At 36.7% G+C, this 288,358-nt stretch overlaps 1 protein-coding gene and 1 non-coding gene across 7 annotated transcripts; both read right to left on the reverse strand.

The window, feature by feature from the left end:
• Positions 1-9,644: 9,644 nt before the first annotated feature.
• On the reverse strand, positions 9,645-210,423 carry LRCH2 (leucine rich repeats and calponin homology domain containing 2). Of its 6 annotated transcripts, XR_011647943.1 has the most exons (21): positions 209,999-210,423; positions 163,174-163,318; positions 158,838-158,964; positions 130,017-130,122; positions 129,798-129,934; positions 123,636-123,769; positions 112,693-112,780; positions 96,417-96,528; positions 96,117-96,214; positions 95,962-96,020; positions 93,323-93,430; positions 57,738-57,786; positions 57,542-57,658; positions 45,661-45,705; positions 39,587-39,637; positions 37,219-37,276; positions 36,831-37,029; positions 36,348-36,460; positions 36,027-36,164; positions 35,797-35,874; positions 10,490-13,676 (listed from the first exon to the last, which is right to left on the reverse strand). XR_011647943.1 is itself a non-coding variant. In XM_058291723.2 (20 exons), the coding sequence occupies exons 1-20, from the start codon at positions 210,339-210,341 to the stop codon at positions 13,557-13,559; spliced, it is 2,226 nt and encodes a 741-aa protein (XP_058147706.1). In that variant the 5' UTR covers positions 210,342-210,423; the 3' UTR covers positions 9,645-13,556. The 6 variants fall into 6 exon arrangements, 4 of the variants coding, with proteins under 4 accessions (XP_058147706.1, XP_058147707.1, XP_058147708.1 ...); XR_011647944.1 differs by lacking the exon at positions 39,587-39,637 and having other exon boundaries at positions 9,645-13,676; XM_058291723.2 differs by lacking the exon at positions 36,831-37,029 and having other exon boundaries at positions 9,645-13,676.
• On the reverse strand, positions 39,090-39,218 carry LOC111763597 (small nucleolar RNA SNORA35). Its single transcript, XR_002796433.1, has one exon. It is a non-coding gene; the product is annotated as a small nucleolar RNA SNORA35 (small nucleolar RNA).
• Positions 210,424-288,358: the final 77,935 nt, after the last annotated feature.

The raw sequence follows: 288,358 nt of genomic DNA on the forward strand, positions 1-288,358 counted from the left end.
AAATTGACCTACTCGGAGGCACCAACTATTCATAATGCCAAATAGCAGAGATAAAGAGAGGATTCTGAAAGCAACAATAGAAAAGCAATACATCACATGCAATGGAACCTCAATAAGAATAAGTACCAATCCCTCATCCAAAACCACTGTGGTGAGAAGAAAGTGGTATGCTGTATTTAAGGTAGTAAAAGAGAAAAAATGCAGGAAAAGCATTCTTTATCTGGAAAAATTGCTGTTCAAAAATGAGGGTGAGTTTAAAGTCTTTACTGACCAAAAACAAAACAAACAAACAAACAAACAAAAACAGAAAATATTGCCAAAACATCAGATTTAAAAGACATACTAATGGAAGTGCTCCAGCCTGATAGGAATAGAAAGGGTGAGAGACTTGAAGAAGATTGTAGAAATGAAGAATATCAGTAAGTGCAAAAAAAGGGTAAAAAGACAGACCATAGTAAGCTATGACAAGGGAAAGTCAGAGGATAAAAAGGACAAAGTAAGTAATGCCTTTATAGTAATAACATTGAATGTTAATGGATTGGTCTCCACAATCAAAAGACATAGAATGAAAGATTAGGTAAAAAAATATATAAGCCATCTATATGCTGTCTACAAAAGACTCACATCAGATGTAAGGATACAACCAGGTTGAAAGTGAAAAGACAGAAAAAGGTATTCCATGCAAAAAGTAAAACCAAAGAAGATCTGGACTAGTGACAGTAGTATCAGAGAAAATAGATTTTAAATGCAAAACACAATGAGAGAAAAAAGTCATTATATATTAATTAAAGGAGCAATTCACAAAAAAGAAATAAATATAATAAATATTTATGCACCTAAATTGGGTGTCCCAAGATAAATAATGCACAAACTGGCAAAACTGAAGAGAGAAATATGTCTCAAAAATAATAATTGGACATTTCAGTACACCTCTCATCTTTGGATAGAACATTTGGACAGAGGATAAATAAGGAAAATGGCAACTTGAATAATATGATAAATGAATTAGACCTAATAGGTATTTATAAAATATTGTATCCCAAAACATCAGGATATACATTCTTTTAAAGTGCTCATGGATATTTCTCCAGGATAGACTATATGGAGTGTCACAAGACAAGTCTAGATAAATTTGAAAAGATTGGAATTATACCAAGTACTTTCTCTGATTATAATGGAACAAAGCTGGAATAAATAATGGATGGGAAAACTAAAATTCACAAATATATGGAGATTAAACAACACACTCAATCAGTGAGTCAAAGAAAAAATTGCAAGATGTAGCAGTAAATATCTTGAAATGAATGAAAATGACAACACAACATATAAAAACCTACGAGATAGAACAAGGGCAGTGCTGAGAAGGAAATTTACAGCCCTAAATGCTTACATTAAAAATGAAGAAAAAGCTGAAATCAAAGACTTATCTGCACACCTGGAGGAACTAGTAAAAGAACAGCAAACACTCCCAAACCAAGCGAAAGGAAAGAAATAATAAAGATCACAAGAGAAATGAATTTTAGGAAAAGCCAATATAATTAAAAACACCAAAATTTTGTTGTTTGAGGAGATCAAATTATTGCCAAAAGCTTAGCTAAAACGACAAAGTAAAAAAGAAGACACCAATAAATAAAATCAGAAGGCACAGTTACCAGTCATTGTATGTCCTCCCATGGCCCACTGGGTGGCTGTGGGAGAGTGTGGGCTGTGGTGTGGACCATTGACCATGAGGTGCAGCGGTGCTCAAAGATGTATTCACCAAGTGCAATGAATGTCTCATGATGATGGAGGAGGATGTTGTTATGGGGGGAGGAGTGGGGTAATGGGGGTGGGGGGTATATGGGGACCTCATATTTTTTTAATGTAACATTAAAAAAATAAAAGACAGAAAAAAAAAGAGATGGTATAAAATACCAAACGAACAAACAAAAAAAAAGAAATAAGAAGGGGTCATCACCACTGACCTCACAGTAGAGAGTTCATCAGAGGATACTATGAATAATTGTATGCCAATGAAATAGACAACATAGATGAAATGGTCAAATTCCTAGAAACAGTATGAAAAACCTAAATGGATCCTAGAAGACACAGAAGATGTGAACAATCAAAAGTAAAAGAGATTGAAACAGTAATCAAACTTTCCCTAAAATAAAAAGCCCAGGAACAGATGACATCAGGGGTGAATTCTACCAATCATTCAAAGATGATCTAATGTCAAGACTGCTCCAGCTCTTCCAAAAAATTGAACAGTAAGGAATGCTATCAAACTCATTCTATGAAGCCCACATCACCCTAAATCAAAATTTTAAAAAAAGATACTACAAAAAAACAAAATTAGAAGCCAATTTGTTTAATGAATATAGATGTAAAATCCTTGGAAAAATACTTGCAAACTGAATCCAAAATCACATTAAAAGCATTATACCCCATCAATAATTGGTTTTTATCCCAGGTATGCAACAGTGGTTCAACACAAGAAAATCAATTAGTGTAATAAAACACATTAATATTTTTAAAAGAAATATCACGTGATGCTCTCGATTGATGCAAAAATGGCATGTGACAAAATACAGCATATATTCTTGATAAAAAACACTACAAAATGTAGGAATAGAAGGAAGCTTTCTCAACATGGTAATGTGCATGCATACAAAAACCACAGCTAGAATTGTACTCAATGGGGAAATACCAAAAGCCTTCCTGATGAGACTGGGAACTGTCAAAATTCATTCAATATTGTGCTAGAAGTTCTAGCTAGTGCAATTTGGCAAATAAGCAAATAAATAAATAAATAAATAAATGCCATTCAAATAGGAAAGGGAGAAGTAAAACTTTTGCAATTCACTGATAATATGATCCTATATCTACAAAATCATGAAAATCCATGACAAATCTACTAGAACTAATAGATGAGTTTATCAAAGTGGTGGGATAAAATGCAAAAAAAAAAAAAAAGGAGGGGGATTTCTATACAGTAATGTACAAGTCTGAGGAAGAAATCAGAAAAAAAGTTCCATTTATATTATCAACAAAAAACATCAAGTATTTAGGAATAAACTTAACTAAGGACATAAAGGACCTGTATTCAGTAAACTATAAACACTGCTAAAAGACAACAAAGAAGACTTAAATCAATGGAAGGACATTCTGTGGTCATGGCCTGGAAGACTAAGCATAGCTAAGATGTCAATTCTACCCAAAATGATTTACAGATTCAGCACAATCCCAATAAAAGTCCCAACATCCTTTGTTGCTGAAATGGAGAACCCATTTACCAAATTTATTTAGAAGGATAAGGGGCCCCAAATAGCCAAAAATATCTTAAGAAGAACAAAGATGGAAGACTCCCATTTCATGACTTTAAAGCCTATTACTTAGATACAGTGGTAAAAAACATCATGGTACTGGCATAAAGGCACATATATTGATCAAGGGAACCATATCAAGAACTCACATATAGATTCTCACATCTATGGCTGTTAATTTTACACAGCTGTCAAGCCCACCCAGATTGGGCAGAACAGTCTATTCAATTGTGCTGGGAATCCTGGATATCCACATCCAGAAGAAAGTAAACCTGTGTCTCACACCATATACAAAGATTAACTCAAAATGGATCAAGGAACTTAATATAAAAGCTACAACCATAAAACTCCTAGAAGAAAATGTATGGAAACCTCTTTAAGATCATGTGGTAGGTCTTTTCTTAAACCTTACATCCAAAGCATGAAGAAAGAAAAAATAGATAAATGGGACCTCCTAAAAATTAAACACTTGTTCTTCAAAAGACTTTGTCAAGAAAGTAAAAAGGCAGCCTACTGAATGGGAAAATGTACTTGGAAACAATATATCTGACAAGGGTTTGATATACATGTTATATAAAGAGATCATACAACTCAATTATACAAAGACAGACAATCCCATTAAAAGTGGGCAAAAGGCTTGAAAAGTTACTCTCCAAAGAGGAAATACAAATGGCCAAAAAGCACATGAACCAAAAAGCACATGAAAAAATGTTCAACATCAACAGCTATTAGTAAAAAAGGATCAAAAATACAATGAGATATCATTTCACACCTTTTAGAATGGCCATTGTTTGGAGAAAAAAAAACAAAACAGAAACCTACAAGTGCTGGAAAAGATGTGAAAAAAGAGGAACATTCCTTCATCATTGATGCGAACATAGAATGATGCATCTTCTGTGGAAGACAGTTGAGCAGTACCTCAAGAACCTGAATATAGAACTTCTGTATGATCAGTAATCCTGATAGTGGGAATATATTCAGGACAACTGAAAGCAAGGACACAAACTAACATTTCCACAACAATGTTCACATCAGTATTATTCACAATTGCTAAAATATGGAAGCAGCCCAAGTGCTCATCAATTGATAAATGGATAAACAGTATGTGGTATAAAGATACAATGGAACACTATTCAACTGTAAGCAATGAAATTGGGATGAATATGACAACATTGATGAACCTTGAGGACATTGTATTGAGTGAAATAAACCAGAAACAAATGACAAATATTGTATCATCTCACTAATATGAACTAAATAAAATGAGTAAACTCATAGAGATAACTCTAGAGTATAGGTTACCAGGAGATAGAATATGGGTGGTGAAGGGAAGCTGATGCTGAATGTATGTAAAAATTTTAATAAGGTTTATTTTACAAGTGTGGAAATACCTACAATAGATGGTAACACATTATAGTGAGTATAACTAACATTGGTGATTTGTAATTGGGATTGTTGCTGAAAGGGGTAGTCTGTAGGCATAAATGTCAATTGAAAGGAAGCTGGAGAATAAATTAGGGACTATATAACAGTGATTTTAGTGGTAGATGAAAATTGTGGCTAACAGTATAAAGAATGCCCTTCTTTTACAAAGTATTTAGAATATGGTGATACATGGGAAAATTACAATTAATGTAACTCATGGATTATAGTTAAGAGTAAAATTGTAATATTTTTGCAGCAATGGCAAAGAAAATATTGCATCAATATGATGGAACAATTATAGGGAGTGTAAGAGTATACAGGATTTTTCCTTTTCAATTAATGAAAACGTTCTAAAATTGAGATGATGAGAGCCAACTCTGTGATGAAAATGACAGTCACTGAATGCACACTTTGAATGGATTACACAAAGCATGGGCCTATATAACAAAGGGAATCCAGTGGTGGAAGATGGACTGTGGTTAACAGGAGAAATATGAGAAGATTCTCTCATGAACTGTAACAAATACACAATATTAACTGAAGTGCAATTACAATATCTACTCTTCGCAAACAAAATGCTGGTTTGAAAATACCTTCACCAACAATCTTTCCTTTTCTAAAGATTTTGTCTTTATAAAAACACAATATTATTTCTCCAATAAGAATATATTTAACAATCATGTCAAAATAAGCATTTTAAATATAACTAGCCAAAGGTCAAGAAGTTTGTGTTCTCTGGCACCACTACTTTGCAATTAGTAAAACATCCCCCTTGCAATCTCACAGCTTTTTTTTTTTTTTTGCATTATATGTGGTGGGGTAATGCCCCATCCCCTTCTTTTTTTTATTCATTTTAAAAAAAATATTACATTCAAAAAATATGAAGTCCCGTTCAACCCCACCACCCCCACCCCCCACTCCCCCCACAGCAACACTCTCTCTCATCATCATGACACATCCATTGCATTTGGTAAGTACATCTCTGGGCATCGCTCTCGCAGCTTTTTTTATAGCACCTGCAAACTCCACCACTTTGATTAATATTTTTAAGACAGTATTTGTTGTTAGCTGTTTTCAAAGTGTACCATTTTAATGAAAAGAAGAAGTGTGAACAAACAGTAAATTTTGATGGCTCACCAATCTTACAAGTTAAAAAAATGCAGATGCATGCTTGATCATAATATAATTACAATTTAATCATTTAAAATTATATTCTGTGGAATCAGAGAAGAGAGGAGTTTACTCACAGTTCTAGTGAAGTTACAAAAATTATTAGTAATTAACTCATCTCTGTTTATCTCTATTGTGAATACCTTTCCCTTGATTTCATTCAGTGAAAAAACCACAAATTCCCTCTGGAGGCTGGAGCGATTTCTCCTGTATTTATACACTCATGTTTTGTAGACTCCAGAATACTCCCTACCAGAAAACTAATAATCCCATCAATTGCAGTTCATTTTATTAACTACTTTAAGCTTAAATTTGTAGCCCTTTAAAACTTTTTTTTAAAGTTACAAATCCCGAGAAAGATCTTTAGTCAAAATTATTTAAATCATTGGAAATCTCAATCTTTTCAAAATTCATTAAATTCTCAGGCAAGTTTTAGGCAGAAGACATACAAATCTATTTCCAAAAAATCTATCCAAGATTACAAATTATCTGAGGAGCTCCTCAAAATTCTGACCTCATTCTCTCTCTCCTTCCCTTCCTCCAACTCAGAGGCTAATTTAAAAGTACAAATGGTCTCTTTCAAATAATACTTAACTCTTTATTTTCCCACAGCTGAAAAGTTAATAATAACATGAGAATTTTACAAAGTTTCAGAAAAATTTTTGGCCCCTGAGCTTTTGTACAGGAGGCAGCTATGAATCATGATAAGTGATAGTTCCCAGGGCTTAGACTTTTTTCAAAGCCTTTACTGCAATACTATCTTGCAAACTGGAATAGGGAGAAATTTCTAAGTAACTTGATAAAGTTTTAAATTATTCTGATAATTTAAAATTGATTGAACAAATATTTAACTATGGAAATACTTTTTATAGTATAGTGCATGGTATGTATAAAAGAGAGCTTACATTAGTATGTTGATACGGGGTGATGACTGGCAACCCTGCATCTGAATGATGAATTGGAATTTGCCAAGCTCAGGAAGGTGGGGTGTTCCGGCAGTCATTGCATTTAGCTATCTGTGGATATAAACTAAATTGATTTATTCATAATTGAAATACTTATTGAATTTCTAATACGTTACAGGCACCATGGTTACTGATGAAGTTACAATAATAAACAAGATATATTAACAACCCTGCTCTAATGAATCTTACAATCTAGTATGAAAGCATTATAAACAAACACATACATTAGAATGTCACATTTAGAAGAACTATGAAAGGAAATATGAAAGTGTGCTACTTTATGTTATAGAATGATAGGGGATATCTCTCTGAGGAGAAGATATTCATGGTGGAGGATGCATTTAGTAAGCATACAAAGATCCTGATTCAATGTTGAGATCAATGAGCAGAAGGGAGGACCACATGCCTGAAGCATAGTAAACTGGGGTATGAGAGGCAGAAGAATTGAGTTTGGAGAGATAAGCCAGGGTTTATTCTAACTGTGATAGACAAAAATACATCAAAGAATTTTAAGCAGAAGAATTACAATTTAATTTTTTTTAAAGATTACTTGAGTTTGCCACATGGAGTATGGACTAGAGAAGCAAATGCCAAATTTAAGGGACTGTTCAAATTGTCCAGAAAAGAGATGATGGATGCCTGGACTAGAATCATAACAGTGAAGATGAAGAGAATAGGAATGAGTTGAGATACATTCTGGGAGTAAAACTGATATGGCTTAAACATGGAAAAAGAGGGGAAAAGAATCAATGATGACTTTGTTTTCTGTAATGAGAAACTGGATTAATGATAATATCATTTACTTCTAAGGATATAAATATGTTTTAGGTCAGGGAAAGGAACCAAAGTTCTTTATTGGCCATTTTATGTTTTGAATGTCTGAGATACAGCAATGTGATGTCAAGGAGAGAGTTGGATATTTAAGTTTGAAAGTTAACATGTGAGGAAAGATTTGAGCTGAAAATAAAACATTTAATTATAAAGATTTGTGGTTCTCAGTTCTGACTACAAGTTAAAGTAGCCTCGGAATCGTTTAAAAGTACTAAAGTCCAAGTCCAATCCCCATTGATTCTGACATAACTGGTCTGAAATGTGGTCTAAGCACACTTATAGGACAGTCACAAAAATAACATGAATACCATATGGAGAATTCTAACATATACCTACCACTCCCCAGAAATCCAAATTTATCAGTTTTAACATTTTGCCACATTTGGAGTATCATTCGATGACTCTATCTATATAAAAATCCATATTCTGAACACTTGAGTTTAAGTTGTATACATCATGTTCCTTGAACACATAATACTGCCATGTACATTTCCTAAGACCAAAGATATATGCTTATTTAACTATCTTAAGTGCAGTTATCCAGTTCAAAAAAGTGAATGTTTGATATAAAATTTAGTCTATATTTCAATTTTTTCATATGTACCGATCTTTCTTAACCTTTCCTATTCTGTTAGATTCTATCCAGAACCATGTTTTCTATTTAATTGTCATTGTCTCTATAGATGTCATTTTTTAGAACATAAGCTATCCCATCTCAAACTCTCCCAAGCCTTCCAAAAAATGGGATTAATTTCATTCACAATGTTGTAACACCCTTGGAAACTTCCATTATTAAAACTTTCCCATCTTCCCAAACAGAAACCCAACACTCATTATTCACTAACTCCCCATTCCCTCTGCTCCCCCTTCTGCATCTGACAGCCTGTACCTTGATTTCTGTATTTATGAGCATATATATTCTCTGATATTTTCTTTGTATTTATCATGGGACTTATATTTATGACCTTAAATCTGTAAAAATTTCATTTTCTTTGATACCAACTTAACTTCAATTGTATATACAAACCATGTTTCCATAATCCGCTGTCCCCTCACCTTTGTATATATATCACAAATTATATGTTTATACATTATAAATCCAAAAGCACTGATTTATCCTTACATTATGCTTTTGAATTTTAAATAATGAAGGAAATAAAAAGTGGAGCTTAAAAGCAAACAAATAATAATATGGAATTTAGATTTACCTGTATCATTACTCTTATTGGAGAACTTCATTTCTTTATATGGCTTCAATATATTGTCTAATGCCCTTTCTTTCAACCTGATGAACTTTCTTCAGCATGCCTTTTAGGACTGGTCTAGTGAAGAACTCGCTCCGCTTTTTTTGATTTGGGAATGGCTTAATTCCTTGCATATTTTTGAAAAACAGCATTGCCAGTCTTAGAAATCTTGGTTGGCATTTTTTTCACCACTTTATAAACTTGAATGTTTGGGCCCTGATCACAATACAAAAATATTTAGAATTAATTATATATTTCTATGTGGCCCAAAGTTTACAATTATCACGGTAGCATGACAAAATAAATATGCTTTCAAATTAATATCAAGGACAGAGTTGCTGCCTCATAGATAAAAATGAACTGACATGGAGACCATGAAAAATTAATGAAATTTTCTAGGCTTTTCCAAAGAGGAATGTGTCATGCTTTAATATTTGCCAATTTAACATTTATATTAACTTGTTGGATATATGACTATTTTATAATCATAAAACATTATTGTATGACTACTTTCTTTTATTTTGAAAGTTATACTATGTATTTAAAATTATCTTTAAAAGAAAAAAATGCAAACTACTCTTATTCAGAGCCTAAAGTACCTTTTAAAATCAAGAATATCCCAAAACCCTTAACAATGTAGAACATATTTTTCCTAAGCTTAAATGTCAAAGTAATAAAAATAATGTATTTCAGAAACAAGAAAATATTATGCAATTTTAAAATATTTTAATATTAATATTTCCAAATTTACCAATTCCAGAAGATATATACACATTTCCAAATTAATCTAACATAGTAATTTATCAGTCCCTGGGAGTGTCCAAACCTTAAGACAGGTTTCTGAATACTCTAAAATGGTTTGATGAAGAATATCAAAATGTGAATTTACTGGAGCAGAGAACAAGTTTAATATTACCTAAAAAAATTCAAAATTCTGTGATAAGGGAAGTAGCTGTGGCTCAATTGATCAGGCTCCTGGTCTACCATATGGGAAGCCCTGGGTTCACATCCCAGGGCCTCCTTGTGAAGGCAAGCTGGCCCGCACACACAGACAGCTGACGGCCTGTGTCTGTGAAGAGCTGGTGCAGCAAGATGATGCAACAAATGGAGACAAGCAGACACAGAAGAACCCACAGTGAATGGTCACAGAGGGCAGACAGCAAGCAAGCCACAAGGTATGTGTGTGTGTGTGTGGGGGGGGATTTAAAAAAAAAATCCAATGGGCCATATTAAAAAAAAAATCTGTGGTAAACTTAGTTTTCAAATACCTTATGGCAAACATCTTCTTTCAGTACTTCTTTAAATCTGTGATTTTAAGTTGAATAACTATAAAACAGAGGGCAATATTATCTTTAGTACCATTTAACTGGATGAATTTTTACCTTAAGGGTGAATCACTTATATGAATAAATAGTTGTTTTTTTAAAAATATGCAGATTTTTAAAAATCAGTAGCTTGAAAATTAAAGATCGAATTTTCTTATCAAATGGGTTAAAGTTAATTCAATTATATACTTTCTATTGGAATCTGCAACAAAAAGTAATCACAGTTTGACCTATCTTACTCTTTATTTTATGTAATGGTTTATCTTACATTTGTCTTATATAAAGAATTTATCATATATAAAGGAGACAACATTTTGTGAGAATATCTGAGGAAATGATTAGTTTTATAAAAAACATTATCCACTGAAAACAACATGACTAAGAAAATCTAGACTCTTACAATGACTTACAGTGAGTATCATCTTGACATTTGACTACTTTCCACTATAGAACACAAACACAGGTTATCAAATGCTGACAAAAAATGGATGCACTGATGTTGAGAGAGGAGGTAGAAAAGAGAGAAAAGAAATCCCAGACTAATTTTTTCATTCAACTTTATCCACAGTTTACATCGGTAATATACATTTAGTGTTACTTTTTTTGTTGTTATTTTTTCCATTTATTTTTAAGTGCACCAGAAAATCAATTATGATAGAGCTGGGAACCATATAAATATTTCTGATTTCTTCAGAAGATTCAGTTTAGAAGAGTCATTAAACTTGCATTCTGTAAAGGTAATTATTAAACCAGAGGTGATGTATTTTCACTCCTTAGTTCAAACACTAACATATCCAATATCACTTGTTCTTTCTTGTGCCATACAGTAATATAATTTAAAAGAATTGGCTATCTACTACATTTTGAGGGCCTAATAAAATATTTTAGTTTGAATATTAAATCTTCATCAAATCACAAATCCAATTCAAATAATAATAATCATTCTCAATGCAATAACTGATGAAGTAAATATATAATAACCAGAACTCATTTAGAATAAAATTTATGCTTAAAAACTACTAAAAGAAATACACCAAATTTTGGTGTAATGTCCTTTGGGATTATGTGGTGACACTGCCTTAGAGGTGGCATTGCCTTTTGTCACTATAGTATGTAACTAAATTTTCATGGCGTGGTCCTCAGATGGACTCATCTTGGAACTTGCTTTGCAGAAAATGTTATATTGAAGTTCTGGTGTTTTATTTTTCTTTTTAAAAGTAATGATCAACTGACAAATAACTGAAATGCAATAGGAAATTGCCTATAATTTCACTAATATTCAACAAAACAAAACATAAAAATATCTGTAAAGAATTTAAAAACTAGATTGATTAATAAAAGCAATTCTAAAGTATTCTACCTATGAAAGCAGTATGAATACCATAGTTTTCCCTGGTCACTTTATTTGTGACACTGTCTAATTTCTACATTAAAAATTAATTAAGGTATTTAGTTGCCATTCTTACTTATATTACCTAAGTTTTCATGAAGGAAATTGATTATGTCAGTGAGGATTTTTAAAGATCCAAATGAAAAATAATAACTAATTAGTTCAAAATATTTAAAGTAATAAAAAACAAATAATTTAATTTTTGAACCTTATAGTCATAAGGATATTTAAATTTTTAAATACTCTGATTTGACCCTTGAGTAATGTAAAGAACACATATGTATTCTAAAGCCAAAATTCAATTATATGGCTTCATGCCAATGAACGAAAAAAAAAAAAGTAGAGTTGTTTCCTGAACCTACACCATTTGGCACTCTAGTTTTTAACTTTTATATATATCCTTTGAAATACTCAGGCCAAAATTTTTAATAAGTTGCATCAGTATTAAGAGGTAACAAGTGCAAACAATCACATTTTTAAAATATGATACTTGTTCGGCTAAAAATAATTATTAAAATCCTAGATTGTTGTTATGAGGACAGGAGTGGGGTGAGGGGGGTGGGGGTATATGGGGACCTCATATTTCTTGAATGTAATATTAAAAAAATAAATAAAGAAAAAAAAAGTTAGGCTAAAAAGACAAAAAAAAAGGCCACAAAAAAAAAGTTCTACAGGAAACCAAGTTATTCATGACAGTAATGTTTTTGAAAAATTCCTGTTCTACTATCAACTTAAATTCATCCATCGCTAAAATGAACAAATACTTTATTTAACACAATGTACTTATGAAAATATTCATTGAATGGTCTGTGTTTAGTTCTGCATCAAGTTCATCGAAGATCATTTACAGGATCTACAAATGGCCAGAATTAAAATAAACAGTTATTCCTCAATTGCTGCTTTCTGAATGTAGCTAAAGGCAGAACTGATGTAGTGTTCTTAAAAGTCAAGCTAAAAAATCCAAGCTTTGGAAGTTTTATCAAAATTTCCTCGATAATTAGTAATTTACTAGTTCCCCAAAATCTTAGTTTTGGGTAACATTTCCAATACAGAAATAAAATACTCTTCAAATAATACATTTTAAAAGATTAAATTTTGCAAAATTAAATAGTATAAATAAAGCTTATTAACATTTCTTTTTGACAACATGAACTAGCCAATTTAAGGAAAACTGCAATGGACTAAATAAAAACCCACGAATGTCATGCCATAAGGCATATTTAAATCCTCACATATTACTGGACTAACATAATCTACCTAAATATTTTAAAGTTCCACTGACTCTATTAATACATAAAAAAAATTTCAAAAATGTTTAAGACAATGTAGGAGTCATCAATTACACAGGCACTTCACATGTAAACAATCTACAGTACAAACAAAAAATTTGGTACCAACCTATAATACTAAAAGAATGTAACATAGAGTTCTGTTTCTCCTACTCATTTTTACCTAGAAAACTAAGACCAAAAATTGAAGAAACTGTGCATTAACTAGAGTTAAGAGTGTATTAAGAACTCAATACAGAATTGTTTTATATCAGTAAAAAAATGGATTACATTATCTAGATGTTTAATAGTATACAATGATATAAAAATTGAAATCACATTTTAAATTTAGTATCAATCTCCTTTCTGAAAAAATATTCAATGTCATCAACTGACTCAGTAAAAAGAGAATTTGAATGTATCAAAAACTCTTATTAAATTAATCCAGTTTAATACTCAAAAGCTGTTTGAGTAATTCAAAGCTTAATTTTGAGTTTTTTCATATAATTTTTAAAACCCTAAATCTTAATCTAATAAAAATATTTGGATTGGATATTCTTATTCATGAAGTTGAGATAATTGAGATTATTTCAAATAAATGAAACTATACACTTAATATTTCTAAATGTTGTATCAAGCCTTAGAAAGTTGAGATGCCTTGGTTGTAGGTAATTCAAGAAGAGCCTGAACTGTGACACCAACTTTCACAAGACCTCGTTCTTCCAAAATATGATGAGGTAAACAGAGTCTTTCCTGAAAAACAAAATCAATGGGGTTAGAAAATTAGTTTTCAATAGCACAAGTCAAATCAAAATTTAGCAAAAGTCCAGTATGAATTAAGTCAGAATAGAATTTTCAAAGCATGGTTTCTGTTTTTAAACATTTTTAAAACACGTTTCTTGAATGAAAATTTGCCTCTCCAATATTCTCCCCATTTATACCTGAAACTCTCAACACAACAAATGTTCTTAAAAGAAATGGTCTCCACTTCTGCATTCCCCACACAACCATTGATATCCCACATCTGCCCTTAAAATCTGCCACTACAATTGCTCTTTTTTTAAAAAATCATCAATGAGCTTCTAAATAACAAGTGTTCTGCATTTCTACTTGACTGCTCTACATAATATACCTTTATTTACTTCTGTTTTGAAACTTTGCCATCATTGTCTTCAGTGACACCACTCTTTCTAGTTCTCTAACTATAAATTAGGCTTCATTAGCCTTTGTGAGATCCTCTTCTAACTTCTTAAATGCTGGGAAGAGTTCTGTCTTCACCCTCCTTTCTTTGTACACTATATTTTCTCCATGGTATTCTCATTTATTCCTATAATTTTAACTATACTGATAACTTCTAAATCTTTAATTACTTGTGAATATCTCTGCATTGAACTCTAGATAAAAATCCCAATTGGACACACTGGAATAGATGTCCAACATATCAAAATTAACATGGCAAATGCAGAACTACTTCTTGGCTGAAGCAGTCTATACTTCTGTATTCTATACCTATAGCATTCAATGTCCCTTAAAATAAACTTAGAGGTCATAATTTCACTTCTCCTTCTTCTTCACTCCCCATAATCCACTGATCACATTCCAGATCCTACTGATGATATTCTCTAAAGAGTTATCAGAAACCATTTCTAGGTTCAATTTTTCTTGCTTTATTTACTGTCATGTCATTATTTTGGTTAACTACTCAACTAACTGCTGAAATATATATTAGAAAAAAGAAAGATTTTTAAACTAGTAACATCAACTCCCACCTTAAAAACTAAAAAAAGAATGGCAAATTAAAGCATTGTTGAGCAGAAAGAAGAAAACTGTGGTAGACTGAGTTATGAGCATGAATTTAGACATGTTCTTAAACTCAGGCAATATTCCATGTAGGTAATGGATTCATAGATTCAACACAATATCAATCAAAATTGCAGCAGCCTATTTTACAGAAATAGAAAAGCCAATTACCAAATTGATTTGGAAGGGAAAGGGATTGTGAATAGCCAAAAATACCCAAAATAAGAAGAGAAAAGTTGGAGGACTCATGCTTCCTGATCTTGAAGTGTATTATAAATCTACAGTAGACAAAACAGCATGGTATTGACATAAAGATAGACAAAATAACCAATGGAATTGAATTGAGAGATCAGAAATAGGCCCTTCTCTTTATAGACAACTGATTTTTGATATGTCTACGAAATCCACTTTTCTGGGACAAAGCAGTCTCTTCAACAAATGATGCCTGGGAGAACTGGATTGTCATAACCAAAAGAATGAAAGAGGACCCCTATTATCACTCTCTACCAAATGGGTCAAAGACCTAAACATAAAATCCAGGACCATAAAACTCCCAGAAAATAATATAGGGAAACATCAACAAGACATTGTGGTTGGTGGGGGTCTCAAATATTACACCCAAAGCATGAGCAAGAAAAATAAATAAAAGGGACCTCCTCACAATGAAACACTTCTGCACCTCAAAAGAGTTTGTGAAGAGGGTAAAAAGACAGCCTACTCAGTTATAGAAAATATTTGGAAATCACACATCTGACAAAGGTCTAATACCCATGATATAAAAAGAGATCCTACAATTCAACAATAAAAAGAAAAAATGACCAGATTAAAAAATGGGCAAAAGCCTTGAATAGATATTTTTTAAAGAAGAAATACAAATGGCAAAAAAAAAAACACATGAAAAATGTTCAATATCACTGGATATTAAGGAAATGCAAACCAAAATTACAATGAGATATTATTTCACAACTACCTAAATGGCCACTATTTTTTAAAAAAATAGAAAATTATAAGTATTGCAGAGGATGTGGACAGACAGGAATGCTTACTTATTGCTGGGGTGGGAATGTAGAATGTTACAGCCACTGTGGAAGTTCTATTTGGCAGTTCCTAAGTAGTATATAAAGCTGTCATGTAACCCACAAATACCACTACTAGATATATTCCGAGAAGAACCGAGAGCAGTGACACAAACAGACATCTGCACACCGATGTTCATAGCAACATTATTCGCAATTGCCAAAAGACAGAAACAACCCAGGTGTCCATCAACTGGTGAATGGGTAAACAAATTATGGTATACGCACACAATGGAATATTATTCAATTGTAAGAAGAAATGAAGTCATGAAGCATATGACAACAGGGATGAAGCTGGACGACATTTTGTTGAGCGAAGCAATCAGGCAAAAAAGGACAAATACTGTATGATTGTGCTAATTTGAACTAAATATACTATGTAAACTCGTGGTTTTAATAACTAGAATATAGGTCACCAGAAAATAGAATGAGGTTAGAGAATGAAAGTTATTTTTGATTTGTGCAGAACTGGTGAAAAGTTGTTTATAAATCTTTGGAAATTAATAGAAATGGTGAAAGCACATCACTGTATCTGTAACTAGCAGTGCTATTATATGTGTATGGCAGTAGTAAAAAGGAAAGGAAATGTCTAAGGACATGTATATTACTAGAAGGAAAGCTAAAAAATGTAAGACAGGACTGTATGACATAGTGTGAATGACTGTATGACTTCATGTGAAATACGAATATGGGTAATATTGCATATATAAGACTTTTCTGTTTTATATATATATATATATATATATATATATATATATATATATACACACACACACACACACACACACACGTTGGAAAGATGGAAAAAGAGATGGAAAAAGAATAGCATCTGTGTAGGGCAGAAAAAGCATAGAGAGATTGAGAGGCAATGAGTTTTTTCTTCCATTTTTTATAATTATTTTATACAATAGATTGTATACTTTTGATAGATTGTATGCTTTATTAATATGTATCAATAAAATCAAATTCTTTTTATAAAAAGATGATCAACACCATTATTTTGGGAGAAGCAAATTAAAACCACAATGGCAAAGCACCACATACCTACTAGAATGGCTAAAATTAAAAAGATGGGCTACTTCAGGAAGATGGGTGATTAGAGAGGTAGAGGGATCACATCTCTCCCAGGAAAACAGAGGACAGGCAGAGAGAGTCTGGAGGGCTGTTCCGGGGTTTTGGACATCACAGAAAAGCTTGACACTAGCCAGAAGAGAGTCTTGGCAAGCTGGAAAAATTCTATGAGTAAAGCTGTTACAGTTGCTGCTGGCATCCATTCCCCTACCCTCAGAGCAAATAGCAGTCTGTGGACTGTAACACCTATGAACTGAAGCAGCTATGGACTGTAGGGGCTATTGACTGAGAGGGTTTCAGGGGTGCTTTTACCCAAGACAGGGGAGAGGGAGGGACACAGCCAATGAGTTCTTTCATATTTTGGCCATGGAACTTGATCTACTACATTGGAAGGGTTGCATATTCCAAGGCTTGGTAGGGCTATGATACAGTTTACCCTGAGAGCTGGCAGGAAGCTAAAGAAAATTTGCCTTTTCAAACACCCTCCATTTGGCCCTGGGCTGACTGCTGAGGAGGCAGAGGGAGGGAGGATTAGGCCAGCAAAGGGAGGACAAATACTGAGAATCTTTGATGATTTTGTGGGGCTTGGCCCACCTTGATGACATTGCTTCAGCATCACTAATGAGAACTTTGCAAACAATCATAGATACAGTGACCTAGGATAAGGGGTGTGTCAAAGATCACCACCTGCTAGCAGAATAGAAAAGTACATAAAAATAAGGGTAAAAATAATGATTAAATAAAAGGCAATCAGGTGCCCTTACTGTGCCCCCTCTATAAAGCCCTTGGAAACTGGCCTGCACCACATTACTGGGTCCTTAGCCATGGTTTGAGTAATTAAACAATTTCAATCCTCAATATCTAGAACAAGTTGTACCAAGAACCAATGAACAGTGGTAACACACAGCTACTTAACAGTAAATCCCTAGGCAAAAGAGAAAAACTGAACATCAGAGTAAACTCAACATCATAATCAGTTGCATAGATATTAGAAAAGAATTATAGACCATACCAAGAAAAAGGAAGATACGAATCAGATAAAGGAACAGATCAAAGCCTCAGACAAAACACAGAACTTGAAATAGCTGATTAATGAGGCTCACGCAGTTCTTTTAAATGAGAGCATGGAGTAGAACAACAATGTGGATAAAGAAATAAAAGACATTAAGAAGAAACTAGGTGAGCACAAGGAAAATTTTGATATCTTGGATAAAAAAATAGCAAAGCTTATGGGAATGAAAGACACAGAAAGTGAGATTAAAAATATAACAGAGGCACAAAACAGCTGATATGAAATCACTGAAGAAAGAATCAGGAACATAGAAGACAGAACAGCTGAAATAGAAAACAGAGAACAACAAAGAGAGAAAAGAATGGAAAAATAGAGTAGGGGCTTTGGGCATGGAATGATAGCACAAAGCACATGAACATATGTGCTTTGGCCATTCCAGAGGGAAAAGAAAAGGAAAAAGGGACAGAAAGAAGAAATAATGTCCAAAAATGTCCCAATGCTCATGAAAGACATACACACATACACACACACACACACATACATGTCCAGGAAGCAAATGGCAATTAATAAATCCAAATTTACCTACCCCATGACATATAATATTCAGGATGCCAATTGCCAAAGATAGAGAAAATTCAGAAAGCAGCAAGGGAGAAGAGAAACTTTCCAAACAAGGGAGGTACAATAAGAGTTAGTGAGGATTTAACTTCAGAAACCATGGAGGCAAGAAGGCAGTGATATGATATAATTAAGGTACTGAAAGAGAAAAACTGCCAGCTAAGAATTCTTTATCTGGCAAAACTGCCTTCAAAAATGATGGTGAGTTTAAAATATACACAGATAAACAGAAACTAATTTCAGAAAACAAGAATCCAGCTTTGCCGGAAACACTAAAGGGACTTCTACAACCAGAAAACGAAAGAGGAGAGGCTTCGAGGAGAGTGTAAAAGTGAAGACTATCAGAAAGAGTAACCAAAATGATAAAAAGACAGACAAAAATAAGATATGTCATATGAAAGTCAAAGGGTAAAAAAGGCTGAAAAAGGTAATGCCTTTTAAGAAACACTGAATGATAATGGCTTAACCTCCCCAAAGGACAAAGGTTACAGAATTGAAAAGAAAACATAAGTCATCCATATGCTCTCTGTAGAAGACTCATCTTAGAAGCAAGGATTCTAACAGACTGAAAGTGAAAGGTTGGAAAAAGATATTTGATGCAAATAGTAAATAAAAGAGAGAAGGGGTAGCTACACTGGTTCAGACAAAACAGATTTTAAATGCAAAGAAGTGATAAAAAAAAGGAGAAGGTCATTATATATGAATAAAAGGGACAATCCACCAAGATGGAGTGATAGATATAAATATCTATGTACCTAAACAGGATACCCCAAAATATTGGAGCAAACTCTGGCAAAAATATAAGGAAAACTAGAGATCTCTACAATAATGATTGGAGACTTCAACACACCACTGGCCTCAACAGATAGAGAAAACAGAAAACTTCAAGATTATAATAAACAAACTGGACCTGAATGGCAAATACAGAACATTGCACACTGAATCAGCAAGTTGTATATTCTTCTCAAATACTCATGGATCTCTCTCCAAGAAAGAGCATATATGCTGAGCCACGACAAAGCTCTTAATAAATTTAAGAAGCTTCGAATTATAGAAAACACCTTCATTGATTATAGTGGAATGAAGATGGAAGTCAACATCAGATGGGAAGGGGGAAAATATATAAATGAATGTAGGCTCAATAACACACTCCTAAATAATCAGTAGGTCATCATAGAAATTGCAAGAGAAAATAGTACATACCTCAAGACAAATGAAAATGAGGACAGGACTTATCAAAACTTAGGGCACACAGCAAAGGCCATGCTCAGAGGGAAGTTCATAGCCCTAAATGCTTATATTAAAAATGAATAAAGAGGGAACTGATGTGGCTCAAGATATTGGGATCTCATCTACCATACAGAAGGTCCAGGGTTCAATTCTGAGGGTCTCCTGGTGAAGGCAAGCTGATGCCTGCAGTGAGCTAGTCCAAGCAGAAAGCTGGCCCATGCAGAGTGCTGGCCTATGTAGAAGTGCTGGCCCATGCAGGAGGTCTGACCCACATGGAGTTCTGGCTGATATAGAGAGCTAGCGCAGCAAGACGAAGCAACCAAAACAGACAACACAGAGGAGAGACATTAAGAGATGCAGCAGGGAGCTGAGGAAGCACAAGAGATTGAGTGCCTCTCTCCCACTCCAGAAGGTCCCAGGGCTGGTTGCTGGTGCTGCCTAAAGAGAAGACAAACACACATGGAGAACATACAGCAAATGGACACAGAAAGCAGAGAGCAAGTGCAAAACAAAAAGGGGATGAGGGAGAAAAAATAAATAAATACATCCTTTTAAAAAATGAATAAAGAGTAAAAATCAGAGACTTAAGTGAACACTTGAAGAAACTAAAAACGTGCAGCAAAAGCATCAAAAAACAAGCAGAGAGAAATAAATAAGAGCAGAAATAAATGAAATTTGCCCCCAAAATAGAGGAAGTGAACAAAAATAAAACCTGATGGTTTAAGAAAATCAGGAATATTGGCAAACTTTTAACTAGACTAAGAGAAAAAGAGAAAAAATACAAAGAAATAGGATCTGGAATGAAAGGGGGATGTTATAACTGATCCCACAGAAATAAAAGAATTACAATAAGAGGATAACATGAGGGGGATCCCTGAAATCTCTGTTGTGCTGAGGTGCTCCCAAACCCTGAGCGGGCTGTTTCGGGGGCTAGCAGGGCAGGAGATGTCTGGATGTTGATTTGGTCCTTTTTCATTTATTTAATTTTTTCTATTTCTTTTTCATGCTTGTTTCCCCCATCCTTTTCTTTACCCCCCCTTTTTCTCATCTTTTTTTTTCTTTTCTCTCTTTTTCTTCTTATTTAATTTTATTTCTATAATAGGTGCTGCAGGGTGATTTTCATACTTGCTGTGTTTCCTCATCCTCCAATTTCTCCTTTCTGTGTGTAATGATTTTGGCCATGTACACTCTCCCCTTTCCCCAACAACTTTTTATCCTCCATCATCTACAGTTTCTCTTACATTTCACCTCCCTTTCTCTGTCCCACAAATTGTCTGACTTTTTATTTCTAATACCTTTGTTCTGTTTTCTTTAACCCACTCTTGATATTATTGTCTTTCTTTTCTCTTTCCCTCTTTCAAGAAAACACTGGACTTTTAATTCATTCTCAATTCCTCCCCATATTCAGTTGACTGTCTTATTATAGGTACTCTACTTACTGCTATAACTCTATGCAACCTACATGAGTCTAATATCCATTCCCCTATATCTCACATTGTTCCTCTTTTAACATTTATTGCCAATACTACTTTATACATTTTCTTTTCTTACTCATTCTGTTTTCCCTGACACTAATATTTTCCTTCAAAGTAAACATAGCCAGCAACAAGAAAATAGCGAAAGAAGAACAAAGTGACAGAGAGAAGACATAACACTTAAGCAAGGAAAAAAACTAACTAATCCCCAAGACTAGAAAAAGAAGCTAAGGAACTGATTACACCCGTCAAGTTAAAATGATAACCAGACAGCAACAAAAACTACAAACCAAACCAATAATCAGGAATACATGGCCGAATCAAATGAACAAACTAAAAACCAAGAAGGGGAGCAAAACATTGGACAAGTAATTAAAGACCTCAAAACATATATTAGAGACCAACTTAATGAAGTAAGAGATTAACAATATGAAGAAAACACTTGGAGAGGAAATTACAGACATTAACAATATGAAGAAAACACTTGGAGAGGAAATTACAGACATATGCAAAAAGATAACAGATATGATGGTGATGAACACCACAGTTAAAGAAATCAAAAATACACTCTCAGCAAATGGCAGCAGATTTGAAGAGGCAGAGGAGAGAATTACCAACATGGAAGACAGTACATCAGAAATCAAACAGATAGTAGAACTGATCGATAAAAAGATAGAAAAAATCCAGTGGAGACTTAGGGACCTGAATGACAATGAAAAATGCACAAATATACGTATTATAAGCATCCCAGAAGGACAAGAGAAGGGAGGGGGATAGAAGGAGTGTTGCAGGAAATAATGGCTGAAAACTTCCCAAATCTACTGAGAGAGTTGGATGTACATGCCCAGGAAGCACAATGCACCCCGAACACTGTGAATACCAACAGGACCACTGTGAATACCAACAGGACCACTCCAAGACATATAGTTGACAAATTATCCAATGCTCAAGACAAAGAGAAAATTCTAAAAGCAGCAAGAGAAAATAGAGCCATCACATACAAGGGAGGCTCCATAAGATTAAGTGCTGATTTCTGATCTGAAACCATGGAGGCAAGAAGGCAATGGTATGATACAGTCAAGGCACTGAAAGAAAAAAATTTCCAACCAAGAATACTCTACCCAGGAAAACTAGCATTCAAAAAAGATGGAGAGTTCAAAATATTCACAGATAAACAGAAATTAAAAGAGTATGCCAACAAGAACCCTGCTCTTCAAGAAATACTAAAGGGAGTTCTGCAGGAAGAAAGGAAAAAAAAGTGCAAGCAGAGGTGGACAAGAGTGTAAGAGCAAGAAAAATGACAAAAAGAGGAGGAAAAAGAAAATCAAAATATGACAAACACAAGTCCAAACAAAATATGGCTAACATGAATAATTCCTTGAAAGTAATAACACTGAATGTCAATGGATTAAACTCACCTCTCAAAAGATGCAGACTGGAAGACTGGATAAGGAAATATAACCCATCTATATGCTGTCTACAAGAAACACATCTTAGACCCAGGGATGCATGGAGGTTGAAAGTGAATGGCTGGAAAACAATCTTACAAGCAAACAATAACAAAAAAAAGTCAGGAGTAGCTATATTAATATCAGATAAAATAGACTTTAAATGCGGAACAATTGTGAGAGACAAAGAAGGATACTACATATTAGTGAAAGGGACAATCTGTCAAGAAGATCAAACAATCATAAATATTTATGCTCCTAACAAGGGCGCCTCTAAATACGTGAGGCAAACGCTGGAAAAACTAAGTGAAAGAATAGATGCATCTACAATTATGGTGGGAGATTTTAATACACCACTATCAACTCTGGACAGCACATCTCAAAAGAAAATCACTAAAGAAACAAAATATTTGGACAGTATATTAGAGTAGCTGGACCTAATAGATATACACAGATCATTGCATCCAAATACAGCAGGATATACATTTTTCTCAAGTGCACATGGATCATTCTCCAAGATAGACCATATACTAGGCCACAAAGAAAGGCTCAATGAATTCAGAAAAATCAAAATAATACAAAATAATATCTCTGATCACAGTGGAGTGAAGCTTGAAATCTGCAAGGGACAGAGGATCCGATTTCACACAAAGATATGGAAATTAAACAGCACACTCTTAGAAATACAGTAGGTCAAAGAGGAAATCTCAAAAAAAATTAATAACTACCTTGAAACTGATGAAAATGATAACACAACATACCAAAACTTATGGGATGCAGCAAAAGCAGTACTGAGAGGGAAATTTATAGCCATAAATTCATATATCAAAAAAGAAGAAAGAGCAAAAATTGAAGAACTAACTGCACATTTGGAGGAATTAGTAAAAAACAACAACAAAGTAACCCCTCAGGAAGAAGAAAGAAAGAACAAAGATAAGAGCAGAACTAAATGAAATAGAAAATAAGAAAGCACTTGAAAATATGAACAAAACCAAGAGCTGGTTCTTGGACAAGATGAATAAAATTGACAAACCCTTAGCTAGACTAATGAAGAAAAAAAGAGAGAAGATGCAAATACACAAAATAAGAAATGAGAGAGGGGATATCACTACTGACCCTACAGAAATAAAGACTATCATAAGAGGATACCCTGAAAAACTATATTCCAACAAAAGTGACAATTCAAAGGAAATGGACAAATTCCAAAAAACAGATAAGCTGCCTATATTGATGAAAGAAGAAATTGACAATCTCAAAAAACCAATCACAAGTAAAGAGATAGAATCAGTCATTAAAAACCTCCCAACTAAGAAAAGACCAGGGCCAGACAGCTTCACAGTTGAATTCTACAAAACATTCTGGAAAGAACTAATGCCAATCTTGCTGAAACTCTTCCAAAAAATTGAAACAGAAGGTACATTACCTAATTCATTCTATGATGCCAACATTACCCAAGTACCAAAGACAAAGACACCACAAGAAAGGAAAATTACAAACCAATTTCTCTAATTAACCTAGACACAAAAATCCTCAACAAAATACTTTCTAACTATATTCAACAACACATCAAACAATTTATACACCATGACCAAGTGGGATTTATTTTGGGTATGCAAGGATGGTTCAATATAAGAAAAATCAATCAATGTAATACACAATATAAACATAATGAAGGGAAAACATCACATAATTATATTTATAGATGCAGAAAAAGCATTTGACAAAATACAACACACTTTCTTATTAAAAAAACTGCAAGAGATTGGAATACAAGGAAATTTTCTGAACATGATGAAGAGTATATATGAAAAACCCACAGCCAACATTGTTTAGAATGATGAAATGCTAAAATCTTTCTCTCTAAGATCAGGAACAAAACAAGGATTCCCATTATAACCTCTTTTATTTAACATTATCTTAGAAATACTTGCTCAAGCACTGAGGCAAGAAACAGATATAAAAGGCATTCAAATTGGAAAAGAACTAGTAAAAAATTCATTATTTGCGGATGACATGATCCTATATATAGAAAACCCTGAGAGGTCTACAACAAAGCTTCTAGAACTCATAAATGAGATTAGTAAAATCGCAGGATAGAAGAGCAATGCACAAAAATCAGTAGCATTTCGTACAACAATGATGAGCAACCTCAAGAGGAAATCAAGAAACAAATACCATTTGCAATAGTCATTAAAAAAATCAAACACCTAGGAATAAATGTAACTAAAGAAGAAAAAACTTACACACAGAGAACTACAGAACACTTGTTCAAGGAAATCAAAGAAAACCTAAATAAATGGAAGAATATTCCCTGTTCATGCAAATATTATTAAGATGTCTGTCCTATTAAAACTGATCTACACATTCAATGCAATCCCAATAAAAAGCAACACAGCATTCTTTAAGGAACTAGTAAAACTAGCTGTGAAACTTATTTGGAAAGGAAAGATGCCACGAATAGACAAAGACTTTGAAAAAGAAAAATGAAATTGGAGGAATTACACTACCTGACTACAAATCATACTACAAATCTACAGTAGTGAAAACAGCATGGTATTGGCACAAGGAGAGACACATAGACCAATGGAACCGAACTGAGAGTTTTGATAAAGATCCTCATATATATAGTCAAATAATATTCGATAAAACCACCAAAACCTCTCAACTGGGAGAGAATGGCCTATTCAACAAATGGTGCCTGGAGAACTGGATATACATATGTAAAAGAATGAAAGAGGATTACCATCTCACACCTTATAAAAAATCAACTCAAGACGTATCAAAGACCTAAATATAAGAGCCAACACAATAAAGACTTTGGAAAGCAGTGTAGGGAAGCAGCTACAGGAATCTGTAATAGGAAATGGCTTCACGAACTTCACACCAAAAGCATGAGCAGCAAAAGAACAAATAGAGAAATGGCACTTCCTCAAAATTAAAGCCATCTGCATTTCAAAGGAGTTTGTCAAGAAAGTGAAAAGAGAGCCTACACAATGGGAGAAAACATTTGATAACCATATATCTGATAGGAGACTTATAACCTGCATAAATAAAGAATTCCTGTATCTTGAAAATAAACAACCCATTTAAAAAATGGGAAAAAGATTTAAACAGCACTTCTCTAAAGAAAAAATACAAATGGCTAAAAAGCACATGAAAAAATGCTCCAAATCTCTAGCTATCAGGGAAATGCAAATCAAAACTATAATGAGATACCATCTTACTGTCGTAAGATTGGCAGCTATGAAAAAAACAGAAGACTATAAATGCTGGAGAGGATGTGGAGGAATGGAAACACTCATCCACTGCTTGTGGGAATGCAGAAGGTTCCAGCCATTCTGGAGGACAGTTTGGCAGTTTCTCAAAAAAACTAGCTATATATTTGCCAGATGACCCAGCAATTCCACTGCTGGGTATATACCCAGTAGAACTGAACAAAAGGACATAAACAGATATATGCACACCAATGTTCATAGCAGCACTGTTCACTATTGTCAAAAGTTGGAATCAACCCAAATGCTTATCAACAGATGAATGGATAAATAAAATGTGGTATATACATACAATGGAATACTACTCAGCTTTAAGATCGAATACACTACAAACACATGTGATAAGATGGATGAAACTTCAGAACCCAATGTTGAGTGAAGCAACCCAGGCATTGAAAGACAAATACTACATGACTTCAATGATATGAAATAAGTAAACCAAGCTGCCTCAGAGAGCTAGAGACTGGATGATAGGCTTAGAGGAAATTTGGGGGTAGAGGAAGGATTTAAGCTGATACCTACATGGGTTAAATCTATGATAACCTGGGGGTAAGTATTTGTACAAGGAAGGGATAAAATGGGGGAATAGTGTTACCTTTGGGTGGGGCTTTGCCAGCTTGAGGGGGGCTAGGATGGGAGGATGGGTAATATTGCCCAGGAAATTGGTGGGAGGGTGGGGAAACATATGAACTTAGCAGATTGTCAGGTATTTGCTTGAGAGTATAATGTTGAGAAAAGTTTTTCAAAAATATAATAAGGAAGGTTACCTGTTTAAGATGCTTAAAGGGGACAATCCCAGGCAGGACAGGCTCTTGGGGAGTATGTGAGTGCTCATTGTGAAATGGTGGGTTATGTCATTGGATGGAGACCCATATAATGAGAGTGAAGGCGTGCCTACATCCTGGGGAGGACTGATGTTCTCAAATAGAGGGAATTGTATCTCTCGAGAGAAATGGTGGCTGCCAGTGCATTAGGGCAGTTGAGCATGTCAAGCCCACAACACTGTTGCAAGTATCTCTGAACATGGCCCTTCAAGCAATGAAGATTGACTGTCACCATGGGACCTAAGGGGAGGGGGAAAAAGGTATTGAATACATGGAACCAATGTGACTGTGTGGGCAATAGAAGTGTTCCACAAGATTATGCAAGGATGGATATAAGATATGTTAAATTACACAAAAATTATATAGGAGCTGATAGGCTAAAATGTAAGTCATAATGTAAAGCATAAGATAACTAAAAATTTAGAAAATTGTGTAATCTAAAATATAAACCACAATGTTAACCCATGTTACCTTGTTTGAAAGCTATTGTCTCAATATCTGTATATCAGTTTCAGTAAATATAGTATGAATATGTAAAAAGATTATTGCTGTTGAAGGGAAAAGGCTTTTATGTTGGATATGTGGGAGAACTGCATATTGTATATATGAATTACTGTGATCTAAAACTTTTGTGAAGATAAGCTTAATAATTAGAAAAAGAAAAAGATAGGACATAGACACTGAGGAAAAGACGGAAGTAGTTTCCTTGCCAATTTGCTTACAAGGCAACACTTATTGCAGTGATGGAAAGCAAAACATCAAAAACAAAGCTTTTGCATTTTTAAATTTTTTGATACACCAATTTATTTTTACCTTAATTTTAATAAATTAATATGTATACTATATCTAACCTTTAAACTCATCACTATATTCCATTTTACTATTAATGGAACATGGCAATATATTGGGCTTTACTTTTGAAGAAGTTTTGGATCACAGAGAGGTTCAACAACGGCAGGGGAGGAATATGGGTGGGGGATGTTATTGACAGGGAACACATGGTTGGCAGAGAGTTCTACAGGGCATATACACAGGGTACATAAAAATGTATGGATATTTTCATAGTGGTTACAATTAAATACAACAACTGAGGGAGTGCTGAGTTCCTAGTCAGGGGAGCTCTATCACATTCCCTAAAGGAACAGCAACAATCCTCCATATGGAATGGCAAAGACCAAAAAAGAAGGAAGGTCCAACAACGAGCCATTGACACTAATGACTATGCTTGTAAGCCTGTGCACCTGAAATAAGAACAAGGTCTAGAGTTGCTGGGTGCCTAAGAGTTACCTCCTGAGAGCCTCCATGTTGCTCAAATGTGGCCAGTCTCAAAGCCAATCTCAGCATGTAAATGCCTTGCCTTACCCCCAGCATGGGACATGACTCACAGGGATGAGCCTCCCTGGTGCCAAGGGGTTACTACCAAGTACCAGCTGATGATGTAAATAGAAAATGACCTTGAATAAAAGGGTCAACTCTGACCAGCAGAATATCTCAATCAACATATAATACCAGGAGTTAAAAATGCTTTTTGACCTGAATAAAAGGGGGAAATGGAAAGGACAAATGAGTTTATATGGATATGAGTCTTCTAAAAGAGCTGGGAGGTTATCAGAGGGGTTGCCCTTATGCCCACCTCAGCAGAGTGCCAAAGACAGATAAAGTAGATACAACCCCGGGTACTGGTTCTTCTGAGGGCTGCAGAGAGCCACAGGTTCTATGATCATGGCAGATGGAGTTCAGTGCCATCTCAGTTGGCCCCACTTTGGAGTTTGTGTTTCTGTGTGATGGAGCTGGACTCAGATATGATCTTTGCCCACAAGCCTCTCCTGTTACTTTTACTGGAATTGTAGTTGGTGCTGGGGTTTAATGTATACCCAGGGGACCTGAATCTCTGGATTGATCATGTGATAGCCAGGCCCTGAGACTCAACAGACTTGTAACCCCTACACTCCGGTTTATTGGACTTAACCTACTCAGCTAACATGGAGGTGAAGAAGATCAATCACCACACCAGGGAGTCAAGAGTGCCTACAACTGAAAGCAGGAGATTTACATCCAGCATCCATGTGGAATCTAAGCCCCCTCTTGATATAGACGTAAAGAGGACACAACCATTCTAAGGTCCACAGGATGGAGGAATAGAGTATGGATTAGAGTGGACTTACTGATATTCTATTCATGAACTATTGTGGTTAGTAATCGAAGAAAATGAAGCAGGGGTGTGGAGAAAGTGGCCATGGTGACTGCTGGGGGTAGGGAGTGAGAGGAAGAGATGAGATGTGGGGACGTTTTTGGGACTTGGAGTTGTCCTGGGTGGTGCTGCAGGGACAGTTACTGGACATTGTATGTCCTCCCATGGCCCCCTGGGTGGACTGTGGGAGAATGTGGGTTATGATGTGGACCATTGACCATGAGGTGCAGTGGTGCTCAGTGATGTTTTCACCAAATGCAATGACTGTCTCATGATGATGGAGGAGGTTGTTGGTATGGGTTGTGGAGTGGGGTAAGGGGGGGTGTATTTGGGGACCTCATTTTTTTTAATGTAACATTAAGAAATAAATAAAGACAAAAAAAGAGGTTATCATGAGAAAGTGTGTGCCACCAATATTGAAAATATAGATGAAATGGGCATATTCCTAGAAATGCACAAACAACCTATATTGACTCTACAAAAAATACAAGACCTAAACAAAACAATCTCAAGGAAAGAGACTGAATCACTCATGAAAATTTTTCAACAAAAGAAATCCCAAGACCAGATGATTTCATGGGTGATTTCCACAAAATATTTCAAGAATTAATAGGTTTCCTGTTTAAACTCTCCTAAAATACAGCAAAGGAAAAAAATTACCTGACATATTTTATGAAGTCAAACTTGCCCTAATACCGAATCCAGATAAAGATATTGCAAGAAAAGAAAATTGCAGAATAATCAATCTGATGACCAATGACTCAAAATTTCTCAAAAATATACTTGCAAATCAAATCCAAGAGCAGATCAAAAGAATTACAAGACAAAATCTAGTGGGTTTTCTTTCTGGCATGTAAGGATCATTCAGTATGAGAAAAAAAATGAATATAATACATCATGTAACAGTTTGATATGTCTATGAATTCCAAAACTAATATTGGATGGTGTTTGTAAACTGGTCTGATTAAGTTATGATTAGGGCTTTGATTGGGTCATGTCATTAAAGCTTTCAGTTCCTGCTCCCTTGGTGGTTGGGGACCTAAAGATAAAAGGCATGGCAAAGGACAGAGTTGAGGGAGTTACTGATGCTGGAGTTTTTATGTTGGAGTTTGACATTGAACTATTAACCTGGAGCCCCTGGAAGTAAGCACAAAGTGGAAAGATAGGGAAGCCCAGGAAAGAGAGGACCTGAGCCAGGAGAAGAACACAGAGGAATAGAGATGGTTACTTAGATACAGTAGAAAACCCAGGGAGAGAGACAGGGCAGTTCATCTGATAATCTGCAGCTCACCTTGTGGAGAGAGGCTAAGTCTAGACAGCCTTATAATCTACAGCTGACCTTGTGGAGAAAACAGAGGAGGTGAGCACAAAGCAACCCAGGAAGCCTGAACCCCGGAATACATCAGCAGCTATCTTGCTTCAACAAGTGAAAATAGACATTGGTGAGCGAAGTAAATTATGCTTATGGCCTGGTAGCTGTAAACTCCTACCCCAAATAAATACCCTTTATAAAAACCAATCAATTTCTGGTATTTTGCATCAGCACCCTTTTCGCTGAGTAATACAGAATTTGGTACCAATGAGTGGGGAAGTGGTTTTGCAATTACCAAAATGCTGGAACAGTTTTGTAAGTGGGTAAGGGGTATTTTTTGAAGGAACTGTGAGATGCTTGATGGAATAGGCCTAGTTTGCTGTGAAGAGACTGTTAATAGGAAGATGGATGCTAAAGAGACTTTCTGATGCCTTAGAAGCAAATGGCAAAATTATTATTGTAAACTGGAGGAAAGGAAATTCATGTTTTAAAGTTTTAAAGAACTTAACAGGATGAACTCCTGGTTCTTTATGGAAGGCAGAATTTGAAAATGGTGAGCCTGGGCATTTAGCTGAAGAAATTTCCCAAGTAAACCTGGACAATGGGGCTTGGCTTCTGCTTGTAGCTTATAGCAAAATGCTAGGTGAGAGAGATATACTGAGGTCTGAACTGTTGGGCGCAAAGAAAACAGAAACAGATTCTGGAAATTTCAAGCCTCTGGAAATCAAGTTCCCAGATGAAAGTGCCCCATTGGAGGACTTAACTAAACTTGGAACTTGCAAATCAGGATTGAAGATGCAGTTATCTAGGAAAGACTTGTGGAAAGTCTTACTGTCTGATGGCTTGGACCCCTGTTCTTTGCATGTTAAACCAACAAGGTTTTTGAGAGAACTGTATGAAGAAAACATACAGTTTTCTTGTAATGTTTTCTTTTTAGCTTGGGCTAAAAGGGACATGGAAAGGAGAGATTGAAGAATAAACAGCTTTAAGACAAAAGCCACAGTAGTGGAGATCTGGAATTAAGACATCACCTTGGGCCAAGAGAGGAACCCCACCCATGTGTTCAGAGAGGGTGAGTTTGCTCAGCAGTTGAAGAGGGTGGATGTCCCCACCCAATGTTCTGGAGAATTTTGCCACACCAAGGTGCAGAGATGGTGGAACACATTCCCCAAGGATTATGTTGGTTAAGATCAGCATCCCACAGGTCTTAGAGGGTTGAGCCTATATACCAAAGGTTAGGAAAGGACAGGTGGTCAACTCATTGCTCTGAGTGGGCTTAGCCTATTTGCCAAAGGTTAAGGGGAATGATGTCTTCATGTCACTCTACTAGGGTGGTTAAGACTCTAACCCAAAGATTTGGTAAGGTGTGGCAATTACCCCAACACTCTTGGAGGTATTACTTGGTCAAAAGCCAGAAGCTTGATAAGGGTGGAAACAAGAAAATAGCCATTAGGCAAGCATATGGAAAGGGTGGGTTCCCTTAAGGCACCAAGGAGAAGAAACCATCATCTTAAGAATGACTCTCAAAATGTTGCTGTGGGGAGAGTAGTGGGGTGAGGGGTACATGGCGACCTCATAATTTTTGAAGGTAATATTTTTAAAAAATGAATTAAAATAAATAAATAAAAAAGAAAAGAAAAGAAAAAAAGAATGACTGTCAGAGTGAAATCAAATGGAGGATGCCCTGTGGATTTACTGAACTGTAGAGGGCCTATGACTCATGTTTCCCTCCCAATTTCTCCTTATCGTAATGTAATGAATATGCTTATCCTTTGTCCATTTGTGTACTGGAAACAGATAAATTGTATTGTAAGTTTCAGAGGTCTATAGCAGACAGGACATTGCCCCAAGACAAACTGTATTTCTTTAAATTGATTATGATATGATTTAGTACTTGCATTGTTACTGATTTAAAGTTTTTTCAAATATTGTTATGTCTTTTTGGAATTCAGAGCATGGAGAGTAGCAGTTTGATGTGTTTATGAATTCCAAAACTAGATATTCAATTAGCTTTTAATCTGGTGTATACCTGGGCATAATTAAATTATGATTAGGGCTTTGATTGGGCCACATCATTAGGACATTGAGTCCCAGCCTCTCGGTGTATGGGGACTCACAGATAAAAGGCATGGCAAAGGAAAGAGTTGAGGGGTTACTGATGTTGGAGTTTTGATGTTGGAGTTTGATGCTGAACTCTTAAGCTGGCACTCCAGGAAGTAATCATGCAGAGGAAAGAGAAGGAAGTCCCGGGAAGAAAGGAGCTGAGCCAGGAGAAGAACACAGAGGAAAAGAGATGGCTCCTTAGACATGGCAGAAACCTAAGGGAGAGAAAGAGAGCCATGTGTCTGATAAGCTACAGCTGACCTTATGGAGAGAGACAAAGTCTAGAAAGCCTCATATTCTACAGCTGATCTTGTGGAGGAAACAGAGGAGATGAGCCTAGAGGAACCCAGTAAGCCTGAACCCCGGGAAATGTCAACAGCCATCTTGCTCCAAGACGTGAAAGTAGATTTTGTTGAGGGAAGCAACTTATGCTTATGGTCTGGTATCTGTAAGCTCCTACTCCCAAAAAATACCCTTTATAAAAACCAACCAATTTCTGGTATTTTGCATCAGCACCCCTTTGCTAATACACACCACATTAACAAATTGAAGGAAAAAAATCACATGATCATTTTGATTGATGTAGAAAAAGCATCTAACAAAATCCAAGATCCTTTCTTGATAAAAACACTTGAAAATACTGGTATAATAGGAATGTTTCTCAACTTAAAAAAGGGCATATATAAAAATCCCACAATCAACATAGTACTGAATGGGAGGAGGCTGAAAGCTTTCTAAGATCAGGAACAAGACAAGGATGCCCACTGTCTGTCACAACCACTATTCATAATTGTACTAGAAGCCTAGCTAGTGCAATTAGGCAAGAAAAAGAGATACAAGGCATACAAATTGGAAAAGAGGAAGTAAAACTCTCGCTATTTGCAGAGGACCTATATTTTGAAAATTCTGAAATATCTACAACAAAGCTACTAGAGTTAATCTATGAGTACAGCTAAGTGACAGGATACAAGACCAACATCAAAAATCAGTAGTGTTTCAATGAAATCAAGAAATAAATTCTATTTACAATAGCAACAGATTCAAATAACTAGGAATTAATTAAACACAGAATGTAAAGGATCTGTATTCAGAAAACTAAGAAACACTACTAAAAGAAATCAAAGAAAACCTAAACAAATGGAGGGACATTTGGTTTTCATGAACTGGAAGACTAAATTTCAAGGAGATGTTAATTCTACATAAACTGATTAATGGATTCAAAATAATACCAATCAAATTTCGACCAGCCTACTTTACAGAAATAGAAAAGTCAATTACCAAAATTATTTGGAAGAGAAAGGGGTCCATAATAGCCAGAAAACATCCAAAATAATAAGAGTGAAGTTGGAGGACTCACGCTTCCTAACCTTGAAGTGTATTATAAAGCTACAGTGGTCGAAACAGCATGATAATGGCATAAAGATAGACACAATGATCAATGGAATAGAATTGAGAGTTCATAAATAGACCTTCATCTTTAGGGCCAACTGATTTTTGATAAGCTTACCAAGTACACTTCTATGGAACAGAACAATCTTTTGAACAAATGGTGATGGGGAAATTGGTTGTAAATGTTTGGAAATAAATAGAAATAGTAAAAGCACATCGTTTGATTTGTAATTCATAGTGCTTTCATATGAGTATGACAGTGGGTTTTTTTTGTTGTTTATTTTTCTCTCTTTTGGAATTACGGATTTGTTCTAATATTGACTGATGTGATGATGCACAACGGTAATTATACCAAATGCCTTTGATTATACATGTTCGGTGAATTGTATGGTTTATGAAAAAAATTAAAGACTGACCAGAGCAAATGTTGAGGATGAGGAGGAAATGGAACTCTAACACAGTGCTGGTAGGAGAGTAAAATGGTACAGGAATAAAATGGTACTCAGGATAACAGTTTTGTACTTTCTTAAAAATTTAAATTCACAGCCATCATAAGTTGCAACCATCCCACTTCTACATATTTTTTCAATATTAAAGAAAGCATATATCCATACAAAGACATATACATGAATGTTCATGGCAGCATTATTTGTAGTAGACTCCAAAACTGAAAACAACCCAAATGTCTGTCAAGAGATCAGTGGATCAACAAATTGTAGTATATCTATACAATGAAAGATTACTCATGAAAAGAAGAAAGACAACAACATAATGAATTTTGAAATATTTATGCTGAGTGAAAAAAGCCAGGAATAAAGTCACATATATTATGTTATTTCATTTATATAGAACTCCAGAGAATGCAAAATAATCTATAATGACAGAAGTGAATTAATGATTGCTTGGGAAGGGAAAGCCTGCCAAGGGTGTGAAGAAAATTTTGGGGGTAATGGGTATGTTTATTCTTTTGACTGTGTTGACTTCACATTGTATATCAAAACTTATCAAATTATATACCTTTCTTAAGTGAATTATATTTTATGTCAGTTATACCTCAATAAAGTTGTTTTAAGAAGAAAAATAATCCTAAAGAGAAAAATAAAAATTAAATAAGAAAAATAAAATGTAAATGATTACATTTTACCATTTCTGAATTCAGGGAAAAATACATTGAAGCTAAAAACAAAGAAAAAAGACCATAACAGTTTCAAGATGTAAAATTATAAAACATCATATTTCAAGCATAAAGAAAAGAGAAATAGAAGAGAACAGCATATAGTTTCCAAATTACACAGTAATTCATCTAATAGTCTATTCATTAAATTGTATTTATTCACTTGAGGAAAGGAGTTAATGTGGAATCTGTAAACTAGTTTATGACACTCTTCAAAAGAGAGTTTAACAAACACAAATCAATTGTGATCTTCTAACAATGCCACATCCTCTCAAGAGTTAGTCATGTTGATGTTAGGTTTATAATGTTTTCAAAGAAATCAATATAATGATTATACATACTTATTATACATTTACAATGTTGCTTTAAATCTTAATTTTATTGCATTGCTCTTTTTTGTGGAATATAGGCCAATTCCTATAAATTACACACAAAATTTTTTCCGTGCAGATATCATCATAATATTACTAAAAATTCAATTTTCACAATTTAAATAAATTTTTAAATGCTGGTCACACAGAATACAAACCTCTCAATCAGAATCTACAAATGGATTTAAAAAGGAGTACAAATGTCCTCCATCAAGAATAATAGTAATGGCATCACAACCAAGGTTTATTATGGCCATTAAACTATGTTTACTCAATGATATGTGTGATTAGCAAACTTTTCCATTATGTCACAGTTTTACAAATGATTTTAAAGTAGCTTAAAAACATTCACTAGATAGCTGCTGCAATTAAAGATGAGACTTAGTAAAAGGAAGGTATTCATTTTTGTGTTTGAGAAGCATTATCCATTCCTATTTAATGAAGAACCCCAGTCAGCATGCATTGAAAATATTACAATGATCATTTTGTTTGCTAAATCACAATTACCTGTGATACACCCAACTTTTTACAAGCATCAAGAAAATTTTCTACATTTCTTCGACATTTTGCCATGCTCAGTTTAGGCTGTGAAGTAAGAAAAAAGATGATTTTAAGGCATACTTATACAGAAATTAACCAAAACTGAAAATTGAATTTATTAAGGTATATTATCTAAAGGCAGTTTTAAGTAGCTATATTTTCCTTTAGAGAACTGATATACTGTACACAAATCTTACCACTGCTGGTGATGGTACATGAATACTTGCTACAGAACGTGGCCTTATATGATTGGCCAAATGGCAAAGAACAACCCCATCCATCAGTGCAGCTCCAATGTCATCAGGCAAAATTACTTTTAACCTGGATTCAAGATTCTATAAAGAAAATAGGTTTAAATCACAGATATTCTACGTAAATACAAGTTATATATTTATATTGCTAACCAATATATAATACAAACATTTTAAAGGGTACTGAAAATATAATCCATATACCTTAACAATTTTCCAAATTAAACACATTTCTATAAGCAGATTTGAAAGGTCAATTTAACTTACATTGCGAAGTTGACGTATTTGCTCTCGTTCTTCCCGCAAGTGCTCCATCTTTCTTCTCATCGTAAATCCAGGATCTGCTGCCCCATATTCCTGGCGAGATGAGCGGCTAAAAGCTATAAAAACAGAAATTTCCTAACATATTACAAGGCTAAGAGGAAGGAGCAACTATCGATGGGGAAAAAGGCATAATAAAATATATCAGTATAAAACTACATAAAACACTACTACTTATTAATATATTCTAAAATAATTTTACAGAATATATTTGAACTTTACTTATCTGCATAATTAAAAGCAACAGGAAAGACAAGTGTAACAATTTCTACCATTGATACATATTCTTAATTAAATATTAGTTGAAACTTACAACCAGATTAAAAATGATTACTGAACATAATTCAACCTTTTACTATCTTCTTTAAAAAGGAAATTATTCTTGAAGGTCAATACAGTTATTCAGGAATAAAAATTATAATTCAATACCTTGCCAAGTAACATGGATCCATTTTCTTTTGGGCTTGCCAAATGCGAAAAGATCCCTTTTTAAAACCACAATATAATGGAGTGCTATAATTTCAAACAGTGTTTGGTCTGCTGGCAGAGTGGTCATTCTAAGAGCAGTCACAGTAGAGTAGAAATGAGACTGCAGTATATCTAAAGCAAAAAGCTGAGGTTTCAGGAGCTTGAAGGTAAAGAGGAGGAAAGAAATGGGGAATGGGAATCGGAAAGACAAATAAGATTAAGAAAAAATTACTTTTAGGAGACGGGAAAGAATCTATGTGTACTTAAACCTATGGTATCAATCCCATTTAACTGGGAAACTCTAGTTTCATAGACAACCAATACATTTAATAACAGAATGCATAGTTACCTGATCTAGGCTTCAAACCAAAGGGACCATGTGAAAAACCGTCAGTTCTGTCATATTCCTAAAAATAGAAAACAAGTAAAATCCCTTTTCTTTTAAAACAATGCAGGCCATATTCATATCCATTCCAATTTTTTTCTATGTATTTTTTCTATGATTAGTAAAGAAAGCTAACTTGCATTTTTATTCAAATTAATATAGTTCTATTTTCAAAGGTCAATAAATATTTGCTAATAGACCTGACTACATAAGCCTTTAGTAGTTCTCTCTCATAGTGGAAGGAAATAAAAAAGGAAATGATTACTGATGTGTATGAAAGAAATATTCTTTTCTAAAAGAAGAACCAGGTTAGTCTCTAAAAACATGATGTAAGCCTCAATGAAAAGGAAAGTAAATTTAGCAACACTTAACTCAGTATCTACTTTGGACTTAATAGTGAATAATCTGAGGTAAACCAGACTGATACAGGATGAATTATTATACTAATAGGGGTTGCAGAGTGATAAAGTACAAATTAATCTCTTCTATTTGAATGCACATTGTCTCAAAGTGCTTTCACATAGAGTGGTGTGCTATGGAAAGAATTGTGGTATATTTAAATATATGTGAATCTGGAGTCAGAAAGCTTAGATTTATATCTCGAGTAAAACTTTTAATTTCTCTGTAACTCTTTCTTCATCTTTAAAATATGGCTACCATGACAATTAAATGAGATAACTACAGGAAAGGTCTTTGTAAAGGTTGTAAAACACAGCAATCTTAGGCATATTTTGTCTGTGTAACAACTCCATGAATTAGGTAGCCTCTGGGATTCAGTCTATGCTATTTAATAACTGGTGACTTTGAGAAATTTAGTCTCATTAGCTATTAAATGATGAGGATAATACCTGGCTCACAGGACTAGTTTTAGGTTCAAATGAGTGGACAACCACTTTGTTCATTGTAAAACACTGCACTAATGGCTTCTTTGCAATTTTCTTTTCACACATGAAATTGAAGCAAGAAGAACTCTGTTGAGTCCCTGAATCTTCTGCTAACATGTGCTATACAGTTCAAGCTGAGCATTGGTTCGGATACCAAAATACATGCCCCTTACCCTATCCACCTACAAGCTCCACAGTTTGTCTTTATTATTTTGTTTAAGTTTTATGAATTCCAAGACTGAAATTTCACTTATTCAAATACAGGCAGAAACTATATTATGAATTCAATGTAACTGAGAAAATTAGCACTAACATATTCTCCTCTCTGAGCACAGATAATCAAATCATAATGTGACTAGGCAAAAAAAGTAGTCACGTGCTTACATTTGTTAAAACTGAATGTAAAAGAAAGGATTTAGAAAAGCATGTGAAAAATACTAAATTGAGGATAAACTATTTTAAATTATTTTGTGCATACCATTTTACCTAACATAAAAATTGTTTAGCTACAAGTTTACCAAACTAATGTCCAAGTCCATTTAAAATTTTAATAATATTAACCAAAGCAACCCAGTAAAAACAACAGATGACACCGTTTTTACAAAAAGTAACAATGCCTAAATATAATGAAATACTATCTATTTAAATAAAGTTATAAGATGAACTTGAACCATCAAATCATTTAGAAGTCCTGAATTCACCAAATAAATGCATAACCACTTATCTATTAATGCCATAATACTTTTAGAATGCTATAAGGTAATCTGAAGTAGTAAAAATATTGCTTAAATTTTTAAAATTTATCTCTTGTTTGAAACCAACCAGGTTTATTTAAATTAGAAGTATCCAGCCATTCACATCACCAGAACATTTGGTTGAGATTTCACAAAATGTAATTTTTATACACCCCTTCACCATCCCCCTCCCCCTTAGTGTAAATGATGCCAGGAAATATGTATCCTTCTGTCGATAGGAACAACCCACTGCAGGGATGTTTCTCGTGGAAAAAGGAAGTTTCTTTTGCATTGCTTTCAGACCTAATTGGTTACAATAAAACCCAAAGGCCATTGTACAATGCTGAAATACTATTTAAGAATTTAAATTTTAAAAACTCTTCTTAAAATTCATCATTTATTCCAAAATGTAGATGAACTAAAAAGCATACAATTTATGAACTGAAATTTTTCTGTGAACAAAGGCATTCTCCAATTTAAGAAATTCATAAGCAAGTGATATTTATTGTGAATAATTGTATAAAAGTTCATGTCCTTAGAACTTTCATTGGCAAGAAAGCTTGTAGATATTAACCTACTATGAATTTTAAAATACGGGTAAATAAATTACATTGTGAAAAAGCAGACAAGGTTAGGAAGAAGAGGTGAGAAAGAAACATATATATATATATATATATATACACACACACACACATATAAAAACAGAACTTGTACCTCAGGCGACACTGGAGATTGGGGTGACATATTAGCATTATCACTGTCTTGCTAAAATATAAAAATAAAATATGAAAGATGAAATTAAAATATGAATGATGATTTAAACATAAAATATAGGAAAACTAAAAACTATTCAGATTAACTACTAACAGGGGGAATGCTAAAGGAAGAATCTGGAATATACCATCTAGCACCTTGCTACTCTAAGTGAGGTCCATGAACCAGCAGCATCAGCATCCCCTGTGAACTGGTTAGAAATGTAGAAACTCAGGCCCTACCAAAGATCTACTGAACCAGAATCTGCCTTTCAATAAGAATTCCAAGTGACTGGTAAGCACTAAAGTTTGAGAAGTACTAATAGATCTCATTTGGAATATTTCTTTATCAACTAATTTCCTTTACCACAAATGAAAAACATTTTCATATTTATGATTAATTTTTGATAGGAAATAGCAATGATGCTATGTTGTTCAAGTTCATATGTCAACCTGGCTACTTTATGGTATCCAGTTGTTTGTTCAAGCAAGCACTGGCCTGATTGTTATTGTGAGGATATTTCATGGATTTAAATCATTAGTAAGTTGATTGCAACTACAGCTAATCATATCTACAATCATCTGAGGAGATTGCCTTCAACCAGAAAAGTCTCATGTAATTAGTTGAAGGTTTTAAAAGGAGAAGTGATGATTTCAGCAAACAGAAGGACAAATTTCCATCTCTATTTTCAGTCAGCCAGCTTCTTCTGGGGAATTCATCAAAAACGTATCAGACTTCCCAGCTTGTGACCTGCTCTAAGGAATTTGGACCTGTCTTTTCTCAGTCATGTGAATCAATCCCTATGCTAAATCTCATAGTATTTACATCCTATATATCTTCTCTAGTTCTGTTTATTGAAGAAACTCAGACGAATACAGATGTGCTATCAAATGGGATATGTATATGGAGGCATGCAAAAAATTATCACCCCAACTAAGAACATTAACCTGGAAAATTATTTGCATTTAATATAGGCTAAGATGTAATTATAAAGAACTTACTTGTATTAAAATAATGTTAATGGTCCATGACCATGACTACTGTATTGCCTAATACATACAAAAATCTTGACATTAACATTGGATATACATACCAAAGAGGGTATTTATTCATTCATTCGATCAATGTTTACTGACTACCAAATATATGCCAGTCACTGTGGGTAATGAAGTTTTGTTAACTATCATCCACCAAAGGATCTTTCAGTCTAGGGGGGAAATAGATACATATATAAAGGTAATACGACATTCTAAATATAATGGCAAAACTATGCATGGCATATTATGAGGCACAGATAGGGAGGACTTGAAGGCATGGGAGGAATGCTGGAAAAAGGCAATTGAGGATGGTTTCCTCAAAAAAAGTAAAAACTGAGTTAACTTATAAAGGATCAATAGGTGTTCCCCAGAAAAATAAGGAAGGGGAAACATTCCAAAATGAGAGGACAAGAACAAAGGCATAGAAGCAATAAACAAAAGGATGAATGCAGAACACCTTTGAGCAGTTCTGTGTTACTGGAGGGTAAAGTGAAAGGATGGGCAAGTTGTGAGGTGAGGCTGGTGTGGTAGGATTTATGGAGAAGAATTTAGAATTTACACTCTAAGTAACAGGAATATATTGAGGGTTTCTGAGCAAGGGAATGGTCTGATCATATTTGTGGCCCTTGAAACGATTATTCTGACTGAAGTCAGAATGGACTGGAGAAAGGAAAAAGAAAAAAAGCTACTGCAGTGGTTCAGGCAAGAAGTTTGGAACCAAGGCATGGATTCAAGGTATTTTAGTGGCAAAAAATAGTAGGTCTTTGTACCTAATTAGATGTTGAGGTGGGCAGTAATAAAATGGGTATGGATGACTGAGAGAAGGATCAAGGTGAACATCAGGCATTGGCAAACTTTTCTGTCAAATGCCAGAGTAAATATTTTAGGCTTTGTGAGCTAAAATACTTGTGGCAACTACTTAACTCTGCAATTGTAGTGCAACAGCAACCATAGACAAATGTGTATGACAGCTTTTCAATAAAACTTTATTAAAAAACACAGGCAAGTAAAGTTAGATTTGGCTCATGGGCAATAATTTGCCAACCCCTTTTTTAGCTGAACGGTGGATGGTGACACCAATAACTCAGTACAGTTTTCAACCTTGACTGCACATTAAACTCACATAGGAAACTCAAATCTCAATTCCCAGGCCACACCTACCATATACCAATTAAATTAGAATATGTGGGCATGAGACCCACACAGTATGATTTAAAGCTCACCATGTGATTACAATGTGCAACCAAGGCTAAGAACCAACGAACCAAGTGATACTATTGAAAAATCAGGTGTAGAAACATACATAAAAAACTAGGTTATGAACATTGTGAGGCCTACTGGGTTATGGGATGTACCCAGGAGAGAATGTAAGCAGAGAACAACATAGATACAAGATTACAAGGTACTGAATGTCAGGGGGAAAGTTTGGACTAGAAACATAAGTTTGAGTGGCATTGTATTAGCCAGTCAAGGGGGTGATGAGGCAAAATACTAAAAATTGGTTGGTTTTAATACAGGGTATTTATTTGGGGTTGGGGCTTACAGATACAAAGCCATAAAGCATAAGTTTCTTCCCTCACAAGGGTCTATTTTCACATGTTGGAACAAGATGGCTGCCAACGTATGTGAGGCTTCAGGCTTCCTGGGTTCCTCCCTTCCTGGGGCTGGCTTTTTCCCTTCCTGGGGCTGGCTTCTTTTTCCTCTGTGTGCTTACTTCCTGGGGCTCCAGCTTAAGACTTCAGCATCAAACTTCAACATCAAAACTCAAACACTAAAAATCACAACTTTGTCTTTTGCCATGCTCTGTGAGACCCCACCCATCAAGGGGCGGGTACTAATGCCCTATTTACACAAGAGGTTTACTTAATCCAATATAATCTCATATGCCCAGAGGAAAAAACCACTTTACAAACACAATCCAATATTTCTTTTTGGAATACATCAATAATAACAAACTGTTACACTCTACCTTCTGAATTCCAAAAAGACATTACAATATTTAAAAAAAAAACTTAAATCAGTTACAAGGCAAGTACTAAATCATATCACAATCAATTTAAAGAAATACAGTTTGTCTTGGGGCAAAATCTTGTCTGCAGTAGACCTCTGAAACTTACGAAATAATTTATCCACTTCCAATACACAAATGGACAAAGGATAAACATTTTCATTACAATAAGGAGAAACTGGGAGGGAAACATGAGTCAGGGGTCCTCTACAATTCAGTAAACCTTAAGGGCATTCTCCATTCCACTTCACTCTGAGAGTTATTCTTAAGAAGATAGTTTCTTCTCCTTGGAGCCATATGTGGACCCACCATTTCCACTGGCTTGCCCAACGGCCATTTTCTTGATTCCATCCTCACCAAGTATCTGGGTGTCAACCAATTTCCAGACCTCTCCCTTCAAAGGGTTCGGGTGATTGCCACACTTGCCCAATCTTTGGGTTAGTGTCTTAACCCCACTAGTACAATGATGTGAAGACAACATTCCCCCTAACCTTTGGCATACAGGCTCAACCTTCTCAGAGCAATGAGTTGACCACCTGGCCTTCCCTAACTTTTGGCATACAGGCTCAACTCTTTCAGACCTTGGGGTGCTGACCTTAGCCGCCATAATCCTTGGGGAATGTGCTCCACCCTCTCTCTATACCCTGGGGAGGCATAATTCTCCCAGAACATCAGGTGGGAACGTCCACCCTCTTTAACTGCTGGGCAAACACACACTCTTTGTACACATGGTTAGGATTCCTCCCTCACCCCAAAGTGATGTCTTAATTCCAGATCTCAGTTTCCATGGATTTCCTCTTAAAGCTGTTTCTCCTTCAACCTCTACTTTCAATGTCTCTTTTATTCCAAGCTGACAGTGGTTTTCTTCATACAGTTTTCTCAAAACACTTGTTGGTTTAGCATGCAAGGAACAGGGGTCCAAGCCATCAGACAGTAAGACTTTCCACAAGTCTTTCCTAGAAAACTGCATCTTCGATCTTGATTTATAAGTTCCAAGTTTAGTTAATTCCCCAAATGGAGCACTTTCTTCTGGGAACTTGATTTCCAGGGGCTTGGAATTTCCAGAATCTGTTTCTGTTTTCTTTGGGCCCAACAGTTCAGTCCTCAGTATATCTCTCTCATCCAGCATTTTGCTATAAGCTGTAAGTAGAAGCCAAACCACATTGTCCAGGTTTCCTGGGAAATTTCTTCAGCTAAATGCCCATGCTTGTGATTTTCAAATTCTGCCTTCCATAAAACACCAGGTGTTAATCTTGCTAAGTTTTCTGCAACTTTAAACACAGATCACCTTTCCTCCAGTTTTCAATAATAGTTTCATCGTTTACTTCTAAGGCATCATATAAAGTCTCTTTAGCACCTATATTGCTATCAACAGTCTCCTCAAAGCAATCTAGGCTTTTTCCATCAAGTGTCTCACAATTCCTTCAAAAAATACCCCTTACCCATTTATAATACCGTTCAAGCATTTTGGTAATTACAAAAGCACTTCCCCACTCGTCGATACCAAATTCTGTATTACTCAGCGAAAGGGGTGCTGATGCAAAATACCAAAAACTGGTTGGTTTTTATAAAGGGTATTTATTTGGGGTAGGATCTTACAGATATCAGGCCATAAAGCATAAGTTACTTCGCTCACCAAAGTCTATATTGACACGTTGGAGCAAGTTGGCTGCTGACATCTGTGAGAGTTCAAGCTTCCTTGGTTCCTCCCTTCCTGGGACTTCCTTCTCTTTCCTCTGTGTGCTTACTTCCTGGGGCTCCAGCTTAAGGCTTCAGTGTCAAGCTCCAACATCAAAACTCTAATATCAAAAACCCCAACTCTGTCCTTTACCATGACATTTATCTGTGAGTCCCTACCCACCAAGGAGGGGGTACTCAATGCCCTACTAACAAAAGAGGTTTAATTGATTAAATAATCTAGTAAACCTATGAATCCAATATAATCTCATATGCCCAGAGGCAAAGACCAGTTTGCAAACATAATCCAATATTTCCATTTGGAATTCAAAATATCAAACTGATACAGGCATCAACAGATAAGTGTTGTTCAACTGACACCTTAAGAGCTGATGAAACCTCTCAAGAGACCATGTAATGGTCCATGCCCTAGGTAGGAACAATATTTAAGGGACAAGCCACGATTTTTTGTAGCAGGTGCAATGGAAAGCTAAAGGCAGTTGTATAGGAATTGTGCTCATTTACATGTAAATACCACCAAACACACCCCTCAAAATGCCATTCATGCTCAATAATAGATATTAATGGAATAGAAGACCAATTATTGGTATCACTGCCTATTATTTATTACTACTGGAGAGGCCATGGAGAGAAAAATGGGCATCTAGGCTGAGAAAAGATAAATCATCTGGCTCTATTAATTATTTTACCTATGTGATTCCTTTTCCTAAAAATAAAGGAGAGTTTAGAAACAGTGCCAAGTACCCAAAATTAAATTAACTACCAGTCTCCCAACCTAAAAATACACAAAACTTAAGTATTTATGGTGATGATAATGTATCATTTTAATAATATCAGACTGCTGCATAGCTTAAAATAGTGTGGTAGAAAAAATTTATGGTAGCGCAGAAATAGTAGATATCTAATTTTCCATTTTAAAATTGTGCACAGAATTTACGTAGTTTTTGCGTACCTAAAAAAATCTCAATTGGTCATCAAGTTGATTTAGGGAGGTAAAATATGTTCAAATATAACAAAATTGAATTCATGGATTAAATTCAAGGTCCAAGATGAATGATAATAAAACTCTAAAATTGAGCTACAAGAAATTTTGTTCTAAATGCCATAAGGAAATTAAATTATTAAATTAATAATGGCATGATGCTGTTCAAAGTTTTTATTATTGAAGAAGACTCTTGCTTTAAATCAATGACAAAGAAACTAAAGATGGATTTCATTTTACCCTGATTAAGCAAACTATATGTGAAAAATAAACATTTCCAATAATTGTTCATAGTTTCCTCTTTACTTACCTCATCATTTTCATTGGCACCTGAACTCTTCCTTGATGATTTATACTGAAAAATATTTAAAACACATAGTTTACTTTTCTTTAAAATATGAAATCTCTACCATAAATTGTGATTATATTTGATACTTTAATGAAATTACCTGATACTAAATTTAAGTACAAACTTATTTTAAATAATCCTATTAGTAACAGTTAATACTTACAGAACAGTGGTTTTTATGTGCAAGTCATTGTACTAAAACATATATCAAGTAATATTTTCTTCCTCAGTCAACCACATTTCCCACTAATTGGGGTTTGAAATCTATGGGTTGTCTTAGATTTCTCCTCTTCCTTATTTTACTATATCCAATGTATCATCAAGTAAATTTCATGCAAGTTCATTCAGATTTATTTCTTCTGAATTCTCTCAACTACCATTTTATTCTAAGCCTTCATTATCTCACACCTAGTCCATATTCTCTTCATTCTAAGATATCACCAATTACTAAGAAAATACTGAATTCAGGCTAAAACAAAAACACTGCATTATATGTACATATCGAATGTACAATAATAGAAATAATAATAATAGCTAACATGCTAGAGCTTACTATATTCCCGGTACTGACTGAAGTGCCCAAATTTATTAACCCATTACTTCTCCATAACAACCTTACAAGAGATACATACTATTAACATCCAAATTTTACACTGAGTCACAGAGGGAACAGGAGGCTCAGTATCAAAATTGTTAATACGTGAAAACTGCTTCTAGAGCTGAGTAAATATAGTTTGACAACAACTAGAGATCTTACTTGTGGTTCCTCCTCACTCCAAATGACCCTGCTTATCACTGGCAGATTAACCTTTTCAAAGCATTACTTGTAACTCATAACTATTGAAAATCCTATCTTTTGGATTATATTCAAACTTCTCTGAATGGCACTCAAGGTTTTATTTAATGGCCCCCTTTACATATGTAACTTTATCTTGCATAAGCTTTGGAAAAATATAATACATAATCTAATTGATATCTCAACCAAAAGCTGGGGAAAGAATTGTATTAGGAATTACAAATGCAAGGCATAAATTCCTCTACTCGCTCTCCTATAACTTATGACAACTATCAGTAATCCACTAGGGTGCATTTTCAAGTAGATCCCAAACAAAGCCTCAACATGCTTTAATCAGTGTTCCAGATAGCTATTGAACAATGTTGGCATGTGAGAAGAAATGTATTTACCATTCTAGGCAAGATGCTCATCGAAGTCATTTATTCTTAGTTCCTTTATATTTTCAACCACCTTTTAAGTGAATAATAAACTAATATTCATTAAGGTCTTACTCTGTGGCAATCACTGTTCTAAGTTCTTTAATTATGAAATAATTTGATAGTTAAAGCAACCATGCAAAGGAAGGTACTATTAGACTCCTTTTTTAAAACTTTTTATTCCAGTAACTGATATAGAGCACAAAATTTCCCATTTTACCAACATTAAAGTTTACAACTCAGTAGTATTAATGATATTCACAATATTATGCCACCATCATCAACACAAATTACCCCTCTTATTCCATGACTGGAAACAGGAACTACTTACCCATTAAAATAAAATTCCATCTCCCTGTTGCACCTGGTAACCTATAAACCACCATCTGTCTCTATGAAGTTTGGTTCCCCTAGGTATTTCCTATAAGTAAGACTATACAACATTTGTCTTTTTGTGTCAGGCTCATTTTGCTCAACAAGATGTCTTCAAGATTCATCCATGTTACCAGATGCATAAGAACTTCAATACTTTTTTGTCTGAATAATATTCTATTGTATGTATATGCCCCATTTTGTTTACCCATTCACCATTACAGAACTCTTGGGCTTCTTCTATGTCTTAGCCATTGTGAGTAATACTGATATAAATATTGTTGAACACATACCATTCCCAGACTCTGCTTTCAGTTCTGTTGAGTATATATCAAGAAGTGAGACTATTTGGTCATCTGGTAATGCTATTATCAATTTCCTGAAGAACCACAGAACTGATTTCCACAGTGGCAGCAACATTGTACAGTGCCACCAACAGTGTATAAGTGTTCCTATTTCTCTGCATCCTTGCCAAAACTTTTTTTTCTGTTTTTTAAAAATTATAGCCATCCAAGTGAGTGTATAGTGGTATAGATACATAAGCCAATGGAATAAAATTGAGTGTTCAGAAATAAACCCACACGTCAATAAACTTTGACTTTGGATAAGGTACCTATTTAATAAATATTGTAGGGAAAACTGGATATCCACATGCAAAAGAATGAAGTTAGACTACTACCTCACACCATATACAAAAATTAACGCTAAATGGGTCAAGGACAGAAACATAAGAGGCAAAATCCCAAAACTCTTAGAAGAAAACATAGGGGGGAACCTTCACAACTTTGGATTTGTTGGTGATTTCTTAGAAATGACACAAAAACATGAGTAATGAAAGAGAAAACAGAAAAAATTAACTTTCTGAAAATTAAAAACATTTTTTTACATCAAAAGATACTATCAATAAAGTGAATAGAAAAGCAACAGAATGGGAGCAAATATTGTGACCCTTATACCTGGTATGGGTTTAATGTCCAGAATTAATTTAGAACTGCTACAACTCAACAATAAAAAGACAAATAGCCCAATTTAAAAATGGGCAAAGGACTTGAGCAGAAATTTCTCCAAAGAAGATATTGGACTCTTTTTTATATTAAATAAATGTTAAGCTCAGGAAGATGAAGCAAATTGTGAAAGTCATGCAGGTAGTAGGTATCCAAGAAAGTACTGGAGCTCAAGTGACTTGATTCTAGAAACCCCCACTCTTAACCACTGTGCTATACTCCCATCTCAAATCCTGAAAGATTAGAAAGAATTTGTCAGTAAAAATATTGGGCATTCCTGGAAGAGGAAAAGTATAATGGAATAAAAGAACACAACTTATGATGAAAACAAATGGTAGTTCAGTGTCACTAATGAGGAGAGTGAGTTGTGGAAGGTGAAAGAGGAGAAGTAGGTAAGAGATGTCTCATGAAGAAGTTAGAAGTCCAAACTTTACCAACAGCAGGAAATTTGTCAAAAGGCTATGACACTAGAACGCTAAGAAGTTATTTTTTTTAAAGGGTGTTTCAATTGCCCAGACTAGAAAGTACTAGGGTTCTAAAAAATGCAAAGGACAGTTGACGTAGAGAAGAAATAATGAATTAGAGAAAGGGTGTATAATTAACAGAGCTGGTGACCAAATCAGATGAGGAAAAAGAGAGAGGGAAGGAATCAAGGAGAACCGAGGTAAAAAGTATAGATGGGTGGATATTGCTACCATTAACTAAATTATAGAATAGAGAGGAAAAATAGGTTCCAGGGGCATGGGATATTGCCTTTGAAATATATGCAGGGCATACAGGCAATCAGAAACACACATCCAGAGATCAGAGAAAAAGCTCTGGGGTGGAAACTTAAGACTCAGCAGAATATGAGGTATCTGGAAACACAAGATCTCCAGAGAACTTTTAGAGTAAGCAAACAGAAGAACAAGTATACAATAAGAAAAATTTGATAAGGGCATCACAAAGGTCACAAAAAATCAGGAAAGAAAATGAGGTAGAAGCCAAGAAAGGAGTTTCAAGAAGAAAGATGTGGTCATCATTAGCAAATGCTAAAGTGGGTTTTATCATAAGGATGTATATGTAACCTTTAGTGAGGGACTATTTCAATGGAGAAATGGAAGTGAATGCAGTGGGTTAAGGAGCAAGCAGGAACTAGAGACTTGAAAATGGCAAGTTTCGCACTAAAAGAAAGCAGAGAGAGAGGCAATCAAGTTTAATTATAGAAGTCTGAATACATAAGGTGAAAAGAGAGAAAAAAGACATAGAAATGTAAGAAGATAATTGATAAAGAAACGAAACATAGGATAATGCATTCAAGGACTCAAGTAATGGGACATGTATTATTGCTATCAACTGCTATTCTAAATAAAAGTATTCATTATACATGAAAATTTAGACAATATTTACTATACATTACTGTACATACTTAAAGGTACTAAAACACAAACCTATTACATACATACATTTTAAATAATTCTATGTCTCTTTTTTACTAATCCAACACAGTTGTCACCAATTAGTCTGAATTACTGAAGTTTTACAATCTCTAAATCTGGATACTACAATAAAGACCTGGTTTACAAATCAGACAAGGAGAAGAGTAAGTTCATCTCTAAAGCTTATATTAATTTCACATGAGAGACAAAGCTATTTCACAAACTCTGACTCAAAACAAATAAGGAGGGGAAGTAGATGTGGCTCAAGCAATCACGTTCCCATCTTCCATATGGGAGGTCCCAGGTTCGTTTCTTGGGACCTCCTGTTGAAGGCAAGCTGGCCAGCAAGGCAAACTGGCACAATAAAAGAAGACAAAGAGGAGAGACAATGAGATACACAACAAACCAGGGAGCTGAGGTGACAAGCACTTGAGTTCCTCTCTCCCACATTGGAGGTCCCAGGATCGATTCCCAGTGGCTCATAAAGAAAAGATGAAAAGAGAAAGACAAGCAGACACAGAGAGCACAAAGCAAATGAACACAGAGCAGACAATAAGCACAAACAAGTTGGCGGGTGGGGTAAATAAAATAAATCTTTAAAAAAATCAGGATATTTCACAATTCCAGGTGGCTTCACCTTCTAGTATAATGCTACTACAATCATAAAAAAATATATATATTAAAATATTTTTCTTAGGGTTATCCTTTAAGTAAAAATATAGTACTGTATTTATTACATCAGATATGCTTTTGTAAAGTCTTAATATAAAGTTTTAACATAATAGTAATGAGATACTGTATTAGTCAAACATAAAACATAATCCAATTTATTTTTGGAATTTATAACTATATCAAACTGCTATACTACACCCTCTGAATTCTAAAAATATATTACAATATTCAAAAGACCACCTTCAGGCGGCGGACTTGGTCCAGTGGTTAGGGCGTCCGTCTCCCACATGGGAGGTCCACGGTTCAAACCCCAGGCCTCCTTGACCCGTGTGCAGCTGGCCCATACACAGTGCTGATACACGCAAGGAGTGCCATGCCACGCAGGGATGTCCCCCACGTAGGGGAGCCCCATGTGCAAGGAGTGTGCCCTGTAAGGAGAGCCACCCAGCTTGAAACAAAGTGCAGCCTGCCCAGGAATGGTGCTGCACACAGGGAAAGCTGACACAACAAGATGACACAACAAAAAAAAGAAACACAGATTCCCATGCCACTGACAACAACAGAAGCAGACAAAGAAGACGCAACAAATAGACACAGAGAACAGACAACTGGAGTGAGGGGGGAAGGGGAGAGAAATAAATAAATAAATAAATAAATAAATAAATAAATAAAGACCACCTTCAATCAGTAACAATGAACGAACCAAATCATATCACAATCAATTTAAAGAAATACAGTTTTTCTTGGGGCAAAGTCTGGTCTGCAGTAGACCTCTGTAACTTAAAAATCAATTTATCTGCTTCCAAGACACAAACAGACAAAGGATAAATATTTTCATTATAGTAAGGAGAAATTAGGAAGAAAACATGTGTCAAGGGTCCTCTCCAGTTCTGAAAACCTGCAGGACATACTTCATTATATTTCAAAGTCTGAGAATCATTCTTAAGACGATGGTTTCTTCTCCTTGGGACTTTATGGGAACCCCCTTTCCACAGGCTTGCCCAGTGGCCATTTTCTATGTTACACCCTCATCAAGCATCTGGGTGTTGACCAAGCTCCAGAACTCACCTTGCCCAGTCTTTGGGTTAGAGATTTAACCCCCCTAGTTCAGTGAAGTGAAGGCAACATCTTCCCTAACCTTTGGTTTACAGGTTCAACTCTCTCAGAGCAATGAGTTGACCACCTGGCCTTCCCTAATCCATGGGGTACAGGCCCACAACTCTTAGATCTATGGGGCATCAACCTCAAACTACCTAATCCTTGAAGAATGTGCTTCACCCTCTCTATACACTGGGGCAGCAAAACACTCCACAAACATCTGGTGAGTACATCCACCCTCTTCAACTGCTGGGGCAAACTCACCCTCTCTGTACACATGGATGGGATTTTTCTCTTGGCCCAAGGTGATGTCTTAATTCCACGTCTCACCTTCCATGTTTTTTCTCTTTAAGTCATTTCCCCTTCCATCTCTCCTTTCCATGTTCCTTTTATTCCAGGCTGACACAGGTTTTGCTCATACAGCTCTCTCAAAAAGTGCTAGTTTAGCATGTGGGAAGAAGGGGTCCAAGCCATCAGACAGTAAGACTTTCCACAAGTCTTTCCAACATAGCTGCCTCTTCAATTGTGATTTACAAGTTCCAAATTTAGTTAAGTCCTCAAATGTGACACTTTCTTCTGGTGACTTCATTTACAGATATTTAAAATTTCTGGAATCAGTTTCTGTTTTCTTTGTGCCCAACAGTTCAGTCCTCAGTATGTCTCTCTCATCTAGCATTTTGCTATAAGCTGCAAGTAGAAGCCAAGCTACACTGTCCAGGTTTACTTGGGAAATTTCTTCAGCTAAATGCCCATGCTCGCCATTTTCAAATTCTGCCTTCCATAAAACACCAGGAGTTAATCATGCTAAATTCTCTGCAAGTTTAAAACATGAATCCCCTTTCTTCCAGCTTCCAATAATAGTTTCACCATTTACTTCTAAGGCAGCATAAAAAGTATCTTTAGCATCCATATTGCTATTAACCATCTCTTCAAAGCGAACTAGGTCTTTTCCACCAAGCATCTCACAATTCCTCCAAAAAATACCCCTTACCCATTTATAAAACCATTCCAGCAATTTGGTAATTGTAAAAGCAGTTCCCCACCCCTTCGTACCTAATTCTGTATTAGTCAGCAGAAGAGGTATTGATGCAAAATACAAGAAATCAGTTGATTTTCATAAAGGGTATTTATTTGGGGTAGGAGCTTACAGATATCGAGCCATAATGCATAAATTACTTCCCTCACCGAAGTATTTTGCCATGTGTTGGAGCAAGATGGCTGCTGACATCTTCCAGGATTCAGGCTTCCTGGGTTCCTGTCTTTCCAGGGCTTACTTCTCTCTGGGCTGAGGGGTCCTCTCTTCCTGGCGCTTGCTTCTCTTTCTTCACAACCAACTCTGTGTGCTTACTTCCCGGGGCTCCAATTCATGACTCCGGCATCAAAACTCAAACAGCAAAACTCCAACTCTCTTCTTTTGCCATGTCTTTTATCTGTGAATTTCCACCCATCAAGAGGTAGGGACTGAACGCCCTACTAAAGTGGACCAGTCAAAGCCCTAATCATAATTTAATTAAGGAAAAGTGAAACTTCAGACAAACCAGTTTATAAACATAATCCAATATCTACTTTTGGAATTCATAAATATATCAAACTGCTACAGATACATTTAAAAACAAATATATATGGCATTTAAATGAATCAAATAACCTTTAAAACAAACTTGATATACTGACAATGCTTTTTAAACTTTGTTCAATTTATTATCAAATTCACTGGAAATAGATGTTTTGTAATTTTTACACTAAATTTTACATTAATTTAATTTATATTAAACATTTATCAATAAAAGGTTAGATATTCAATCTTATTGAGTTTCTTATTTAAACAATATTAATGAACATCCTTAAAATAATTTTAATAGAGGAATATATTTCCTGATGAACATCCTTAAAATAATTTTAATAAAGGAATATATTTCCTGAAATACCTTGACTTTGAAAAAGTAGGAATTTTATTTTGGCTACAAAGACACTAAATTTTTATACAAAATTAATAATTTACACAACAATGTCCTGAGAGCATAGTAAAGTTAATTCAATTCTCCTACATTATTTTAATTACTCATATAATCTGACTCAGTTTATCTTTTAGCTCAAATAATATTGCCAATATTTTATAATTTTTTTTTACTTGGTTTCAGGTGCTTTGGTTAATTAATATTATCCAAAATTAATCTTGGCAACTAAGGATCAGTAATGGAGAGCTAAGCTTCATACCCACAAACACACGTGTGTGTGCACACATGCTTTAAATAAATATACTGAATAACAGCATCATGAATATTTGGCCACAGACAAACCAAGAAATCCCATGGCAGTCATTTATATGTATTAGGATAAAGTTGTACAGAAGCACTCTATGTTCTATAACATGGCAAAACTTGAGTAATCACTGAGAAAGTACAGTGATAATTGATATAAATCTCAATTCTTCTTCTAGAATATTTTAATTGTTAGTGAACTATAAATCAATTCAAATTCACTAATATATCCTATAAATAAGCCTTTTCTATTCTCTGGAGATACATGATTAAGAGAAAGTTTCCTTTTTGTCTGTGAAAGAAAGACACTTCATAGAAATCAATGATGTTTTAATCGTCAATATACTCTCAGCTCTCTGGACAACTCTGTGGTAAAAGTAAGAGCTGCCGATTGCACACTTTGGATACAATGCACAAGGCTTGGGACTGTAACACAGTGAACCATGTAGTAGAAGATGGACTGTGTGGTTCACAGTACAAATTGAGAATATTCTCTTGTGAACTATAACAAATGTACACTACTAATACATAGTGACAATAATAGGGGTATATGGAAAAATATACAAAATGTACAATATGAATCATAGTTAGTGGTAATATCTGATCATGTCCCTTCATAACCTGTAATGTATGTTCCATGGTAACAGAATGTAAGGCACTGGTGGAGAGGTGATGTATGGGAATTCTGTGCATTATGCATGATTATTTTGTAAGCTCACAACTTCTGTAACAAAAAAAAATACTGTCAGTTCTGAATAATAGTTTTAACTTAGAGTATAGTATCTCAATTTTAAAACACTTTTTTTAACATCTTAGGTAAAAACTGCTGACGTATTCCATTTTTTTTTTTTGCAATGTCCTAACATTGACATCTTCTGACTACTGAGGAGAACTACATATCTCCATAAACATTTCCCAGCCAAATATACTTAACTTCAGTAACTGAAGCTTGTCTTTACACCTACTTTATTAAGAAGGAAGTTAACATTTGTTGAATGTTATATAATGGATACTTCAAATATCATCTCATTTGAGCTCTTAGAAACTTCATAACATAACCAAGAACACAGAAGATATATTTAAGCCATAAAAAAAGAAACTATTATCAATGAATGATGCTTTTAAACCAAAGAATTATCTGTTTTTAAAAGGTTCATTAAGGCCTCTATTAAGGCTTTAATGAGCAACTCACTTGGGTTAATATAAATATTTAAAGCAATAAAAATGTATTTATTTGAAAATAAAGATTCATTTGATATTAGGCTATCTACAGTAGATAAAGAACTAACATAGCACAGGCTGTAGATCAAAATCTTGGGTCTGCTGCTTATTAATTATGGGATCTCAGGCTTATTATTTAGCTTCTCTCTACTTTAATATTACCATCTATAAAATAATAACAGTACTTACCTTATATTTATAACTAATTATTACTACTTATAACTATTTTGTTATATATAATCAATGAATCATGTTTGTAAAATATTTTGAACAGTTACTGGTATTTAGTAATTGCTATGCAACTGTTTTGACAAATAGTCAGAATTTGTAGTTTTACAATACTATACACTAATAACTAGTAGGAGGTCAAAATCAATGTAAACACTCATTTATTAGTTAGAAATATAAAATTTCCACTCTATCATTGGTCATTCCAAAAGTTTTATCTACTAAACTTTAGTGAGTGTTTTTGCAAGGTCCCATGGAAAAAAAAAAAGATGATTTTAAATTAAATGTCAAAATGAAAATAAAGCTGTGAATCTGTAAGGGGTCGGGATAAATTATTTTCTACATTACCAAACAGTGTTCTACTTAGTAGTCTTTAGCCTATTCCCCATGTCTTTTATTTCTTCTTTATCTCTTATATGGATCAAGTAATTCAAGGCTCATTGAAAGGATTCAGTAATTTATTGTGGAAGGATTAATCTTTTCACAAACTGGCTAAGCAAAATATTTTTTGCTTTGGTCAAATAAGATTATTGTTCTGGCCTTATGATATGTTACTTTCAAATATATGTTATAGTTCTGGACATGGAAACAGGTCAATAGGCAGAGAGATCCACTTCTACCAAACAGAAAAAATCATAAAATATAATCCTATTTATTAGTGATATAAACTTGAAATTACCAGCAATTTACATATCACAATATTGTTAAAAGGCTTAGATAAAATTTAGGTTATTTAGATAAAATTTGGGATTTGGGAAAAAGAAAAGGTACACAAAGACAACAGAAATTGATACTCATGGAGCAGGGCACCTTTTTTGCAGTGTCAGAAATACCAATAATTTATTCTTAGTAATATTGAAGATTACTCCAAATTCTGACGACTGGCCTCTGTAAATTTAGCAGACGTAGAGCCAGCAACCTCTACCACAGATAGATAATAACACAATATTAAAAAAAGATGTACACAGTAAAATTTCATTGATCCCTGCTGAAAGGATGTTTGGGATACTCCAAATGGGTAGAGCTTTTGTTTTAACAAAAACAAAAAACATAAAACAGCCTCTTAAGAAATTCAGGAAGGTAACAAAAAGAGAAGGAAATGTTCAAATGTAAGGAGAACACCTGCTTTCAAGTATTTATCAAATCACTTAAATAGCATTTATTTACATAGAAACAGTTAAAAGCTAATTACAAATACATAAAAAAATATTTTGAAACAAGAATAAAAGAACAAAAGAGACCCATGGGAGTTATGGTCATGGCCGATGGGGTTAACTACCAGGGCAGATGGCCCCTCTTTGGAAATGGTGTTTATGTGTGATGAATCTGGACTCAGATGGGATCTCCCTTCATAAGACTTTCATGCTAATGTGCTGGAGGTGCAGTTAATGTTGGGGTTTAAGATATATTTAGGGGATTTGAATCTCTGGACTGACAATGTGATAGCCAGGTCCTGAGCCTCAACAGACTCCAGCACCTACAATCTGATCTATTGGACTTACCACACTCAGCTAAGATGGAGTTGAAGAAGGACAACCACCACACCATGGAGCCTAGAGTGATTACAACTGAAAATGGGAGGATTGCATCCAGCATCCAGGTGGAATCTGAGCCTCCTCTTGACATAGAGGTGCAATGGACACAACCAATCCAATGTCCACATAGAAGAGGTGGCATTGGATTGGGAAAAGTGGACATAATGGACAAAGGGTATGGGGAAAGGCAGGAAGAGATGAGAGGTGGAGGCGTCTTCGGGACATGGAGCTGCCCTGGATGGTGCTTCAGAGGTAATCACCGGACATTGTAAATCCTCACAGGGCCCACTTGATGGAATAGAGGAGAGTATGGGCCATGATGTGAACCAATGTATATGAGGTGCAGAGGTGCCCAAAGATGTACTTACCAAATCCAATGGATGTGTCATGATGATGGGAACGAGTGTTGTTGGGGGGGGGGGAGAGGGGGGGGTGGGGGGGTGGGGTTGAATGGGACCTCACATATATATTTTTAATGTAATATTATTACAAAGTCAATAAAAAATAAAAAAATTAAAAAAAAAAAAGAATAAAAGAACATTAGCACATACTGTTACAACTAGCAGTATAGCATATATTCTTTGTTAAACATTTGGTAATTCACAATTCAGATTGATGTACTCACTCAATTATTCTGAATTAATAAATCTAATAGATAAAATTGAATTATACATCTGTGACACATAAATGTGGGACATCAAGATGAAACAATAAATTGACACTTTTCATTAAAGAGTTATATCCTATCTCCTTGATTCAAAACAAATCAAATAAAATCAAAACTACTCATTGCAAAACAAATTATAAAATAGAACAGGATACCTTGAAATATTCTTTTCTAATCTGTTTACACCGCCTCCTTTCTTCACTCTGCCATATTATAGGTTGAGATTCTGGCCACTGTTGTTCATCTATTCGATCCTTCTGATTTTCTAAGGGCTGTAATGAGATAATTTCTTTTAATTGAATAAATGAGAACAAAATTACAGACATAACAGTAATTTGATTTCCTTTTTACCTGCCATGTAAAGGGTGAGAATGGTGAATTTACTTCTTCTGCTGAGACACTAAAAAATTTAAGATGCAGTAATACATTAAAATCTTTAGAATTATCCTTAAGTATACATCATAAACATTATAAACTTGTTTTTTCAGGAATCTAAAGAAATTACCCATGCCTATACATTGAAATGATAATATAAAACTTAAAGTTAACAAAAATTTATTTAAGTTTCCAATAACTTATATCCCTTTTTAAAACATAAAAATGGATTTATTTAATATCAGCCCTTTGCATAAGACTACTCTAATGACTTTGCAGTGGCCAAAGAAATGTAATACCTGAAGTCATACAGTGATAGAACACACAGGGTATTAACTATATTAAAATCATTACCTAAAGCTAAAAAACAAACAACTATTTCTCTGTCTAAATGCCAAGGAGTTCTGAGGAATAATTCTTTTTCTCCTATTGAATTACTGATTATGATACAGTAATAATCAGTATTGACACAATACAGGCTATGGAAGAAATTTTTTATTTCGTTTTTCTCTTGGAATATAACAGACCATGCATGCTGTTTTGAAATGGCAGTTTTAAACAAAGATGTCCTTTGGGAAAATATAGAAACAAAATACCCACTAGAGCCACAATCATTCAATTCTGTTACAGAAATTCTCTACAATAAAATAAGAAAAAGAAATAACATATAAAATATAAAAGTAGAAAAAATGAAATTTTCAAAACTTATAGAACACATGATTACTCAATAGGAAAAAAAAACAACAAAAAACTACTAACATTGAAAGAGGTAAAGTTACAAGTCAAAGATAAATGTAAAAAAGTTAATAGCTTCCATAAATATAAACTACTATAACCAATTATAAAGTATATTGGGAAAAACCTCATTCATAAAAGAAAGAAGTACGAATACCTATGAAGAAACTTAACTAGAAATGCACAGTCCTTTGTGATAAAACTAAAGTACGAGATTTCAATGAACAGAAAGTTATCGGGCAGAAACAATAAATAATAAAGTTAAAACTTCTTAAAATTTAAGTGATAAATGAAATTATAATATAAAAAAGCAACAAGTATTTTTGGCTTGTTTTAGAACTTTAGGCAAAGTGTTACAAAGTTAATTTGAAAGAATGGATGATCAAGAAGAGGAACGTTATATAAGAAAGGGAACTTTCATACCAAGTAGTTAAAAAAATACTTACAATTGCAGAAATAAAATGGTATGAGTCCAGAATTTACAGAGTTTTCAGTGGAAACACATTATAGGACTACAACTATAATAATTTAATATATGAAAAGTGACAATAATATATCCTGCAATAACCCACTGAAAGGACTGGAGGAGAGTGTAAATCACACTGTAAACTATAATTCATGCAGTGTAGCAGTGCTCCAAAATGTGTTCATCAAATGTAATGAATGTGCCACAATGATGAAGGAGGTTGTTGAAGTAAGAGGAGTAGGAGGTGGGGTGTGACTTAGTGGGAACCTCTTATATTTTTTAATGGTACATTTTATGTGATCTATGCATCTTTTAAAATGACAATAAAAATATTTTTAAAATTATAAAAAAATCATTGTGGAAATAATGGATTATGTAACAAATAGTGTTAACTGGTGAAAGGAAGGAAGGAAGAGAGGGAGGAAAAGGTGAAGAGGAGGAGAGGGAGGGAGGAAAGAAGGAATGGAAAAAACCTGATCCCTAACTCCAACCAAATAACTTTATCAATGTATTGAAAGATTTAAATATAAAGAAAGGTAAAATCACTAAGTGCCTGAAAAATATGGGCAGTAATTTTTACATATTGGGGTGGAAAGTGCCTAAGTAGAAAATAATCAAAGCTAAATATTGATGAATCTAAATACATAAAAAGTAAAAATTTGACTTTCATTCTGGCCAAGATACAAAAACAGTGACTAAGAACTTCATTTCCTGAATGAAACAACTAAAAAAAATGGACAGAAGTAAAAATGATAAATTTTAAGAAATTGAATATCAGGCAAAAAAATACATTCATCACTTAGAGATGAGTAGTTACTGAAGGGAGAGAATTTCCAGGCAGCAGTACAAGGTGGTGGAAAAAAGACAGAGCCAGCAGGCTATGCTGAATTTAGGAGACAGAACTGGGAGCTCAGGTGGAGCCAGTTCAGAGGCTAGAGTAAGAAAGAAGATAACACAGCCCAGAAAAGAAATTTAAGAGTTCTACAGAGATAGCCCTCAAATTTTCAACTGAATACTATCCACTGACCACATATGTGAGGAAAATACTTTAGACAAAGCAATTAATAACCAAAAATAACTAGAAAGAACAATCCTCATCTTTACAGCAGATCAGTAATAGTACCACTTTACACCACCTGGACTGGAAAAACCCCATAATCCACAGGACATCAACATATAGAGCACTAAGAAAGCACTCATATGTCATAGGAAGTTAAATTAGTCTTAGACTAAATGCTTCTCTGGCTCCATGTAACAAATAAGAAAACAAAGTCTAAAAAATAATACATTTTTACCAAATAACTTAATGATTCCCCAGAAAAAGCTGATGAATATTTATAGGAATACTAAAATAAACAGTGCCCAAGAGGAAAAAATTGACAAGGCCTTGAATTTAATAAAAAATTACCAGACAAGCAAAGATACAGGACAAGAATGAATATCTCACCTACAAATGGGGGGGGGGGGGTGAATCCATCAATACAAAATGACCCAGAAATAGCACAGATGATAAAACAAATGGATAAGGACATGAAAACACTTACTACAACTGTATTGTATTCATATGTTCAAGAAACTAGAAGATTAAACATATTGGATAAAGACATGATAATAAACATAAAACAGATGAAAACTGAAAATCAAAAAAAACAGGATTAAAATAAACTGGATGGGATTAAATGCAGATTTGCTATTTCAAGAGAAATTATTAGTAAACTTGAATATACAGTAAAATTAGCCAAAATCAAGCACAGAAAAGAAAAAAAATTATTGAAGACTAAATAGAAAATCAGTGACCTATGAGACAAATTTAAGATGCCTAATATGCATATAACTAGAGTTACAGAAGGTGAGAAGGGGTAAGGAAACAGAACAAAAGATACATGAAAAAATAATACACTCAATTGTCCAATTCCATGAAAACAATAAAGCCACAAACCCAGGAAAGTTAATTTTAACTCCTAGCAAAAGAAACATAAAGAAAACTAGGCCATATAAATCACAATCAAATTTCTAAAAAATCAGAAATAAATAGAAAATGTTAAAAGGAGCCATAGGGAGGCAGATGTGGCTATAGAAATTGGGCTCCCATCTGCCACATGGGGCCCAGGGTTTGATTCCCAGGTCCTCTTGGTGAGGGCAGGCTGGTCCCTCTGAAATGCTAGCTGGAGTGGTGAGCTGGCCTGAGTGGAGAACTGGCCCGTGCAGGGTTTCTGGCCCATGTGGCAGGGCTGGCTGGAGTGGAGTGCAGGCACACCAGGATGGCGTAGCAAGGGGAGACACAGAGGACACAGACATTAGTAAATTCAGCTGGATAAAGAGGAGGGACAATGGGAGCACAGCAGGCCAGGAAGCTGAAGTGGTGCAGGAGATTGAGTGCCACTCTTCTGATCCAGAGGGTCCTGGGATCAGTTCCCAGTGCCACTTGGGAAGCGGATGGGCAGATGCAGGGTGCAAGGGAGTTCATGGCAGCAGGAGAGGGGGGTGGGGATAGATAGATGAATAAATAAATCTTTAAAAAAAAAAGGAGCCAGAGGTGTAGGAGGAACAATGTCAATAAATACAGAAGCCAACTCAAATTAAACAATGTAATCCAGAGGACAGTAAAGAAACTTCTTGAAAGTAGCAAATGTAAAGATAGGCCAAATGAAGAATTTTTATACTAGCAAAGATAACTTTCAAAAATGAAGGTGAAAGGGGTGGGGGCAAGATGGCAGCTGAGTAAGGGATTTCAAGAGTCAACTAGTCCTACAGGGCAGTTAGCAATTTAAATACGGCTAACTAAACTTCTGTTTGGGGGACGTAGGAGACCAAAAGAGCATCCTGCAACATCCTTGGAAGAATGGAAGGAAACTACCCATCTGCAGTGAAGATTCACGAGTAGAGCACTCCATGCTGCAGTCTAGTGGCCATCCTCCCCAAGTCGCCTTGGAGCCAAATACATTGCTAAAGTAGGAAGATCAATTTTCCCAAAACAGGGAAGAGACAGTTGGCCACTGACATCAGTAACTTATTAGTAAATTCAGCTGGATAAAGTGCAATGCTGAGAAAAGCTAAGGTATGAACCTGTCCAAGTTGGAAAGAGGCAAGTAGCTGCCATTTTAACACCATCCCAAATGTGAGGGGAAGCGGGGCTGAATGAAAATCACAGTGACAGTAGGGACTGGCATTGCTCCACCCAGATCAGACTGCAGCCGTAGCCAAGGCTCCACCTCAACCACAGGCAGTGAAGAAAGTGGAAGGGATCTGCAAGAGCCTCTCCAGGAAATAGCAAGCACTTTCAGGCAGCACAAACTGAATAGTCAGACACCTGGGGCTTAATCCTAATGCCCCAGTAGGATAGGAGAGGAGATGTAGTTCCTTGGTCTCTTTGGGCAACTGCAGGCACTTTTTACAATAAGAATCAGTTTGTTGAGTGCCTTTAAATCCATCTCGACCCTTCCATGCCCACAGGACAGGAGGGGGCTAGTATTTCTTCAGCCTCTTTGGGCAACTGCAGGTACATTCACCCTGCACAGACTGGATACTCTGACACATGTAGCTCCATCCCTGCTCCTGATAGGATAGGAGGAGAGCTGTGGTTCTTCAGCCTTTCTGGCCAAGTGCAGGTTCTTTGAACTTCAGTCAACTGGTCTGTTGAGCACCTTCAACTCTCTCTCCATCCCTCCACCCGCATAGGTTCAGCACACATAGACTGGGTATTCAGACACCTGTAGCTCCATCCCCACTTGCAATAGAATAGGAAGGGAGCTGTTGTTTCTGCAGCCTTTCCAGGCAACTACATGTGCTTTTGACCCATATGAACTCGTTTGTTGAGTGCCTTCAATTCCATCTCCTCACCCATACCCCATGGGGAAGGAGGAGGTTGGTATTTGCTTAGCCTTTCCAGGCAATGGCAGGTACTTTAGGCCTGCCCAAACTGGCCTGTTGGGTGCCTGTGGATCCACCCCCACCCCTGAAAAGTACAGGAGGGGGCTGGTGTTTCCTCAGCCTTTCTGGTCAAAATTAGGTACATTCAAAGCAAAACTACTATTACAAACAAGGAAGGACATTATATATTAATAAAAGGGCAATTAACCAGGAAGAAATAACAATCCTCGATGTATACTGACCTAACCAATATAAATAGATGACATAAATTACATAAGGTAAAGACTAGTAAATCTGAAGTGTGAAATAGATATCTCTACAAAAATAGTTGGAGACTTCAATACAATATTCTCATCATTGGATAGAGCATCTAGGCAGAGAATCCACAAAAAAGAAACAGAGAGATTGAATTATATGATAAATGGACAAAAACCTAATAAACCTATACAAAACACTGTGTCCCCAAACATCAGAATATGCATTACTCTCAAGTGCTCTAGGATCTTCCTCTAGGACGAACCATATGTTGGGTCACAAAGCAGATCTCAATAAAATGAACAAGAGTGAAATTATACAAAGCACATCTTCTGATCATAATGGAAATAAAAGTAGGAAATCAACAAGAGGTGGAAAAATTGAAAATTCACAAGCATATGGAGATTAAAAAACAATCTTAATCAGTGAATCAAAGAAGACATTGTGAGAGAAAATAATAAATATCTCAAGACAAATGAAAATAAGAACACAATATATCAGAACCTATGGGATGCAGAGAAGGTAGTGCTGAGAGGGAAATTTATGGTCCTTAGTGTTTACACTAGATAAGAAGAAAAAGCTAAACTCAATAACCTAAGTAGACAGCTAGAGGAACAAGAAAAAGAACATCAAACTATTCCCAAAGTCAGTAGAATGAATGAAACAAGAAAGATCAGAGCAGACGTAAATGAAATGGAGAACAAAAAAAAAAAAATGATAGAATTAACAAAACGAAAAGTTGTTTCTTTGAGAAGATTAACGAAATTGACAAAACCTTAGCTAGGCTGACAAAGAAAAAAAAGAGATCATGCAAATAAATTTAAAAAAATGAAAATGGGGTCACTACTACTGATCCCAAAGAAGTAAAAGGGATCACAAGAGGATACTATGAACAACAGAACACCAACAAACTAAACCATGTATTTGAAATAGAAAAATTCCTTGGAAAGAATGAACAATATACACTGACCCTAGAAGAAATAGAAGACTTCCACATACCAATCACAAGTAAAGAAATTGAAACAGTCATCAAAGAAATCCACAAAATGAAAAGCCCAGGACCAGATGGTTTCATAGGTGAGTTCTACCAAGCATTCAGAAAAGATTTAATACCAATCCTACTCATGCTCTTCAAAAAAATTGAATGAGAAGAAACTCTTCCAAAATCATTAAAGACAATATCACCCTTAAAAAACAGGTAAAAATATTATGAAAAATGAAAATTACAGACCCATTTCCCTAATGAATATGGACACAAATATCCTTAAGAAAATATTTCCTAAAAGAATCCAACAGCACATTAAAAGAATTATTCATCATGATCAAGAGCAAGGGTTAGTTCAACACAAGAAAAGCAATCACTGTAATACACACTGATAAATCAAAGAAATAACACATGATCCCATCGATTGATACAGAAAACACATTTGAAAAAATACAGCATCCTTTCTTGATAAAAAATCTATGAAAGATAGGACTTGAAGGAAACTTTCTCAACATGATAAAGGCCATATGTGAAAAACCCACAGCTAACATTTTACTCACTGGTGAAAGACTGAAAGCTTTACCATTGTGATCAGGAAAAACAAAAGGATGCCCCACTTTCACCCTGTTGTCCAATATAGTCCTAGAAGTTCTAGCTAGAGCAATAAGGCAAGAAAAAGAAATAAAAGGCATCCAAATCAGAAAGTAAAAAGTAAAACTTTTACTATTTGTAGATGATATGACACTATAACAAGAAAGTCACAAGAAATCTCTCACAAAACTGTAAGAGCTAATAAATGATTCAAGTTGAGTGTCTGGATACAAGATCAAAACACAAAAATCAGTGTGTTTCTATACACTATTAATCATAAACTGAGGAGGAATTTGGGAAAAAAAATGTCATTTACAATAGCGACTAAAAGAATCAAATATGTAGGAATAAACTTAACCAAGGATGTAAAGCAGTTGTATTCAGAGAACTACAATGTGCTGCTAAAAGAAATTTTAAAAAGATTTAAATAACTGGAAGAACATACCATGCTCATTGATTGGAAGACTAAATATCAATAAGAGGTCAATTCTACCTGAACTGATATACAGATTCAACGCAATCCTGATAAAAATTCCACCAGCATTTGGTAATCAAATGGAAAACACAATTACCAAATTTACCTGTAAGGGGAAGAGGCCCCAAATAGCCAGAAATATCTTAAGAAGGAAAAGCAAATATGGAGGCCTCTCACTTCTGGACTTTTACATCATATTACCTAGCTACACTGGTAGAAATAGTGTGGCACAGGCATAGAGGTAGACACATAGACCAGTGGAACAGATTGAATGGCTTAGAAACAGACACTTACATCTATGGTCAGGTGATTTTTCACAAACTTGTCAAACCCACCCAGCTGGGGCAGAGTAGTCTATTAAATAAATGTAATGGGAAAACTGGATATCCATAGCCAAATTTTGTAATTTTGTATTTCCTTATGCAAAAATTAACACAAAATAGATCAAAGACCTAAATGTAAAAGCTTGACACATAAAGCTTTTAGAAGAAAATGTAGGAGAACATCTTCAGGACCTGGTGGTAGGTGACAGATTCTTAAACCTTACAACAAAAGAACAAACAACAAAAGAAAACATGAATAAATGGGACCTCCTCAGAGTTAATCACTTTTGTGTGTCAAGGGACTTCATCAATAAGTTGAAAAGGAAGCCGACTAATGGGAGAAAATATTTGGAAGCAACATATCCGATGAGGGTTTGATTTCTGTTCAATATAAAGAGATCATGATCATACAACTCAACAAAAAAAGAACAAGCAATTTGATTAAAAATGGGCAAAATAATTAAAAAGACATTTATCCAAAGAGCAAATACTAATGGCCAATAAGCATATGAAAAAAATGTTTCATATCACTAGCTATTAGGGAAATGCAAATAAAAAATGACAAAAAGATATCATCAAACACCACATACAATGACCATTATTAATAAAAGAGAAAACAATAAGTGCAGGGGAGAATGTGGAGAAATATAAACATTCCTTCACTGTTAATGGGATTGTAAAATGGTGCAGCCTCTGTAGAAAACAATTTGGTGGTTCCTCAGGAAGCTAAACATAGAACAGCCATATGATCCAGCAGTTCTTCTACTAAGAATATATCCAGAAGAACTGAAAACTGTGACATGAACAAACATCTGCACATTGATGTTCATAGCAGTGTTATTCAGAATTGCCAAAAGGTGAAAAATGAGGAGATAAACAAAATGTGGTATATACATATGATGGAACACTATACTGCAGTAAGAAGAAATGAAATTAGGACACATGTGATAATGTAGATGAATTCCGAAGACATTATGTTAAGTGAAATGAGCTAGATACAAAAGGACAAATATTGCAACAGTTTCACTAATATGAACTAAATGTGAAGAATAAATACACGAGTTAAAACTTAGTGTATAGGTCTTTAGGAGATAAGAGAGGGGCTACAAAGGAGTACTGATGCTTAATGTATGTAGAATTTTTGATTAACTTGACTGTAAATGTGTGGAAATGGATAAATTTGATGGTCACACATTATAGTGAGTAGCAGCTGGTTTAAAAATGGGATTGTGGATGAAAAGGGTAGTCTAGGGATGTAAATGTCAATTGAAAGAAAGCTAGAGAATAATCCAGGGACTGAATAACACAATGAATCCAGAGGTGAATGAGAATTGTGATTAAGAGCACAAATGTAGCAATGTCCTTTTGTGACCTAGAACAGATATATATCACTATGGCAGAGTAGTGGTAACATGGAGATGCATGGAAAAAATACAATTATTCTAATCTATAGACTAGTTAACAAATATACAGTAATATTCTTGAATCAATGCCAAAGATGTACTGTGTTAATAATAGGAGGTATGGGAAAAAAAATCAAATGTATGTGCTGGTCCATAGTTAGTGGTAATAGTCTGATGATATTATCCATAATCTGTAACAAATGTTCCACAATGTTACAAGTGTTCTTGTTTAACTACAATGTGTTGGTGAAGTGATATTTATTGGGAATTCTATACATGTGCATGACTGTTTTGTGAGTTTACAACTTCTGTAATAAAAATAAATTTTTAAAAGTTAGGTTGAATGTTGATGTGGGAGGAGCAGGGGTGGGGTGGGGAGTGGGGTATATGGGAATCTATTATGTTTTTTAATGTAATGCTTTAAGTGATCTATTTATCTTTAAAAAAAAGAAAAGAAATAGAATTGAAATAAATACCTTTTCAGACATAGAAAAGCTGAAAGGACTCAACACTAGCAGACTTAAAAGTAATTTTAAAAAGCTCATTCAAGTTGAAGAAAAATGTTTATCCATGGAAATATGGAGCTACACAAAGTAATAAAGAACACTGGAGATGGTAACTAAGGGGGTAAACAGAAGACATTATTCTGATTATTTATATCTCTTTAAAAATAATTTACTATTAGAGCAAAAATAATAATTATGTATTGTAGGGATTATAACATATATGGAAGTAAAATGTATGACAATAATTTCAAAAGGGCCAGGAGGGAGGAAAAAGAAGTATAGTGTTGAAGGTTTTCATACAATTCATGAAATGTCATAATAGCTCTTAAAGGTAGATTGTGATAAATTAAACATTACAGTATAAACTCTAAACAACTACTAAAATAATACAACAAAAAGTTATATAGCTGATAAGCCCACAAAGGATATAAATGTGCATTTAAACAAAAATTCAAAAGAATGTAGAAAAAGAAGAAAAAGGGGAAAAACAGAGAGGATATAAAGGAAACACAAAACAGGACAGATTTGAATGCAACAATATCAATAATTACCTTAAATATAAATGCTCTAAACACTGCAATTAAAAAGCAGAGACTGTCAGATTGGATAAAAAAGAAAGACGCTACTATACACCAACCAGAAATAAAGCACTTTGTGTATAAAGACACAAATAGGATAAAAATAATAGGATGAAGACATATGTATCAGGCTAATGAATTATCAAAAGAAAGTTGTAAGGCCTCACCATTGGCCCCTAGCATTGGTGGGGTAACCAATAATAGCTGGGGCCTATCCCTTTATCATTAGGAAGGGGGAGAAATGATTAACAATTTAAAAGGTAACCACAGAAGGAGAGCTTGCTCTCTCTGCCTAAAGAAGCCCGCAGCAAATCTTGGTGTGTATTTCCATCTTTCTCTCCCATTTCTCAGCAAGCTCTGTTCTTTCCCCCATTTCCCAAATAAATTCCTTTTACTGGCCTAAAAAGAAAAGAGAGTTATAGTGACTACATTGATATCAGAAAAGAAAATTTCAAAGCAAAGAATGTTACCAGGGATATAAATGAAATTATTTCACAATGACAAGGTGTCAATTTACCAAGAGGACATTATAATTATGACCATTTATGTACCTAATAACAAATCTTCAGCATATATGAAGGAAAGAAGTGATAGAATTGCAGGGCAAACATAGACCAATACACAATTAAGGTTGGCGATTTCTGTAAATTTTTCTTAATAATTCACAGAACAAGGAAACAGAAAAGGCAGTAAGGTATAAAGGATTTAAACAACACTATCAAACAACTTGACCTAATTGACAGTTAGACAATACTCTAACCATTAACTGTAAAATGCATATTCAAATTCCCACTGAACTTTTAAAATAATAGACCATACTTAGAGCCATCAAAAATTTCAATACATTTAAACAATTCAACTCATACAAAATATTTCTTCTGACCACAAAAGATATGGCTACCCAACTCACAAAAGAAATATAAATGGGCAATCAATACATGAAACAACATTTAAACTCACTAATTTAATCAGTGACATAGCAAATGGAAAATTCAGATATAATTTGTTCCTATCAGATTGGCAAAGACTGGATTGAAAATGAAAAGTGTTAACAAGTATGGGGTAAAGTTAGCCATTCAATACTTGTGGGAATGTATACTGATAAAAACTTCTGGAGTAAAAGTATATGAAAAGTTTTAAAGGTATTTTCATGCTTATCCCATCAATAACAAAACTAAGCATCTAACTCAGGGAAATAATATAAATGCACAAAGGTATAAAAATATTCATGATAATGTAAATTTATACTTAATAAATATTTTATAAAAATCATCACACAATATTGATTATGCAGATTATTAAACAGTCTATCAAGTAGCATCTCCTTTTTGTTTAGAAGTTTATAACATTTTCCATGCACATGGGTGTGCTCACCCATGCACTACAGGAAAAACAATGTGAAAGAATTTATTCTGTATACGGGTGTTTTTAAAAATTATTTTCTCTATACTTTTCTGTGCTAAAAGTTTAAGTCCATGTCACACTTTTTAGCATCAGGAAAACATACCCACAAGGCTTTTAAACAAAAAAGGAGGTGAAAGCTGAAAAAGAATTATTGCATACAGATACAAGAAAAAGGGAAAATAAAAATGAAATTAATAATCCTGCTTCAGGGAAGCTGACTTGACCCAGTGGTTAAGGCGTCCGTCTAACACATGGGAGGTCCGAAATTCAAACCCCAGGCCTCCTTAACCCGTGTGGAGCTGGCCCAAGCGCATTGCGATACGTGCAAGGAGTGCTGTGCCACGCAGGGCAGTGGTGTCCCCCGCATAGGGGAGCCCCACACGCAAGGAGTGCGCCCTGTAAAGAGAGCTGCCCAGCATGAAAGAAAGTGCAGCCTGCCTAAGAATAGCGCCGCCCACACGGAGAGCTGATGCAGCAAGATGATGCAACAAAAAGAAACACAGATTCCCGTGCCACTGACAACAGAAGCGGACAAAGAAGATGACACAGCAAATAGACACAGAGAACAGATAAATGGGGTGGTGGGAGGAAGGGGAAATAAATAAATAAATCTTTAAAAAAAATTCCTGCTTAAACAACTAATAACATATGTAAGACCTCTATGTTCTAAGCACTGTTCTAAGACTTTACATAATTAAATCACTTAATCCTCACCCTATCCCTGAGGATGGTACTGTTATTCTTCTCTTATGGATGGAGTAAATGAAGCATAGAATATGCTTAATAACTTCCTCAAGAAACAGATCTAGAACCCAAACTCACAGTATGATCCCAGGAACCTGCATTCTTACCTACTGTGCTTTTCTACCTTTTTACAGGAAAACAGGCAAACAGAATTATAAAGCTGTGGCTTTTAATCAAAATGAGATGGGAAGTCATTAGAGAATTTTGAAGAGTGGTATAATCTGACTTAAGTTTTTAAAATATCAATCTAATGTTTAGTGTACAATAGACTCAAGGAAAGCAAAAGCGTATAAGATACCTGTTGAGAGATTGTTATAATAACTCAAATAGGAGATGTCTAGAACTAGGGTGGTAGGAATGAAGGTATTAAGTTGTGGTCATTCTGTATGAAAGTTGAAGGTAGAGGTAACAAGATTTACTAATGGATTAGATAAGTGGTATGATATAAAAGGACACTTTTAAGATACCTCCCAGGTTTCTGAGCTGAGCAACTAGGAGAGATTTGACATTTTTTGAAATGGGGAAGTCTGTAGGAGGTATGGATTGCAGGGGCAAAAAGGGAGACCAAATGTTTGGTTTGGAAAAATTAAGTTTGATATATTATTGTACATCCAAGTGGAAGTGTTGAGTAGGCAACAGGATATGCAGCTCTGGAGTGGGTGTGTGTAAATATATATGTATAGATAGATACATACATAGACACATACAGGCAAGTATTTTAGCACATGTATAGAATAAAATTATAAAAAGAAATTTACTAAAATAATATTTCCTGTCATCTCTTAGGAAAGAAATAATGGGTGATGCATATCTATTCATTTTGTTCTTCTTGTATGGCAAGTTTTCCAATTTTTCAACAATAACGCTAAATTAATTATAAAAGAAGGTAAAAAAATAAATGAATTGTTTGTTCATTTTAAGAAAGAACAGGAAAGACGATGAGGCTCAACTGATAGTGTCCATCTACCCATTGGAGGGTCCAGGGTTGATCCCCAGGGCTTCCTGATCTGTGTGGTGAGCTGACCCACACACAGTGCTGCGGGGAGCAAGGAGTGCTTTGCAAAGCATGTGTGTCCCCACAGAGAGGAGCCCCACATGCAAGGAGTGTGCCCCACAAGGAGAGCCACTGTGGGTGAAAAAAGTGCAGCCCATCCAGGAATGCCACCATACACACAGGGAGCTGACGCAGGAAAATGATGCAACAAAAAAGCAACGCAGTTTCCCAAGGCCACCGGACAATGCAAGTGGACACAGAAGAACACACAGGAAATGGACACAGAGAGCAGACAACAGAGGGGAAGGGGAGAGAAGTAAATAAAAGAAAAATCTCTAAAAAAACAAAACAAAAACAGAGTACACATGGCAATGGTTATGGAAAGAAAAGGCCAAGGATTAGATACCACACGTTTGAGGCTTGGGTAATAGGGCCTTTCTCATTAAAAGGTTAGGTGCCAAGGGATCATGTTTAAAAGAGAATGAAAGGGATCTTCCATATACCCAACATCCTCCCCCTTTTCTCCTTTACTATATCAATAACCTTTTTATATGTACATGGTACATTTGTTACAACTGATGTACAAATGTTGAAACATAGCCACTAACCATGGTCAATGGTTTATATTATGGTCTACACTCTACACCATGGGAGTCCCCAGTGTTCTCTATGTGAATTTACTGTGATCTAAAACTTATTTGAACACAAAATGCAAAAAATAAGACACTAGAGAAATGGAAGAAAATGTCACTATAAACATAGGACAACAGATATTAGTGATAAAAGGCAAAATGAAAAATTAATATTTTTCATTATTTTTAATATCCCAATTTTTTAGTTTATTTTAGATTTAGTTTTTATAAATTATTATGCGTTTTATTTCTTATGTTTAAACGTATATTTATTTCACTTTCCTATTTATTGTATTTGGCAATATTCTTGGCTTCATTTTTGAAAAGGTTTAGGATCACATCAGGGTTACAAGTGTTGTAGAATTTGATACTAGGTAATTATTTGTGTATAGAAAGGCAAGGAATGATTTTGAGAAGGAAAAATGGTTTATTGACTGCCAGCGAGACTCAGGAGCTTTCTGTTTAGAACCTGAGCCCCGAACAAGATTTTCAAGATTTTCAAGTTCCTTTTATACGGGGTGGGGAGTCAAATGGAGTTTTATCAAAGGAAACTACTTTCTTTGTTAATTAAGTCTTTGCCTGAGTACCAGGTAGGTTTTGAATTAACATATCGTCCACACCTTAGGTGAGCTTGAATTAGCATCTTGCCCACATTCTGTCTAGATGCAACCTTGAATACACATTCAGTCTTACATCCTTTCTGAACATTCAAAGCCCATATCACTTAACTGGATTTCTAGAGACTAGGCACACTTGGCTATGGAATTAGATGATTTTGAATTTATGCACAGGCTATATCATATTTCCCATTCTAGGCCAAGTCCAAGTTCCCTTAAGTTTCTGCATCACCACCATCAGAGTTTCCCTGGACTGACTGGTATGTACATAGAGTTTGCATTGCTAAATTGCCTCCTGGGACTGAAGTCGTTGCCATGGTCACCAAGAGCAGGACTGCAGCTTCTTACCATCCCACACCCACAAGTCAGGACAGACAGTTTAGGTTAAGGTTATCTCTGAAGAGGAAAAGGGCCTCCCACTCATAGCCCACATCATTTCCCCCCATTATGCCAAAGTTTAACTTGCTAAGCTTTGGCATAATTATTGTTGGAGCTATGAGGTGGATGGCTGTTTGTTGTTTTGATTGATTACTTTACTTGTCAATTTTCAGTGTAGCATTCAGGAGGCTGTTCCAGAAGTTTAGAATTTTCATTCCAGACAGCAGAATCCTGGGGCAGGGGCCCTCCTGCAGTCATCCCGGGGCCACCAGCACCCACGTAGATCTCCACCCAGGCTCCAGATCCATCTATCAATCCTATTCCACCCTTAAAGAGTTTACACCTTTAATCTTAAAGGGGTGCTGAAGAGAAATGGTCTCTATTCTGTAACTGCTTCCTGCTGGCCATGGGCTGTATTCATTGCCTAACAAGGTGTAAAACTATTTTATTTTAACTGGAGGAAGATGGATCTGGCCTTTTGTACAAAGTTGGATGAAGTTTTCATATGGTTAATAAAATGTTCATTCTGAAAGAAACAAATTTAATTAAAAATTTGGAATATCCAGTTTTAAAAGAGGATATTGGAATACAGAGATAGACAAAGTTAGGTGCCTATAAAGATGGCACCCCTTTTTCAAAGCTGGTGGGAACAGTATATATATATCTATATATATATATAAGTTATTTATTTTCAGAGAGAAATTGTGATAGATACTTAGCTTTGTTTTGAAGACACATTCAGGCTGTTTAATGACTGGCACTCATGTGCTCTGTTAGATGCATTTCTAGTCAACCGGCACCCTTTGGGCAGTTGGTTTCATTCAGGATTAGTGCACCAAGATGGAAATTTTCTTAGTTTTTAGCTGTGGATCAGAACTACAGAATAAAGTTTTTTACATTTTGGTTTTAATAGTACAATTTCTGGTAATTTTCACTGTTTAGTAGGTGACCCATTATTAGCAAGCAAGCTTCATTTTTGCTACACAGTACAGTACAGCAGAACAGTGACTTGACTGAGCCTGGCTGAGACTGCCACCTTATTCTATGGACATGTTTATTAACTCTTTAGAAAATGAATTTCCAGGAATTTAACATGTCTAAAATACTTTTCCACTTGATCCAAAATAAAAAAGATAACGTTATAATGACTAGGCATATATTTAGTACAGGATAAAAGTACAGCACTTAATATTAACTACTGTATTACTTAATGTATAAGGATTCAGAGTTGCAATTAATAGTTTTAAGTTTCAAGTTTGTAATACTTTACATATTATCTCTCCATGGGAGCAGGCCATAATGCCAACTGTATTTAAGTTTTACTTACAATATCCTGGTATCATGGCTCCACTTAGCATGTTCTTCACACAGTGAGCAAGTTGCAGCATCGTTGATCATAGAGAGTTTCCAGTATTCTACCAGCCTGGTGCATAGTGCTCTCTGGCACTATGGAACAGTGCCAGTCTGGAGGCAATATTCATTGTACACTTGGCTGTACCAAGTCATCATTGGCTGCTGCAGGAGCTTGAAACTGCAACATAGTTTCCATCGACATCAGGTGCAGAACCAGAGGCTGATAAAGCAAATATTTTGATAATTGCAGGGTCAGTGACCAGCCTAGCCAATAACTCACATGGAGAGGCAACCTGTAATGTATTCAAGGCCTGGTTTGAATGCATAAGAGAGTTTGACAATGTTAAAGTATATTCCTTGTTTTTATATGTATTTTAAACAATTTAATGCAACACATCATATTAAATGACTGTTTACTTATACCATTTTATCACTAAGATAATAGTAGGTATTTTACTTTAGTAATAGAGGGAAAAAACTATTTTTCATTGTTAAAATGAAAACAGAAGATTCTCAATAGAATCAAGATTAACTTTTTATTACAATTTACTTAAATATGCACCTTGCAGTGGCCTTCAGACAGGTTTTATGATCACGAAGTTATTCTTTTCCACCAATTCTAATCCAAGTTTTTAGTTAACAATGACTTTTAGAACTAGAACTATTTAAACGTTTTCAGTTTGGAAGATGTTTTACAAACTCTTTATAATTGACTACAACCACATTGACTAGTTACCTTATGTTTAAATAAACATTAATTATAATTACTAACCAAAGAAATTTACTTTAATTATTTAAGAGGATATATCTACAATCTTTCTTCCTTAGCTTAATTTCATTAACGTGAACTTATAATTTTTATTACTCTAAAGATTTAGTACTTATAATGTTACTTTAGTTAATGGGTAATTTATAAACAATGGGAGATTACACTCAAGCTAAATAAAATTGAAACCATTATACTTTATGCAAGACATGTTCTCTATTTTTTTACAGGAAGCTAAAACTTCTTTTCTTTAAGTTATGAAAATGAATAATTTTTAAAAGCATACTGACTACCAGGTTTCAAAACACATTACACAATTACCTAATTTGTTTAATCATAATGCAGGAAAGATTTCTCCATACTTTTTATGGATCTTTTTTTTACTTATTGAAATTTGTCAACAGAGCTACTAATTACCCTTATTTTATTGCTGTTAAAAGGTTTAAACTGGGAAATTACAGGGCAAACTGATTCTTTATTCCCCAGACTAGTAGATAGGTTTTTAAACTGCCACACCTAGTTAGTTCTGCCCTCAAAGCTCTTGCAAAGAGGAGGGCCTTTCCCAATAGTTCCTATAATCAGAATTCTATATGACGTTTCCATCCTGCTTTGTCTAATTTGGAGTCCAGGAATATTATTCGCATATATAACTGCATATTTAATTTTTAAAAATTTGAATAGAGATCTTTCAAGAATTTTCACTTATTAATTTGATACTATCATCCTGATGAATGAAGGCATGCACCAAGCAAACGGGCAGACACAAATAGAGTTGTACACAGAAACATAACTCACTGATGTTACTTATATTTTGCATTATTTTATACTGTTTAGCTTAATTTGGGTTCCAGAATTATATATTACTTATATAACTGCATATTAAACCAACAATTTGAGCAAATAGTCAGACATGAATAGTTTGACACAAACACATAACTTTAGTTACTTAAAACTTCCATTTTTTACAAAATAAGTGTGACTGCAAAACATTTCAAAGACTCCTGAAACTTTTCTTAATTTGCACCATGACTGTGCAGATTTGCACAGAAATTTTGTTTCTTTACTAATGGCTTGTAACCAAAATGTTCTCAATGCTTTAGCACCATTTTCTTTTGTTTCAAAACTTGATATTTTACCTTGAAGTTAGCAGAATTTTGGATAAGCAACAAGATTAATTCTATGTATATTTACCTAGGCTATTCAAAGCCTCAGGAAGACAGACTGGTTTCTCTCATGAATTGCCACTCTTAGGAACACTGACAGTTAAGGCAGGAGACTTCCTTTATTTTCCCCCAGTCCTTGGAGATAATAAAACTCCAGTGCTTGTTTCACTTCAAGGGCTAAGAATTCCACCAGGCAGCAAATTAGTTTACCCTTGAATTCATGAGAGAAAGCAGGGTTACTAATACCAGTAGGACAGGAGACAGGGATGTCCCCAAGCCTGCCTTTCCCCTTGGCTATAGGGGTAGAAGCTGTTATGAAATAACCATAGGCAAAGGTAAAGGGTGAGGCTAGGCTTGAAGTAACCATAAACGAAGGTAAGGGTTAGTTTAGAATTTACACTTACAATAATAGTTTTAGACTAAATTTACCCAGTTATTTCACTTATTATCTTTCTGCTGTTTTATAATATAAATGCATCTATAAATGATCTTTACTCTTACATATTTTATTATTTTTTTAACCTTAAGGTGAATTGGATACCTATATTAATTAAGCTACAAGAATTTTATTAGTAACAATTCTGTGATGTCCTGCCTTTTCTCAGTAATGGAACAAATTCTCATCCGCAAGTTATGAATATAATTCACCAGCAAGAGAGTATTGGCATTTAAAGATTCATTTTAAACTATGTTTTTGCTTTTTTTACCATGAATTCTTAGGTGACAGCAAATGACAAAAGCCAAACATCTATTTCAAAGTGGCATTTCATTCCTTCTTTTCCCTTTTTTCTCTGTAGTCTCATAACCCTGAAGTTTGCAGTCAGACGACTGAAAAGGCTATCAAGTGATTAGAGGTCTATTGTTTGAAGCCATAGCTTCCTTTCTTCATATGAGTTTACAGTTCTAAAACATTTCAAAGTATTTCTACAGTCTTACAGAAATAGAGATTCAGAAAAGTAAAAAACCTGGGCAGAATGCAAATGTATTCTGGGCTTTGACACCCTAGGGAGGGAACTTTACTGCATTTATTTTGATTCTGCTTTTCATTCCCTTCACTTCCCCCTTCCAGGCAGTCGGATGCACAACAATCAAATAGGAATGCAACTTATGAATAGAAGGTGTGGACTCACTGGAAAGGGGCAAGCCACTCCCCCCTTTCCAGCTTTCTGCCAAAATGGGTCCTCCCGGGGACCCAGCCACCATGATTGGGGCAGCCCCAACAAACTCGGGTGCATGGTGCGGACACAGACGGACTCCCTGGCAAAGGGGCAGACCAGAGACAAGGCAGCAGAGTATGTGCAAACATCCAGACTCCACAGTTTAGCACCATAATCAATTCACCCCCTTGCCAATTGCAAGGGAGGGTTCCAGCTCAATTAAATTCCACCACTTTACATAACCACACAACTCCAACGCCAACATTGAGCAGACACCAACAGAAGCACAAAGGTCACTAATCTGAACCACAAGTTCTTTATATAAATATATATATATTTCAGCATGGCTGCCCCTGCAGCCACCACAAACCTTAGAGAGAACACTTAACATTAACATCTGGTATAGACAATTCATTCGAAATTCAGCACCATAACAAAAGATTCCAGCTAGACTTATTTCACTGTTTAACTTTACACCCAGACCAAGTTTCACTAGAAAAGCTGGCCCATTTTCCTGTAACCAAGTTTTGTTTTTTGTTTTTTTTTAAAGATTTATTTATTTATTTTTTTTCCCATTCCCCCTCACCCTGGTTGTCTGTTCTCTGTGTCTATTTGCTGCTGCTTCTTTGTCCGATTCTTTTGTTTCAGGGGCATGGGAATCTGTTTCTTTTTGTTGTGTCAGCTCTCTCTGTGTGTGGCACCATTCCTGGGCAGGCTGCACTTTGTTTCGCACTGGGTGGCTCTAATTACGGGGCACATTCCTTGCACGTGGGGCTCCCCTATGCGGGGGTCACCCCTGCCTGGCATGGCACCCCTTGCGCACATCAGCACTGAGCATGGGCCAGCTCCACACGGGTCAAGGAGGCCCGGGGTTTGAACCATGGACCTCCCATGTGGTAGACATACGCCCAGTCACTGGGCCAAGTCTGCTGCCTGTAAACAAGTTTATTAAAATCCAGACCAATTTCCAGGATGTTAGGACTTGAACCTATAAACAACCCTTCCTATTAAAATCAAGCATCCAATGTTCAGTGGATATAAGACCAGTACCAGATTTTAACATGCAGTTAGACAAACCCAAAACACTAGGCTTTTTCCCAGTTTTTCTCCTTTTTCCATTTTTAGAGAGAACGGCTTCCCCTCACTTTTCTGGGGCTACTAGGGTTCTCTCGGGAGGTGATCAGCCTCCCTCCCTAGCAATTAAAGCTAGGGTTCTCCAGACTGTGCTCACCCAGTGAGTCTTACCTTCTTCTATGTTCAGAGTTCTTTTTCGTTCCCAGAATTTTTATCTTCAGAACTTGCATTGCCCTCGATTTTCGTCAGGAAGATTCTGGTGAGCCCACATCTTTTCTGGATTAAATTTAATCCAGGGGCACCCAGATTTGGGGTTCATCTGAGTCCTCCCAGCTTCCTTGGAGATTTGAAAGGGGCAGCAAAATGCTACCCTCTCTGGCCTTCGTTTGCAATTCCAGACGAGCCCCCCAAAATGTTGTAGAATTTGATACTAGGTTCAATTATTTGTGTATAGAAAGGCAAGGACTCAGGAATGATTTTGAGAAGGAAAAATGGTTTACTGATGGCAGACCAGACTCAGGAGCTTTCTGTTTCGAACTCGAGAGCCCCCAAACAAGATTTTCAAGTTCCTTTTATACAGGGTGGGGAGTCAAATGGTGCTTTTATCAAAGAAAACTACTTTCTTTGTTAGTTAAGTCTTTGCCTGAGTACCAGGTAGGTTTTGAATTAACATATCGCCCACAACTCAGGTGAACTTGAATTAGCATCTTGCCCACATTCTGTCTGGATGCAACCTTGAATATACATTCAGTCTTACATCCTTTCTGAACATTCAAAGCCCATATCACTTAACTGGATTTCTAGAGACTAGGCACACTTGGCTATGGAATTAGATGATTTTGAATATATGCACAGCTATATCATATTTCCCATTCGAGGCCAAGTCCAAGTTCACTTAAGTTTCTGCATCACCACCATCAGAGTTTCCCTGGACTGACTGGTATGTACATAGAGTTTGCATTGCTAAATTGCCTCCTGGGACTAGAGTCATTGCCATGGTCACCAAAAGCAGAACTGCAGCTTCTTACTGTTCCACACCCACAAGTCAGGACAGACAGTTTAAGTTAAGGTTATCTCTGAAGAGACAAAGAGCCTCCCACCCATAGCCCACATCACAAGCATAGCAGGGGAAGATCATTGGTGTGGGGTGTCAGTGATTGGGGATACAATGAGAGGAATTTCACCTAGGCATACATATATGGTAAATAAATGTGTTCAAATGTTCATGGGGCATTGTCACAGTGGGTGGAGATTCACACAATAATCAAGAATATTGAATTCTCAACCTGGGGAGCTCTTCCACCTTCTATAATAGAACAGTAACAATCCTCCAAGTGCAGGGAAAATGACTTGTGTAGAAGGATGGTCCATTCATGAGCCTTTGATATTGACAACTATGCATAAGAGCCTTTGCTTTAAAAATTGAAACTTAGCCTAGTGCTGTGGGATGCCTAAATTACCTTCTGAGAGCCCTCATGTAACTCAAATGTGGCCACACTCTAAGCCAAACTCAGCATATAAATGCATTACCTTCCTCCAGTATGGGATATGGCTCCAGGGTATGAGTCTCTGTATTAGTCAGCAAATGGGTACTGAAGCAAAATACCAGAAATTGGTTGGTTTTTATAAACGATATTTATTTGGTGTAGGAGCTTACAGCTACCAGGCCATAAAGCATTAGTTATTTCCCTCACCAACGTCTAGTTTCACATGTTGGGGCAAGATGGCTGCCGATGTCTGCAAGGGTTCAGGTTTCCTGGTTTCCTCTGGGCTCAGCTCCTCTGTTTTCTCCACAAGGTCAGCGTAGACTATGCGGCTCTCTAGGCTTTGCGTCTCTCCACAAGGTCAGCTGTAGACTATCAAGAGAATGGCTCTGTGTCTCTCCCTGGTGCTCCAGCTTAAGACTTCAGCATCAAACTCCAACATCAAAACTCCAACATTAAAAGCCCTCAACCCTCCTCTTTGCCATGACTGTTATCTATAAGTCCTCACCCAACAAGGGGAGGGGACTAGAAGCCCTAATGACCATGGCCCAATCAATGTCCTAATCATAACTTAATCACACCCAGGTACAGACCACATTACAAACATAATCCAATATCTATTTTTGGAATTCATGACTATATGAAACTGCTACACTCCACCCTCTGAATACCAAAAAGACAATAAAATATTTGAAAAAAACCTTGAAATCAGTAAAAATGCAAGTACTAAATCATATCACATTCAATTTGAAGAAATACAGTTTGTCTTGGGGCAAATCCCTGTCTGCTATAGACCTCTGAAACTTACAAAACTATTTATCTGTTTCCAATACACAAATAGACAGAGGATAAACATTTTCATTACAAAATGAAGAAATTGAGAGGGAAACATGAGTGACAGATACTCTAAACTTCAGTAAACCTGCAGGGCATCCTTCATTCGATTTCACTCTGAGAGTCATTTTTAAGATAATGGTATCTTCTTCTTGGAGCCATATGGGACCCACCCTTTCCACCTGCGTGCCCAATGGCCATTTTCTTGGTTCCACTCTCAAGCATCTGGGTGTTGACCAAGCTCTAGACCTTACCCTCCAAGAGTTTTGGGGTGATTGCCACACCTTACCCAAACTTTGGATTAGAGTCTTAACCACCCTAGTACAGTAGTGACATGATATCACTCCTCCTAATTTTTGGCAAACAGGCTCAACCCACTCAGAGCAATGAGTTGACCATCTGGCCTTCCCTAACTTTGGCATATAGGCTCAACCCTCTCAGAGCACTGACTTGACTTCGTGGCTTTCCCAAACCTTTGGCAGACAGGCTTGGCTCTTTGAGAGCAACGAGTTGAACACCTGGCCTTTCCTAACCTTTGACATACAGGCTCAACACTCTCAGACCTGTGGGGGGCTGACTTTAACCACCACAATCCTTGGGGAATGTGCTCCATCCTCTCTGTACCCTGGGGCAGCAAAACCGTCCTAGAACATCAGGTGGGAACATCCACTCTCTTCAACTGCTGGGCAAACTCACCCTCTCTGTACACATAGGTGGGTTTCCTCTCTTGGCCCAAGGTTATGTATTCCTTCCAGATCTCAGCTTCCATGGTTTTCCCCGTAAAACTGTTTCTCCTTCAAGCTCTCCTTTCCATTTCCATTTTAGTTCAACTTGACAGTGGCTTTCTTCATACAGTTCACTCAAAACCTTGTAGGTTTAGCATGCAAGACGCAGGAGACCATGCCATCAGACAGTAAGACTTTCCACAAGTCTTTCCAAGATAACTGTGTCTTCAAACCTGATTTACAAGTTTCAAATTTAGTTAAGTCCTCCAATGGGACACTTTCTTCTGGGAGCTTGATTTCCACAGGCTTGGAATTTTCAGAATTAGTTTCTGTTTTCTTTGTGTCTGACAGTTCAGGCCTCACTATATCTCACTTGACCAGCATTTTGCTATAAGGTGTAAGCAGAAGTCAAGAAGCATTCTCTGGATATAATTTGGAAATTTCTTCAGCTAAATGCCAAGGCTCACCATTTTCAAATTCTGCCTTCCATAAAACACCAGGAGTTCATCATGCTAAATTCTCTGAAACTTTAAAACATGGATTGCCTTTGTTCCAGTTTCCAATAATTTCATCATTTACTTTTTTTTGCAAGATTTTATTACAACACTTGAGCACACAAAAAATGTTTTAATAAGGCATTTAGCAATATTTTTGTCTAATCAATAGATTTTGTCATTATTACACTTGCATTACATATAAGCTGTACAGCTCCAATAAAACAGTCAGGGTCAGAAACATTTCTTTAAAGAAGAGTATAATCTTACTTTGTAGGAATATAGCTGATACATATATGAAAAATAAAGACCAAATAACTTGGAGCAGAAGGAAGATCTCAAGAACTTAATAAAATATTGGCATTTATAATGATTCTATCACTAGATGACACAATTCATAATTTATATATCAATAAAAATTTATAGCACACAAAATTATGTTATAAAAGATAAAATCTTCAAAATCAGTAATTTAAGTTATGTTTTTAAAGTTTTTGTTCTTTATTTTCTTTTGATGTGGGCTATGGGTGGGAGGCTCTTTGTCTCTTCAGAGATAACCTTAACTTAAACTGTCTGTCCTGACTTGTGGGTGTGAAACAGTAAGAAGCTGCAGTTCTGCTTTTGGTGACCATGGCAATGACTTCAGTCCCAGGAGGCAATTTAGCAATGCAAACTCTATGTACATACCAGTCAGTCCAGGGAAACTCTGATGGTGGTGATGTAGAAACTTAAGTGAACTTGGACTTGGCCTCGAATGGGAAATATGATATAGCTGTGCATATATTCAAAATCATCTAATTCCATAGCCAAGTGTGCCTAGTCTCTAGAAATCCAGTTAAGTGATATGGGTTTTGAATGTTCAGAAAGGATGTAAGACTGAATGTGTATTCAAGGTTGCATCCAGACAGAATGTGGGCAAGATGCTAATTCAAGCTCACCCGAGGTGTGGGCGATATGTTAATTCAAAACCTACCTGGTACTCAGGCAAAGACTTAACTAACAAAGAAAGTAGTTTTCTTTGATAAAAGCACCATTTGACTCCCCACCCTGCATAAAAGGAACTTGAAAATCTTGTTCAGGGACTCGGGTTCGAAACAGAAAGCTCCTGAGTCTGGTCTGCCATCAGTAAACCATTTTTCCTTCTCAAAATCATTCCTGAGTCCTGGCCTTTCTATATGCAAATAATTGAACCTCTCAAATTCTACAACACTTTTAAATGTTACTTCAAAAAATATGAAGACCTATCTACTCCCCCCACCCCCCAACCCACTCCTCCCACATCAATAACCTCTTCCATGATCATGGCACATTCACTGCACCTGGTGAATACATTTTGGAGCACTGCTGTTCCACATGGACAGAAGTCTACATTGTAGTCTACATTCTCCCCTATTCCAGCCAGTGGGCCATGGCAGGACACAATGTCCAGCATTGTCCCTGCAGCACTGCCCAGGACAATTCCAAATCATAAAAAAGTCTCCTTAGCATCCATATTGCTATCAACAGTCTCTTCAGAGTGACAAAGGCCTTTTCCATCAAGCATCTCACAGTTCCTCCAAAAAACACTCCTTACTAATTTATAAAACCATTCCAGCATTTTGGTATCCAAAAGCACTACCCCACTCCCCATACCAAATTTAGTATTCGTCAGCCAAAGGGGTACTGATGCAAAGTACTAGAAACTGGTTGGTTTTTATAAAGGGTATTTATTTGGGGTTGGAGCTTACAGATACCAGGTCATCAAGCATAAGTTACTTTCCTCACCAAAGTACTTTTGCCATGTGTTGGAACAAGATGGCTCCTGACTTCTGTGAGGGTTCATGCTTCCCAGGTTCCTCTGGGCTCAGCTCCTCTGTTTTCTCCACAAGGGCAGCTACAGATTATCAGGCAAAGGGCTCTGTCTCTCTCCCTGGGGCTCCAGCTTAAGACTTCAATATCAAACTCCAACATCAAAACTCCAACATTAAAAGCCCTCAGCTCTGTCCTTTGTCATGCCTTTTATCTCTGATTCCCCACCCACCAAGGGTCAGGGAATTAACGTCCTAATTATGTGGCCCAATCAAAGTTAAGTTAACTATAACTTAATCATGCCCAGGTACAGACCAGCTTACAAACATAATCTAATAACTATTTTTGGAATTTTTAACTATATCAAACTGCTACAGCCTCCTTGGCACAGAGGGATTACTTCCAAGCACCAACTAGCATCACAACTAGAAAAACACGTTGAATAAAAGGGGGAAAAGGTAAAGACAAATGAGTTTATATGGCTAAGAGACATCAAAGTGAGTTTGGAAGTCACACGAGAGGTAACACTAATGCACATCTCAACAGAATATCATAGACTGCTAAAGTAGATACTACCCCAAATAGTGGGGCTCCTGAAGGTTCTGGAGATGCTCAGGTCCAACAGTCATGGAAGATAGCTCTGGTGTTTGGTGCCTTGCCAGTAGGCCCTTCTTTGGAGTTTGTGCTCCTGAGTGACAGTTGGACTGAGTTTTGCCTTCTCTACACATGCCTCTTCTATCCCTTCTATTTGAACCTCTAGTTTGGTGTTGGACTTGATAGGTATACATCCAAAAGACTTGAATCTTTGGGCTGTCCATGCACCAGCTAGGCCCTGAGCCTCAGCAGAGTTACAACACCTAGTCTCCAGTTCATTGGACTCACGCAGGACAACTAACAAAGAGATGAGAATGGACAACCACCACACCAAGGAACCAAGAGAGTCTACTAGTACATGCAGGAGAGTCCCATCAATCAGCCATATTGATGTGGGTTATGGGTGGGAGGCTCTTTGTCTCTTCAGAGATAACCTAAACCATCTGTGACTTGTGGGTGTGGGATGGTAAAAGGCTGCAGTCCTGCCCTAGGTGACCATGGCAAGGACTTCAGTCCCAGGAAACAGTTTAACAATGCAAGGTCTATAAACTTTAAGTATTCAGGGGAAATGCAAACCAAATATGCTAAAAGCTTACCTAGAATGCCTGAGGTCCATGCTAAAAGCTTGCGTAAGATGTGGAAGATATATACGCTAACTCAAGCCTATTGAGAACTGAAACAAAAGGACCATGTGGCCTTTCCTCCCTGTATAAAAGGGACTAAAAAATCTTGTTTGGAGCTCGGGATTTAAACAGAAAGCTCTCGAGTCCGGCCAGCCGTCAATAACCCATTTTTCCTTCTCAAAATCATTCCTGAGTCCTGGCCTCTCTATACTCAAATAATTGAACCTCTCTCAAATTCTACAACAATATGGGATCAAGGCGTCCTTTCAATTAGAGGTGGAAGAGTCATCACCACCCCAGAATCCACAGGATTGGGGAATAAAATAGGGACTAGAGTAAACTTACTGGTATTCTACTATGGACTTACTATGATTCTAGCAATGGAAGAAATTATCTCACTGATGAGGAGACACTGGCCACTGGAGGTGCTGAAGGCAGGGAGAGGGAAAAAGAGGTGTAATATGGGGGCATTTTTGGGACTTGGGATTGTCCTGAATGACTTTGCAATGACACAGATACAGGCCATTATATATCCTGCCATAACCTATGGAATTGAGTAGGAGAGAGTGTAAACTACAATATAAACTATAATCCATGCTTAGTGGCAATGCTCCAAATGTGTTCACTAACTTTAATGAATGTAACGCACTAATGAAAGAAGTTGTTTATGTGGCGAAGGGTGGGAGGTATGGGGAATGGGGCATATAGGAATCCCTCATGTTTTTTGTATGTACCCTTTTGTGTAATCTAAGTATCTTTTAAAAAATATATATTAAAAATAAATAAATAAGAGAATGAAAGGATGTGCGGGGGAAATTATATAACAGAAACATTAAAGAGCGCAAATACATAAGATACCAGAATGAGAATTCAAGAAGGGAGAATGGGTTAAATCCAAGATAATAAAATTTGTGATAGATGAAAAAGTTCCTAGACTTGGGGATGATAAGCCACCATACACTTGAACTGAATTCTGAAAGAATAAGTAAAAAAAGGAAGAGGAATGGCAATCTCAGCAGACAGACCAATATGCAGAACATACATGAAACCATGCTGGACTAATGAAAAAAGTACTGCCCCAACTACAGAGCATGCCAATGGTGGGGAGTCATGAAATGAGTGTCTAGAGATATGCAGGACCCACTTCAGTCTTATGGGTTAAGATAAACATTTTAAACTGTATCTTAAAAGTTACGGAGAGCCAGCAGAAGACTATAAGTGCAAGCCACATGGTTAAATCTGTGTTTTAGAACTATCAGGCTTACTTCAGGGCAGAAAACAGGTTTGAAGATGAGTGAAACTAAAGAAAAGATACAAATCTGAGGACTGTTGCAGTAATCCAAGGGAGAAAAGATGGGGTCTGAATCAGTGCAATTATAACATGAATGGAGTGGTTGGGAGACATGCAAGTTAAGTCAACAAGTTATAATTTACAATAATTGACTGGATTGAGAGGGGGTTCATAAGGCAGAGAAGTTTCAGATGATTCCAGAGTGGCTGAATTGGGTGGCTATATAAGTAGTGGCACATTCACACAGGCAGACTGTGTAGGTGAAGAAATGGTTTGGGGAAAAATAAGTTCAGTTTGGACTGTGGGGTATCTAGGAGAAGACATGCAATGGGATTTGTGGAGGTGGAGGAAGCAAAGTATTCTTGACATATGTTAAGACTTGGGGTTTTGGAGCCAGACAGCCTGGGTTTGAATCCTGACTCTACCACTCCCTAGTTATGCAACCTTGAGCAGTTTCAACCACTTCAGTGCCTCAATTTTTCATCTGTAAAATGGGGACAACAACAGTAACAATTTGATAGGTTTATTATGAACATTAAATGAGATAATACATATAAAGCATTCAGAACAGTATGCATATATTAACCATTCCACAAATATTAATCCTTGTGTACTTCTGTACCTCCTCAGCCTTGGAGCTTTACTCAACCATAAGAATGATTAGGGATTTGATCTGGATGAAAACTTTCAAACCACTGAAAAGAATAAATAAATCTTTCAAAGTTTTATAACTCTCTTCTGGAAATCAGATGCGTGCACTCGACCATATATTCACAAGAAAAAATTTTGTAAAACCCGATTAAAAAGAAATCAAAACATGAACAATAAAAAAAGGGCAAACATATTCCATACTGAAGAAACACATTATTTCTGGCAGGTAATAGTAATAAAATCAATATTTCCTGAATTAATGAATGGATAAATGATTCTATCACAGAAACAATATTCAGGATTGAGCACATAAAGACATCAAATCCACATTATTAGTTTTCTTTATTTCAATGGTAAATTTAACTCAGGTTGCAATACATTTCCAAGTTAAATTATATAATTATATTAAATCTATATTATTAATAAAATATTAAATATGAGGACTAAGATAACTGTTATACCTCTTCTCACATTCCACAGTTTGCTTAGGCTTTATTGTGATAGAAATTGAATGATTAAGAATCCTAGAAGTAAATCAACATGTTAATTTCAAAATATATTAAAGAAAATAGTGTAAACTCCTGATATACAACATCTCCAAAATAAACTGCATCTGGTTCGTGAAGATCTTTGCTGGAAAGAAAATTTTAGGTATTGTTTCAGTCAGATGCACATGAGCACACTAGCTATTTAGGAATGAATGAAGTTCACCAACTCTTCCACACATCTTTTAGAAACCCTTCCTCAAAGTTCATATATCTTTTAGACAAGCTATTGCCCTGTGCATATCTAACTTTTGACTGAGAAAGAAGAAGGGAGACAGATTTTTTAAGTGCCATCATGACTGAATTAATTTTCCCAGTGCAGGAAGTGATACTTGGTGTGTTGATGTTAAAAGGAAATATACAATCATTCTGCTAGTATCCAAATAATAAATTTAATTCTAAATGCAAAACCAGTGCCAATGTTCAATTCTTTAAGGAAAAGAAGGCACAAATTTAACTTTTAATAACCAAATTAATCTGTATTCAAAGGGGAAAAAGAAAAGAAAAATAAAGAACTGTTGACTATTGTAAAACAAAACTAATGTACATCATTTTATAGAATTTAAGAATTAATTTTAACATCAAAAATAGTGAGTTACCTATTTTTCTTTAACATTAATAAATGGAACATATTTGAGAGTTCTGGATTTAATATTAATATGGGTACAAATTTAACAACTTAAAATGTTAATGTTTAGTATTATGAAGAATAAAATACTTGCTTTTTATTCAGATGTATCTTCATATGCCAACAACCAAAATAATATAGAGGATGTAAGAATCTTACAGTAAAGTTAGATAATGACTAATAAAATATTTAATGAACTAAATTTAAGTTGGTAATTAAAGAAATAAGGTCAATATAAAGACACCAATTTCCACTACTTCTGGTTTCCTCACTAGGAGAAAATTACAGTGAGGTGCAAAGGACAAGTATCTAAAGATAAGAAAAATCAGTGTAGTTATGCACCAAACAATTGTAGGATTATTGACACTAAAAGAAAAATATTTTTAAAAAGAATGATTATCAAAAGTGGATATGTGGCAGTCAGTTCTGCTGAAGGGGAAATATCAGAATTACTACTGGGAGAAAGGGTGCCAAGTACACATTCTGTTCTCAACCATAAATTCTACCCTCCACACTCATAAGAGTATTGTGGTTATAGATATGTCTAAATTATATTGGAACAGAAAGAAAAAAAGTTGAAACCCCTTGCCTATAAAATATTTTATTTACTTGAGGGTTCATCCATGTAAAGTTTTGCTATGTACACTGATATATTTTACTATGTGGTACCATTTTACTTAAACATCTCTTCTAAATTATTATCACACTTCCCTAATCCAGTTATCCGTATTTATTTTAAGTAAAGGACTATATAATTCATCATCATCAACTTGACCACTTAATACTAAAGGCTTCCACAAACTCAAGATACCTTGATGCACGTCCTTCTGCTCTGGTCCTCTGGAAGAGTTTTTCACTGAATGAAGCTCTATAACTTAAAGGCCTCCGTCTGTATTCACATTACATGTACATCAACCAACCCAGAAGAAGGGACAATTAAGATGTTTTGGGAGAGGACAGGGAAGTCATTAGTAAAGCAAGCAGAAAAGAAAGAAAGGATGGATTTCAAGGGTTGAAAGACTGACCAAATTAGTTATAAAAACAAGTTAGCTGTTAACAGGAAACTCATATTAAAATGTTCATAAGATCAGATTAAGGTAAAATGAGACAGACAATGTGCATAATTTCTATCATTCTAAACCAAAATTATAAACTTGTCAAAATCTGATTTTGCTTTCCATGATCTTTAATTATTCATCAATTATAATTTCATAGATACATTTTATTATTGAGATATGTTATATAGTACTCAGTAGCATGTCTTTCCACTATAAACAAAAACATTCAGGACTCATCTAAAATCAAATTAAAATAAATTATTAAAAGGAGAGACATAGCATAATGTCTTAATCTATAACATTATAGATTATAGATTAAGTTAGCAGGAATGAATATGCAATGAGGACTGATCAGCTGAACCGATTTATTGCAAAAGCACATGTGTATTATAATCCTTTCTTGAGATTTTTAAAAGTCCGCTAAACATCTACTTATCAAGCTACATAATAAGAAAAAGTACAATAGCCCCTTCTCTGATATTAACATACCCCAGCCATAAATAGGGTTGGAGAAAATTTGAAGATGACTAAATCATTTATAAAACAAAACTATTTTTAATATACTGATTTGTTAAGACTATAGTTATTTCTTTTTAATTTTCCAAATTATATGGAAGGTAAAATTAGGACTTCCTAAATGACTATTCTAATATACACAAAGTCATAGATTTGATGAGACTTAATACACAATCAAACACAAGTAGAAATGATAATGAAATATTTGGACAGGCATGACAGAGTGTTAAAAATTCAACAATAAACTTAATACCAAAAAAAGCTTAATATATGTTCTCAATTAGAGAAAGAAGAGGCAGTCTTCTAAATAACCAGGCTTCAGAATTTGAACTCTAATGGGTCATCCACTTGTGTTATTTGCTGATCTCTTCTCCCACCCTTTTTTATTTTTATTTCTGTGACAATATCCTCTTGTGACTTTCTTAGGATGGTTTCATCTACCAAGTACTAGTAAAAACCTTCTTAAAACTTCAAAGATATTTTGTGAATTAGTATAAACTAAATGAGTGTTAAAGATAGTATAAGAAAATCATCATTAAATCAACATAAGCAGTATTCTAATTACCTCTAGTTTTGGAGTATATACTTGGCTTCTTATAGCTGAGACCTGACCTTGCATCTATCTTAAATTAGTAGCTAAGCTAAAGAAGAGTTAAATAGTATACAGTCAAAGTAGGAGTCAGTCCTAGGTGGTACTTTCTGGTATGTGGGGGCAATTTTAATCTAGAAAAAATATCATTTCTAATCAAGACTAACAATTGTGTTGAAGCTTTAAAAGAAATGTTACAACTCCCTGTTAAGTCTGTCATTTTAATAGCATTTCAAATCATTTGCTAATAAAGCTGAAATCTAAAATACAACAATACAGTGTGAAAGGGAAAATCTGCAACAAGAAAATGGTGCAAATTAAATCAAATCCTCTACAGTGTGTGTGTGTATATATATATATAAAACATTTAAAATTAATTTCATATTTTTGGTCCCATGCAAATTTAATCATTATGACAATAAACAAGAAATTTTTATTCATCTACAACTAAGAGAACTTCACAACAGCAACATATTTTACAAAGAAATCATTTAATGGAGGAAACAGCAAATCCAGCAGAAAATGATCCTGAGATCCAATTTAAGTTGCACCATTAACGGAATTGGCTAGGGGTCTAATCTAAGTACTTTATAAATTATAAAATTTAAAAGCATAATGCATTTTTAATTTACAAATAGGTTACTAAATATTTCCAACACCTTCAAAAATTACACTTAATTATTGCAGCATTATTGTCACTACATATTATTCACTCTAAAAAGTTACATGCTTACGCATTAACGTCTGAAAAAGAGGATAAAAAAAGAGAAACATTAGACAAGGACAGTAATTACTTTCCAATATATCTTGAAAAATAACAAGTTATTTAGGAAACAGATCATTTTTACTTTAATTTATCGTTCCTATTTACTCTAAAAAATCAATTAGTCAATAACAATGCTTCTGAGTACCTACAATGTACAAGGCTCAGTGCTAGGTGCTATTTTGTAATGATTAAAAACCTACCATAAAAGCAAAACCTATGCTGGGAAAAGTTTTGGTAATGAATAGTGAGGATGGTAGAACAGAATTGTGAATGTAATTAACACCACAGTATTATACATTTGAATGTGGTTAAAATAGGAAACTTCAGGTTGTATATATGTTAACACAATAAGAAATCTTATAAACCACAGAACTTTACACCCCAAAGAGTGAAGTCTATATACAATATGGACTATAGTTAACAGTATAATTATAATAATACTGTTTTACCAATTGTTACACAGGGACTACTTGAAGTCAAAGTGTTAATAATAGGGAAAACTATGTTTGAGGGGGATATACGGGTACTTCATAATTTCTGCATGATTTTTCTATAAACATATAACTTATCTAATAAAAAAACTTGAAAAAGTGCCATTTATCCAATGTGTCTAGGCTCGAAACAATAATTTAGGTCACAGGGATCACTGAAAAGCTCACGAGAATTGTAGAAAAGAGAAAATATAGAAATGTTACACACAACCAGCAATGTTGTGTGTTCAAATACTATTATTAACATAATGAGAAAAATTGGTAGTGTTGTAGGTGTTATATGCCTTATACGCATCCTGAAAGTTAGATAAGAATCTTGCCTCTTTTACCAAAAAATATCCTTAAAATAAATATTCTCTATCCATAATGCTAAATAGAATTCTTTCACCTGCTAATTAGAGGAGGTAGAAACTCAACTATTTTCTAAGCTTCACAGAGCAGGTAGTAGATTGCTTCATCAAACTTCTGAAGGCAAGGAAGCTATCAACATTTTTATTATATTGGAGAGAGAAAAATACACACAAGCTCACACGTATTTAACAAAAAGGTCCATTATATATGAATCATAGGAAAACATGAGAAGATAAATATGCAGAAAAGGGTGACAGAAAGTTATGATAGAAGAATTGTGAACTGGAAATGAGAGTGCATTAGGTATAGATGGGATAAAAATTGGTGAGATTTTCTAATATTTTAATGCTATAATCTATCAGCTGTGCAGAAAAAGTCTTAATGGTTAGTTTTTTATTGTGAAAGTCATTGTCCAGATTGCCCCTAAAAAGAGGCCTCTAGAAAATACACATTTATCATTTCATATTTTGGATAGTAATTTTTGAAAAACATGCTATTTTTTAAAATGCCAGTATCCTTAAAATTTAAACTTTCCAAATATGGTAATGTGATACTGACATTTATTATCTGAAATAAGCAAAATATTTATTAGGTATCCATGTGAAATGTACCAAAATTATTCCCTCAATTTTCACCAAGCAAAAAACTTCTGAAATCTTCTTTTATTATTTCAAAACTATACACATAGTATTCTGAGTACAATAAGGCAACAATAATAGCCCACCCTTATAGGACAAGGAACTGCTCCTATACTAAAAATTGGCATGTGGATGTGCCAGCTGGGCCCTGAGCCTCACAGTGTTGCAGCACCTACTCTCCAGTTCCATGGACTTACCCAGGTCAGCTGACAGGGAGGTAAGGAAGGACAACAACCACACCAAGGAACTGAGAGAGTCTACAGCTGTGGGCATGAGAGTCCCATCCACCAGCTATGTGGGATCGAAGGTCCCTCTCAATTGAGAGGTGGAGTGGGCATCATCATTCCAGGGTCCTCAGGATGGAGGAATAAAACATGGACTAGAGTGGACTTACTGATATTCTACTCTAGAATTATATTGACTCTAGCAATGGAAGAAATTATATCTTTGATGTGGAGACAGTGGTCATTGGAGTCACTGAAGGCAGGGAAAGGGAAAAGGAGGTGTGATATGCGGGCATTTTTTGGACCTGGGGTTTTCCTGAATGATATTGAATGGACAGATGCAGGACATTATATATCCTGCCATAACCCACTGAATGGACTGGGAGAGAGTATAAAATACAGTGTGTAGCTGTGCTACAAAATGCAATGAATGTACCACTCTAATGAAAGAAGTGGTTGATGTGGGAAAAGTTAGGGGTATGGGGTGTGGGGCATATGGGAACCTTCTATATTTTTCAAAGTAACATTCTCTGTGATGTATGTATCTTTTAAAAATAAATAAAAAATATATTTAAAAAAAGAAAATGTACTTATATTGATTTCATATTCATTCCCATAGTGTCCTCCTTTTTGCCAATGACAACAATTGACAAGGGACTAGTAGTTAGCACCTTAAAATAGCTGTTAAGAGTGCCCTATTGTTTATTTGTAACTTCAAATACTTTATTTCATAAGCTTTAACTAATCAAATTTAATGATTATAAAATTTGCCCTATTTAGATCTAATTACTGAAAAGAATACCTGTTCTTCTGCTCTCGCTGCAATAACTGAGAGGCTAATTTCCTCAAATCAGTTACTTCCTTCACATCATCATCCTCTTCCTCTCCAAGAAACTGTTCTTTCTCAAGTCTGAAAGGTGACACAAAAATGGTTATCCAAAAAGTAAGGGAGACTATACTTTATGCCAGCTTCCAGAAGTAGAAACTATTTTCATTTTTAACAACTTGTGAAACCTAAAATCCTAATGTCCTCATATGAAAAACCCTAAAGTAAGCAATATAGTACAACATAATATGAAAACTCATGTCTACCTTCTACTCAATATGAACTATGGCATACTGACTATATTAATATAGTTAATGGCTATCAAGTGAAAAGTATTTTACCATTTTGTAATTTCTGAAATGTGTAAAAGCAATAGTAATTAGCAATACAGATTTTCCAGGCTTGAGTGTACTAAGCAGTGCAGTGCTCTATATGGCATGCATTAATAAATATAAAATGTTATGAAAAAGCCTCATTTGACTGAACCCTCCTGCTTTTATCAGTTTATTCATTTTGATTCTTAAAGTATCTATGTAAAGTGTTTAAAGGAAATGAAAATAAGTTTAAATAAGATTGCCAAATTTGTCAGAAAATAATATAAAATATTTTGTTATTCAAAGTGAACAAAAAATTTAAAAAATAAATTGCTCTAAAAACTTTAAGTAATTTTAGTTTTAAATCCTTTCACTAATAAAGCAGATACGTATGATGTAGTGTCTGTGGTAGTTTGAATTTGTGTACCTCAGAAAAACATGTTGTTAATCTTAACCCATTCCTGTGTTTGTGAACTCATTGTAAATAGGACCTTTTGAAGATATTATTTGCAGTTAAGGTGTGGCCCAAGTGAATAAGGTTGGGCCTTCATTCTATTACTGGGGAGTTTCTGAATTGAAAGCTATTTGGAGGAAAAGAAGCTGTAAGTCAACAGAAAATGGAAGAGAAGGGAGAGGACATAGTCATGTGAAAGAAAAACCAAGGAAGCCCAAGGATTCCTGGCACTTAGTTCAAAATAAGCTAATGCAAAGACTCAGAAACAGTCTTTGGAGAGAAAGCACTGACTTGCTAATGTCTTGATTTTTTTTTTTTTAAGATTTATTTATTTATTTAATTCCACACCCCCCACCCCCCACCCCACCCCACCCCCCACCCCGTTTGTCTGTTCTTGGTGTCTATTTGCTGCATCTGCTTCTGTTGTCGTCAGCAGCTCGGGAAGTGTGGGCGGCGCCATTCCTGGGCAGGCTGCTCTTTCTTTCACGCTGGGCGGCTTTCCTCACGGGAGCACTCCTTGCTCGTGGGGCTCCCCCACGCGGGGGACACCCTTGCGTGGCACGGGACTCCTTGCGCACATCAGCGCTGCGCATGGCCAGCTCCACACGGGTCAAGGAGGCCCGAGGGTTTGAACCGCAGACCTTCCATATGGTAGACGGACGCCCTAACCACTAGGCCAAAGTCCGTTTCCCTAATGTCTTGATTTTGAACTCCTCCTTGCGTCAGAACTAGGATCCAATAAGTTCTCTTTCTTTAAGCCACCCTATTGGATGTATTTGTTCTAGCAGTTGGGAAACTAAGAAAATAACAAACCATGAGACTCTGTATGAATACCACATCTCGCATGCCACTGGAGAGTCTCAAATCAAGGCAATTGTAGTCATGAGATAAGGTGAGGCAGCAAGAGAAGAATGAAGGGTAAAGAATGCAAGACAAAGCAACATACCTCCTTTTAGGGTACTAGAAATGATTGAATAATGACTGTTTAAAAAGTTACCAATGAAATAATTTGTAGAAAAAACAATGTAGAGAAAAGGGGAGAGCTTGGTTAACAGAGAGAACTAGGTTCACACCCTAGGTTCTAGTGTATAACAGCTACGTAGTTTTAAGCAAGAAATGTAGAATCTCAGAGCTTCAACATCCTCATCTATAAAAAGAGAAGCAATACTACTTCTGTAAATTTTAGGGAAGATTAAATGAGGAACATGGGAAAGCATCCCATATAGATCCTGGTATAGTAGATATTAAAAAAAAATATTCCTTCCTTCCTTTCTGCAGTTATGAATCAACCTGAAAGAATAACTAAAAAATGAGGTAGGCCATATTCCATCATGTCATAAGATAAATAATAAAGAAGAGGTCCAAAGCACAATTACCTTTAATAAAATACAGCAGTAAATACACTAAAAATTACCATAACTTGCCTGATGTAAAAGGAAGCATATTAGACTGAATTTCAGAGGACCCAATACAAGACATTTTAAATTCTGGGTCTTTGTTTCCTCATTGTTAAAATGTTGTCAATACTAATTATTTTAAAGTGTTGTAAAATAGCTGAAATGAAACAATGTATGTGAATGTACAGTATGAATGTATAAACAGGAAACATTATTATTACACTTCCCAGGGAGGAAGAAAGGATATAACCTACATGTCACATAAATGATTACTATAATTATCAATTTGAGGAATACAGAGATAGCTGAAGTATTTATAAGTTAAATATCTAAAGAGTACAAGTAAATGAACAAAAATTATATTCTTTAAAGCACACTTTTCGGAATATCTAAAGAGCACTTCAAGTATTTATAAGTAACATTTTAACTTGAGAATTCTTACATGCTTACCTTTTCTCATCTATCAAATCTTCATTTTTCTGATATTTTTCTGGGTATTTTTCTTTTCCCTTAAATAAGAAAAAGTTAACATTTTAAATTGGATGGTCCATTTTTGTGAGACCAAGGTAGGCATATTATTACTATTTGTTCAAAAGTGTCTTTACCTTAAGGAAAGAGAAAAATGATCCAATATGTACATCTCTTTTTTCAGGAACTGATACATCTTCTGTGTTGGGGTCAATAAATTCATACATCTCCTGGTCTAATACAGATAAATATTTATTATTATATAAAAATAGTAAACAATATATACTCTGACACTGTAACGCTTCGAATAAAGGTATATTTTCTCAGTGCAACAGCTGGCTAAAGATACTAGTATCTGAAGATGAATTTTTAATTAAAGACCAATTTTTAATGAGGGCTATATGCAAGAAATAAAAATAGCAGACACTATTAATTACCTTTCCGAGAATCAAGTTTACTTCCTATTGAGTGACTGTCATTTCTTGATGTCTGCTCTCTATTTGATTCGGAGACTTGAGAATGAAGGCTGATTGTGTCATCATCTGATGGCTGAATGGAATGAACAAAACGTAAAAACAAAGAATTTTAAATATATGGGAGAGATTAAATTTATTTAATGTAACATATGAGGTATAGAATACCTGTTTTATATCTCTAGTTTTCAAAACAAACTAAAATATTAAGGTATACTCTTGCTTTTAGCCTTATCTTTGTTTGGAGGTAGCCCGCATCCACATCTTGGGTGTGTACTTTTCCCTTTTCTATCATTTCTCAGTAAACTCTTTTTACTCCCCTAACAAAATTGGCATGCTCTTAAATTATTTTATGTGGCATAGCCAAGAATGGAGAGGAATCCAGAGCCTTCCAACTACATCTGGCAAGCCAGCCAGGAGAAATAGAGGTAGGTAATTCTCCCCAACACCCTGCAAGGACAGGTGAGTCTAAACTTTAATTATAGCCTGACTGTGCCCTCTTTGGGTTGTCTGCCATCCCCTTCTGCCATTTTAGATAAGTTCCTGGATAGGCTCCACAGGACATAATCTTGTTCTGCCCAGATTTAAAGTTCCCTTTTTGGAGGAGGCAGGTGCGAGTCCCCATGCTGTGTAGATCTAAGGAAGCTCTGGGTGGCAACTGAAACTATCCTTGAGTCCTGACTAAGCATGGGACCTGAGTCATGCAGGAGTCCACTGGACGACTATCAGGTGCTCTCTGTGTGTTCAGAAAGGCTATCATCTGTTGTAGCATCTTCTTAGGCCACTACTTAACTCCTTTTTAAAAAATATTTAATTTTTTTAAAAGATACTTAGATTACACAAATGTTACATAAAAAATGTAGGAAACTCCCATATACCCTACTCCCTAACCCTCCCACACTTTGCCACATTAACAATATCCTTCATTACTGTGGTACATTTGTTATAATTAATGAACACTTATTGGAGCATTTCCATTAAGTGTGGATTATAGTTTACATTATAATTTAAACTCCTTCCCACACAATTTTGTAAGTTATGACAAGATACAAAATAGTTTGTATGTCTGGTTTAACTGCAAAATTTGTTTCCTGGGAGTGGCCATAATATGAGCTCTTTCATGGCTACTTCCTAAGACCTCTACAAGAGTAGGGTGAAAGAAAGGTCTCTAGTCAGTCCCTTTCTTAATGAGAAATCTCAGCTTGGAAGCTTCACTCTGGGAATCAGACCCATACATCTCCCAAAACTTCTAAGTCTCTGGGGATGCCCAGAGAACAGAGACTCTTGATTCCTGGAAAAACAGGGTTGGCAAGTGAGGCTCCTTATCTCCAGGATGCTAGGTTGGCAGGCAATCTGATCAAAAAGATCTAGCAATGGGACAACACTAAGACTGACAAACATGTTTATCCTCTCTTATGATAATGGGTAGCAATTCCAGCATTCCAGCAGACTCTCCATTGTGATGTCTTCTTAGAAACTGGAAAGACTTGCTTACTGATGGTCTAAAATGGAAGAAGATAATCTCTCTCTCTGCAATACCATGTAGCTGCAGTACAACTTAGAGGACAGCCAAGAGTGGCCGCTAAATGGGAACCTCAATTTCAACCCTATACTCCAGCTAGCCCTACTGTGCAGAAGAGAAGGAAAATGGGTAGAATTTCCCTATACCCATGCCATCAATATGGAGATGGTAAGGAGGGGCAGGCTGAAGCCCTGGGAACTGACTCAGCTTTTAGAAGTTGCCATTAAATGCACCCTGTCACCTCTGGGCCACCCAAATTCAGGCTCTACATCAGCAGGAAACTACTTCAAGTGTGGAGAGGCTGGCCACTGGAAATATAGCTGCCTCAAGCTGCCTCACCACTGGCATCTGCCAAGGCCTTTCCCAAAGTGCAGAAAGGATGGGCAATGGGCCCAGGAGTGTACCGCTCCCCAGAGAGGGAACAGGGACACCCTGCTCACTGCAAATGAGTAGGATTGAGGGAGCCCAAGGCCAAGCATGGCTCTCTGGTCAACATCTCAAACCATCAACCAGGAGGAGCCTCGGGTGACTCTTGATATGGCAGGTAAGTAAGATTATTAATTTCTTAACTGATATGGGTGCCACTTGCTTGGTTCCCAACCTGCCACTATGGACATCTTTTCATCTTGGCCATGCCCTACAGTAGGAGTTTATGGAAAATCAAGATCTAGACTGTTTACTAAATCTATGCCCTGAACAACAGGAAACCTCCTAATAAATCATCAGTTTACTTGTTGATCCAGAATGCCCGGTCCATTAATGGGTTGACCTTCTCCATACAATTAGTTGAACCTAGCCTGAACACCCAGTGGCATAGTGCCTTGGAAACGAGAGCTGGTGGGCCAGGATTTTAAACCATCTGTCTGGCTGCACTGTTAGTATCACACTTGGGGACCCAATTAAGTGAAATCTCTCAATTAACAGCAAACCAAATAAACCCCTTAGTATGGAATACGGGGATTTCAGGTTGGACACTCCAGGTTCCACCAGTTTCCACTGCATATATTACCAACCAGTCCTACCCTTATAGAAAGTAGTACACCCTTAAAGAGGAGGCTATTAAATGTCTCCAGCCCATGCTTAAAAAGTTTGTGGAGAATGGCCACCTATTATTCCTGTAAAGAAGCACAAGGCACTTAATAGCAGGCTCAAGACTTAATGGCAGTTAATAGCTTTACTATTCTGATCCATCAAGTAGTATCCAACCCTTATACTCTGCTAACCCAGGTCCCAGAAACAGCTTGGTTTACTGTTCTTGACATAAAGGATACCTTTTTCTGCATTGCACTCCACCAGGACTCCCAGTCCCTTTTTGCCTTTTATTGGCATAAGTCCAACTTTAAACCTCCGGTCTAGCTAATGTGACTATGTTGCCACAAGAGTTCCAAGATGGTCTCCATATTTTTGGTAATGCCTTAGCTCAGGACCAAGCTGATTTCCACTTACTTCAGAGCTCCCTCTTACAATATGTTGCTTTGTAGCCCAACAAAGGAAATTTCTGACGTCAACACCATTTTAGTCCTTAATTTCCTAGCTGATAGATGCTACAGAATGTTAGCATCCAAGGCATAGATCTCTTGGTAGAAAGTTTCCTATTTAGGGTTTCTCCTAACCCCGATTGAAAGGGCTCTCTCCCCAGAAAAAGTTCAAGTCATCACTGGTATTCTTCACCCCAAACAACGAAACAACTATGGGCTTTCATAGGAATGGCTGGTTACTCTAGACTATGAATACCCAAATTTAGCAAAATAGCCCGGCCACTGTACAGTGCTATTGCAGGGGCTAATAACCAACACTTAGAATGGGAAACGGAACAGGAAGCTACCTTCCATGCCTTAAAATAACCCTAAATTAGTCCCCCATTCTTAGGAATTCCTAACCTAAAAAAAAACTTTATCTCTGTATGTAATTGAGAAGGGAGTGGCTCTAGGAGTGTTAGTCCAGAAACTGGGTGAGAGTTTTCAACCTGAAGCTTATTTCTCCAACCCCCTGGATAACAGGACATAGGGAATGCCAGCTTACCTAAGAACAGCGGGGTTATCAAACTTTTAATTGAACAAACCACCAAATTAAATTGGGGGTAACCTCTCACAGTCTTCACCCCACACCAGGTGAAAGACATACTTGAAGGCAGGAACTATCAATGAATTACAGGTAGTGATGTGGGCTATGGGTGGGAGGCTCTTCATCTCTTTGTAGATAACCTAAGCTGTCTGTGACTTGTGGGTGTGGGACAGTAAGAGGCTACAGTCCTGTCCTTGGTGACCATGGTAACGACTCCAGTCCCAGGAAACAGTTTAGCAATGCAAACTCTATAAACTTTAAATAATCAAGGAAAATGCAAATCAAATGTGCTAAAAGCTTATCTAGAATGTATAAGGTCCACGCTAAAAGTTTACCTAGGTTGTGGACGATATATGCTAATTCAAGCCTACTGAGCACTGAAACAAAGAACAATTTGACCCTTCCTTTCTGTGTAAAAGAAGATCAAAATTCTTGTTCAGGGCTCGGGTTTGAAACAGAAAGCTCCCAAGTCCAGACGCCAACAATAAATCATTTTTCCTTCTCAAACACATATCTGTGTCCTGGCCTTTCTATAGGCACATAATTGAACCTCTCATAACTTCTACAATATTTTGGGGGGCTCTCCTGGGATTGCAAACGAAGACCAGAGATGGTAGCAATTTGCTGCCCCTCCCAAATTCCCAAGGAAGCCAGGAAGACTCGGGTGAACCCCAAATCTGGGTGCCCTTGGATTAAATTTAATCCAGAAAAGATGTGGGCTCCACCAGAATCTTCCTGACAAAAATCAAGGGCAATGGAAGGTCTGAAGAGAAAGATTCTGGGAACGAAAAAGAACTCCAAACATGAAAGAAGGTAAGACTCCCTGTGTGAGCACAGTCTGAAGAATCCTAGCTTTAATTGCTAGGGAGGGAGGCTGATCACCTCCTGAGAGAAGCCTAGTAGCCCAGAAAACTGGAGGGAAGCCATTCTCTCTAGAAATGGAAAAAGGAGAAAAACTGGGAAAAAGCCTAGTGTTTTGGGTTTGTCTAACTGCATGTTAGAATCTGGTACTGGTCTTATATCCACTGAAGGAGTGGAGGCTTGATTATAATAGGAAGGGATGTTTATAGGTTTGAGTCCTAATGTCCTGGAAATTGGTCTGGATTTTTAAAAAACTTGGTTACAGGAAAATGGAGTGGCTTTTCTAGAGAAGATTGGTCTGGGTGTGAAGTTAAACAGTGAAAAAGGTCTAGCTGGAATCTTTTGTTATGGTGTTGAATTGTGAATGAATTGTCTTTATACCAGATGTTAATGTTAAGTGTTCCAAGATTTGTGATGGCTGTGTGGGCAGCCATGCTGAAAAAATAGAGAGAGAAAACTTGTGGGTAAGATCAGTGACCTTTGTGCTTCCGTCTGTGTCAGCTCAATGCTGGTGTTGGGAGTTGTGTGTTTATGCAAAGGGGTGGAATTTAATTGAGCTGAAACCCTCCCTTGCCATTGGCAAGAGGGTGAATTGATTATGGAGCAAAACTATGGAGTCTGGATGTTTGCACATGCTCTGCTGCCTCGTCTCTGGTCCACCCCTTTGCTGGGGCTTGGAGGTCTTCTGGGGCTTGGAGGCCATCTATGTCCGAGCCATGGACCTGGGTTTGTTGGGGCTGCCCCAGTAAGGGTGGCTGGGTCCCTAGGAGAGGTTGCCAAATTTGAGTCGGTTCTGTCTTCCCATTTTGGCAGAAAGCTGGAAAAGGGAGAGGGGCTTGCCCCTTTCCAGTGAGTCCACACATTCTATTCATAAGCCACATTCCTATTTAATTGTTGTGTACCTGACTGCCTGGAAGTAGGAAGGTGAAGGGAATGAAAAGCAGAATCAAAATAAATACAATAAAGTTCCCTCCCTAGGGTGTCAAAGCCCAGAATACATTTGCATTCTGCCCAAGTTCTTTACTTTTCTGAATCTCTCTCTAAGAATGTAGAAATACTTTGAAATGTTTTAGAACTGTAAACTTGTCTGAAGAAAGGAGGTTATCCTTTGAAACAATAGACCTCTAATCACTTGATAGCCTTTAAAATGGTCTAGCTGGGAACTTCAGGGTTGTGAGACTACAGAAGAAAAATAAAAGGAATGAAATGCCACTTTGTAATCTATGCTTGGCTTTTGTCAGTTGCTGGAACTCAAGAATTCATAGTAAAAATATAAAAACATACTTTAAAATGAATCTTTAAATGGCAATACTCTCTTTCTAGTGAATTAAATGCATAACTTGCAGATGAGAATTTGTTTCATTACTAAGAAAAGGCAGGGCTTCACAGAATTGTTACTAATAAAATTCTTGTAGCTTAATTAATAAAGGTATCCAATTCACCTTAAGATTAAAAAATTAATAAAAACTGTAAATAAGAGTTAAGATCATTTATACATGCATTTATATTACAAAACAGCAGAAAGATAATAACTGAAATAACTGGGTGAATTTAGCCTGAAACTATTATTGTATGTGCAAATTCTAAACTAACCTTACCTTCGTTTATGATTACTTAAAGCCTAGACTCATCCCTTGCCTTTGCCTATGGTTATTTCATAACAGCTTCCGCCCCTATAGTCCAAGGAATGGTGAATTTGGGGACATCCCTGTCTCCTGTCCTACTCATATTAGTAACCCTGCTTTCTCTCATGAATCCAAGAGTAAACTAAATTGCTGCCTGGTGGAATTCTTAGCCCTTGGGTTTAAATGACCACTGGAGTTTTATCATCTCCAAGGACTGGGGGAAAAAAAAGGGAAGTCTCCTGCCTTAACTGTCAGTGTTCCTAAAAGTGGCAATTCATGAGAGAAACCAGTCTGTCTCCCTGAGGCTTTGAATAGCCTAGGTAAATATATATAGAATTAATCTTGTTGCTTATCCAAAATTCTGCTAAATTCAAAGTAAAGTATAAAGTTCTGAAACAAATGAAAATGGTGCTAAGCATTGGGAACATTTTGGTTACAAGCCATTAGTAAAGAAACAAAATTCTTGTGCAAAACTGTATACTCAGTGCAAATTAAGAAAAGTTTCAGGAGTCTTTGAAATGTTTTGCAGTCACACTTATTTTTTAAAAAAATGGAAGTTTTAAGTAACTAAAGTTATGTTTTTGTGTCAAACTATTCATATCTGACTATTTGCTCAAATTGTTGAGGTTAATTATGCAGTTATATAAGTAATATATATTTCTGGACCCCAAATTAAGCCAAACAGTATATAAAATAATGCAAATTATAAATAACATCAATAAGTTGTGATTCTCTAACTATTTGTGTCTGCCCATTTGCTCAGTGTATGTCTTCATACATCAGGATGATAATATCAAATTAACAAATAAAAATTCTTAAAAGATCTCTATTCAAATTGGTAAAAATTAAATATGCAGTTATATATGTGAATAAATATTCTTAGAGCCCAAATTAGACTAAGCAGGATGGAAAAATCATATAAAAATCTGATTATAGGAACTATTGGGAAAGGGCCTCCTCTTTGCCAGAGCTTTGAGAGCGAAACTAGGTGTGGCAGATTAATCCTATCTTCTAGGCTAGGGATTTAAGAATCAGGTTGTCCTGTAATTTCACAGTTTAAACCTTTTGACAGCCATAAAATAAGGGTAGTTAGTGATTCTGTTGACAAATTTCAGTAAGTAAAGAAAAGTCCATCAAAACTATGGAGAGATCTTTCCAGGATGGATTATGATTAAACAAATTAAGTAATTGTGTAATGTGTTTTGAAACCTGGTAGTCAATGTGCTTTTAAATATTACTCATTTTCATAACTTAAACAAAGAAAAATGTTTTAGCTTCCTGTAAAGAAAAAAAAAGAACATTCCTTGCATAAACTATAATGGTTTCAGTTTTATTTAGCTTAGGTGTAATCCCACTTAGTTTAAAAAATCCCATTAGATAAATTAATATATGTACAAAATTTTTAGAGTAATAAAATTGTAAGTTCACATTAATGGAATTAAGCTAAAGACAAAAGATTGTAGATATGCTCTCTTAAATAAATAATGTAAATTTCTTTGGTTAGTAATTATAATTTAATAATTTTATTTAAATGTAAGGTAGCTAGTCAATGTGGTTGTAGTGAATTATAAAAAGTTTGTAAAACACCTTCCAAACTAAAAACATTTAAATAGTTCTAGAAGTCATTGTTAACTGAAAACTTGGATTAGTATTGGTTGCAAAGAATAATTTCGTTGTGGGCGGCAGACTTGGCCCAGTGGTTAGAGCGTCTGTGTACCACATGAGAGGTCCGCCCTCTAAGGAGAGCCACGTGGCGCAAAAGAAAGTGCAACCTGCCCAGGAATGGTGCTGCACACACAGAGATCTGACACAGCAAGATGACGCAACCAGGGAAGCGGACCTGGCCCAATGTTTGGCCCAATGAATAGGGCATCCGCCTACCACATGGGAAGTCCGCGGTTGAAACCCCGGGCCTCCTTGACCTATGTGGAGCTGGCACACGCGCAGTGCTGATGCGCGCAAGGGTGTCCCCCATGTAGGGGAGCCCCACGCACAAGCAGTGCACCCCATAGAGTGCACCCCATAAGGAGAGCCACCCAGGGCAAAAGAAAGTGCAGCCTGCCCAAGAGAGGCACCGCACACACACGGACAGCTGACACACAAGGTGATGCAACAAAAAGAAACACAGATTCCTGGTGCCGCTGATAAGGATAGAAGCAGTCACAGAAGAACATACAGTGAATGGACACAGAGAGCAGACAGCTGGGGGGGAGGGGGAGGGGGAAGGGTAGAAAAATCAATAAAAAATAAATCTTTAAAAAAAATTAAAAATTAAAAAAATCAAAAGATGATGCAACCAAAAGAAACACAGATTCCTGTGCCGCTGACAACAACAGAAGCGGACAAAGAAGATGGCAACAAATAGACACAGAGAACAGACAACCGGGGGGGGGGGGTAGGGGACAGAAATAAATACATAAATAAATCTTAAAAAAAAAAGAATAACTGTGGTAATAAAACCAGTCTGAAGGCCATCCCAAGGTGCATATTTAAGTAAATGGTAATAAAAAGTTATCTTGATTCTATTAGGAATCTTCTATTTTCATTTTAACAATGAAAAATAGTTTTTTCCCTCTATTACTAAAGTAAAATAACTAGTATCTTAATGGTAAAATTGTATAAGTAAACAGTCATTTGATATATGATGTGATTCAGTAAATTGTTTAAAATATATATAAAAGCAAGGAATAAACTTTAACATTGTCAAACTCTTCTGTGCATTTAAATCAGGCCTTGAATACATTACAGGTTGCTTCTCCATGTGAGTTATTGGCTAGGCTGGTCACTGACCCCGCAATTATCAAAATATTTGCTATATCAGCCTCTGGTTCTGCTCCTGAAGTCGATGGAAACTACGCTGCACTTTCAAGCTTCTGCAGCAGCCAATGACGACTCGGTACAGCCAAGTGTACAACAGATATCGCCTCCAGACCCTCACTGTTCCATAGTGCCAGAGAGCATTATGCATCAGGCTGGCAGAATACTAGAAACTCTCTCTAGAATCAACAACGCTGAGACTTGCTCACTGTGTGAAGAACATGTTAAGTGGAGCCATGATACCAGCATACTGTAAGTAAAACTTAAACACAATTGGCATTATGGTCTGCTCCCCTGGAGAGACAACATGTAAAGTATTACAAACCTGAAACTTAAAACTATTAATTGCAACTCAGAATCCTTATGCATTAATACATTAATTAATATTAAAGTGCTGTACTTTTATCCAGTACTAAATATATGCCTAATAATTATAATGTTATCTTTTCTATTTTGGATCAAGTTCAGAAGTGTATTAGACATGTTAAATTCCTTATAACTTTATTTTCTAAATAATTAATAAACATGTCTATAAAATAAGGCAACGGTCTTAGCCAAACTCAGCCAATTTACTATTCTAGTGTACTCTACTGTGTAGCAAAAATGAGGCTTGCTTGCTAATAATAGGTCACCTATTAAACAGTCGAAATTACCAGAAATTATAAAATTAAAACTGAAATGTAAAAAAAAAAAACTTTATTCTGTAGTTCTGATCCACCCCCACAACTAAAAACTAAGAAAATTTTCATCTTAGTGCACTAATCCTGAATGAAACCAACTGTCCAAAAGGTGCCAGGTCACCAGGAGCATCTAACAGAACATGAGTGCCAATTATTAAACAGCCTAAAATGCATCTTCAAAACAAAGCTAAATATCTATTGCAATTTCTCTCTGAAAATAACTTAGAGAAAAAATATATATATATATATATACTGTTCCCACCAGCTTTTAAAAAAGGGTGCCATCTTTAAAAGCACCTAATCTTGTCTACCTCTGTAATCCAATGTCCTCTTTTAAAAATCGGTATTCCAAAATTTTAATTTTGTTTCTTTCAGAGTGAACATCTTATTAACCATATGAAAACTTCATCCAACTTCCTACAGAAGGCCAGGTCCATCTTCCTCCAGTTAAAATAAAATAAAAGTTTCACACCTTGTTAGGTAATGACTACAGCCCATGGCCAGCAGGAAGCAGTGACAGAAAAGAGATCATCTCCCTTCAGCACCCCTTTAAGATTAAAGGTGTAAACTCTTTAAGGATAAAACAAAATTAATAGATGGGTCTGGAGCCTGACTGGAAATCTGCGTGAGTACCAGTAGCCCCAGGATGACTGCAGGCCCTGCCCCAGCATTCTGCTGTCCAGAATGAAAATTTCTAAATTTCGAAAAACAGGATTCTGGATGCTACACTGAAAATTGATAAGTAAAGTAATCGGTCAAAACAACAAACAGCCACCCGCCTCATAGCTCCAACAATAATTATGCCAGAGCTTAGCAAGTTAAGCTCTGGCATAAGGGGGGGAAATGATGTGGGCTATGGGTGGGAGGCTCTTCATCTCTTTGTAGATAACCTAAGTTGTCTGTGACTTGTGGGTGTGGGATGATAAGAGGCTGCAGTCCTGCCCTTGGTGACCATGGCAACGACTCCATTCCCAGGAAACAGTTTAGCAATGCAAACTCTATAAACTTTAAATATTCAAGGAAAATACAAACCAAATGTGCTAAAAGCTTATCTAGAATGTATAAGGTTCATGCTAAAAGCTTACCTAGGATATTTAGGATATATGCTAATTCAAGCCTATTGAGCAATGAAACAAAGAACAATTTGACCCTTCCTCTCTGTGTAAAAGAAGCTCAAAATTCTTGTTCAGGGCTTGGGTTTGAAACAGAAAGCTCCCAAATCCAGCCAGCCGTCGATGAATTATTTTTCCTTCTCAAAAACATTCCTGAGTCCTGGCCTTTTTATATGCAAATAATTGAACCTCTCTCAACTTCTACAACAGTAGCCAGTTAATTAAATACCAGGCTCAATTAGGAGAGACCCCTGAATTGCATCTAAGTGTGCAGCCACCCTGCTACAGGCAGAAGGCCCAAAGTCAGATTCTAAGGGGCCCCTCCTCGACTCCTGTGTTGAAACTCTTAACTAAAACTACTCAAGCAAGCCAGATTTAAAAGCAACAGCTCTAAAAACCCAGACTTTGAGTGGTTCACAGCTGGAAGCAGTTTTGTCAGGGAAGGAATTGAAAGGGCAGGCTATGAAGAGGTCAATTTAAAACTATAGAAGCCCAAGCCCTTCCCCCAAGGACCTCAGGTCAAAGGGCAAAGCTAACTGCCCTAAACCGAGGCTTAATACTAGCCATTGGGAAAAGACCTAACATTTACACAGACTCCAAGTATGTGTTCCTCATCTTCCATGCCCACTCTGCTCTGTGGTGAGAACAAGTCTTGCTTACTAACAGCGGGTCATCTGTTAAGCACTGGCAAGAAATCCTGGGAAACAGACTATTCTGTTTCCCCCAAGAAATAGCAGTTATGCATTGCCCAGGGCACCAGAAAACAGACTTTGCTATAGCTAGGGGAAATGCCAGAGGAGACACAGCAGCTACAGCCACAGCCCAAACCCAAGTCTCCCTCCTAGCACTCACCCCAGAACCTGTCCCACCACCAAAGGCTCCAAAGTATACCCAAGATGAGCAAACCAAAGAGGGTTTACCTTGGATGGTAGTGGGTGGGTTGCTAAGGAAATTCAAGTCTACCTGTCATGAGCAATGTAGTAGAAAGTCCTTCACAGACTGCACCAAACCACTCATGTAGGGAGGAACTCCCTAACTAGCTTAGCCAAATGGGTTTTGAAGGCCAAGGCCTGGCAAAAACAATAAAGGTCACCAAAAGTTGCTTCTTATGTGAAATTAATGACACAAACAATGGGAGGTTTAACAAACTTCCTCCCTCAAGCCTCTTTCCAGCTGTGGGAATTATTCATTAGGGAGGACTGGAAGATCGACTTTACCCAAATGTCATCTTGCCAGGGTTATAAGTACTTCTTAGTACTGGTGGCTACTTTTAATGGATGGCTGTAAGTATTTCCAACTAAAAGGAAAACAGCAAACAAGGTCGCTAATGTCCTCTTAAAGTAAATCGTCCCCAGGATCAGACTACATAAATCCCCCCAAAATGAAAAAGGGCCAAAATTGACTAGCAAAATAACCCAAGGTCTACTGGGTGCCCTTGGAATTAAATATCATCTTCATAGTTCCTGGAGACCCCAATTCTCAGGGAAAGTAGGAAGAACCAAATGAACCCTGAAGCAAATTCTGTCCAACCTTTGCCAGGAAACTACATCACTGTGGGTCAGTGTTCTACTTGTTGCTTTGCTGAGGCTGCATATATCTGCAAAAGACCCACTTCAGCTTAAACCCTTTGAGATGGTCTATATGGGAACCTTTTCTCACCCAGGACATGGTACTAGATCAGGAGACCCATGAACACACTGAATATTTTATAAACCAGGGAAAAACTCAACAAACCATTTGGAAGCTCAGGGAAAAAATCCTCCCTAACCCCAACCATGAGTTAAATTTACCTACAGTTAAACCTGGAGACCAGGTACTGATCAAAACCAGTAAGGAAGGGACCTTACTCTGTGGTTCTGATCACTCTCATAGCTACTAAAGTTAAAGGAATTGCCAGCTAGGTGCACTTATCCCAAGTGAAGCCTGCTGTCCAAGACAGTGCCAATTCACCAGAAGCACTTGAGCAATTTGAGTGCCAGCCATTGGAAGGCCTGAAATAGCTCTTCATGAAACATAGTGTCTGTCTCAAAGCCAGCACATAAATTGTGTGCTATTTCCTATAACTCTAGCCCAAATGAAGCTTCATGTAGTCCACTACAACATCCTACTGCTAGAAGGAGGGCAGGCCAGACATCTACTTAATATAGTACCCCATCAATGGCACAATGCTTACCAGCAAAAATGATCCACTCAAGGCTCAGCAGCCTAGGGAAGAAATAATAAAGAACTCAAACACTACCTGTACTTGGCAATGACCTAATAGCTCTTATGATTCTGTACTTCTAAACACAACTTCTGCTGACCAAAACATCCCACCATAGTTGCCATGGACATGTCATAAATTAGAACCTGATAGCCTGGGAGGAGAAGCCAACCTTGTCTGGGACATGCAAAGAAGCATCTTGTTTCATGAAACAGTGTGAAAGGGTGTATGTTGGTACTCCCTACTAGCATGTTAACTAGTGAGCTAGTAAATGTAAGCTCTGAAGAGGACTCCAGCTCACCAGTAACTAATGTCACACTTGCTGCTACTTTAAACTATCAAAATGGAATTTTCTTTTTTTGCGGAGACAAGGCCTACTTCTTGCCTACCTTTTGGACAGGCTTATAGGCTTATGCTCAGTAGCATACATCACCCCCTTTATCTACACTGGTCCTGAAAACTTAACCATGTCATTTCCTGTATTTTCTTACCATACACCATTTAAAAGTGTAGTGCCTCCTCTCATCCCCCTCCAGGTGTCATAGGCATAACCACTGTCACGGGAACTGAGGTTGGCAGTTTATACCATACACAGCACATCTACTACAAGTTCTCCCTACACTTAACCAACAGCATAGAAGAAGCTAGGCATACTTTAGAAGCAAAAAGATTCTCTTGCTGTTATGGTGCTTAATCATGCTAACAGCAGCAAAAACCATTCTGCTTCTCAAGAAAAAATGCTGTTTCTATGTAAATCACTCCAGAATAGTCTTAGGCAGAAGTCAGTGCCTGCAAAATGAAGTTCATCAACTTCAGGAGGATTCAGCCTCCGGAAGCACCAGTATGAGGTCCAGTATTTCATGGCAGGCTCCCTTTTAAGGTCCACTTGCCACCATCTTTATCCTTTTATTATTTTCAAAATTCTAACTAAGTTTATTTCTTCCAGAATCAACACATTTCAGGACAATGTATTAGTCATGTGGCTATTTCATCCATTTCCAACCAGCGTCGGACCAGTTTTCCCTCGACCTCAAAAGAATAGCCAGATAGATTTACACCTTGTCAGGCAGGTCCTAATGCCCTTAACTAGCAGGAAGCAGCTACAGAAGAATGACCATCGCCCTTCAGCTATCCCTTAAGAATAAGGGTAAAGGTGATGATGTGACTAGAAAAAGACCTTGAATAAAAGGGTCAACACAGACCAGCAGAATATCTCAGCTAACATGTAATATCAGGCATTAAAAACTGCTTTTTTGACCTTGAATAAAAGGGTTAATTGGAAAGGACAAATGAGTTTATATGGCTATGAGTCTCCAAAAAAGAGTTGGGCGATCCTCACAGGGTTCACGCTTATGCACGCCTCAGCAGAGGCCCAGAAACAGCCAAAGTAGATACAACCGCAGGTACTGGTTCTCCTGAGGGCTACAGAGACCCATAGGTTCTATGGTCATGGCAGATGGCTTTGGAATTCGGTGCCATGCCAGTTGGCCCTACTTTGGAGTTTGTGTTCCTGAGTATGATGGAGTTGGACTCAGATGTGACCTTTCTACAAACGCCTCTTCTGTCACTTTTACTGGACCTGAGGTTGGTGCTGGGGTTGGTGTATATTCAGGAGACCTGAATCTCTGAACTGTCCATGTGACAGCCAGGCCCTGAGCCTCAGCAGACTTGCAGCTCCTTCCCTCTGGTTTATTGGACTTAACCCTGGCCAGGTAATAGGGAGTTGAAGAAGGTCAACCATCACACCAGGGAGCCAAGAGTGCCTACAACTGCAAGCAGGAGAATTGCATCCATCATCCATATGGAATCCAAGCCCCCTCTTGATATACAGGGGGAGTGGACATAACCATCCAAGGGTCCACAGGCTAGAGGAATAGAGTATGGATTAGAATGGACTTACTGATACTCAACTATGGAACTATTGTGATTAGTAATGGAAGAAACTGTAGCATTGATGTGGAGAAAGTGGCCATGGTAGCTGCTGAGTATAGGGAGAGGGAAGAAGAGATATGATGTGGGGGCATTTTCAGGGCTTGGAGTTGTCCTGGGTGGTACTGCAGGTACAGATGCTGGACAATGTATTTCCTGCCATGGCCCACTGGGTGGACAGTGGGAAAATGTAAACTACAGTGTAATCTATTATCCATGTGGTGCAGCAGTGCTCCAAAATGTATTCACCAAATGCAGTGACTGTCCCACGATGATGAAAGAGGTTGTTGATGTGGGAGGAGTGGGGTGAGGGGTTGGGGGTGTATGGGGACATTATAACATTTTTTAAAAATAGAGAAAAAAAAACACGGGTGAAAACTCTCTGAGTGGAGAGTTGAGGCAGGTTAGTTTTTTTTTTTGTTTGTTTGTTTTTATTTTTTATTTTTTATTTTTTATTTTGTGCATCAAGTTTTATTTGCCTTTACATTACACAAATACAATATATTATTCAAAATATTAACTTTTCTTGAATTAACAGAAGAAAGAGAAACTGAAGTGAAACTGTAGGAATTGCTGAACTTCAGATAAATGTTTCTTCAAAACAAGAGATATTAGTTCCTAAAAGATTCCTCTAAAGTTAAAAAAAAAAAGATTAAGAAAAACATTAAGCCATTGGGTTATTACTTTTGAAAAAAAACCTACAAGTATCTTAATGGATATATGTTTACATTTACAGATAGTAAACTTAAGTCTCCCGTCCAATAAAACTCAGAAGACACCACTGATGTCTAAGCTAATCAAAACAATAAAAGTCTCTTTTATATTTTAAGAAACTTTAAAACCTAAAGTATAGGAAGAGGGCAGAGGTCACAGCTGTGAGACGCTGCCTGGAAACCCTGAGGGAAGGCCATTACTAAGAACAAAGGCGGAAAGAATTCACTGAGACCTTCCAGGTCAAGAGGAAAACCTGGATAACTCCAAACAGGCTTCCCCATTGGTCGCAGATAACTCCAAACAAAAGGTCTCATTGACAGTCCCTGAGAGCTAATAGTTAGGGACCGAAAAGCAACCAATCAGAACAGGAAAAAACTGGGGAGTCTCCCCAGCTTTAGGAAAGGGGAGGAGAGAAGACAGCTTTAACAAAGTAGGCCTCCAACCCCAGGTGCTCCACTTTGCTTGGAGGTAGCCCACATCGAAGTCTTGGGTGTGTATATTTCATTTTTCTCTTGTTTCTCAATAAACTTTTTTTACTGGCCTAACTTGAAAAAACATCTGCATGTACTTTATTTATTTGAAGTCATAAGGTATACCAATAATCTTATTTTTAAGGAAAATAAAAAGTCAAGTACATGCAAAGTGTCTGTCTCCTTATTTCAAAACTCTAATAAATATTTAAAATAAAAGAAATAGGCAATAAAAAGACTCACTTCTGTTGTAGATAATCGTTTCTCTCCATTATCACTTCCAATTCCAGAGTCAGGTCCATGGTTTTTATTTGGATAAAAATCTTCCATACTACAGAAATAGAAATTCTAAGAGAAGTTAGGGTTTCTTCTAAAATATATACTGCATACTCAAACTAACTTACTTAGATAATGCAGAATATATGCTTTAAAGTCTAAGATCCTTAAGAACACAATAGGGGAAATATGAGAAATCTTCCTATAAAACATTTTATTTTTGTCCTTCATGTAATATTTTTTCCTGCATGTACAGTTGTAAAATGTCAATTGTTAACAATAACATATTATTTTCTCCTGAGAGATTCAAGAAAGCAAATCTTCCTGATGGAAAAATCTTCTTGATACATGACATTGTTATTGTTCACCATGTTTGGAAAATTTCATCATAGGACTTGAAATAATTTTAAAGTTGAATTTAAACTTTTTATTCTTCGACTATGCTAAAAATGGACTTTAGCTTTATAAATAATGCACATATTTTAACTTGAAACAAGAGAATGCAAAAAAAAAATTATCTACAAAACAGGGACTACATGTCTAAGGGAAGAGAATAAGGCTGTCCTTCAAAATATCTGTATTATATATTATGCCACCCAAGTTGCAATGCATTTTTCACTTTAATTTGCAAATTAACCATATACACTACATTAATTGCTTATGTGTCAGGACCTGGGTAAGTGCTTTACAGACAACACCTCATAAATGCCTTGTGAAATCTTTAGAAGGTTGGTAGTATTTTCCTTTTCTCCAGAGGAGGAAACTAAGGCTGGAAGGGGTTGACCAATTTATCCCAGTACACACAGATTGCAAATGGAGTCTAAATTCTATGCCACGACTAACACTAAAGCCCCAGATTTTAATTATCATCTTGCATTTCCTTCTCCAAATACAACTTCTTTCTAAAAAACTATTTTTTTTCACTTTTCAGGAATATATCAATAAATTTAGGGAAGCACATACCATGTGCCAGGCATCATGCTAAACACCTTAAATGAGCCAGTGTGGTAAGACAAATTTTTAAAAATGTTTACCCCCAAAGAACTAATAGCTCATAGGGAAAGTCAGACCATATATTTTCAAAACTGTGATTGGGAAGCAGATGTGGTTCAAGTGATAGGGCCTCTGCCTACCATATGGGAGGATCCAGGTTCAATACCTGGGGACCCCTGGTGAAAAAGAAGAGAAAGCATTCCTGCATGGCAAGTGAGTGCCCACGTGCTGAGCCTAGTGCTTTCATGAGAGCCCACATGGTGAACCAAGTGCCCACATGGCAAGCCAGTGCCCACGTGGTGAGCCAGTGTCCACCTGGAAAGCCAGTGTCTGCATGGCAAACTGAGTGTCTATGCAGCAAGCTGAGTGCCTGCACAATGAGCCAGTGCCCATACAAGTGAATCACACAGCAAGATGATGACACAACAAAGGAGACAAAGGGGAGAGTCAAGGTGAAACACAGTAGACACCAGGAAATAAGGTGGTGCAATTGACAGGGAATTTCTCTACATCAGAGATCCCCAAGATTGAATCCCGGTGAATCCTAGAGGAGAAAAAGATGAGAAGAGAAGACAAAAAGAGAAATAAATACAGAAGGTCATACAGTGAATGGAAACAGAGAGCAAAATAAAAATAAAAACAGCAGGGCAGGAGAGGGGGAGGGGAGGGGAGGAGAGGGGAAGGGAGGGAAGGAAAGAGCTATGACAAAGTTATGTATAAAGTGCTAGGAGAAAAGACAGATCAACTAATTTGCCTTGGTAAGAAGAAAGGCCTCACCAAAGGAAGTGGCATTGGAGCTATATCTTGAAGGGTGAAGAGAGGGAGGCAAGACTAGCATTTCTTAAATGTCTACACCATATTAGATATTCTGCTAGGTGTACCACATATTTTTATTTCTAATTCTTAGAGTCTGAAATTTACAAATGAAGATGCTAACACTGATAAAATTTAACTTTCCAAGGGGAAGAATTACAACCTATATTGAATTGTACATGTATTGAACTAGTTGCGAAACACACATTTAATTCTCACAACAACCTTATGAAGTGGGTATTGCTAACAACATTTTAGATTTTTAAAAAAGCAGGGTCAGAAATGTTAAATAATTTGCATAAAGCTATAGAAGAATTAAGAGGTTAAGTCATGATTACAGTCAAAGTGCATCTGACTTCACAGTATAAGAATACATCCATGGGGATCTAAGATGGCAGAGTAGGGAATGGCAGGCTGCACTCTCCATTTAGAATCTGTGGAAAGGTAGGCAGACTTCCTAGGCATAAGGGAAGCTGGGTTGTCACAGGTACAATAGAAGAGGATAGCTGGAGAAGTAAGGGTCCCAGCTGTGCACTGTTGAAAAGGGGAGCAGCTCACTTGACCCTGCAGAAGAACATAGTGTTCTAGCCAGCCCTGGGGAGAGGAAAACAGCCAGCTGGTCCAGGGGGAAGGGGAGCCACAAAGACAGTACTGGGGGAGGAAGAACCACTCAAAAGGCCCTGGGGGAGGGGGGGGGGTGAGGCACACAGCCAGCTCTGGAGGAGACAGGAACTGCTGAGGAGCAATCCCACAGGCAGCCTGTGTGCAACCTAATTAGGGTATGCAGAGATGGGCAAGTGAGGGGGACAGCTGTGGGAACTTAGTCAGAGGGTTTTTTTCCCATCTCATATTTCCTTTTTAAATTTTTATTTTATTTTATTTTATTTTTATCTGGGTACTGGCAGAGAGGATGGCCTGTGGAGGGACTGACTGGCAGATAAAAGCAAGTGAAGTAGACTAGTGAATGGCCTGAGAGGGAAGCCTGGGTCTTTTGTTTACTTATTTCTTTTTGAGGGAGATGACCAATTGGCCAAAACAGTCAATCTGAGAAGAGTAGTCCAGTCAGTCCTCATACTCAAAGAGGAAGACCCAGATTTTTATTTCCTTCTATTTTCTTTGTTTTGCTTGTTTCATTTTTCTTCTCTTCCTCATTTTGACTCTTCCTACTCCTATTTTTCTTTTCTTTCTTATCTCCCCAATTCTCTTGTTTTTCAGTTACCCTTCTTCTCTTTGTTTTCTCCTCCTTTTTTATCTTATATTTATTATTTCACCATCCTTTTTTTTCTATTTCCTTCCTCTTTTTATTTTTATTTAATCTACATTTTTCTGTAATTTTCTGTCTTTTTCCCTCCCTGAGTTTTTCTGCTTTATCTTTCTTTAGTCTCTTCACTTATTTGACTTTTCATTTTTCCATTTCTTTTTTTTCCTTTTAAAATTTTACTTTTCCCTTTTTTCTCTCTCTTCTTTGTACTTTTTCCTTTCTCCTTTCTTTCTTTTGTTCCTTCCTAAGTCTTCTTTACTTTTTTGTTGCTACAATATTTTTTTTCCATTGAAAACTGGCAATTATAAGAATATACAATAAGTGCAGCTGAGTGATAAGGAGGACTCCTAATGCAAACCAAAACAAAAATAAAACCCAAGACTAGAAGAAAAACTAAGAAACTGAGTAAGTCCATCAAGATAAAAAGATGCCTAGAAATCAGCCAAAAATTATAAGCCATACTACAAAACAGGAAATCATGACCCAGTCTACTGAAAAAATTAAAAAGCAGGAAGAGATGCACAACATGGAAAACTAATCAAGGATGTCAAACAAATATGTTTAACCAACTCAATGAAATGGTGGAAGAGATAAAGGATGCCAAGAAGAAAATGGGGGGAACATACAGAAAGAAATGTAAACATACCTAAAAATATAACAGATCTTATGGTAATGAAAAACACAATGCAAGAAGTTAAAAATACACCATAAGCTCATAATACCAGATCTGAACAGACAAAGAAAATAATTAGTGACAAAGATATCAGAAATTGTATAGGTAGTACAAGAGGTAGACCAAAAAAAAAAAAAAACCAAGAATTTAGTGAGGACTCAGAAAAATGAATAAGATGAGACACACAAACACATATGTAGTATGTGCATCCCAGAGGGAGAAGAGAAAGGAAATGGGGCAGCAGGAGTGTTTGAGGAAATAGTGGACAAAAATTTCTCAACTCTTATGAGGGACATGAATATACAAGTCCAAGAAGCTCAGCATATAATACGCACAATAAATCCTAGCAGACATATCACAAGAAACACACGTGTCACACTGTCAAAAAAGAAAGACAAAATCAGAGTCCTGAAAGCAGCAAGAGAAAAGAGATCCATCACATATAAGGGAAGCCCAATAAGAATAAGTGCTAAATTTTCATCTGAAACCATGGTGGCAAGAAGGCAATGATATGACATAAAGTGCTGAAAGAAAAATCTGCCAGCCAAGAATTCTATATCCAGCAAAGCTGTCATTCAAAAATGAGGAAGAGTTCAAAATTTTCACAAATAAACAGAAATTGAGAGAATTCTCAACAAGAATCCTACTCTTCAAGAAATGCTAAAGGGAGTACTGTAGTATGAAAGGGGAAAAGAGTAGAGAAAGGGTTGGAGGAGAATGTAGAAAGGAAGATTATTGAAGAGTAACTAAAAGGATAAAAATTGAAATAAAAATAAAAGCTGACATATATAAGTCTAAAAAAATGACTAAAGTAAGTACTGTGTTTACAGCAATAACATTGGCTGTTGATGGATTAAACTCTCCAATCAAAAGACACAGATTGGCAGAATGGATAAGGAAGTATGACCTGTCTATATGCGATCTACAAGAAATTCACCTTACACTGAGGGACACAAACAGATTGACGTGAAAGGCTGAAAACTGATTTTATGCACAAACAACCAAAAAAAGTGAAATGAGGGGGCCCAAAAATACTTGAGGCAAATACTAGCAAAACTAAAGGGATAAATAGATGCCTCTACAATCATAGTGGGGGCCTTAACTACATCGTTATTAATATTACACAGAACATTTTGACAGATGCTCAAAAAAGAAACAGAAACCTTGAATAATACATAAAAGGAAATAGAACTAATGGATTTATACAGAACATTACACCCAAGGGCAGCAAAATATGCATTCTTCTCAAGAGCTTATGAATCATTATCCAGGATAGACCACATGCTAGGTTACAGAACAAGTCTCAACAAATTTAGAAAGATAGAAATTATACAGAGCATTTTCTATAACCACATCAGAATAAAACTACAAATCAATAAAAGATGGAGAACTGAAACAGGTATAAATATACAGAAAGTCAACACACTCTTAAATAATCAGTGGTTCAAGAATGAAATTGGTAGATAAATAATAATTAACTCTAAGAAAATGAAAATGAGAGCACAACATGCCAAAATGTATGGGAAGCAGCTAAATTAATTACTAAGAGGGTAATTTATAGCCCCAAGGGCCTACATTGAAAAAGAAGAGCTAAAATCAAAGACCTAACTACACACATGGAGAAAATATAAAAAGAACAACAAATTAATTCCAGAGAAAGCAGAAGGAAGAAAATAACAAAGACTAGAGCAGAATTAAATGAAATTCAGGGAAGTGGACTTGGCCCAGTGGTTAGGGCATCCGTCTACCACATGGGAGGTCCGTGGTTCAAACCATGGGCCTCCTTGACCCGTGTGGAGCTGGCCCATGCACAGTGCTGATGCATGCAAGGTGTGCCCTGACACGCAGGGGTGTCCCCCGCGTAGGGAAGCCCCATGCACAAGGAGTGCACCCCATAAGGAGAGTCGCCCAGCATGAAAGAAAGTGCAGCCTGCCTAAGAATGGTGCCACCCACACGGAGAGCTGACACAATAAGATGACTCAACAAAAAGAAATACAGATTCCCATGCTGCTGACAACAATAGGAGAGGACAAAGAAGAAGATACAGCAAATAGACACAGAGACAGACAACTGGGGCGGGAGGCGGGGTTGGGGGGGAGGAGAGAGAAATAAATAAATCTTAAAAAAATAAAATAAATGAAATTTGGAATAAAAAACACTAGACAAAATTAACAAACCAAAAGCTGGTTCTTTGAGAAGATTAATAAAATTGACAAACCCATAGATAGATTAACAAAGAAAAAAAGAATGAAGACCCAAATAAACAAAATCACAAATGAGAGATGGGATCCTACCACTGACCCCACAAAAATAAATGGTAACATAAGAGAATACTTTCAAAAATTTCATGCTACCAAGTTGGACAATTTAGATGAAATGGACAAATTTCTAGAAACACAAGAGCAGCCTACTTTGCTGAAAGAAAAAACAGAAGGACTCAACAAAACAATCACAAGTAGTGAGACTGACTAGTCATCAAAAACCTCCCAAACAAACAACCAAAAAAAAACCCCTCCGAACCAAGAAAATACCAGGACCGGTTGGCTTTACAGGTGAATTCTACCAATCATTCTGGAAAGAACAAATACCAAACCTGCTCAAGCTCATCCAGAAAACTGAAGAGGAGAGAACAATACCTAACTCAGTCTATGATGCCTACATTACCCTAAAGCCAAAGTCACAAAAAAATGCTACAAGTAAAGAAAACTACAGTCCAATTTTTTAATGAACTTAAATGGAAAAATCCTCAGCAGAATAATTACTAATCGTATCTAACAACACATCAATCAAATTACACACTATGATAAAGTGAGTTTTATCCCAGGTATGCAAGGATGGTTCAACATAAATATTTGAAAAAAACACACCTAACATCATACAAAATATTAAAAGGCTAAAGTCTTTACTTCTAAAATCTGAAACAAGTAGAGGATGCCCAGTGTCAGCACACTTATTTAACATTGTATTAGCACTACTTACTCGAGTAGTTAGGCAAGAAAAAGAACTAAAAGGCACCCAGACTGGAAAGGAAGAAGTAAAACTTTCAGTATTTGCAGATCCTATCTGTAGAATTTCCCAAAAAATCTACAACAAATCTTCTAGAGCTGATAAACAAGTTCAGTAAAGTGGCAGGATATAAGAATAACATACAAAAATCGGCACACAAAAAATGAGCAATCTCAGGAAGAAATTTTAAAATTCCATTTATAAAAGCAACTAAAAATCAAATACCTAGGAATAAATTTTGTACATAAAGGACAAGTACAAAGAAAACTACAATACATTGGTAAAGAACTCAAAGAAGACTATATAAGTTTGGCATTGTTTATGAATTCCAAAAATAGATACTGGAGTATGTTTGTAAAATGGTCTTTTCCTCTGGGTATATTAGATTGTATTAACTTAAGATGTTTCACTTTTACTTTATTAAATTATGATTGAGGTTTTGAATGGGTCATGACAGTATGAGGTTGAGTCCCCACCCCCTTGGTGGGCGGGCACTCACAAAGAAAACCACACAGCAGAGGAGAGTTGGAGTTTTTGATGCTGGAGCCCTGGAAGTAAATAAAAAGTAGAAGTACACAGAAAAGCAGATACATAAGGAAAAAGAGAAGACTCCAGTAGACACTACACAGGTCCCAGGAAGAGAGATGAGCCACTAGCCTGATAATTTACAACTGGCCTTTGGGAGAAAGCAGAGCAGCTGAGCCCAGAGAGAAAACGGGTCCCTGAAGAGAGAGGAGAATTACCCCAGTCTACAACTGAGATTGGAAAAGGCTGGGACCACGGAGCCTTAGAGGAACAGGAAGGCTGAACTCTGGCAGAGACTGGCAGCCATCTCGTTCCAACATGTGGCAACAGATATTGGTAAGGGAAGTAACTTACACTTTATAACCTTGTGACTGTAAGCTTCTACCCCCAAATAGATAACCTTTATAAAAGGGAACAGATTTCTGGTAATTTACATCAACATGCCTTTGGCTGACTAATAAAGCATCAAAATTGGAAAGGAAAAAGTAAAGCTTTCCCTATTCACAGATGATATGACCTTATACTTAGAAAGTCCTGAAAAAAACCTACAACAAAACATAACAAATAAACTCAGCCGAGGGAAAGGATACAAGATTAATAAGCAAAAATCAGTAGGGTTTCTATACTCTACTCATGAGCAATGTGAGAAAAAAGTCAGGTAAAAATACCATTTATAATAGTGACTAAATGAATCATATATGAGGGAAAAACTTAAACAAGGATATAAAGGACCTGTATTCATAAAACTACAATGTTTTGTTAAAAAGAAATCAAATAAGACATAAATAAATGGAAGAACATTTCCTCTTCATAGATGGAAAGATGAAATATTTTTAAGATGGCAGTTCTACACAAATGTATTTACAGATTCGATGAAAAATCTTAACACACTTTCTTACACAGAAGAGGAAGAGCCATTTATTCAAATTTATTTGGGAGGGTAAGGGGCCCAGAATAGCCAGAAACGTCTTGAACAGTGAAAAACACTGTAGGACTCACACTCCCAGACTTTAAATCATATTATCTAGCTACAGTGCTGAAAACAGCATGGTACTGGCATTAAGATAAGCATTTAGGCCAATGGAACCAAATTGATGTTTCAAAAACAGACCCCCACATCTACGATGATGTGAATTTTTGGCTGTCAAACACACCCAGCTGGAACCTAACAGTCTATTCAACAAATAATTTTTGAAGAACTGAATATCCAGATGCAAAAGAAAGAAAGAGGATCCCTATCTCACATCTTATACAAAAATTAATTCCAAATAGATCAAAGACATAAATATAAAACCTAGAACCATGAAAATTTAAAAGAAAATGTAGATACATCTTCAAGGACTGGTGGTAGATGGTACTTTCTTACACTTTACACTCAAAGCATGAGCATTGAAAGAAAAAAATGGATAAATTGAACCTTCTCAAATTAAATGTTTGTGTGTTTCAAAGGACTTTGTCAAGAATGTGGAAAGGCAGACTATTCAATGGGAGAAAGTATTTGGAAACCATGTGTCTGGTAAGGGCTATATAAAGAGATCATACAACTCAATGATAAAAGATCTAGCAATCCAATTAAAAAATCTGGAAAACACTTAAATAGACATTTTCTAAAGAGGAAAAAGAAATGGTGAAAAGGCACACGAAAAATGTTGAATATCATCAACTATTAGGGAAATGCAAATCAAAACTACAGTAAGATATCATCTCACACCTCATAAAATAGTGATTATTTAAAAATAAAACAGTAAACAAGTGCTGGAGAGGAAATGGAGAAATAGAAACATTCTTTCACTGTTGGAGATAATATAGACTTCTGAAGTCTCTGTGGAAGACAGTTTGGCGGTTCCTTGTGAAGCTAAATATAGAATTGCCATAAATCCCTCTACTAGGAATATATCTAGAAGAACTGAACACAGGAACAAGAACAGACATTTGTAAACCTATGTTGACAGCAGCATTATTCACAATTGCCAAAAGATGAAAACAACCCAAGTTCCACCAACCAATGAACAGTTAAAAAAAACGTGGGGTAGGCATAGGATTGGAATACTATGTTGTGGTAAGAATAAATGAAATGAGGACACATATGACAACATGGATGAACCATGAGAACATTATGATGAGTGAAATATGTCAGACACAAAAGAATATTGTATGGTCTCACTAATATACAATAAATACAAAGAATGAACACATGGAGTGAAAATCTACAGTATAGGTTACTAGGTGACAGGAGGAGGGCTGAGAAGGGGTGCTGATACTTAATGAATGTAGAATTTTCTAACAGCTTCACTGTTAAAGTATGGAAGTGGAGAAAGTTGATGGTAACACATTACAGTGAATATCACTACCATAGCTGGTATGTAAATGGGATTATGGCTTAATGGGGTAGTATAGGGATATAAATGTCAATTGAAAGAAAGGTAGAGAATAATCTAGGGAATGAATATCATAGTAAACCTGGAAGTGGATGAGGAGTGTGGTTTATAGTACAGTCACAAGGGTGTTCTTCTATAAACTAGGACAAATGTATGTCACTACTACAAGGCGATAAGAATATAGTGCATACAAGGGAAAATATAATTAATTTAACTATGGACTATAGATGACAGCAATATTGTAATATTCACGCCTCAATGTCAAAGAAGGAAAAGGAACTATATCAACCCTAATGATAAATATTATGGGGGTATGAGATTTTTTCTTTTGGACTAAGGAAAACACACAAAAACTTACTTAGGTGATGACTACACAAATTTGTGATGAAAGTGAGAGTCACTGAGTGTAAACTTTAAATGGTACTATATGACACAGTGAACCATGTGGTGGATGACAAACTGTGGTTAACTATACAATGATGAGAGCATTCTCTCATGAACGATAACAAATACACAATACTAAAACATGGTGATAATAATAGGGGGTGTAGGAAAAATATATCAAATGTAAAAATATATCAAATAGTTATTATATTTTTATCATGTTCTTTCGTAAACTCTAACAAATTTCCCACAACAATGCAAGATGCCAGAGAAGGGATGATTTATGGGAATTCTGAATGTTATGCAAGCTCATAACTTCTCTGATAAATAAAAATTTAAAAGAAAGCAGAATATTGAATCTACATTTTCAAAATCTCATCAATAGGGAAAACTTCATAATCATTCAGAACAGCAATACTAAATTATCTCAGATATATACATAAAGAAAATAAAGAATAGGAAAAAAACAAATCCCCAAAATGTCTTGCTATTTCACCAACCGCAGTTAAAGGTAAAAATCAACTTAGTTCAAAGTGAAATTCCACTTGTCATTACAAATGTAAAATATAGCTAGCAATCATGAGTAAGTCCATAGCTGTCAAGATCTGAGAAATTAGTGTTGCTGTATTATAATGACAAACATCTACAATTTCCTACTAAAACTTGAATAATGATTATTTTTTGAGAAAATTCTGTATTTATTCTAATATACCAGAAATCCACCCTTATTCAGCATCACACAATTATTGATTTTAACACTGGGCCAATCAGCCTAATGATGTGTACTACTCTACAAATTCACAATGAATATATATCTTTTATAGAGAGAAACTATACCAATTATCATCAAATGAGACTATGAGAATATTACATTACCTATCAGTGAGAGGCTGGGAAGGTATTCTTTTACTCAATGATGGAAGTTCCAAGGAATCTGGTTTCTTATCCATTCTGCAACATGCTTGGATATTTAAGTACTTAAATATGTGTTCTTTACCCTTTAAACATATCTGTCAAAATATTGGGGGGAAAACCAGATTTAATTTTATAATCCCAAACATAGTACTATTTATCAATTTATTTGTAAATTTGATCATCTGAAATTATGTTGAGACAACAAAATCCTCATAGATACTTTGCATATTTAAATAGTTTTACATTGGATACTAAGTAAAATAAATTGATAACACTGATACCAACTATAAAATTACATTAACAAAATCTATGATTAGGTGGAAATGTGTACTTGTGCAGTGAAGGGGCATGACAGGGGTGCAGTGATACTATTGGGTTGGGTGGTGCAAGTCTGTCAGGAGGGGAGGGTAGGTTGGATTGTACACGGAACTAGGGATAGGGTTGGGGGAGGGAACAGGTGAGCACTGGGGATTGATGGGTACATGGTGAAACTACAATTTTGGGAATGCTCTTCTGGCAGTATGGCAAGGGAGGGTTACTGACTTAGGGTGTTGGAGGTTGGGGCCATTCAGGACAGGGTGCACCTGGGGCAAGCTGGTAGGGAGTGAGTGTTCATATTGTCATAATGTGTTGTATCAGTGAGTTGAGGTTCACATAATGAGTAGAAAGGTGTTGGACTCCCATCCTAGGGAGGCCCGCTATGGTCTCAAATAGAAGTGCAGGAACATTTTGAGAACATGGGTGGTGCCCAATAGGGAAGGACAGACTCGTGTGTCAAGCCCTCAGTGTTGTTGCGAGTAACTATGAATCTTGTCCTTTAGGAAGTGAAGCCTGGTCATTACAGTGGGTGCCAAGGGGAGGGGGAGGGAGGAATAAAATAGATGGAACAGGGGGCGTTTTGGGGTCATGGAAGTGTTCTACGTGATTTTGAAATGATGGATACAGGCCATGTTAAATTTCATCAAAATTTATAAAAGTATATGGTCCAAATGTTAACCATAATGTTAACCATTTACCATGGCTAGTAGCTGTTTCAGTATTCTGTATATAACATTTCTGCAACCTAAAACTTCTTTGAAGACAAAATCAAGAAAGCAAAACACTGGGAGAATAAATGGAAGAAGAAGTCACTGTACATACAGGACAACATATTTTACAGTGATGAAAGCCAAAAAATTTTTTAAAATTTTAATGTTTTCATTATTTTTCACTATCCCAAACTTTTTAAATTTTTATTTTAATATTTTTATTTTTATTTCTTATTTTTAAAACTAATGGGAAGCAGATGTGGCTCAACAGATAGCGTGTCCATCTACCATATAGGCAGTCCAAGGATTTGATACCCAGGGCCCCCTGGCTCATGTAGTGAGCTGGCCCAAGCGCAGTGCTGCTGTGCACAAGGAATGATGGCCCATGCAGGGATGCCCCGGCATAAGGGTGCTTCCTGTGCAAGGAGTGGCCCCTGCTCAAGGAGAGCCAGCCGGCATGAAATCGTAGCCCACCCAGGAGTGGTGCCACACACACAGAGAGCTGGCACAGCAAGATGACGTAACAAAAAAAGACATAGATCCCTAGTCCTGCCTGATGACAATATAAGCAGACACAGAACACACAGCAAATGGACACAGAGAGCAGACAACAGTGAGGGGAGGAATAAATAAAATAAATCTTTTAAAAAATAAAAATAAAATTATCATTACTATTTCGTTTTCTTATTAATTGAATTGGGCAATACTCTTGGCTTCCTTTTTGAAAAATTTTTGGATCACAGAAGGATTACAACTGTGCTAGGGGAGGACCACTGATGTGGAGTGTCAGTGATGGGGGATATATAGAAGGAAGTTCATCTGGCCATGCACATAAGGCATATAAATGTGTTCGAATGTTCATCAGCATTACCACGTGGGTGGAGATTCACACAACCGAAAGAATATTAAATCCCCATCCTGGGATGCTCTGCCACATTCTATAATGGAGCAGAAAGAATCCCCAAGAACGGGGGCAACAAATAGTAGAGGAGGAAGGTCAATTGTCGGGCCCTTGATATTGATGACTGTGCTTATGAACCTTTACTCTTGAAATTGAAACTTAGCCTAGTATTACAGGGTGCCCTAGAGTTACCACCTGAAAGCCTCCTTGTTGCTCAAATGTGGCCTTTCTCTAAGCTGAACACACCATATAAATGCAATAAATTCCCCCCAGCATAAGACATGACTCCTGGGAATGAGCCTCCCTGACACTGAGTGATTACTCCCAAGCACCAACTAGCAATGTAACTGGAAAAAGACCTTGATCAAAAGGTGAAAAAGGTAAAGACAAATGAGATTATATGACAAAACGACTCCAAAATGCATGGGGAGGTCATTCCAGAGGGTATGCTTATGCATGTCTCAACAGTATCTCATTGACAAAGTAGATATTACCCCCAAAGACCAGGGCTCCTAAGGACTCTGGAGACATCCAGACACTATAATCAGGGCAAATAGCACAGGAGTTTGGTACCTTGTCAATGAGCCCTACTTTGGGATTTATGCTTCCCAGTGTGACAGAGTTGGACTCAGTTGTGGTTTCTCTACACATGGCTTTGTCGCCCCTTTATTTGAACCTATAGTTAATACTAAAATTTAGAGTTGTATGTCCAAGAGACTTAAATTTTTGAACTGTCCATATTTCAGTTGGACTCTGACTCTCAACTAAGTTGCAACACCTACTCTCCAGTTCAATGGACTCACCCAGGGCAACTAACAAAGAGGAGATGATGGACAACTACCATACCAACTAACCAAGAGAGCATACAACTTCAAGGAAGAGAGTCCCATCCATCAGCTGTTGGGAATGAAGCCACCTTTCAATTAGAGGTGGAGTGGGCATCACCATCCCAGAATACTCAGGACTGGGAAATGAACTATAAAATAAACTAAACTTACTAGTATTCTACACTTATTGAGATTCTACCAATGGAAGAAATTATATCATTGATGTGGAGGCTGTGGCCACTGTAGGTTCTGATGTCAGAGAGAGGGAAAAACAGGTGTAATAAGAGGGAAATTTTAGAGAATTAGGAATCATCTTGAATGACACTGCAACGACAGACACAGGCCATTATATATATTGCCATAACCTACATAATTGTGTGGGAGAGAGTGTAAACTACAATGCTAACAATAATCCATGCTTAGTGGCAATGCTTGAAAATGTATGTTTTGTAAAAGATACTTCAATTAACTAAATGTTACAGAGAATATATAAGGGATTCCCATATGCCCTGCTCCCCATACCTCCCACATTTTCCCACTTTAGCAACATTTTTCATCACTGTGGTATGTTCATTGCAATTGACAGAAGGATGTTGTTAACGTAGGAAAATGTGGGAGGTATGGGGAGCAGGGCATATGGAAATCCCCTATATTTTTCATGTAATATTTATGTAATCTAAGTATCTATTAAAAAATGTAATAAAAAAGGTGAAAAAATGCCGTCAGATGTATTGTGAATATGAATTGGTTAAATTAATCATAAATGGTAAGCATTATTATGCAAATAGTGTATACAAAGGAATAGGGTATAATACAAAAGAAAAAACAAAATTGCTTTAAATATCACAAAAATTACATTGCCAACTATGTTCTTATTAGACAAAGTAATTTTTCTGTATTTGACTAAAGTTTTCTTGATAAAAGCAGAACTGTACAAACCACTAAACAAAACAAAATATGACAAATGAAGAAAATGATCTTACAAATAATGGGAAGAAATATATACATTTCAGTGGTAAGAACAGAATAAATAATCTATGAAATTATTTAAAGTAATCTATCAGAACCAATATTATGGTTGATATAAACATGGTAAAAGGGTTATTCAAAAAAATGTAAAAGTAGGAAAAATTAATTTGTTGGAAGATGTGATATTAAGACAATTAGAATAACTCAATAAAAGAAAATATTGTTTGATTCAACTAGGATAATATGCTGAAAAATTATTCTCACTGTTGATGGAGAAAATGAATATTGAGGTACAAAATATATGTGAAAGAAAGTATTTTTTCTGTACAAGAAAGATGGAAAATGACAACCACTATAAGTAATATCGTCTAAATATTTCTCAAAGATTCTAATTAAATTTTCTGTTTTATGTGGCTCACAATACAATCTTATAACTCATGCAAAAATAATCAACAAAAAACAGTAAGACAACTATATTAAAAAGTAATTATCACTCAGGTGAAAAGTAAGAATGTTCTTAGAAAATTCTTCTGACTTAACCATTGCAAAATTTTACTTCGAAGGGAAATATAATTTTGAGCTACTAGAATATAAATACATTAATTTTCAATTAAAATGTGCTAAATTGCATTTTACTGCCTGTCTAAAATAGATAAAATTAATCTTTTATCCCAAGTTAAATGCTGGTGAATTACTTTCTCTTTCATAACTGTAACATTTATTTTTATTGCAGGAAATAATGAAACTAGTTTTAAAATCAAACAGAAGTACAAAACTGATAACAAAAAATAATCCCCCATTGCAACCCAAGATCCAATACTCACTTTCAAGTCTTTTACCTAGTTTTCTGATATTTACCCCCATATTTATAAATAACATATTTCCACTGCTATTTTTTATTTTAAATTTATAAATTTTATTTATTGAGATCTTACTAAGAGCGATGAGGACTTAAGACTTCCTACATTGCCAGTACCATTCTCCCATCTATATTCCCCGTGCACTCACATCAACACATGTCCCCTCTCCTTAGTACCATAGCACTGTTGTTTAAGAGCTTAGAATCTGAAGTGAGACCGCATGATTCCATTCTCTTTACAGCTGTGCTATTCTATATGGTTGCCACTTTTCATATGTGGTTATTTAAACTTGTATTAATTAATCTGAAATAAAATTAATAATTTAGTTCCTCAGTCACATTATCCACTTTCAAACACTCAACTAGCCACTTTTGACTATTGTATTGGACAGTGCAGATATTGGACATTTCAACCACCAAAGAAAGTTCTAAAGGACAGCCCTGCTCTAAAGAGTAAACTCCAGGCTTCTGCTGAGAGGAGGGACAGTCATTTGGATGCCAGATTAAGGGCAAGGATCTGAGGGGTGTAAATGCTCCTTAGACCTGCATTGCCAAATATGGTAGCCATTACTTACGAGATTACACACAAGTGGCATGTGGCTATGGAATTAGGACAGATTTACAGAACATTTCCATCATTACAGAAAATTGTACTGGATGGCACTACCTTAAACATTCTACAAACTTTCCTATTTTTGACCCCTTGTCCCTATTTTTAGAGTTCCTCTGATACCTGAGTTACTTCCAAATTTAACAGAATAAAATAACTTGCTTCTTGTTGCCTCCTCCCACAGCAGATACAAATTTCAACTTTCCCCATTCTGCAAAGGTAGCACCTATTACCAGGTCCTCAGCCACCTTTTGTGTGAATTATTCTAGAAAGTGTGGACTGTACCTTTGTAGCAAGAAAAAGGCAACCCTTCCTTCAGATATGCACAACAGCTGTACCAGGGCACATAGCTTAGAAGTAGAGTGTGGACTGGCATTTCACTCTTTTGCAGTATAAGGAGAGGTCCTAATTACCACTATTCCATCTATTTTTCATGTTCTAAAATTCTGCCATTATCTTTGTCCTTATGGTTTTATGTCTTAGTTTATTCCTTTAGTACCATTTAGTTGATTGCACATGGATGTAATCCAAATTAAACTAAAAGGCCTAGTTTATCTTGTTCTTTCTGTTATAATTCCATCTCTCAGGGCCAAGAATGTGCTCCAATCTATCACACGACAAATTCCAATACCTATATACCTGAGTAGAAGATGGGTAGAATGAGAAATATCTTGAGCTATCTTTTCAAAAATAATATTCAAAATCACAATGTTCAGTTCACAAGTAGAAAACTGATCTGTTATTTCTGAATCTAGAGTCTAGGTTAAAACTCCTACAAAAGTGAAAAATTCATTCCTCAGAAAATAAACTCCTTTGGATAATATTATCTGAACAACAAATTAACTCCTAATTCTGGTGCTTTTTTATTTACCAGGAACAAAGAGATATAATTATTAATAAAATGAGAAGAAAAATGTTTTATTACAAACCTGTGCTGGTGGTACCTGCAATGGATTGTTATCCAAAATTATTACTTGTAAATGATGCAGCTTTCTGTAACAAACTGGAATTTCGGTCACTTTGTTACAAGAGAAATCCAGCTTGACTAAGGGAAGATCTCCTAATTCTGTTCAAAATGAAAAATAAGTAAATCAAATATAATATATTTACTCTCTTACACATGTCAGTAAAAATAGTGAGCATCTTACCATCTGGCAACACATGAAGATTATTTCTTCTTATATTTAGCTCCCTAAGTGAATATAATTTTCCCATTTGTTGGGGAAGGACCTGAATTTCATTGCAGCTAATATCCTAAGAAAAGCAAGAAAATAAAATTATAACCAATAGAGAAATATTTAAATATACTATTCTTTAAATTGAAGTACACAGCTAAAAACCAGCAAAATTCCTAGTAATGTTTTAGCTCTAAAGATGGATTATCTAACATATCTGTTTATATAACATCAGGACGTCAATTCAGAATAGTGAACATAAAATTTTCTGTATAAAATCTGACGTTATGACTTAGTGACTATATAAGTCAACCTATTATGAACTTCAAATCTTAACAATGAAAATAAGAAGTAGGATGAGCCAGGTGATCCTCATGCAGAGGTCAAATAAAAAAATAGTAATTATCAATCACTGTAATAATCTGTCAATTATGATAGATACCAGATTGAGCAGAAAAGAAAATCAAGATTTAAAGATGTGATTACAGAACCAAAGATGATGATAAGAATCAATTTTTAAAAGCTCCTTCTAAAAAAGGGTCACAAACTAGGATTTGATTTGTGGCTCACATCATAATCCAAAAGCATTCTAAGAAATCTAACATCGAAATATCTCATGGTTAAATTAAGGAAAGTCCTACATTAAAGGTAAACAACACCTAGTTTCCATAATAAGAGAATAAAGAACAGTTCTCTTATTCCCCTCCCTATTCCTATTACCACATGATCAAAAAGGGAAGAAAAATCTGCAAGATCTCAGGTAGCAGGAATTCCAGACATACTCCAAATACAATTAATATTTTACTGCAATAGTCCCCAAATTTCATGCTTTCACAGAAAATGATATTAGATTGCACAGTGGGAATAATGTTTGTCCTGGTTTGATCTTTTGTAGACCCCAGAAAGTCCTGATTTAAAGTAAATCCACTATGTGCCTGGAAACCCATTGTGAACGTGGACCTTTTGATTAGATCACTTCAGTTAAGGAACTTTCATTAGACTGTAGGAACCAGTTTGTGTCTTAATCCTTTACTGGAGTCCTATATAAACTGAGGAGAGGGAAAACTGACATTTCACCCTGCCATGTGAGAAAGCACTCCAGCATCACCTGCAGCAAAAAAAAAAAAACCCCAGAGAAATCTCAAAAGGCTGAGAGAGAGAGCTTGGAGGCTGGAATCAGCAGCCCAGAGCTGAAGCAGCACATCCCACAGGAGAGAAGAGACACAAGGCATGTGCCTGATGGCCCACAGCTGAGTTCAGGAAGAAAGTGAGCCTGGAGGGAAAGGCAGAGACCTCAGCAGTGTCCAGGGGCCATTTTGCCTGGTCACGTAGCAGAAGTCCAGGATCACCAGCAGCCAACCTTTAGTGAGACTGCATCTTTGATGATGCTTTGACTTGGACATATTCATAGACTTAGGAATTTTAAATTTCTACCCTAATAAATTTCCATTATAAAAGCCAAGACATTTCTAGTATTTTGCAATGGCAGCCTTTAGCCAAATAAGACAGAAACTGGTACCCAGAGAGTGGCATGCTGACGCTTGCAAATATCCAATATATTCGGAAGGTCTTATAAATGGTTTTGGAGAAGATTCTGGAAGAATTGTGAGATACCTGATAGAAAAGGCCTAGATTACTTTGAAGAGACTGTTGGTTGAATATGGATATAAAGGTACTACATATGATGTACGAAAAAGAAATGATGAACATATAATTAGATTCTGGAGGAAAGGCAATCCTTGTTTTAAAGTTGCAGAGAACTTGGTATAATTGACTCTTGATGTTAGATGGAAGGCAGAATTTGAAAGTGATAAGCTTGGACATTTATCTAAGATTTCTAAAATAAATGTAGAAAGTACAGCCTGACTTCTCCTTGCAGCTTATAGCAAAAGGTGAGAGAAAGGGATAAGCTGATAACTGAATGCCTGAACACAAAGAAACCAGAATTGGTGGTTCGAGAAATTCTGAGCTTCTGGGTAACAAGTCTCCAGAGAATAGTGTCCCATGTGAAGACTGAACTGAACTTGGAGCCATACTTAGACTTTGCAATTTAGGACTGGAAATGCAGTTATCCAGAAAGGCTTTGTGGAAATTCATATTGTCTGATGTTTGGGACCCCTGTGAACTTCATGTGAAACCAACAATATTTTTGCAAGATCTGTATGAACGAAACCACAGTCAGTCTAGACTAAAAGGGACAGAAAAGGGAGACACTTACATAAAATTGACTTCAAAGGCAAAACTGTAGAAATTGAAGTCTGGATTTAAGACATATTCTAGGGCCAAGAAAGGGATCCCACCCACACATGCAGAAAGGGCGAGTTTGCTCCAGCACTGAAGTGGTTAGGCCTTCTGTACCACTGTTCAGGGACAGTGTTAGCACCCCAAGCTTCAGAGATGGTGGGGCACATTCCCAGGGATTAGATCACAGCCCCATTTTTTGAGAGGGGTAGGTCTGTGCCCCAGAGATTGGGGAGAATATAGCCATTGCCCCAGTGTTCTTGGAGGGTGGATCCCGGAGCTTGGTCACCACCTGGATGCTTGATTATTTGTAGAAATGAGAAAGTGACAGTTGGGCAATCCCTAACAAGGATGAGGACTCCCACTATGTAAGGCCCCAAGGAGAAAAAAATAGTTCTATAGATGATTCTCAGACCTTGAAATCTAATGGTGTTTGCCCTGCAGGTTTATGCAACTGTTTAGAACCTATGAACCATATCCTTCCAATTTCTCCCTTTGGTAATGGGAATATTATTCTATGAATGTCCGTCCTTAGTATATTGGATGCAAATAACTTATATTCAAAGTTTCACATGTCTACAGCCAGAGGGGCATTGTGCTCCAAGACAGACTGCATGATACATGATTTTGATGAGATTTGTACTTAACACTGTTGCTGAAAGGATTTAAGGCTTTTGTAATATTGTGATGGAATGAACATATTTTGTATACGGAAAGAACATGTATTTTGGGATCCAGAGGATGGAATGTCCTCGAGTGAGTCTTTCTTTGACCACTGAAAATACTGCAATTAAAGGGAACCCACTCTTGTGCCTGTAAATTCCTTGTGAATGGGGCCTTTTTATTAGATTCAGCTCAACTTTTGATTGATCATTTATTATTAGATTGCCTTAGTTAAGGGTGGTTGATTAGCTTGCAGAACCAAGGGTGTATCTTAATTCTTTACTGGATTCCTATAAAATATGAGGTAGGGGGAGAGGAAAAACTGCCATTTTACCCTGCCAAGTAAGAGAGCACTCCAGGATCACCTGCAGCCACAGAAAAACAGAGAAACCCCAGGAAGCTAAGGGAGAGAATGGAGGCTGGAATCCAGGAGCAGCCCAAAGCTGAAGCAATGAGTCCCAGAGGAGAAGGGAGAGACAGCCATGTGTCTGATCACCCCTAGTTGAGCCCAGGGAGAAAGTGAGCCTGGAGGGAAAGGCAGAGACCTCAGCAAAGACTGAGGGCCATTTTGCCTAGCCATGTGGCAGGAGTCAAGGATCACAAGCAGCCAACTTTGGTGAGACTGTATCTTGATGTTGTCTTGACTTGGACATTTTCATAACCTTGGAATTGTAAACTTCTACAATAATAAATTCCCATTACAAAAGTCACCACATTTCTGATATTTTGCACTTGTGGCCTTTAGCAAACTAAGACAATATTAAGTACATGTAGGAGAGAATCAAATAGAGCTACAGATAAGTAGTAAAATGTATTCTACATACTTCTTTCAAATGATATGTAAGGCATGTTCATTCAACAAGAAATATTAATCAAGTACCAACTATTTGCTAAGCACTCTTCTAGGTGCTGGGGGCACATCAAGGAAGAAAACAAATATTCCTGTCCTCACAATTCCCCAGGGAGCATACATTCTAGTAAGGGAAGTAGATTATATAATATGCTAGAAGGTAATAAATGCTCTGAGGAAAAAGAAGCAAAATGATCAGGGGACAGGAAAATGGCAGTATGAGTATGAGTGCAGATTTCAGCAATTAAGATTGTCTAATATAAAAGGAGACATTTGAGAAAACTGTGGTCAGAGTTGAGAGGGTGAACCATGCCATTATATACGAAAGAAGTACTCCAGACTTACAGAAAAATAAATGTAATGACCCTAATGAGAGTATGCCTGGCATGTGCTCAGAACAACAGGAATTAATGGCAAATAGAGGGGAGTGGGAGAGAGGGAAAGGATAAAATGAGAAGAGCAATTTTGTGGGTGTTTTTTTTTTCCTTTTTTCTTTCTATTTTAATAAAAAGTTTATTGAAGTAAATCATGCATGCATATATGTACATAAATAATCAGTATATAGTAAAAGTTGTAAACATACGAAACAAACATGGATAAGAAACAAGGCTCCCATACATCACTTCACCACCAATAATTTGCATTGTTGTGAAATATTTGTAACAAATTATGAAAAAGCATCCTCAAAGCATTACTACTAACTGTAGTCTGTATCTTGCATTTGGCGCATTTTTGCCCAACCCAACCTATTTATTTTTTTGTTCATAAACCATATAATTTATCTAAAGTGTACAATCAGTGGCATTTGGTATAATCACTGAGTTGTGCAATCATAATTTCAACCAATATGAGAGCATTTTCATTAATCCTTAAAAAAGAAAATTAAACAGCAAAAAAAAAAAACAACAAACCACTATCATACCAGTATGTTAGAGCTACTGTCAGAAATCTTAACTATGTGCTTCACCATTTCTACTTCGAAACTATTACAACTTTTTACAAATTCTGCACAGATTAAACCTCAGCTTTCTATTATCGAACCACATTCTATTCTCTACTGACGTATATTCTAGCTATTAACTCCATGAGTTTGCTCATTATACTTAGTTTATAAAAGCGAAATCATTCAGTATTTGTCTTTTTGTGCTGGCTTACTTCATTAAACATATTGTCCTCCAGGTTCATTAATGTGGTCATATATTTCACGACTTCCTATTTTCTAAAGCTGAATAATATTCAATTGTGTGTATACACTACAGTTTGTTTATCCATTCATCGGCTGATGGGCACCTGGGTTATTTCCATCTTTAGAAAATCGTGAATAATGTTGCTATGAACATCAGTGTACAGATAACTGTTCGTGTCATTGCTCTCAGTTCTTCTGGGTGTATACCTAGTAGTGGTATTGCTGGGTAACATGGAAGACCTATGTCTAACCTCCTTAGGAACTGCCAAACAGATTTCCACAGTGATTGTACCATTTTACATTCTGGCCAACACTGAATGAGCATTCCTATTTCCCCATATCCTCTCCAACACTTGCATTAAATAGTTTCCTGTTTTGTTAATAGTGGCCAGTCTAGTAGGTGTGAAATGATATGTCATTGTAGCTCTGATTTGCATTTCCCTAATAGCCAGTGATACTGAACATTTCTTCTTCATTTTTTTTTTTTTTTGCAACTTGTATATCTTCTTTGGAAAAAATGTCTATCAAGTCATTTGACCACTTTTTAAGCAGGCCATTTGTATTTTTAGTATTGAGTTGTAGGGTCTGTTTATATATCATGATATTAGGTGCCTGTTGGATGTGTGATTTCCAAATATTTCATTCATCGACTAGGCTGCCCTTTTAATTCACAAAATCCTTTGTGGAGAAATATACAAGTGGGATATTTGTATATTTATTCTTTTGTTGCTCTTACATTGGAAATATGGTTTAAGAGACCCCCCAACTATTAAAAGATCTTTTAGACATTTCCCAAAATTGTTTTCTAGGAGTTTTATGTCCTGGCTTTATGTTTAGGCCTTCGACACATTTTGAGATGATTCTTGTATAAGGTGTTTGAGACAGGTGTCCTCCTTCATTTTTTGGTTATGGATATCCAGTTCTAGCACCATTTGTTGAAGAGACTATTCTGTCCCAGAAAAGTGGAACTTGGTAGGATTATCAAAAATCCATTCACCATAGAAATAAGGGTATATTTCTAAACTCTCAATTCAAATTCCTTAATCAATGTGCCTACCTATATTCCAATAACATGCTATTATGACCTCTGCAGCTTTATAATACACTTCAAGATCAGGAAGCATGAGTCCTCCAAAATTGCTCACCTTTTTAAAGATGTTATTGGCTATTCATGATGCCTTTCCTTTCCAAATAATTTGAGTAATTGACTTTTCTATTTCGGCAGATTTGACTTTTGGAATTTTGACTGGAATTGTTTTGAATCGATAAATCAACTTGGGTGGAATTGACATCTTCTTGATGTTTAGTTTTCCAATTCATAAACACAGAACATCTTTCCATTTGTTTATGCCTTCTTTCATTTCTTTTAGCAGTGTTTTATTGTTTTCTAAATATAGGTACTTTACATTCCTGTGTAAATTAATTCCTAAAACATTTTTGTTCCACGGTCCCCTTTGCCAGTCAGATAAAATGAATACTACAGTAATTTTATATTGCATGAATTCATAAGTGAAGGAAATGTTAGATTTCAGTTAAAGGTCAGAGAAAATAAAGATAATTTTTTCAATTTTTTCAATTTCAGCTCCTGAACTGCCTGAAACCTTTACCTGCTTAAGAAACCCTGTCCTAGACTGTTTTTGTTGTTATTGTAAAGGGAATTTCTTTAAATTTCCTTCTCAGCTTGCGCATTACTAGTATATGGAAACGCTACTGACTTTTACATGTTAATCTTGTATCTTGCAACTCTGCAGTACTAATTTATTAGCTCTAATACCTTTCTTGTAGATATTTAAGAATTTTCAACATATAGGTTCACATCATGTGCAGATAGTGAGTTTTACTTCCTCTTTTCCAATTTTGGATGCCATTCATTTCTTTTTCTGGCCTAATTGCTCTACACAGGCTTCTAGCACAATCTTGAATAACAATAGTGACAGTGAGCATCCTTGTCTTGTTTCTGATCTTAGAGGGAAAACTTTCAACCTTTCCTATCAAGTATAATGTTGGTTGTTGGATTTTCATATATGCCCTTTACTACGTTGAGGTAGTATACTTCTATAACTATCTTTTGAAATGTTTTAATCAATAAAGGATGCTGGACTTTGTCAATTACCTTTTCTGCATCAATAGAGAAGATCATGTGGTATTGTTCCTTAGATTTGTTAATGTGGAGTGTTATGCTAATTGATTTTCTTATATTGAATGACTCTTGCATATCAGATATAAAACCAACTTGATCGTAGTATATAATTTTCTTAATATGTTGTTGGGTTCAATTTGCAAGGATTTTGTTGAGAATTTTTGCACCTCTGTTCAAAGATAGATTGATCTGTAATATTCTTTTCTTGTAGCATCTTTATCTGCCTTTAGTATTTGGGTGACTGTGGCTTCATAAAATGGTGTTGGGTAGTTTTCCCTTCTTTGGAATGTTTTCAGAGAGTTTAAACAGGATTGGTATTAATTTCTCTTAAAATGTTTGGTAGTATTCACTGGTGAAGCCATCTGGTCCTAGACTTTTCTTTGCTGGAATATTTTTTTAAATTATCATTTTTTAAAAGATATGACTGATTCAATCTCTTAAGATTGGATTGTTGATACCCACTATTTCTTGTAAAACCAATGTAAGTTATCTGTAACTTTTTAGAAATTTGTCCATTTCATCTAGATTATCTAATTTGTTGGCATACAGTTTCTAATATCTTCTTATGATCCCTTCTATTTCTGTGCGGTCAGTAGTACTGTCCCCCTTTTCATTCTTGATTTTATTTTTCTAACTCGTCTTTTTAAAAGTTTTTATTCTAGCTAAAAGTTTGCTACCTTATTGATCTTCTCAAAGAATCAGCTTTTGGTTTTCTTGATACTGTCTATTGTCTTTTGTTCTCAATTTCATTAATTCCTGCCCTATTCTCCTTTATTTTTTATTTTCCCTAGCTTTGCAATTATTTTCCTGTTCTTTTTCTACTTCCTCCATGTGTTGAGTTAGGTCTTTGATTTGAGCTCTTTCTTCTTTTCCTGAGACAGGCATTTAAGATTATAAATTTCCTTCTCAAGACTACCTTCACTGTATTCTATAAGTTCTGGTAATTTGTGTTCTCATTTTCATTCATCTCAAGGTATCTATTTTTTTCTCATGCAATTTTTACTTTGGCCCACTGATTATTTACCTATTGTTTAGCCTACATGTATTTTTGAATTTTCCACTTTCACACCTATTGTTGATTTCCAGCTTCATTCCATTACTTCAGAGAAGGTGTTTTCTATTATTTCAAGAATCTTAAATTTATTAAGAGCTTTTTTGTGATCCAACATGTGGTCTATCCTGGAGAAAGATACATGAGCTCTTGAGAAGAACGTATAACCTGCTGATTTGGGATACAATGTCCTATAGGTGTCATTCACGTCCAACTTGTTTATCTTACAGTTCAATTTCTCTGTTTACTTAGTGATCTCCTGTCTAGTTGATATATCTATTGATATAACAGTGCATGTTGAAATTTCCAACTATTACTGTAAAGACGTCTATTACCCTTATTAATACATAATGGCCTTCTGCATCTCATCACTTCTTTGCATTTAAAGTCTGTTTTGTTCAACAATAAAATACTTACTCCTCCTCTCTTTTGGTTACTATTTGTGTGAAATATCATTTTACAATCATTTATTTTCAATCTGTTTACATTCTTGATTCTAAGATTAGTCTCATGGAGACAGCATATGGATGGCTTGTGTTTTCTTATTGATTCTGTCAGCCTATTTTGAAAGGGGAGTTTAATACATTAATATTCAATGTTAATACTGTAAAGGCATTACTTACTTCACTCATTATATCCTTTGGCTTTCATATGTCATATCTTATTTTTATCTATCTTTTTACTCATTTGGTTTCCCTTTCTGATAGTCTTCACTTTTACACTTTCCACCAAGCCTCTCCCTCTTGTTATTTATTTTCTGCCTTCAGAACTCTGTTTAGTTTTTCCTGGAGATTTCGATTCTTAATTATGAACTCTTTTAGCTTGTTTATCTATAAATATTTTCATCTATCATATCTGAAAGAGAGTTTTGTTGCATAAGGTATTCTTGATTGGCAGTTTTCCTTCTTTCAGAATCTTAATTATTATAATACCACTAGATTCTTGCCTCCATGGTTTCTGAAAAAGAAATCCACACTAAGTCTGACTACGTGTCCTTTGCATTCATGTCTTTCATGAGAGTGGGGAAATTTTGGACCATTATTTCCTCAAATAGTCTTTCTGCCCCTTTCCCTTCTTTTCTTCTAGAAATTCCATAACACATATGTTGTTAAATGCTTTCTCCCATTGACTAGGCTGCCTTCTTACTTTTTTGACAAAGTCTTTTGAAGAACAAATTGTTACATTTTGAGAAACTCCCATTTACTCATCTTTTTTCTACTGCCGCTTATGCAAAGAGGATGAGTATTAAGAAACTACTGCCTAACAAATGATCTTGAAGATGTTTTCCTAGGACTTTTACAGTCTTAGCTTTTATATTTAGGTCCTTGATCCACATTGAGGAAATTTTTGCATAAGGAGTGAGGGGTGAGAGAGGGGTCCTTTTATTTCTTTTGGTATGAATATACAGTTCACCCGGCACCATTTGCTGAATAGACTCTTCAAGCCCAACTGAGTGGGCTGGATGAATTTGTAAAGTATCACTTGACCATAGAGGTAAAGGTCATTTTCTGAGTTTTCACCTCAGGCCCATTGGAAATCTATCTATCTTAATGCCAGTACCTTGCTGTTTTTAGCAATTACCTTAGTAATATGATTCAAAGTCAGGAAGTAAGAGCCCCACAAGTTTGTTCTTCTTTTTAAAGGCATTTTTTGCTATCAAGGGCAACTTACTTCCAAATAAATTTGGTAATTGGCTATTCAATTTCAGTTGGAATTTTTATTGGGATTGCATTCTATCTGTAAAACAGTTTGGGTAGAATCTTAATAATACTTAGTCTTCCAGTCCAGACACAGAATGAATTCCATTTGTATAAGTCTTCTTCAGTTTCTATTAGCAAAATAATGTACTTTTCTGACCTCAGGTCCTTTACATCTTTCACTAAGTTTATCTTAAATATTTCATTATTTTAATTGCTATCATGACTGTACTTTTTTCTGATTTCCTCCTCAGATTGTTCTTCAGTGGTATATAGAAACGCTCCTGATTTTTGCATATTAATATTGTATCTCGCCGCTTTGCTGAAATACTCTATTAGTTGCAGTAGCTTGTTGTGCATTTTACAGGATTTTCTAGATATAAGATATGATCATCAGTGAATAGCGACAGTTTTACCTCTTCCTTTACTATTTGGGTGCGTTTAGTTTATTTGACTAGTCTAATTGCTCCAGCTAGAACTTCTAGCACAATACTGAATATCAGTGGGGACAGTAGGCATCCCTGTACTTTTCCTAATCTCAGCAGGAAAGCGTTCAGGCTTTCACTGTCGAGCATAATGCTACCTCTAGGGGTTTTTGTTTTTTGTTTGTTTGTTTTAATTTATTGAATTATCTCACTCCTACATAAAAAATAAGTGTACAGTAATAGATGTGAATTTTACAAAACAAACATATATAACATCATACAGGACTCGCGCACCTAACCATACCTTGCATTGTTGTTAAACCTTTTTAACTAATGATTAAAGAGGATTGTCAAAATATTACTACAGACCAAAGTATTTTCCCCCAGATCCCTATTATTATAATCTTCATTTCATTTATATATGAACATACATAAACAGTAAGTATATAGTAAAAGTTGTGAACACAAAAAGCAAAAACGCATAACATCATATAGGGTTCCCATACATCAACCTTCCACTAACACCTTGCATTGTCATGTGATGTTTGTTACAAATTATGAAAGAATACTGTCAAATTCTTACTAGTAATTATACTCCCTATCTTATATTTGGTGCATTCCTCCCCCAACCCACCCTATTATTTTTTAAATATATATTTTTATGACAGAATTTGTAAACTTATAAAACAATCATGCGCATGTGCAGAATTCCGAAACAACACCACTCTATCAAAACATAATACAATGGTGGAACATTTGTTTCAAAGTATAAAATACTTTGTATAAAATATCAAATATTTAAAGTATAAAATATCATCTGATTGTTACCACACCCATAGTGTACATTTGGCACACATTTTCCATACTGCCCCATTATCAACATAGTACATCTTTGACATAGATGCAAGAATATTATATTATTACTGCTAACCACAGTCTAGAAATCACTCCAGTTCTATCTTTCTCATGCTTCTCCACATTCCCAACACCCTGCAAGTGTGATGTGCATTTGTTCTAGCTAACAAAGCACACTCTTGCATCTGCACCATAAATTACAATTCTTATCTCCCTCTTGGTTTACTGTGCTATTCTGTTCCTAGATTATTCTCTAGCATTCTGTTCACTGGCATTTACATACCTAGAGAACCATTTTCAGCCACATCCCCATTTATAAACTAGCTGTTACTATGTGTTACCATCTACTCTACACATTTCCACACTTTTACAGTAAAGCTAATTAAAAGTGCTACACACATTAAACATCCACAGTCCTTATCAGTCCTCTTATCTTCTTTCAGAATCCACCAACTACCACCAGGGCTTGAAGATATTGTCCTACAATTCTAGAAACTTTATGGTTATTGCTTTTATTTTTAGTTTTTTAATCTGTTTTGAGTTGACTTCTGGATAAGGTGTGAGATAGGAGTCGTTTCCTTCTTTTGGCTATGGATATCCAGTTATTTCAGCCCCATTTGTTGAATGGACTGTTCTTCCAGAGCCTAGTGGGTTGGATAAGCTAGTCAAAAATCACTTGACCATACATGCGATGGTCTGTTTCTGAACTATCAGTTTGGTTCCATTGGTCTTTGTTTCTGTCTTTATGTCAGTACCATGCAAAACCATGTGGTTTTTACCAACAGAGATAGGTAATATGATTAAAGTCTAGAGAATAGAGTTTGCTTTTCCTTTTAAGATGTTTCTGGCCATTCAGGACCACATATCCTTCAAAATAAATTTGATAATCAAGTTTTCAATTTAAAAAAATGCTGGTGGACTTTTTTTGGACATTGCATTTAATCTGTATATCAATTTGAGTAGAACTGACATTACTGCTACTTAGTCTTCCAATCCATGAGCATGGAGAGTTCTTCCAGTTATTTAGGACTTTTTTGGTTTCTTTTAACATTGAGCTACAGTTTTCTGAATACAAGTGATTTACATCATTGGTTAAGTTTATTCTAATCTATTTGAGTTTTATCTGTCATATTTTATTTTCACCACTCTTTGGACACATTTCGTTGCTTTTATTGATAAATCTTCATTTCTAGACTCTCTTCTAGGCCTCTCTCTCCTTTCTTTTCTTTTCAGGCTGTAGCATACCCTTGAGAATTTCTTGAAAATCTGTTCTCTTGGTTAGAAATTCTCTGTTTCTGTTTATCTATGAATATCCTAAACTCACCTGCATTTTTGAAAGGCAATCTTGCCGGATATAAGATTCTTGGCTGGAAATTTTTCTCTTATAGTATCTTAAATATATCATACTACTGTCTTCTTGCCTCCATGGTTTCTGGTGAGAAATCAGCACTTAAACTTATAGGGTATCACTCTTTATATGTTATGCATTTCTTTTCTCTTGCTGTTCTCAGAATTCTCTCTGTCTTTGTCATATGACATTCTGATTAGTATGTGTATCGTAGTTGGTCTTTTGGATTTTTTTTAGACAGGAGCATGTTATGCTTCTTGGACATGGATATATATGTCCTTCAATAGGGTTGGGAAATTTTCTATCATTATTTCTTCAAATATGCCTTCTACCCCTTTTTCCTTCTATTTTCCTTCTGGGACACCCATGACACGTATGTTTGCACATCTTTTTCTGTCATTTATTTCCCTAAAACCTTGTTTAATTTTTTCCACTCTTTTCTTCATCTGTTGTTTTGTATGTTCACTTTCAGAGGCCATTTCTTCAAACTCACCAGTCCTTTCTTCTTCTTCTTCAAATCTGCAATTATATGACTGTTGTTTTTTTTTTAAATTTCATTTATTACACCTTTCATTCCCTTAAGATCTGCTATTTTTCTATGTATGCTTTCAAATTCTTGTTTGTGCTCATCCAACGTCTTCTTAATACCATTAATCTCTTTTCCCTTCTCATTGAATTTATTAAGAAGATTTGTTTGAACATCTATAATTATTTGTCTGAACTCCTTTTTCTCATCTGTAGACTTATCTTGTTCCATTAAATGGGCCATATTTACTGTTTCTTGGTGTGGGTTGTAATTTTTTTTGGTGCCTTGGCACCTGGCTTACTAAAGTATTTATTCTAGGTACAGTTTTTCTCTTTAGTTTAGAGCTTCCTGCCCTTTCTCCCTTGTTGGTTGTGCAGTAGGAAGTAAGAATGTAGCTGGTGCTATAAGCTGTGGAGGCTCAGGCTGCCTTCATTAAACCAGTGACCGATGAAGCTTCTCCCAACTTTCTACTTTGCCAGAGGTAGGGACAGAGTTACAGCTTTATGAAATAATCCAAGTAGTGCAGGTCTAGACTCTAGTTTCCCAAAGAAACTGATGAAGCTTCACATCCCTTTCCCCTCTTCCTGGGGGGGGGGGGGGATGGAGCTGAAAGTGTGGGCAGCAATCTATGCAGTGTGGTCCAAGATCATGGTGGTTGACCCGGTAGACTTCATATTTTCAGTCTGTGTCAACCAAATGTACCTGTAGTTACATGGAGAGGCTGGTGGAGGGCCTGCCAGCTTCCTCCCTTCCAAAGGGTGGGCTGATGCCTAGGCTGGGGCTGCAGGTTGATATGGGTGAAGGAAACTGGTTCCTACTGTCACTGTGATTTTCGATCAGCCTGGCTTCCCCTCATGTGGGGGTGGAGTCAAAAGTGTGGCTACCAACCTCTTTTCCATCTGAACAAATTCAAATTTTAGCTGTTCTTAGGGTTATACTCTAACCAAACGAATCCACCAATCAGTGGCTGAAATCAGTGGCCAAACATCACCTCCTTCCCTGTTTCTGGGAAATGGAGCTTTAAATTCCAGTCACAGAACAGCTCCTTCGGCAGAACATGCCACCAGAGTAGGATGATCACCAACCTCTGCAGCTTGGCCAGTTATTTCCTGGAGAGGCTGGTGAAGGTCCCCCAGCTTCCTCCTTGCCGGAGGTGGCACTGGTGCCTAGACTAGAACTGCAATCTGATCTGGGTGGAAAGAAGCTGGACCCTACCGGCACTGTGATTTTCAGTCCACCCCACTTCTCCTCATGCCAGGCATAGAGTTAAGATGGTGGCTACTGGCCTCATTCTGACTGGACTGGCTCAAACCTAAGCTGTTCTCAGAATTATACATTAGCCCACTTAATTTACTCATCAATAGCTGAAGTTGCAGCTCAATCGTCTCTTCCACCCCAATTTTGAGAAGTGGAGCTTTCAATTTCAGCCTCAGAACAGCTTCCAAGGTGGCTTGTCCCTCCAGTGGAGGATGGGCACTGGCATCCATGGCATGGAGCACTCTACTTACGAACATTCTCTGCAGATGGGCAGTCTCCCCCTTCTGTTTTGACAGGTATGTTTTCTGGTCTCCTGGAGCCCCCAAACAGGTGCTTCAGCTATCTCCAGTTAGCTCTGGGTGTTTACTTAGTGCCCTGTAGCAGAAGCTGACTTGAGGAGCTCCTTAATCCACCACAATCTTGCTCTCCTTTGTGTTCCACCTCTAGGTTTTTAATATATGCAATTTATCATATTGAGAAAGCTTCTACCTATTCTTATCTTTTAGAATGTTTTTAATCAAGAAAAGCCACTATATTTTCTCAAATGCCTTTTCTGTATCAATCAAGAGGATCATGTGATTTTACTTCTTCAAATTATTACCATTGTTTATTACACTAATTGATTTTTCTCATTGAAAAGCCCTTTCATACTTGGGATAAAACCCACTTGATTGTGGTGTATAAATGTTTCAATGTACTTTTGGATTCAATTTGCAAGGATTTTGTTGAAGATTTTGCATACATATTCATTAGAAATATTAGTCTGTAATGTTCTTATAATAGAATCTTTATCTGAATTTGGTATTATCAGTAAGTTGGTATCACAGAGTGAGTTTAACAGCATTCTTTGTTCTTCCATTTTTTTGGAAGAACTTGAGTAAGACTGGTATAAGATTTTGTTGTCTTACTGGTAAAATTCTCCTGTGAAGCCATCTGGTCCAGAGCTTTTCATCTTTCAGAGGTGTTAGATGACTCTTTCAATCTCTTTACCTGTTTCTTTAGGGCAGTGTAGGTTGTTTGATACTTTCTAGGAATTTGTCCTTCTCATCTACATTGTCTATTTTTGGGTGTACAACTGTTCATAATATCCTCTTAAAAGCGATTTTATTTCTTCAGGGTCAGTAGCAATGTCTAGTCTCTCATTTCTGACTTTATTTGCACCTTCTTTATTTTCCTTCATCAGTCTACCTAAGGGTTTGTCGATTTTGTTGATCTTGTAAAAGAAACAACTTTTGGAATTTACTGTTGTTTTTTTGTTGTTGCTGTTCTCAATTACATTCTTTTCTGCTCTGGTAATTTTCTTTCTTTCCTTTGGGTTGACTTGGGAGTAGTTTGTTGTTCTTTTTCTAGTTCCTCCAGGAGTGCGGTTACGTCTTCGATATTGGCTGTTTCTTCTTTATTAATTAAGCATTGAGGGCTATAAAGTCCACTCTCAGGACTGCCTTGGCAAAGTCCCATATGTTTTGGTATACTGTGTTCTTGTTTTCACTTCTCTCAAGCTATTTACCGAATTCCTTGCAATGTCCTTTGACTCAATGATTTAAAAGTCTATTTTTTAATCTCCATATATTTATTAATTCTCTCAATTCCATCTGTCATTAATTCTAGCTTCATTCTGTTATGACCTGATAAAGTGTTTTGTATAACTTCAAAATTTCTTAATGTATTAACACCTGTTGTGTGATCCAAATTGTGGTCTATCCTGGAGAAGGTTCCATGAGAGCTTAAAAAGAATGTAGGAGGCGGGGCAAGATGGCATCTGAGTGAGTGCACTTCATAATCTCTCCAGCAAAGAAATGGCTGAGTAGGGTCGGATTCCTGCTGGACCAGGCTGTTTCGGGTGCTTCCAAGGAAGGAGGTGTTTGGACATCAATTTAGTGGGACGGTGACAGAAGAGATTCTTACAAGAGGTAGAATTTTGGATCTCTTTCACAGAGGTCGGGGTTGTGGGCGGGATCCTTCCCCCTGGGGCTGGCGGCCCAGCGGCTGTGATTCCTGAAGGCTTTGCTGTGCTGAGAAGTTCCCAAGCCCTGAGTGGGCTGTTTCAGGGGCATGCAGGGCAGGAGGTGTCTGGAAGTCGATTTGGTGAAACAGCAAAGGAGGAGAATCTTGCAAGAGGTGGAATTTTGGGTTCCTGACATAGAGGTAAGAGGTTCTGGGTGGAGCCCCCCCACTAGGGCTGGTGGCCAGGCCATAGCGATGCCTGGGATCTTTGTTGTGTGGTGTGTTCCCAAACCCTGAGAGGGCTGTTTCGGGGGCTTGCAGGGCAGGAAGTGTATGGATGTTGATTTGGTGAGACAGTGACAGAAAAGATTCTTGCAAGAGGTGGAACTTTCGGTTTCTGACACAGAGGTCAGAAGTTGTAGGTGGAACCCCTCCCGCTACGGCTGGTGGCCTATCAACGGCAGTCCCTGAAATCTTTGTAGTGCAGCCGCGCTCCCAAACCCTGAGAGGGCTGTTTTGGGGGTTTGCAGAGCAGGAGGTGTCTGGGTGTCGATTTGGTGAGGCAATGACAGAAAGAGATTCTTGTGAGAGGTGGAATTTTAAGTTTCTGACACGGAAGTCAGAGGTTGAAGGTGGGACTTCTCACCTAGGGCTGGCGCCCAGCTGTGAGGATCCCTGAACGCTGTGCAGCGGTGCTCCCAGGCCCCCTGTTAACTGGATGTGTGGTTCCCAGATCTGTGTCCCCTAAACCCTGGTGTCCCACACTCTAGAGATTCACACACCCTGAGTCTGCAGTGGCATAGACTTCCCATCCCTGAATCTACCATGCCCTGAGGTCCAACTGAGGTCTTTGATTACCCTAGCCCTCAGCGTGTGTTTTTTTTCTTTTTTTCTTTTTTTTGTCTTGGTTGATAATGTTGCATTGTCCCCTGGTCTTTTCTCCCATTTTATGCCCCAAGGTACTTTTTCATTTATTTAGGGGTTTTTTTCTCCTTTTCTTTTTCTTACTTGTTTCCCACCCCCCTTTTCTTTGTCCACCCCCTTTTTCCCTTCTCTTTTTTTCTTTTCTCTCTTTTTCTTCTTATTTTATTTTTTTAATATAATAGGTGCTACAGGGAGCACTTCAAACTTGCTGCGTTTCTTCATCCTCCATTTCCTCTTTTCTGTGTGTATTGATTTTGGCCACCTACATTATCCAATTTCACCCACAGCTTGCTATTCTTCACCATCTACTGTTTCTCTTACATTCTACATCCCTTTCTCTGGCCCCCAAAATTGTCTAACTTTTAATTTCTAATACCTTTGTTCTGTTTTCTGTCTTTTATCCGCTCTTATTGACTTTCTTTTCTCTTTCCCTCTGTCATGAAAACACTGCTTCTTAATTCATACCATATTCCTCCCCATATTCAGTTGACTGTCTCATTATAGGTATTCTACTTATAACTGTAACTCTGCACAACTTACATGAGTCTAATATCCATTATCCCAAATCTCACATTGTTGCTCTGTTAACATTTACTACCAATACTACTTTACACATTTTCTTTTCTTATTCATTTTGCTTTCGCTGGCGCTAAAATTTTCCTTCAAATTGAACTAATCCAGCAACAAGAAAATAGAATAAGAAGAACAAAGTGACAAAGAGAAGACATAACACTTACACACGAACAACAATTAATTAATCCCCAAGACTAGACAAAGAAGCTAAGGAACTGATTAAGCCCATCAAGATAAAATCATGACCAGATGGAAAAAAAAATACAAACGAAACTAATAATCAGGAAAACATGGCTGAATCCAATGAACAAACTAAAAATCAGGAAGGGGAGCAGAATATTGGACAAGTAATTAAAATTCTCAAAACATATATTAGAGACCAACTTAATGAAATAAAGGAAGAGTTTAACAATATGAAGAAAACACTTGGAGAGGAAATTGCAGACATACGCAAAAAATTAACAGATAGGATGGTGATGAAAAACACAGTTCAAGAAACCAAAAATATATTCTCAGCAAACAGCAGCAGATTAGAAGAGGCAGAGAAGAGAATTAGCGACGTGGAAGACAGTACATCCTGAAATCAGATAGTAGAACTGATCGATAAAAAGATGGAAAAAATCCAGCTAGGACTTAGGGACCTGAATGACAATGCAAAATGCACAAACATATATATTATAGGCATCCCAGAAGAAAAAGGTAAGGGAAAGGGGACAGAAGGCGTGTTGGAGGAAATAATGGCTGAAAACTTCCAAAATCTACTGAGAGAGATGGAGGTATATGTCCAGGAAGCACAACGCACCGCAAACACCATAGATCCCAACAGGCCCACCCGAAGACATATACTTGTCAAAATATCCAATGCTCAAGACAAAGAGAAAATTATAAAAGCAGTAAGAGAAAAGAAAACCATCATATACAAGAGAGGCTCCATAAGATTAAGTGCTAATTTCTCATCTGAAACCATGGAGGAAAGAAAGCAGAGGTATGATAGTCAAGGTACTAAAAGAAAAATAGTTTCAACCAAGAAAACTCTACCCAGCTAAACTAGCATTCAAAAATGATGGAGAGTTCAAAATATTCACAGATAAACAGAAATTGAAAGAGTATGCCAAGAAGAATCCTGCCCTACAAGAAATAATGAAGGGAGTTCTGCAAGAAGAAAGAAAAAAACAGGAGAGGCAGAGTTGGAGGAGAGTGTAAGAGCAACAAAAAAGACAAAAAGAGAAGGAATAACAAACCAAAATATGACAAACACTAGTCCACACAAAATATGGCTAACATGAATAATTCCTTGAAAGCTGTTTAACACTGACTGTCAATGCATTAAACTCACCTATCAAAAAATTCAGACTGGGACAATGGATAAGGAAATATGACCCACCTATATGCTGTCTAAAAGAAACACATCTTAGACCGAGGGATTCATGGAGGTTGAAAGTGAATGGCTGGAAAACAATCTTACAAGCAAACAGTAACCAAAAAAAGGCAGGAGTAGGTATATTAATATCAGACAAAATAGACTGTAAAAGCAAAACAGTTGTGAGAGACAAAGATGGATACTACATAGTAGTCAAAGGGAAAATCTTTAAAGAAGAATGAACAAACATAAATATTTATGCTCCTAACAAGGTCACTTCCAAAAATGTGAGGCAAACACTGGAAAAACCAAGTGAAAGACTAGATGCCTCAACAATTATAGTGGGAGACATTAGTACACCACTATCAACTTTGGACAGATATCTCAAAAAAGAATCAATAAGGAAACGAAAACTTTGAACAGTATATTAGAGGAGCAGGATCAAATAGACATATACAGATCATTACACCCGAATACAGCAGGATATACATTTTTCTCAAGTGCACATGGATCATTCTCCAAGATAGACCATAAGCTAGGCCACAAAGAAGGCTCAATAAATTCAGAAAGATCGAAATCATACAAAATCATATCTCTGACGACAGTGGAGTGAAGCTGGGAATCTGCAAGGGCCAGAGGGCCAGATTTCATACCAAGATATGGAAATTAAACAACACACTCTAAGAAAAATAGTGGGTCAAAGAGGAAATCTCAAAAGAAATTAATAACTACATTGAAACTAATGAAAATGATTACATAATATACCAAAACTTATGGGATTCAGCAAAAGCAGTACTGAGAGGGAAATTTATAGACATAAATTCATATATCAAAAAAGAAGAAAGAGCAAAAATGGAAGAACTGCACATTTGGAGGAATTAGTAAATAAACAACAAAGTTATCCCACAGGAAGAAGACAGAAACAAATAACAAAATAAGATCAGAACTAAATGAAATAGAATATAAGAAAGCACTTGAAAAGATAAACAAGACCAAGAGCTGGTTCTTTGAGAAGATCAATAAAATTGACAAACCCTTAGTGAGACTAACAAAGAAAAAAAGAAAGAAGGTGAAAACACACAAAATAAGAAAGGAGAAAGGAGATATCACCACTGACCCCACAGAAATAAAGACTATCATAAAAGGATACTATGAAAAACTATATTCCAACAAGAAGGACAATTCAGAGGAAATGGACTAATTCCTAGAAACACATAAGCAGCCTATACTGCTGAAAGATGAAACTGATGATCTCAACAAACCAACCACAAGTAAAGAGATAGAATCAGTCATTAAAAACCTCCCAACTAAAAAGAGCCCAGGGCCTGATGGCTTCACAGGTGAATTCTACAAAACATTCCACAAAGAACTAAAACCAATCCTGCTGAAACTTTTCCAAAATATTGAAACAGAAGGAACATTACCTAACTCATTCTATGATGCCAACATTACCCTAGTACCAAAGCCAACAAAGACACCACAAGAAAGGAAAATTAAGGACCAATTTCTCTAATGAACCTAAATGCAAAAATCCTCAAAAACATACTTGCTAACCATATTCAACAACACAGTAAAAGAATTATACACCGTGACCAAGTGGGATTCATTCCGGGTATGCAAGGATGGTTCAACATAAGAAAATCAATCAATGTAATACACCACATAAACAGACTGAAGGAAAGAAATCACATGATTATATCTATAGAGGCAGAAAAAGCATTTGACAAAATACAGCACCATTTCTTGATAAAAACACTCCAAAAGATTGTAACACAATGAAATTTTCTGATTATGATAAAGAGTGTATATGAAAAATCCACAGACAACATCGTTTACAATGTTGAAATCCTAAAATTCTTCCCTCTAAGATGAGGAAAAAGGCAAGGGATGCCCACTATCACCTCTTCTATTTAACATTGTGTTAGAAGTACTTGCTCGAGCACAGAGGCAAGAACCAGATATAAAAGGCATTCAAATTGGAAAGGAAGAAGTCAAAATGCCATTATTTGCAGATGACATGATCCTATACATAGAAAACCCTGAGAGGTCTACAACAAAGCTTCTAGAACACATAAATGAGTTTAGTAAAGTCGCACGTTATAAGTTGAACGCGCAAAAATCAGTAGCATTTCTGTACACCAATAATGAGCAAGCTCAGAAGGAAATCAAGAAACAAATACCATTTAGAATAGTAATTAAAAAAATCAAATGCCTAGGAAAAATTTAACTAAAGATGTAAAAAACTTCTACACAGAGAACTACACAACACTGTTCAAGGAAATCAAAGAAGACCTAAATAAATGGAAGAATATTCCCTGTTCATGGATAGGAAGACTAAATATTATTAAGATGTCTATCCAGCCAAAACTGATCTACACATTCAATGCAATCCCAATAAAAATCAACACAGCATTCTTTAATAAACTAGAAAAACTAGTTATGAAATTTATTTGGAAAGGAAAGAGGCCTCGAATAGTCAAAGACATATTCAAAAAAGAAAAATGAAACTGGAAGAATTACACTACCTGACTTCAAAACATACTGCAAAGCTACAGTAGTGAAAACAGCATGGTATTGGCACAAAGAAACTGAATTGAGAGTTCTGATAAAGATCCTCATATATATAGTCATATAATATTCAATACAGCCACCAAACCGTCTCACCAGGGAATGCCCTATTCAACAAATGGTGCCTGGAGAACTGGATAACCATATGTAAAAGAATGAAAGAGGATTACCAACTCACACCTTATACAAAAATCACCTCAAGATGGATCAAAGACCTAAATATAAGAGCCAAGACCATAAAACTTTGGAAAGCAGTGTAGGGAAGCATTTACAGGACCTTGTAATAGGAAATGGCTTCATGAACTTCACAACAAAAGCAGGAGCTGCAAAAGCACAAATAGATAAGTGGGACTTCGTCAAAATTAAAGCCTTCTGGGAAACCGACTTTGGCCCAGTGGTTAGGGTGTCGGTCTATCACATGGGAGGTCCACGGTTCAAGCCCCAGGCCTCCTTGACCCGTGTGGAGCTAGCCCATGCGCAGTGCTGATGCGCACAAGGAGTGCCGTGCCACACAGTGGTGTCCCCTGCGTAGGGGAGCCCCACGCGCAAGGAGTGCACCCATAGGGAGAGCCGCCCAGCGCGAAGGAGGGAGCAGCCTGCCGAGGAATGGCGCCGCCCACACTTCCCGTGCCGCTGACAACAACAGAAGCGGACAAAGAAACAAGACGCAGCAAAAAGACACAGAAAAAAAAAAACCAGACAACTGGGGGAGGGGGGGGAATTAAATAAATAAATAAATAAATAAATAAATCTTTAAAAAAAATTAAAGCCTTCTGCACATCAAAGGAATTTGTCAAGAAAGTCAAAAGAGTGTCTGTTTAAATCTTTTTCCCATTTTTGAAATGGATTATTTATCTTTTTATTTTCAAGGTGTAGGAGTTCTTTATATATGCAGGTTATAAGTCTCCTATCAGATATATGGTTACCAAATATTTTCTCCCATTGTGTAGGCTCTCTTTTGAGGATGTGGAGGACGAATGGATGAATAAAATGTGGTATATATATATATAAATATATATACAATGAAATACTTCTCAGTTTTAAGAATGAATACCCTACAAACACACGTGATAACATGGATGAATCTTGAAAACCTTATGCTGAGTGAAGCAACCCAACCAGTGAAGGACAAATACTACATGACCTGAATGATATGAAATAAGTAAACCAAGCTGCCTCAGAGAGCTAGAGATTGCATGATAGGCTTACAGGAAATTGGGGGGTAGAGGAAGGATGTAAGCTGACACCTACATGGGTGAAAATTATGATAAGCTGGAGGTATTTGTAATTTGTACAAGGAAGGGATAAAATGGGGGAATAAAGTTACCTTTGGGTGGGGCTTTGCGGGCTTGAAGGGGGCTAGGGATGTTAGGATGGGTATTATTGCCCAAGAAATTGGGGGGAGGGTGGGGCAATATACGAACATAGGAGATTGTCAGGTATTTGGTTGAGAGTATAATGCTGAGAAAACTTTTTAAAAAATATAACAAGGAAGATTACCTGTTTAATATGCTTAAAGGGGATAATCTGACACAGGACAGGCTCCTAGGGAATATGTGAATGTTCATTTTGCCATAGTGGGTTATATCATTGGATAGAGACCCATATAATGAGAGTGAAGGTATACTCACATCCTGGGGAGGACTGATGCCCTCAAATAGACGGAATTGTATCTCTTGAGAGAAATGGTGGCTCGCAGGGCATTAGGGCAGTTGACCATGTCAAGCCCTCAACACTGTTGCAAGTATCTCTGAACATGGCCCTTCAAGCAATGAAGATTGACTGTCACTGTGGGCCCTAATGGGAGGGGCAAAGAGGTATTGAATAGATGGAACCAATGTAACTGCGTGAGCAATAGAAGTGTTCCACAAGAGTATGCAGGGGTGGATATAAGACATGTAAAATTACACCAAAAATATATAGGGGCTGGTAGGCTAGAATGTAAATCGTAATGCAAAACATAACTAAAAATTTAGAAAATTGTATAGTCTAAAATATAAACCACAATGTAAACACAAATGTTACCTTGTTTGAAAGCTATTGTCTCAATATTTGTACATCAGTTTCGGTAAATATACTATGAATATGTTAAAAAACTATTGCTGTGGAAGGGAAAAGATTTTATGTTGGATATGTGGGAGTACTGAATATTGTATATATGAATTATTGTGATCTAAAACTCTTGTGAAGATAAGCTTAATAATTAGAAAAAAGAGAAGAAAAAGATAGGAGGTAGACACTGAGGAAAAGAGGGAAGTAGTTGCCTTCCCAATTTGCATACAGTGCAACACTTATTGCAGTGATGGAAGGCAAAACATCAAAAGCAAAGCTTTTGCATTTTTTAATTTTTTGATACCTCAATGTATTTTTACCGTAATTTTTCCAAATTAACATGTATTCTATATCTAACCTTTAAACTCATCACTATATTCCACTTTACTATTAAAGCAATCTGGCAATATATTTGGCTTCACTTTTCAGGAAGTTTTGGATCACAGAGAGGTTCAACAATGGCAGGGGAGGAATACTCGTATCAGATGTTATTGACAGGGGACACATGGTTGGCAGGGAGTTCTACAGGGCATGTATCTGGGGTACATAAAAATGTTTGGATATTTTCACAGTGGTTACAATTAAAAACAATAACTGAGGGAGTGCTGAGTTCCTAGCCAGGGGAGCTCTATCACAGTCCCTAAAGGAACAGCAACAATTCCCCAAGTGCAACGGCAAAGACCTAAAAAGAATGAAGGTCAAACAATGAGCCCTTGATACTAATCAATATGCTTGTGAGCTCATGCACCTAAAATAAGAACAAGGCCTAGAGCTGCAGGATGCCTATGAGTTACCTCCTGAGGGCCTCCGTGTTGCTCAAATGTGGCCAGTCTCAAAGCCTAACTCACCATCTAAAGGCATTGCGTTCCCCCCAGCATGGGACATGACTCCTAGGGATGAGCCTCCCTGACACCGAGGGATTACTACCAAGTACCAGCTGATGATGTAACTAGAAAATGACCTTGAATAAAAGGGTCAACTCAGACCAGCAGAATATCTCAGTCTACATATAATACCAGAAGTTAAAAGTGGTTTTTCACCTGAATAAAAGGGGGAAATGGAAAGGACAAATGAGTTTATAAGGCTTTGAGTTTCCAAAAAGAGCCGGGAGGTTATCAGAGGGGTTACCCTTATGCACACCTGAGCAGAGTCTCAGAGACAGATAAAGTAGATATAACCCCGGGTATTGGTTCTTCTGAGGGCTACAGAGACCCACAGGTCCTAGGGTCATGGCAGATTGACTTCAGTGCCATGTCAGTTGGCCCTACTTTGGAGTTTGTATTTCTTTGTGATGGAGCTGGACTCAGATGTGATCTTTGTCCACAAGCCTCTCCTGTTACTTTTACCGGAACTGTAGTTGGTGCTGGGGTTTAATATACACCCAGGGGACCTGAATCTCTGGACTGATCATGTGATAGCCAGGCCCTGAGCCTCAACAGACTTCAGCTCCTACACTCTGGTTTATTGGACTTACCCTACTCAGCTAACATGAAGTTGAAGAAGGTCAACCACCACACCTTGGAGCCAAGAGTGCCTACAACTGAAAACAGGAGGATTGCATCCAGCTCCCATGTGAATCTAAGCCCCCTCTTGATACAGATGTGGAGTGGACACAACCATTCCAAGGTCCACAGGATGTAGGAATAGAGTATGGATTAGAGTGGACTTACTAATATTCTATTCATGAACTATTATGATTAGTAATCGAAGAAAATGTGGCATTGGTGTGGAGAAAGTGCCCATGTTGGCTGCTGGGGGTAGGGAATGGGAGGAAGAGATGAGATGTGGAGGCATTTTTGGGACTTGGAGTTGCCTGGGTGGTGCTGTAGGGACAGTTACCGGACATTGTATGTCTTCCCATGGCCCACTGGGTGGAACGTGGGAGAGTATGGGCTATGATGTGGACCACTGACAATGAGGTACAGCGGTGCTCATAGAGGTATTCACCAAATGCAATGAATGTCTCATGATGACGGAGGAGATTATTGCTATGGGGGGAGGAGTGGGGTGAGGGGGGTGGGGGGTATATGGGAACCTCATATTTTTTAATGTAATATTAAAAAAATAAAGACAAAATCATAAAAAAAAGAATGTATTTCCTGCTGTTTGGGCATGTAACTTGCTATAAATATCTGTTAGTACTAGTTCATTTATCATATTATTCAAGTTATTGGTTTCTTTATCCTCTGTCCAGATGTACCATCCAATACTGAAAGTGGAGTAGCGAATTCTCCAACTTATATTGTAGAGACATCTAATTCACTCTTCAGTTTTGCCAGAAAGTACATCATATATCTAGGGACACCCAGGTTGCACGCATAAATATTTTTATAATCTATTTCTTCTTGGTTAATTGACCTTCTTATTAATATATGAACTTCTTCATTCCTTATTAGAGTTTTGCATTTGAAATCTATTTTTTCCAATATTAGCATCACTACTCCAGGTCTTTTTGGTTAATATTTGTGTGAAATAGCTTTTTCCAACCTTTCACTTTCAAACTGGTTGTGTTCTTACATATGAGGTGAGTTTCTTGAAGAGAACATATAAACAACTCATATTTTTTTTACCCATTCTGTCAATGTATGTCTTTTGTTTGCGGAATTGAAGCCATTCACATTCGATGTCTGTACTGTAGAAGCATTATTTTCTTCATCCATGGTTATCATTTGGCTCTCTGTTGTCATATCTTACTACTGCCTGTCTTTTTACCCTTTACTTTACCCTTACTGATAATCTGCATTTGTACACTCTTCTCCCAGTCTCTCTCCCTTTTTCCCTTTCAGGCTGCAGCACCCCCTTTAGTGTCTCTTGTGATTCGAATCTTTTGCTAACTTACTTCCTCAGTTTTTGTTTTTCTTTGAAGATGTTAAACTCACCCTCATTTTAGAAGGACAGTTTTGCTTGAAAAAGAATACTTGGCTGGCAGTTATTCTCTTTCAGTACCTTAACTACATCCATCCATTTCTTCTCTCCTCCATGGTTCAGATGAGAATTCAGCACTTAATCTTACTGAGTTTCCCTTGTATGTGATGTTTTGCTTTTCTTTTGCTGCTTGCAGAATCCTCTTTATCACTGATGTCTGCCATTCTGAATAGTAGGTGTCTCAGTACATTTATTAGGGTTTATTATGTTTCTGGTGCATTGTTCTTCTTTGATATTGATATTTATTTCTTTCATAATGGTGAGGCAGTTTCAGTCATTATTTCCTCTAATACTCTTTCTGCCACTTTTCCACTCTCTTCTCTTTCTGCAACACCAATGACATGTTTGTGCATTTCACGTTATCAATCAATTCCTTGAGACCCTGTTCCATTTTTCCCATTCTCTTCTCTTAATGTTCTCTGCATTTTTCAAGTTCAGATGTTTTGTCCTCTCTATCACTAATTACATGTTTATGCAATTTAGATCCATTGTTATGTATCTCTAATGTATTTTAAATCTCATCCACGGTGTCTTTCATTCCCACAAGCTGTTTTCTTCGCAAGCTTTCAAATTGTTCTTTATGCTCAACCAGTATCATTTTAATATTCTGTATCTCTTTAGTCATAATTTTCTTTCAATATTTTGAATGGATTTAGGAGATTTGCATGATTATCATCGATTAATTGTCTTAAATCCTGTATCTTGTCATATTTAGTTTGTTCCTTTTGCTGCACCATATATTTCTGTTTCCTAGCATAGCTTGTAATTTTTTGCTGAGGTCCAGGCATCTGAGCATGGTGATGAATTTACTCTATCAATTTCTCTCTCTTGCCTAGTGCTTTTTTAAATAGCTCTTCTTTGATTTTTGGTTCAATTTATTCTGAGTCTTTAAAATTTCTCAGCTTATGTTATTAAAAGTAGACCAGGGACTCAGTAATGGGGTGTAGGTTTTCTCCCAGGAGTTCAGTCTAAGAGAAACCTAAAAGTACTTTTGCTCCTTGCAGTTTCCCAGCCAGGCAACAGATAGTGCTTGTCACAAACCTTCCCATAGAGGTATTTCTTTCAAATTCACTTGATTGTGTTTCTGGTCTGAACAGAGCCCAGATTCAAAGATGGCTCTCCTCACCAAATTCACTGAAGAAAAACTACTTTGCACTTGTTACACCTTCTGTCTTCCCATGGAGGAAGAGATCTGTTCCCCTCTGATTCAGTTGTAGTGGGCCAGGGGTTTTATCAATGCTGCACACCTTGAGGGTGGGGGATAGTGCCCTTCTCAGCCGTCACAATGGGTTTGTTTATTCATGGTTGTCATTTTGGGTTGTCCCTCACTCCCTTAGCCTCCAGGGGATTGTGCAGCATTGTCCTGGTGTGCTGGCTCCAAAGCAAGTACCTCAGCAACTTTTGGCCCTTTCTCCATTGTTTTTGTGAGGCATTTGAGCCCTATCTGCCTACTTCAATGCCATTTTCCCAAACTTCCCAAGAATGCTTTATAAAAAACCTATTTAATGGGAAATAATTTCTCAAGATATAGTAAAAATAAACCGTATGTTATATTTTGTAAGGTAGAAGTAATGCAAAGGTGTGAAGTCAGCTCAAGGCTTTGAGGATCTAATCATCTTTACTCTCAGAGTTCAATCTTCTTTAATAACTCTATATTATATTCATGGCCATTACTTTAAATTACTCATATATTTCTGAGCATATAATACCCTCTTTGCATTTATCATCATACTAAATGTATTAAAAATCACATAAGTATAGATGAGAAGAATACTGTGCTTGTTTTACTGTTTCCAGGCACTATATTCTCTTCTTTTATCCCCCTTCTTTGAGGCTCTCATAGTAGCCCTGTAAAACCTTTTAAAAAACATTATTTTTTCCTTCCTAATACCTTTACTGTCCAGGAATGTTTCAACAACTGCTTATTCCTTTGGAAGGCATTTCTTACTGCTTGTAAGGAAGACTTCTAACCTCATTAGGTCTGAGGAAGAACGAGGCTTTTTGTGTTTGTGTGTGTGTGGCTGGGACCTAAAATCAGACAAAAGCAATAGTATCTGAAAATTTTACTGAAGTGGACTTAGGCATACACCAAGTTATTCTTTTATGAAAATTTACAATGAAATTCCATAAAGGAATGAGTAATCTTCCAAAATATAAGGGTATATATATTATGCATACTATAAACAATTAATAGAACTATTTTACTCACCAATTCCATTAAATCTTTTAACTTCCCAATTTCTTCTGGAATGGATACCAGTTTATTATTACTGATGACCAAGACTTTAAGCGGGAGATCAAATAGGTATTTTGGCAATGTTGATAAAAGATTTCGACTGAAAAGAATAGGAAAACCTTATTATTATTATAAGAAATATGTCTGAAATCTGAAATATTCTGTTGAAAAATAACAAATCACTTCAAAAATAAAAATTTTTCACTGAATAATATCATTGAATGAGTGCTTACTTTGTGTCAGGCATGGTGCTATATTCCTTAACGCACTATCTCATTTAATCATATTAATCCCCAAAATAGGTAGTATTATTATCTCCATTATACAAATATAAATGAAGGTTAAAACTGGTTTAGTGACTTTTCCAGGCACAGCAGAAATTCAAATGCCAGGGTGATCGCAAAGCCTATGCTCTAATTTATGATCTTTTCCTACACACCATTAGTCTTCAACTACCCCGAATGATTCTTCTGAACAGGAGAATGTCAGAATCTTGCTCTCTGATATAATTTCACCACTATATTCAATAACACCATGTTCATATGTACAAGAATGAATATCATTTTATTTTCAAAAACATGCAGTGGCTATAACACATTCATTTTTATTATTGTTTGTAGAAGAACAGCCTATCAGCACCTTTATCTCAACTCAAAGTTGACATAACATCCCAATATACACGGACACATTTGAAAATAATAATGACATTTATTGAGTGCTTACTATGTGCCAGAGCACTTCACATGAATTAATTCAACTAACACAACAACACACTTTATGAAGAAAAATATGATCCCACTTCCTGCTATATATGAAGAGGCAGTCACAATGAAATTAAGTAAACTGCTCAAAGTCACACAGCTGGTAAGTGGTAGACCCAGGATGCAAACCCAAGCAATCTGGCTCCTGAGACCTTGCCCTCAATTACTATGGTTAAATTTAAGTGCCAATGTAAAGACTAACCCAAAGCATCCCACTATCAAATATATAAAGCATACTATTACATTTTCGTATTACCAAGCACTGATAAGCAATATGTAATTATTTTTCCTGATTTTCAAAATAACACTAACAGAGTTGTGCCTAGCATGTTGTGTAACTACACACCATCGCGAGCCCAGTGTTTTGCAAAGGAGGCCTTCAAGATTCTTTACCCCATTCTATCCCTTCAGGTGGACAATCCAGACTCTGAGACTGGCTTTAATCGCATGGAACAAACTGACATAAAAAAAATTAAACACCAATACCCATAGAACAGCAATCCTGGGCAAGCTGCAGGATTGTCAACTATGCTAGAAACCTGTAACAACCCCTTGAGTTCCCTGTGAAAGTAGTCTGCCTGGGTCCCTTCATAATGGACAATACACAGATCTTCCTGAATGATACTACTGAAAAAGCAGAGAATTTATAGGAAGAAAGAAACAGCTGAAATAGGATATCTTAAGCTTACCAAGATATTTTCAGCAAAATAAAAATAAATAAGTGGAAAAAATAATAGTACCCATGAATGCATTCTAATCTTCCCTCAGGCCAAAAAGAGTAAAAAATTGGCTTATTTCCTTCCCTTAACAAGCTGTTTCATTGAGTTAGAATGGTCAGCTTTCTGCAATATCTGGTTTCTTCATGTACAACTGATTAGTCATTCATCATCACTTTTTCAAGATATGCTTTAGAAATAGCCAAAGGAAGTCAGACACTGATAAAAATGTTATTTCAATATATTTTGTTCAAAAGTCTTTATGACTATAAATGACAGAGGTCTATCTTTAATGATCAGAACAGGAAAGAATTAGAGATTTCAATAATACTATTCTAAGATAATACTATAAATGTTATTAATACAGAAATACAATTCAGTTCTTTAAAAACAGTTTTTAATTGAGTTTTTTTCTATAAAAGAACAAAATGAAACAAAAACAAAGGCGAAACGTGAAAATGCCTTTCCTTCCTCACACTGCTCCCAAATCAGGCCTAGGAGATATATGCCCAATTACAAAAAGGAGCACAGAAGGAAATTTCTCTCACACCTTTCAAGGTATAAGGTGGTTTCAGTTAAAATAATGTGTGATGCCAGGTGACACCACTGGAGAGACATAAATGAGAATTAATATTTCACATATATTAATGAAAAGGGAACAAAAACAGTTATTAATCATATTAATTATATTTACTAATTCTGTCTATGGTAATTCAAACTTTCTTAACGAGGGTAAAGAAATTGCCTCTTTTAAAGGACTTTCATAGGCATTTCTCCAAAGAAGATAAGCAAATAGCCAATATGTACATGAAAGATGCTCAACAGCATTAGCCATTAGGGAAATACAAAACAAAACCACAATGAGATACCACTTCATACCCACAAGGATGGCTATTACTAAAAAAAAAAAAAAAACACAGAAAATATTCAGCATTGTAGAGGTTGCAGAGAAATTGGAATGCTGATTCATTGTTCATTGTTGTTGGGGACATAAAATGGTGCAACCCCTGTGGAAAGGAATAGGGTCATTATAAATCTTGTCATAACTTACAAAATTGTGCGGGAGAGAGTGTAAACTACAATGTAACTTACAATCCATACTTAGTGGCCATGTCCCAAAATATGTTCAGCATTTGTAACAAATGTAACACAACTAATGAAGGATGTTGTTAATGTAGGAAAATGTGTGAGGGGTAGGGAGTAGATTATATGGGAATCCCCCATATTTTTTATGTAACATTTATGTAATCTAAGTTCTTTAAAAAATAAAAAAGTATATTATTTAAAAAGTTAAATACAGAATTAATATATGACTTGGCAATGCCACTTCTAGATACATACCCAAAGAGAGTGAAAACAGGATCACAAACAGATACTTGTTTTGGTTTCCTGGCTGCTAGGAAAAACACCATACAATGGGTGGGTTTAAAGCATAGGAGTAAAGCCCAACCACACCTTAACTGAAGCAATATCTTGAGGAGGACTTATTTACAATGGGTCTACCCTAAGACCAAGAAAATGTCGAAACAGGGTACAAAATTTAATCCACATCACTTGTACACTAATATTTATAGCAATGTTTATTATTCACAATAGCCAAAAGCTAAAAACAACCCATGTCCATCAAAAAATGAATTAAACAAAATGTCATACATACACAAAATGGAATATTGTTCAACCATATAAAAGAATGAAGTTCTGAAACATGATGTGGCATAGAAGAATCTTGAAAACATTATGCTTGGTGAAATAAGCAAGGTACATAAGGACAAAAATCAAGTTATAATACTAATAACAGACAACTAGAAAAAGCAAATTCAGAGAGATAGAAAGTAGATTAGAAGTTATGGGAGGTAAGGGTGGGTGCTTATTAGTAAGAGTAAATAATTAAACAATTGCATCTTTCAATTAAAATAACAACAAAATAATTATAAAATTAAGTCAGAATACACCAGTTTCCACTCAATGCTACTCATTTGGCACGGCAACTTTTTCTTAAACTTATTGAATGTTCATCCTGTTATAAATGTAGGGTAAAAATTAAGAATAAGTACTCTAGAGCCAGACTGGATTTGAATATTGGCTTCCCCACTTGCCATATACGTACGCATGTATGTGTGTTTATATATGTGTGTGCACATATATACATATGTAGATGTGTGTATATATACATGACTTTGGGCAAATTGTTTAACTTCTCTGTGCTTCACTTTCCTCATCTAAAATGCAGGGACAATAATAGTACATATCTCTAAATGCTGTGAAGAAGAAATGCCGTAACATGGGCAAAGCCTTTGGCATACTGTCTGGTACATAGTAAGCACTGTTAATCATTTTCTACCTTTCCAACACTACTATCCCAATATAGCATTCATGGATTTAGCAACAAGAAGTCACAAGAGTGTGAAAACTATAATTCAAGAACTGTTTCAGTTCAACTGAGTGTGCATATAAATAAATCTTTTTTGTAGCATTATGACTTCAGGAAAATAGTTATACTCTAAAGTTTTGCTACTTAAAGTGAGGTCTGTAAAGACCAGCAGGCAAGGGCATCACCACTGGACCTCTTGGAAACACAGAACCACACCAGACACTGAATCAGAATCTATATTTTAACTAGACACATAAGTAATTCAGGTGCACATTAAAATCTTATATGTGTTACTGTCAAAAACAGGACAACAAAGCCCAGGATGTAATGTGCTCATTAAAAAAATAAACATAAGATACTGTTGAGATAACTATAGGCTACACAGCCAAACCACATACATACCTTAGGTAGGTAAAGTATTAAAACCTTAAAAAATTTACAGAAGAAAATTGTTTCCTTACCTAATGTTTAGGTATGTTAACATCTGTAGGTTTTTAATGGCTTCAGGAATTGTTTTGATACAATTATGATATAAATTTAATGTTTCAAGTGGTGCAAATAGCCAGACATCAGAAGGAATTTCTGTAAAGCGATTTCTTGAAAGATCTGGAAAATACAAGTAATGTTTGAGAGTTAAACGTATACCTATGCTAATTAGAATTGTTTCCTTACTTGGTAAATCACTTAGAATCTAAGCAACCAAGTAAAATATAAATTATTACCTACCAAGACCTTGAAGGGAGGCAAAAAATTTTCATTTGGAAATATACTCAAGGAAAGCATGTTTATTAACAATTTATACTTGATATGCTTCAATGTCTGTAGCATCTAAATACATATTATCTTTTAAAATGTCAATAAAGAACTCTATCTGATATTTAAAAACAAACACAAAGAAACCTCCCCTGATCTCATATTCCCTTCCATCCACAACTTCCTTCTTCATGACTAAACTTACATAAGTAATTACCCACAACACATATAAATTTCTTACTTACCATGTATTTCTCATCCCACTGCAATCTGGTTTTTTTTCACTCCCATGTCCACCAAGGTCACCAACAATCTCCATTTCAATAACCACTCCATACATTTGGAAACATTCTCCTCCTTCAGCTTGGAAGACTACACTTCTGGATTTCTTCCCATTACTACTCTGGCCACTTCTTAATCTCCTTTGCTAGATTCCTTTCTACCTGTACCCTAAAGAGCTGTGACATAAGCTATTCTTCACAAAAATATAAAATTCGCTGAGTAATTCCACCCAATTCCAGTCTAAATTAAATTTATATAATGACATCTTAGTCAGGATCCATCCAAACACCTATGTGTTAGTCTTCAAGATATCCTCCTATTAACTCTCATGCACCTCAAACTCTACAAGCGTAAAATCTGAATTGAAGGTCTTCCACATCCATTTCTCTCATCAGGCATATTACCAACATCCTCCTAGTAAATTGCTCAAGCCAGAAACCTGACACTTATCCTTGATCCTCCTCTCTCCTAAATTATTCCAAGTACAACACAAACATACTTCCATACATTTAAGCTTTCACCACAATAAGATCATTGAATTATTATAACCATTACTCCTCTATAAAAGTCTTTTTTTATTTTTTAAATGAAATATTGAAAAATATTTAGGATATGATGTGGCAAGCTGAAAAAAAAAATATATATATATACCCTAAAAGAGAGTTTTTGAACTTCAGCAAAATTGACCTTTTGGACTGGATAATTATTTGCTCTGTGGGATCATTCTAGGCATGATAAGATATTTAGCAGCATACCTAATCTGTACCCACTAGAAGCCCATAACAACCCCTAGTTGTGACAGCCAAAAATGTCCCTTATGGTGCAAAGTACCTTCAACCCTGTTGAGAAGCACTGCCTTAAACAATTGTCAGATTATCTAACCTAACATAAAATTATAATTTTTATACTAGTTCCATACACTTATTTGGATAAAAACGAAAGGATGTTATTTACCTTTGTCAAGGAGAACATCTATGGTCTAGTTTTAGTGCACTGTACCTGGTTTAGCATCTGGTTATCTTTCATAGGATTAGACTCCTACCAGTGTTCAACATCCCAATGCTGAGGGACAAAGTCTTTGACCAATATATAGTATATATAGTATAATTTTCTACTCAAACATTAAAATATGTATATACATGTATGTGGATATACACATATTCTCAACTAATGGAGCATCATTGGCAAAAGAAGGTATTAACCGTGACTATATAATATGGAAATTGGTTTGGATTATTCTTCCTCCCACCATAGGATTCTGAGTAACTTAATGAAAGGAAAGACAGAATACTAGAAACCAAAATCTGAACTTCAATAGAGATTTCACAATATCCTGGCTCCCTTCCTCTGTGCACTCAAGCATCATTCAGTTTTATTTATATAACAAAATGAAGTCACTGTTATTAGTTTAGGATATATTTCTTTTGCAATAATGGTTTTATGTCTTTATCTTGTAAATTTAGAATCCTGAGAATTGAAAATAATTGCTTATAATTAACTGGAAATTATAAAAACAAAATTATTCTAAGTTGTTATTCTTTAATAGGTTTCCTATTAAGTACCCACAAATAATACAGTGTTTCCAGATATACTTTATGGTAGCTTGAATTAAGATTGTGAGAATGAAATAAGAGAAAGTCCATAGAATTTAAAACATATGTTGTAATTAGTCCTAACAGGGTTGAAAAGGGTCTGGCTATGTGTGATAAATAAGAGGAAGGAATCAGGGATAGTACCCATGATTCTGGCATAGACATATAAATAATGCTATCTGATGAAAGAAATGGGTGGTAAAAGAGAATTTTGTTTAATGAGGATTTTGTCTTGTTTTATGAAGCAGAGGTTAGAATCAAGGGTTCAATTTTATACTGGTACAAACTGAAATATTTAAAATAGAATTAAAGGAATTGCTAAATGGATGGTAAGAGAGATGATTCTGGATCTCAAAAGTTAGGTCTGGGATAGATAAATATATATTTGGAAGTTATGGGAATATAGTTAGGATTATAAAATCATAAAACTGGAGAAGTAGTGAGTTAAGGAAGAGGGATCAAAAATAGGCCATATGGAAGAAGGGGTAAGATGGCAACAGAGTAGGGAGCTCCAAGAGTCAGCTCCTCCTATGGTGCAGTTAGTTATCAGTCAGTGCTATCTAAATCACCTGTTCAGAGGGGGTCCAGGAGATCAGAAGAGCATATTTGCAACATCTGTGAAAGAACAGAAAGAGGAGACTGCCTAACTATAATAAAGATTCATGAGTAGAGCACTCCATGCCACAGAGGCTGGTGCCCATCCCCCACTGGTGAGGCAAGATGCCTCCGGAACTATACCCTGGCTGGATTTGGAAGCTCCATTTCTCAAAAATGGGGGAGGAAGAGAGAGTTGAGCACAAACTTCACCTAATTATCAACAAAATCAGCTGGCTAAAGCTCAATCCTCAGTTCAACTAAAATTAGAACCTGTCCAAGTTGGAAAGAGGCTGGTAGCCTCCATTTTAACTTCTCTCCAGCATGAGGGGTAGTGAGGCTAATTGAAAATCACAGTGACAACAGGGACCAGCTTCTTTCCACCCAGACAGAATTCTGCCCTACACTGGGTTCCAACTCAGCCTCAGGCAGGATGGAAGCTAAAGAGACCTGCACCAGCCTCTCCAGGCAACTGTAGTCACTTTCAGCATGCACACACTAGTGGCTACATCCCTACTCTTAATAGGACAGAAGAGGAGCAGTGCTTCCCCAGGGAATCCAGGAAATTTCAGGCACTTTTAACTCACAAAGACTAGATTTTTGGGGAAAACTGTGGCTCCATCCCAGTCCCAGAGAGGTCAGGAGGAAGGATAATGCTCCCAAAGACCCTCTGGGCAACTGAGGTCACTACCAGCCTGCAGGGACTAGACTATTGTGCAAATATGTGCTCCAGAACTGCCCCTGGCATAGGAGGAAGGGGGTAGGTGTTTCTGCCAACTATCTGGGCAAATAAGGTCAGGTTTAGCCTACATGACTTAGTTTCCTGCTAAAACCTGTGGTTCCATCACCACCCCAGGAAGGGGAGAAGGTGGCATGGATTTATCAGTCTCTGGGAAACTACATATAGTCTTGGCCTACAGAGCTTCTATTACTGCACATGGCTGCAGCTTCATCCTCACAACTGCAGTGAAAAAGGGTGGGAGAAGTTTCATTCATTCCTGGGACTATGTGGGCAGCAGCAGCCTACATGGTTTACATCAACCACATCCTCGGCTCCTATTCTTCCACGGGAAGGGAAAAAGGGCAAAAAATTGAAAAAAAGGAGCTGAAAAAATTCAAAGAGGCTAACCATTTATTTATAAATTTCCAAAATGAGGTAAACCAAGTATCAAAGAAGGGCTGTAGCACAATGAAATCATACAGAAAGCACTGGAACAGGGGTTCTTACCCTTTTTTGTTCCATGGACCCCTTTGCCAGTCAGGTGAAAACCATGTACCACTAAGTCCACACTATATTGTGAATTATTTAATAAATATATCACACCCACATGAACATGTCCCCAGAAAAATAATGTTCTTTTGAATTTAAATTCAAGTTCATGGACCACTTCTTAAGAACTGTTGCCCTAGAATAAAGACTACTGAGTCCAGAATAAACACATCGAGTAAATCAGATGCCAAGATACCAACAAAAAATTACAGCCATACCAAGAGAAAGAAAGATATGGCCCAGTCAAAGGAATGTATTAATCTCAAGATGACATTAAGGACTTGAGAAAAGTAATCATAGCTATACAAACAAATCTCCTTGATAAATTCACTGTGATGGCTAAAGAGATTAAAAATATTAAGACACTGGGTAAGCACAACGAAAAATCAGAAGATATATGCAGAAAAATAACAGTTCTTAGGGGAATGAAAGACAAAGTAAATGAAATTAAAAACACAATAGAGGAAGCCAATGTAGGTCAGTGGTTGGCAGCTCCTGGGGAAGCTGAATATAGACTTATCATGGGACCTGGCAGTACCATTGCTAGGTATGTACCCAGAAGAACTGACAACAGTAATATGAACACTTATCTGCACTGCAATGTTCATAGAAGCATTATTCACAATAGTCAAAATTTGGAAACAACCCCGGAGTCCATCAACTAATGAATGGATAAGCAAACTGGAGTACATACATGACAGAATATTATGCAGCACAACATTGAGAATAAATGAAGTCGTGAAACATATTACAACATGGATGAACCTGGAGGACATTATGTTGGATGAGGTAAGCCAGACAAAGAAGGACAAATACTGTATGACGGCGCTATTATGAACTAAATATATTATGTGAAATATGAATATGGGTAGAATGCATATATAAGACTGATCTTTGAAGCTGAACAAACATAAGTTAATACTGTGCAATTTTAATATCAGATAAAAAAACGCATGTATTACGTGAAGGAGAACAGACACAGAGTACTACATATTGTATGACTCCAGTTATATAAAATGTAAATATAAATCAATTTATAAAGATGAAAGGAGATTAGTAGTTATGTAGCTCTGAGGAAGGAATGCTAAGGGTTGTGGAGTCTTTCTTTTAGGAGCAATGAAATTGCTCTAAAAGTTTTGATATGATGTATGTACAACATTGTGAATATACCAAAAGCTATTAGTTATACACTTTGGATAGAATAGACAGAAATATCAGCTATGTACAGTGGGGAAATCATAGAAAGACTGAGAGGTGAGGAATTTTCTTGTATGTCATTTATATATTTTTATTTTATTGAAATAATGAAAAAGTTCTAATAGTAAGTGAAGTGATGAACACAAAACTACGTGATTACACCAAATATCATTGATTGTACACTTTGATGAATTGTATGCTTCCTGCCTGAACCCTCTTAATGGACTGGGAGAGAGTGTAAACTACAACATAAACTATAATCCATCTTGTGTAGCAATGCTCCGAAATGTACTCATCAAATGCAATGAATGTACCACACCAACGAAAGTTGTTGAAGTGGGAGGAGTGGGGGGTGTGGGGAGTGGGGTATATGGGAACCTCTTATATTTTTTAACACAACACTTTGTGTAATCCATGTATCTTTTTAAAAATAAAATAAAATTTAAAAAATAAAAAATAAAATAAAATGCACTAGAGGGGGCCAATGTGGCTCAGTGTTTGAGTACTGGTTTCCCACATATGAGCTCCTGGGTTCAATCCCCAGTCCTAGTACTTAAAAAGAAAATACACTAGATGCATATAACAGCAGATTTGAAGAGACAGAAGGATCATTGAGCTTGAAGACAGGGTGTGAAAGCAAACACGCAAAAGAGCAAATAAGAAAAGAATGCAAAAAATGGAACAGGGTCCCAGGGAGCTAAATGATGGCAAGAGATGTGTAAACGTATGTGACATGGATGCCCCAGAAGGAGAAGGGAAGAGAAAATGGGCAGGAGTATTTGAGGAAATATTGGTAGAAAATTTCACAACTTTATTGAAGGACATGGATATGCATATCCAAGGAGAGCAACATACTCCAATCTGAACAGTAAGCAGAGTGGTAATATACAAGATTAATACAAAAAAAAAATCAGTAGCATTTCTGTATACTAGTGATGAGCAATATGAGGAGGAAACCAAAAAAAAAAATCCGTATATGAGAACAATTAAAAGAATCAAATATTTAGTAATAATCTTAAACAAGTATATAAAGGACCTGTATTCAGAAAAATACAAAACATGCTAAAGGAAACCAAGGAAGACAAACAATATTACATGTTTATGGACAAGAAGAATAAATATAGATGAGATGTCAATTTTACCAAAACTGATTTACACATTCAACACAATCCAGATAAAAACCCTAACAGCCTTTTCTGTAGAAATGGAATGGCCAATTATCAAATTTATTTGGAACGGTCAGGGGACACAGATATTCAAAAAATGACTTAAAAAAGAATTACATTGGAGGACTCTCATTTCCTCACTTCAAAGCATATTATGTAACTACAGTTGGAAAAAACAGCATGGTACTCACATAAAGATAGATAGATATACCAGTGGAACTGAATCAAGAACTCAGAAATAGACCCTCACATCTAAGGTCAAGTGATTTTGACAAGACTGTAACCCAGGCAGCTGCGCCAGAATAGTCTATTTAACAAATGGTCCAGGCAGAACTGGAATTCCATATGCATAAGAAAGAGGACCTCAATCTGACACCTGATACAAAAATTAACTCTTAATGGATCAAGGACCTAATGATAAAAGCGACAATCCTAAAACTCCTAGAAGAAAATGTAGGAAAACATCTTGAAAATCTTCTGGTAGGTGGGAGTTTCTTAAACCTTACATTAAAAGCAGGAACAATTAAAGAAAAAAAATGGATACATTTAACCTCCTCAAACTTAAACACACATGTGCTTCAAAGGCCAGGAAGGTGAAAAAGCAGCCTACTAAATGGGAGAAAATATGTGGAAACCACATATCTGATAAGGTCTTGATATCCATTCTATAAAAAGAGATCATACAACTTAACAATTAAAAGGCAAAGTAATTCAATTTAAAAATGGGCAAAAGACTTAAAACATATATTTTTCCAAAGAGGAAATACAAATGGAAAAAAAGCACTTGAAAAAAAAATGTTCTATCTCACTAGTTATTAGGGAAATGCAAATCAAAACAACAGTAAGATATCATTTCACACCTAATGGAATGGCCATTGTTTTTAAAAAGAGAAAACTACAAGCGCTGATGAGAAGGTAGAAAAATAGGAGCACACCTTCACTGTTGCTGAGAATGTAGAATGGTGCAGCCTCTGGGGAAGAAAGTTTGGCAGTTCCTCAAGAAGCTAAATATGTAATTGACATATGATCTGGCAATCCCTCTACTAGGAATATATCCAGAAGAACTGAGAACAGGTACATAGACAGACATTTGTACACCCATGTTCAGTGCAGCATTAATTTGCCAATACATGGAAACAACTCAAGTGTCCATCAAGTGATGAATGGATAAACAAAATATGGTATATACATACAATGGAATACTATGCTGCAGTAAGCAGAAATGAAATTAGGACACACAAGTCAATATGGATGAACCTTGCGGAAAGTATGCTGTATGAAATAAGCCAGACATAATAGGACAAATGTTGTATGGTCTTACTAATATGAACTAAATACAAAAAATAAACAAATGGAGTTAAATCGAGATTCTAATTTACTAAGAGATAGGATCAGGGTTGAGAAGAGGTACTGATGTTTAATGTATGTAGAAATTTTAAATACCTTGACTGTAAAAGTGTGGAAATGGAGAAATGGAGACATTATAGCGATTATAACTGACCAGGTTTTAAATGGGATTTTGGCTTAAAGGGGTAGTCTAGGGACATAAATGTCAGTTGAAAGAAAGCTAGAGAATAATCTAGGGACTGAATAACATAGTAAAACTGTTGGTGAATGAGGATTGTGGTTTATAGTAAAAACACAAAAATGTTCCTCTCTGAACAAAAACAAATGTACGTCACTAATACAAGTTGGTAAGAATATGGTGATGCACTGGAAAATATAACTCATATAACTTATGGACTATATTTGAGAGCAATAAAATATTGTAATATACTTACAACATAGGTGAAGTACGTACTTTATCAAAGCTAAGGGTCAATAATAGGGAAGTATGGGATTTTTTTCTTTTGAACTAAGGAAAACATACAAAAATTTACTGAGGTGATGACAGTACCCCTCTCTGATGAAAATGAGATCCATCGAGTATATACTTTGTATGGACTGTTTAAGGCACAGGCATATATAACAGAGTGAACCATGTACTGGATGATGGACTGTGGTTAACAGTACAACATGAGAACATTGTCTCATGAACTGAAACAAATGTACAATACAAACACATGGTGTTAATAATGGGAGGGTGTATGGAATACTACACCAAATGTTGGCTACAGACCATAGCTAGTAATAATATTTTGATAATGTTCTTTCATAATCTGTAACAAATATTCCACAACAATGCAAGGAATACATGGGTATGACAGTGGTCAAAAGGGAAAGTCAAAGGATATGTATATTAATAGAAGGAAAGTTTACAAATGTAACATGGGTCTATAAAAACATAGTGAAACATATAAAATACGAATATGGGATATATTGCATAAATAAGAGTGTTTTTACAAAATATAAATACAAATAACTAGAAAGAAAGAAACAATAGCAGATATGTACAGCAGTGGATGCATAAAAATATTGGTGATGTGTTTTGTTTGGTTGGTTGGTTTTGTTTATTATTATTATTATTATTGGAATAATGAAAATTATCTAAAAATGATTGAAGTGATGAATGCACAACCATGTGATTATATCAAGTACCACTTATTGTACACTTTGGATGGATTTATGCTTTATTAACATATATAAATAAAATTGGTTTTGTAATTTAAAAAAAAATATATAGTAACCAGAAGAATAAAGTGTTCAAAGAAGTAGCAGTTAAGAAAAAAAAAAAAAAGTGTAACCTCTGGAATGGCCTCCCGACTCACTCTGAAAACTCTTAGCCATAAAAACTCATTTGTATTTGATATTTCTCACTTTTGATCAAGATCTTTTTCCAAATATGTCCCTAGTTGGTGCTTGATAATAATTCCTTGGAACCAGGGAGGCTCATCCATGGGAGTCATGTCCCACACTGGGGAGTAAGGAGGAAGGTAGTGCATTTATAAGTTGAGGCTGGCTTACAGTGAGGCCAACTTAAAGCAACAAGGCTTTCAGGAGATAACTCTTAGGTAATATATAATACTAGGCTAAGTTTCAATTTCACAAGAACAAGGTTCCTAAGTACAAGCATCAATATCAAGGACCTGGCATATTGTTGTGTACTCTTTTGCTAAGCACTGCATATGTACTTGGGGGATTTTACTACTCTATTACAGAATGGCCAGGACTCCTCAGGATGGGAATTGAATATTCTATCCGTTATTGAGTGGGTATCCACCCACGAAGACTACACAACATGATGACTTGAACATATTCATATTCCATAGAGGCATGCACCAGGACAACCCCTCCCCACATACCCCCACCACCAACACCCTGCACCAGTGATCATCCCCTAACACAGTTGTGATTCTTCTACAATCAAAAACTTCCCCAAACACAAAACCAACAAACAAATTAAAATAATTTTAGAAGTACACAAAATAAAATCCTCTTAGGAGAATCTCACTGACTGCTACAATAAACAGGGCCTCAAGCAGGGGCCTCCTGAGGGATCTAGAGACATCTGGACAATATAGGCAGGGCAGACAATCTGGGGAATTTGAAACCCTGTCAGTGGGCCGTACCATGGAATATATAACAACATATCCCCCCAGTATGTCAGAGTTGGACTCATTTATAATTTCTATACACATGGCTTTTATGCCCCTTTAAGTGAACCTATATTTAGCACAATACTCATTAAACATGTGTCCCAGACATTTAAATCTTCTGGCTGTTGATATGACGGTTGAGCCCTGAATATCAGCAGAGTTGCAACCAATACCTATCCTCCAAGTCATGAGACTCATCCATGACAACTAACAAAAGGAGGATGATGGACAACATCCATCCCAAAAAACGCAGTATCTACAACTGCAAGCAAGACAGTTCCACTCATATGCCCCATGGGATCTAAGCTCCCTCTCAGTCGGAAGCAAATTCGTCATCACCATCCCAAAATCAAGATTGAGGAATGAGCAAACATAAAGTGGAAATGCAACTATGGACTAAAGCAGACGTTATTATTCTAGTAATGGAAGAACTTGTAACATTGATATAAAAAGCAGAGGTCACCAGAGGTTCTGATGGGAGGGAGAGGGAAGAGTATGTGTAACACTGGTCATTTTTAGGAAATTGGAATTGTTCTGCATGACATTGCAATGTCAGATACAGACCATTATACATCTTGTCTAAACCTATAAAATTTTGCAGTGCAAAGTGTAAACAATACTGTAAACTATAGACCATGTTTAGTAGCAATATGTCAATATGTGTTCAATTGTAACAAATGTACCATGGTAATGAAAGATGTTCTTAATGGGGAAAAGTGTGGGAGAGGGAGGGGTTGAGGTATATGGGAATCGCCTATATTTTCAATGTAACATTTATATAATCTAAAGCTTCCTTAAAAATAATAATAAATAAATAAAATTGTAAAATAGAAAAAATTAATGAGATTCTAAGCAGTTACAACATTTTATGTGTTATGGCTCTGGATATTGATTTGGAAACACGTGTGGAATTAAAAGTTTAGAAACTTAGTTTAAAAAACAAAAAAAAAACCAAAATGATTTTAATAACATCACTTACATAATATCAAAATCATTTCAATAGCACATATGTTTTAGTGTCAAGCTTGTGTTCTTCCTCCTCCAAAAAAGATTAATTAGGTAAAATAGAAAATATATGACAAGATCCTTTAGGAAATTTAATTAGTTTTGCTTTCACAAACTATTTTGGATGTATAAATATATTTACTCAGTAAACAACATTTAAAATTAAAATAAGTGTTATTGTAATTTAACAGAGTTAAACCAAATAAAGCATAACAGAGTCAGAATTAAAACCCAAGCTATTATAAAGCCTCTAATTATAGAAAGCTATTACTATCATGCTTCAGATTTTAAATCGATATAAACACCCTTTCTAAGAATTCAGTAAATAGAGTAAGGGTGCCAATGGAAAACTGCAACCAGAGAAGAAAAATGGCAAAAATCACAGAAAGATTTATCTCACACTAACAGTAAGTCATATTTTCCCTCAAAGAAAATGAAGATAATCTTTGATATAAATATTGTGGATAACATTTAAACTCTGGTTTAAAAAATGCACTTTGTGTGGTACAAATGAATCATAATGGGCCATAATTCTTTCTGGAAAATCAAAGAATAAATGGAAATCAAATAACTAAACCAATAATTTATTTCTTAGAGATTATTATATCTAAAAGAGATGTAATATGTTATAATTAATTTCTATTATATTAGAATTGTTATTTACATGTATAAATGTTTGTTGCTATACTCTCTATTCCTTATAATTGATTATATTAAATCTAACCTGCATTTATACTCTCTTTTAAAATTTGTAATTTCTTTCAATCTATTTTACTATTTTATATTATAATTTTACAATAAAGGTTTTTTTAACAGCTAAAATAAATGCCATTGATTGTACACTTTGGATAGATCATAGGGGATGTGAATATATCTCGGTAAAACTGTTTAATAAACAAATAAACAATTGTGAAAGAATAGTCAGGAATAACAGCTACATACAGCAGGGGAAACAGATTGAGAGGAGAGGAGTTTCCTTGCTTGTTTGCTTTTTTCTATATTATTATTACTATTTTGACATAATGAATATGCTTTAATAATGATTGAAATGATAAACACACAATTATGTGATTATACCAAATACCACTGATGGTACACTTTGGATAAACTGTATGCTTTATACACCAAATGTAAGTATGGACTATAGTTAGTAATAATGTATTTTTTTAAAGATTTATTTTATTTATTTCTCTCCCCTTCCCGCCTCTCCCCTTGTCTGCTCTCTTGTGTCCATTCACTGTGTGTTCTGTGTCTGCTTGCATTCTAGGCAGCACTGGGAATCTGTGTCTCTTTTGGTTGCATCATCTTCCTATGTCAGCTCTCTGTGTGTGCAGTGACACATCTGATTGAGCGGGCTGCACTTAATTCGCGTGGGGTGGCTCTCCTTGCAGGGTGCACTTCTTGTGCATGGGGCTCCCCTACTCAGGAGACACCCGAGATATTGGCACTCCTTGTGCACAGCAGCATAGGCCAGCTTAACACATGGACCAGGAGGACCTGGGTTCGTACCCTGGACCACCTATATGGTAGGTGGACACTCTATCATTTAAGCCACATCTGATTCCCATAATATTTTGATGATGTCTTGCATAGCCTGTCATAAGTATATTAACACAATGCAAGTGTTGGTGGAGAACTAAAGCATGAGACTCCTGTACAATGTTATGCATGTTTATTTTGTAAATTCACAACTTTTAATTTACACTTATTATTTATGTTCACACAGAAATGATAAGCTTCAAAAAAACATATTTTTGGAACCTGTTACATTTTTTAATGTAACATTTCTTGTGATTTATGTATCTTTTTAAGAATACAATGTAGAAGATGGCATCTGAGTGAGTGCACCTCATAATCTCTCCTGCAAAAAAGTGATGGAGTAGGGTCAGAGTCCTGCTGGACCAGGCTGTTTCAGTGGCTTTCAGAGCAGGAGGCATCCAGATGTTGATTTGGTGAGACAGTGACAGAAGAGATTCTTGCAAGAGTATTTTCCTTCAAAGTGAACTTAGCCAGCAACAAGAAAATACAGTAAGAAAAACAAAGTGACACAGAGAACTTATAACACATAAACATGAACAACAACTAATTATCCCCAAGACTAGACAAAGAAGCTAAGGAATTGATTAAACCAGTCAAGATAAAATGATGACCAGACAGCAATAAAAAACTACAAACCAAACCAATAATCAGGAAAACATGGCCAAATCCAATGAACAAATTAAAAACCAGAAATAGGAGAACACTGGACAAGTAATTAAAGCTTTCCAAACATATATTAGAGACAAACTTGATGAAGTAAAGGAAGAGATTAACAATATGAAGAAAACACATGGAGAGAATACAGAAGAAATTGCACTCATATGCAAAAGATAACATATGAAGGTGATGAACACCACAGTTCAAGAAATCAAAAATACATTCTCAGCAGTATATTAAAAGAGGCAGAGGAGAGAATTAGTGACGTGGAAGACATTACAACTGAAATCAAACAGATAGTAGAACTGATCGATAAAATGATAGAAAAAATCCAGCTGGGACTTGGGGACCTGAATGACAACGCAAAATGCACAAACATATGTATTACAGGCATCCCAGAAGGAGAGGAGAAGGGAAAGGGGACAGAAGGGGTGTTGGAGGAAATAATGGCTGAAAACTTCCCAAATCTACTGAGGGAGAGGGATGTACATATCCAGGAAGCACAATGCGCCCCAAACACCATAAATCCCAACAGGCCTACCCCAAGACATATACTTGTCAAATTATTCAATGCTCAAGACAAAGAGAAAATTCTAAAAGCAGAAAGAGAAAAGAGAACCATCACATACAAGAGAGGCTCCATAAGATTAAGTGCTGATATCTCATCTGAAACCATGGGGGCAAAAAGGCAGTGGTATGATATAGTCAAGGTACTAAAAGAATACACTACCCAGCTAAGTTAGCACTCAAAAATGATGGAGAGTTCAAAATATTCACAGACAAACAGAAATTAACAGAGTATGCAAACAAGAACTCTGCCCTTCAAGAAATACTAAAGGGAGTTCTCCAGAAAGAAAGAAAAAAGACAAGAGAGGCAGAGTTGGAGGAGAGTGTAGGAGCTACAAAAAAGACAAAAAGAGAAGGAAAACAAACAAACAAAATATGACAAACACAAGTCCAGAGAAAATATGGCTAACATAAATAATTCCTTGAAAGTAGTAAACTGAATGTCAATGGATAAAATTCACCTGTCAAAAGATTCAGACTGGAAGACTGGATAAGGAAATATGACCCATCTATATGCTGTCTACAAGAAACACATCTTAGACCCAGGATTTCAAGGAGGTTGAAAGTGAATGGCTGGAAAACAATCTTACAAGCAAACAATAACCAAAAAAGGCAGGAGTAGCTATATTAATATCAGACAAAATAGACTGTAAATGCAAAACAATCGTGAGAGACAAAGATGGATATTACATAGTAGTGAAAGGGATAATCTTTCAAGAAGAATGAACAATAATAAATATATATATTCCTAACAAGGGCCCCTCCAAATATGTGAGGCAAACACTGGAAAAACTAAGTGAAAGAAAACATGCCTCTACAATTATAGTAGGGAACTTTAATACACCACTATCAACTTTGGACAGAACAACTCAAAAGAGGATCAACACAGAAACAAAACCTTTGAACAGTACATTAGAGGAGCTGGAATAAATAGAAATATACAGATCATTACACCCGAATACAGCAGGATATACATTTTTCTCAAGTGCACATGGATCATTCTCCAAGATACACTATAGCCTAGGCCACAAAGAAAGGCTCAATGAATTAAGAAAGGCTGAAATCATACAAAAGAATATCTCTGAACACAATGTAGTGAAGCTGGAATTCTGCAAGGGCCAGAGGGCCAGATTTCATACCAAGATATGGAAATTAAAAAACACACTCTTAGAAAAAAGTGGGTCAAAGAGGAAACCTCAAAAGAAATTAATAACTACCTTGAAACTAATGAAAATGATAACACAACACACCAAAACTTATTGGATGCAACAAAAGCAGTACTGAAAGGGAAATTTATAGACATAAATTCATTCATCAAAAAAGAAGAGCAAAAATTGAAGAACTAACTGCACATTTGGAGGAATTAGTAAAGAAACAACAAAGTAACCCCATAGGAAGAAGACAGAAACAAATAACAAAGATAAGAGAAGAACTAAATGAAATATAATATAAGAAAGCACTTGAAAAGATTAACAAAACCAAGAGCTGGTTCTTTGAGAAGATCAATAAAATTGAAAAACCCTTAGCTTGACTAACAAAGAAAAAAAGAGGGAAGATGCAAATACACAAAATAAGAAATGAGAAAGGAGATATCACCACTTACACCACAGAAATAAAGACTATCAAAAGAGGATACTTTGAAAAACTATATTCCAACAAAAGTGGCAATTCAGAGGGAATGGACAAATTCCTAGAAACAGATAAGCAGCCTATATTGATGAAAGAAGAAACTGACGATCTCAACAAACCAATCACAAGTAATGAGATAGAATCAGTCATTAAAAACCCCCCAACAAAGAAGAGCCCTGGGCCAGAAGGCTTCACAGGTGAATTCTACAATATATTCCGGAAAGAACTGATGCCAATCTTGCTGAAACTCTTCCAAAAAATCAAAACAAACGTAACATTACCTAACTCATTCTATGACGCCAAAATTACCCTAGTACCAAATTCAAACAAAGACACAAGAAAGGAAAATTGCAGACCAATTATTCTAATGAACCTAGACACAAAAATCCTCAACAAAAAACATGCTAACCGTATTCAACAACACATTAAATGAATTACACACCATGACCAATTGGGATTCATTAGGGTATGCAAACATGCTTCGACATAAGAAAATCAATCAATGTAATACACCATATAAACAGATTGAAGGAAAAATATCACAGTATTATATCTATAGATGCAGAAAAAGCATTTGACAAAATACAGCACCCTATCTTTTTTTTTTTAAAGATTTATTTATTTATTTAATTCCCCCCCCCCCACCCCGGTTGTCTGTTCTCTGTGTCTATTTGCTGCACCTTCTTGTTTCTTTGTCCGCTTCTGTTGTCGTCAGCAGCACGGGAAGTGTGGGCGGCACCATTCCTGGGCAGGTTGCACTTTCTTTCCCGCTTGGCGGCTCTCCTTACGGGGCACACTCCTTGCGCGTGGGGCTCCCCTACGCACCGTGTGGCATGGCACTCCTTTCGCACATCAGCACTACGCATGGGCCAGCTCCACACGGGTCAAGGAGGCCCGGGGTTTGAACCGCGGACCTCCCATGTGGTAGACGGACACCCTAACCACTAGGCCAAGTCCGTTTCCCAACAGCACACTTTCTTGATAAAAACACACCAAAAGATTGGAATACAAGGAAATATTCTGAAAATGATAAAGAGTATATATGAAAAATGCACAGCCAAAATCATTTACAATGGTGAAGTCCTAAATGCTTCCCTCTAAGATCAGGAGCAAGACAAGGATGCCCACTATCACCTCTTCTATTTAACATTGTGTTAGAAGTACTTGCTCGAGCACTGATGCAAGAACCAGATATAAAAGGCATTCAAATAGAAAAGGAAAAAGTCAAAATTTCATTATTTGCAGATGACATGATCCCATACATAGAAAATGCTGAGAGGTCTACAACAAAGCTTCTAGAACTCATACATGAGTTTAGTAAAGTGGCAGGTTATAGGATCAATGCACAAAAATCAGCAGCATTTCTGTACAACAATAATGAGCAAGCTCAGGAGGAAATCAAGAAACAAATACAATTTATAATAGTCAATAAAAAAATCAATACCTAGGAAAAATTTAACTAAAGATGTAAAAAACTTATACACAGAGAACTACACAACACTGTTCAAGGAAATCAAAGAAGACCTAAATAAATGAAAGAATATTCCCTGTTCATGGATAGGAAGACTAAATATTATTAAGATGTCTATCCAGCCAAAACAGATCTACACATTCAATGCAATCCCAATAAAAATCAACACAGCATTCTTTAATGAACTAGAAAAATTAGCTATGAAATTTATTTGGAAAGGAAGAGGCCTTAAATAGCCAAAGACTTATTGAAAAAGAAAAATGAAATTGGAGGAATTACACTACCTGACTTCGAAACATACTACAAAGCTACAGTAGTGAAAACAGCATGATATTGGCACAAGGAGAGACGCACAGACCAATGGAACTGAATTGAGGGTTCTGATAAAGATCCTCATATATATAGTCATATAATATTCGATACAGCCACCAAACTGTCTCACCAAGGAATGCCCTATTCAACAAATGGTGCCTGGAGAACTGGATATCCATATGTAAAAGAATGAAAGAGGATTACCAACTCACATCTTATACGAAAATCACCTCAAGATGGATCAAAGACTTAAATATAAGAGCCAAGACCATAAAGACTTTGGAAAGCAGTGTAGGGAAGCATTTACAGGACCTTGTAATAGGAAATGGCTTCATGAACTTCACAACGAAAGCACGAACAGCAAAAGAGCAAATAGATAAATGGGGCTTACTCAAAATTGAAGCCTTCTGTACCTCAAAGGATTTTGTCAAGAAAGTCAAAAGAGAGCCTACACAATGGGAGAAAATATTTGGTAACCATATATCTGATATGAGATTTATATCCTGCATATAGAAAGAACTCCTATATCTTGAAAATAAAAAGATAAACAACTCATTTAAAAAATGGGAAAAAGATTTAAACAGACACTTCTCCAAAGAAGAATTACAAATGGCTAAAAAGCACATGAAAAAAATGCTCCAAATGTCCAGCTTTCAGGGAAATGAAAATCAAAACTACAATGAGATACCATCTTACTCCCATAAGATTGGCAGCTACAAAAAAAACCAGAAGACTACAAATGCTGGAGAGGATGTGGAGGAAAGGGAACACTCATCCACTGCTGGTGGGAACGCAGAAGGATCCAGCCATTCTGGAGGACAGTTTCGCAGTTTCTCAAAAAACTAGCTATATGGGGGCATTTTGGGGACTTGGAGCTGTCCTGGGTGGTGCTGAAGGGACAGTTACCGGACATTGTATGTCCTCCCATGGCCCAAGGGGTGGACTATGGGAGAGTGTGTGCTATGATGTGGACCATTGACCATGAGGTGCAGCGGTGGTCAGAGATGTATTCACCAAATGCAATGAATGTCTCATGATGGAGGACGTTGTTGTCATGGACAAAGGAGTGGGGTGGAGGGGTGGCGGGTATATGGGGACCTCATATTTTTTAATTAAACATTAAAAAATTAGACAAAAAAAGACAATATAAAAAGAGGTTTTTTTTAAAAAAACTGACAGTAAAAAAAACCATGCGATCGCTTTATTGATCTAAACTTATTAAATAATTTTTCAATTAAAAAATCATAATGGAGCTTTTCTATTATTAAAATAATTTAATTAACACTTGAACTAGATCAACTAGAAAATTATTACTATTGAACATATTGTACTTGAGAAATACATGCAAAGCTGGTATCTTAATAAAGTTCCAATAGGAATTTCCATTTAAAGATGGGAAAACAGGTTCCTCCCGAAAACTAGGGGCAAGATGGTGGCTGAGTGAACTTGCCTTGTGGTCTCTCCTGGGAAGAGGAGGCTGGGCGCCGCTGGAGGTTCTCCGAGGCCGGGCTGTTTCAGGATTTTTGCACTGCAGGAAGTGTCTGGACATCGATTTGGTGGAAAGGTAACGGAGAGGATTGGTCTATAAGATATAATTTGGCTTCTATTGCCCAGAGGTGAGACCGGCAGATGGGTTACTCACTCCTTGGGGGGGCAGTGGAGCCACGGTATCGGCGCTTCGGCTGCGCTTTTGGCAGCTCTGTGGTGCTGGGGAATTCACGAATCCTGGGCGGGTTGTTGGGAGGTTGAGGGAACGGATGCCTTTGTGAATCGATTTGGGGAGACAGACGGTATTTTGTGAAGCAGGGGGATTTTTGATTGCAGACACTTCCATCTGGAGCCCCGCCCCCCAGGCCTGGTTGCCAATCTGCAACGGAATTAGATTCTTAGTAATAAAGGGATGTAATTGGGAGGTAGTTACAGGGTACGGTGAGGGAGGGGGACACGTCAGGAAGCAGATTGAGGAATATTTCGCGAAGCTTGGGAATTCCGGATTTGGAATCCGTTTTCGACATTTCCAAACGGAGCCCAACCCACGGCGGGCTTCGGATCTGCTTCAGTTTAATTGGCTGTGGTGTATAGGCGCCCTCAGCTGGCCGTTTTTTGGAATCACAGGGTGGGAGCTGTCCAAAAGCTGAATTGTCGATTTACCCACTAAAACAAACCTTACTGAGTAAGTGAATTGCAGGGTTCAGACATAATATAGAGTTTGCGGATCTGACTTCCCCCATAAGGCTGACACCCAGCTGCGGGGCTCCCTGAGGGCTGTGATACACTGCGGGGCTCCTAGGCTTCCTGTTGACCAGATTTGAGGTTGCCAGGTCTGAATCCCCTAAACTCTGGTAGCCCATACCCGAGATTCACACCTCTTTAGTCTTCAATAACTCAGAAATTCCACCCCTGAATCCATCACGCCCTGAGGTCCATCTGAGATCCTTGAATGCCCTAGCCTTCAACGTTTGCATTTTTTCTTTATCGTTTCATTTTGTTTTGTTTTTATTTTCATTTTATCTTATTTTTTTTACTTTTCTTTAATGTCCTGATTGCTAACATTGCATTATCCCCTAGTCTTTTCTCCCAGCGTATCCCCTAAAGTCTTTTTTTTATTCAGTTATTTAGGGTTTTTTTTTTATTTTTTTTCTACTTATTTTATTTTAACTCAATTATACAATAAGTGCTGCAGGGAACACCTCACATTTGCTGGGTTTTCTCATCCTCCACTGCCTCTTTTCTGTGTGAACTGATTTATGCTACCAACACTATCCCCTCTCCCCTACATCTCGATATCCGCCATCATCTACTGTCTCTCCTATATTCCACCTCCAACCTCACTTTCTTTGATCCACAAAGTGTCTAACTCTTAATTTCTAATACCTCTGTATTGTTTTCTGTCTGTTACCCACTCTTGAAACTATTACCTTTCTTTTCTCTTTCCCTCTCTCACGAAAACAATAGCTTTTTAGCATATACCATATTCCTCCCATATTCAGTCATCTACCTCATAATAGGTACCCTACCTATTGCTATAAATCTACACAATTTACACGAATTTAACCTCCATCCTCCCAGATCTCATATTCTTGCTTTGTTAACATATATCACCAATACCACTATACACTTTTTCCTTGCTTACACAATTGCCTTTCCATGGCACTAACATTTTCCTCTAAAGTGAACTTAACCAGCAACAAGAAATTAGAATAAGAAGAACAAAGTGACAAAGAGAAGATATAACACTTATGCAAAAATAACAGCTAACTAATCTCCAAGAGTAGACAAAGAAGCTAAGGAACTGAATAAACCCGACAAGATAAAATGATGATGAGACAGCAACAAAAAACTACAAATCAAACCAGTAATCAGGAAAACATGGCTGAATCCAATCAACAAACTAAAAATCAGGAAGGGGAGCAGAACTTCGAACAAGCAATGAAAGATCTCAGAACATTTATGACCGACAAATTTGATGAAGTAATGAAAGAGGTTAACAATATGAAGACATAACTTCGAGGGGAAATTGCAAACATATGCAAAAAGATAACAGATATGATGGGAATGAACACCACAGTTCAAGAAATCAAAAATACACTTGAAGCCAATATCAGCAGACTAGAAGAGGCAGAGCAAAGAATTAGTGACATGTAAGACAGTACATCAGAAATCAAACAGATAGTGGAAGGGGTCGATAAAAAGATAGAAAAAATCCAGCTAAGACTCAGGGACTTGAATGACAATGCAAAACGCTCAAACATACCTATTAAAGGCATTCCAGAAGGAGAAGAGAAGGGAAAGGGGTCAGAAGGAGTGTTGCAGGAAATAATGGCTGAAAACTTCCAAAATCTATTGAAAGAGACAGATGTACATATCCAAGAAGCACAGCGCACTCCACTAGTCATAAACCCCAACAGGCCCACCCCAAGACATATACTAGTCAAATTATCAAACGCTCAAGACAACGAGAAAATCCTAAAAGCAGCAAGAGAAAAGAAAACCATCACATACAAGGGAAGCTCCATAAGATTAAGTGCTGATTTCTCATCTGAAACCATGGAGGTAAGAAGGCAGTGGTATGATATAGTCAAGGTACTAAAGGAAAAAAATTTCCAACCAAGAATACTCTATCCAGCTAAACTAGCATTCAAACATGATGGAGAGTTCAAAATATTCACAGATAAACAGAAACTGAAAGAGTATACCAACAAGAAACCTTACCATCAAGAAATTCTAAAGGGAGTTCTGCAGGAAGAAAGGAAAAAACAGGACAGGCAGAGTTGGAGGAGAGTATAAGAGCAACAAAAAAAGACAAAAATAAAAGGAAAAAAACACAAAATATGACAAACACAAATCCAATCAAAATATGGCTAACACAGATAATTCCTTGAGAGTAATAACAATGAATGTCAATGGATTAAACTCACCTATCAAAAGATTCAGACTCGGACATTGGATAAGGAAATATGACCCATCCATATGCTGTCTACAAGAGACACATCTTAGACCCAGAGATGCATGGAGATTGAAAGTGAATGGCTGGAAAACAATCATACAAGCAAACAATAACCAAAAATAGGCAGGAGTAGCTATATTAATATCAGACAAAATAGACTTTAAATGTGAAACAATTGTGAGAGACAAAGAAGGATGCTACATTTTAGTGAAAGGGAAAATCTGTCAAGAAGATCGAACAATCATAAATATTTATGCTCCTAACAAGGGTGCCTCCAAATACGTGAGGCAAACACTGGAAAAACTAAGTGAAAAAATAGTTACATCTACAATTATAGTGGGAGATTTTAATACACCACTATCAACTCTTGACAGAATATCTCAAAAGAGAATCACTAAAGAAACAAAACATTTGAACAGTATATTAGAGGAGCTGGATCTAATAGACATATATAGATCATTACACCCAAACACAGCAGGATATACATTTTTCTCAAGTGCACATGGATCATTCTCCAAGATAGACCATATGCTAGGCCACAAAGAAAGGCTGAATGAATTCAGAAAGATTGAAATCATACAAAACAATATCTCTGACCACAATGGAGTCAAGCTGGAAATTTGCAAGGGACAAAGGCCCAGATTTCACACCACGATTTGGAAATTAAACAGCACACTTTTAGAAAACAGAGGGCAAAGAGGAAATCTCAAAAGAAATCAATGACTACCTTGAAACAAATGATATTGATAACAAAACATACCAAAATTTATGGGATGCAGGAAAAGAAGTACTGAGAGGGAAATTTATAGCAATAAACTCATATATCAAAAAAGAAGAAAGAGCAAAAATTGAAGAACTAACTGCACATCTGAAGGAATTAGAAAAACAACAACAAAGTAACCCAACAGGAAGAAGAAGGCAGGAAATAACAAAGATAAGAGCAGAAATAAATGAAATAGAAAATAAGAAAGCAATTGAAAAGATAAACAAGACCAAGAGCTGGGTTTTTGAGAAGATCAACAAAATTGACAAGCCTTTAGCGAGACAAACAAAGAAAAAAAGACAGAAGATGCAAATACACAAAATAAGAAATGAGAAAGACAATATCACCACTGACCCCACAGAAATAAAGACTATCATAAGAGCATACTTTGAAAAACTATATTCCAACAAAAATGACAATTTAGAGGAAATGGACAAATTCCTAGAAACACATAAGCAACCCATTTTGACGAAAGAAGAAATTGATGATCTTAACAAACCAATCACAAGCAGAGAGATAGAGTCAGTCATTAAATATCTCCCAACTAAGAAGAGCCCAGGGCCAGACGGCTTCACAGGTGAATTCTACAAAACATTCCGGAAAGAACTAACACCAATCATGCTGAAACTATTCCAAAAATTCGAAAAAGAAGGAACATTGCCGAACTCATTCTATGATGCCAACATTACCCTAGTATCAAAGCCAAACAAAGACACCACAAGAAAGGAAAATTAAAGACCGATTTCTCTAATGAACCTAGACGCAAAAATACTTAACAAAATACTTCCTAATCGTATTCAACAACACATTAAACAAATTATACACCACGACAAAGTGGGATTTATTCCAGGTATGCAAGGATGGTTCAGCATAAGAAAATCAATCAACGTAATACACCATATAAACAGATCAAAGAAAAAAAATCACATGATTATATCTATAGATATAATGCAGAAAAAGCATTTGACAAAATACAGCACCCTTTCCTGAGAAAAACACTCCAAAAGATCGGAATACAAGGAAATTTTTTGAACATGATAGAGAGTATATACGAAAAACCTACAGCCAACATTGTTTACAATGGAGAAATCCTAAAATCCTACCCTCTAAACTCAGGAACAAGACAAGGATGCCCATTTTCTCCGCTCCTATTTAACATTGTCTTAGAAGTACTTGCTCGAGCACTGAGGCAAGAATCAGATATAAAAGGCATTCAAATTGGAAAGGAAGAAGTCAAAATGTCATTATTTGCAGATGACATGATCCTATACATAGAAAACCCTGAGAGATCTACAACAAAGCTTCTAGAACTCATAAATGAGTTTAGTGAAGTCGCAGGTTATAAGATCAATGCGCAAAAATCAGTAGCATTTCTGTACACCAATAATGAGCAAGATCAGGAGGAAATCAAGAAACAAATACCATTCACAATAGTAAAGAAAAAAATCAAATACTTAGGAATAAATTTAACTAAAGAGGTAAAAAACTTATACACCAAGAACTATACAAGACTGTTCAAGGAAATCAAAGAAGACCTATATAAATGGAAGAATATTCCTTGTCCAGGGATAGAAAGACTGAATATTATTAAGATGTCTATCCTACCAAAACTGATCTACACATTCAATGCAATCCCAATAAAAATCAACACAGCTTTCTTTAAGGAACTAGAAAAACTAACTATGAAATTTATTTGGAAAGGAAAGAGGCCCCGAATAGCCAAAGACATATTGAAAAAGAAAAACGAAATTGGAGGAATCACACTACCTGACTTCAAAACATACTACAAAGCTACAGTAGTGAAAACAGCATGGTATTGGCATAAGGAGAGACACACAGACCAATGGAATCGAATTGAAAGCTCTGATATAGAACCTCACATATATAGCCATATAATATTCGATAAAGCCACCAAACCCTCTCAACTGGGAGAGAGTGGCCTATTCATCAAATGGTGCCTGGAGAACTGGATAGCCATACGTAGAAGAATGAAAGAGGATTACCATCTCACACCTTACACAAAGATCAACTCAAGATGGATCAAAGACCTAAATATAAGAGCCAAGACCATAAAAACCTTGGAAAGTAGTGTAGGGAAACATCTACAGGACCTTGTAATAGGAAATGGCTTCATGAATATCACACCAAAAGTATGAGCAGCAAAAGAACAAATAGATAAATGGGACTTCCTCAAAATTAAAGCCTTCTGCACCTCAAAGGAGTTTGTCAAGAATGTAAAAAGTGAGCCCACACAGTGGGAGAAAATATTTGGCAACCATATATCTGATAAGAAACTTATAATTTGCATATATAAAGAACTCCTATATCTTGAAAATAAAAAGATAAACAACCTATTTAAAAAATGAGAAAAAGATTTAAACAGACACTTCTCCAAAGAAGAAATACAAATGTCTAAAAAGCCCATGAAAAAATGCTCCAAATCTCTAGCTATCAGGGAAATGCAAATCAAAACTCCAATGAGATACCATCTTAATCCCGTAAGATTGGCAGCTATGAAAAAACCAGAAGAATACAAATGCTGGAGAGGATGTGAAGAAATGGGAACACTCATCCACTGCTGCTGGGAATGTAGAAGGATCCAACCATTCTGGATGTCATTTTGACGGTTTCTCAAAAAACTAAACATACGTTTGCCATATGACACAGCAATACCACTGCTGGCTATATACCCAGCAGAACTGAAAACAAGGACACAAACTGATATATGTACACGAATGTTCATAGCAGCATTGTTCACTATTGCCAAAAGTTGGAATCAACCCAAATGCCCATCAACAGATGAGTGGATCAACAAAATGTGGTATATACACACAATGGAATACTACTCGGCTGTAAGAACAAATACACTACAAACACACGTGATAACATGGATGAATCTTGAGAACCTTATGTTGAGTGAAGCAACCCAGGCATTGAAGGACAAACACTACATGACCTCAATGATATGAAATAAGAAAGCTGCCTCAGAGAGCTAGAGACTGAACGATAGGCTTACAGGAAATCGGGGGGTGGAGGAAGGATGTGAGCCGACGTCTGCAGGGGTGGAATTTATGATGAGCTGGCGGTAAGTATGAGCACAAGGAAGAGATAAAATGGGGGCAAGGGATAGCCTTTGAGGGGGGCTTTGTGGGTTTGAGGGGGGGTGGGGATGGGCGGATGGGTAATCTTGCCCAAAATGTGGGGCGAGGGAGGGGTAGCATACGAACATAGGAGAGTGTCAGGAGTTGGTTGAGAGTAAAATGCTGAGATAATCGTATCAAAATATAATTAAGAGGGTTGCCTGTTTAGGATCCTCGGACGGGATGGTCTGATGCGGGAAGGGCTCCTGGGGAATGTCTGAATGCTCATTTTGCCAGAGTGGGTGGTACCATCGGATAGAGACCCAAGTAGTGAGAGTGGGGGTGGACCCACATCCTGGGGAGGACTAATGCCATCAAATAGAGGGAATTGTATCTCTCGAGAGAAAGGGTGGCTCCCAGGACATTGGGGCAGTTGAGCAAGTTAGGCCCTGAACACTGTTGCAAGTATCTCTGGACGTGTCTCCTCGGGAAACGGAGGTTGGCTGTCACTGTGGGCACCAAGGGGATGGGAAAATGGATGTTAAATGTGTGGAACCAAAGTAAATGTGGGATAAGAGAAACCTTCACGAGAGTACACAAGGATGGATATAAAACATGTACTATTACACCATAAACATATAGGGGATGACAGACTAATAATGTAAACCACAATGTAAAACATAGGATAACTAAAAATTTAGAAAACTGTATATCCTAAAGTATGGACCACAATGTATGCACAGATGTCATCTTGTTTGAAAGCTATTGTCACAGAGTCTCTACATCACTGTAAGTAAATATGATATGAATAAGGTATAAGAATATTGCTGTGGAAGGGAAAAGGTTCTACGGTGGATGTGTGGGAGTACTGCATATTGTATGTATGAATTACTGTGGTCTAGGGCTCTTGTGAAGAGAAGTTCAATAATTAGGGAAAAAGAAAAAGAAAAAGATAGGATGTAGAATTTTTCCAAGTCAACACGTATTCTATATCTAACCTTTAAACCCATCGCTCTATGCCATTTTACTAGTAAGGGATCCTTACATTATATTGGGCTTCAATTTGCAGGAAGTTTTGGAACACAGAGTGGTTCAACAATGGCAGTGGAGGAATACTGGTATAGGATACTATTGACAGGTGATATATGGCTGACAGGGAGCTATACAGGGCATATGTCCAGGGTGCATGCTAATGTTTGGATATACTCATAGTGGCAACAATTAAAAACTACAGCTGGGGGGGTGCTGGGTTCCTGGCTGGGGGTGCTCTGTCGTGGTCACTAGGGGAGCAGCGGCAGTCCCCCAGGTGCAACGGTAAGGCCCAGGAAGGAATGAGGGTCCAACAGTGAGAGCATGATACTAATGACTATGCTTGTGAGCCTATATGCCTGAAATAAGAACAAGGCCTAGCGCAGCACTGTGCCTGGGAATTTCCTCCTGACAGCCTTTATATTACTCAAATGTGGCCAGTCTCGAAGCCAAGCTTAGCATGTAAATGCAATGCCTTCCCCCCATCGTGGGACATGACACCCGGGGATGAGCCTCCCTGGCACCGAGGGATCAGTATCAAGTACCAACTGATGATGCAACTGGAAAATGACCTCGAATTGAAGGTTCAATGCGAATCTAGCAGAATATACCTATCTACATATAATAACATGACTTTAAAATGCTGTTTGACCTAATGTAAGGGGGAAATGGAAAGGAGAAATTAGTTTATATGGCTACAAGTCTCTAAAAAAGAGTCTGGAGGCTGTCAGAAGGATTGCCCTTATGCACAACTGAGCAGAATCTAAGAGACAGATAAAGTAGATACAACCCCAGGTATTGGTTCCTTTGAGGGCTAGAGAGACCCACGGGCTCTATGGTCATGGCAGATGGGGTTCACTGCCATGTCAGATGGCCTTTCTTTGGAGCTGGTGTTTCTGCGTGATGATACTGGACTCAGATGGAATCTCTTTTCATAAGTCTTTCATGCTACTTTACTGGAATTGTAGTTGGTGTTGGGGTTTAAGATATATTTAGGGGATTTGAATCTCTGGACTGACAATATGATAGCCAGGCCCTGAGCCTCAACAGACTTCAGCTCCTACAATCTGATTTATTGGACTCACCTCACTCAGCTGAGATGGAGTTGAAGAAGGACAACCACCACACCATGGAGCCTAGAGTGCCTACAACTGAAAGCAGGAGGATTGCATCCAGTATCCATGTGGAATCTGAGCCTCCTCTTGACGTAGAGATGCCATGGACATAACCAATCCAAGGTCCACAGAGAAAAGGTGGCATTGGAGTGGAGTGGGAAAAGTGGACATGGTGGCTGATATGGGTATGGGGAATGGCAGGAAGAGATGAGATGTGGAGGTGCCTTTGGGACTTAGAATTGCCCTGGATGGTGCTGCAGGGGCAATCACCAGACATTGTAAATCCTCCCAGGGCCCACTGGATGGAATGTGGGAGAGTATGGGCCATGATGTGGACCATTGACCATGGGGTGCAGAGATGCCCAGAGATGTACTTACCAAATGCAATGGATGTATCATGATGATGGGAGTGAGTGTTGCTGGGGGGGGAGTGGTGGGGTGGGGGTGGTGGGGTTGAATGGGACATCATAATGTTTTTTTAATGTAATATTTTTACAAAATCAATAAAAAAAAATAAAGATGGGAAAACAAACTGCTATTTCTTATTAAGGATTCATTTCATAACAGTTTCAAAACATACCTTCTTAGGAGAAAAGTTGGACATCAGAAAATACTATTAAAATTAGATTTAATAAGAGGTGATTAAACTTTGTTGATTATCTTCCTGTGATGTGGGCTGTGGGTGGGAGGCTCTTTGTCTCTTCAGAAATAACCTAAACTATCTGTGACTTGTGGGTGTGGGATAATGAAAGGCTGCAGTCCTGCCCTTGGTGACCATGGCAAGCACTCCAGTCCCAGGAAACAGTTTACCAATGCAAGGTCTATAAACTTTAATTATTCAGGGGAAATGCAAACCAAATATGCTAAAAGCTTATCTAGAATGATTGAAGTTCATGCTAAAAGCTTACCTAGGATGTGGAAGATATATATGCTAATTCAAGCCTACTGAGAACTGAAACAAAGGGACCATTTAACCTTTCCTCTCTGTATAAAAACAACTTAAAAAGTCTTGTTCAGGGCTCGGGATTGAAACAGAAAGCTCCCAGTCCCGCCATCCGTCAATAAACCATTTTTCCTTCTCAAAATCATTCCTGAGTCCTGGCCTCTCTATATGCAAATCATTGAACCTCTCTCAAAGTCTACAACACCTGTAGTGGACTGAATGGTGGTCCTCAAATATATCAGGATATAATTCCTAGAACCTGTGAATGTCACTTTTCATGGTAAAGTTTTTGCTGATATAAGTAAGGAGTCTGAGATGAGGAGATTATCCCGGACCACGGGTGGGCCCTAAATGCCAGTACATGTATCTTTATAAGTAGAAGGCAGAGGGAAATTAAACAGACATAGAGCAGAAAACAATGTTAAGATGGAGGCAGAGATCTGAGCAATGCAGCCAAGGAATGCCAGCATTCAGCAGAAGCTTAAAGAGGGGAGGAATTCTCCCCTACAGCCTCCAGGGGAGCTTGGCCCTACCAAGACCTTGACTTTGGTCAAGTAGATCTCATTTTGGACTTCTAGCCACCAGACCCGAGAAAATAAATTTCTATTGTTTTAAACCACGAAGTTTGTGGTCATTTGCTACAGCAAAGGAAATTAATACACTTCCTATGGCAGTCTGAGATTATTTTATGAATCTCAAAAAGAGAAAGATTATGTTTGTAAACTAAATTATTCCTTTGGGTGTTATACCCCCTGATTACATTAAATTGAATAAGGGGTCTTTGATTAGATTTATCTGATGAGATTGTTTAAGGGCTTTTCATTGGACTACATAACTGAGGCATGACTCAGGTTGAGTCTCTGCCCCTTTGCGGAGTCTGATATAAACAGATTCAGACACAGGGAAAGGGAGCTGGCATGTTAGATCCTGCCATGTAAGAAAGAGGATAGCTTAAACATGAATCACCAAGAGGCTGGGCCCACAGATCAGATCAAGAGGAATCCATGAACCCAGAAGGGAAGGCTAAAATTTTGGAAGAGATCGGGGGCCATCTTGCTTCACAACATGCCAACATTCCAGGATCAACAGCAGCTAACTTTCATGAGAAAGCTCTGGTGAGCCTCAGTTTGGACTTTTCATAGCCTTGGAACTATAAGCTTTGAACCCAAGTAAATCCCTTTCTTATAAGCCATCATATTTCTGGTACTTTGCATAGGCATGCCTTTGGCAAACTAAAACACATCCGAATAGTATTTAATCAGAATTGATAAAAGAATAAGTATTTATTTCTAGTTAGAAGGTAACAACTCAGTTAATTAGCATCCTTGCAGATAGGTGCATTTATATCACTGAATTGCTTTTCTATTGTTTTATCGTATCTTTAATCATAACTCATATTAAGTAGTATTGGCAGTAATTCAACAATAGAAAGACCGACCGATGTGTATTCATTCTTTCCTGCCTTACTTCAAGAAGCTCCTTTTAAAACTGCTACAAGCCTGTTAGAGATATTAATATCATCTTAAATAATCTTATTTAAATAATCTTCGCATCACCCTTCGGATTCACAGACCAAGAAACCTAGTGGAAAGAGGAGAGGAGTCAGAAGAAACAGAAATCTGTTTGATATCTCAGAAACTGCAGCCACAAGAGACACATATGCATTCATCTGCTACCCAGCACAATTCCTGGTCTACTGGCTAGAATTTCTGCCAAGGCATAGGAAATGCCTTTCAGAAATTATATTACTATACTTTACTAACCACACTAACTACAGTTTTATCTTCTTTAGTGAACCAAAGGGGTGGGGGATTGCACAAATTGTTAATTAAAACAAAGGTACATGAGTCTTTTTAAGTGGTATTTAATGATACTAATTATCATAGATCCTCATAAAAAATCCTATATAATATTTGAATGTCTAACACATTTTTACCTCTCGTAAACTTTCTAATCATGAAATATATTTTTGGGTCATCATTAATAGAGAAACCACCATAGAATACTCTGCATCAAATAACATGGGAGTTAAGGGGAAAAACTTCTTCAAATCAGAACTCCAAATTAACACAAACAATAACCTAAATGGGATTAAAACACACACACATACATATACACATCATATGCTGGAGCAGAGTGCTGGATACTTTGTATAGATTATGTCTAATTTTCAACTACCTTGTAAGGTAGATGCTATTCCTCATTTTACATATGAAGCTAAAACAGATTTAATGACATTCTCAATGTTACAAAAGTAGTAGTAACTAACAGGACCAGGATCCCAAACTCAGATGTGTCTCCAAAGCCCATGATTTGTGTGTACATTTCCATGCTTCCAACACATTATTGTGACCTCCTGTCCCATATTTCAAACATTCTATCCCACTGGAATCACAAACCAGAGTCAGAGAAATTCTAAATATCATAACAACATACATATCCTAAATTGCATCTTCCAATAGGAAGCAGAACATAAATCTTTCTTCAAGTCCCAATTTTTAGTGAAGAAAATTGTAAACACCACTAAAGCCTTCTGGATAAACATCTCCCATCTGCTAATCCATGATATCTGATTAAGATACTGCAAGAAGACCTGTTCAGTTTCACACACAAATAACTAGAAGTATCAGGGATATAATGTACCATAAAGTGCCCAGTGCTCCCTGTGCACCTCCCTCACCAACAAAAAACAAAACAACAACCATACGTATTGTGTTACTTAACCTCACTTTTTCTGCAACATTCCCCTTACTTTTCCTACTGGATTTATGAACTATCTTCATTTGAAAAAGTGATATGATAAAATTTTATAGTTCCAATCAGACCCCTTTTAATCTAAATATTTATTTTTTACAACTATCTGAATATGCCTTATCTACTGCCTCCAGCCTATCTTAATATGCAAAACTGGGAAATGATTTGAATAAAGAATTTTTTAAAAGCTTATAGAATCTATAAGAAAAAGATAACAGAAAATGGGCACATTTCATGGACGTTCACTTCACAGCACAGAAAACACATACAGCAACAGATATTAGAAGAAATATTAACATCATTAGTGAGCAGGGAAATGTAAAGATTTTTTGAAATTCCAGTTTAAACTCATTTGGCAGAAATGTTTAAATCTCACAATACTGAATGCTGGAGGGGAAGTGAATTCATATAATCCTTATACAGTGCCATTGGAAATAAAAATTTTAAACGAGTTTGACATTACATTATCTCCTTTAGTTGAACATTCACATACCATATAATCCAGTAATTCCAGTATTTCTTTTACATGCATAAAAGAAATACTTGCACACGTACAACAGGAGATATGTATAATGTTTACAGAAACCCCTTTCACAAGAACAAAAAATGGAAACAACCCATATGGCTATTGGTGAGAGAGTGGATATATAAAGTATGGTATATTTGCATAATTAAATATAATGCAGACGTCAAAGCAAAAGAACTAGAGCTTCACTCAAAAATTTGGATGAATCTTAGCAATTTAATAAAGTAATATGTTATAAAACTTACTACAACTATATAGCATAGTATATTAGACTTTTTGGCTCTTTAAATTTTTAAAACAACTATATAAGGAAGTAAGACTTTGAAAGTTATTGATAGAGAGCTAAGTACTGGCTTGGAGTATGTTTTACAGCAAGTGACGATCACATTTACATGTTAGAAAGATTACTCTTGCTACAGTGTGGATGGCTAACTTTAAAGCAAACTTGCTGTAGGGAGGTCATTTAGGAAACCTTTGATAGGTCCAGTTAAAAGGTGAAGAGGTGTACTTCAATTACAATGGCAGTGAGAATAGAGAGCAAGGAAACATTTCAAAGCTACTCAAAGAGTTATGAACAACAGGCCTTAGTATCTACTATATTTAGAAGTTGAGGGAAGAGAAAGAGTTGAGAATGATTCCCAGGTTTCTGATCTGGGTTATCAGAAAGACTAGGGTCAATAACAAAGTGTAAGTTTTTGATTTATTGAGTTTAAGGGCATTGTGAGATATCAATATTCAGGCAAGTTCCACCCTCTATGCCCAACTATAAAATCTGTTCTCTCCCCAAGTAAGGCCCATCCTCAGTTTTTATAAAGCCCTTTTTGATGTTCCACCAACCAAATCAGATGTCATCTCTACAACTTTGAACATATCTAGCACTTCATTTTCACTTAGACATCTATCTTTCCTATAGTCCAAGGTTTCTGAACCTTGGCACCACTGACATTTTGGATCAAAAATATATATATTTTTTTTGGCTGTCCTATGGCCTCTACCCACTTAGATGTCAGTAGCACCTCCCAAGCTAAGACAAATAAAAGGTCTCCAAGACATTGCTGAATGCCCCTTGGGGAGCTAAATCTCCCCACCCCGATTAAGAGCCACTGATCTAGCCTATTGAATAGGTAGGTGAGAATTTATTTTATACCACAATGAAACAAAAATTTCCTTGAAAACAGCAACTTTGCAACATTGTCTATTTACATAAACTAGTATGACAAATCCATTCTTATATGCTTTTTATGTATTCATTAAGGAACCAGTAAAGTACATTAAATACATAGTTATCTATGCTCAAATTACTATTTCTAATTTACAAATATTTTAAAATGTTACCAATTTCCAATTGACACAGACACAAATTCCCAAATAATTATTTCAAACAGTGAGGGTTTACATATTGTAATTATTCTGTAAGTGAAGACAAAAAACTAGACTGCTAATACTAGAGTCTTTTGGGGCTATAATAGTCATTTTTTAGTTAAACACAAATTCAGAATTGTTATGGAATTGGTTATTCTCCACAGAATTCAAATAAAACTTATGCCACAGTTATTTTATATCTATCTCTTGTCACCTTGAAACCTGAATTTAAGTAAAATTATACTGAAAGAAATTGAATTAATTTAAAAATAAAAGGAACATCTCTGTTACAAATAATAAGTGTATATACATAATGAACAAGGTCCACAATTAGGAAAAGACTTATTTTGTGGAAAATGATTTTCTTTAAATAATTTGAAAGCAAAAATTATTTTAAAGTATTATTGTTTGATAATTGTTACAGTCCATTGAAAACTAGCATTTTATGAGTGGAACAGTATCCATTTATAATTTATTTGATTAAAAGTTAAAGTTTAACCGGTAGCAGATTAACTGTACTAGTTTACCATGAGACTAAACACAAACTTAACTTATTATACACTAACTTGTACAGTTTTCTTTTACTACATTAAATAGTTCACTGTAACACAAAGTATTTTTTTTCTATTGAAGGGTAACAGACAAACCTATCTCAAATTTTCGGAGAACTGGTTATTAGAGCATTACACTGCTTAAAGAAGTACCTGAATACACCCACAATGGAGAAAAAAAAAGAAAACTAAAACATTTCCACTTCCAGGTCATGATGATAACCAGCCTCTGTAGTATGGTAGGTGGGCAACATACATCTTAAGGCATACCTTAGAGAGGGCTGCTCAGCTGGGAAAGTGACATGCCCTTTTACAAAGACTAACCCTGCCTTGTAACTTTAAAAAATACCACATCCTGCAAATCAGTATGTTGTAACCTTCAATTGCTTTTATTTGTGAAAAGTGTCCCCAGCATCACCTCTTATACTGATAATGAGGTCCTAGATCATGTCCACCTTCATACGTTCAATATTCAAAAAGGGGCCTTAGACAGACTGTGGAAAAATGGTAATGGACTAACAGGCAGGACTGAATGATAGCACAAAAACAATGGAGAAAGAGCCAAAAGCTGTCCAAGGGACCTGCTTTGGGGGTCAGCAGACCAGAATAGTGCTACACAACTCCCAGGAGTGTGAAGGACAGGGGGGCAAAAAAGCTGAAAGGACAAACGTTGAGTTACAAAGCTCCAGTGGTGGCCTAGAAGGACTCTGCTCCCCCAACCCCAAGATATTAAGTTGGGGTAAAACACCTGGCTCACAGAAGCCAACTGAGAGGGGAGCAGACATCTTCCTCATTAACAACTGTTAGAAGGGAAAAGGGGAGGGAGGTCGGGGTGCATTTCTGCAGTGAATTTAGTCAACAGGGCACACTTTGAATCGCCAATCTGGAGATTAAACACTGGAACACAGGAAAGCCAAGAATGAAACAACTCCTTGGAAAGGTGTTCTGAATAGTGACATCTGCTGACTGATGTGGAAATTGCATGGACAAAAACAGTGCACATTCTCGATATCCAACCCCTGGGAGAAAATCTGCACCCCATTAGTGAGTACCTGGCCTTAATTTGAAAACTTAAGCTGGGCAATTTTAAAGGCTGAGAATATTTTGAACCAAAATACCAAAAATAAAGGGGGGGGGGGGAAAGCTGTAAAAAAAAAAAAAAAGGCAGGAGAGAGAATTAGCCATCAGAGTAAATTCACCAAAATATTCAGATGCCTAGACATCAGCAAAAAATTACAATTCATACTAAGAAACAGGAAGGAATGGCCCACCCAAAAGAACAAACCAAATATCCTGAAGAGATACAGGATTTAATATAATTAATCGGTGATAATCATGTATTTTTTTAAAAATATGACTGAAGAAATAAAGGATATTAGGAACACATTGGAAGAGCATAAAGAACAATTTGAAAACCTACAGAGAAAATTAAAAGATCTTATGGGACTGAAAGAAACAATGGATGCAATTAAAAATAAAATAAAGGCCCCAAAGTGCAAATTTGAATTAGTTGAAAATAGAATTAGTGATTTTGAAGAAAGAGCATCAGAACTGGAAAAGACAGAACAGAAAGAGAATGGAAAAAAGTGGAACAGAGCCTCAGGGAATTGAATGACAACAGGAAACACACAAACATTAGTATTATTGGTGTCCCAGAAGGAGAAGAGAATGGAAAAGGGGCAGAAAGAATATTTGAGGAAATAATGAATGAAAATGTCCCAACCCTTATAAAGGACATAGATATCAATATCCAAAAAGGACAATGCACCCTAAATAGAGTAAATTTTAATAGTCTTATCCTGAGACACCTACTATTCAGAATGACAAGTATCAGAGATAAAGAGAGGATTTTCATAGCATTACATATTAGGGAAACTCAATAAGATTAAGTGCCAACATTTCATCAGAAACCAAGGAGAAGAGGAAAAAAAGTGATATTATGTATTATTTTTAACCTAATATTTAAGGTACTAAATGAGAAAAACTGCCAGCCAAGAATTCTATATTTGGTAAAGCTATCCTTCAAAAATGAGGGCAAGTTCAAAGTCTTCACAGACAAACAAACCTTACAGAATTTGTTACCAAAAGACCCAATTTGCAAGAGATACTAAAGGGGTTGCTACAGCCTAAAAGGAACAAACAAGGGTGAGAGATTTGGAGAAGAGTTTAGATATGAAGATAATTAGGAAGGGTAGGAAGACAGACAATAGAAAAATATGACAACAGAGTGCCGAAGGACAAAATTGATGAAATAAGTAATGCCTTTGCAGTAATAACAATGAATGTTAATGAATCGAACTTCCCTATCAAAAGATATAGACAGATAGAATGAATTTTAAAAATAGAAGCCGTCTATATGTTGTCTACAAGAGACCCAGCTCAGACATTAGGACACAATGAGGTTAAAAGTGAAATGTTGGAAAAAAGTATTCCATTCAAATAGTAACCAAAAAAGGGTAAGAATATACCAAATAAATGTAAAATAATATTACAGTATATGAACAATACTTACTCAGCACAACTAGCAAATTGTTCCGAAGATCAGTATTCTGTAATTTCTTTCATACAAAATAAACATTTGCTTTTAATTGAAAGAAATTTAGATTATTTAATAAAAGGATAAAAATCCACAGAATATTACTTCAGCTAACAGAAATCCAGAAATATGAATCTAAAATGATTTTAAGAATATGAGTGTTTTTATAAAAGTCATATTTTAAGGTAGTTGAAAGAGAAAAACAGTCAGAAATAAAATATTTAGAAGAGACAAAGTAAGAGACTGGAAAAAGAAATGAAGATAATGAAAGAATAGTAAATAGGTCATGTGAAGGAGCAGATGAACTCTGGGGATTTGCAGGTTTGTGGTTAAAACTAGAATGTTGGGAATGTTCTTTAGGCAAACATGGCAAGGGAGGGTTACTGGGGTAGGGTACTGGACGTGGAGGGTGATGTATGACTACTCAGACAGTTAATTGTGTCCATTTGTTTGGTCAAGAAAGCACAGGTCTAATTGTAATACAAGGACATTTATGGGATTCAGTCATCAGTGAGTTTACTGTACAGATGGTCGATTATATCTACAATCAACCAGGGAAATTGCTGTCAGTAATGAGTGATGTTTTATCTAATCAGTTGAATAACCTTAAAAGGGGAAATGATTTCATTCAGCATTCAGAGAGAATTTCCCAGCTCGACTTTGGACAGCCAACGTCTCCCAGAAACACATCAAGACACTTCATTGGACTTTCATTGGAGGCTCTGGGACAGCCTGCTTGCAGAATCTGAAATCGTGCATCCTCACAGTTAAGTGAGAGAATTTTATAAAATCTCATACTATTTACAGATATCTCCTGTTCATTCCATTTCCCTGGAGAACCCTGATACAGGGGACATACAAGATATGGCGCACCACAGTCAGGTTTCTATGCAATTTGTAAGTGGTCATCTTCTCATAGTGTGTTATATTAGTGGATGGATTTACACACAATAAACAATATTAAGATCCCATCCTGGGGAGTCCTGCTGCATTCTCAAATAGAGGGGCAAGAGTCTGTGGAGAACACAGGCAGAGTCTGATAAAAGAAAACAAATCAATATGTCAAGTCCTCATTATTATTGCAAGTAATTATGAATCTTATTCTTCAAAAAGTTAGACTTGGTGGTTAACAGGTACTGAAGGGAAGGGGAGGGAAGAACAGAATTGCTGAACACAGTACATTTTTAGGTCATTAGAATTGTTCTGCATTATCTTGCAATAAGGGATGCACACCATTTTAAATTTCATCAAAATTTATAAAAGTTCATAGTCCAAAATGTAAACCATAATGTAAATCAATGACTATGGTTAGTAGCAATGCTTCAATATTTGTACATCAACTGCAACAAATGTACCATCCACATGTAAAACGTTATTAACAGGGGAAGGGGGGAAGGGGGAGGATAATGGGTATGTGGAAATTTCCTATATTCTATACGTGACTTTTCTGTAACCTAAAGTTTCTTTGAAGATAAAATGAAAAAAAAAAAGACCAGGGGACTATATAAAAGAAAATATCAGTGTACATACAAGACAACAGAACTTACAGTGATGAAAGACACAACATCAAAAAATATTTTTTATTTCAAATTTTTTTGTATTTTGTTATTTTTAAAACTACCATTTCATCTTCTTTTTAATATTATTTGGTTATTTAATTGGTTTCATTTTTTAAGAAGCTGTGGATCACAACAGGGTCACAACTTTTGCAAGGGAGGATCATTGGTGTGGGAGGTCAGTGATGGGAGATACATGGGAGGAGGTTCACCTGGGGGAAACCTAAAGCACATGAACATGTTCAAGAGATCATGGGGCATTGTCACAGTGTGTGGAGATTCACACAATACCCAAAAGAATATAAAATTCCTATCCTGCGGAGCTCTGCCACATTCTCTAATGGAACAGCAAGAATCCCCCAAGTAAAAGGACAGTGCTTGTGAAGGTGGATGGACCATTGCAATGGACACTCAATATTTATGACTGTACTTATGAAGCTTTTCTTTTGAAATTGAAACTTAGCTTATTATTTTATGTTGCCTAAGATTTACCTCCTGAGAGCCTACTGTTGTTCAAATGTGGCCTCTCTCTAAGCCAAACTCAGCAAATAAACGCATTACCTTCCCCCGCGGTGTGGGACATGACTCCTGGGGATGACCCTTACCAAACACCAACTAGTAATGCATCTGGAAAAAGATCTTGACCAAAAGGGGGAAAAAACAAAGTCAAATATATTTTTATGACTAAGAGACTTCAAAGTGAGTCAGGAGGTCATTCCAGAGGTTACACTTATGCACATCTCAGCAGGACCTCATTGACTACTGCAGTAAATATTGCCTCAAATAGCAGGGCTAGTGAGGGCTCTGTAGACATACAGGAACTATAGGCAGGGCAGACAGCTCAGGGGTTTGGTGCCCTGTCAGTGGGCCTTATTAGGAGTTTATGCTCCACAGTGTGATACTGTTGGATTCATTTGTGGATACCCTACACATGCCTCTTCTGCTCCTTCTAATTGCACCTATAGTTAGTAATATGCTTGATAGGTGTTATGTTCAAGAGACTTAAATCTTCAGTCCATCCATGTGCCAGCCGGGCCCTGAATCTCAACAGAGTTGCAACACCTACACTCAGTTCATTGGACTCACCCAGGACAAATATCAAGGACATGATGATGGACAACCCCCATCCCAAGGAACAGAGAAGGTCTGCAACTGCAAGCAAGATAGTCCCATCCATCAGCCCCACAGGATCAAAGCCCTTCACAAAGAGAGGAAGAGTGGGCATCAATATCTCAGAATCTGCAGGATTGGGTATTGAACAATGGGCTAAAATATGCTTCTGGTTATTCTACTATAGAGTTATTGTTATTCTAGCAATGGAAGAACATTTACCATTGATGTGGGCAATGTCCATCAGAGGTTCTGAGGGGAAGGAGAAGGAATAACAGGTGTAATATGGGGGCATTTCTGGGAAATGGAATTGTCCCAAATGACAATGCAATGATAGATACAGGCCATTTTATATTTTGCCATAACTTATACAATTTTTCAGGACAGAGTATAAACTATAATCCATGCTTAGTGTCAGTGCTCCAATATGTGTTCGTCAGTTTTAACAAATGTACCACACTAATGAAGGATGCTGTTAATGTGGGAAAGTGTGGGAGGGGTACGGTGTGGGGCATATGGGAATCCCCTGTATTTTTATGTAACATTTATGTAATCTAAATTATTTTTTAATTTTAAAAAGTATTAAAAATACAGAACAAACAAAAATTGAATTTTTTTCTTGAACACTAAAACATGCAAGTTATTCCTACTTAACTGTTAACCAAATGCTCTTTACTTCTTTATGGAACTCACAGAAATTAGCATAAAGATCCTAGAGAATGAGGCCAGGGTCAGAGATTATGGTGGGTAAAGATGTTTTTTTAAATTTTTGTAGCGCATACAAATTTCTTTCTCCAATGTACCTTCTGAGAAGGGTTAACATTTTCTTAAAATCTGATAGAGATACATAGCATAGTAAAACCACATATAAAACATGTATATGGGTAAAATTGCATATATGAGACTGTTTTTTCTTTGAAACGAAACTAATATACATTAATACAAGATGTTAATAATATCGGACAAAAAACACATTATGCTAAGTGATAGATACCAGACTCAAAGTAGTATATATAGTATGATTCCATTTATTATATATATATATATATATATATATATATATAACCAATTTATAAAGATGAAATTATATTAGTGGTTATGTAGGGTGGGAAAGATAGAGGGATCGAGAGGTAATTGCTAAGGTGTGTGGAGTTTTGGGGTTTTTTTGAGTAATCAAATTATTCTAAAATTTTTTCTGGTAATAATGTACAATATTGTGATTATACAAAAAGCCATTGAGTAAACACTTTGAATAGATCATAAAGTATGTGAGTATATCTCAATAAATCTCCTTAAAAATAAATAACTGTCAAAGAATTGGAAAAAAATAGCAGCTATGCATGAAGGGGAAGTATAGAGATTGAGAGGTGAAGAATTTTCGTGTTTGTTTACCTGCTTTTGGTTTATTATTATTATTATAGAAATAATGAAAATACTCTTATAAGGACTGAAGTGATGAATGTGCAACCATGTGATTATACCAAATACCACTGATTATATACTTTCGATTAATTGCATACTTTATTAAAATGTATCAGTAAAATTGATTTGGTTAAAAAAAGTGCCTTAAACTTTATATTACAAATAATCTAAATTAAAATTTTACATTTTAAACCTTAAGCAAAGTGTCCCACTAAGCCAGTTCTGAAATATCCCCATTGCTTCTATCCTTAGACCTGTTGTGAATCTGATAATTTTTTCAGAAAATGTGATAAACTTATATTTTATAAAAGCAACTAATTTAGCTGCTACCAGAGTCCTAATTCTCAAATGTGGCTTATTCTCCACTTTGATTACTTAAAATATTTTGCTCTGTTGAGTCCCTGTTCCTATGCTCACCAACACTGTCTTACCTTATGACACAGCCTTACTTCATTAAGATTCAAATTTAAGGGATTAAATTTCCCACACATCTAACTCTACTTCTACCTTGAGAAATGTCAGGTTACTCTTCCTTACCATAGCTAACAGCTTCCTACCCACTTTCTTTGCATCCTTTACCCTCAATTAAAGTTTCTACCTCCTCCTCTTGTATTTTAACACTGAACTTTCCGTGGGTTCCCCCCTCTCAGATTTTTAAGCATGATTAAGAAAATACTATATAAATCATCTTTAGTTAACATCTGCGCCAAGCATACACAGTTCATTCTTAACTCTGTATTCATGTCATTTCTTCTCCTGAAATCTTGCGGCCATATCTCCTGCCTAATCATAACTTGATCTCATACTGACCATTTACCTCAGGGGTCAGCAAATATCTAACCTCCCAGAAAGTTTTCCCAAACGACCTTGAACCCCAGTAAAATTAAGATTTATGCCATAGTTCCAGATCACTTATATGTACAGTTTATAGAAGTATACCATTTTGAATAGTGTTATACATTATAATGTACTTCTAATTGTACCACATATTACCATATATATTCAACTATTTTGGAAACACTTCAATAACAGGAACACTTTCTTTCATATTGACCATAATCATGTCTCCAGATTTGAGGTGCAGTAAATGCTTGCTGAATGTATCTAATGTAAAACCATGAGAGAAAGAGGCAGAAGACAACATATGTAAATACACTCACCACAAACAAAAACTACATGACCTCTGATGTTAAAAAAGCATGTATTTTTTTCAGAATAAATAACTGATAGTACCATAATGTTTCTTTTAAAAATAGCTCTGCTGTAAGCAGGGAATGTGTTCCAGTGGAAATAACATTGCAACAGTTCTAGTTAGAAAACCTAGGCTCTGACCCACACTCTGTCATACACTAGTCATTTAACTTAGGACATTTTGAATAACCTCTTTCAATCATCAGGAATAATTACTATATATTCTGCCCAGTCACAAGATTATTATTGGAATACAATAAGATATTACATTTGAAAGTGCTTCGAAATTCATAAAGATCTACATAAACGGTATTATTGTAATGATGAAATATCCTCCAATTTAAGATAACAATGCATTTTAAAAGCTGAATTTGCAAAAAAGAAATTAAGGGGCAAATATTTATGTTGTAGAGGAATTCATCATGGAATAAGATAAATCACTACAAGGTTCATCAACTCAAATTCAACCCACAGCAATTAAATTATGATTCAACTGTCAAAAAATGAGCTTCCCACTTGATTTTTTAGGAAGACATTTATTACATAAAGCTATACAGATACTTGAATCAGGTGGCAAAATTAAAAAGCACTGAGTGCACTGATAGGCCATTAACCTATGTAACAGAAACCAATATTGTATTTATCTGGCTCCATTTTAAAACCTGATACAATGTAACACTCCCCACAGTTGAAGAGGTAAACCAGCACATGTGGGAAATACTGGAATTGACTTTTTATTTACAGGAAAGAATGTGATTAACCAGGACAGAGCAAACCTGATGTAGTAAGAATTCCTAAATCTTTTCCACAGACCTATTGCTGATGGAGGGAGCAGCTGCAAGTAGGCTGAGACACATTCCCTAATTTGTAGCACTGGGTAACAGAGTAAGCTATGAAATGTTTCAAAATTTGTTTGGGTAACCATTAAATTCATTTTTAATCCCTTCAAATTGTAACAAAACGTCACCGTATCCAGGCAAACTGAAAAGTTCTTGCCAATTTCTCTTTGTCCTACCAAGTATACCATTTCATAGAACTTACAGAAGGAGTCAGCTAACTCGCTGAAATAAATTATTAACTTTCTGATGCCTGATTTTATGTCTTTTTATGGGTGAGATTTTCAGCCAAGGAGTTCCTGGAATGCAGATATCCTCAAAAAAAGTTCAGAGCACAGAACACCAAATAGGGCAGGGGTTCTTACCAGGGGTCCACAGACCCCCAAGATTTCAGGGGTTCCGTGCACTTGAACTGAAAAAAAAATTACTACCTTTATTTTCTCTGACCTCTAACTGAAATCTAGCATTTCATTTACTTATGAATGTATGAAATAAAATTACAGTAGTATTCCATTCATATCACATTACAGTTGTTGCATATCTCAAAAAATCACTTATGCTCATCCATACTTCGAAATTATAACAGTTGTTAGACCCGATGCTAGTTGAGTGTCATAAAACTATCTGCTGCTACATTCTGAGAAGGGGTCCATGGTTTTCACCTGATCGGCAAAGGGGTCTGTGGAACAAAAAATGTTAAGAACCCCTGAATTAAGGATTCAAGTAAATCTGCAAGTTCCTCCTATTAAATGCAAATCTACTGGAAGGGCTGCCATAGTTATTTGGCTTTATGTACCATTCCAGTAATGGAACAGATCTGTAGGCTGAAGAAGGAATGATAAACAAAGAAGGCAGCATGATGGGGACAGATGGGTGAGGCAGAACAGACATCAGAAATGCAAAAAGAAAGGTAAAAAGTCCCCAGAGATAAATTTTGTCAATAGCTGCTACTATCTATTTGCCATCATAGCCAGGCAAGTAGTTCACACAGCAAACAAGATTCAACTGCTACATATTTGGGGGTCAAAATTCACATAATGCAAACTTATCAAATATTATTAAATGTTAAAATTGAGTTATACATGGGATCTGAAGAAACTATAACTTCCTAGGAAATTTCTATTCACTGTAGATTCCATAAGATGAAAAAAAATGAGTCTTTAATTCATACAAGTCTATTGAAAAGAACATTGAACTAGAACTTGAACACTTGGTTCCAAGTTTTGGTTTTTACCCTCTTGACAAGTGACTTTAGGTTAGTCACTAAATTTTTATTGATGTTTTCATTCACTCAAACAACAAATATTTTTGAGATCCTAAAAAAAATGGGCTATTTCAGGGTTTTGCAACCATGGCTACAAATTAGAATAACCTGAGAATATGTAAAAAGAATACAAGTGCCCAGGCCCCAGAGATTCTGGTTTAATTGGGGTGGGTTTAAAACCCAGGCAGTAGAAACTCTGATTTAATTGGGTTGGGGTGGGGCTTGGGCATACTTAACTGAAATAAATAAATAAATAAAACATTCTTGCCATTTTAATGTGCAGCCAGAGTGGAGAACCACTGGTCTATTTCATTTTATGCACATGTGAGGGTCAGCAAAACAATGCAAAAAGTTCTTCCTTTTTCTTTTGAAATTTACCCCTTCTTTTAAAATTTATCAAATTTCTCCTTTTCCAGTGTTATTTCTACCACCCTTGTCCAGATTCTTATCACCTTCCTATTTTCCCTTCCTACAGTCTTTTCCCAATCCAATAAATCATTACATGCTTGTCTAACTAATTAGATACACTAAAGGACAAATAGAGGAAAAAACAAGCAACTTAGAGAAGGGAATGGCATAAGCAAAGACATAGAGACAGAAGTAAGGATAATAAGTGGGTTGGTAGACTAGAAGACTGACTGGAAGTTAAGTAAAAAATGTTTTGGAGTAATTAGAAGTAGACTGAACAAAGTGAGTGAAGCCAAACTTGGAGGACCCTAAAAATCAAACATAGTGCTTAATTCTGAAACATTATTCCACTGAGAGTCTTTTTAAACACATTGCATCAAGTAGTAATACCCATCAAATAGAGCATGCACTGTATGTATGTGTATGTTTGTGTGTATATATACATATACATATACATATATATATATATATATATATATATGATCTCAAATGTGTTTTATTTTTTCTTCAGTTCCAGTGTACCCACTTTCTATTTATACATAATGGATACTGGTCTCTTTACAAAAAAATAATGGTAAATTTTGTCAAAAACAAATGGTCAAATGAGTCATCCCCAGATTTTTCATTTAAAACAAAAAGAGCAATACAACAGCCTTTTTTTTTTTAACTCTATTTGATTTTTAAATGTTCCTAAAGAACATATATTCAACTGGGAAAATAAAAGTGAAATGTGGTGGAATTATCTAAAGAAATCCTGTGCTACTGTAGTTTCCAAAAAAGGTTATGATGAATGACTGTTTACCAAGAACAAAGATGGTTCTGGTTTCTGTTAAAGCTTGCCTCTGAAAGCCAACCGAAGGCTTAAAAGCCAAAGGTTATAACCTCATATCATGATATTCATATTTATGGAAAATATTATCAAGTGCAATATAAGCAATATATAATGAGTAAAGTGAACAAGTATATGAATTATTCCCTGCCTTTAAGGAGGTCACCCTCTTCTGGGTGACAGCAAGACAGAAACATAAAAGAAAATAAAGCCAGCAGCACCAAGTTAGTGGTAAAGACAATAAGTACCATGGAAATTCATCCAAACAGGAGCCTGCTATGGACGACTAAGAGAATTGGAGGCAGGTTCTTGGAAAGGCTGGGGTTGAACAACTTTACATACATAGAGAATTGAAGAAAAGCCCAAATATTCAGATCACCTGGTGCAAAGACATGGCAGAAACTCACAAAATATATTTGAGGCACAAGGGGTTGACCTAAGTTGGAACAGAGAGTTCCAGGTAGGACTGTTTGGGGAAATAAGCTTGCAATAGTAAATTGGAGAGCAACAGCTAAAATCCTTAAAATTTGTCCAAGAACTAGAGCGGGTGTTTAAAGGTTATTAGAAACAATATACCCGTATAATGATGCAGTCTGCAACCATTGTTCTTGAAGCCTTTAAAGAACATATTGTGAAGTTATAATACCTTGCCAATATATTCATAAATATGTGAACATATTGTTTAGGAAATCTGTTCAGAGTGAAGGAGTAAATACTCAAACATGCTTCCCAAAATACAAAATCAGTGATCAATTTACACATTGATAGTTCTTCGGATAACTCCTGAGAGAATCATTGGGTAGAAGTGTCTAATTTTAGGTTTTCCTCCTCTGCATATCCTCCTCCAAACTACATAGCTTTATTTAATATCCAAAAGGAAATACACTGAAATCATCCTATCTGAAAATAAAAGGTCTTTTATTATTTCTCATTATGGGTGAATTCACTTACTATATTTTTTCAAAATTACTACATCTATAAACATCATTTTGTCCATGATTTATTTCAGCAAAGCAGATGAAAAGAGACCCAGAAATAACAAATTCAAAGACTGTGAAAAGCAAAAAACCCTTTCATCAAACCAAATATGCCTAATAGCACTGGTTTATGAGGCAGAGAAAAAAGTGTGTTCTTAACAAAAAAATGACATCCACAACAAAGACTACCATAGAATAAGTATTTGAAGAACATTACAATAGGCAATTTCTCATTGAAAATGATAAGCCATTAATCCACAACTCCATAAAGAATGGAGTTAATTTTTTTCTCATAATGCTCTTTAAAATACTGGCTCTCTCTATTTTAAAAATTGAGACTTCAACATAACTCAAGAGAAGGATTATCTTTCCCCTAGTAACAAGAGGTGTAAATGATTGATGATTTAATTTGCTAGTGCAGAAAATACTAATTTAACTACCAGTGCATTCTCAACACCAGGAAAATGAAAAATCTGTCTTTTAATTCATACGTGATGAGAAAGAAGACAAGAGTATTCTAGGATAATTAAAACATACAGAAATTAACACAGAAAAACCCGGGCAATACTGTGGCTGCACTATGAAAAGGGATATGCCATTCTTGGAGGCACGTATGCCTTTGAGGAATATATAGAGATTCTGCTTTTAGATACTGTCCCTCTTTTTTCGGTAAAGATGGAAACATCCAGGAGAGTTGGAAGAAGTGCACTACGGAAGGTGCCAATACCACGCTCTCTCCCCCCTTGGAGAAACTAGCTTCAACCATAATGCTGTCTTACCCCTAACATCCCATCCAGTTTCCACACATCCTTCAATCACTCTTGCCTCTTCCCCTAGTCCCTTCTTCGCCCTCACAATCAGGAGAACAGGCAGCTCTGACTTTCTCAGTCTCACACCACCCCCCCACCCCGCGCGCACCCGCCCAGACCAGCAGAGTCCAACAACGCAGCCACGCAGCCACCCACTACCCGCACCTCCTCCTCCTTAGCCCAGCTTCCCCTTCCCTGGTTCTGTCACCTGCTTGGGTGGTGTCCGTCAAGTCATAGGCACTGCCCGGGAAGTCTCGGAGTTTCCTACCACTGAGACACAGGATGCCGGAGTTACCCGCCTCCTCCAGGGCCCGGTCCAGGCTCCTCACGGTGTGCTGAGGCTGCAGGCTCCCCGGGTTCCACTGCGGCCCGTTGGAGAACGGCTGACCGAAAAGAGTCAGTACCGGGATGGGCACCACCAGGGTCCCGCCGCCGCCACCCCCTCCGGTTCCGCCACCTCCTCCTCCGGTCGCGCCACCGCCACCGCTAATTCCACCTCCCCCACAACCTCCGCCCCCACTGTTACCACCACCTCCCTGACTCGCCGCCATGTTCCTTGGAGAGAATAGCCCCCGACAATACTCTCAGCCTGTGCGGCGAATGCAGGGGGTGTTTTCGACGCATGCGCAGGCTGGGGCGGGGGCGAGGTAGAGAGTGGGAAGGGACCAGGGGGCGGGTAGGGAGGACGTTTTGGAGAGAGAAGGGATGATGTTCAAAAGTGCAGACCGCTTGCTTTATGAAATACGTGATCAGAGGAAAGATGCTAAATCACCAAAATCTTGAGAAGCAACACCAGCCTAACTACAGTTCATTTGTCGATATGTCCCCAAATCTCTAACTTGCTTCATCATTTTTGGTTCTTCAAAATATATTAAATAGAAATGAAAGGGATTCGTTTCAGAGAATATAGAAACAACATTCAGAAGGACTATTGGTAAGCTAAAGAAAAGGATTGCTGTAAATGCCTCAGAAATAATTTACCAGTGTTAATCAGAGATAAACGCTGGAATCATTTGGAGAGGAAAATTAGTGCAGTACTGAGGTTTAGTCATATATGAATTTTACCATAATGTAGAATCCCAAAATATGAGAAGACTCTTAAAACGTTTTCAAGGAAGCCTCTCCTTCCAGTGTATGTGGGTTTCAGCCAAACTACTGCCCTCCTAAATTTAGATGAGTTCTTTGCTTTCTGTTCTATCACTCTTTGAAGTTGTGCCAATATATCCAAAATATCTCTAGTTTTTGCCTCATTGTTTCAATATTGGCCGATGGAAAAGTCTTTGGTCATCAAACGACCTTAATGTTCATTTTTGAAATACAGATTTTGATACGGTGTGTTGTACTGAAAAACGGAGGATATGAAGCTAATCAATCATGGATTTTAGGAGTTTATTCCTAGAACCTGAACTCATTTTCATTGCAGAGGACACAGAGAAGAAAGTTCAAACCCCTTTACCAGGCTTTCGAGTTCTCCATAATCTGACCTCAATTTACCTAGTCAGGTTTATCACATAACCATTTAACGCACTGCCACATTTACACATCCTATAGTCCCACCCCCCTCATTCTTAATATCATTTTCACTAATATTCAGTAACATTATTGAAAAAAAATCAGAATGCTTGGATATATACAGTGATTATTAATTTGAATATCCTGTGCCTCTCTTCTATATCACTATATCTCTTCTATATCAATTTGAAAGCAATATGACAACAGTCAAATTTTCTTAGAGAAATCACCCGACCAAAGTTTATCTAGGATAGATTATACTTTTAAATAATGCTATAAAGAATTACAACTTCTCCAAATTGTTTTGTATTCAGAGAGGTTAATTTAAATGATTACGTTGTGAAAAATTACATTCTCCTCCTGCATGACACATAGAGGGAACAGAACTGAGAATGAGGATCTCAAAATCAGTTCATGGGAACTAAGCCCCTTTCAATTAGAAACAGAGTGAGCATTACCATCCCAAAATCCTCAAGACTGGGAAATGAACAATGGACTAAAGTAGGCTTAATATTATTCTCCTATAGAATTATTATTATTCTAGAAATGGAAGAATTTTATCTTTGATATGAAGGCAATGGCCACCAGAGGTTCTGAGGGGAGGGAGAGGGAAGAAGAGGTGTAACATGGGGGCATTTGGAGGACACTGGAATTGTCCTGCTTGACATTGCAATGATGGATACAGGCCATAATACATTTTGTCATTACCTATAAAATTGTATGGGGCAGAGTGTAAACTATAATAAAAACTATAATCCACAGTTAGTAGCAGTGCTTCAATGTGGATTCATCAATTGTAACAAATGTACCACACAAATGAAAGATGTTGTTAATGTGGGAAAGTGTGGGAGGGGGAGAGGATGGGGCATAAGTGAATCCCCTATATTTTTATGTAACATCTATGTAATATAAAGCTTCTTTAAAAATAAAAAAATTTAAAATATGAAAAAGTGAATAAGTGAAAATAAGTTATTTATATTCACTGGAGTCAGAAAGGGATGTTGGACCTTATACCTCATCTTCCTTATAGCTCAAATCAAATCAAGTATTAATTGGGAGCTTCCAAAATTGGGACAGGAGGGAAACTAAATTCATTAGTAAGAGAAAAATTAGGAAAGGAAATTATTTCATTAGGCAATGAGCATTTTTGCATGAAGTTTATAAATTTGTTGCAGACTCATAACTGCCTGTGAAAGACTTGGAACACTTACCATCTCTGTTCATTTGTTTATTCATCAATAACACTTGAGAATAATAATAATAATATTTTAATAGTGCTTATTATTTGCCAGGCACTGTTCCACTTTACTTACATATACGAAGTCATTCAATGCTTGTAGCCATCTTGTAACTAGGGTACATTTATTCTTACATTTTATAAATGAATTCAAAATAGTACATAGCTCACATAAGATTGTTGTAAGAATAAATAAATTCACATATATGAAGTGTCAAGCACAATCTCTGGCTTTCATTCATTCATTTAATAAATATTTTTGAGCAATTACTCTGCCAGGAACTATTATTTGTGTAGGTAATATTATAACACTGTGTCCAATAAATATTACTCTTTACTATACTCCTATACCTCTCAAAAAAGAAAATAATGAACATGCAAAATGAAGAAGCCAAGGGAAAATAATTATGGGCAAAAGAGGTGTGACATATTGAATGAATTTTTTATTTCCATCTATACTAGAGGATTTTACAGTGAGTACAACTTCAATGTTATCCCTGAAATGGGCATGATAGCAATTGTTAAATATGATCAATAGTCAGAATTATCCAAGGAAAATTTATAAATTTCAAAAATTACAAGAATGATAAGTCACCAGGAATCGCCAACATATATCAAAGATGATAGAAGGAAAGAAAACAAGGGGAGTTTTGAACAAAAGATACCGTCTCTGATAAAACATTAAAACATTGTCAGACTGAATATGATTTCTATTCCAAAGAACTCTCTGGGGGATTCCTGAAGTTCCAGACCAATTTAGAGTAACCACTATTCCAAGCAAGCTGGCTTACCCAACATTTATCAATAATACAGAGGAAGAAAGGTACAGTGGAAATTAAAAACTCCAAATTCTCCTATTAATGATCAAGATCAATGGGTTAGACTACAAGTTGTTCTTGCCAATCTATTAATAAACAAATAGTAGGATATGCTTTAATTCAGGATCCAGTAAAAGACAAGGAATTAAATAGCTTAAGTTATAATATGAATTGTATTAATATCCTAAACTATTTTTTTTACTTGTATAATGAAAATTTTTTATTTAAGAAATAAGCTTACAATTCTGAGGCTCTGAAATATCCAGATCAAGGAATAAGCACAGATTTTTTCTCACCAAAGTTAGCTACTGGTGATCCCGGAGTCCTGCTATGTGGCAAAGCAAGATGACCACACTTCACTGCTAAGGTACCTGCCTTCTCTTCCACAATATACTGTCTCCTGGTGCCCAGATGTGGGCAACCAGGTATACATCTTGTCTTTTTTTTTTTTTAATTATTTATTTATTTTTTTTTTAAATTACATTAAAAAAATATGAGGTCCCATTCAACCCCACCGCCCCCGCCCCCCACTCCCCCCACAGCAACACTCTCTCCCATCATCACGACACATCCATTGCACCTGGTAAGCTCATCTCTGAGCATCACTGCACCCCATAGTCAATGGTCCACATCATAGCCCAGACTCTCTCACGTTCCATCCAGTGGGCCCTGGGGGGATCTACAATGTCCCGTAATTGTCCGTGAAGCACCATCCAGGACAACTCCACGTCCCGAAAACGCCTCCACATCTCATCTCTTCCTCCCGTTCCCCACACCCAGCAGCCACCATGGCTACCCTTCCCACACCCATTCCACATTTTCTCTGTGGACATTGGATTGGTTGTGTCCATTGCACACCTATGTCAAGTGAGGGCTTAGATTCCACATGGGTACTGAATACACTCCTCCTGCTTCCAGTTGTAGACACTCTAGGCTCCATGCTGTGGTGGTTGACCTTCTTCAACTCCATGTTAGCTGAGTGGAGTAAGTCCAATAAATCAAAGTGTAGGAGCTGAAGTCTGTTGAGGCTCTGGGCCTGGGTGTCACATTATCAGTCCAGAGATTCAAATCCCCTACATATATCTATACAAATAGGAGTCTCTTCAGTTTGTTCCCAGAAAACATAAGTTTAATTCAGTGCTAACTTCAAAAAAACAAAATGTTGGGCTTTTTTTTTTTAAGACAATTAGAAATGCTAAAGAACATATGTTTTACCACATACTGATGTATTTTATAGCTGCAGCAGAAATGTGGTGGGCTGTTTTACTCACTCCAGTCTCCACACAAGTCCTGAATTAGAGAAAATTCTGAGTATTGCACGTAAAATTTTTAGAATAATGTGGGAAGAAGAAGTTCATTTGGCCTTTCTATGTCTAATAATTTGATCTTAATTCTCTTAAAAAATTCTTGTACTTGATGGGAACTTCAGAGGAGTATGATTAACTTATTTTAGCATAGTTAATAGCATACCACATAGGAAATAGCTGAGCCTCTTTTGCCCATACACTGTCCTCACTTCTGCATTTACAGATAACCCTTTCTACTGCTTTAACCAAAACTGTCAAACTCATTAACCAAAGGCTAGTATCTATGAATTCAAAGAGGATATGGACAAATATGAGAACGACCACTATTACAAAAAGCAGCTATTATATACCTAATCTTCAATGTTGATGTTAACAAGCACTATTTTATCCTATCTTAGTTAGAATCTCTACTCTGACACTTAGAAGATGTAAGATGATGGACAAGTTGTTAAAACTTTCGAAGTCTTAGATTCCTTGTCTATAACTGTTGTAGAATTTGAGAGAGGTTCAGTTATTTGCGTATAGAGAGGCCAAGACTCAGGAATGATTTTGAGAAGGAAAAATGGTTTATTGACGGATGGCCCGACTGGGGAGCATTCTGTTTCAATCCTGAGCCCTGAACAAGACTTTTAAGTTCTTTTTATATAGAGAGGAAAGGTTAAATGGTCCCTTTGTTTCAGTTGTCAATAGGTTTGAATTAGCATATATATCTTCCACATCCCAGGTACGCTTTTAGCATGGACTTCAGGCATTCTAGATAAGCTTTTAGCATATTTTGTTTGCATTTCCCCTGAATACTTAAAGTTTATAGACCTTGCATTGTTAAACTGTTGCCATGATCACCAAGGGCAGGACTGCAGCCTCTTACCTTTTCACACCCACAGATCAGACAGTTTATGTTATTTCTGAAGAGACAAAGAGCCTCCCACCCATAGTCCACATCATAACCAGGGATCAAAGCATTATTAGCCATCTCATAGAATTGTAGTGAGGAAAACATGAAATTATTATATAAAGTACCTAGCCTATTACAGTGATGATTTTTATTGCTATTATAATTTCATGTACTTTCACATTGCTAAAAGAGTACCAGGTTGAGTGCAGCATGGAATATCAGTATGGCCATTTGCAAATTCTTCTATACTGTGCTATTAGTACTAGTAAGCACTTTCTTCTATGCTACTCAGTTTACATCCTCGTTAATTTATCCCAAGTTTCTGTCTCCCCTAACCTTTTTGTTTTCATTATAAACCAGTAACTGAATTTCCATTTCTGTTAACTGCCTCTAATTCAATCCCAGAACTTTGAACACTGTGTTTCTGATATGTTAAACTGTTATCATGAAATCCAATTAAATATCTGTTGCAAATCCTCCTTAAACATATATCTTAAATGCCTTAATTTCTGTAAGCAACACAAGGCTATTAAAAAATAATTTCTGAAGAGGTTGTTATTAGATTAATATTTAAAAAGATACTAATTAGTGCATTTTACTAGTTTAGCTTGGCCAAGAGAATATAAATTAATGTCACATAAAATTAATTTAAACATGTCATGTGCAATTAAATATATGAATTTAAGCAAGATTTTTATTCTTCTTTCCAAATGCATTGGTAGGTCTCTTCTTTATAAATAAACATGAGAAAGCATATGCCCATTTGTGATACTTATCATGCGTAAATTTTTTCCTCTTGCAGTGAAATAGATAAAATAGGATATTATCAACCAAAATCCAAGTTCCTAAGAAGAGAACAAGACAACTCTTTCTAACTCTAAACAGACTATGTCTTTGAGAGAAAAAGAGATGTTAATGGCACTTAAGTAAAGAATATTAAAGGAATTATGACATCATGCTGGAATAAAACCCCAGAAGAAAATAAAAGTTCCAGAAGGGTTTGGAAACTGCATTTCCTTAAGCAAAATGATTAGAAACATTTCGAAGGAAACCTGTGTATAAAATAAAGGTAGGGGTGAAATGATGAATTAAGTTTGGCCTCTAAAGAAGTCTATCTATATTTGTTGACTTTAAAAATTGATGCACAAGGACTTCTGGGAGGATGACATTGAAGTAGGTAGGCAGAGTTAAACTCTTTCATGAAGAAAATGAAGAAAGAGCCAAAAGATACTGGAGGGAGCTGCTTTAGGAATCTGCCGAACAGTAAAGTGCTGCACATCATCCAGGAGGGAGGAGGACAGAAAGACGAAGAGGCCAAAGGAAAGCCATGAGTTATTCACCCCTGTGGCTGGGAAAGACACATCTATCCCACCCTCAAGGCAAATAACCTAGATAAAACCCCTTGTTCACCACAGCCAACTGAGTGAGAAGAGCATTCTTTGGGAAAAAGAGCAGTCTAGCTGAAGATTGGGAGTGGTTTATTTTATGTGAATTTGGCCAGCTGAATCTCCTTTGAATTTCAAAAAAGACACTACCCAGCACTGAAGAGTCCCCAGAGAGAGGGAAGGGGAATCATATCAGGCAGTCAGTCACAACCTGCAACCCCGGGAGAGGGGAACTAGGTCAGGGAGGAGGTGGAGACAGTCACATAACCAGCCTGGGTCTGGCAAACTATGAGAAGAGCAACTCCCCTGAGGGAATGGGGGCAGGAAGAGCCAGATAAGTTTAATTTGTGGAGTGGGTGTAATTCGACATACGAACTGCTACCTTGCATATACAAGGTCCCTGATTTGATTCCCAGTACCTCTTAAAACAAGAAATCCAGAGTAATCCACTATATTATCAGGCACCCAGTGGGCACCTTATGACAGGGTATAATATAGACTGTGATTTTTTTTGTTTATGGTTATTTGATCTGTTATTTATTAATTTTAATGTTTTTTTTCCATTCATTTTATTTGCTAAAACCAGGTACCTCAACTGTGGAGGGCAGGCTGCAGAGTAATTGATTGAAGAGCATCAGCAATTTGAGAAGCTCCCTATGGATCTAAGAGAGAAGCTTGTTTTTCATGGGTTGAATTTTGTTGTTATATTTTTGTTTCTAGTTTGTTCTCTTTTACTTTTCTTTATTTCCTTGTTTCTTTGACTTATTTTGTGTACCTACTTTATTTTCTTTCCTTCATTTTCCTGTATTCTGTCTTCTGATGCTTTTCTTTCATTCCACCATTCTTGTTTCATATTCACTTTTTTCTTTCTCTCTTTTTTTCCTTTTTTCTCTTCTCTTCTCATCTTTTTGGACTTTTAATTCATTTTATTGTTTTTTCTATTTTGTTTCTTGTTTCAATTTTTCTATTCCACATTTTTTCTTTCTTATTCCTTTGTATTTTGTATTCTTTTTACTCATATTAATTATTTACTTTCCTAATTCTTGTATGATTCCTCTTCTATCACTTTTATTATTATTACTATTATTCATTTTCTATTATCTCTTTCCTTTTCTCTGATCTTAATTTTTTTTCAAGGGAACACAGAAAACTGCAAAGATATGGAATAAAAGAAACCAAGTGTCAAAAAGGAACTTTATGACAAAAAAAACCCACAAAATAAAACCCTGTATTAGAAAAAGAAGATAACCAACTGAATAAGTCCATCAAGATAAATAGGGGCCTAGAAACCAACAAAAAAGTATAAGCCATATGAAGAAACAGGAAGAAAAGGCACAGTAAAATGAATAAACTAAAAAACAGGGGGAGATGCACAATGTGAAACTACTAAACAAGTATGTTCAAACAAATATAATGAATCAACTTAATGAAGAGAAGGAAGAGAAAAAGGATATTAAGAACATACGGGGGTAACATCATGCAGTAATTGTAAACATACATGAAAAGATAAAAGATATGATGGCGATGAATGGCAAAATACAAGAAATCAAAACATGCTGGAAGCGCATAGCAGCAGATTTGAACAGGCAGTGGAAAGAAATAGTCATGGTGAAGACAGTATCAAATTAGAGAGATAGTAGAACAGATAGATAAAAAGACAGAAAAAATCCAGCAGGGATTCAGGGATTTAAATGACAATAGGAAATGTTCAAACTTATGCATTAAGGCATCATGAGGGAAAAGAGAAAGGAAAGGGGACAGAAGGAGTTTTGGAGGAAATAATGCCTGAAAATTTCCCAAATGTTATGAAAGACATGGATGCACATGTCCTGGAAGTGCAGTGCACCCCAAACACTATAAATCTTAACAGGCAAACCCTAAGAAATGTACTTTTCAAACTGCCCAATGCTCAGAACAAAGAGAATACTGAATGTGACAAGAGCAAAGAGATCCATCATATACAAGGGAAGCTCAAGAAAATTAAGTGCAGTTTTCTCAACTGAAACCATAGACCAAGAAGACAAAGGCATGACATTAAAAGAAAAATGTCAGCTAAGAATTCCATATCCAGCAAAGCTGGCACTCAAAAAGAAGGGAGAATTAAAATATTCACAAATAAACAGATTTTAAGAAAGTTTGAGAACAAGAAACCTCCCCTTCAATAAATACTAAGGGAAGTTCTACAGGTTGAAAAGAAAGAAGAAGAAAGGGAGGGTTGGAGGAGAGTCTAGGAAGGAAAAATATTGGCAAAAATAACTAAAAAAGATGAAAAGAGGAAAAAAAATAAGACATATATAAACATAAAAAAATATGGATACAGTATGTAATGCCTTGACAGTAATAACGTTGAAAGTTAATGGATTAAACTCTCCAATCAAGTGACAGATTGACAGAATGAATGAGTAAATATGACCTATCTGTATGCTGTCTACAAGAAACTCATGATAGACCCAGGGAAACAAGTGGGTTGCAAGTGAATGGTTGGAAAAATATTTTACAGACAAGCAAACAGAAAAGGGCAGGAGTAGTTATATTACTACCAGACAAAATATATTTTCAATGCAAAACTATTGTAAGAAACAAAGAAGGACATTATATAGTAAAAAAACAGGATAATCTTTCAAAAAGAAAGCACAAGCATAAACATTTATGCACCTGACCAGGATGCCTAAAATACATGAAACAAACATTGGAAAAACTAAATGGAGAAATAGATCCTCTGCAATTATAGTAGGGGACTTTACTACACCTTTATTACCATTAAACAGAACATCTGAGCAGAGGTTCAATAAGGAAACAGAGACCTTGATATTATATTAGAGGATCTATAACAAATAGATATATACAGAACATTACACCCAAATACAGCAGGATATACATTCTTCTCGAGGCCACATAGATACTTCTCTAGGATGTACTGCATGCTAGGACACAAAACAATTCCCATTCATTCAAAAGGATTGAAATTTTACATAGTAATTTATCTGAATACAATGGAATGAAGCAGGAAATCAGTAAGGGGAAGAGAACAAAAATAGGCACAAAGATATGCAATTTTAAATACACAGTCTTATACAAGCAGGGATCAATCAGGGAAATTGCAAAAAAAAAAATCAGTCACTACAATGAAATCTATGAAAATGAAAATAAAACACATCAAAACAAATGGGACGCAGCAAAAGCAGTTCTGAGAAGGATATTTATAGCTATAAATGCCTATATTAAGAAAGAAGAAAATCCTAAAATCAAATACCTAACTGCAAGCCTGGAAGAACTAGAAAGAGTGCAACAAATTAATCCAAAAACAAGCATAAAGAATAAATGAAGATTAGAGCAGATTTAAATGAAAATGAGAGTAAAAAAAACTAGAAAAAAGTTACAAAACCAAAAGCTGGTTCTTTGAGATGATTAATAAAATGGACAAAATGTTAGCTGGACTAACAAAGAAAAAAGAAATAAATTGCAAATATGTAAAATAAGAAACTAAAATAGTGTCATAAGAGGATACTTTGAAAAATAAAATGCCAAAAGAAGGGAAAACTTAGATGAAATGGACAAATTTCTAGAAGAACACAAGCAGCCTACACTGATGAAAGAAGAAACTGATGAACACAACAGACCATCACATGCAATGAGACTGAATTAGTCTTCAAAAACCTCACAACTTAGTAGAGACCATGACCAGATGGTTTCACAGGTGAATTCTACCAATAATTCAGGAAATAATTAACACCAATCCTGGTTGAACTCTTCGAAAAAATAGAAGTGGAGGATCATTGTCTAACTCATTCTGTAATGCCAACATCACCCTAATACACAAATCAAAGTTGCCAAAAGGAAGGAATACTATAGACCAATCTCTCTAAGGAATGAAAATGCTAAAATCCTCAACGGAATACTTGCTAATTGTATTCAAAAGCACATCAAATGAATTATGCACTGTGACCAAATGTGTTTCATCCCTGATATAAAAGAATGGATCAACATAAGAAAATTAATCAATGTAATACACTGCATTAACAGATCAAAACAAAATCACATGATCATCTCTATAGATGGAGAAAAGTATATGAAAAATACTGCACCCTTTCCTGATAAAAAAACACTTCAAAAGATAGGAATAGAAGGAAACTTTCTCAACAAGATAAAGGGTATATATGTGGAAGAGGTGTGATACGGGGGCATTTTTAGGACTTGGAGTTGTCCTGAATGATGTTGCAGGGACAGATGCAGGACATTATATATCCTTCCATAACCCACTGAATGGAACCTCATATTTTTTTAATGTAACATTTTGTGTGATCTATGTATCTTTTTAAAAAAAATTAAAAAAAAATAACAGAACTAGAAAGTTTCCTGAAATGGGTACAGATTAAAGGAACATTTCATGCCCCAATTTTAGGAAAGCCTATTCTTTTCTCAGATTTTTTTCCAAAGGGGTCTACATTGAATGCTTACATGCTCTTCTAACCAATCTTGCCAGTCACTTGTTGCTTTGGTCCACCAACTTATTTTCAGAACATTGCTGTCCCAAATGCTACATTATCATATTATCATTCATTCCTTTAGGTTTGAGGATCCTTACATGGGCATAGTCTCCTTCATTTTTTTCTTTAAAAGGCCAGGTAAGGGCAGGTTGTTTACGGATTTCTGGTGGAATATCAAGAACAACATGCCAAGTTGAAAATGCTCTGTTACAATCAGTGGTTACTCTTGAAACACATTGGAACTAATAACTGAACCTAGAGAGAGTGTTAGTTCCTTTCCAATTCAAATACCTATTTGTTCCGGGGGAAATTCTCAACCACCACTCTCTTGACAGTTGCAATAGTCAACAACATGTTTTTCCCTATGCCTGAGTAATTCTAATTTAAATTATACCATTTCAGGGGCATTAATTATTCAACTTACTATATAGATTTTCTGAATCTTTAAGGGCCCAGGCTGGCTTACAATGTATACTTTACCCAATTATAAAAGGCTGCAAACCAAATTCCACAACATTTACATTCACATTGTAGGGAAATCAGTTTTCTCTGAGAACAGTTGTTGACATTTGCATTATCTATATGTAACTGAAGATTTTATCCTGGTGATTTTACCCAAACCAAAGAAGTTGCTTTCAAATGATTCTAGCAATATGAAGACATCAGTTTTTTTAATTAAAATAAAATTAAAATATTTTTAAAAATCTAAATATAAGCACCAAAACCATAAAGTTACTAGAAGATAATGTAGGGAAGCATTTATAAGACATTGTAGTACAAAAGGATTTGATAAACTTTATAGCCAAAGCATAAGTAATGAAAGAAAAAAATATGTAAATGGGAACTCCTCAAAATTAAACCCTTTTTTACTTTAACAGAATTTGTCAAGAAAGTGAAAAGGCATATTACACAATGGGAGACAATATTTGGTAACCATCTAATTGATAGAGGCCTTGATGTGGGCTTTGGGTGGGAGGCTCTTCATCTCTGTAGATAACCTAAGCTGCCTGTGACTTGTGGGTGTGGGATGGTAAGAGACTGCAGTCCTGCCCTTGGTGACCATGGCAATGACTCCAGCCCCAGGAAACAGTTTAGCAATGCAAACTCTATAAAGTTTAAATATTCAAGGGAAATGCAAACAAACTGTGCTAAAAGCTTACCTAGGATGTGGACGATATATGCTAATTCAAGCCTATTGAGCACTGAAACAACGAACAATTTGACACTTCCTTTCTGTGTAAAAGAAACTTAAAATTTTTGTTCAGGGCTCGGGTTTGAAACAGAAAGTTTCCGAGTCCGGCCGCCATCAATAAATCATTTCTCCTTCTCAAAATCATTCCTGAGTTTGGCCTTTCTATACACAAATAATTGAACCTCTCTCAAATTCTACAACAGCCTTATATCTAGCATATATAAAGAAATCCTACATATTGAAAATATGAAAACAAGCAACCCATTTAAAAATGGACAAGAGATTTGAATAGACACTTCATCCAAGAAGAATCCAAATAGCTGAAAAGCAGATGAAAAGATGTTCTACATCGCTACGAATTAGGGAAATGAAAATCAAAACTTCAATGAAATATCATCTAACACCCATTAGACAGGTGCCTATTAAAAAAACGAAGTACTACAAGTATAGGAGAGGATGTGGAGGAAAGGGCACAGTTATCCACTGCTGGGGGGAATGCAGAATGGAGCAGCCATTGTGGAGCACATTTTGGCTGTTCCTCAGGAAGATAACCATAGAATTGCCATATGATCTAGCGATCCCACTGCTGGGTATACATCAAAAAGAATGGAAAGCACAGGCACATGCTTCAGATGTATGCACACCAATATTCATGGTGGCATTATTTACTATTGCCAAAATATGGAAGCAACCCAAATGTCCATCAACAGATGAAAGGACAAACAAATTGTGATATATACGTACAATGGAAGATTACTGATCCAAAAGAAGGAATGCAGTTTTAACACACGGGATAACATGTATGAATCTTGAAGGCCTTATGTTGAATGAAGTAAGCTAGGCATTGAAGGACAACATCACATGACCTCACTGGTATGAATTTTAAAATTACACAGACTCACAGAGCTAGAGTCTGGAAGATAGGTTTATAGGAGACAGAAAAGAAGTAGAGGATTGTGAGGCAATGCCCATATGGGCAAAATCTATGATAAAGTGGAAGGGTGTGTCTGTGTAGTGGAGGGCATGACAGTGATTCAATGATGCTTTTGGGATCAGTGATGCTGGTCTATGAGGGAGGTGGGATAGACTATCCATGGAACTGGGCGGAAGTTTGTGGGAAGGAGCAGGTGAACTCTGGGAATTTGCAGGTCTGTAGGTTTATATTACAATGGGAGTTTATACTACAATGGGAATGTTTTCTTGGCAAATATGGCAGAGGAGGTTTATTGATATAGGGAGGGGCCATATAGGACAGTGCACTCTTGAGGAAGTCTTCTTTGGAATATGTAAGTGTTCATCTTCTCATAGTGTGTTATATCAGTAGGTGGAGGCCCAAACAATAAATAAGAGAATAGTAAACTTCTTTCCTGGGGACTCCTGCTATGTTCTTTTTTTTTTTTTTTAATTAACCACAGATTCTCATTATTGATATTTTTGTTTCATATTCCTTAAATTTGCTTGTCTCAAGTTTGGATTTGTCTGAAAACAGAAGTATAATCTACATAATGACAACTGTTAATTTTACATTCCATAGGAAAAATGAATAATATCTGTGTAATCTTAGTATTTTCCTTCCGCATGTAGAATCACAACTCAGATGATTCTCCTTTGCTTCCTTCTTTATGTTTTTATCAATTTTACTCTCTTCAGTTATGGTATATTATTGTTTTAGATGACCCCAGATGATCAGGATTTTTGTAGGGAGGGTGAAAAATCAGGAGAAAACATGAAGGAATAAAGATTGACTTCAAATTACTAAGTTGAAATTACTTGCTTTCTACTGTTTGCTGGATCCTCATTGTATTTCATATCCAAAATGAAGCCACAGTCTCAATTCTCATTGTGGTAGTTTTAATGTCACAAACAGAACAGTCAAAATTATGTAGTACACAACTAGGTATTAGCAGAGGTCCTTACAAGTTGTCCTAGGAGAAAAAGATGAATAAATGATTTGTCTTGGGATATCAGGAAATGTTCCTGTAGGGATAAACTATTGATCAGGAATTTGAGTTTAGTGGAGATTTTGCAGGTCATCTTTCAGGTTTAAAGGTTTCTAGGCAGAGAAGGAAGGCCTGACCATGTATCTATGAAATTAAACTGATTATAAATAATCATGTGAGGATCAGGTAGTCACAATGTCTTTAGGTATCAGGAGACATAAATATTTCCAGAACTGAACAGAACAGTGACCACACTTTTGCATCTTGGACCTCTGGTGGGCATTTTAGGAAGTAGAATGGTGGCAAGATTCCTGGATGGCAACAGAGTGTAGAAAGACTCTTTTATAAATTTTAAAATTTTTTATTAAATTATCTTTTTTATAAGGTGTGTAGATCACAAAAAATCTTACATTAATTAATATAAGAGTTTCCCACATACCCCACACCCCACACCCCACTCCTCCCACATTAACAACCTCTACCATCATCGTGGCACATTCATTGCATTTGATGAATACATTTTGGAGCACTGCTGCACCACATGGATAATAGTTACATTGTAGTTTACACTCCCTCCCAGTTCATTCAGTGGGTTAAGGCAAGATATATAATGTCCAGCATCTGTCCCTGCAGTATCATTTAGGACAACTCCAATTCCCGAAAATGCCCCACATCACAGAATCTTAGAAACAATAGGCAGTGCCTAATCAAAGAAAATAGATGAATATGTTAAGCCCTAAATATTATTGTGAGTAACTATGAATCTTATTCTTCATAAAGTGAAATAAGGGGTACCATAGGTCCCAAGGAGAGTGGGAGGAAAGAATAGAATACATGGGGCATAGGGCATTTTTAGGGCATTAGAATTGTTCTGTATGATCTTGCAAGCCACTTTAAATTTCTTCAAAATTTATAAAATTGTATGTTGCAATATTTAAATTGTAATGTAAACCATTGACCATGATTAATACCAATCCTTCAATATTTCTTCATCATTTGTAAAAAAATTACCTTCCACATGTAAAATGTTATTAATAAGGAAGTGTGGAAAAGGGGGAGAAGGTTGGGTATATGGAAATCCCCTAAATTATGTACATTACTTTTCTATAACCTAAAGCTGATTTGAAGTTAAAATGAAAAAATAAGACACTGGGGGAATATATGGAAGAAAATGTCAGGACAACAGAAGTTACAGGTGATGAAAGACAGTGTTCAATTTTCACAGCTTTGTTCAAGGAAATCAAAGAAGTCCAAATAAATGGAAGAATATTCCCTGTTCATGGATTGGAAGACTAAATATCATTAAGATGTTTATCCCACCCAAATTTATTTACAGATTTAATGCAATCCCAATAAAATTTACAACAACATTTTTTTTTACTGAATTGGGAAAGCTAAATATGAAATTTCTTTGGAAGGGCACAAAATAACCAAAGACATATTGAAATAGAAAAGCAAAATTGGAGGACTCATACTACCTGACTTTAAAACATACTGCAGAGCTATAGTGGTCGAAACTGTGTGGTCTTAGCACAAGGATAGACATACTGACCAATGGAACAGAATTGAGAATTCTGATATATATCCTCACATTTAAGGTCAACCGACATTTGACAAGGTCACCAAGTCTGCTCAGCTGGGTTGAATGGCCTCTTCCACAAATGGTGCTTGGAGAACTGGATATCTGTAAACAAAAGAATGAGAGAGGATCACCATCTCATGCCCTATAAAAAAATTAACTAAAGATGGATCAAAGATCTAATATAAGATTCAAGACCATGAAGCTCCTAGACGATAATGTAGGGAAGTATTTATGAGAACTTTTAGTCCGAAATGGTTTCACGAACTTTATACCAAAAGCACAAGCAACAAAAGAAAAAATAGAAAAATGGGACTTCCTCAAAATTAAATACTTTTGCATATCAAAGGAGTTTTTCAAGGAAGTGAAAGCTCAGCTGTCAGCGAAAGGGGTGCTAAAGCAAAGTATCAGAAATTGGTTGGCTTTTGTAAAGGTTATTTTCTTGCGGTAGAAGTTTACCATCACAAGGCACTAAAGAGCCCAACTCAAGGTTGCTTCCTTGCCAAATCTATTGCTTCATGTTGAAGCAAGATAGCGTGTGACTTCTGCGAGGGTTCAGCATTCCTCTTCCTATTAAAACTCCATGAGTCCAGCTTCTTCCAATCTCAGCTGTAAACTGACATAAGGACTGTCTCTCTTCTGAAGACTTAATTCTATCTGGTCTCAGCTGCTCTGTTCTCTTCACAAGATCAACTCTAAACTATCATACTCATCTCTCTCCACAGGGTCACAGGATCCTGTCTAATGAGCTGTCTCTCTTCCTCTGTGTTCTTCTCTGTGTGAGAGTCTGTTTTATCAGCCCTTTAAGGGGTCAGGGACTCAATGCTGAGTCACACTCTAATGACATGGATGAATCAATTCCCTAATCTTAACATACCTAAATCAGAGGTCTCACTGAATCTAATGCAATCAAAGGGTTATCATGCCCAGAGGAACCAGACCAGTTTACAAAAAACAATGTTTATTTTTGGAATTCATAAATAATATCAAACTGCCACAATCCACCCTCTGAATCCAAAATGACAGTACAACATTCAAAAATAAAAACCTAAATCAGTAACAAAGCTAAGTATAAAATCATCACAGCCAGTTTACAGAAATACAGTTTGTCATGGGGCAAAGTCTCATCTGGCTATAGAACTCTGAAACTTACAAAACAATTTATCTGCTTCCAATACACAAAGGAGCAAAGGTTAAACATTTGCATTACCATAAGGAGAAACTGGGAGGGAAACATTAGTCACGGATCCCCTACAGTTCCATAAACCTGCAGGGCATACTTCATTAGATTTTAAAGTCTGAGAGTCATTCCCAAATTGAAGGGTTTCTTCTCACTGGGGTCTCATGGGGACCCACCCTTTCCACAGTCTTGAACAATGGACATTTTCTTCAATCCAACCTCATCAATATCTGGGTGGTGACCTAGTTCCAGAGTTCACCCTCCAAGAACATTGGGGAGATGGCCACTCCTTCCCTGATCTCTGTGGTACAGTCTCAACACCCTTAGTACAGTGAGGTGACAGCAACATTCTCCTTAATCTCTGGTTTACAGACTTTCTCAGAGCAATGAGTTGGCAACCTGGTCTTCCCTAATATATGGGGGACAAGCTGAGCCCTCTCAGACCTAGGGGGGTTTGAACTCACATTCCCCAATCCTGGGGAATGTGCTCTACCCCCTATGAAACCTGGTGCAGCAAAGCTCTCCTTCAGTAATGGGCTGGAGCATCCACTCTCTTCAACTGAGGCAAATCCACCCTCTTTGTACATGTGGGTGAGGTTCCTTTCTTGACCCAAAGAGATGTCTTAATTCCAAATCTCAGTTTCTATGCTTTTCCTCTTAAAGCTGTTTTCCCTTCCATCTCTTCCCTGCATGCTCCTTTTAGTCCAGACTGAGAGTGGTTTTGTTCATACAGCTCTTTCATAAAGCTTGTTGGTTTAGCATGTAGAAATCAGAGGTCCAAGCCATCAGGCAGTAAGACTTTCCGTATGTCTTTCCTTGATAACTGCATTTTCAATACTGATTTACAAGTTCCAAGTTTAGTTAAATCGTCAAATGGGGCACTATTGTCTGCTGGCTTGATTTCCAGAGGCTGGGAATTTCTGGAATCAGTTTTTTTTTTTAAGATTTCTTTTTTTTTAAATTTATTTCTCCCCACTTCCTCATGGATTTTGCACTTGCTGTGTCTTTAGAAGGCATCAGGAACTGAACCCAGGACCTCTAATGTGGGAGGGAGGCACCTAATTGCTTGAACCAATTTCATTTCCTACTTTGTTGGGTCTCTTATTATGCTTTTACTTCTTATGTCTCTTGTTACATCATCTTATTGTATTAGCTTACAATGTCCACCTGTTGTTTCAGCTCGCTGTCTTGCTGGTTATCTTTAGGAGGCACAGGAAACCTCTGCTCCCTGCTTTGTTGTGTCTCTCATTTTGTTTCTGTTTTTCTTGTGTCTCTTGTTGCATCAACTTTTTTTTTTTTTTAATTTTTTTATTTTTTATTGACTTTGTAATAATATTACATTAAAAATATATATGTGAGGTCCCATTCAACCCCACCCCCCCACCCCCCCTCTCCCCCCCCCCAACAACACTCGTTCCCATCATCATGACACATCCATTGGATTTGGTAAGTACATCTTTGGGCACCTCTGCACCTCATATACATTGGTTCACATCATGGCCCATACTCTCCTCTATTCCATCATGTAGGCCCTGTGAGGATTTACAATGTCCGGTGATTACCTCTGAAGCACCATCCAGGGCAGCTCCATGTCCCGAAGACGCCTCCACCTCTCATCTCTTCCTGCCTTTCCCCATACCCTTTGTCCATTATGTCCACTTTTCCCAATCCAATGCCACCTCTTCTGTGGACACTGGACTGGTTGTGTCCATTGCACCTTTATGTCAAGAGGAGGCTCAGATTCCACCTGGATGCTGGATGCAATCCTCCCATTTTCAGTTGTAATCACTCTAGGCTCCATGGTGTGGTGGTTGTCCTTCTTCACCTCCATCTTAGCTGAGTGTGGTAAGTCCAATAAATCAGAATGTAGGTGCTGGAGTCTGTTGAGGCTCAGGATCTGGCTATCACATTGTCAGTCCAGAGATTCAAATCCCCTAAATATATCTTAAACCCCAACATTAACTGCACCTCCAGCACATTAGCATGAAAGTCTTATGAAGGGAGATCCCATCTGAGTCCAGATTCATCACACATAAACACCATTTCCAAAGAGGGGCCATCTGCCCTGGTAGTTAACCCCATCGGCCATGACCATAACTCCCATGGGTCTCTTTAGCCCTCAAAGGAACCAATATCTGGGGGTTGTATCTGCTTTATCTGTCTCTCTGACTCTGCTCAGTTGTGCATGAGGGCAAACCTTCTGCCAGCCTCCAGACTCTTTTTTAGAAACTCGTAGCCATATAAACTCATTTCTCCTTTCCATTTCCCCCTTACTTTAGGTCAAACAGCATTTTAAAGTCATGGTATTTTATGTAGACATGGATATTCTGCTGATCCGCATTGAACCTTCCGTATAAGGTCATTTTCCAGTTGCATCATCAGTTGGTAGTTGATAGTGGTCCCTCGTTGCCAGGGAGGCTCATCCCCGGGTGTCATGTCCCACGCTGGGGGGAAGGCATTGCATTTACATGCTGAGTTTGGCTTCGAGACTGGCCACATTTGAGTAACATGAAGGCTGACAGAAGGAAATTCCCAGGCACAAAGTTGCTCTAGGCCTTGTTATTATTTTGGGTTTATCAGCTCACAAGCATAGTCATTAGTATCAGGGGCTCACTGTTGAACCCTCACTCCCTCCCGGTCCCCACCACTGTACCTGGGAGACTGTCGCTGCTCCCCTAGGGACCACGACAGAGCACCACTGGCCAGGAACCCAGTACCCCCCCTACTGTGGTTTTTAATTGTTGCCACTATGAGTATATCCAAACATTACCATACACCCTGGACATATGTTCTGTACAGCTCCCTGTCAGTCATATATCACCTGTCAATGGTATCCCATACCAGTATCCCTCCATTGCCATTGTTGAAACACTCTGTGATCCAGAACTCCCCGAAATTTGAAGCCCAATATAATGTCAGTGTTGCATCAACTTTTTGTGTTGGCTTGCCATGTCTGGCCATTGCAACAGCTTGCTGTCTTCTTAAGGAGGCACCAGAAACTGAACCATGGGCCTTCCATATGGTAGGTCCCCTGAGCTACCTCTGCCTCCATGAAATCAATTGCTTTTATCTTTCTGCACAATAATGCAGTTCTCAGCTTATCTCTCTCATCTATGATTTTACAATAAGCTGCAAGGAGAAGCTGGCTACATTCTCCGATTTTATTTGGAAAGTTTTTCAGCTAAATGACCAGGCTCACCTTTTTCAAATTCTAACTTCCATAAAATATCAGGAGTTGATCTTGCTAATTTCTGTGAGACTTTAAACACAGATCACCTGTCTTCCTATTTCCAATAATATTTTCATCATTTACTTCTAAGTCCTCCTTAAAAGTCTCTTTATTGTCCATATTCCTATCAACAGTCTTTTCAAAGAAATCTAGGACTTTTCTACCAAGCATCTCTCAATTCCTCCAAAAAAAATACTCCTTACACATTTATAAAACTGTTCCAGCACTTTGGTAATTGCAAAAGCACTATCCCACTCTGCCGGTACCAAGTTCTGTATTAGTATGCCAAAAGGGTGCTGATGTAAAGTAACAGAAATAAGTTGGCTTTTCTAAAGTGTATTTATTTGGGGGTAGAAGCTTACATTAACAAGGCTCTAAAGAGCCCAACTCAAGGTTACTTATTTACCAAACTCTGATGCCACATGTTGAAGCAATATAGCAGGCAACATCTGTGAGGGTTCAGCATTCCTCTTCCTATTAAAGCTGTTTAGGTACAGCTTCTTCTAATCTCAGCTCTAAGCTGAGATAAGGATTGTCTCTCTTCTGAAGGCTTGTTTCTCTCTGGACTCATCTGCTCTCTTCTTGTCATAAGATCAGCTATAAATTATCAAGCTCATATCTCTTCACAGGGCCATAGGATCCTGTCTAAAGAGCTATCTCTTCCTCTCTGTTCTTCTTTGTGTATCTACTTCTGTGGGAAAGTCTGTTTTATCAGCCCAACAAGGGAGCAGGGACTCAATGCTTACTAGCACTCTAATAACATGTTTGAATCAAAGCCCTGATCTTAACATGGTTTCATTAGACATCTCAGCTGAATCTAATACAATCAAAGGGCTATCTTGCCCTGAAGAACTAGCCCAGGTTACAAACATGATCTTTTTTTGAATTCATAAATAATATCAAATGGCCACAGCAGCCTACACAATTGGAGAAAATATTTGATCACCATCAATTGGATAAAGGCATAATATATAGCATATGTAAAGAATTCCTACAACTTGAAACTAAAAATACCACTAAAAATACCACCAACACTTTTAAATTATTGGCAACACATCTGAATAGACACTCCTGCAAAGAAGAACTCCAAATAGGTAAAAAGCATATGAAAACATGCCCAAATGCACTAGCTATTAGGGAAATGCAAATCAAAACTACAATGAGATATTATGTTATACCCATGAGACTGATGTCTATTAAAAATAACATTAGACTACAAGCGATGAAGAGGATGTGTAGAAAAAGGAACATTTTTCCACTGCAATTGGGAATGTAGAATGATGCAGCCATTGTGGAGGAGAGTTTGGCAGCTCCTCAGGAAGCTAACTATAGAACTGCCAATACACTCAGAAGACTTGAAAGGAAGGATGTAAAAAGATATATGAACATCAGTGTTCATTGTGACATTATTCACCATTGCTAAAAGTTGGAAGCAACCTAAATGCCCATCAACAAATGAATGGATAAGCAAATTGTGATACACATATACAATGAAATATTACTTTGTAAGTACTGCTGTAAGAAGGAATCCCATATTAACACACAGGGTAACATGGATGAATCTTAAAGGTCTTATGTTAAGTGAAGTAAGCCAGTCACTGAAGAACTAATATTACATGACATCACTGACTGATATGACTTTAGCAAATTAAGCAGACTCACAGAGCTAGAATCTAGAAGACAGGTTTACAGGAGATAGAAAGGGAGTAGAAGGTTATGAGCCAATGCTCATATGGACAAAATATATGATAAGGTGGAGGTTTGTGACTGGACAGTGGATCAATGTGAGAGTGGTGCAGTGACATGACTGGGTTCAGTGATACAGCTCTGTGAGGGAGAATAGTGTGGGAGGGTTGGGTTTGTCTGTCAATGGGACTGGGAGGAGAGCTGGAGGAAGGATCAGGTAAACTCTGGGTATTTGCAAGTCTATGGCTGAAACTGCAATATTGGGAATATTCTTTTGACAAATATCAATGGGAGGGTTACTGGTGTTGGGCATTGGATGTGGCAGGATATACAGGATAGGGCAAATCTGGGGCAGGCTGCTATGGACCATATAAGTGTTCATCTTGTCATGGTGTGTTATCTCAGTGAGTGGAGACTCAAAAAATAAAGAAGAAAATATTAAACTCCCATCCTAGGAACTCCTGCTATGTTCTCAATTAGAGGGTCAAGTATCCCTTGAGAACATAGGCAGAACCTATTAAAAGAAAAGAGATCAATATGTCAAGCCCTCAATATTATTGCAAGTAACTATGAACTCTTATTGTTCAAAAATTGAAACTTTGTGGTTACCATAGGTTCCACGAGGAAAGGGAAGGAAGAAAGGAATAGATGGAACATAGGACATCTTTAGGTCATTAAAATTGTTCTATATGATCTTGCAATAATGGATATAGGCCTTTTTAAATTTCATGGAAACCTATAAAAGTGTACTGTCCAAAATGTAAACCATAATGTAAACCATTGTTATGTTTGTTCATTCCTCCATCTTAAGAATTTTAAGATGGTGATGCCCACTCTGTTTCCAATGGAGATAGGGCTTAAATCTCATGGAGCAGATGGACAGAAATGTCTCACATGCAGTTGAAGATATTCTCTGCTTCTTGGGTGGGGAATTGTCTATCATCCTCCTTTTGTTAGTTGACCTGAGTGAGTCTGATGAACTGGAGAGTAGATGATGGCTGCAACTGCACTGAGATACAGGGCTCACCCAGCATATGAACAGCTGGAAGATTAATCTCTGGAACATTTTTGCCACAATACAAGTGTATAAAAGTGTACTGTCCAAAATGTAAACCATAATGTAAACCATAATGTAAACTTACCTATGCTTGAATATCTGTACATCAATTGTAATAATTGTACCATCCACTTGTAAAATGTAATTAATAGGGGAGAGTGGAAAGCAGTGATGGTGTGGGGTATATGGGAAGCCCCTATAATTTCTATGTTACTCTTCTGTAACCTAAAGCTTCTTTGAAGATAAAATGGAAAAAATAAAAAAGTGAGGGAATATGCAGAGTGATTGTCACTGTACTTACAAGACAACAGATCTAACAGTGATGAAAGACAGAATGTCAAAAAATTTTTATTTTATTTCAATTTAAAAAACTGTTTTTTTCTTAAAACTATTATTATTTCATTTTCTTATTAATTTTATCTGGTTATTTTATTGACTTTTACTAAAGTAGACATTATTATTCTAGTCATGAAAAAACTTGTAATATTGATATAAAGATAGTGGTTACCAGAGGCTCTGAGGAGAGAGTAAAGGAACAATAGGAGTAAAATGGGGTATTTTTGAGACATTGGGATCGTACTGCATGATACTACAATGACAGATATCAGCCTTTATACGTTTTGTCAAAACCTATAAAATTGTGTAGTCCAAAGTGTAAAACATAATGTAAACTTTAAACCATGGTTAGTGGCAATGCTTCAATACGTGTTCATCAATTGTAATAAATGTTCCACACTAATGAAAGATGTTGTTAATGTGGGAAAGTGTGGAAGAGGTCAGAGGTAAGGTATATGGGAATTCCCTATATTATCTGTGTAACATGTTTTTAATCTAAAGTTCCTTTGAAAATAAGAAAAAAATTTTAAAGTTGATTGAAATCTTCATCATTATATATTGCAATTATTTCCTGTATAATTTGCTGATTTACAGGTCATTTTTTAAAAATTTACAGTTTATCACTCTCAATCAATTAAACCTGTGAATAAATCTCAGAGGGACTGTGACTGAGGCATTACCTGGTAACAGTGTATCCAAATTACAAAGTTTTTTATAGAAATGATGAAACATTTCTTCTAAGATTTGACCATGGACTATATCATGACCCCAGTTAGCCCATTAGTAGTTTGTCAGAATGAAGGGTCAAAGCACAATTCCTTAACGAAGAGAGTATATATTTTAGAGTATTTGCTTGGTGAGACATTTGGAAATTTCAAATGTCACTTACTTTATAGGTTTAGGAAGGCAATGCTGCTAGCCCCAAAAGTATGTTTATTTCAGCTTAAATATTTTGTCTGTAATTATAGTATGATTCTGCAGAGTAGGAGAAAATATATTGATTGTGATGATCTCATGTTTCATGCTGTCACACCCTAATAGGTATAGTTAGTGTAAGAGACAAACATACATTTCCCACTCTCATTTGCTTTCAAAAAGCTATTTTATTAAAGTGGATAACTATAATCATTAAATAATAGAGTAGATAATTCTAAGGTATTAATCAGTAAGCAACTAGGTTCTACATGATGACTTCTATTTCTTCCTTTTTATATGCCTGTATATATCCACTCCTTAATAAATCCTTCATCTTAAATATATGTACTTAGATTAAATACTTTATTCCATGACACATAGGTTCAATAGGGCTTTAAAATTTTCTACATGTCAATGGCTTTTCCTACCAATAGGTCATAAGCAATAGCGTTTTAATAGGTTGCCAAAACTAATGACCATATTATTTGACTACTAGTCTCATTTCCATTGCCATGACCTTAATTCAAATGCCAATTTCTCAACAGAAATGCAGGCAAGAAGGCAGTGTGTAATATATTTAAGGTAACGAAGGAGAAAAACTGCCAGCCCAAAATTCTCTTCCTAGAAAAATTGTCCCTAAAAAATGATGGAGACTCTGGAGAATGGTACAGCCTGAAGAAGGACGCCACAAGCACTGAATTAAAGGAAGAGAAAATTATCAGGCAACTGTACCTTAACTTCCACAGAAGTGTGACCCAAGTACAACTGGTGGTGTTGGCAATGGAAAAAAAAAAATCTCTTTATTCAGCTAATAGATCCAGTGCCTTAAGCCTAAAAGTGGACATCCATTGTTAAGAAAACTTGTTTATGGATGCATGTGGACTATTATAATACAGTCTGAGGTGGGGCTAGATGGTGTCCCAGTGAGTGAACCCTTGTCATCTCTCCTACAAAAAACTGGCTGAGTGGGGAACAGAATCTTGCCTGAGTGAACTTTTTTGTGAACCCACAAAGCAGGAGGTTTCTGGACATCAATCTGGAGAAAGTGCAACAAAAAGAGTGATTGCTCAAAGTAAAACCATAGGTTTCTGGTGCTTGTACTCTAAGCTGTAGGAAGGCTAAGCACTTCTGCTAGGGCTAGCAGCTGCGCATTCCCTGCACACCGCAGGTTGCATGGCAGCTTTCCTGAACCCCTTGTTCCCCGAATCCATGATCCCCAAACCCTGTGTTCCCTGAATACCATGTTTCCAAAATGGGTGTTCCCCGAGTCCATGTTCCCTGAGTCCACATTCCCTGAGCCCACCAGTCTTGGAGAAACTCCAGGAGTGGGACAGTTCTGGTGAGGGGTGCAAAGGGGCCAGAGGAGTGTGGGTGGGTTCAATTGTCTTGTCCACCCCCTTTCTTTAAGATTTATTTATATTTATTTATTTCTCTCCCCTCCCCCCCCCCCCATTGTCTGTTCTCTGTGTCTATTTGCTGCGTCTTCTTTGTTGGCTTCTGTTGTTGTCAGTGGCATGGGAATCTGTGTTTCTTTTCGTTGTGACATCTTGTTGTGTCAGCTCTCCATGTGGGCAGCGCCATTCTTAGGCAGCTACACTTTCTTTCGCGTTGCGTGGCTACTCCTTACAGGGTGCACTCCTTGCAAGTGGGGCTCCCCTACATGGGGGACACCCCTGCATGGCACGGCACTCCTTGCGTGCATCAGCACTGCGCATGGGCCAGCTCCATACGGGTCAAGGTGGCCTGGGGTTTGAACCGTGGACCTCCCATGTGGTAGATGGATGCCCTAACCACTGGGCCAAGTCCACCACCTGGTCTCTCCTTTTTGAGCTTGAAGGAGCATGCCAGCTGGCTTTGGGAGAGGCTAGAAAGAAAGGAGGGGGTGAATCTGCAGAGACAGGCTCACTTACCTAAATGCCCTGGGATAGGGAAGAAAATTGGTCTGGGAGAAGGAGGAGTCAGGCAATCAACTAGGCCTGTGCAACACATCAAAGGGAGGGGGACAGTAGGAAGTCTTGATAGGCTTCCAATAGCATACTTAGGGTTCCTGGCAAGGTGTTGGTGCTGGCTTTCAAAGAGACTGAGAGCCATTATTTTCTGGGGTGAGTTGGTTCACAATGGGTCTATTTGAGTCTTAGAATGGAGCTCTCACACAGGCTTCCTGTTGCTCTGGGAGAGAGAGAAGTGAGAAAGGGAGAAAGAGGGAAGTTCAGATTCCTAATCAGATTATTCAATTGCAAAGAAGACTCCTTGCTGGAGGGCTTGTCTGTTTTTGTTTTGTTTTTTTTGGTTGTGTGTTTTCTTGTTTTTCCTTCCTCTTTATACCCCCATCCCCCCCACGCATTTCTTTTTCTTTTTCTTCTATTAGTTGCTGCTGGTAGTGTTTCTTTTCTTTCTTTTTTTTTAAGATTTATTTGTTTCTCTCCCCTCCCCGCCCCAGTTGTCTGTTCTTCTTTGTCTGCTTTTTTTGTTGTCAGCGGCATGGGAAACTGTATTTCTTTTTGTTGCATCATCTTGTTGTGTCAGCTCTCCGTGTGGGTGGTGCGACTTCTGGGCAGGCTGAACTTTCTTTCCCACTTGATGGCTCTCCTTATGGGGCACACTCCTTGCGCGTGGGGCTCCCCTTCGTGGGGACACCCCTGCATGGCAGGGGACTCCTTGCGTGCATCAGCACTGCACATGGGCCAGCTACACACAGGTCAAGGAGGCCCGGGGTTTGAACCGTGGACCTCCCATGTGGTAGATGGATGCCTTAACCACTGGGCCACGTCCACTTCCCTGGCAGTGTTTCTTGTTTGCTGTGCTTCCTTATCCTGGATTCCCTCTTTTCTGTGTGTATTCATTTTAGCTAACAGTGATATCCCCTTTCCTTACATAATTTTATTTCCATCTTCTGTTGTTACTCTTGCATACCACCTATATTTGTTAAGCCCCCAAATTTTTTGGCTTTTTATTTCTAACATCTCTATTCTGTTTTATATCTTTTCTTCACTCTTTATGTTATTGGCTTTTTTTTTCTCTTCTTCTCTCCTGATCACACTGGCCTTTTAATTCATACTATCTTCTCCTCCATATTCAGTTTCCCATCTCATTATAGGTACTCCACCTTTTTATTGTTATAACTCTACACAGGATACAAGAGTTTAATATTCATTTTCCTAGGTCTTCTATGGTTCATCTGCTAACATTTACTACCAAAACTACTACTTTTTCTTTTTCTTTTCTTACCTCTTTTGCTTTCACTGGCCCTTCAAGGAAACTTACATAACAAGGAAATAGAATAAGAAGAACAAAGTGTCAAAGCGAAGACATAACACACATGCAAAAACAGCAGTTAAATAAAATGAGAGATTAGATGGAGAAGCTAGTCAACTGAACAAATGGATCATGATAAAATGATGAACAGGCATCAACAAAAAATTACAAAGCATACCAATAATCAGGAAGACATGGCCCAATTCAATGAACAAACTAAAAACCAGGAAGAGGAGCAGAACATCAAACAACTAATTAAAGCTCCCCACAAAAAAATGTCATCGACCAATTTAATGAAGTGAAGGAAGAGATTGAAGATATTACAAAAACACTTTGAGAGCATACAGAAGAAATTGTAGGCATACTCAAAATTAGAACTGAAATGATGAAGATGATGGCACAATCCAAGAAATCAAAAATACACTCTCAGCAAATAACAGCAGATTTGAAGAGGCAGAGGGGAGAATTAGTGATATGGAAGACAGTACATCCAAACTCAAACAAAGAGTACAATTGATTGATAAAAAAGATAGAAAAAAATCCATCAGGGACTTAGGAATCTAAATGACAACACAAAACATGCAAACATATAAATTATAGACATCCCAGTAGGATAAGATGAAGGAAAGGGGACACGAGTGTTGGAAGAAATAATGGCTGAAACCTTCTCAAAACTGTTGAAGGAGATGAATGTACAAGCTCAGGAAGTGCAACACACCCCAAACAGCATAAATGCCAACAGGCCTACACCAAGGATATATATTTGTCAAATTATCCAATGCTCAAGATGAAGAGAGAATACAGAAGGCAGCAAGAGAAAAGAGAACCATCACATACAAGGGAAGCTCAATAAGATTAAGTGCTGATATCTCATCTGAAACCATGGAGGCAAGAAGGCTGTGATATGACTTAGTAAATTTACTAAAAGAAAAAAAATTTCCAGCCAAGAATACTCTATCCAGCAAAGCTGGCATTCAAAAATGAGGGAGAGTTAGAATTATTCACAGATAAAGAGGAACTAAAAGAGTAGGTCAAGAAGAAACCTGCCCTTCAAAAAATACTAAAGAGAGTTCTGCAGGAGGAAAGAAAAAAAAAGGGGGAGAGAGAGGTGGTGTAGAATATAATAATCACTATAAAGAGAAAAAGAGAAAAAAAAAAACATATGACATACACAAATCCAAAGAAAGTAAGGCTAAAGTAAGTAATTCCTTGAGAGTAATAACACTGAATATTAATGGATTAAACTCATCAGTGAAGAGACTCAGACTGGAGAATGGATAATGAAATATGACCCATCTGTATGCTGTCTATAAGAAACTCATCTTAGACCCAGGGATTCAAGAAGGTTGAAAGTGAATGGCTGGAAAACAATCTTAGAAGCAAACAATAACCAAAAAAAAGGGCAGGCATAGGTATAATAACATCAGACAAAATTTACCTCAAATGAAAAACTATTGTGAGAGACAAAGATGGACACTACATATTAGTAAAAGAGGTAATCATTCAAGAAGGAAGAACAATCATAAACATTTACGCACCTAACCAGAATGCCTAGAAATATATGAGGCAAACACTGGAAAAACTAAGTGAAGGAATAGATTCCTCTACAATTATACTGGGGGAATTTAATACACTATTATCACCATTAGACAGAACATCTCAATTGAGAATCAAGAAACAAAAACTTCAAATAATATAATAGAGGATCTGGATCTAATAGACATATACAGTACACTACACAAAAATACAGCAGGATATGCATTCTTCCCAAACATACATGGATCATTCTTCAAGATAGACCACATGCTAGGCCACAGAGAAAGTGTAAATGAATTCAGAAAGATTGAAACCATACAAAATAATTTCTCTGACCACACTGGAATGAAGCTGAAAATCTATAAGGGCCTCAAACCCAGATTAAGCACAAAGTTATGGAAGGTAAGCAACACACGCTTAGAAAAACAATGGGTAATGGAGGAAATCCCAAAAGAAATCAGTAGCTACCTTGACACTAATGAAAATGGCCACACAACATATCAAAACTTATGGGATGCAGCAAAAGCTGTACAGAGAGGGAAATTTACAGTCACAAATTCATACATCAAAAAGAGCTAAAATTGAAGACCTAACTGCGCACTTGGAGGAATTAGTAAATACAACAAACTAACACCAAAGGGAGAAGAAAGAAGAAAAAGCAAAGAGCAGAAATAAATGAAATAGAAAATAAGAAAGCACCGGCAAAAATAAAAGAAAGAGCTGGTTCTTTGAGAAGATCAATAAAATTGACAAACTGTTACATAGACTAAAAAAGGAAAAAAGAGAGAAGATGCAAATATGCAAAATAAGTAACGAGAAAGGGGATATCACCACTGAAGCCACAGAAATAAAAAGAATAACATACGAAAATACTTTGTTTTTTTTCTTTATTTTTCTTTTATTGTAGTAATATTTATTTTTTTTCCAAATTCTACTCAATTTATTCATTTTTTTAAAAGATATTACATTCAAAAAATATGAGGTCCCCATGCACCCTAAATGCCTCCACCCCACCACTCCCCCAACAGTAACAATCTCCCCCATCATCATGTAACATCCATTGTGTCTGGTGAGTACATCTCCGGGCATCGCTGCACCCCATGTCCCGTGTTCCACACCATAGCCCACACTTTCCCACATTCCATCCAGGGGGCCATGGGAGGACATACAACATCCGGCAATTGTCCCTGGAGCACCACCCAGGACAACTCCAAGTCCTGAGAATGCCTCCACATCTCTTCCCTTCCTCCCATTCCCCGTAACCAGCAGCCACGATGGCCACATTTTCCACATCAATGCCACATTTTCTTGATTATTAACCACAATAGTTCATGAATAGGATATCATTAAGTCCACTCTGATCCTTACTGTATTCCTTCTTCCTGTGGACCTTGGCTTGGTTGTGTCCATTCCACATCTATGTCAAGAGGGGGTTTAGATTCCACATGGATATTGGATGCAATCCTCCTGCTTTCACTTGCAGACACACTAGGCTCCATGGTGTTGTGGTTGACATTCTTCAACTCCATGTTAGCTGAGTGGGGTAAGTCCAGTAAATCAGAGTGTAGGAGCTGAAGTCTGTTGAGGTCAGGGCCTGGCTATCATATTGTCAGTCCAGAGTTTCAAATCCCCTAGATATATCTTAAGCCACAGCACCAACTACAATTCCAGTAAAGTAGCACGAAAGGCTTGTGAAAAGAGATCCCATCTGAGTCTAGCTCCATCATGCAGAAACACCAGCTCCAAAGAAGGGTCAACTGGCATGGCAGTGAACCCCATCCGCCATGACCATAGAACCTGTGGGTCTCTTTAGCTTTCAAAAGGACCAATATCTGGGGTTGTATCTACTTTATCTGTCTCTGAGACTCTGCTCAGGTGTGCATGAGGGCAATCCTTCTGACAACCTCCAGACTCTTTTTCAGAGACTCATAGCCACATGAACTCATTTGTCTTTTCCATTTTCCCCTTACTTTAGGTCAAACAGCATTTTTAACTCCTGTTATTATCTGTAGACAGGGATATTCTGCTGGTCCCCGTTGAACCTTTAATTTAAGGTCATTTTCTAGTTATGTCATCAGTTGGTACTTGGTAGTGATCACTCAGTGCCAGGGAGGCTCATCACTGAGTGTCATGTCCCATACTGGGGGAAAGGCTTTGCATTTACATGCTGAGTTTGGCTTCAAGACTGGCCACATTTGAGTAACATGGAGGCTGTCAGGAGGGAACTCTTAGGCATGGTGCTGCTCTAGGCCTTGTTCTTATTTCAGTTGTATAGGTTCACAAGCATAGTCATTAGTATCAGGGGCTCACTGTTTGACCCTCATTCCTTCCTGGTCCTTACCGTTGCACCTGGGAGACTGCCGCTGCTCGCCTAGGGACCATGACAGAGCCCCGTCCAGCCAGGAACCCAGTACCGCACCAGCTGTTGTTTTTAATTGTTTCCACTATGAGTATATCCAAACATTTCCATGCACCCTGGACACATGCCCTGTATAACACCCTGTCAACCATATATCGCCTGTCAATAACATCCCATACCAGTATTCCTCCGCTACCATTCTTGAACCACTCTGTGATCCAAAACTTCCTGAAAAGTGAAGGCTAATATAATGTCAGGTTCCTTTACTAGTAAAATGGAATATAGTGATGAGTTTAAAGGTTAGATATAGAATACACATTGATCTGGAAAAATTCTACATCGTATCTTTTTATTTTCTTTTTTCCTAATTATTGAGCTTCTCTTCACAAGAGACTTAGATCACAGTAATTCATATATACAATATAGAGTACTCCCACACATCCACCATAAAACCTTTTGCCTTCCACAGCGATAATCTTTTAACTTATTCGTATCATATTTACTGAAACTGATGTACAGACTCTGAGACAATAGCTTTCAAACAAGGAGACATCTGTGCTTACATTGTGGTCCATATTTTAGGCTATGCAGTTTTCTAAATTTTTTAGTCATCCTATGTTTTACATTATGGTTTACATTATTTGTCTGTCGTCCCCTATATGTTTTTGGTGTAATATTGCATGTTATATATCCATCCTTGTGTACTCTCGCGAAACTCCTCTCTTGCCGCCACATTTACCGTGGTTCCATCCATTCTACATCCATTTCCTCCTCCCCTTGGGGCCCACAGCGACAGCCAATCTCCATTTCCCGGGGAGCAACATCCAGAGGTACTTGCAACAGTGTTGAGGGCCTGACTTGCTCAACTGCCCCAATGCCCTGGGAGCCACCCTTTCTCTTGAGAGATACAGTTCCCTCTATTTGATGGCATTAGTCCTCCCCAGGGTGTGGGTCCACCCGCACTCTCACTACATGGGCCTCTATGCAATGGTACAACCCACCCTGGAAAAATGAGCATTCAGAGATTCCCCAGGAGTCCGTCCTGCATCAGACCATCCCCTCCGAGCATCCTAAACAGGTAACCCTACTAATTCTATTTTGATACGGTTTTCTCAGCACTATACTCTCAACCAACACCTGACAATCTCCTATGTTCGTATGTTGCCCCTCCCTCCCCCAATTTTTTGGGGAATATTACCCATCCGCCCATCCCCAGCCCCCTCAAACCCGCAAAGCCCCACCCAAAGACAACCCCATGCCCCCATTTTATCTCTTCTTTGTGCTCATACTTACTGCCAGCTGATCATAGAGTCCACCCCTGCAGACGTCAGCTCACATCCTTCTTCCACCCCCTGATTTCCTGTAAGCCTATCTTCCAGTCTCTAGCTCTCTGAGGCAGCTGACTTATTTCATATCATTGAGGTCATGTAGTATTTTTCCTTCAATGCCTGGGTTGCTTCACTCAATATAAGGTTCTCAAGATTCATCCATATTATCACGTGTGCTTGTAGTGTATTTGTTCTTAAAGCCGAGTAGTACTCCATTGTATGTATATACCACATTTTATCGATCCACTCATCTGTTGATGGGCATTTGGGTTGATTCCAACTTTTGGCGATAGTGAACAATGCTGCTATGAACATTGGTGTGCATATATCGGTTTGTGTCCTTGTTTTCAGTTCGGCTTGGTATATACCCAGCAGTGGTATTGCTGGGTCATATCGCAAAACTATGGTTAGTTTTTTGAGAAACCGCCAAACTGTCCTCCAGAATGGTTGGATCCTTCTGCATTCTCACCAGCAGTGGATGAGTGTTCCCATTTCTTCACATCCTCTCCAGCATTTGTATTCTTCTCTTTTTTCCATAGCTGCCAATCTTATGGGAGTAAGATGGTATCTCATTGTAGTTTTGATTAGCATTTCCCTGATAGCTAGAGATTTGGAGCATTTTTTCATGTGCTTTTAGGCATTTGTATTTCTTCTTTGGAGAAGTGTCTGTTTAAATCTTTTTCCCATTTTTTAAATGGGTTGTTTATCTTTTTATTTTCAAGATATAGGAGTTCTTCATATATGCAATTTATAAGTTTCTTATCAGATATATGGTTGCCAAATATTTTCTCCCATTGTGTAGGTTCCCTTTTTACTTTCTTGACAAACTCCTTTGAGGTGCAGAAGGCTTTAATTTTGAGGAAGTCCCATTTATCTATTTGTGATTTTGATGCTCGTGCTGTTGGTGTGATGTTCATGAAGCCATTTCCTATTACAAGGTCTTGTAGATGTTTCCCTACACTCCTTTCCAAGGTCTTTATGGTGTTGGCTCTTATATTTAGGTCTTTGATCCATCTTGAGTTGATCTTTGCATAAGGTGTGAGATGGTAATCCTCTTTTGCGGCGGCTTGCTCGGTCGGTAGAGGTGGGGTCTGGCTGCGGACGAGAGGTCGGTCCAGCTCTGGACGAGGGGTCAGTCCCGCTTGGGACGAGGGGTCGGTCCCGCTTGGGACGAGGGGTCGGTCCGGCAGCAGACGAGGGATCAGTCTCACAAGGGGTTGCGTGGTTTGGCTGACGGGGTCGCCCGGTGAAGCCGGCGACGAAGGGGTCGCCCGGAGAAGCAGGCGACGAAGGGGTTGCCCGGAGAAGCAGGCGACGAACTGGGGACAAGGGAGGCCAGGCCCTTGTCGTCGGGGGCTCTCAGGACTGGAGGGCGCACGGCAGAAGAACTACCGCGGAGACAAGGTAAACACGCAAGTCCACTTTATTGAGGGAGAGGCAACAGTCCCATAGGGGCTGGGGAAGGCTGACTGGTCAAAGCCACACCCTGCTCCGATTGGTTGCCGGCAAAAGGTCAGTGGGCGGTACTGGACGGGGGAGGGGTGGTGGTTAGGGATTGGCTGTTGCTGTTGCTGGGGGAAGGGGCAGGGTTTAGGGATTGGTGGCTGCTGTTCCTGGGGTGGAGGGCAGACTTGAGTTTCCTGCCCACGCCTGGCTGTTGCTGCTGTCGGGGGAAGGGAAAAGGGCAGACTGCATTTTTCCGCCCACGCCTGGCTGTTGCTGCTGTTGGGGGAGGGGAAAAGGGCAGACTGGAATTTTCCGCCCTGCGCATGCGCAGGGAGAAAGAAGAAGAAGGGTGCCGCCCCACAGCGCATCGTGTGGCGCCATCCGGGAGGAGGGGCGGCCGCGGAAGCATGGCTGCCGAGAAGGGGAGACCCGAGGGCACTCTGCGCCCATGCCGAGCTCCTTCAGGGGTGGCGGTGAGTCCGACCAGCCACCCTATTATGGGGGCAGCGGCTTGGCCTGCCACGGCCGCTCCCCCGCCAGGCCAGCAAACCACACTTCAGCCCGAGGGGTGACCGCACTCTTTCATTCTTCTACATATGGCTATCCAGTTCTCCAGGCACCATTTGTTGAATAGGCCATTCTTTCCTAGTTGAGAGGTTTTGGTTGCTTTATCGAATATTATATGGATATATATCTGAGGTTCTATATCAGAAATTTCAATTCGATGCCATTGGTCTGTGTGTCTCTCCTTATGCCAATACCATGCTGTTTTCACTACTGTAGTTTTGTAGTATGTTTTGAAGTTAGGTAGAGTGATTCCTCCAATTTCGTTTTTCTTTTTCAATATGCCTTTGGCTATTCAGGGCCTCTTTTCTTTCCAAATAAATTTCATAGTTAGTTTTTCTAGTTCCTTAAAGAAGGCTGTGTTGATTTTTATTGGGATTGCATTGAATGTGTAGATCAGTTTTGGTAGGATAGTCATCTTAATAATATTTAGTCTTCCTATCCATGAACAGAGAATATTCTTCCATTTATTTAGATATTCTTTGATTTCCTTGAACAGTCTTGTATAGTTCTCCTTGTATAAGTTTTTTACAACTTTAGTTAAGTTTATTCCTAAATACTTGATTTTTTATTTACTATTGTGAATGGTATTTGTTTCTTGATTTCCTCCTGATCTTGCTCATTATTGCTGTACAGAAATGCTACTTATTTTTGCGCATTGATCTTATAACCTGCGATTTACTAAACTTATTTATGAGTTCTACAAGCTTTGTTGTAGACCTCTCAGGGTTTTCTATGTATAGGATCATGTCATCTGCAAATAATGAAATTTTGACTTCTTCCTTTCCAATTTGAATGCCGTTTATATCTGGTTCTTGCCTCAGTGCTCAAGCAAGTACTTCTAAGACAATGTTAAATAGAAGGGGAGACAGTGGGCATCCTTGTCTTGTTCCTGATTTTAGAGGGAAGGATTTTAGGATATCTCCATTGTAAACAATGTTGGCTGTAGGTTTTTCAAATATACTCTTTATCATGTTCAAAAAATTTCCTTGTATTCTGATCTTTTGAGTGTTTTTATCAAGAAAGTGTGCTGTATTTTGTCAAATGCTTTTTCTGCATCTATAGATATAATCATGTGATTTTTTTCCTTCAATCTGTTTATATGGTGTAATACATTGATTGATTTTCTTATGCTGACCCATCCTTGCATACCTGGAATGATTCCCACTTGGTCATGGTGTATAATTCGTTTAATGTGCTGTTGAATACGATTACCAAGTATTTTGTTAAGTATTTTTGCATCTAGGTTCATTAGAGATATTGTCCTGTCATTTTCCTTTCTTGTAGTATCTTTGTTTGCCTTTGGTACTAGGGTAATTTTGACATCATAGAAGGAGTTAGGCAATGTTCCTTCTGTTTTGATTTTTTGGAAGAGTTTCAGCAGGATTGGTGTTAGTTCTTTCTGGAAGTTGTTGTAGAATTCACCTGTGAAGCCGTCTGGCCCTGGGCTCTTCTTCGTTGGGAGGTTTTAATGACTGATTCTATCCCTTTACTTGTGATTGGTTTGTTGAGATCACCAATTTCTTCTTTCGTCAATATAGGTTGCTTATGTGTTTCTATGAATTTGTCCATTTCCTCTGAAATGTCCTTTTTGTTGTAATATAGTTTTTCAAAGTATCCTCTTAGGATAGTCTTTATTTCTGTGGGGTCAGTGGTGATATCTCCTTTCTCATTTCTTATTTTGTGTATTTACATCGTCTCTCTTTTTTTCTTTGTTTGTCTCACTAAAGGTTTGTCAATTTTATTGATCTTCTCAAAAAACCAGCTCTTGGTCTTGCTTATCTTTTCAAGTGCTTTCTTATTTTCTATTTCATTTAGTTCTGTTCTTATCATTGTTATTTCCTTCCTTCTTCTTCCTGTTGGATTACTTTGTTGTTTTTTTTCTAATTCCTCCAAGTGTGCAGTTAGTTCTTCAATTTTTGCTCTTTCTTCTTTTCTGATGTATGAATTTATGACTATAAATTTCCCTCTCAGTACTGCTTTTGCTGCATCCCATAAATTTTGGTATGTTGTGTTATCATTATCATTTGTTTCAAGGTAGTCATTGATTCCTTTTGAGATTTCATCTTTGACTCACTTTTTCTAAGATTGTGCTGATTAATTTCCAAATCTTGGTGTGAAATCTGGACCTCTGGCCCTTGCAAATTTCCAGCTTCACTCCACTGTGGGCAGAGATATTATTTTGTATGATTTTGTTCTTTCTGAATTCATTATCCCTTTCTTTGTGGCCTAATATAACATCTATCTTGGAGAATGATCCATGTACACTGGAGAAAATGTATATCCTGCTGTGTTTGGGTGTAATGATCGGTATATGTCTATTAGATCCAGCTCCTCTAATATACTGTTCAAATATTTTGTTTCTTTAGTTATTCTCTTTTGAGATGTTCTGTCCAGAGTTGATAGTGGTGTATTAAAATCCCCCACTATAATTTTAGATGCATCTATTCTTTCACTTAGTTTTTCCAGCGTTTGCCTCACGTATTTAGAGGCACCCTTGTTAGGAGAATAAATATTCATGATTGTTCGTTCTTCATGACAGGTTGACACTTTCACTAATATGTAGCATCCTTCTTTGTCTCTCACAATTGTTTCGCATTTAAAGTCTATTTTGTCTGATATTAATATAGCTACTCCTGCCTTTTTTTGGTTATTATTTACTTATAAGATTGTTTTCCAACCATTCACTTTCAGCCTCCATTAGTCTCTGGGTCTATTATGTGTCTCTTGTACACAGCATATAGATGGGTCATATTTCCTTATGCAGTGTCCCAGTCTGAATCTTTTGATAGGTGAGTTTAATCTGTTGACATTCAGTGTTATTACTTTCAAGGAATTATTTATGTTACCCATATTTTGATTGAACTTGTGTTTGTCATGTTTTGTTTGGTTGTTTTTTCCGTTCTCTTTTTGTCTTTTTTGTTGCTCTTACACTCTCCTCCAACTCTGCCTGTCCTGTTTTTTCCTTTCTTCCTGCAGAACTCCCTTTAGAATTTCTTGAAGGGGAGATTTCTTGTTGGCATACCCTTCCATTTTCTGTTTATCTGTGAATATTTTGAACTCTCCATCATTTTTGAATGCTAGTTTACTTGGATAGGTTATTATTGGTTGGAAATTTTTTTCTTTTAGTACCTTGACTATATCATACCACTGCCTTCATGCCTCCATGGTTTTGGATAAGAAATCAGCACTTAATCTTATGGAGCTTCCCTTGTATGTGATGGTTTTCTTTTCTCTTGCTGCTTTTAGAATTTTCTATATGTCTTGAGCATTGGATAATTTGACAAGTATATGTCTTGGGGTGGGCCTGTTGGGTTTATGACAATTGGGGTGAGTTGTGCTTCTTGGATATGTACATCTGTCTCTTTCAGTAGATTTGGGAAGTTTTCAGCCATTATTTCCTGCAACACTCCTTCTGATCCCTTTCCCTTCTCTTCTCCTTCTGGGATGCCTATAATACATATATTTGAGCATTTTGCATTGTCATTCAGGTCCCTAAGTCCTAGATGGATTTTTTCTATCTTTTTATCGACCAAATCTACTATGTGTTTGATTTCCTATGTACTGTCTTCCACATCACTAATTCTCTGCTCTGCCTCTTCTAGTCTGTTGCTATTTCCTGAGAGTGTATTTTTGATTTCTTGAACTGTGGTGTTCATTCTCATGATATCTCTTATCTTTTTGCGTATGTCTGAAATTTCCCCTCCAAGTGTTGTCTTCATGTTGTTAACCTCTTCCTTTACTTCATTAATTTTGTCGGTGATTTATGTTCTGAGATCTTTAATTACCTGTGTGAAGTTCTGCTCCCCTTCCTGGTTTTTAATTTGTTCATTGGATTCAGCCATGTTTTCCTGATTACTGGTTTGGTTTGTAGATTTTTGTTGCTGTCTGGTCATCATTTTTTGTTGACGGGTTTAATCAGTTCCGTAGCTTTTTTCTAGTCTTGAGGATTAATTAGCTGTTGTTTTTGCGTAAGTGTTATATCTTCTCTTTGTCACTTTGTTCTTCTTATTCTAATTTCTTATTGCTGGTTGAGTTCAATTTAAAGGAATGTATTAGGGCCAGGGAAAGTCAATTGTGTGAGCAAGGAAAAAGTGTAAAGTAGTATTGGTGATAAATGTTAACAGAGCAACAATATGAGATCTAGGAGGATGGATATTAGATTCATGTAAGTTGTGTAGAGTTATAGCAGTAGGTAGAGTACCTATAATGAGGTAGTCGACTGAATATGGGAGGAATATGGTATGAATTAAAAAGCTATTGTTTTCGTGTGAGAGGGAAAGAGAAAACAAAGGCAATAGTTTCAAGAGTGGATAAAAGACAGAAAACAAAACACAGGTATTAGAAATTAAGAGTTAGACACTTTGGGGAACAAAGAAAGGGAGGTGGAATATAGGAGTGACAGTGGATGATGGAGGATATCAAGATGTAGGCGGAAGGGGATAGCGTAGGTAGCCAAGATAAATTGACACAGAAATGAGGCAATGGAGGATGAGGAAACCCAGCAAATGTGAGATGTTCCCTGCAACACCTGTTGTATAATTAAGATAAAATAAAATAAGAAGAAAATGAGGGACAAGAGAGAGAAGGAAAAAAAAAGAGAAGAAAGAAAGAAAAACGGCATGGGTAAATGGAGGGGAACAAGTAGGGAAAAGAAAAAAAAGATATAGAACAAGCACAACAGCAACAACAAGAAAAAAAAACCTAAATAACTGAAAAAAAAAGACTTTGTGGGAATACGCTGGGAGAAAAGACTAGGAGATAATGCAATGTTAGCAATCAGGACATTAAAAAATTAAAAAAATAAAATAAAAACAAAAACAAAACAAAACAAAAATGAAAAAACTCAAATGTTGAGGGCTAGGACATTCAAGGACCTCAGATGGAACTCAGGGCATGATGGATTCAGGGATGGAAAGTCTATGATATTGAAGACTCAAGAGGCATGAGTCTCTGGGGTGTGGGCCACCAGGGTTTAGGGGACTCACACCTGGCAACCTCAAATCTGGTTAACAGGGAGCCTGGGAGCACCGCAGTGCAACACAGCCTTCAGGGATCCCCACAGCTGGGTGCCAGCCCTATGGGAGAGGTCACATCCGCAAACTCTAACCTATGTGTCTGATCCCCGCAATTCACTCACTCACTCAGGTCTATTCTGTGGCTGTATCACCAATTCAACTTCAGGACACCTCCCACCCTGTAAGCCCCCAGAATGGCCACCTGGGGGCGCCTCTACACTGCATCCAATTTAATGATGCAGATCAGTAGCCAGGCCCAAGGGTGGGGCTCCAGCTGGAAACTCCGATAACAGAGTCCAAACTGAAATTCTCTCTTCGCAAAATATTCCCCTAGGCGGCTTTCCAGACGTCTCCCACCTTGCCAATCCCTGAAATAGTCTCCTGGTGATGTCTCTTTATTGTGAACAATTTAAGGCTGCTGCAGATCGGTAGCCAGCCTTGGGGGGCAAGGCTCTAGGCGGAAGCGCTATTATTTGTGTCCGCAATCAAAAATTCTCCGCCTTGCAATAAAACTCCCGTTTGTCTCCCCAAATTGGTCTGTGAATGCCTCCTGCCCTGTTAGCCCCCCCAATAGCCCGCTCAGGGCTTATGAATTCTCCAGTACTGCAGAGCCTCCAGAAATCACTGCTGCAGTGCCGGTGCTGTGGCTCCACCCACCCCATGAAGATACTTTGAAAATTATATGCCAACAAGAAGGACAATTTTGAGGAAATGGACAAATTCCAGAAATGCATAACCAGCCTATATTGATGAAAGAAGAATTATATGACCTCAACAAACTAATCATTAGTAAAGAGATAGAAACACTCATTAAAAACCTCCCAACTGAGAAGAGCCCCAGGCCAGAGCACTTCACAGGTGAATCCTACCAAACATTCCAGGGAGAACTAACACCAATCTTGCTTAAACTCTTCCAAAATATCAAAATAGAAGTAATATTGCCTAACTTATTCTATAATAACAAACATTACCCTAATACCAAAGCCAAAAAAAGACATGAAAAAGATAGGAAAATTACAGACCAATCTCTCTAAAATCTAGATGCTAAAATCCTTAACAAAATATGTGCTAATCCTTTTCAACAACACATCAAATGAATTATACAACATGACCAAGTGGCTTGCATCCCTGGTATGCAAGGATGGTTTAACATAAGAAAACTGATCAATGTAATACACCACATAATACAATCGAAGGGAAAAAATCTCATGATCATATCTATAGATGCAGAAAAAGCATGTGACAAAATACAGTACCCCTTCCTGATAAAAAACATTGCAAAAATAGGAAAAGTAGGAAACTTTCTGATCATGACCAAGGGTATATATGGAAAACCCAGACATAACGTCATTTACAATGCTGAAATCCTAAAATTGTTCTCTCTATGATCACGTATAGGAAGAGGATGAAAACTATCACTGCTCCTGTTTAACATCATGTTATAAATACTTGCTTGAGTACTGTGGCAAGAACCAGATATAAAAGAAACCAAATTTTCACTGTTTGCAGATAACATCATCCTGGACATAGAAAGCCCTGAGAAATCTACAAAAAAAGCTTCTAAAATTTATAAGTGAGTTCAGTAAAGTTACAGATTATAAGATCAATGTGCAAAAATCAGTAGCATTTCTATACAACAATAATGAGCAATCTGAAGAGGAAATGGATAAAATTATACCATTTAAAATAGTAAATTAAAAATTCAAATACCGAGGAATAAAGTTAAATAAAAATGTAAAAGACTTATACATAGAAATCTATACAACAGTGTATAAGGAATTCAAAGAAGATTTAAATAAATGGAAGAATATTCCCTGTTTAATGATAGGAAGAATAAATATCATTAAGATATTTATTAATGCAATCCCAATTAAATTCAACACAGCATTTTTATTTTTTTTATTTTTTATTTTTTTAAAGATTTATTTTTCTCTCCCCTTCCCCCCCACCCCAGTTGTCTGTTCTCTGTGTCTATTTGCTGCATCTTCTTTGTCCGCTTCTGTTGTTGTCAGCGGCACAGGAATTTTGTGTTTCTTTTGGTTGGGTCATCTTGTTGTGTCAGCTCTCTGTGTGTGAGGCACCATTCTTAGGCAGGCTTAACTTTCTTTTGCGCTGGGCAGCTTTCCTTATGGGGCGCACGCAGGGACACCCCTGCATGGCACGGCACTCCTTGAGCGCATCAGCACCTCACATGTGGTAGATGGATGCTCTAACCACTGGGCCAAGTCTGCTGCCCAACACAGCATTTTTAATGAACTGGAAAAACTATGAATTTCTGGAAGGGAAAGAGGCCCCAAATAGCCAAAGACATAATGAAAAATAAAAATAAAATAGGAGGAATCACACTATCTGACTTTAAAATATACTACAAAGCTATAGTGGTCAAATGAGCATGGTAATGGCACAAGGATAGACACACTGAACAATGGAAGCAAATTGAGAGTTTGGATATAGATGTTCACATATATAGTCATCTTATATTTGACAAGGCCACAAAGCCCACCCAAATGGGAGAGAATGGCCTCTTCAACAAATGGTGCTTAGAGAACTGGAAATCCATATGTAAAAAACGAAAGATGATTACCAGCTCACACCATATACAGAAATCAAGTCAACATGGAACAAATATATAAATATAGGAGCCAAGACAATAAAGAACTTGGAATATAATTTAGGAAAGCATCTACAGGACCTTATAATAGCACATGGCTTCATGAACTTCACACCCAAAATATGAGCAGAAAGAGGAAAAATAGATAAATGGGATGTCCACAAAATTAAAGCCTTTTGCACCTCAAAAGAGTTTATCAAGAAAGAGAAAAGACAGCCTACCCAAAGGGAGAAAATATTTGGAGCCATATATCTGATAGGAGTCTAATATCCAACATACATAAAGAGATCCTATATCATAAAAATAAAAAGACAAACAACCCATTCAAAAAATGGGCAAGAGATTTGAACAGACACTTCTCCAAAGAAGAAATACAAACAGCTAAAACGCACATGAAATGATGGTCAACACCACTAGCTATTGGGTAAATGCAAATCAAAACTACAATGACATACCATCTTACACTCATTAGACTGGTGGGCTATTAAAAAACACAATTGGGTATCAGCTATGGCTCAATCATTTTGAATCCTGTCTACCATATTGGAGGCCCTGGGTTCACATCCCGGGGCCTACTTGTGAAAGCAGGCTCAGAGAGCTGCCAGCCTGTAAGCGCTGCAGAGAGCCGACTCAGCAACGTGACACAACAAAAAAAAAAAAAAGGAGAAAAGTAAAAAACACAGAAGTGTGCACAGTGAATGAATACAGAGAGCACGCAACAAGCAAGCCACCAGTCGGGGGGGGGGGGCGGGAATAAATAAAAAAATAAATAGAGACACACATAAGAATGCTCAGCAAATAGAAACAGAGATCAGACAGCAAGCAAGCCACAAAGGGGGGGGGGGGCGGTAAAAAACAAAACAATACACAACTACAAGTGTTGGAGAGGATGCAGAGAAATTTGAACCATCATCCACTGCTTGTGGGAATGTAGAAGGATCCAGCCACTATGGAGGACATTTTGGTGGTTTCTCAAAAAGTTAGCTATAGATTTCCCATATGACCCAGCAATTCCACTGCTGGGTATATACCTAGAAGAACTGAAAACAAGGACACAACCTGATATATCCACAACAATGTTCATAGCAGCATTATACACTATTGCCAAAAGTTGGAATCAACCTAAATGCCCACTAACAGATGAATAGATAAATAAAATGTGGTATATGATACAATGGAATACTACTCAGCTATAAGAAGGAACACAGTACAAACACGTGAAAACATGGATGAATCTTGAGGACCTTATATTGAGTGAAGCAAGCCAGACATTGAAGGACAAATACTACATGACCTCTCTGATATGAAACAAGCAGATCGAGCTGTCACAGAGAGCTAGAGACTGGAAGATAGGCTTAAAGGAATTTGGGGGGAAGAGGAAGGATGTGAGCTGACGCCTACAATGGTGAAGTCTATGATAATTTGGAGATAAGTATTTGTACAGGGAAGGGATAAGATGGGGGAATAGGGATACCTTTGGGTGAGGCTTTGTGGGCTTGAGGGTGGCTGGGGTTGGAAGGATGGGTCAGATGGCCCAAGGAATTGGGTGGGGGCTGGGGTGAACAGTTGAATATGGGAGACTGCCAGGTATGTGGTTGAAATTATAAGGTTGAGAAAACTCTTTAGAAAATATAATAAGGAAGGATTATGTGTTTAAGGTGCTTAAGGGGGGACATCTGGTACAGGGGCAGGCTTCTAAGGAGTGTGTGAGTGCTCATTTTGTCATAGTGTGTTACATCATTGGGTGGAAACCCATATAATGAGTGTGAAGGTGTACCCACATCCTGGGGAGACCCGATGTTCTCAAATAGAGTGAATTTCAAATAGAGTGAATTGGGTCCCTCGAGAGAATTGGTGGCTCCAAATTGGTTAGGGCAGTCTAATAAGTCAAGATCTCAGCATTATTGTTGTATCTGTAAATCTGTTCTCTCAAGTAGTGAAGATTGATTGTTCCTGTGGGCCCTGAGGGGAGGGGGAGAGATGTATAGAATAGATGGAAGCAACTGAGGGGCAATGGAAATGCTCCATAAGATCATATAATATGGATATAGGACATGTTAACTTACACCAAAAGTGTATAAAATTCTATAAGCTAAGATGTAAACCATAATGTAAAACAAAAGGAAACTAAAAATTTAAAAATTTGTACAGTCTACAATACAAACCATAATGTAAACCAAAATGGAACCATGTTTGATAGCTGTGTTTCAAAATCTGTACATCAACTGCAGCAAAAATAACATGAACGTGTAAAAAGATTATTGCTGGGGAAAGAGGAAAAGGGTTTGTTGTCAGATATATGGGAGTCCCCTATATTGTATATGTGAATTATTGTGATCTAAAAATTTTTTGAAGACAAAATTAAAAATTAGAAAAAAAAGGTTGTAGACCCTGAGGAAGAAATGAAATAAAGTGCCTTGACACTGTACATACACAGCAACACCTTTTATAGTGATGAAAGGCAAAACGTTAAAAACAAAGTTTTATACTATTTTTCATTCTTTTAATACACCAATTTATTTTTACTTTATTTTAGTATTTCTAAAATACTATGTATTCTATTTCTAAACTTTAAAACTATCACTATATTTCAATTTCCTATTAATTGAATTTGGCAATATATTACGTTTCATTGTTGAAGAAGTTTTGGACCACAGAAGGTTTTAACTATGGCAGGAGAGGAACGCTGGAGTGGGGTGTTATTGATGGGGGGGCACATGGGTGGGAGGGAGTTCTCCAGGGCATGTATATAAGGGACGTAAAAATGTTCTCATATATGTTGGCTATTTTCATAGTAGTTACAGTTACAAACGTCAACTGACGGAGTGCTGAGTTCCTACCCAGGGGGGCCTTGTCACATTCCCAAATGGAACAACAATAATCCCCCAAATACAATGGCAAAGACCAATAAGAAAGGATGGTTCAATAATGAGCCCTTGGGAAACGGACTTTGGCCCAGTGGTTAGGGCGTCCGTCTACCATATGGGAGGTCCACGGTTCAAACCCCGGGCCTCCTTGACCCGTGTGGAGCTGGCCATGCGGAGAGCTGATGTGCGCAAGGAGTGCCGTGCCACGGAAGGGTGTCCCCCGCGTGGGGGAGCCCCATGCGCAAGGAGTGCGCCCGTGAGGGAAGCCGCCCAGCGTGAAAAGAAAGAGCAGCCTGCCCAGGAATGGCGCCGCCCACACTTCCCGTGCCACTGACAACAACAGAAGCGGACAAAGAAACAAGACGCAGCAAATAGACACAGAGAACAGACAACCAGGGGAGGGGGGGAAATTAAATAAATAAATAAATCTTTAAAAAATAATAATAATAATAATGAGCCCTTGATACTGATGACTGTGGTCATGAGCCGTGTGACTGAAATATGAGCCTAGAGCTGCAGGGTGCCTAAGAGTTACCTCCTGAAAGCCTCCATGTTGCTCAAATGTAGCCACTCTCTAAGCCAAACTCAACATGCAAATGTATTACCTTCCTCTTATTGTGGGACATAACTCCTGGAGATGAGTCTCCCTGGTGCCAAGGAGTAACTATCAATCGCTAATTGGTGATGCAACTGGAAAGAGACCTTAAATAAAAGTCAACTCAGACCAGCACAATATCTCAGTCTACATGTAGTATCATGTATTACAAACTGCTTTTTGACCTTGAATAAAAGGGGCAAATGGCAAAGACAAGTGAGTTTATATGACTAAGAGTCTTCCAAAAAGAGTCAAGAGGTCATCAGAGGAGTCATGCTTCTGCACACCTCAGCAGAACCCCAGAAAAAGCTAAAGTAGATACAACCCTAGGTACTGGTTCTCCTGAAGGCTACAGAGACCCATAGGGTAAGGCAGATAGATTTGGAGTTCTGTGTCATGTCAATGGTCCCTACTTTGGCATTTGTGCTCCTGTGTGTGATGGAGCTGGACTCAGATGTGGCCTTACTACACATGCCTCTTCTGTCACTATTCCTGAACCTGTGGTTGGTTCTAGGGAGGGGGTATACTCACGGAACTTGAATCTCTCAACTGCCCATGTGCCAGTTGGGCCCCGAGCCTCAGCAAAGTTGTGACTCCAACTCTCTGGTTCATTGGATTTACCCAGGTCAGCTAACAGGGAGGTGAAGATGGTTAAACACCACACCAAGGAATCAAGAGTGCCTACAACTGCAAACAGAAGAATTATATCCATCATCCATGTGGAATCTAAGCCCACTCTTGATCTAGAGGTGGAGGGGACATCACCATCCCAGGGTCCAGAGAATGGAGGAATAAAATATGGATAAGAGTGGACCTACCGATATTCTACTATAAAAATACTGTGACTAGTAATAGAAGAAATTGTAGCTTTGAGGTGGAGAAATTGACCACAGTAGTTGCTGAGGGCAGGGAGAGGGAAGAAGAGATGTGATGTGAAGGCATTTTTGGGACTTGGAGTTGTCCTAAATGATATTGCAGGGTCAGATGCTGGACTTTATATATCCTGCCATAACTCTCTGAATGTACTCAGGGAGAGTGAACTACAGGGTAAACTACTATCCATGTGGTGCAGCAGTGCTCCAAAATGTATTCACCAAGTGTGATGAGTGTGCCACAATGATGGGGGAGGTTACTGGTGTGGGAGGAGTGGGGTGGGGGGGTGGGGGGTATATGGGAACCTCTTTTGTTTTTTAATGTAACATTTTTTGTGATGTACAAATCTTTAAAAAGATACAATTTACAAAAATGATGGGGTGTTGGGGAGTTGGTTATATGGGAACCTGTTATGTTTTTCAGTGTAACATTCTTCATGATCTATTAACTTTAATTTTAAAAAGTGAAAGTTTTAAAAAAGAAAAGAAGGTGAAGAATTCATGTCACACTAATAATATATTTATATATGATTTGCCAATAAAGGGAGACAGCTAACAGAAAAAAAACAACAACAACACAAATTCTGCTTCTTGCCCTAAGGCCAAAACCAGGAAAGGTTTTTTGGATCATAAATTCTTCCTGGTGTTTGGAATAGAGGGCACAGTGCCTGGATGTCATAAAAAAGATAATCTGAACACTGGGTGCATTGATCATTTACAACCAATGCATAATATTGTATCACATTTTCAGGAGCTTGAAAGCATCTGGCCAGATTGTATGTATGTGGTAGAATTGTGCTCATAGCTTTTTTTAGAGTTTTAGATTATTTTCCACAGAAAAGTTAAGATGTCCTCAGAACTCTGTCAGAGATTAAATATGTTTCCAAAGTAGTGTTCCAAAGTTCTGACTCCTTCTGATGTGGTGGGAGTTGAAGTTGGGAGGGATGATCACTGAATGCCTATTCTTAATGTGGGCTAGGAGAATGGATATCAGGTCTACAGGTTTCCAATAAAGGGGAAACTAGATTTTGATTCAGCTGACCAGCATTTCTTGGAAATGGCAGGCAGTAGAAATCTGAAGAGCTGTGGGAAAGGGGGATGTGGGTTTATTGAGAAATCTCTGTGTCACTTTTGATGTAAATACTATGTATTTCTACTCCACAGTATATGCTTTCCTTTACTGCCATTTCTCCCATTCCTTCTTTCTGGCTTGCTTATCTGTGAGTTTTGGATAATTTATTTCCAGTAATTCATTCCTGTCCTAAAAGGTTGTTTTTTAACAAGAAAATCACAATGAGCCAATAATGTTACACCTTAACTAACAACTTAATGACACAACTATGGACTATTTCAGTAGAAGTAAATAAATCAGGTTAAAAGAGATAATATTTCCACTGTGCTTTTAATTAATTAGAATACACCTGAATATTTTGTTTGCTTATGGAAGCTACATTTGAAGATGAAACAGACAGGATTATATAATGACTGTGAAGATTAAATCTTATAAATATCATGTATTGTGGACATTTATATATTTGCCTGGGCAAGTTCTTGACAAGTAGCCTATGGAGTACCTGCATGGGAGATATCTGGGTGTTTGTTGAAAATTCAGATTCCTGGGATTCACCCCAGATCTGTTGAATTATAGTCAGGAAATCTATGTTTTTGTCATGTTCCCCAAGCAAGCCTGTTTGTTGCACATTAAAACTTAAGAAATACTAATTTAGGAAATACATAACAAAAACCTTCAAATATCTTGGTGGGTTCTTAAATGAAAAAAAGGAAAAATTAGTTCTATGTTGCTCAAGAAAGCAGAACTTGGAAGAATGGATGAAAGTTAAAACGTGAAAGTGTTAAAAAAATAAGGGAGACCTTTTTTAAAAATAATTTAATGGATATACTGTCTTTCAAAATGGTGAAATCTCCACTCACCTCTGTGAGAACAGAGGGCTCTGTTTAACGGTTGATGAAGTAGGGATTATTGCATTGGGTGGGAAGTTCAACAAAACTAGTTCTTGAATAATCCATTTGTTCATTTATACAAGAAGCTTCACACCAATAAGATTGCCCCATGGCCTCCAAAGTTGATAATGATTGTATCTTTCATTTTCCTTTATTTAGCATATATTTATGAGAAATTAGTATGGATGAACACTGTGCTAGGTTGTGGAGATACAATGGTCAACAGATAGCAGTGTCCTTCCTTTATTGGAATTTATGGAACAGTGAGGGAGGGAAAAGGGTGAAAGTATAATTACAGAGTGGCAAGTGCTGTCGAAGAGGAAATTTAAGGTGCCAAGGAAATACAGAGGAGTATGTAAATGGACCTCACAGAGGAGTATTTAATTGATCTTGGGAATCAGAGAAAATTTTCTGGAAGACAATATTTCTAAATTGATAATTAAAGAATTAGAGTGAGTTAGCAAGGCAAAGAGAGGCAGGTTGTGCAAAAGCAAGAGACTGCATGTTCATTCAAAGAAGGAAAGGCAGTTCAGAACAGCTAGAGCAGAATTGGCAGAACACTCAAAATGAAGCTAAAATGGTGTGCAGAATCCAAATCTTTCTGGGCTATGTAGGACATAATAAAGAGTTTGGATTTATCTTGAGGGTTGTTGAAGGATTTTAAGAGTTGAAATAACATGAACAGATTCTCAGTATACAAAAACCACACAGAAGTGTGGAGAAAGTATCAGAGAGGTGGCAAGTCTAGAGGCAGTGAAAATAGTTACAAAGGCTTTTTTTTGGAATCCAGGAAAAATGTAGTATTGCTTAGACTAGTGAAAGGGTAGTGGAAATAAATGTAATCTCTTTGAGAAATATTTAGAAGTTGTCATTGCTAGGACTTGGTGATTGATTGGATGTAAGTGTTAGTGAGAGACAAGGAGTCAACGATGACTCTCAGGTTTCCGCATTGAGCAGTTGGATGGATGATAGCACTACTCAGTGAGAGAGGTTACACAGTACAGCAGGCTTTATGCAGGGAAGATGGATATGATGAGTTCAGTTTTTAATATGGTGGAATTGAGCTGCTCTAGAGATGTACAATAGGTAGTTGACTATAAGAATCGGGAGAGGGACCTGAGCCAGAGATATAGGTTTGAGAGTCATTGGTTTTTGAAATTGTTAGCCCCATTTGGCAAGATGACCCACCTGCGACCCCCAACGGGCAATGCAGCTGATCCCAACAAGTCTCTTTGCCCTGATAACAGATAGTCAAAAATCCCCACCCTCTATGCCTGAAAGACAGAATGTGCATTCCAACACGTACTCTTCATCCTTCCCAAGACCCCCTCCCAACTGAGTAAATGTCAGTACTTTTTAATGTTCTTGCTAATAACCTGCTCCTAGGCTATTTAAGAAAAAAAAAAAAACAAGTCAGTTGAGTAGGCTGAAGTCTCTCTTCAGACCCCAGCCATGTGTGCGGGCTGAAGTTTCACTTTAGACTCCCCCTGTACTGGCAATCTAATAAACTTTCTCCACCTGAACTTTAATATGTCTCGGAGCCTCATTGAACCAGAATCTCACAGAAATCAAGTGAGTGTTTAGGATCACTCAGGGAGACTATATTAATTGAAAAGAAGGTCTAGGAAAAATCGCTGGGGAAAACTAAAAATCAAACAACCAAATAAGAGGAACTTGCAAAAAACACTGAGAATGTCCAGATTCATTATTCATTGGTCTGTATTGGTTTTTTATTACATTTAAAAAAATTTAAAGATACTTTAGATTATGTAAATTTTACATAAAAAAATATAGGGGATTCTCTAATGCCCCTCTCCCTTCCCCTCCCACAATTTCCCACATTAACAACATCCTTCACTGGCCTGGTACATTTGTTACAATTGAAGAACACATTGAAGCATTACCACCAACCATGGATTATAGTTTACATCATGGTTTACACTTTGTCCTACACAATTTTGTAAGTTATGACAAAATATGTAATGGCCTGTTCTGCTCATTGCAGGTTTGTATTGTTTTTTATATCATTTTTTCTAAGCCATTAACCTCTAGTAATAACATGGTATACATTAAAATGTACTTGCTGCCTTATTTACTACTTTGCTTTTCTGATGATTTTCTTAGTGTACATAGCAGTCTCTTGTTCTGACTTTCATCAGAAATATTCTGGAATCATACCTACTTACATAGTGTCCAACTGAGTTTGATCTCCAGTACAAAGTTTCCTGAGACTAAGATCTGCTTTTTGGTTACTACCTATAGTAGAATATTGATATGTGGACATGGAACCACAAAGATTGAATCTGAGTTAGTTATACAAAATTTCTAAGACTAAGTGAGTGGCTCATCATCACTAGATCATAAGCTCCGTGAGGACAAGAGACTTACTCAGTATAATATACCTAAGGCCTAGCACATCACTAGTTATCAATTAATATTTGTTGAATGAATATACGAATCCATAATATGGGAACTCTGGTACATTCCTACTCCCAGGTTTCTATTGTTAGTTCTAATAGATAATTATGTAACATGCCTAATACAATATATGGAACATAGTAAGTATACACAAATAGTGGCTGTTGTTATTATCATGATGGTTTGTTGCTCTTGGTTCTAGGCAATCAGTTTATCACCCTACTCTAATATAATTTACAGTCATGGTTGAACACTATTGGTTGGACATCCTGACTTTTCTGCTCCTTTGCATAATAAGATTGCCAGTTGCCTTAATTCTTATTAAGGGTTTCAGAATTTCTTGATTTTCTACAACTGTGATTCTGATTTCATCCAAAAGAAGATTAATAAAAATGTCATTTAAAAAATTCTAAAATTGTATTAAAATTAAATGCTGAAAAGTATAAATTAGCATATTAAGAAATATACCATTAACAAATTTCATAATTGCATTATCTTTGAAATTGGAGTTGTAAGAATTAAAAATAAAAGAAAGATAAAACAATAAAAAACAAGAATACATATTAAACAATTTAATAAAACAAAAACCTTGTTTATTAATATCGAAACTGATGGGGATTCATTCACATGAAATACAAGTTTAGTTTCAGCTTCTTTCATATAGCAGACATGCTCAAATCCCTAGAGGTCAAAAGTCAAAGATTTGGAAATTATGATTATGTGAAATGAAATAGGGAAAGATGGGTTTGGCAAACTGCTTTGTATAGTCTGGAGGCAGGCCATAAGTCTGATTACCAGCTGTCTGCCTTTTTTCCTGATGTATCTGTTAGATATTTGATGTAGAGATGAAAACAAGTAACAGTGTTCCTAATATAGGTGAAGTTCTGAAGAAGTGGCCTAAATAAAGGCAATTGATATGGTAAAAAAATTTCTAAATTATTTATATTTAATATATTAAATGCTTAAAGAGACATAGAGGGAGTGGATGTAGGTAGCTCAAGTGGTTGAGCACCTGCTTCCCATGTATGAGGTCCAAGGTTTGATCCCTGGTACAGCCTAAAAACCAAAACAAACAGCAAAAATAGAAACACAATAATTCATAAAAAGGGGTATTTAATTTTATAAGACTAATAATAATAAAAATTTTAATTTGCCCAGAGGTAAAAATAATGTAAAAATCTAGAAGGAAAAGCAATAATTTTTTACTGTACTTTGTTTAGCACAACATCATAGATCAAATTTAAAACACCATTACAGATTCAAAATTGTAACACATTAATGTAAATTCAAGTAACATTTTGAGAAAATATGTGATGTTATATGAAAATAATTACTGAATAACAAATAGAGAGCTAGGCATATTTTGCTCACTCCTTAGAACTGAATATATTTCAGAGTTTTTTTTATTAGATTGAGATTTTGGAAGGCAAAATATATGCTATGGAAAAATAATACAATAATTATATTTCCTTAATACGTTAAGCCTCTTTATCAAAGAAAAGGGTTCATAAATCTATCAACTAGTTTTATAATGAGTCTCTGAAAAAGAATATCTTCCCAAGAATATAAATAAGTTTTAACTTCATTATTTTAGAGTATGTATAGCAACAACCATGAAATACAATAAGAATACAGGTAGTTTTACACTTATCAAATTAAAGGATGTAGGCAGAGATAGGTATATATCCCCAAGATTTAATAGGTCTCCTTGTAGAAGAGCAAATTTCTCTTTTCCTTGCCAGTCCAATTCTGAATAAAGGCCTTATTGTCAGAGCTAACAAGCATTTAGAAAATTATCATGTGTCTGCACTTCAAGGTCTTTCACAAAGATGAAATATGGACTGAGGCATAGTGTAGAAGAGAATGAAACAAAACTGTGTAGCTGACAAGCTGTCAGAAAATCTCTGACCAATTAAGGCTATGTACACATTTATTTGTGCAAGCGCAAGATCTGAAAGTTTGCAGATACTTGAAATATATTAAAAAGAACCATGTTTTTCTATCCATATGATTTGGCAGTGGAGTGCATCTTAGTGATTATGGTAACTCCCATAATGTTTTGTAAATTAATCATTTAAAGGGTTGTACATTAAAATACAAGAGTGGGTCTGCCAAAGTACTTAGATAAATATTCTGGTTCTGAACTTCAAAACAATTTTAAATCATTCTGCACCTTTAGGAACATATCAGAGGAATCTATGTATAAAAACTAGCCAGGGAAACGGACTTTGGCCCAGTGGTTAGGGCATCCGTCTACCACATGGGAGGCCCGCGGTTCAAGCCCCAGGCCTCCTTGACCCGTGTGGAGCTGGCCCATGCGCAGTGCTGATGCGCGCAAGGAGTGCCCTGCCACGCAGGGGTGTCCCCCGCGTAGGGGAACCCCACGCGCAAGGAGTGCACCCCGTAAGGAGAGCCACCCAGCGCGAAGGAGGGAGCAGCCTGCCCAGGAATGGCACCGCCCACACTTCCTGTGCCGCTGACGACAACAGAAGCAGACAAAGAAACAAGACGCAGCAAACAGACACAGAAAACAGACAACCGAGGGAGGGGAGAGGAGGGGAATTAAATAAATAAAAATAAATAAATCTTAAAAAAAATAGCCAATTTTAAAAATCCATAGCAATATAATTTCTCAAGTAATTGAATAGTATAGCTAGTTAGGGCATAGAAAATTTAAAAACATTAAAGCTTTTAGAAATTTAAAATAGTCTCACAAAATACAAGTAGTATATATAATGCTACAGCAAAACTGTATGCAAAGGGAAATGAGAAAGTACTTCTATTGGTGTCCTCAAATAGCCATTTTTTATTCTGAATTTTAATAGACTATAACTATGGTTGTATTTTTAATTTCAAAACTTGTATCATTTTTGGTTATCGTCTCAGCATTAAGAAACTAAATTGAGATAAGACATGATTTACTATAGTGGGTTGAAACTAAAAAAATCTCTTTTGGTTTCCACTTACAATCCTTCCTTGGCAGGTTTCACATTACAGTTTGAGACACTGGTTAAATTCACGGAAACACCTCATTGATTTGCTTGAAAGCAACTGACCATTACTCAGTCTGTTAATCAGTGAGTAAAATCAGTGAGATGACTAATCCCAGAGGAATGGCTTTTGAATATACCTTAGAGTGAGTGAGATTTGGGAGAAACTCAGGGTACATTTAGCTAGGATTAAGAATATCAAAATCTTAATCTTTTAGTGGTCTAAACTGCATTACATATATTTAAAAACAATAGATGCCTCCAAGTGAATTATACTGACTCTCTGAACTATAGGCCCCAAATACAATACACCCCTAAATTTGTAGACAAAGTCAGAAATGTTAGTGTCTGAACATGCTGTCAAGGGACTTCCTATATCAGAAGCACCTTCTTTTAAATAAGGTGTCAATTTTAAATATAAGAATGAACTATAATCAAGAGAATTTAAATGAGGAACTAACATGAGAAAGAATTGAAATGGATTTTCTTCCCTTCCTTATTTTTTTTAATTTTTAAAATTTATTTATTTTTTCATTTTTTTAATTCATTTTTTAAAAAAATATTACATTAAAAAAAATGGGGTCCCATTCAACCCCACCGCCCCCACCCCCCACTCCCCCCACAGCAACACTCTCTCTCATCATCATGACACACCCATTGCACCTGGTAAGTACATCTCTGGGCATCACTGCACCCCATAGTCAATGGTCCACATCATAGCCCACACTCTCCCACGTTCCATCCAGTGGGCCCTGGGGGGATCTACAATGTCCCGTAGTTGTCCATGAAGCACCACCCTGGACAACTCCAAGTCCCGAAAACGCCTCCCCATCTCATCTCTTCCTCCCATTCCCCACACCCAGCAGCCACCATGGCCACCCTTCCCACACCAATGCCACATTTTCTCTGTGGACATTGGATTGGTTGTGTCCATTGCACATCTATGTCAAGTGGGGGCTTAGATTCCACATGGATACTGGATGCACTCCTCCTGCTTTCAGTTGTAGGCACTCTAGGCTCCATGGTGTGGTGGTTGACCTTCTTCAACTCCTTCGTAGCTGAGTGGGGTAAGTCCAATAAATCAGAGTATAGGAGCTGAAGTCTGTTGAGGCTCAGGGCCTGGCTATCATATTGTCAGTCCAGAAATTCAAATCCCCTAAATATATCTTAAACCCCAACACCAACTACAATTCCAGTAAAGTAGCATGAAGGTCTTGTGAAAAGAGATCCCATCTGAGTCCAGTTCCATCACGCAGAAACACCAGCTCCAAAGAAGGGCCATCTGACATGGCAGTGAACCCCATCTGCCATGACCATAGAACCCGTGGGTCTCTTTATCCCTCAAAAGAACCAATACCTGGGGTTGTATCTACTTTATCTGTCTCTTAGACTCTGCTCAGTTGTGCATAAGGGCAATCCTTCTGACAACCTTCAGACTCTTTTTTTTTTAAAGTAATCATCAAAGTCTTTTTTTTTTCATTTTTTAAAATTTATTTTTTAAATTTAATGTAAAGGTCTTAGTGTATAACGATTGGTCAATTTCTCTAGTGTTGTGCAAGAGAGAAGATTGAAGCAGGATTCCATTCAGCTTGGCATTTCCATCCTTATAGTGACAATTGGTGCATCTGATTATTATTGTTGGATTACATTATCTCATTAAGATAATTCAGCTCTTCATGCTAACTTCATCCCAAAGGAAATTTTATATGGCAGTCATAATTTTAATCATGGGCATTGCCTCTCAAGACCTGAAGAAATAGATTCCTTATGTATCTTGAGCTTCCCAAAGTACAGATACTATAAAGTACAACCTAACCAGCCAGCTGGGCTTTTTCTTTGTCATTTTCTGTAAAATATGGATATAGTTGAATGTGATGATCTGCTATTGAGAATAGACTATTTGAATTCCACTAAAAAATGTTCATGAACTGCAAAAGTTATTTAACAAATTAAAAGGAACTTATATTTGATATAAATTCAGGTTTATCCTATTTTTAGAAACCTCAATAGCATATATAAAAAAAGACAACAAAAACAGAAATTATGGAATGGGAGAATATGTGCATATTTAAAGTTTATTTTTCTTATGGATTAACTGTGTGTTTCTCTTAAATAATAAATTGCTCTGATAGATTTAAAATATAAATTAGTTATATAAACAACTTTTTAGAAGCGCTACTAATATTTAAATTGAGGAACAACTTTAAAGTATGTAGGATATTTGACGCATGTCCTTCAGTGTCTTTAGAAATATATTTCAAATCTGACCACTTGGCGCTATCCTGGTCTAAAACATCATTATCTTTCACATGCATTATTGAAATAGCTCCTAACTGGTTTCCCTATGTCCTGCTACTTGTCTTGTCCTCTATTGGCATCCAGAGTGATTCTTATTTAAAACATAAGTCAGATCAAAGCATTCCTCTTTTCAAAGCCCTGCAATGGCTTCCCATCTCAGACAAAGCATAAAACTTGACATTGGCCCCCACTTACCTCTATAAAATTTGCTCTCGTTTCTCCTTAATACGGTGACCTCATGTCTGTCTACCTCCCCCTCTCTCTGACTCAACTCTAACCTGTTGCTACAGAACAGCAGCCAACCTCCCAATCTCAGGGCCTTTGTATCTCCTTGGTCCCTATGCCTGCAACACTCTGGGAGCAGATTTCTCCATGGCTGACTCCCTCATATCCTTCATGCCTTTGCTTAAATGCCACTTTTCATCAGGGCCTTTCCAGATGATCCTATGTAATATTTGCAACAACCCCTCTCCCCTCCCCCCAAAAAAACCCCAGTCTTCCTTTCCTGTTTTTTCCCTCTGCAGCTCTTACCACTGTGCATTTTATTTATGTATTTTGCTTATGGTCTATCTTCCCTTGCTAAAATGTAAGCTCCACAAGGACAGGGTTTTTTGTGCTTCATTCAAGGTTATATTCACAGGACATAGAATAGGATATGACACCCAGTAGGCACCCAAAAATGTTTCTTGACTGATTGAATGAGGCACATCAGATGATGCTTCTGTTCTGACAGAAAGCATTCTTTATATATATGCTAAAATGTAGATAAAATTTTTTGGTTTATCTTTCTCTCAAACACTAAACACTTTTCTTAAGGCTGTTCTTGAAAATCATTTAAAATTTAAAATCATTTAAAATATCAAAGGGAAGCGAACTTGGCCCAGTGGATAGGGCGTCCTTCTACCACACGGGAGGTCTGCGGTTCAAACCCCGGGCCTCCTTGACCCGTGTGGATCTGGCCCATGCGCAGTGCTGATGTGCTCAAGGAGTGCTGTGCCACGCAGGGGTGTCCCTTGTGTAGGGGAGCCCCACGCACAAGGAGTGTGCCCCATAAGGAGAGCCGCCCAGCATGAAAGAAAATACAACTTGCACAAGACTGGTGCCTCCCACACGGAGAGCTGATGCAGCAAGATGACGCAACTAAAAGAAACACAGATTCCCATGCCACTGACAACAACAGCAGTGGACAAAAAGAACACACGCAGCAAAATGGACACAGAGAACAGACAACTGAGTTGGGGAGAGAAGGGGAGAGAAATTTTAAAAAATAAAATATCGAAGATGCAGCTTGATTGCTTTTAGGCATTAACCATGTGGAGCAGTCAACAACTGTTGACCACACAATATATCCAGTTTCTATGGCAATCCAAGGTGCTAATTCCTATTTATATAGAACTAAGTGGTCCTGTATTTTGACTTACTAAAATAATTATCACAAATCAAGCTAAAGATACAATTATAGGTTTAGAATTGTGCCATTCGGGGGGAAATGTGCACACACTGAGTGTCTGCTTTCCACGTTCTCCATACTGCAGCTCAATGTAGAGGGCTGGGAGCTAGATTCCTGATTATGGAAGGCAGTTCTGTTGTGAATTCTTTTTTTTAACTGCAAAACTTGGTTTACACATCATGACTCTATGGTTTTATACAGGTGAGAGCCTTTTCATTTGAACACAAGATATAAAAATAGACATAGTAAAATGTATACCTTATATTTTAAAATGAATATAAGATTCACAAAGAAGACTCAAACTCATGTAGAGTTAAATATACTTCCTATTCTCCCACAGAAACAAAACTAATGCATTTGTAAATAATCCATGAAACGTTAAGGGAAAACGAAAGCCTGTAGAAGGCAGAAGGGAATTAGTAACAGTTTGCCAAGTCCTAGTGACACTACCCTCTTGAACTAGCTAAGTAGTACCATTGTTGTAGAATTTGAGAGAGGTTCAATTATTTGTGTATAGAGAGGCCAGGACTCAGGAATGATTTTGAGAAGGAAAAATGGTTTATTGATGGCCGGCTGGACTCGGGAGCTTTCTGTTTCAATTCCAAGCCCGGAACAAGATTTTCAAATTTCTTTTATACAGAGAGGAAAGGCCAAATGGTCCCTTTGTTTCAGTTCTCAATAGGCTTGAATTAGCATATATATCTTTCACATCTTAGGTAAGCTTTTAGCATGGACTCCAGACATTCTAGATAAGCTTTTAGCATATTTGGTTTGCATTTCCCCTAAATACTTAAAGTTTATAGACCTTGCATTGTTAAACTGCTTCCTGGGACTGGAGTCCTTGCCATTGTCACTAAGGGCAGGACTGCAGCCTCTTACCGTTCCACACCCATAAGTTAGACAGCTTAGGTTATCTCTGAAGAGACAAAGAGTCTCCCACTCATAGCCCACATCACCATCACCATCACTAAAGCATTTGCATAAATATCATTACACTAGCTACTGCAGGATTATATTTTACAAAAGCAAAACAATAGCAACATCTGAAAATCAAGCATTACCACTTAACAAAACTAATAACAAGCTCACGTTTTAATCTTAAAGCTAAATTCAAAAACTGAAGATGAAGGTATTTTGGTATCTTTTAAAGGTATTTTAGTCCAGGTTTTTTACTTGTTTCTGTGTTCTGAAATATGAAAATCAACAGATGGTGCATCTCTTTTGAAGCATCAGTTCAGTGTTTGAGGCTGCAATTATGGCAAATCCTTTTTTTTTACACTTTTTAAAATTAAAGTTAATAGATCACAAAGAACACTACATTAAAAAACATTTTAAAAAACCATAATAAACATAAGAGGTTCCCATATACGCACTCCCCACCCCCCCACCCCAACATTTTTGTAAATTGTATTTTTTTGAAAGATACATACATCACAAAAACATGTTACATTTAAAAATATAAGAGGTTCCAGTATACCCCCCACCTCCCTACCCCACTCCTCCCACAACAACAACCTACTCCATCAATGTGACACACTAACTGCACTCAGTGAACACATTTTGGAGCACTGCTGCACCACATGGACAATAGTTTACCGTGTAGTTCACACTCTCCCCCAATATATTCAATGGGTTATGGCAGTTCATATAAAGTCCAGCATCTGACGCTGCAATATCATTTAGGACAACTCCAAGTCACAAAAATGCCCCCACATCACATCTCTTCTTCCCTCTCCCTGCCCTCAGCAACTACTGTGGTCAATTTCTCCACCTCAAAGCTATAATTTATTCTATTACTAGTCATAATAGTTTTATAGTATAATATCAGTAAGTCTCCCACAATCCATATTTTATTCCTCCATTCTCTGGACCCTGGGATGGTGATGTCCACTTCATTTCTAGATCAAGAGTGGGCTTAGATTCCACATGGACGATGGATGCAATTCTTCTGTTTGCAGTTGTAGGTACTCCTGATTCCCTGGTGTGGTGTTTAACCATCTTTACCTTCCTGTTAGCTGATCTGGATAAGTCCAATGAACCAGAGAGTAGGAGTTGTAACTATGCTGAGGCTCAAGGCCCAGCTGGCACACAGGCCATCCAGAGATTCAAGAACCCTGAGTATGCACCATCCCTAGCACCAACCACAAGTTCAATAAAAGTGACGGAAGAGGCATGTGTAGGAAAGTCACATCTGAGTCCAGCTCCATCACACACAGGAGCACAAATTCCAAAGCAGAACCCTCTGACATGGCACAGAACTCAAAATCCATCTGCCATGACTGTATACCCTATGGATCTCTCTAACCTTCAGTAGAACCAGTACCTAGGGTTGTATGTACTTTGACTCTCTCCGGGGTCCTGCTGAGGTGTGCAAAAGCATGACCCCTCTGATAACCACCCGACTCTTTTTGGAAGATTCTTAGCTGTATAAACTCATTTGTCTTTGCCCTTTCACCCTTTTATTCAGGGTAAAAAAAGCAGTTTTTAAAGCTTGATCAAATATGTAGACTGAGATACTCTTCTGGTCTGGGTTGGCCCTTTTATTCAAAGTCTCTTTCTTGTTGCATCAGCAGTTAGTGATTGGTAGTAATCCCTCGGTGCTAGAGAGGCTTATCCCCAGGAGGCATGTTCCACACCTGGGGGAAGGTAATGGATTTGCATGCTGAGTTTGGCTTAGAGAGTGGCCACATTTGAGCAACATGGAGGCTCTCAGGAGGTAACTTTTAGGCACCCTGCAGTCCTAGGCTTAGTTCATATTTCAGGCGCACAGGTTCATAAACTTATCATCAGTATCAAGGGCTCATTGTTGAACCATCCTTCTTTATTGGTCTTTGCCATTGCAGTTGGGGGATTGTTGCTGTTCCATTGGGGAATGTGATAGAGCTCCCCTGGCTAGGAAGTCAGCACTCCCTCAGTTGTCATTTGTAACTGAAACTACTATAAGAATATCGAAACATTTTTATGTACCCTGTATACATGCTATGGAGAACTCCCTCCCAACCATGTGCCCCCATCAATAACACCCCACACCAATGTTCCTCCTTTCCTATAGTAAAACCTCTCTATGGTCCAATACTTGTTCAACAATGAAGCCTAATAAATTGCCAAATTCAGTTAATAAGAAAATGATATATAGTGATGGGTTTAAAGATTAGAAATAAAATACATACTAATTTAGAAAAACTAAAGTAAAAATAAATTGTAGTATTAAAAGAATGAAAAATTTTATAAAGCTTTGTTTTTGATGTTTTGCTTTTCACCATTGCAATAGGTGTTGCACAATATATACAGTGGCAAGGAAATTTCTTTCATTTCTTCCTCAGTGTTTCCAGCCTTTTTTTTCTATTTTTAATTTTTGTCTTCAAAAAATATTTAGATCACAGTAATTCACATACACAATATGGGGAATTCCCATATATCCAACAGCAAAACCTTTTTTCCCTTTCCCCAGCCATGACCTTTTTACATGCTCATGTTTTATTTGCTGCAACTGATGTACAGATTTTGAAACATCCTATCAAACATGGTTCCATTTTAGTTTACTTTATGGTTTATATATTAGACTATACAAATTTCTAAATTTTTAGCTTCCTTATGTTTTATATTATGACTTACATTTTAGCTTATAGACTTTTGTATAATTTTGGTGTAAGTTAACATGTCCTATATCTATCATTGCATGATCTTGTGGAGCAATTTCATTGCCCCCCAGTTGCCCTGCTTCCATCTATTCTGTACCTCATTCCTCCTCCCCTCAGAACCCACAGTCACAATCAATCTTCACTACTTGAGGGACCAGATTTACAGATATTGCAACAATGCTGAGGGCTTGACATACTAGACTGCCCTATCTAATTGGGAGCCACCGAGTCTCTTGAGAGACACAGTTCCCTCTATTTGGGAACAGCTGTTCACCCGAGGATGTGGGTACACCTTCACACTCATTGTATGGGTCTCCACCCAATGATATAACACATTATGACAAAATGAGCACTCACACACTCCCTAGAATCTTGCCCCTGTACCAGATCCACCCCCGAACATGTAATCCTTCCTTATTATATTTTCTAAAGAGTTTTGTCAACATTATAGGTTAAAACATATACCTGAAATTCTCCCATATTCAACTGTTCCTCCCCAGTTTCCCACCCAATTCCTTGGGCCATCTGACCCATCCCCCCAACCCTAGCCCCCCTCAAGCCCACAAAACCCCACTCAAAGGTGTCCCTATGCCCCCATCTTATCCCTTCCCTGTACAAATACTTACCTCCAGCTTATCATAGACTTCACCCATGTAGGCATCAGCTTGCAACCTTTCTCTCCACCCCAAATTCCTTTAAGCCTGTCTTCTAGTCTCTAGCTCTCTGAGACAGCTCCATCTGCTTGTCCCATATCAGAGAGGTCATGCAGTATTTGTGCTTCAATATCTGGCTTGCTTCACTCAACATAAGGTACTCAAGATTCATCCATGTTATCACATATGCTTCTACTGTATTCCTTCTTATAGCTAAGTAGCCTTCCATTGTATGTATATACCACATTTTATTTATCCATTCATCTGTTGATGGGTATTTGGGTTGATTCCAACTTTTGGCAATAGTGAATAATGCTGCTATGAACTTTGGTGTGGTTATATCGGTGTGTTTCCTTATCTTCAGTTTTTATGCATATATACCTAGCAGTGGAATTGCTGGATAATATGGGAAATCTATAGCTAACTTTTTGAAAAACCGCCAAACTTCCTCCAGAATGGCTGGATCCTTCTGCATTTCCACCAGCAGTGGATGAGTGTTCCCATTCCTCCACATCCTTTCCAGCACTTGTAGTCTTTTGTTTTTTTGATAGCTGCCAGTTTTATGGGAGTAAGATGGTATCTCATTGTAGTTTTGGGCAAATCCTTTTTGTATTAAAGTCAGAACCAATGTTGAATGTTATTTCACAAAAGCACTTGAACATGAATGAAACTTCAGTGGAATGTTTCCTGCAAAAAGATAATAATTATTAGTAGCATTATGATGTGGTATTTTGTATAAATGTTGATAAACCGCAAAATGTTCCCTGTTATGCTTTTCCAGAAGGTTCTTAATACACAAAGAACTCATATACTCCTAAGAAAATTTCAGACTTGATGAAATATGATAAAATACACAGCTGGTAATACCTCACCAAGTTTGTGAAAGTAGATAATGTTTCTGAATATCTGAATGTAGGAGAACACCGGACAGGATTCAATGCAGAAAATGAAGCAATCACATTAATGTAGGGTATAGCTATCTTACTGAAAGCATTTTTTAAACCAGTTAACATAGGAGATTTGGTGTTACTGTTGAAAATATGACAAAAATGAAAATGATTTTAAAATGTTTCTTTGAATTTTATAAGAAAAAAAGTTTAAATACCATGGATGTAAGGTTGCTTCACTGATAGGTACTAAGTTATGAAACCTGCACCAAAATGCTCAAAAGAATAGAGTGTCTTTTGAACAAATAGATTTTCTGACTAAATATAGTTTGTTCTAAATTCATTTTTGTTCAAATTTTTATTAAGTATAAATCATCTAAAGAATATTGATATTCTTTGTTGAATTAATGTGTCTACTAGAACATTAAAATGTGGCTGATTGGGGATCATCATTTTAAACAATAATCTCTCTCCAGTAGTCTAAATGTAAAAGGTGAAAGAATGTGTGTTGGTTTGTTTGATTCATCAACAATTGGGGTAAAAATTATCTGACAATCAGGCTTATTGTGATGTTTCCCTTTCCCTTCCATGTAGAAGGCAGCAAAAACCCTGACTAATTAATTGGCAGTTCTAGTTACTTGGATAATGAGAATGTGAGAAGACTGATAGAAAGCAATTTGAGTATTCGATACATAGAAATTTTTATTCTTTTTCTCACACTCCACAGTCAGCTTTCTGAGTTGTCACACCAACCATGACAGAAGCTATGTACCCTGGCCCCAGCTCTGGGTATTGGCTCAGGTTAGGCTTCATGCCAAGTACTAAACAATTCACCAGCTGGGAGTCAGAGTGTATGAGCTCAGAGGGTTCTGCCGCAAACTGCTCCGTTTCATTGTGTGGGAAAGATGAGGGATTGAAAAAAAGAAATGGATATTTTTCTGGGTCTTATTGTTTAGGAAGCACCTCAATTACATCTCTTCTTTCTGTCTGGGCTTAAACAATAGAAATCAGGAAACTGGCAAACCTAATGATTAAAGAAAGGCAGAGATAGGGAGCGGGGTGAGGGATGACAGATACCATGTAAAAAGCAAAGTCAGTATCAGGAAACAGATGAGAACATGTGATGAATTAATACTATCTAAAGTTACTCATGAAATACCTCACCATGACTCCATGAAGATGTGTGAATTGCTTTAATAAATATGATTACAAAATCTATATTTGGAATGCCACAGAACAAAATAGAAGGGATTAAAAAAAGAAATAAGCTTAGGTAATTTACTGTAATTTACTCAATTTCATATTTTAAATGCATTTATTTTTACCTCCCATTTATATAAGGGTAATTAGTTAAAAATGGTAGCAAAATGATCATCCCAAATTGAAACTTCATAACAAAACTGGCTTAATTTTATCATGTTCTAGGTATGTTTTGACAATTGCAATATAAATATCCCAATCAACACTCTCATCTCCCGTAGTAACACTGATGGGCAATATAGTGTGAAAACAGTGTTCTGTTCTGACTCTGCCAACTCCTAACTATGTGTTACAGGGCAAATAGCTCTCCTCTATGAAGCTAAGCTTCATTGCCTGAAAAATGACAGAGTTGGACTGGACCATCCTCCTGGCTCTATTTCCAGTTTAAAATTCTGTATCTTTTAAATTATTATTCTTATTTTTAGGTTGGCTTTACTTGTTACGCAGCAAAAGAGATAACTGGAGGAAAACCAGTTAGAACACCAAATCCATTGAAGGTAAGGGAAAAAATTATAGGCTTGAATTATCCAAACACACTGACTCTATAACTAATTAAGAAAAATAAGTTCCTAACCTTCCCTTAACTTTGTAATGTATAAGTATATATTATTTTGTAATACAATTAATAATATTCAAAATGCCTCCATTTGGAGAGAGATTAATTTTAAATATTTCTCTAAAATGATGCCTATTTTAAAACTACAAAACATGATTTAAAACACACTTAAAATATCACCATTTGAGGCAGAATTACTTTTCTAGGTGCATGCAAAATGGCGTTTTCAAAGTCACATATTCCTAAGATGTTTCTACAGTCTTCATTTGTGATAGATATTACCATGAGATACCTTTTTTCCAGTGGCGTTATATAAAACCAATAAAACAGCTAAAGTCAAGTTAATGTCTTATGTGACATGAATCGTACGGTAAAACTCCTTTGCCAACATTAAAATAAATACTGCCAAAAGGAATGAATTGAATAAATTATTTTTCATATCAGATGAAGATAATAAAACATCTGACTGAAATAATAGTAAACTAATAAAATTTTCTAAAAGATTTTTAATAGATTTTATCTTTATAATGAAGAGAGAGATACAATTATCTACCTAGGTAGGGTTACTTTCCAAAAATTAAAGTTTTTAAAAAACTGTATTTTCAATATAAGTTGAATTAAACAAAAATAAATGTAGTTCAACTTTTAACATCTTATTTTCACTATTCTTCAAACTGGCTTTTTTGCCATTATGTCAATTTTTAATAATTATCTTTCTGAGACAAAAAATATCATTACATTTGTTGATCCAGAAAATTATATTTCAGAATAGTTCTTTTCTTAAATGTGTTACACCTCAATGATATTACTCATTTACCAAGATGCCATTTTGTAAACTTGCATTTGTAAAAAATATTTGTAACTGAAATTATTTTCTTCAATGATACCTTAATTCCTTATATGTTTATTTGAAACAATAATCTTTCTTTTTCAAATCATATTTCAAATTTTCAACTATTGAAAATATTCATGTGAAAAAATTAGGCATATTTTGTAAAACTATCCTAAAGATAAATAAAATTATTAAGAAGTAATTAGTAGAGCAATAACATTTATCACTTATTGTATATCTCTTATATGATGGGCACTGTGCCATATGTTTTACATATATTTTGTAATATAAAAATGGTTTACTTGCAAATGGTTTGTATGAGATACAATAGTAATTTTAAAGTTTAAGCAAAATAGATTTAAAAACCAGATATGCAAAAAAGTCCCATCTCTAAATTAAATACTGAAATCTAATCACAAGTAGGAAGAAAAGCTTGATTCATAGCTTTCTAACAATGTTATTAATTATATTACGAAAGACATTAATTTAAAAGCAAAACTACTGAGTCAGGAAATGGTGAATTAAAAATAAAAGGCCTTACATTTATAAATCAATAAATGACTTTATGATCTTATCTTTCTACTAAACAAAATGACATATCATATAATCTTGAAAATTTTATTTTTGATAGTCTGTGCAATGACATGACATTATGTTAGTCTTCAAAATATTATCCTAGCTCAGAAAATAATGATGTGTTATATGTATTTATATCCCCTTAAAACTATAGAAACAAAAAAATGACAATGTCCCCCTTTTAGTAGATACACTAGTTAAAATTGGTAAAGATCGGTGATGTGGTAGGGGAATAGTTATGATTTTTATTTGGGATACCGTATGCACTATGTAATAAATGTGAAGATGAGCTCAAATCCAGTTTCAAATGGGCACCAGAAAAATCACAGATTGCCCATCAAAATCTTCTCACTGCTCCATAGATAAATAGTGTTTATGTGAGAAAGGGATATTATGGGAAGTACATAAGGAATAGGGAAAAGAATAAGTTAGTCACCCTCATATTACAAGGTTAAATGAATATAAAATTCTCCCAACCATATGGTAGATAAAATGCTACTGTCCATAATATTTATGGAGAACTTAATATCAAGAAAATGTAAATATCCCAGTTGAAAAGCAGTCATGAAAAGTATTTTGCAAAAGGAAAAGTAGCAAATGGTCAACAGATACAAAGTAAAAGTCAACTTCAAAGCAATAAAAAAATGAACTTAAAAGGTGAATATGATTTCAGCTTTGTCAAATTGACAAAAATTAGTTCAAAACTTCTAGTACCAATATATTCTAACAGTCTACTGGTGAAAGTATATATTGGTGAAAGAATTCTAAAAGATTATATATATATTGGATACCTTTGACCTATTTGTTGCGATTTGTCAAATTTATACTAAGGATAAAAGGAGACCTGTGCAAAAATATTTAACATGCCTATTTACATCACAGCATTATTTATGTAAGCATGAAATTGGAGTGTACCTAAATGAACAATAAAGTGAAATGGTTAAATAAATTATAATATAAATATAATTCATAATATAAATATAAAATAAAATACTATGCAGCCCATTAAACATGCTTTGAAATAATTTTTTAAATTTAAATTTATTCATTTCTCCATGTCCCCCTCCATGTTCCCCTCCCCTCTCTGCTGATTTTGCTGCCTGTGTCCATTTGCTGTGTGAGCTTCTGTATCTATTTCTCTTTTGTCTTCTCTTATCTTTCTCCTCTAGGAGTCACTGGGATTCAATCCTGGAGACTTCTGATGTGGAGAGTGGTTCCCTGTAAATTGCACCACCTCAGTTCCTGATCTCTGCTGTGCTACACCTTGACTCTCTCATTTGTCTTTCTTTTGTTGCATCATCATCTTGCTGCGTGACTCACTTGTGTGGGCACTGACTTACAGCACAGGCACTTGACTTGCTGTGTGGACACTTGGCTTGCCACTTGGTAATGGCTTGCCGCATGCTTTCTCTTCTTTTTCACCAGGAGGCCCCAGGGATCGAACCCGGGTCCTGCTATATGGTAGGCGGAGGCCTTATCACTTGAGCCATATCTGCTTCTCTGAATTTTTAATCACATAAGAAATTATCAAGGTATTCAGATTTAGAATAGCTATAAACAGTATATATGACCTTTCTTTATAAAATTATCTATTTTTAAAACAAAATTACAGAGCAAAGAACAAACACTGGAATGTCAAATAATACCAAGTATTAAAAAACTGTTACCACTTAATAGTCAGATATTATCCCATAATCTGCAACAAATATTCCAAAATGATGTGGTGTGTTGGTGAAGGGGTATTGTATGGGAATTCTAAATATGCGTATGATTGTTTTGAAAGTTGACAATTTCTGAAGTATAAATATATTTAAAAATATAATTGCCACTGTGTGGTGCAATTAAGGTTTTATTTAAAATTATGAGAATCCACCTAATTATATATTACCTTTTAATTTTTTCTTTATTACAAAAATTGTGGGTTTACAGAAGAATCATACAAAAACACAGGATTCACATGCACCACTATAACAATTTGCATTGGAGTGAATCATTTGTTACAAGTGTTAGCACATTTTTATAATTGAACTGTCAACTAAAACCCATGGTTTAAATTAGGGTTCACTTTTTTCAGGGTTCTTCTATGGATTTTTACAAAATGTTATTTTGCTACCATATATAAAATGTTATATTTCCTCTTTTAATAATATTGAGATATATATGTTAGTGCTGTTAATTGCATTCAATATGTTGCGTTACCATCACCACCTTCCATTACAAAAATATTTTCATCATTCCAAATTGAAAGAATGAACATTAAGCCTTAATTTCCAATTCTCTATCCTGAACCTGGCCCCTGTTAACTAATATTCTAGATTATAGCTTTAAAAGGTTGCATAGTCTAATTATTTCAAATCAATTAAATCATAAACATTTGAAATTTTATGCCTGGATTATTTTACTCCACATGATGTTTTCCAGATTCTTTTCATATTACTCATATTACTGCATATTTCAAGACTTCAGTCCTCTTTTTTTTAACATTTTTATGATTATTTTAAAGTAAGTTTTAGGGAGGTGGGTGTGGTTGAAGTGACTGGGCTTCTGCCTACCACAGGGCAAGTACCTGGTTCAGTTCCTGGTGCCTCCTGGAGAAGGTGAGCTGGCATAGCAAGCAGACACAATGAGCTGATGCAACAAGAAGATGCAACAAAAGAGACACGAAGAGAAAAGACAATGAGATTATAGTTTACATTGTAGTTTACAATCTTCCTGAGCCTGTTCAGTGGTCTATGGCAGGATATATAATGTCCTGCATCTGTCCTTGCAATATCATTCAGGACAAATCCAAGTCCCAAAATGCCACCGCATTGTACTTCTTCTTCCCTCTCACTGCCCTCAGCAACTCCTGTGGCCACTGTCTCTACATCAATGATACAATTTCTTCCATTGCTAGAGTCACAATAGTTCTATAGTAAAATACCAGTAAGCAACTCTAATCTATATTTTATTTCTCCATCCTGTGGACCCTGGGATATAATCCATGCCTTGTGGCAGTACTCCAACATGCATTCACCAAGTGCAATGAATGTGCCACAATGATGAGGGAGGCTGTTGATGTGGGAGGAGTGGGTGGAGTATGGTGGGGGGTATATGGAAACCTCTTATATTTTTTAATCTAACAGTTTTTGTGACCTATGCATCTTTTAAAAAAGACGGTTAAATAAAAATAAAAATAAATTTAAAAAAAAGACAATGAGAGACACAACAAACCAGAGAGCTGAGGTGGCTCAGGTGATTGTCCCCCTCTCTGCCACATAGGAGGTCCTGGGATTGGTTCCCTGTGCCTCCTAAAGAGAAGATGAGCAGACACAGACAGCACATAGCAAAAGGACACAGAGAGCAGGCAGTGACCACAAACAATCAGGGGAAGGGTAAATAAACAAAATAAATCTTTAAAATAAATAAATAAAAGAAGTTTTAGATTACATTACTATTACAATGAAAGTAAAAGGGATAACCTGGGAAATGGTTAGGCTTAATCCATTGGGCTCCCATCTACCATATGGGAGGCCCTGGGTTCATCCTGGGATTTCCTTGTGAAGGCAAACTGGCCTGTGCCAGCAGAGAGCTGATGGCCCACGCCCATGTAGAGCTGATGGCCCACACCCATAGAAAGCTGGTAGCCTGCATCCATGGAGAGCCAGCACAGCAAGATGATGCAACAAAGGGAGAAAAGCAGACAGAAGAACATGCAGTGAATGGACACAGAGAGCAGACAGGAAGCAAGCCGCAAGGACGGGGGAGGTGATAAATTTAAAACATAAAAAAGGGATACCCATATACCTCACTGCCTCCCCCTCCCACACTTTTCCCTATTAACAATATCTTTCATTAGTGTGGTATATTTGTTACAATTGATGAACACATATTGAAGCATTGCTACTAACCATGATCTGTAGTTTACATTATAGTTTATGCATTGCACCACACAATCTTACAGGTTTTGACAAAATGTGTAATGACCTTTGTGCAGAACAATTTCAATGTTCTAAAATTGCCCCCATAGTACACCTATTCTTCCTCTCCCTTCCTTCAGATTCTCTGGTTAACACTGCCTGTTTATCAATGTCACAAGTTCTTCCATTACTAGAATAATAATAAGTCTGCTTTAGTTCATAGTTGCAATTCCCCCTTATATTTGCTCATTCCTCAATCTTGAGAATTTTGGGATTATGATAACCAATTTGCTTCAGATTGAGAAGGGGCTTAGGGGGGAAGATGCATGTAACTGTGTTACTTGCCATTATAGATACTGTTTTTTGGGATGGGTGTTTTCCATCATCATTCTTTTGTTAGTTGTCCTGGGTGAGTCTGATGAATTGGAGGGTAGGTGTTGGCTGCAACTCTGCTGAGATTCCAGGGCTTTACCAGCATATGACCAGCCAGAATATTTAAGTCTCTGGGACACATATTTAATGGGTATAGTGCTATTTATAGGTTCCTATAAAAGAAGCATAAGAACCATGTGCAGGAAATTTATAAATGAGTGCAACTTCAATAAATTGGGGGGATAGGTTATCATATATTTCAAGATAAGGTCCACTGTCAGGGTGCCAAAAGCCTGGCATTGTCTGTGCTGCCTATAGTGTCCAGATGTTTCTAGCACTCTCCAGAACTCCCCTGCTTGAGGTACTGTTTATGGTGGCAGTCAGTGAGATCCTCCTAAGATATGCATAAGTGTAACCTCTGGAATGACCTCCCAACTCACTCTGAAAACTCATAGTCATATAAACTCATTTGTATTTACTATTTCTCCCTTTTGGTCTTTTCCAAATGCATCAATGGTTGATGCTTTGCAATAATGCTTTGGTGCCAGGGAGGCTCATCCCTGGGAGTCATGCCCCACACTGGGGTGAATGTAGAGAGATTATATACTGAGTTTGGCTTAGAGAGAAGCCAAATTAGAGCAACAAGGAGAATTTCAGGAGGTAAATCTTAGGCAATATATAATAATAGGCTAAGTTTCAATTTCACAAGAACAAGGTTTTTAAGTACAAGCACCATTATTGAGGATCTGGTATGTTCTCCTTTGCTAGGCACTCAAGATGATGTCATAACTCAATAGACTTATTTCACTCAATATGATATCTTCAAGGTTCATTCATATTCCTACATGTATCAGGATTTGATTCCTATTTATGGGTGAAAAATATTCTATTGTATGTATAAAACATTATCCATTCATCAGCTAATGGAAACTTAGGTCACTCCCATTTCTTTGCAGTTGTGAATAATGCCATTATGAACACTGGTATGCAATATCTGTTCAAGTCTCTGCTTTCAGTTCTTTGGGATATATACTTGGTGGGGGTGGCTAGGTCATAAGGTAGTTCTCTATTTAGCTTTCTGAGTAACTGCCAAATTGTCTTCCACAGCAGTTGCACCATTTTACATGCCCTCCAGCAATGAATAAGTGTTCCTGTTTTTCTGCATCACAGGCAAAACTTGTTATATTGTGTTTTATGCGGAGCAACCATTCTAGTGTGTATGAAATGGTATCTCATTGTGGTTTTGATTTACATTTCATTGATGCTAATGATGTTGAGCATCTTTTCGTGTGCTATCTCGCCATTTAGTATATCTTTTTGGATAGATGTCTTTTTAATTGTAATTTTTTGGCTGGTAAATCGAAGGATTTCTTTATATTTTTTGGATTTTTTAAAAAAGATTTATTTATTTTTTATTTATTTAATTCCCCTCCCCCGGTTGTCTGTTTTCTGTGTCTTTTTGCTGCGTCTTGTTTCTTTGTCTGCTTCTGATGTCGTCAGCGGCACGGGAAGTGTGGGTGGCGCCATTCCTCGGCAGGCTGCTCCCTCCTTCGCGCTGGGCGGCTCTCCTTATGGGTGCACTCCTTGCGCGTGGGGCTCCCCTACGCGGGGGACACCCCTGCGTGGCACGGCACTCCGTGCGTGCATCAGCACTGCGCATGGGCCAGCTCCACACGGGTCAAGGAGGTCCAGGGCTTGAACCGCGGGCCTCCCATGTGGTAGACGGACGCCCTAACCACTGGGCCAAAGTCTGTTTCCCATATATTTTTTGGATATTTATCCTTTATTGGATATGTGCTTCCAAATGTTTTCTCCCATTGTGTAGATAGTCCTTTTACTTTCATGATAAAATACTTTAAGGGACAAAAGTTGTTAATTTTGATAAGGTCCCACTTATCTATTTTTTTTCTTTTGTTGCTTGTGCTTTGGGGGTAAATTCTAAGAAAACACTATCTAGCACAAGGTCCTGAATATGCTTCCTTACATTTTCTTCTAGGCATTTGATAGTTCTAGCTCTTATATTTGATCCATATTGAGTTGATTTTTAAAAATATTGTGTGAGGTAGAGGTCATCAATTTTCTAGCAATTGGAGGTCCAGTTTTCCCAGCATCATTTATTGGAGACTATTTTTCACACTTGAGCGCTATTTGCCAGCTTGTCAAAAATCAGTTTACCATAGGAGGATCCATCTTAGAAGTCATGGATGGTTTGCTGAGCCCTTTAGTTCCCATGGCTGAGAATCTATACCACTGCCATGCCCCACTATCCATGACCCCCAACATGTCTCTGTTCATGAGGGATGTGGGCATCAAACCAGGTCTTAAGATTTGCTTTGTGAATTTAGTTGCTTTGGTCCTATAGTTGATGTATATGTTCCACTTGATTTTTACACTCACTGTCCAAGAGGATTTGCTTATGTTCAGCTCAAGGATGCTCGTGATGCTGAAGATCACATCATTTGAGAAGAAAATGGATTTTGGCTGTCAAATTGAAATCCAGTTTCCATAGAGAGATTGGAACACACAAAATCAGATGAAAGGCAAGGAAGGGAGGAATAGATATATTTTTTCACTTATCATGATTAGGACAGATATGGGTGTTCTAGAAGCTGAAGTTATGAAATAAGGAGATCAAGAAATCAGTCTTTTCATTACAACTGTAGAAAATCTTATTGTCTTAGAAAACCAAACTACTACTGGAATACCCAGTATACTTCTGCATAATACACTTCAAGAACGATCTGAGAATGTGGATAAAGAACCAAAGAAGGGCAGTTCAAGCAACCAAAGGTGGGTGGAAGATGCTACAACATGAATACTCTATGCATATTTTGACTCTGGTCTGAAAAGTTAAAAGAATGTTATTGAAAGCAGCACAGAATAATTGACATACCTTCAAGATCGAAAGTAAGCATTTTAGGACAAATAAAAGGAAATTTAACTTTGTACTTGTAGAAACTAACCCCTAAATATGAATACATTTATATTGATTTATAGGTAATAGATCCATCATATATTATTGGAAAACTAGAATGACTGAATATCAAGGAAGAAAGTCATAGTCTCTTATAATGCCTCCATTAGTCTGTCTGAAACTGAGCTGGGTAGGAAAAGTTATGGTCCAATATAAACTTTCTCTTGGTCGTCTCAAATTTAGTTCCAGTTTTGCTATTATTGGCAAACCTTGCCTATGTTTAGTCTGTTTTCTGCTTAATTGTTTGCTTTATTGTCAACTGAGTTTATTTACTTGAATACCACATGCAGCTTACAATTTCATCTTTTGCAAGTAAATTCCAAATATGATTCTTAATATCTGGCTGAGAGGGTCCATCTCTTCTCATCTCTTTCATAGTCTGTATATTAAGCAAACACTTATTGCATCCTTACTGTTGGGCACAAATTTTTACTGGATAATTTGGGATAAAAAAATAGAAAAAATTCACTTATTCAATAAATGTCTACTGACATTTACCGTAATGGATCATTACAATATGGCCGAATTGTTTTGTCTGAGGTGCGTTTGTAACAATATTTTACACCACTTCTGTCCTAATGTAACTATAAAACCTAATATATACTATCAAGGATAATTAATTTTGTGGTTATCTGTCCTTGTAAAGTATTCATTATTTGTTTGCATCCCATTAATACAAATAATTGAAAAATAATTTGTTTTAATATGTAATAGACTAATTTATTATGTGGTGACTCTGTTATACTAGAGTTATATAAAATTGTTAACTGCCTCCTCAAACACAAATTAGGAAGTAATCCAAAAATAAGTATTTAACCTTGCATTAGATATAAAGGCGATGATTTGGATGCTAAGATTATTAGATTATTTTGAGGCAGACAGAGCTGTTATCTCAACTGATTTAGTATGTTGTGTAATTGAGAAAATGTTCACTGAATTATACTTTTTAGGGATTTACATGTACGATTTTTAAGAGACATATTCTGTGTATAGTATCACAAAAATGTTTTGGATTCCTTAGTTCCTTATTAGGATATAAAATTTATTTGCCTATATAATAATTTCATCACTTACTAACATTTAATTTTGTCATATTTGCCACATATTTAAAAACATATTGAAACCTTTTCCTCCAAAAAATTCAGAAACAGAATTAACTCATTAATTTACAAAGATTTTAAAAATATATTGGAATACCCATAACTTAGGGAGGTAAATAATTGGAGGTATTACTCTCATTTTATTGAAAAATTCAAACCTGCCCAAGATCACACAAGGAAGTAAGTGGCAGATTACAATTATATTACACTTATTACATATATATGCGCCCAGATTACAGTGCATATTCTTTCATTTGGTTTATCTATTCTTTTTTAATCAAGTGAGGAAATTCTGTTTTTAAAATATTTATTTATTTATTCCCTACCCACCCCCACCCCCATTGTCTGCTCTCTGTGTCAATTCACTGTGTGATCTCATTAGGTAGCTCTAGAAACTGGTCCTGTACCTTCCAGAGTGGGAGAGAGGTGATTACTCTCTTGTGGTACCTCAGCTCCTTGTTCTGCTACGTCTTCTTATTTTATCTCCTCTGTGTCTCTTGTTGCATCATCTTGCTACACCAGCTCTCTGTGTCACCAGCACTCCTGCATGTGGCTTTCCTGCTCTGGGTAGTTCTCCCATGTGGGGTGGCATTCCCATGTGGACCGGCACTCTGTGGGGTCCAGCTTGCTGTGCACCAAACCCTGGACCTCCTATATGGTAGATGGGAGCCCAATTGCTTGAGCGACATCTGTTTCCCTAAGAGGAAATTCTTTATCACTTTATTTTCATGGAAACAATAAAATTGATATAATGGATTAGACTTCACTTTGAATATGACTGTAGATTTAATTACAAATATTATTCTTTGTTTTAACACCTTTACAAAATCATCAGCTTTAAGGCTGTTTACATTTAGGTGGTGTATTTTTTAGAACTAATATGTAGTTCAGAGATGTTTCAGTATTAATTTTGTCTTTTATCTCCCTTCCCCATTTCTTTTATATACATAAATTGGTATAGGCAAAAATATTGAATGAAATCTCTGATGAATACTTTAAGTGGAGGCTAAAATCAGTCTACTCTATTTAATAACAACATAAAATGAATGCAAATTCCTCCAACTTTTATTATCAACACTAAACTCTTCGAAGAGAAAAGAAATACAGTATGCTATTTTTATTTTAATCACTGGTGATAGTTTTATTTGGGCTTGCAAAGGAAGGAAGAAGTGCTCTTCTCAATACATTAATCACACCTTTTCTTCTATGTCTTAAAAATCTACCAAGTAATGTAAAACATAAAATTTCACTTCTTTTCCTCCACAGAATCCCATCGTGTTCATCTTGAAAGGAGCTTTTCTAAATCTTTTTTTTTCTTTTTTGTCTTATTTTTTAAGATACATAGATTATAAAAAATGTTACATTAAAAATATAACAGACTCCCATGTACCCCCCACCCCACACCCCCACCCCTCCCATATCAACATCTTACATCATTGTGACACATTCTCTAAATCTTAATACACATTTGGCAAAAGCATTTCTTCTATTATTCTCTTTTTGGAAAATGCAGAAATTGTTGTGAAACCTCCTAAAACCAAATCAGAATGATTCCATTTATTTGATGAAATTTCTGAAAGAGTATCCAGGGAATTTGTTACTCTCTGCATACTGGATGGGGGAGTAAATATTCCATATCTTGGAAAGCAACTAAAATACTGCATACCTATAAGTGAATCCATGGTTTTTTTTCAAGCTCTCTACTATATCAACATCCTGGAACAAAGTTTCCAGTCACACACACACACACACAAAACCCTAATGTTAAAAAAAAAAAAACAAAAAACCCTAATGTTACCAATTCTCTGGTATTAAAATTGTCAAAGGAAAGAATAAATTGAGTATTTAGTTGACATTTTGTTTAAAAAAATCGATGAATATATTAATTTTCTGTCTTACTAGACTTTTGATTTTATTTTTTGCTGGAAAACATTTTGTCTTTCTGTTTTTATAAGTACCATTAATATACTGTACTTTATAGTTCTTTAAAAGATAACATCAGAAAAAGCCTGAGTGGTTTTAGCAACTGTAGAATTAGAAAGAATTGCTCTAAGGTGTCTTTTGTGGTTGTTTCATTTGCATTGAATGCTGTCAATATTATTGTATACTCAACATGCCAAGTGAAATGCATTAAGCATTTTAAAAATATTCCTTGAAACATTTCTAGAAAGTGAGTACTATTCCCATTTTACAGATGTGAAAATTGACAAGTATAAAGTGTGTACAATGTGATGGGCTTTTTCCATAGTTTAATTCCTCACAACCTTACAGGTTAATTCTTTCTTTTTTTTAATGTTTATTCCATTCCTTTTTAGTATATTTTTAAAAGATATTGAGATTACAGAAAATGTTATGCAAAAAATTACAAGGGATTGCCACAAGTTGCACTCCCAACACCTCCCATCATTCCCCACATTAACTTCTTTCATTAGGGTGGTACATTCACTGCAATTGATGAACACATTTGGAACATTGTCACTAAGCATGGATTATAGTTTACATTGTAGTTTACGTTCTCTCCAATTCAATTCTGTAGGTTATGGCAGGATATATAATGGTCTGTATCTGTCACTGCAATGTCATTCAGGACAATTCTAAGTCCTGAAAATGCCCCCATATTACACCTCTCCCTGCCTTCAGCATCTCCAGTGGCTACTGTATCTACATCAATGATATAATTTCTAACATTGCTAGAATCACAAGTCTTTAGTAGAATAATGAGTCCACTCTAGTTCATATTTTATTCCCAAATCCTGAGGATTCTGGGAGGGTGATGCCCACTCCACCTGTAATTGAGAGGGGGCCTTGATCCCAAATGGCTGATAGATGGGACTCTCTTGCTTGCAACTGAAGACTGTCTTGGTTCCCTGGTGGTTGTCCATCCTCACCTCCTTGTTATATGTCCTGGTTGAGTCCAATGAACTGGAGAGTAGGTGTCACAACTCTGCTGAGGCTCAGAGGCTCAGGGCCCTGCTGTCACATGGACAGCCCAAAGATTCAAGTCTCTTGGATGTACACCTACCAACTCCAGCACCAACTATAGGGTCAAATACAAAGGACAGAAGAGGCATGTGTGGAGAAGTCAAATATGAGCCCAACTCTCTCATACTCAGGAGCACAAACTCCAAAGTAGAGTCCACTGGCAAGGCACAAAACTCCCGAGCTATCTGCAATGACCATAGGACCTGGATATCTCCAGAGCCCTCAGGAGCCCCACTATTTTGGGTAGCATCTACTTTGACAGTTTATGAGATCTTGCTGAGACGTGACTAAGAATTACCTCTGGGATGACCTCCCGACTCACATTGATGTCTCTTAGCCATATAAACTCACTTGTCTTTATCTTTTCCCCCTTTTATTCAAGGTCTTTTTCCAGTTGCATTGCTAGTAGGTGCTTGATAATAGTCCTTCGTGCCATGGAGGCTCAACCCCAGGAGTCATGCCCCATGCTGGGGGGGAGGTAATGCATTTATATGCTGAATTTGTCTTAGAGA

Source organism: Dasypus novemcinctus, chromosome X, assembly GCF_030445035.2.
Source record: "Dasypus novemcinctus isolate mDasNov1 chromosome X, mDasNov1.1.hap2, whole genome shotgun sequence".
Taxonomy (NCBI): Eukaryota; Metazoa; Chordata; class Mammalia; order Cingulata; family Dasypodidae; genus Dasypus; species Dasypus novemcinctus.

What these genes read in the sequence shown, in the direction of transcription:
- LRCH2 (XM_058291723.2), bottom strand. Translation starts at nt 210,341, where the DNA reads ATGGCGGCGAGTCAGGGAGGTGGTGGTAACAGTGGGGGCGGAGGTTGT. An exon ending in TCTCACCCTTTACATGGCAG is followed by an intron (nt 57,659 to 57,737) that starts GTAAAAAGGAAA and finishes ATCTCATTACAG; the next exon opens with CCCTTAGAAAATCAGAAGGA. An exon ending in ATGTACCATCACCAGCAGTG is followed by an intron (nt 35,875 to 36,026) that starts GTAAGATTTGTG and finishes CTTACTTCACAG; the next exon opens with CCTAAACTGAGCATGGCAAA.